The sequence below is a fragment of the Pristiophorus japonicus genome, chromosome 15 (genome assembly GCF_044704955.1).
Source record: "Pristiophorus japonicus isolate sPriJap1 chromosome 15, sPriJap1.hap1, whole genome shotgun sequence".
NCBI classification, from domain to species: Eukaryota; Metazoa; Chordata; class Chondrichthyes; family Pristiophoridae; genus Pristiophorus; species Pristiophorus japonicus.
In genome coordinates, this window is record NC_091991.1 from 16,735,397 (window position 1) to 17,023,754 (window position 288,358).

The 288,358-nt window shown below is 44.5% G+C and overlaps 1 protein-coding gene across 2 annotated transcripts; it reads left to right on the top strand.

Moving 5' to 3' along the window:
* Positions 1 to 57,987: 57,987 nt before the first annotated feature.
* Positions 57,988 to 214,419, top strand: LOC139281413 (protein O-mannosyl-transferase TMTC2-like). Of its 2 annotated transcripts, XM_070901573.1 has the most exons (12): positions 57,988 to 58,279; positions 122,474 to 123,044; positions 151,749 to 152,577; positions 152,686 to 152,800; positions 168,626 to 168,711; positions 169,736 to 169,920; positions 181,097 to 181,175; positions 182,388 to 182,509; positions 188,503 to 188,584; positions 194,537 to 194,651; positions 201,475 to 201,538; positions 212,153 to 214,419. In XM_070901573.1, the coding sequence occupies exons 1-12, from the start codon at positions 57,993 to 57,995 to the stop codon at positions 212,339 to 212,341; spliced, it is 2,724 nt and encodes a 907-aa protein (XP_070757674.1). In that variant the 5' UTR covers positions 57,988 to 57,992; the 3' UTR covers positions 212,342 to 214,419. The 2 variants fall into 2 exon arrangements, with proteins under 2 accessions (XP_070757674.1, XP_070757675.1); XM_070901574.1 differs by lacking the exon at positions 122,474 to 123,044.
* The last annotated feature ends 73,939 nt before the right edge of the window (positions 214,420 to 288,358 follow it).

Sequence of the window (288,358 nt, forward strand, 5' to 3'; positions counted from 1 at the left end):
CATTCTTTGGGAACTCTTTCAACAATGGAACAGGTCTGTGCTGGAGGTGTGGGGATGGGCACTCGTCAAGGGGATGTCGATTTCAGCAGAAATTGTGAATATACAGGGCATTTGGCCTGCATGTGCAAAGAAACGGCAGCTCGACTGGTATATGAATCGGATGGGTCGGAAAGCGGATTGGCCAGAAATTGGCCAGAAATAACAGCGAACCTGGGGACTGGGAGAAATTTAGAACTCAGCAGAGGAGGACAAAGGGTTTGATTAGGGCAGGGAAAATGGAGTACGAGAAGAAGCTTGCAGGGAACATTAAGGTGGATTGCAAAAGTTTCTATAGGTATGTAAAGAGAAAAAGGTTAGTAAAGACAAACGTAGGTCCCCTGCAGTCAGAATCAGGGGAAGTCATAACGGGGAACAAAGAAATGGCAGACCAATTGAACAAGTACTTTGGTTCGGTATTCACTAAGGAGGATACAAACAACCTTCCGGATATAAAAGGGGTCAGAGGGTCTAGTAAGGAGGGGGAACTGAGGGAAATCTTTATTAGTCGGGAAATTGTGTTGGGGAAATTGATGGGATTGAAGGCCGATAAATCCCCAGGGCCTGATGGACTGCATCCCAGAGTACTTAAGGAGGTGGCCTTGGAAATAGCGGATGCATTGACAGTCATTTTCCAACATTCCATTGACTCTGGATCAGTTCCTATGGAGTGGAGGGTAGCCAATGTAACCCCACTTTTTAAAAAAGGAGGGAGAGAGAAAACAGGGAATTATAGACCGGTCAGTCTGACCTCAGTAGTGGGTAAAATGATGGAATCAATTATTAAGGATGTCATAGCAGGCATCTGGAAAATGGTGACATGATAGGTCCAAGTCAGCATGGATTTGTGAAAGGGAAATCATGCTTGACAAATCTTCTGGAATTTTTTGAGGATGTTTCCAGTAAAGTGGACAAAGGAGAACCAGTTGATGTGGTATATTTGGACTTTCAGAAGGCTTTCGACAAGGTCCCACACAAGAGATTAATGTGCAAAGTTAAAGCACATGGGATTAGGGGTAGTGTGCTGAAGTGGATTGAGAACTGGTTGTCAGACAGGAAGCAAAGAGTAGGAGTAAACGGGTACTTTTCAGAATGGCAGGCAGTGACTAGTGGGGTGCCGCAAGGTTCTGTGCTGGGGCCCCAGCTGTTTACATTGTACATTAATGATTTAGACGAGGGGATTAAATGCAGTATCTCCAAATTTGCGGATGACACTAAGTTGGGTGGCAGTGTGAGCTGCGAGGAGGATGCTATTAGGCTGCAGAGTGACTTGGATAGGTTAGGTGAGTGGGAAAATGCATGGCAGATGAAGTATAATGTGGATAAATGTGAGGTTATCCACTTTGGTGTAAAAACAGAGAGACAGACTATTATCTGAATGGTGACAGATTAGGAAAAGGGAAGGTGCAACGAGACCTGGGTGTCATGGTACATCAGTCATTGAAGGTTAGCATGCAGGTACAGCAGGCGGTTAAGAAAGCAAATGGCATGTTGGCCTTCATAGCGAGGGGATTTGAATACAGGGGCAGGGAGGTGTTGCTACAGTTGTACAGGGCCTTGGTGAGGCCACACCTGGAGTATTGTGTACAGTTTTGGTCTCCTAACTTGAGGAAGGACATTCTTGCTATTGAGGGAGTGCAGCGAAGATTCACCAGACTGATTCCCGGGATGGCGGGACTGACCTATCAAGAAAGACTGGATCAACTGGGCTTGTATTCACTGGAGTTCAGAAGAATGAGAGGGGATCTCATAGAAATGTTTAAAATTCTGACGGGTTTAGACAGGTTAGATGCAGGAAGAATGTTCCCAATGTTGAGGAAGTCCAGAACCAGGGGTCACAGTCTGAGGATAAGGGGTAAGCCATTTAGGACCGAGATGAGGAGAAACTTCTTCACCCAGAGAGTGGTGAACCTGTGGAATTCTCTACCACAGAAAGTAGTTGAGGCCAATTCACTAAATATATTCAAAAGGGAGTTAGATGAAGTCCTTACTACTCGGGGGATCAAGGGTTATGGCGAGAAAGCAGGAAGGGGGTACTGAAGTTTCATGTTCAGCCATGAACTCATTGAATGGCGGTGCAGGCTAGAAGGGCTGAATGGCCTGCTCCTGCACCTATTTTCTATGTTTCTATGTTTCTAAGATGGTGGGGACAGTACCTGGGACACCGGTGTATAGCGGGTCAACACGATCAATGGCTGCTGCTCCTACAACAGGACGCCTCCAATAATGATGAGGGCCCTACTCAACGGGATATCTGTCAACATGGAGCTGAATACGGAAGCGAGTCAACCTCTCATGGGGGCTCAACAATTTGAACAACTGTGGCCGCATAAAAGAGACAGACCAAAACTCACAAGGGTCGACACCAAACTAAGGACCTATACCAAAGAAATCATATCAGTCCTCGGCAGCACCATGCTCTCTGTCACACACAAAGGGACAGTGAACCGACTTCCCCTGTGGATTATCCCCGGAGACCCCCCAGCACTGCTGGGGAGAAGCTGGTTGGCAAAACTAAACTGGAAATGGGATGATGTCCATGCCATGTCATTAGAGGAACGGACCTCCTGCTCAACAGTTATAAAGCGATTTGAACATATCTTTCAGCCAGGTGTGGGCCTTTCAAAGGGGCCAAAGTCAAAATCTACATCACACAGGATGCTAGACCAGTCCATCACAAGGCGAGAGCTGTACCCTATGTGATGAGGGAAAAGATTGAACACGAACTAGACAGGCTTCTGCGGGAAGGCATTATATCACCTGTGGAATTTAGCGACTGGGCAAGTCCCATCGTCCCAGTCATGAAGCCTGATGGATCCGTACGAATCTGTGGGGACTACAAATCTACCATAAACAGAGTCTCCCTACAGGACCAGTACCCGCTGCCCAGAGCGGAGGACTTATTTGCCACATTGGCTGGAGGTAAACTTTTCTCAAAATTAGACCTCACATCTGCGTATATGACGCAAGAATTGACCGAGGAATCCAAGCTACTCACCACCATCAACACATATCGAGGCCTTTTCATTACAATCGATGCCCATTCGGCATCAGGTCAGCCGCTGCCATATTCCAGCGCAACATGGAGAGTCTGCTCAAGTCCACCCCGGGGATGGTTGTATTTCAAGACGACATACTTATCACGGGCAGGGACACCAACTCCCATCTCCGTAATTTGGAGGAAGTACGAAAGCGGTTGGATCGGGTAGGCCTACGAGTCAAGAAATCCAAGTGCCTGTTTCTCGCACCCGAGGTTGAATTTTTGGGCAGAAGGATTGCCGCTGATGGAATCCGACCAACAGAGTCCAAAACAGAAGCAATTCGCCTGGCACCCAGGCCCCGGAATGTCTCACAACTGCGTGCCTTTCTCGGGCTACTCAATTACTTTGGGAAATTTATGCAGAACTTAAGCACGCTGCTGGAGCCTCTCCACGTGCTACTCAGGAAGGGGTGCAATTGGTTTTGGGGGGGCGCACAGGAACACGCCTTCAATAAGGCACGCAACCTTTCTGTGTTCCAACAGTGTTTTGACTTTCTTTGACCCAGGTAAAAAGCTAGTTCTCACATGCAATGCGTCAGCGTATGGGGTCGGGTGCATTTTGCAACATGTCAATAGTGCGGGCAAATTACAACCCATAGCTTATGCCTCCAGGTCACTTTTGTGGGCGGAGCGCGCGTACAGAATGGTAGAGAAGGAGGCGCTCGCATGCGTGTACGGTGTCAAAAAGATGCACCAATAACTTTTCGGGTCCAAGTTTGTATTAGAAACCGACCACAAGCCCCTCACGTCCCTCCTATCCGAGAGCAAGGCAATAAACGCCAACACCTCGATGCTAATTCAACGGTGGGCACTCATGCTGGCGTCCTACGACTATACCATAAGGCACAGACCAGGCACAGTCAACTGTGCCGACGTGCTCAGCAGGCTACCCTTGGCGACCACGGAAGGGTCTGACGAACAGGACTGTGAGATAGTCATGGCAATCAATGCCTTTGAGTCCACAGGTTCGCCCATGACGGCTGGCCAAATCAGAGCCTGGACGGCCAGCGACCCCACGTTATCCTTAGTAAAAAGATGTGTTCTAACCGGTGACTGGGCAGAGGCTCGCGATGCCTGCCCCGAGGAATTAAAACCCTTTCACAGGCGCATGCATAAGCTATCACTACAAGCAGACTGCCTGATGTGGGGCAGCCGAGTAGTCATGCCTCTGCGAGGCAGAGAGGCATTTGTCCGGGAGCTCCACCGCGAGCACCCGGGGATTGTTCTCATGAAGGCCATAGCCAGATCCCACGTCTGGTGGCCTGGTATTGACGCGGACTTGGAGCTCTGCGTCCGAAGGTGCACCATTTGTGCCCAACTCAGCAATGCCCCCAGGGAGGCTCCACTGAGCCCCTGGCCCTGGCCTACCAAACCGTGGTCGCGGGTGCATGTAGACTATGCGGGCCCATTCAAGGGCAAAATGTTCCTCATAGTTGTAGATGCATTTTCAAAGTGGATCGAATGCACCATTTTAAACTCGAGCACAACCTCCACCACTGTGGAGAGCCTCGCAACCATGTTTGCAACGCACGGAATCCCTGACATATTGGTCAGTGACAATGGTCCGTGCTTCACCAGCGCAGAATTCCAAGACTTTATAATTGACCACAGCATAAATCACGTTCAAGCCAGCCTCCAACGGCCAGGCGGAGAGAGCAGTGCAAATCATTAAACAAGGCATGCTTAAAATCCAAGGTCCCATGCTGCAGGGTCGCCTGTCGCGACTGCTGCTGGCATACAGATCTCGTCCGCACTCATTGACTGGGATCCCCCCCCGTGCAACTGTTGATGAAAAGGACTTTAAAAACAAGGCTCACATTAATCCTCCCAGACATGCACAAAATCGTTGAGGCAAAGCGCCGCAAGCTGACTGAGTACCATGACAGAAATTCGAGGGGGAGATGGAATGAGATAGAGGACAAAGTGTTTGTACTAAACTATGGCAGGGGTCCCAAATGGCTTGCAGAGACAGTAACGGGCAAGGAAGGAAACAGGCTACTGGTAGTACAAATGGACAATGGCAAAACCTGCCGGAGGCATGTAGACCAAGTCAAAAGCAGATTTACCAACAACACTGCGAAACCAGAGGCAGACTACAATGTGGAACTCGCACCACACCTGGTGGACAGACAGAGGGAACAACCTGAGGAAAGGGCAATCCCAACAGACAGCCCAGGCGAGTCAACAACAATCACACCAATCGAAACAGACAGCCCAGGCGAGATACCAGCAACCACACCCAAAGAAAAACAGACACCAAGGCAAACAACTGAACCACAACTCAGACGCTCCACGCGGGAGCGTAGACCACCTGAGAGACTGAACCTATAAAGACAATAAGACCTTGGGGGAGGGTGATGTCATGTATCTTACATTATTATATATAACTGTATCCAAACATGCTATACATGACTGTAATAAGATATGACCTGTAACCACCAGCATACCTTACCAGCAGGGGTGCACTTGCAAGAGACAGGTATATAAGGTCAGGTCTCAGGCAAGTGCAGCATTCCAGAGCTGTGAAATAAAGGTGCAGGTCCAGAGTGACCTTGACTTCACTACATGCCTCGTGTGAATCTGTACTGAGGGGACAGGACTTTACAGTATTTCAACCCCTAAGTCTGGCCACTTTTCAAATCGTTTAGTGTAGTGGAGTTTAGAAGGATGAGAGGTGATATCATAGAAAAGTATAAGATTCTGACGGGACTGGACAGGTTAGATGCGGGAAGAATGTTCCCGATATTGGGGAAGTGCAGAACCAGGAGACATAGTCTTAGGATAAGGAGTAGGCCATTTAGGACTGAGATGAGGAGAAACTTCTTCACTCAGAGAGTTGTTAACCTATGGAATTCCCTGCCGCAGAGAGTTGTTGATCCAGTTCATTGGATATATTCAAGAGGGAGTTAGATACGGCCTTTACAGCTGAGGGGATCAAGGGGTATGGAGAGAAAGCAGGAAAGGGGTACTGAGGGAATGATCAGCCATGATCTTATTGAATGGCGGTGCAGGCCCGAAGGGCCGAATGGCCTACTCCTATACCTATTTTCTAAGTTTCTATATGTCATCTCCTTCTGCTTTTCCCCAAAATGTATTACCTCATGTTTCTGTACTTCAAATTTTGTCCAATTTTTTTTTCTCAAATTGACTGAGCTTCCAAAAAGTTGACTAAGCTTCTAAGATTACTCACACTTTGCAATACATGCAATGCGTCACTTTTAACACACTGGTTATGTACATTTGCCAAGTTGCTTTACCAAATGTATTATTTAATAAGTGGTTAGAGGTTGGTTATGTAGTTATTATTTATAACTCATCATTTTCCCGTGCTGTTGTACATGTAAAACTGGCATGGAGACGAAAATACACAATACAATTTGCATATATTGCTGTTTATAATGTTCAAGCGTGATTCCAGCTTTGGGAAAAATAATATAAAGCTTTTGGAGATATATCACATTTATATGTGCATGAAGGAAAATTGTCGGGAAGAGAGAAGCAGTATTTAAAATAATAAATACTGGAAATACAGTGAAACCTCAATACTTTGATCGTCTTGGGACCATCCTTCCAAACATCTCTCTACTACCTTAGCTGAGGCATTAAAGTATTTTCTTTGTTTGCTAAAGGAGTGCAGAAGAACTTAAACAAACACATAGAGCATTCATATGCTTTTATCTCAATGCTTAATTTCAGGGCTTTAATGTTTATGTACAGTATCTCATGCTGAATCACATACAGAACCACATTGTAAATAGCTTCTATTGACCTGAATGGCCATTGTCTTTTTCATTATCATCCGTATATTTTCGCTGCTATTCTGATCAGAAAGTAGGAAAATGCCATTAGTTAATGGAATAAAGTGGCCCTTTTTATTTTTAAATTAGTATTGTTATTCTGTTTGTTGCAGGTCATTGTGATTATTATACTACAATATACAACACAGTAAAAATAATAGATTGGTGGAACCCAAATTAATTCCAAATGGCAATACATTGTATAAATTAGTAAGTTGAGAGGGCGGGGTGGGAAGTGGTGTCTCTTTCGGATAACATTTTTTTGCACCCTACGTTTTGTGTGTAGAACTATAATGAGTTAAATAGATTGGTTTGCATAAGAAATAATGGCAGACAAACTGACTGTTTAGTCTCTTCCAGTTTAGACAATCATACAGTTAAGCATTGTGGAATTAAGTGGGATATGTTGTATCTTGTCTCATTCATATATTTGCTGTGCAGTGATTTTTTTTCTTATGGATCTAGCATCTTGGTTCCTTTTTTATTTAGTAAAATAAATGAAAGTAGAAAATATTGTGACCCAATTTTCCAGCCCCCACATAAGTGGGTTTGTGTTGGCCCAAATCTTATCTTATGGGCACCCCCAGCTATAGTGCTTCACCTAGCTTTCCAATTATGTTCTGGTTCCTCCCCGACCCCAGCTGTATTTCTATCTCAGAGTCATTTATATATGGGGAGGCATGCCTCTCTGGTGGCAGATACTTGCTGCGATAGCCCACAAACACCTGCAGTGGGAGGATGAGGCAGCTGATGATGCATGGCTCTGCTCTGAGAGCATGGCACAGGCTCCTCTGTTTTGGCCTCTCCGCCCACCTATGAATGGGTGTCATGGGCCCAATTGGTGTCCCCTGCAGCCAACGTTTGAAGAGTGCAAAAGGATGGAAACACGCTAGATGCTGTGTCTCATTACCCTGTACTTAACCGACACCTGGACATACACAGCAAGATGTATTGTGCCCTGACCATGGTGTATGGTCATGGTGTAATATGTTCCCAAGTACTCTTTTGCCTCAATTCACCCAAAGTCAACTGAGGCAGGCGAAGATTCCAGTTCATAATGTCCAAAGACTCCGTCTTTGAATCTGCAAACAAAAGTGTTGCCAAGGATAAAGCTTGAAAGTTTTATTTTGACCGTTACCATAATACCAATTCTCTGAAATTCAAACTGAAAGTTGTGTTTATATTAATCTAACACCAGTGGACTTCATCCATACAGATGAGTTGTTACAGCTGTTGGGAGTCTGTTGCAGACACAGTTACGGACATTTTAATAAAGTCGTTACAGACCTCACTAAAATAGTAGTCGTGTTATTTTTACGCCTTTTTTATGATGTCAAGAGGTTAGTCTGGCCTCTGAAGATGCAGGAATTTTAAGGGTGCCAGGAATAGCGTCAATTATTCCATTCTGTTTAAAATTCCCTTAATATTTCTTTTGCTTGGGGCCTCCGATCAATTGTAACTAACCGCAACAGTGTGAACAAATAGGATGAATTCTGAGTCTGCAACATTTGCCTACTTTAATTGCAGTCAGGGCCGAGTGTCACTTTCAGCACCTGGAATGCTTTGGCCAGATGTAGCACCAGGGCTGCCACCAGCTCTGGTGACGTCCGGCACGTCCCTGACTCTGGTCCCTGACCTTTGCAGCCAGGGCCCTCTGATCTGCCAGCTACGTGTCGCCAAAGCCGACAGCACAGAAATGTGGATGGCGAAGCAGTAGCTCCAACAGATGCTATCTGATAGATTCAGGTCCCGATAAAAGACTGGCAGCTCCTTCCTGCAAGGACACATGTATACTATATGATTAAACCTTGCAGGAAAACTACAACCGACCTAACTGAATAACACCTGTATCGCTATGTACCAATCACACCATGCTAATTATTTCTTGTCTATACTGTGAAATATTCATTGTGCAGGCAAAAATGGCCCCGGCTGTGTTTAATGTTTCGAAAAAGTTTATTCCACAGGGAGAAGCAAATTGTGAAGTTTGACTTGGAGCTTGGTTTGTGGTTCTATCCATTAATATATTTAATGATTTGCTGTGACAGTAAGGCTGTAATTAAACTGTTGATGGTTGACATGGGAACAGGAGAGGGGCTAGGTGATCATGTTTAATCACCATTCTCTTATTTCTGATGAATAAGTAACAAATGAAGATATGAGTTTTCCTCGTCCTCAAGGTACCAATTACTTCTTCACTAAAATAGCAATATTTTTATAGTAGCAAGTACTGCAATTGTATCTACAAAGATAGATTTCTATTTGTTATAAACAGCCAAAAGGAAAAAAAATACAATACAAACTAAAATGCCACAAATATATTTAAGGATTTGCTGAACAGGCTTTCAAAGATTTTATTAAAGGGCTTAGAATTGTGCTCTTATCCTTTAAGTACACTTAAGTATTGCACATATATTGTATTTATCATAAGGAAAGTAAATTAGATTTTGTTAAGGGGTTTCTGTAAATAGGTTAATGACTAAAAACAGCATAGACAGGGATTTCTGCAAACCTATTAACCGGTGCACTAGATATAGCACACAGGGAATTAAACCTACAGATATCCTGTGGGATTCACATCCTTTAAACCTGTACAAACATTAATGTATGAGTAATAGAATTTAGCAATGAAATGGTTGAAATATTTTTACTTGTGGAACGAAAGATTTGCATTTATATAATGCATTTCACGACCGCAGGACACCCCAAAGCGATTCAAAACAAATGAAAATGTTTTGAACTGTTATAATGTAGCAAACGCGCCAGCCAATTTGCACACAGCAAGGTCCCACAAATAGCAATATGATAATGACCAGATAATCAAATTATTGATGTTGGTCGAGGGATAAACATTAGCCGTGACACTGAGCAGAATCGTGAGATCTTTTATATCCACCTGAGAGGGCAGACAGAGCCTCAGTTTAAATTGTCATCCGAAAGACAGCATCTCTGACAGTGCATCAGTCCCCCAGTACTGTACTGGAATATCAGCCTAGATTTTGTGCTTAAGTCTCTGGAGTGGGACTTGAACCCATAACTTTATGATTCAGAGGTGAGCGTGCTACCACTAAGCGCCAGCTACCACCTAACATGGGTTCAACACTGAATTGGTGCCCCAACATGCTATTTCCATTTAATGGAATACATATAGTGGGCATGACTAAGAAGTTTGCAGATGATTCAAAAATTTGGCCATGTGGTTGATAGTGATGAAACTAGCTTAGATTGCAGGAAGATATCAATGGACTCGTCAGGTGGACAGATAAGTGACAAATGGAATTCAATCCAGAAAAGTGTGAGGTAATGCACTTGGAGAGGGCTTAAGGCAAAGGAATACACAATAAATGGTAGGATACTGAAGTGTAGAGGGACCTTGGAGTGCGTCCACAGATCCCTGAAGATAGCAGAACAGGTAGGTAAAGTGGTTAAGGCATATGGATATTTTCCTTTATTAGCCGACGCATAGAATATAAGAGCAGGGCGGTTATGCTTGAACTGTATAAAACACTAGTTAGGCCACAGCTAGAGTACTGTGTACAGTTCTGCTCACCACATTACAGGAAAGATGTGATTGCATTAAAGGATATAGAAGAGAATGTCAAAGATGTTGCCAGGACAGGAGAATTTTAGTAATGAGGCAGATCCACGGCACGGCCCTGGACAACATGGACCATTTCCCATATCTCGGGAGCCTCTTATCAACAAAAGCAGACATTGATGTGGAGATTCAGCATCGCTTCCAGTGCAGCCTTCGGCCATCTGAGGAAAAGAGTGAAAACCAGCCCCTCAAATCTACCACCAAGCTCATGGTCTACAGGGCTGTAGTAATACCTGCCCTCCTGTATGGATCTGAGGCATGGACGATGTATAGAAGGCACCTCAAGTCGCTGGAGCTATATCACCTATGATGTCTCCACAAGATCCTGCAAATCCCCTGGGAGGACAGGCGCTCCAACATCATTGTCCTCGACCAAGCTAACATCCCCAGTATTGAAGCACTGACCACATTCGATCAGCTTCGCTGGGCAGACCACATAGTTTGCATGCCAGATACGTGACTCCCTGAGCAAATGCTTTATGCGGAGCTCCTTCATGGTAAACGAGCCAAAGGAGGACAGCGAAAACATTATAAGGGCACCCTCAAAACCTCCCTGGTAAAGTGCGACATCACCACTGACACCTGGGAGACCCTGGCCGAAGACCGCCTGAGGTGGAGAAAGTACATCCGGGGGGGCATTGAGCTCTTCAAGTCTCAACGCAAAAAGCATGAAGAGGCCACGCACAGGCAGCGGAAGGAGCGTGCGGCAAACCAGCCCCACCAACCCCTTCCCTCGACGAATGTCTGTCCCACCTGTAACAGGGTCTGTGGCTCTCGTATTGGACTGTTCAGCCATCAAAGAACTCACTTTGGGAGTGGAAGCAGTCCTCCTCGATTCCAAGGGACTGCCTATGATGATGATGAGTAATGAGGAAAGATTGGATAGGTTGGGGTTGTTTTCTTTGAAACAGAGGAGGCTGAGGGGCGACGTAATTGAAGTCTATAAAATTATGAGGGACCTAGAGGGATAGGAAGGACCTATCTCCCTTAACAGAGAGGTCAATAACCAGAGGGCATAGATTTAAATTAATTGGTAGAAGGATTAGAGGGAGTTGAGGAGAAATGTTTTCACCCAGAGGGTGGTGAGGGTCTGGAACTTACTGCCTGAAAGAGAGGTAGGGGCAGAAACCCTCATTACATTTAAAAAGTACTAGGATATGCACTTGAATTGCCGTAACCTACAGGACTACGGACCAAGAGCTGGAACGTGGAAATAGGCTGGATTGCTCTTTTTTTGGTCAGCACAGACACGATGGGCCAAATGCCCTCCTTCTGTGCCATAAATTTCTATGATTCAATGATTTTTATGATGTTCACAACCATGGTTCCTCATATAGCAAAAACAGGCACTGCCCACAGGGAGAGAGGACGAGTCACATTGCACTCCTTTTCCGATCCATTGCCATTCCCCCACCTTCCTCAGCTTTTCACATGATCTTTGCTCCTAAATGTCTTTACTATGCCATATTAAGCTTCTTCCGACCATGTCATGTTAATATCAGCAGCCATTTAAGTATCTCGTGTTTTCCTTTCAAGCACTTCACAGGTAATTTTATTTTCTCTTGTGTGTGTGTGTGTGTCCACTCTCCTCTCCCACCCCCCCCCACCCCCCCACCTTATGTTCCTTTTATAAATACTGTTCATCTGTACTTTTCTCCCCAGTTCTAATGAAGGGTTACACCTGAAAGGTTAACCGGTTTGTTCTCACCACAGATGTTGACTGGCCTGCTGAGCTTTCAGGTTTTTCCGTGTTTGTTTCAGCTTTCCAGCATTTGCAGTTTCTGCTTTTTATTTTTTTTTAATAACCTTCTGCTGTGGGGAAATCTCTGGCCTCTGTGTGTTGCCTCTCCAGTGGGACAGTCAGCATCAAAAGCTTTGGTTTTCAACATGAAATCAGTGATGCAGAATGAAAAAATAAAACCAGTGAGTTAGCCACAGCTGAAAGGCAGCATTGTGGAAACGGATACAAATATGAGGTTATAAATTTCAACAAGAAAGGATTTTTAAAAAGAACAAAGCCAACAAGGACATTAAAATAGTTTGCAATTATGCATGTTTTACATATGTATCAGGACCTCTACTATGAAAGGACAATGAACTTACAGAAAAGGGAATGAAGAGAACCAGTTATTATGGCAAAGCCACACATAAGTGAGATCTGTTTTGAGATCATTTATCTACTTGTCCTTGAGTAAACAAACTTGTTTGATAAATTATTTCTCTTTTAATGTAGTAACATAAATTCGTGTTTTGCAGAAGTCAAGTATCAAGCATTTTAACGCTTCAAAAGATGGAAATACATATTTCTTTTGCAAGTTCATTTTTCTCTTGCTTTTCCCTGTTTTTTTCCCCTTTCCTGAAGGTGATGGTTCTTGTTGGGTATGTTTACACAAATGCAGCCAGCCATTCTTCAAATGCTAGCCTAGACTAGCCTAGTGAGTACAGAAATAGGAGGATAGAGCAGATGAATGCGTGGCTGGAGGAATGGTGCAGGAGGGAGGGCTTTAGATTACTGAGTCATTGGGACCGCTTCTGGGAGAGGTGGGACCTGTACAAGCCAGACAGGTTGCACCTCAACCGAGCCGGGACCGATATCCTCGCGGTGGGGGGGGCGGTTGGGGGGATCGGGGGGTTGCTAGCGCTGTTGGGGAGGGTTTAAACTAGTTTGGCAGGGGAATGGGAACCTGAGAATAGATTCTGTCGGGAGGGGAGTAAGGCTGGAATGGAAAGCAAAAATGTAGAAAATGAATTTGAAGGACACAGGAAACAAGGGCTAGAGAGTAGTCAACAAGGAGGTCGGGCTGTATTAAATGGTATATATAATGCACGGAGTATAGCGAATAAAGCAGATGAGCTGAGAGCACAGGTAGCCACTTGCGAGTATGATATAGCTATTACATAGACATGGTTAAAAGAGGGGCAGGTATGGCAGATCAACATTCCTGGTTACAGGATTTTCAGACGGGATAAAGAGGGGGGTAAAAAGTGAGATGGGATCGCGGTATTGATTAAAGAAACTGTTACATCCGTGAGGAGGGATGATATGTTAGAGGGATCATCAGACGAGGCCATATGGGTCGAACTGAAAAACAAAAAAGGGGTGATCACACTGCTGGGAGTATATTATCGACCCCCAAACAGTGAGAGGGAGGTAGAAGAGCAAATATGTCGGCAAATTTCTGAGAAGTACAAAAACTATACGACAGTAATAGGGGATTTCAACCATCCAAATATTAACTGGGACAAAATTAGTGTGAAGGGTATAGAGGGTGTAGATTTCCTAAAATGCATTCAAGAGAACTTTTTTAGCCAGTTTGTAGCAAGCCCAACATGGGAGGAGGTGGTTCTGGATTTTGTTTTTGGGAATGAAGCTGGGCAGGTGGAAGGGGTATCAGTTGGAGTGCATCATCATCAGCATAGGCAGTCCTTCGAAATTGAGGAAGACTTGCTTCCACTCTAAAAATGAATCCTTAGGTGGCTGCACAATCCAATATGGGAATTACAGTCTAAGTCACAAGGTGGGACAGACAGTCGGTGAAGAAAAGGGTGGGTGGGGAATCTGGTTTGCCGCACGCTCCTTCCGCTGCCTGCGTTTGTTTTTTTGCATGTTCTCGGTGACGAGACTCAAGGTGCTTAGCGCCCTCCCGGATGCTCTTCCTCCACTTAGGGCGGTCTTTGGCCAGGGATTCCCAGGTGTCGGTTGGGATATTGCACTTTATCGAGGAGACTTTGAGGGTGTCCTTGAAACATTTCCTCTGCCCACTTGGGGATTGCTTGCCGTGTAGAAGTTCTGAGTAGAGCGCTTACTTTGGGAGTCTTGTGTCAGGCATATAGACGATGTGGCCCGCCCAACGGAGCTGGTCGAGTGTGATCAGTGCTTTGATGCTGGGGATGTTGGCCTGATCAAGAACACTGATGTTGGTGCATCTATCCTCCCAGGGGATTTTCAGGATCTTGCGGAGACAGCATGGTGGTATTTCTCCAGCGATTTGAGGTGTCTACTGTATATGGTCCATGTCTCTGAGCCATAAAGGAGGGTGGGTATCACTACAGCCCTGTAGACCATAAGCATGGCGTCAGATTTGAGGTCCTGGTCTTCGAACACTCTCTTCCTCAAGCAACCGAAGGCTTTGTTGGTGCACTTGGGGCGGTGTTGGACCTTGTCGTCGATATCTGCCCTTGCTGATAGTAGGCTCCCGAGGTATGGAAAGTGGTCCACGTTGTCTAAGGTCGCACCGTGGATTTTGATGACCGGGGCAACAGTGCTGTGTGCTGGGGTCAGGTTGGTGGAGGACCTTTGTCTTATGGATGTTTAGTGTTATGCCCATGCTTTCATACGCCTTGGTGAAGATGTTGACGATGGCTTGCAGTTCAGCCTCTGAGTGCACATGCACTAGAATCGTCCGTGTACTGTAGTTCGATGACAGAGGATGGGACGATCTTGGATCTCGCCTGGAGGCGACGAAGGTTGAACAGGTTCTCACTGGTTCTATAGTTTAGTTTCACTCCAGCGGGGAGCTTGTTGAGCGTGAGATGGAGCATTGCAGCGAGGAAGATCGAGAAGAGGGTTGGCGCGATGACGCAGCCCTGCTTGACCCCGGTCCGGACATGGATTGGGTATGTGGTCGATCCGCTGGTCAGGATCACAGCTTGCATGTCGTCGTGAAGCAGGTGGAGGATGGAAACAAACTTTTGGGGGCAGCCGAAATGGAGGAGGATGCTCCATAGTTCCCCGCAGTTAACGGTGTCAAAGGCCTTTGTGAGGTCAAAGACGGCCATGTACAAGGGTTGGTGCTGTTCAATGCATTTCTCTTGCGGTTGTCACGCTGTGAAGATCATACACTCCCCGAACACACCTTCCTCTGGCCAACTGCTGCCATTCTTCACCTCTCTCTCCTTCAATCTCTTTCCACCCTGCGCCCCCCCCCCCCCCCCCCCCCGGTCCCACTGGATAAGCCCCCTCTGGCTTCGACCATCAAAGTATTTTCTTAACTCTAAAATCTGTGTTGCAAGGGCTCACTGCCCATCTCAAATCCCCCAATCAAGACTTACCTTCCAGATTGACCTTCCTGCTGCCAAGGCCCTCCAACTGGACTCTCTCTTCTCGCTCCCCACTGGCCGACTCAGCTGCTCCAACCGATCCCCGGCGATCTCAATGGCGGTGAGCCTCCGACTGGCTCCAAACACAGGAGTGCATTTAGGTGCTAGTGATCATAATTCAATTAGATTTAAGGTAGTAATGGGAAACGACAAGGATAAAGTAGGAATAAAAGCTCTAAATTGTGGAAAAGCCAACTTTACTAAGCTGAGAGATAATTTAGCCACAGTGGACTGGAAACAGCTACTTGAAGGTAAATCAGTGTCAGAGCTGTGGGAGATATTCGAGGAGGAGATCATCCATCGGGTTCAGGCCAAATATGTGCCCTTAAAGAAAAAGTGTGGGACTAACAAATCTAGAGCCCCCTGGATGTCGAGGGACATACAGGGTAGGATAAAGAAAAAAAGGGAGGCTTATGACAGATACCAAGGACTAAACATTGCAGAATCTCTAGGGGAGTTTAGAAAGTCCAGGGGTGAAATTAAAAAGGATATTAGGAAAGCAAAGAGAGAGCATGAAAAATTCTTGGCAAATAAAATCAGGGCAAATCAAAAGATGTTTCATAAATATATTAAGAGCAAAGGGATAACTAAAGAAAGGGTAGGGCCTATTAGAGACCATGAGGGTAATCTGTGTGTGGAGGCGGAGGTTGTGGGTATGGTTCTTAATGAATACTTTGCGTCTGTTTTCACAACATCTTAGACTGGGTGTTGTGTAATGAGAGAGGATTAATTAGCAATCTCATTGTGCGAGGCCCCTTGGGGAAGAGTGACCATAATATGGTGGAATTCTGCATTAGGATGGAGAATGAAACAGTAATTTCAGAGACCATGGTCCAGAACTTAAAGAAGGGTAACTTTGAAGGTATGAGGCGTGAATTGGCTAGGATAGATTGGCGAATGATACTTAGGGGGTTGACTGTGGATGGGCAATGGCAGACATTTAGAGACCGCATGGATGAATTACAACAATTGTACATTCCTGTCTGGCGTAAAAATAAAAAAGGGAAGGTGGCTCAACCGTGGCTATCAAGGGAAATCAGGGATAGTATTAAAGCCAAGGAAGTGGCATACAAATTGGCCAGAAATAGCAGCGAACCTGGGGACTGGGAGAAATTTAGAACTCAGCAGAGGAGGACAAAGGGTTTGATTAGGGCAGGGAAAATGGAGTACGAGAAGAAGCTTGCAGGGAACATTAAGGCGGATTGCAAAAGTTTCTATAGGTATGTAAAGAGAAAAAGGTTGGTGAAGACAAACGTAGGTCCCCTGCAGTCAGAATCAGGGGAAGTCATAACGGGGAACAAAGAAATGGCAAACCAATTGAACAAGTACTTTGGTTCGGTATTCACTAAGGAGGATACAAACAACCTTCCGGATATAAAAGGGGTCAGAGGGTCTAGTAAGGAGGGGGAACTGAAGGAAATCATTATTAGTCGGGAAATTGTGTTGGGGAAATTGATGGGATTGAAGGCCGATAAATCCCCAGGGCCTGATGGACTGCATCCTAGAGTACTTAAGGAGGTGGCCTTGGAAATAGCGGATGCATTGACAGTCATTTTCCAACATTCCATTGACTCTGGATCAGTTCCTATGGAGTGGAGGGTAGCCAATGTAACCCCACTTTTTAAAAAAGGAGGGAGAGAGAAAACAGGGAATTATAGACCGGTCAGCCTGACCTCAGTAGTGGGTAAAATGATGGAATCAATTATTAAGGATGTCATAGCAGTGCATCTGGAAAATGATGACATGATAGGTCCAAGTCAGCATGGATTTGTGAAAGGGAAATCATGCTTGACAAATCTTCTGGAATTTTTTGAGGATGTTTCCAGTAAAGTGGACAAAGGAGAACCAGTTGATGTGGTATATTTGGACTTTCAGAAGGCTTTCGACAAGGTCCCACACAAGAGATTAATGTGCAAAGTTAAAGCACATGGGATTGGGGGTAGTGTGCTGACGTGGATTGAGAACTGGTTGTCAGACAGGAAGCAAAGAGTAGGAGTAAACGGGTACTTTTCAGAATGGCAGGCAGTGACTAGTGGAGTGCCGCAAGGTTCTGTGCTGGGGCCCCAGCTGTTTACATTGTACATTAATGATTTAGACGAGGGGATTAAATGCAGTATCTCCAAATTTGCGGATGATACTAAGTTGGGTGGCAGTGTGAGCTGCGAGGAGGATGCTATTAGGCTGCAGAGTGACTTGGATAGGTTAGGTGACTGGGCAAATGCATGGCAGATGAAGTATAATGTGGATAAATGTGAGGTTATCCACTTTGGTGGTAAAAACAGAGAGACAGACTATTATCTGAATGGTGACAGATTAGGAAAAGGGAAGGTGCAACGAGACCTGGGTGTCATGGTACATCAGTCATTGAAGGTTAGCATGCAGGTACAGCAGGCGGTTAAGAAAGCAAATGGCATGTTGGCCTTCATAGCGATGGGATTTGAATACAGGGGCAGGGAGGTGTTGCTACAGTTGTACAGGGCCTTGGTGAGGCCACACCTGGAGTATTGTGTACAGTTTTGGTCTCCTAACTTGAGGAAGGACATTCTTGCTATTGAGGGAGTGCAGCGAAGGTTCACCAGACTGATTCCCGGGATGGCGGGACTGACCTATCAAGAAAGATTGGATCAACTGGGCTTGTATTCACTGGAGTTCAGAAGAATGAGAGGGGACCTCATAGAAACGTTTAAAATTCTGACGGGTTTAGACAGGTTAGATGCAGAAAGAATGTTCCCAATGTTGGGGAAGTCCAGAACCAGGGGTCACAGTCTGAGGATAAGGGGTAAGCCATTTAGGACCGAGATGAGGAGAAACTTCTTCACCCAGAGAGTGGTGAACCTGTGGAATTCTCTACCACAGAAAGTAGTTGAGGCCAATTCACTAAATATATTCAAAAGGGAGTTAGATGAAGTCCTTACTACTCGGGGGATCAAGGGTTATGGCGAGAAAGCAGGAAGGGGGTACTGAAGTTTCATGTTCAGCCATGAACTCATTGAATGGCGGTGCAGGCTAGAAGGGCTGAATGGCCTGCTCCTGCACCTATTTTCTATGTTTCTATGTTTCTATGTTTCTAAAAAGAGGGAAGATGCAAACACTACTATCGAGGAGGAGAAGTGTGAAATATTAGATGAAATAAACTTAGTGAGAATGAAGGCATTGGGCTAGAACCTCCACTTTTTTTGCATGCTTAAAGCCCACTTAACGCCCATTTTACCGCTGAAATGATGTATAATGCCCATATGTCACCCATTCTGGCACAAACTGGAAACTGACAGACTTTTTTAAGAGACTTATTCCAAGCGTTATTTTCACAATGGGCTTAACACCGAGAAAAAATATCACCGCCGGCCCACTTTTTTGCGGCGGAATCAGCTGAATGGGCAAATTCAATGCCCATAATATCGCCCAGCGCTACTTTCCACATGGAATTAATGCCGAGATTCAATATTAACGCCCGCCCACTGTTTTTTGTCGTGAGTACCCAAACTAGCGGCCATGGTGATCGTCCATCTTCAATTTCACCACCTCGTACACATATTGCCCACAATATCGCTCGCTCAAAAAAACGCCCACAAAAAGGGGAACTAACCGGAACGGATGCCAGCGGTGTGGCTGGCATTTGTTAAATCCCACTTTTACGTGAGGAGCTGATATCTGGAAGATTTGCCTGAAAGAGAGCTGAAGTGAGTGACAACGCTGACACACTGCTGTGTGTGCACAGCTCAGACATCAATGGTGCCCATCACCTTGGTGCCAGTTAAAGTTTACATTGATTGATGTTGAGTTGTATTTAATCCTTTCATGGTAAGAATCACCAGTGTGTAACGGTCCTGCTATCTGAGACAATGCGCAACAAGATTATGTTCAATAACAAAAGTTTAATATCAGCATTGGTCTGAAATCATAAGTATCACAGCCAATAACACCCAACCCCCGCCCACACCCCACTTTTTCCACCATTGACATAAATCACATGTTCAACATGTCCAGCAACACAGAATACAAAGGCAAAGCAGGAGTGTGGTCCTCAGCCCCCATACATTGCAACAAATTGCATACACTCAGATGGAGATATAACACAGCCATCACCTGCGCACATGTACCTCACTTTCCTTCCCCCATCTCCTTCTACCCACCTCTACCCCTTCCCCTCTCGCTCCACGGCGCCTGGCCGAGGAGCTCCTCATTGGGGGGAATGAAGGCAGATGCATTGGTTGGACAGGTACGGGAGCGGGGTGTGCCGAGGGGCCAACATTCTCTGATGCAAAAGCAGGATCTTGGTCCTTGCTCTCATCTTTCGTTTGCAGTGGTGGTGCGGAACCTAGCTGTGGAGTGCCGCGCTCGGGGACCACTGGATGGCCTGTGGCAGCAGTGTTTCTGGTTATCGCATCCAGGGACTCCGCCATGGGCGGAATGTACTCAGTCATGGTCGCCAGTTGTCGGGATATGCCCCCCCCAATGTTTCAATGAGCTGGTCACTGATACACTCAAAATAAAGGGTGAAACTGAGTACTGTGTGTAATGAGCAAGTGTGACCTTTAATAAGATTCCAGAATGCAGGTACCTCGTGGGTGGCCTGCTTATATACTGTGCTCCCAAGGGATGCTGGGATCCCTTGGGACTCCAACAGGTGGGCCCTCTGGTGGTCAGGTGTCATGCAGGTTACAAAGAGTTAAATACATAACATCACTTCCCCATAAAGTCAATAGTACACTTATTTACAAGGTGAGACGATCTGGGGCTTTACGCTCCCTTGTCGATCGTCTTGGTACAAATGTGAGTGTGGGTGGGTTGGTCAGTTCTTCACTGGGCTGTTGGGCAGCCAGCCTTGCCAGGCTGCTGGGGATGGTGAGCTCGGCTTTGTGGTCAACAATGATGTCAGTTGCCACTTGTCTGTATGTTAGAGGGTCAAAGTTGGTGGTGTCCTCTTCGGGTTGTTCGTAACTGTTGGTGAACCGCAATTTGATTTGGTCCAAATGTTTTCTGTGCGTTTGTCCATTGGCCAATTTGACCTAAAACACCCTACTCCCCTCTTTGGCTGTGACCGTGCCAGCAAGCCATTTGGGACCATGTCCATAATTCAGCACAAACACAGAATCATTGATCTCAATATCGCGTGACAAATTTGCACGGTCATGGTACACACTTTGTTGCTACCGCTTGCCCTCCATGTAACCATGGAGATCAGGGTGGACAAGAGAGAGCCTTGTTTTAAGTGCCCTTTTCATGAGCAGCTCAGCTGGGGGAACCCCATTGAGTGAGTGGGGTCTGGTGTGGTTGCTGAGCAGCACTCGGGACAACCGGGTCTGCAGGGAGCTTTCCGACACACATTTCAAGCTTTGCTTGATGGTCTGATCTGCCTGGCCGTTGGATGCAGACTTGAACGGGGCAGATGTGATGTGTTTGATCCCGTTGTGAGTCATGAATTCCTTGAATTCAGCACTGGTGAAGCACGACCCATTGTCGCTGACTAGGACATCAGGCAAGCTATGCGTGGCAAACATGGCTCGTAGGCTTTCAATGGTTGCCGTAGACGTGCTTACAGACATTAGTGCACATTCAATACATTTTGAGTAAGCATCCACGACAACTAAAAACATTTTGCCTCGGAATGGGCCCGCATGGTCCACGTGGATCCTCGACCATGGTTTGGAGGACCACGACCACAAACTTAGCGGTGCCTCTCTGGGTGCATTGCTCAGCTGAGAGCAAGTGTTGCACTGGCGCACGTATGACTCTAAATCTGAGTCGATGCCGGGCCACCACACATGGGATCTGGCTATGGCTTTCATCATTACGATGCCTGGGTGGGTGCTGTGCAGTTCACATATGAACGTATCTCTGCCTTTCTTGGGCAAGACCACGCGATTGCCCCACAATAGACAGTCCGCCTGCAGGGACAACTCATCTTTGCATCTGTGGAACGGCTTAATCATGTCCTGCATCTCCACTGGGACACCAAACCACAGTAAAGGGTCCTGGCTGGTCCAGGTCCTGATCTGGCGGGCCGTAGCGGGGGACTTCACGTTCTCGAATGCCTCCATGACCATGAGCAAGTCCGCTGGCTGTGCCCTTTTCACCCCAGTGGTGGGCAATGGCAGCCGACTGAGCACATCTGCACAGTTCTCTGTGCCTGGTATGTGGTGGATTACATAATTGTATGCCGACAGCGTGAGCGCCCATCTTTGGATGCAGGGAGAGGCATTGGTATTAATCCCTTTGCTTTCAGAGAACAGCGATATGAGCGGCTTGTGGTCAGTTTCAAGCTCAAACTTGAGGCCAAATAAGTACTGGTACATTTTCTTTACCCCATAAATGTACGGCAGATCCTCTTTTTCAACCATGGCCTTGGACAAACTCCTGGACGCATAAGCGACCGGTTGCAAAATCCCCGATTCATTAGCCTGTTGTAGCACACACCTGACCCCGTATGATGACGCATTGCAAGCTAGCACTAATTGTTTACAAGGGTTATACAGGACAAGCAGTTTGTTAGAACACAACAGATTTCTGGCTTTTTTAAAGGCAGCCTCTTGAGAATTCCCCCATACTCAGTCGTCTCCCTTGTGCAGTAGCGCATGTAGGGGTTCTAGCAGGGTGCTGAACCCAGGAAGGAAATTACCGAAATAATTAAGACCGCAGCTCCGTCACGTTCTTGATGGCCTACGTCTTGGTGTCGGTGGTTCTGATGCTGTCTGCTGCGATTCTCCTTCCCAAGAATTCGACGTCCTGTGCCAGGAAAACACACTTCGAGCATTTCAACCTGAGTCCCACGCGATCCAAGCGACTAAGAACCTCCTCCAGATTCTTCAAGTGCTCCATGGTGTCCCAACCTGTAACCAATATGTTGTCCTGGAAGACCACTGTGCAAGGAACCGACTTTAGCAGGTTCTCCATGTTCCGCTGGAAGATCGCCGCGGCTGACCGAATCCCGAACAGGCACCAGTTGTAGATAAACAGACCTTTGTGCGTGCTGATGCAGGTGAGGCCTGTCAAAGACTCCTCCAGCTCCCGCGTCATGTAGGCCGAGGTCAGATCCAGCTTGGTGAACGTCTTCCCTCCAGCCAGGGTCGCAAATAGGCCGTCTGCCTTGGGTAGCGGGTACTGGTCCTGCAGCGAAAAATGGTTAATCGTTACTTTATAGTCCCCACAAATTCTAACCGTGCCGTCCTCCTTAAGTACCGGATTGTAGGATTCACAAAATTCTGGGACCCCCTACTCAATGGACATGTGTCTGGAATTTAGAAGGGAACTATGTTAGACTTTTGGAGGAGAAATGTGGACAGAAATATCTCACTATTAGGCGCCTTTGGACTAAACTAGGGCTTTTTAGATTGAGTTTAGACATTTTAAATTGTATGCTTGGTCTGCATAGGGCTGGTAACCCACCTGGGAGGCAGGCCGCAGGGAGACATTAGCAGTGTAACAAAAGCCCACTTACCAGGGACCCAGATACATACATATTTTAATAGTTCTTAAAACGGCTATACAGAAAAACCCTGGCTTCAGCAAAACACACAATGGACAGTATCAAGACCTGATTACATTCTAACAGCACCATTCAAAAACCCCATCAACACCTTTGGGAATCTTGTATCATGCTAATGCTCAATCAGCCCACCAAAATTCTCACTAAGAGATCACATTAGAGTTGATCAGCCGACCAAAACGCACAAAAGCAGTCATCAAAAATCAATTGTGCACCTGAGTTTTGGCTCGAAAGTTTAAGCAGCCTCTCGGGTATAACTGGGGGACCTTGCTGGTAGCTTGTGATAACCTTGGAGGAAACACTTTTAAAGAAACGTACCCGAGAACACTCTGGAAAAGCACTTGGACTCTATGCTCTTTGACTCTGGCTTTGAAACATCTAACTTGCCACACGAGGTTACCGCAACGCAACAAGGAGAACCTAACAAGAAGCCTCGGAGTCACTGAAAAACCAACAATCATAGAGCGCTGAGTCAAGGAAAAAACTTATTTACCATCAAACTGTCGACCAGTGCTAATACCGAAAACACCGCAACCAGCCAAGGAATCCACAAGATTGAGGAGAGAGAAAGCAGTGTGCAACTGGTCTAAACTGTGGAGAAATCCTTTGGTGAGCATAGTCCCTGCAATTTCAGAACCTAGCTTAGTTAGTGTAGTGGTGGGAGGTGTTTTTTTTTTCACTGCATAACCTCTGTACCTGTCGCGTATACATTTTCCCCCTTTTTCTGTACATTTTGTTATATGCTATTAAGTTAATTAGTGTGGTGTGCTATTTTCTAAATAAAATATTTGTTCTTGCACCAAACAGTTGTCTGTCTACATCTATCACATCCCCTAAATAATTCCAAGCCCTAGAACCAGGGAGTGGGACGATTCGAACCGTCAAGCTCAGAAAAGGCTGACAAACCCACCTCCCCCTACACAGTGATGCCTTCACGTTGCAGCCTGTCCAGCTCAATTTCCACTTTTTCATGCATCATGTACGGTACCGCCCGAACCTTGTGGTGGATGAGTCGCATATCGGGAAGCAAATGGGGTCTGGAGAGGACATACTACTCCAGGGAGCAGCGCGAGCTGGTGCAGGAGCGCGACGGCAGCAAAGAGTGACGTCATCAAGGTCCAGGTCGGTGATTGGAATGTGGGCAGATACAGCAGGAGTGGCAAGACCAGGGCGAAGGAGCGGCAAGAGACTACGGAGGGATGTGATCGGGACAGAGGCAGCACGGGCCAGCCCACACTGCGATATGTGTGCGCACTAGGTTGGTCTCCAGTCGTCTTGGGTAATCCTTGCCACTGGACCAAGACCTAGCCCTGTCAAGCCCGTGTGCTGGCTGGTGTGCAACGGCCACCACAGGTTAAAAAAAATCCACGCGTCCTTGAGGATGTAATTTGGGTCCTTCATTCGAAATACCTGTGAAATCATCCTTTTTGGCATAGAAGCAAGTCATCCTCGTTTCGAGGGACCGCTTATGATGATGATGATTGGATCTGCACTTTCGCCCCCGAAAAGCTTCCGATGCCTGGCTTGAACAACAATGGAAACTTGCTCAGAACCTGGGTACATGAGGCATCGTCGACGGACAAATGCGCTCGGATGTCATCCCAGTTCCAGCGAATTTTTCCCAGCCAGCTTCTGCCAAACAACGTGGGGCCATCCCCTGGTACAATCTACAGCGGGAGTTTGTGTACTGCTCCGTCATAAGAGACTTTGACTTCAGCACTGCCTATTACAGGGATTATTTCCTTGGTGTAAGTCCTTAGTTTAGTGTGAATGGGGCTGAGCTTGGGCCTGTGTGCCTTTTTGCCCCACAGCCTGCCGAAGGCCTTTTTACTCATTATGGACTGCCTTGCCCCCGTGACCAGCTCCATAGATACAGGAATACCGTTCACTTCAACTTTCAACATTATTGGTGGACATTTCGTAGTGAACGTGTGTACCCCGTACACTTCTGCTTCCTCAGTACGAGTCTCCAATTCCGCCTGATCCACCGTAGATCGATCTTCCTCTGCAACGTGGTGGTTTGCAGGGTTTGTAAGTTTTGCAGCTCGCCTGCACATTCGTTGGAGGTGTCCCATTGTTCTGCAACCATTGCACGCATAATGCTTAAAGCGGCATTGATGGGGCCGATGATCACCTCCGCAGTGCCAACAGGGTGTTAACTGCCTCGCATTACCGACTGATGGCGGACTCTGGGTTATCTGAGGACGGGCAGCAGCAGCCAGCGTGTACATTCTGCCATGTACATGTTTGCTCGAGACCGACGTTACTTTATGCACAGTACTGGCCGAAACGTTTTTATTCTGTGAAATCTGCTTGGTGTTGTCGCTGGCGGACATAAATGCCTGAGCTATCGTTATGGCTTTACTTAGATTCGGAGTTTCTATAGTCAACAGTTTGCGAAGGATTGTCTCATGTCCAATGCCCAGTACAAAAGAGTCTCTGAGCATTTGTTCTTGGAATCCCTCAAACTCACAATATCCTGCGAGGCGCCATAGTTCAACGATGTAGCTCGCCACTTCCTGGTCCTCCGATCGTTAACACGTGTAGAACTGATATCTCGCCATCAAAACGCTTTCCTTAGGATTTAGGTGCTCCCGGACTACCGTACACAATTCTTCGTAGGATTTCTCTATCAGTTTAGCCGGGGCCAGGAGATTCTTCATGAGGCCATGGGTTGTTACCTCACAGACAGTTAGGAGGATCACCCCTCGTTTGGTCGCGTTCTCGTCCCCTTCCAGCTCGTTGGCCACAAAGTATTGGTCGAGTCTCTCCACGAAGGCCTCCCAATCATCCCCTTCTGAGAACTTCTCCAGGATGCCGACTGTTCTTTGCATTTTCGTGCGATTGTTTGTTACCTCATCGCCAATTGATACACTCAAAATAAAGGGTGAAACTGAGTACTGTGTGTAATGAGCAAGTGTGACCTTAGCTCCTTTAATAAGATTCCAAGAGTGCAGGTAACTCGTGGGTGGCCTGCTTATATACTGTGCTCCCAAGGGATGCTGGGATTCCTTGGGACTCCAACAGGTGGGCCCTCTGGTGGTCAGGTGTCATGCAGGTTACAAAGGATCAAATACATAACAGTCACCAATGTCTATAGTCCTCCTGGATAACTGTACCATCTCTCCGCTGTCATGTCGCACTCATGGAACAGACTTGCCGCGTCCATGAGGCCTCCGCGGGGACAAATGGGGTGCCCTATGGAGAGGTGATTAGGGCCGGCACCTCTAGAGTGGAGGCGGGAATGACCGGAGGACCACTAGATCGCCTTGGGGTAGAATGGATTCTGGAGTGTGGCGATGCAGGTTCTTCGAAGTCTGCACTCTCCTCCGTCAAGAACAGACCCAGCGGATTGACGGGCGACAATCGGAGCTCCTCAGCACCAGATGTAGTAGGATCATCTGCCGACTCCTGCCCCGTGCCCCCATCTTCTGGCCTCTGTGGCCCTGCCTGGGGCCGTGCTGCTGGCTGAGCTGCAAGACACAAATAAGGTTGTTATCGGAGAAGGGGGTGCTAGGGTGACAAGGTGAGTCCAGTGCTACACACAGCATATGCAGAACAAAAGCATCACCGCTTTCAAAATCATCGCAGACATCACATTTCATGACCATCAACACATTGTGCATTGCAATGATTTTCATTAGGCCAGCATTATTTCTATGTCACTTTTAGAAATCATCTATCATATATGATTGATCGGATATGAGTTGGTGTGGCATCTATTGACTTTACATCACGCAATGGTGTAAGCTTTACTCACGTGGCATCACTTCAGGGTCTGCAGACAGTCTGTGGCTGTCTGAGGGGTGCTTCCCCATGAGTGCTAGCACTCGCTCCTCCATCTCTGTGATGTCACTGGGGACTGGTGGCCCCCCACCCGTTCACCTCTGCACGGGCCTCATTGTTGGTAGCTTCTTCTGTAAAAGGTGATAGGGCGACATGGCATGAGATCATTGCATGATATCATTGCTAGGTACTGTCACAGAGACTGATACAACACATAACCGACAGATGTAATCATGATTAATATGATTATTATCATTCTTTACCTAAAGACGTACACCGTGACCGCAGGCTTTGAGTACAACATTCCCAGTAAAAGTGCAAGACCTCACATCTGCTGATAGTCACTCATGACTGTTACAAATCAAATTATATAAATACATAAGCACATGTAAATCAATGTAATACTTACTCTTGCGGATCCCACAAGGTTGTTCCATCGTTTGCGGCATTGGTTGCCCTCACGCACCTCGTTGGTCGCCGGCGAGACCACCTCTGCTATCTCGGTCCATATCCTCTGGTAGGCCTTTGGGGTGGGCTTCCCACACCCTCCCTGTGTCAAATCACCCCAGTGTGACTCAACCTCCTACAGGAGGGAGGCATTTACCTCGTCCAACAACCTCCTGGCTCTTTTGCGGCCTCCAATGTGCTCCTCTCCCACCTCACTGCTCTCTCCAGCGTCAGTCTCCACAGCGTGCTGTGATGCCTCCTCTTCTCCCTCCATTATCGGGCAAATTCGGTCAAATATGTGGCTGGTAACAGCTAATTTTTGTTTGCCTACTTGTTGTGAAGCTCTAAAGTCTCCCTCCTTCCTTCCAAAGCAGCCACACCACACCCAACCACGTCTTCAGTCCCTCTGAGCTCCATCTCTCGCTGTCTCCTCTTCTGTGCATGTCATGGTGACCCTTGATCTCCAGAATCGCGGAATCGAGCGTTGCCATGCCGTTGCTAAGGACGGCCACACTTTATGGCAAGGTCAAAAACATTTAACGCTACCGCCCATTTGATATCGCTCACGGTAACGCCTGTTATATATGAATAAAGAGTCTGACCAGATATTGTGAGCTCAAAGTAAAGTGTGACCTTCATCTTTTATTACAGGTCTCCAGAGTGCCTCTCCAGCCTATGAGGCCTCCTTAAGTACAGGTGCTCCCAAGGGATTCTAGAATCCCTTTGGACTCCAGGGGATGAGCTCTCTGGTGGTTACACAAGGTATTTACAGGTTTACATATATAACAACACCGCCACCCCCCCTCCCCCCACCCCTCCACTCCCCCCACCCCCCCACCAAAGTCAAGAGTGTAACTATTTACAAAGTGAGTCGATCTGGGGCCTTTCTTGCCCTGGTTGATCGTCTTGGTGCAAATGCTGGTTTTGGTGAGTCGTTTGTTGGACCCTCGCTGGGTTGCTGTGCAGCTGGCCTTGCTGGGCTGCCTGGTGTGGTGAGTCCTGCTGGGCTGCTGCAGGTGATGGGTTCTGCTTCGTGGTCAACCGCTGTGTTGGTTGCCACTGGTATGTGTGTTGGGGGGTCAAAAAAGGTAGGGCCTAATGTGGGTTGCTCTGGATAGTCCATGAATCTGAGTTTGGTTTGGTCCAAGTGTTTCCTGTAGATGAGTCCATTTGAAAGTTTGACCCAAAACATCCTACTCCCCTCTTTGGCCACAATAGTGCTGGGAAGCCACTTAGGACCTTGTCCATAGTTCAACACAAATACAGGATCATTGATTTCAGTTTCGTGTGACACATGTGCGCTATCATGATATGTACTTTGTTGAAGCCACCTGCTCTCTACCTGTTCATGTAGATCAGGTTGGACTAAAGAGAGCCTTGTTTTAAGTGTCCTTTTCATGAGCAGTTCAGCGGGTGGAATCCCAGTGACCAAGTGGGGTCTCGTGCGGTAAGTCAGCAAGACTTGGAATAGGCGAGTCTGCACTGAGCCTTCAGTTACCCTCTTCAAGCACTGCTTGATTGTTTGCATTGCTCTCTCTGCCTGACCATTGGACGCTGGTTTACACGGGGCAGGTGTAACATGTTTGATCCCATTGCGGGTCATGAACTCTTTGAACTCAGCACTGGTGAAACACGGCCCGTTGTCGCTCACAAGGACATCGGGCAGGCCGTGCGTGGCAAACATGGCCTGCAGGCTTTCAGTGGTGGCAGCGGACGTGCTTGCCAACATTATTTCACATTCAATCCATTTGGAGTACGCATCTACAACTACTAGAAACATTTTACCCAAGAACGGGCCTGCATAGTCGACATGGACCCTAGACCATGGTTTGGAGGGCCATGACCATAAACTTAGTGGCGCCTCCCTGGGTGCATTGCTTAACTGTGAACATGTGTTACATTTGTGAACGCAGGACTCTAAGTCCGCATCAATACAGGGCCACCACACGTGGGATCTGGCTAATGTTTTCATCATTACAATGCCTGGTGAGTACTGTGGAGATCACTAATGAAAGTGTGCCTGCCATTTTTGGGCACCACTGCCCGATTGCCCCACAGAAGGCAGTCTGCCTGTATAGACATTTCATCTTTGCGCCGCTGGTATAGCTTTATCTCTTCCTGCATTTCTAATGGGACACTCGACCAGCTCCTGTGAAGCATACAGGTTTTTTAGTAAGGGCAGTAGGGGGTCCTGGCTCGTCCAGGTTCTAATCTGTCTGGTGGTAATGGGTGATTGCTCAGTCTCGAATGCTTCCATTATCATGACTAAATCTGCAGGCTGTGCCATTTCCACCCCCGTGGTGGGCAATGGCATCCTACTGAGAGCATCGGCACAGTTTTCTGTGCCAGGCCTGTGGTGGATGGCACAGTTGTATGCGGACAATGTGAGCACCCAATCTCTGGATGTGGACCGATGCATTCGTATTTATTCCCTTACTTTCAGAAAAGAGCGATATCAGTGGCTTATGGTCAGTTTCCAATTCAAATTTGAGCCCAAACAGATATTGATGCATTTTATTTACCCCATAAACACACGTTAACGCTTCTTTTTAAATCATGCTGTAGGCCCTCTCAGCCTTCGACAGACTTCTGGATGCATAAGTAACCGGTTGCAATTTCCCAGATTCATTAGCTTCTTGCAATACACACCCGACACCGTATGACGACGCATCACATGCTAGTACCAAACGCTTACATGGATCATACAACACAAGCAATTTGTTTGAGCATAACAGTTTTCTAGCCTTTACAAAGGCATTTTCTTGGCTTTTGCCCCATACCCATTCGTCTCCTTCATGCAGTAAGACATGCAGTGGTTCTAACAGTGTGCTGAGACCCGGTAAGAAGTTACCAAAGTAGTTCAGGAGTCCTAGAAACGACTGCAGCTCTGTCACATTCTGTGGCCTCGGTGCGTTCTCGATTGCCTCCGTCTTCGAATCGGTGGGCCTGATGCCGTCCACCACGATTCTTCTCCCCAGGAACTCCACTTCAGGCGCTAGGAAAATGCACTTCGAGCGTTTTAATTTGAGCCCCACGTGGTTGAGCCGACTAAGAACCTCCTCCAGGTTCTGCAGATGCTTGACTGTGTCGTCCTGGAAGACCACAGTGCGCGGGGCCGACTTCAGTAAGCTTTCCATGTTTCTCTGGAATATCGCCGCGACTGATCGAATCCCAAACGGGCATCTGTTGTAAATGAAGAGGCCTTTGTGCGTGTTGATGCAGGTGAGGCCCTTCGATGATTCCTCCAGCTCCTGCGTCATGTAGGCCGAGGTCAAGTCCAGCTTCGTGAACGTCTTTCCTCCTGCCAGCATCGCAAAAAGGTCATCTGCCTTTGGTAGTAGGTATTGATCCTGCAGGGAGAAATGATTGATAGTTACTTTGTAATCACCACAGACTCTGATGGTGCCGTCTCCCTTGAGGACTGCAACAATCGGACTGGCCCACTCGTTGAATTCGATCGGCGAAATTATGCCCTCTCCAACTTGCAGCCGGTCCAACTTGATCACCACCCTCTCTCTCATCATGTACGGTACTGCTCTCACCTTGTGATGGATGGGTTGTGCCCTCGGAATTAGGTGGATCTTCACTTTTGCTCCTTGGATCTTCCCGATGCCTGGTTCGAACTGCGAGGGGAACTTGTTTAAGACCTGGGCACACGAAGTGTCGTCGACAGAAGAGAGTGCTCAGACGTCATCCCAGTTCTAGCGTATCTTCCCCAGCCAGCTCCTGCCGAGCAGCATGGGGCCATCTCGATGTATCACCCAGAGTGGTAGCTTGTGCACCGCTCCATCGTAGGAGACCTTTACGGTAGCATTGCCGATTATGGGAATCAGTTCCTTTGTAAGTTCTCAGTTTAATGCGAATGTGAGTCAGGACTGGCCTTGAGGCCTTGCTGCACCACAATTTATTGAAAGTCTTTTTGCTCATAATGGACTGGCTCGTGCCCGTGTCCATCTCCATGGACACCAGGAGTCCATTTAATTCAACCTTCAGCATTATCGGGGGACATTTTGTGGTAAATGTGTGCACCCCATATACTTCTGCCTCCTCGGTCTGAGGCTCTGGTTCGTCGTGATCCGCCGTGGATCTGTCCTCCTCTGCAACATGGTGGTTTGCAGGATTAGCAGGATTTGCAGCTCACCTGGAGATGTCCCATTGTTCCACATCCCTTGCAAACGTATCCTTTGAAGTGGCATGAATGGAAATGATGATCACCTCCGACGCGCCAACAAGGTATTAATGGCCTTGCTTTCATCACCCTTGATGGTGGACTCTGAGACATCTGTGGACGTGCAGCTGCAGGCATGTGAGTCCTGCTCTGTACGTTGTGATTCGCAAACAACATTACTTTGTTCACAGAACTTGCAGCAGCACTCGTGTGTTGAGCGATTTGCTTAGTATTGTCACTGGTGGCAATGAACACCTGGGCTATCGCTATGGCTTTACTCAAGGTTGGGGTCTCTACATTCAAAAGTTTGTGAAGTATCACTTCATGGCCAATGCCAAGTACAAAGAAGTCCCTGAGCATGTGCTCCAAATGTCTTTCAAATTCGCAATGTCCTGCAAGGCATCTTAGCTCAGCGATATAGCTCGCCACTTCCTGGCCTTCAGATCTTTTGTACGTGTAGAATCGGTATCTCACCATCAAAACACTTTCCTTCAGGTTCAGATGCTCCCAGACCCCAGTGTGCACAAATCATCGTACGATTTCTCTGTGGGTTTCGCTGGAGCAAGCAGATTTTTCATGAGGTCATACGTTGGTGCCCCGCAAACGGTAAGGAGAATCGCCCTTTGTTTGGCAGCGTGCGCTTCTCCTTCCAGCTCATTGGCCACGAAGTATTGGTCGAGATGCTCCACGAAGGTTTCCCAATCATCTCCCTCCGAAAATTTCTCCAGGATGCCCACTGTTCTCTGCATCATTGGGTTCATCATCTGTATCTCGTCGCTAGTTGTTATATATGAATAAAGAGTCTGACCAGATACTGTGAGCTCAAAGTAAAGTGTGACCGTAGTCTTTTATTACAGGTCTCCAGAGTGCCTCTCCAGCCTGTGAGGCCTCCTTAAGTACAGATGCTCCCAAAGGATTCTGGGACCCCTTGGGACTCCAGGGGTTGAGCCCTCTGGTGGTTACACAAGGTATTTATGGGTTTACATATATAACAACACCCATTTTCAAAAATGTAAACTAGGTGTTTTGAGAATGGGCGAGTAGCCAGCGATCTGAAAACCCTTTTTTAATGCCCACGCCGGAAATAAAGCCCATTTTTGGGCGATAAGCACAAAAGTGGAGGTTCTAGCCCATGAACAGGTACCTTTGTTTAAGAAGGGAGAAAGGGATAGACCGCGTAATTACATGCCAGTCAGCCTAACCTTAGTGGTGGGAAAATTATTGGAGAAAATCCTGAATGACAGGATAAGTCTTCACTTAGAAAGACATGGATTATTCAAGGATAGTCAGCATGGATTTGTTTAGGAAAGATCGTGTCTGACTAATTTGATTGAATTTTTCGATGAGGTAACCAGGAGGGTTGAAGAAGGCAAAGCTTATGATGTAGTGTAGATGGATTTTAGCAAAGCTTTTGATAAGGTCCCACTGGTCACAAAAGTGAAAGTCCATGGGATCCAAGGCAAAGTAGCAAATTGGATCCAATATTGGCTCAGAGGCAGGAAGCAAAGGGTAATGGTTGATGGTTTTTTTTGCGACTGGAAGGATGTTTCCAATGGGGTTCCGCAGGGCTCAGTATTAGGTCCCTTGCTTTTTGTGATATACATCAATGATGTAGACTTGACGACTGGACCTTTCCTTCCCCACTGGTGACCAGGCCTCTTCTCCTCCTCCAACACGTGGTGAGTACCATGGCTGTGAACCCCCTGTCCTCCCACTCTGAACCCCAGTGGGCCACTGACCCTCCCAATGCCTGCCCCCAACCAAGCCTCGGGCCACCTACCATCAAGGGCGCTACCCAGCGGTGAGCCTGCAGACAACATCTCACCGTAGGCAACTAGGCTCATATAGAGCCTGGTCTCCAGTCGTCTTGGACCCCCCTTGCCACTGGATCAAGACCTTGCTCAGCTAAGCCCGTGTGGTAGCTGGTGTGCAATGACCACCCCACATTAAAAGAACTCATGCAAAGACATCTTCCGCTCCTCGAACATGAAGTTCGAGACCTGGAACGTCAGGACCCTCATGGACAACTCCAACAGCGAAAGGCCGGAACGCCGCACCGCCATAGTTGAAAGAGCGTGCAGCAAACCTGTCCCACCCACCCCTTCCCTCAATGACTGTCCCACCTGTGACATAGTCTGTGGCTCTCGTATTGGACTGTTCAGCCACCTAAGAACTCATTTTAAGAGTGGAAGCAAGTCTTCCGCAATTCCGAGGGACTGCCTATGATGAGACTTGAATATAGGGAGTATGATTAAGAAGTTTGCAGATGATACTAAAATCGGCTGTGTGGTTGATAATGAAGAAGAAAGCTGCGGACTGCAGGAAGATATCAATCAGGTGGGCAGAACAGTGGCAAATGGAATTTAATCCAGAGAAATGTAAGGTATTGCATTTCGGGAGGGCTAACAAGAAAAGGGAATACACATTAAATGGTAGGATACTGAGAAGCGTAGAGGAACAAAGGGACCTTGGAGTGTATGTTTACATATCCCTGAAGGTAGCAGGCCAGGTAGATAAGGTGGTTAAGAATGCATACGGACTGTTTGTCTTTATTAGCTGAGGCATAGAATAAAAGAGCAGGAGAGTTATGCTTGAACTGTATAAAACACTGGTTAGGCCACAGCTAGAGTACTGTGTGCAGTTCTGGTCACCACATTACAGGAAGTACGTGATTGCACTGGAGACGGTACAGAGGAAATTTACGAGGATATTGCCGGGAGTGGAGAATCTGAGCTATGAGGACAGATTGGATAGGCTGGGTTTGTTTTCCTTGGAACAGAGGAGGCTGAGGGGAGACCTCATTGAGGTGTATAAAATTATGGGAGGCCTAGATATAGTGGATAGAAAGGGCCTATTTCCCTTAGCAGAGGGGTCAACAACCAGAGGGCATAAATTTAAAGTAATTGGTAGAAGGTTCAGAGGGGATTTGAGGGGAAATTTCTTCTTGCAGAGGATTGTGGGGGCTCTGGAACTCGCTGCAGAAACCATCACCACATTTAAAAAGTACTTGGATGTGCACCTGAAGTGTCATAACTTGCAGGGCTACGGACCAAGAGCTGGAAAGTGGGATTAGGTTGGATAGCCTTTTGATGGCCGGCATGGACACGATGGCCCAAAATTACAGTCGTGCGCCAGGATTGGGTAGATTGCATAATTAGTTCAGTTATGGTTAGTACTGAGATAGCAGTACAGGTATGCGAGGATGCTAGTTCCAGAGCAACCGGACGGGGTCCTAGTCATCTGATGGTGGCGCTGCGCCCCCTGCTAGCGGGGTGGGCTTGGTTCACTCACTTTGCCAGGACTCAGGGCCTTTGCCGTTGCCTAATGGTGGGCAGAGCCACAGATGTGTGTGGCCTCCCTGTCCTCCTTTGAGGGCTGCAGAATCTTCTGCCTGTTCTCTAACGGTTTTGGGAACCTGCCTGTTCCAGGTCCCGTTTGGTTCTGACCTTTCGCTCCCAGACATGGCCGAGGTAGTGACTGGGTCTGGGGGCTGGGCCGTCTCCACCCGGGTGATGGGCAACGGCGACCGACTGTGCATATTGGCGCTGTTTTCATTTCCAGGTCCGTGGCGAATTGTGCCATCGGGTGCCTGCAGCGTGGGATAGACCTGGGGCAGGGCATCAGGATCAGTGCCTTCACCCGCCTGAGGTCGCTGATCTATAACTTGTGGGGATACCTGGGGAAGGGCATCAGGATCAGCTCCTTTACCCTCCTGAATTCACTCGCTAGCTACTTTTGGGTACACTCTATTCCCGACATCTCGCAACAACATTTTTTTCTTAATCTTAATCGGTTTGTTACATTGATTCCAATCCATAAAATGTCTCTTTAAGTTCAGTTAGTTGCAGGTCTCCTTTAAGAGAACCCTGCTGGCTTTACCCCAATCAAATCCTTTGTAAGACACCATGTGTTGGTCCCTCAGCGTTGCACCTCGTGATATGGCCGTGGCCATCTTTTTTTTCAGCCACGCTGCATCTCGCTGCAACAGGGACGCCATCTTGCCTCTGTCCTCGAAGTCTACTGCCTTGATCCTTCTCTCCCGCGATTCTGCCACAAAAGCTGGAAGAGTGCCTATGAATTCGATCATCCTCCCCAGGAGTCCTGCCACTGGAGCCGGGAAGGTACTTTTAGGTCGTTCCGGTCGTATCATTGCCATGCAGTCGTGATGGACGGTCTGTGCCTCAGGTGCTGTGCTAGTCTGTTAACTGGTGCCTGGCCCAAGTGAAGGTGAGGTTTTGCTCTGCCTCTGAGCACGGAGGACATCGATTGCTGGAGTAAAGAGGTCTTCCCATTTCCACTGGATCTTCCCCATCCACCTTCTTCCAAATAGCATTGGACCATTGCCTGCAACAATCTACAGAGCTAACTTGTGCACCATGCCATTATGGATTACAATTACATTCGCACTACCAAGAACTGGGATCGGCTCCTTGGTGTAGATGCACAACTTTTCCTGTACTGGAACTAGCTTGAGTCATTTTTCGTACCATTGCCTCTCAAAGGCAGCCTGGCTCATCACTGATTGGCTCGCTCCTGTGTCCACTTCCATGAAGACTGGAACGCCGTTTATCTTGACTTCCATCTTCACTGGAGGACAATCATTCGTGCTGGTATACACTCCATACACTTCTTCTTGGGGCTGAGCTGCCTCTTTGGCTAAATCATCATACTCCCCCGCTGGCTTCAAAGTCATCTACCGACTCCTCTGCTAGACGGTGAGTCGTATTTCTTTTACACATACGCTGGAGGTGGCCCTTCATGTTACAGGCTTTGCATACGTACTCCGCAAACTGACACTGGTGAACCCTATGGTTTCCTCCGCAACGCCAGCATGGTGCTACTCGGTTAGCACCCCTCGGCGGACTCTGAGTTCTGGAACCCTGAGGTCTGTGCTCTCTGCCCTGGACAGAGCCATGTTCTACAGTCTTGCCTGTAAAAGGCACCATTCTGTGTACAGTACTTGCCGGGTTAGAGTCCACAGGATGAATAATTTGCTTGGTGCTGCAGGTCGAGGTCATGAACGCCTGACTAATGCTGATGGCCTTCTGCAAGTTGACTGTGGTGTGGGCAGATAATAGCTTGTGAAGGAGGCTCTCGTGGCTAATTCCTATCATGAAGATGTCTCGCAATGCTTCATTGATGTGCGTGCCAAAATCACACGGTGCCACAAGTCTCCTGAGGTCGGCAGCATATTTTGCAATCTCCTGGCCCTCGGGTCTGCAGTGAGTGTAGAATCTGTGCCTGGCCGTGAGGATGCTTTCTTTTGGTTTTAGTTGGTCGCAAATTAGTTCAGTCAGCTCATCATATGTCTTATCCTTGGCCTTCGTGGGTGCCAGCAAGTGCCTGACGAGGCGGTAGACCTCGGGCCCACAACTGGTCAGCAGAATAGCCTTGCGCTTCTCCGCTGATGTGTCCGTCTCCCCTGCCAGGTCGTTTGCCACAAAATATAGCTCGAGCCTTTCCGTGAAGGCATCCCATTCATCACCCTCTGCGAAGTCTTTTAGTGTGCCATAGGTAGCCATAATCACGTGAAAGTCCGTATTCTCGGCACCAATTGTTATGTGCGTAATGTACTCATGAATGGCTCCACGAAGCAATGTGTTGTACTCAAACTGTAGTGACCTTGGTCCTTTATTCGTAACTCCAGAGTGAGGCAGCCGCATGGTGGCTACTCTTTTATACAGCCCCTGCCACCAGGGCAGGAAACCCCGATCTCCACCAGTTGCATCCTCTACTGGTGCCAGCATAGTATATACACAGTGTAAATCTTATCGCGAGTACATCAGCTAAACAAGTCTCCATCTTATGCAACTATACAGAGACTACACAGAGAGTATATCTATGGTCTGCATATATAATAATATTCTTGATTTCCTTTCCCCACACTGGGTTCCCATCTCCTACGCAGCCTCCCACGAGACCCTCCCAAAAACCCATCACTACACCTTACCCACTTGCTGGAGAGCCTTCCTTTAGCGCTTGAACTTGCTTTCCCACTACTGGCCAACTGTTGCTTTCCTCCCATTAACCTGCAGCATTCAGCTGATGCCCAGGAGTTAAAATATCCCAGGCCTTAAACTTAGGCCTGCAAATACATTTTGCAGGCACCCCGTCCACCCAAAACTTGCTGGGGTTTAAATTCAACATCTAGGTCCCTGAGGCAACAAGAGAGTATGGAATACTGTGATAGGCCTTTTCCCTATAAATGCCACTTGTGATTGGGGAAACCTATGATAAAAGAGCCACTCACTACCATTCCGTTACAACCGAATCAGTGTGCTCATGCACTGGGTCCACCAGATTGCGATAGATTTAACTCTGCATAGTTGTGATTTGTTTTGGGAGACTCATTGTGATGAGATGAAAGTGCAGTTTTAATGTCTGTAATGGCCTCGAACATGAAAAATTGTGAACTCTCAATCTTATAGTTACTTGAGTCAGTTATGCAATGGGGGTGGAACATATTGCCTAGATTGTAAACTATGTACAGCTGTGACTACTTTTAAATCGGGAGGAATTGTCAAGTTTCTCCTGCTAGATGGTTCAGTGTCACTATTTAATAAATACGGGTTTGATAAAATTGTTGCTTAGAGTACCGAGGTCAAATTAGCTCACAGTCTGAGAACGTCAGGAAATTACAGTAAGGTGATACCTTAAGTGTCTTGATTTTATTCACAAGAAGAGGTTCTTCTTCAAGAGCTGTATAAACAAAAGCCAAATCCTGGTTTCACAACTTACAACAACAATTTGCTTATATAGCGCATTTAACTTAGTAAACCATCCTAAGGTGTTTTACAGGAACGTTATCAGACAAAATTTGTCACAAGCCTTGTAAGGAGATATTAGGATAGGTGACCAAAAGCATGCTCAAAGATAGTAACATCGCACACCTATAGTGGTTTTAGTTGCCAGCATGTAAGTAGTCTGAATTAGCCCATTAGCTTTGAACGTGGTTTTACTGAATGCTGCTGAAAGCTCTAACCTGCCATATGCTGTTAATTGACAGAGCAATGCATGCTCACGTACTGAGATCCCAGTGCGAGGTCACATTTCATGCACTGCCCGGCAAGGCTCGAGACTGGAGCTAAGCAGACATGTCAAGTCTCTGAGATTTTTGATGAGTCTCACTCTTTATGGGAAGTTTGTGCAGTTCCGTTGACAATTCCAAATCTCTAATATGTTGAAATTCTGCTGTGCAAAATTTGTTTCAAATAAATAGGTTATCGAGTTTGTCAAAATAATGAAAAGAGGAATTTTGTGCAATTGCATTAACCAAGACATCACAAATATTCCACCATGGGATTTCAACTGCTATGATTTATTTTGCATATCATGATGTGCTAAATTACAACTGTGCATTAAAAGCTTAAATAACTTTAAGTCAGTTCTGGCAAGAGTTGGGACTGTGGCTGTTGTGACTGTGTTAGAGGGGACCTCCACACCCCTATCTGCCACACGCAGGCACTCCTTACCAGCCTCTGGTATCCCCTTCATTGTGCTCCTAAACACCATAGCCATCCCTTCCCAAGCTCCCCCCTCCCATACACTTCTGTCATTTGCCCCCATTACCACCTGCTCCTAATGCGCTTCAAAACCTCAGGACCACACTTGCAACACCATCAACCTGGACTAATAATCCGGAGACGTGAGTTCAAATCCCACCACGGCAGCTGGGGAATTTAAATTCAGTTAATTAAATAAACCTGGAATTAAAAAGCTAGTATCAGTAATGATGACTATGAAACGATCGGATTGTCGTCAAAACCCATCTGGTTCACTAATGTCCTTTAGGGAAGGAAATCTGCCGTCCTTACCCGGTCTGGCTTATATGTGACTCCAGACCCAAGTCTATATGGTTGACTCTTAACTGCCCCCTGAAATGACCTAGCAAGCCTCTCAATTGTACCAAACCACTATGACAAAGTCAGCACTGTGAGAGCACCTTCACCACATGGACTGCAGTGGTTTAATAAGGAGGCTCATCACCTTCTCAAGGGCAATTAGGAATGGGCAATAAATGCTGGCCTTGCCAGCGATGCCTACGTCCCCGTGAAAGAATTTTATAAAACCTACATGGTACACCCCACTGCTCAATACTGTTACATGTAGTTTCTAAAACCTACCATCATCATCATAGGCGGTCCCTCATTGATTTTTGCCTCTCCCAGGAGATCATATGGCTCCGGTTGGGGTGGAGTGTAGAATGTTTTAGTATAAGGGGTGTTGCAGTTGTGTAAGGCGGACTGGTTGGGCTGGGTGCTCTTTACCTTTCTGTCATTGTTCATAGGTTTATATATAACCTTCAGAGCTGCTGACCAAGGACCGTGTGGCTCTTTGTCGGCCGGCCTGGACACGATGGGCCGAAAGGACCTCCTTCTACGCTGTAGATTTCTATGTTTCTTTCTATGTTTCTATATCGAGGATGACTTGCTTCCACGCCAAAAAGGGATGAGTTCCCAGGTGTTTCAATGAAGGACCTGATATTCCAGGTCCAGAACTACATGTTGAAGGGTGGAAAATGCCTAAGCGTGGATTTTTTAACGTGTGGTGGCCATTGCACACCAGCCACTACACGGGCTTGACAGAGCTAGGTCTTGATCCAGTGGCAAGGGTAAATCAAGACGACTGGAGACCAGCTCTGCTGCACGGACCTAGTGCGTACATATATTTCAGTGTGAGCTGGCCTGTGCTGTCCCTGGGCCCTCTCTTCTTCTGGACCCCGATCACATCGCTCCACGATCACTCGCCGCTCCTGCGCCCCAACCTCGCCGCTCCTGCTGTACATGCTCACGCTCTAATCAGCGACCTGAACCTTGGTGATGTCGCCCTCTTCAGTACCGTCGCTCCCCAGCACCTTGAAGTGGTATGCTCCTTTGAAAGCCTTGACCGGCTGATGGTCTTTGCAGGCCGAACCTACCACCTACATAGCTACACCCCGGAGCATTACACCCACCATCTTCCTCTGTATCCTCGGCTTCAAAAAAAGGTGAAATGTAAAATTAGTAACATTATTAAATAAACATTGAATAATAATGAAGACCATTGGTGTATACTTTCCACAAAAATATGCACATAAGCATAGAATTCAAAGTCAAAAATATCACTAGCACTCCTATAATGCTCTTGAATAAAAAGAGCATTTGACTTATCCAGTTACCTGATAATATACTGCACATTATTAGCATTGAACATTATATCTCGCTCACCATGAGCATTGCCACAGGACATTTATTAGTAATTTAAAGAGAAATCACTGTAGAACTGAGAAAGATGCTGGAATGCATGTTATGTAAGGGGTGGTTTGCAGGGGGTCAGCTTTCCCTTCTGACCTTATATGAGCGGTTCCGAATCGCTCCCACACCCTTGGTTCTAGACACTGGAATTATGAAGGGACTGTGACAGACTTGGACAGACAATCAGTTTCAAGGTAGGAAGCAGGTATAGCTTTATTGTGTTTAAAAAGAAGTAAAAGGCACACCTTTAATAACACACAGACCAATACACACTGAGGGGTATAACACATTGAATAAATTGTCCAATTACAGTCTGTGGGGAAAAGAATACAGCTTAAACTCTAACTGGGGTAAAGAGGCGAATGCAGATACATTTACACAAGTTATCCCAGCCTCCCTCCTCCCAATTCCCCTAACTAATGAAGTTATAGCTCTGGGGGGTTCAGGGGCTATGCTCACCAATCCCCTTTTTGACAGTTCCAACTCCAGGGTTCGCCTAAGTTGTCCCTGGGGTTCGCCTTAGTTGTCCACGTTCTGTAGTCTGTACCCCTTGGTAGCGTAGGACCAGCTTGTAGAGTGGAAAGATCTTCGGTTTTTCTTCGGTTTTGTCGGGTTGGTTCCGGTTGACTGTTGGGTTGGTCGCGATGGGCCGCAACTTTCCAATAGTCGTTTTGACAGCCTGTTTGCTGTTGTGGTGCTGTCCTTCTGGGTTTTAGAGATTCCTTTCGCCGATGTTTCGGGATCCCACTTTTCGAGGCTGGTGTCGAACTTATGCAACGAGACTGCTAACTTAATAGTGTCTCTTGAAGCACACCTAACTGCCAGAACAGACTTCAATTATACTAAAACAGGCTTCTTTATCTTCCATCAAATCTAGCTCAGTTCTTTGTTTCGATTTTTCAGCCAGCTAACTGAAACTTGATTAAGTGGTTTTAATCTGGCGTTAATAGGCTTTTCAAAGTTGGTGAGCTCTCCATTGTGCTAGTCTGGCCTGAGCCAGATATTTCTATGCCTGTTGAAAAGGTGTTGGAATATGTATGTGACATTTGGGTCCTCCGGGTGCGGTGATAAATGTTTCTTCCATCGTTGATTGTTTAAATGCTAATGTTTTCAAGGGGCAAGTTTCGAGGGTATACAGTTCCCAGACAATTTGATTAGTTCCAATGTCCAAACTGGCCCTTTAGATATTGACCCCACCCCTTTTCTTGCAGACCCAACATACACCTTTTAAAAATCCCAAATTCGATTAAAGTTCGTAGTTTCTTTCATGTGCACTTTAGGATTTCAAACTTTCTGGTAGATAGTTCCAAATTAAATTCCCTTTCCTATGAGTCCAAACACTGGGTGGGGGGGGGTCTCCATGAATGCACCCCGTTTTGTCCCCTGCAGGCCTCGTCTGCCCCTTTAAAATTCATTTGTGTCCCAAAGTTTTCCTTCCATTTTAAAAGTCCAGAAAGGGATTCTTCTCCTCTGCAGGGAAAAGGTACCTGGAATCTTTGCGAGATATTGGTAAATTCTACACATGTTAGTGAAAAAAAAGGGAAATCAAGTCATTCTGAGATATTCCATTGTCTGTGCCATTGTTTTTAGTGATGACTTGCCGTCCATCATTTCTCAACAGTTTTGTAACACCAGATGTAGTGCTCTTATTACAGAACAAGGATACTCCTTCCTTTACATGGTGCATTTGTGAGTGCTTTGGTGTTCATGAATAAAAGCAAAACATCAATCAAATCCTTTGAGATTAAATGTCGCAGACATATGAATACATTTATTATTTTCTGACTCAAAGAGCCCTGCCATCTGGCACAGGCAGAGCAAGGAAGATTAGATTTTCAATAGTGGAGTAGGATTTTCTGATATAAAATGCTTATGTAGGAGCACAGCAGAATAGCTCGTAGGTGTGTAGTTATCTCTGAAATCAGCACAAATCCGTAGCAGTTGGTTATTTTTCGCGTGACTCTTTTTTTAATAGGAAGGTACTGGCTTTGGGAAATGGAGCGATCACAGTAAAGATAGCAAGATAAATGTTCTGCTCACTTCAATAAATGGCAGGACCCAATTATAGCCAAACTCTCAGATTTTCAAGATCATCCAGAATAATTTACTCAACTTCCAGCCCATATTAGGCTTGATGCTGGGAGCTCATCTTAAAAATATTTACGGATAAATGGCTGTAACTGGGGATATAATTGTAGCTGATTTTACAAAAGCTATAACAATGTTAAAGTATATTTCAGACATTGCAGAAGCTATATAGATTTTTTTTCTAAAAAGTGGCTAGCAGTAGAGAGTAAAGCAAAAGTAGAGAGAGAAATTGGAATCTGCGGGTATTTGACGCAGTAACACTGGTCCTGTTTGATGGCTGGTGAAGTGGATGTGTTATTGTGTGAGGCGGGTGCAAGGACTTTGGCACTCCCTGGAGGATATCAGTGCAGCTCGCCTGGCGGGAGGTCACAGCTCGGGGTAATGCAGTGTACACTACCCACAAGACTTTGAAACAGATGCAGAAGATAAGGAAGCTGCCAAAGTAAGGCTACCCATTTGCCAAGCACCACTAAGTGTTACCTATCAACCTGTTTCACATTCACTGTTGCCCCATTCCAAGGCCTCACACAACCTTTAAGCCTGTTCTCATGTAGCCATCCACACATTTGAGCTGTAATTTACACCCTTGCGCACTCACATCTACAAAGGTCTTCACGCATAAAGTTATGGTAACACAACCCAGTTGAATGATTCATGGTCATTATTGACATAGGATGCACTGCAGGATGGCCATATGTCTGCCATCAATTAGTCTTTTACTTTGGAAAATGGAGAAATGCAGTGACATTGGGCAACTGTTTGGTGCTGTTATTGCTGTTAAATTGGAAAGGAGGTTGTCATGTATGTACATGCTGTTTGTAGCCACTAGATGGTGTCATTGTTGGAGGCCACTGAGCAGCATGCACATGGTGCTGCTCTGGTATAAAAGGCCAGCCATTTTGTGAGTCAGGCACTTTGGGCCATAATAAAGCAGAGACAAGGTTGTACCTTATTCAGTTAAACAGTACTCAATTTGTACCTTTATTGCATACATAATAGAAGTTATAGTTTTGGCTATTATGACATGTGTATCGGTAATGATTGATACATGTGTGGGTAACACATGAACTAATATTGCAGATTATGCCTATGCTTGTCTAGAAGGAGGTGAAAGCAAAGAAGCTGAGGTCAAAAATTAATTCAACTGTTCAGCGTTTCAATCCTCAAAATGAAAATATTTTCTGCACACCAGCAATAGCTCAATGTATTGGACAGTCTGCCAGTGAGTTACCGCCACATGTTGGAGATGATGGAGCAGTCTGGTGCATGACATTGACACTCTACAATCAACCACGGATCATGTGGTCACCTCAGTATATGCTACAGCTTGGCCCTCCTTGTAGGAGCCTATGGCACCAGTAATAACGTCCCAGAGATGCTCTTACTGCCGCCATGCAGGCTCTGGGTTCCATCATCACCTCTGCTTGGGACAAGCTAGGAGACCGAATGGAAAGGGGCTTCAGCCTCATCACGGATCTCCTACATTCTGCTCTTCCACACATCACTGGGAGTGCTGAGCCACAGCCCCATTGTACAATCAGTTGTGCAATGGGAGTGGAACATGTTGCCATCTCTCAGGACAACAACAATCCACACCCTCACCATGGTCTCAACTAATGCTTGCTCTGGTGCCAGAAAGCCAGCTGAGCCATACTGCTCTGACACCTGCCTAGATGCTGTAGCCAGGTCCTCTCAGGCCAGAACATAAGCATCTCCAGAGCCCTCATCTGAACCATAGCACCCTTCCATTCCCCATGCTGAAGTGACTGGAGGAGCATCTTGTGAGACTAGTACAGTGGATCACGTAAGAAAGACATTATGGGATCACATCTGGGTAATAATTAGTTTGTAATTATAACTTGTGTTGAAATCTTGGTATGCAGAGTGGACATGTGCTAGCTGATGACTTTGCAATGCCAGGTGACAATTAACTCAATGTTGGTCTTTGGGCAGAAGTTACATAACAAGATAAGAAATAGGAACAGGAGTAGGCCATACGGCCCCTCGAGCCTGCTCCGCCATTCAATAAGATCATGGCTGATCTGATCATGGATTCAGCTGCACTTCCCCGCCCACTCCCCATAACCCCTTATCCTCTTATCATTCAAGAAACTGTCTATTTCTGTCTTAAATTTATTCAATGTCCCAGATTCCACAGCTCTCTGAGGCAGCAAATTCCATAGATTTACAACCCTCTGAGAGAAGAAATTTCTCCTCTTTTGTGTCTTCCTCATAATCTGCTTTCCCACCCATCATTGTATCATCAACAAACCTGGCTACATTACACTTGGTCTCTTCATCCAAGTCATTAAAGTAGATTGTATTGGAGAGTGGAAAGACTAAGACAAATCCTGGACATGACTGTTAAATTGGGGGTGTAGATGGGACAGGGATTGTTCAGCTTAAGTGCTGTTCAATGAACGGCTGCTGAAAAGCACTGGCTTCAAGTTTATCTTGAAGCACTCCTATTTATTCACCATCCTTGATGTCATTTGTGTTGACTTCATCATCTGGTTGACGTTTCTCATCCAATGCTGCTCCAAGTGTTGTCTCCATTGCTGAGCACAACTATGAAATATACAGCAAACCACTATCATATGGAGCACTTGTCTGAGCTGTATTGGAGAAAGCCACCAGGCCTGGGAGGGTTGCTTGAGCACTCCGATGATTGATATAGGAACATGGGTGCAGGAGTAATTGACCCCCTTGAGCCTGTTCCATAATACAATGACATCATGGCTAATCTGTACCTCAGCTCCATTAACCCCCCTTGTAACATTTCTCTTAGAAGCCTTACCTAACAAAAATCTATCAATCTCAGTTTTGAAAATTTCCATCGACTACCCTTTGTGTGAAAAAGTGCTTCCTGATTTCACTGCTAATTAGCCTTGCTTTAATTTGCTTTAGCAAACATGGCATTAGTCACTTTTTTGATGGAAGCATGAACTGCCACTTGACTGATATTGCTGATATCACCTGCTGAGCCTAATAGGAGGTAGAGGGCCATAGTACTGGAGTGCATCATCACCCCCGGCAACCAAATTTTAATTTGATCATTTAAGTTTAAAGTTGAATTTGTTTAATTTGCAAGTTTTAGTGCCCCCCCCCCCCTTTTGGCCAGGGGGCACTTGTATAATTTGTGTGTTGGTGCCCTCAAAAAAAGGGGACTGGAAAACATTTATTTTGATGTGTGACCCCCCCCCCCCCTTGTAGCGGGCATTTGTTTAAAGTGCACAACTAAAAATAGTAGAGGGCCATAGTCACCTTGACTGCATCAGGCAATGCAATGCAATGCCTGGTGTGGCAGTGGGTTTCAGTTCTTGTTGCAGAAAGTGACAGGTATGTGACTGTACCTTTCCATGGAAACTATCTCCCTATCCACTGCCCCTCTGAGAAGCACAGATCTATAACTCTGGGCCCACACACAGTGCTGGGAGGGCAAAATGTCCACAGGCTCTGCTCCTCCCCTGTGGTCTCCCTAGAGCTGCAGCTTCAGGGGTTCCTTCCACCTGTTGCTGCTGCTCTTCTTCCTCTAGCTAAAAAGATATTTATTTTTAGAACGAAGAGCATTACCAGTACCCCCTTAAGCTTCCTGATGGTTATCCAGCTACTAGAAGAAAACGTTACTCACTGGATGCACTGACTAAGTCAAAAATCACACTATGTTAAATCCTCATGTTCTCAGTTGAATCTTGAATTTGCTGTGTGGTTGAACTTGGAGGGCTTTGAATTTCTTCCTTCATCCTTCTCATTATACAGGATCAGAGTATGTATTACCTTAAGCTTTTCCAAGATGCACCTTCCCCTTCACTTCCCTATGTTATTGTTTCCCATTTTTCATGTGTTTTTTTACATACCCCGCATGCACGATGTGCCAAAAATACTCATTCCCTTACATTGAACTGATCATTAATGTACTGGAAATCATGCCTGAGACTATTCCTAGAATAACTCTATAAACTAGTTCTAACCACCCCCCTGAAAATATCAGCTTTCAATAGAATTTTATGGCTTTCCTTGACTTAGTCCTTACCAAGATTATCACCACAAAATCTCTTGCATTAGCTACTTTTGCCTCAGGTATTTCACTGTTATAGACTTATATTTATTGTGAACTTGTTATAGTGTGATGTTGATTTCTTTTTAAATGTTATTTTGCTTGTTTTATATTTTTGTGAATTATTTTTCCTTGCACTTTGTAATAATAATTTGTAATTGAAAATTCTGAAATGAACAAGTTTTATTTTAAAGGAGCAGAATTATACTTATGTTTCAACTAATATTGTTACCACAAAATAAAAATGATCAAAAGGTATAGCAGAGAGTGACAGGCTGCATGATTCAAGAGTATTCTATCAATGTGAATCTGACACCCGAACAGTCTGTCTTTCTCAGCATAGAACTTTTATTGCATTTGACAAAAACTCTTTACCTCCAAAAAGAACATGGATCTGAACAGAACGTAGGCTTGTAATTGTGAGACATTCACTAAATAAACAAATGTTTGATAAAGAACGGAGCACTTGTAAAGAATTTTAAAGTGCGTATTTACAGCCTGTTTATTACACTTCACCATGACTGCGGAACCTCTACTAGGCGTTAAACTGCCATGTTGCCAATAAAATGTATAAAAAGCACTTTGGTTGAGAAAGCATTACTATTAAAAAATGGCACACTGCAACCACTACTCTTATGTTAGTTTTGGTGCTGATATTTTATGCACTTTGACAGATTTTATGCTGAATATGAACATCTGAAAACTTTGGTTGAATAATCCTCCATATAAACACTGAAACTCTTTTTGGAGTTCATCTGCAAAACAAAAAAACATTAAACGGTGCCACCCGACCTGGGTGACACTCCAGACATTTACAAGGCCCTTTTTTTTCCCCCTTTTTTTTTTGTGTTTTTCTTTTTTTGGTTTTTTTTTGGGCACTAAAATCACAATTTTTCCCCAGTGCCCCCTATAAAAGGGAAGGGGACACTAAAAGCACCGGCAATTAAAACAAATTAAACTTTAAAACGTAAAATCAAATTAAAATTTGGTTGCCGGGCGTGATGATGCACTCCGGTCCCTCCGGTGCCCACCTCTCGCGGAAGGCCGCGAGCATACCGGTGGACACCGCGTGCTCCATCTCCAAGGACACCCTGGACCGGATGTAAGAGCGGAAGAGAGGCAGGCAGTCAGGTTGAAGGACCCACTCGACCGCCCGCTGCCTGGACCGGCTGATGGCACCCTTGGCCGTGCCCAGGAGCAGTCCTACGAAGAGGCCTTCGGACCTACCCGCTCCCCTCCGCACAGGGTGCCCAAAGATCAGGAGAGTGGGACTGAAGTGCAGCCAGAATTTCAGGAGCAGCCCCTTCAAATAATAAAACAGGGGCTGCAACCTTGTGCATTCCATAAAAACATGGAACACGGACTCTTCCAGACCGCAGAAATTGCAGTCCATATAAACACTGAAACTCTTTTGAGTTTACCTGAAAATAAACATAAACATTAAACCGTGCCACCCGCCTGGGTGACACAGCAGACATTTTCAAGGCCCCTTTTTTTTTTTTGGTTTTTTTTTTGTTTTTGTTTTTTGGGGCGCTAAAATCAAATTTTTTCCAGTGCCCCCTATAAAAGGGGAGGGGGACACTAAAAGCACCGGCAATTAAAACAAATTAAACTTTAAAACGTAAAATCAAATTAAAATTTGGTTGCCGGGCGTGATGATGCACTCCAGTCCCTCCGGTGCCCACCTCTCGCGGAAGGCCGCGAGCGTACCGGTGGACACCGCGTGCTCCATCTCCAAGGACACCCTGGACCGGATGTAAGAGCGGAAGAGAGGCAGGCAGTCAGGTTGAACGACCCCCTCGACCGCCCGCTGCCTGGACCGGCTGAAGGCACCCTTGGCCGTGCCCAGGAGCAGTCCTACGAGGAGGCCTTCAGACCTACCCGCTCCCCTCCGCACAGGGTGCCCAAAGATCAGGAGAGTGGGACTGAAGTGCAGCCAGAATTTCAGGAGCAGCCCCTTCAAATAATAAAACAGGGGCTGCAACCTTGTGCATTCCATAAAAACATGGAACACGGACTCTTCCAGACCGCAGAAATTGTAGTCCATATAAACACTGAAACTCTTTTTGGAGTTCACCTGCAAAACATAAAACATTAAACGGTGCCGCCCGACCTGGGTGACACTCCAGACATTTACAAGGCCCTTTTTTTCCCCCCCTTTTTTTTTTGTGTTTTTCTTTTTTTTTTTTCTCTTTTTTTTTTTTTGGGCACTAAAATCACAATTTTTCCCCAGTGCCCCCTATAAAAGGGAAGGGGACACTAAAAGCACCGGCAAATAAAACAAATTAACTTTAAAACGTAAAATCAAATTAAAATTTGGTTGCCGGGCGTGATGATGCACTCCAGTCCCTCCGGTGCCCACCTCTCGCGGAAGGCCGCGAGCGTACCGGTGGACACCGCGTGCTCCATCTCCAAGGACACCCTGGACCGGATGTAAGAGCGGAAGAGAGGCAGGCAGTCAGGTTGAACGACCCCCTCGACCGCCCGCTGCCTGGACCGGCTGATGGCACCCTTGGCCGTGCCCAGGAGCAGTCCTACGAGGAGGCCTTCGGACCTACCCGCTCCCCTCCGCACAGGGTGCCCAAAGATCAGGAGAGTGGGACTGAAGTGCAGCCAGAATTTCAGGAGCAGCCCCTTCAAATAGTGGAACAGGGGCTGCAACCTTGTGCATTCCATAAAAACATGGACTCTTCCAGACCGCAGAAATTGCAGTCCATATAAACACTGAAACTCTTTTGAGTTTACCTGCGAAAACATAAAACATTAAAGAGTGCCACCCGACCTGGGTGACACTCCAGACATTTACAAGGCCCTTTTTTTCCCCCCTTTTTTTTTTGTGTTTTTCTTTTTTTGGTTTTTTTTTTGGGCACTAAAATCACAATTTTTCCCCTGTGCCCCCTATAAAAGGGAAGGGGACACTAAAAGCACCGGCAATTAAAACAAATTAACTTTAAAACGTAAAATCAAATTAAAATTTGGTTGCCGGGCGTGATGATGCACTCCAGTCCCTCCGGTGCCCACCTCTCGCGGAAGGCCGCGAGCGTACCGGTGGACACCGCGTGCTCCATCTCCAAGGACACCCTGGACCGGATGTAAGAGCGGAAGAGAGGCAGGCAGTCAGGTTGAACGACCCCCTCGACCGCCCGCTGCCTGGACCGGCTGATGGCACCCTTGGCCGTGCCCAGGAGCAGTCCTACGAGGAGGCCTTCGGACCTACCCGCTCCCCTCCGCACAGGGTGCCCAAAGATCAGGAGAGTGGGACTGAAGTGCAGCCAGAATTTCAGGAGCAGCCCCTTCAAATAGTGGAACAGGGGCTGCAACCTTGTGCATTCCATAAAAACATGGACTCTTCCAGACCGCAGAAATTGCAGTCCATATAAACACTGAAACTCTTTTGAGTTCACCTGTGAAAACATAAAAACAATAAACGGTGCCACCCGACCTGGGTGACACTCCAGACATTTTCAAGGCCCTTTTTTTCCCCCCTTTTTTTTTTTTTTGGTTTTTTTTTTTGTGTTTTTCTTTTTTTTTTTGGTTTTTTTTTTTTGGGCACTAAAATCACAATTTTCCCCAGTGCCCCCTATAAAAGGGAAGGGGGACACTAAAAGCACCGGCAATTAAAACAAATTAAACTTTAAAACGTAAAATCAAATTAAAATTTGGTTGCCGGGCGTGATGATGCACTCCAGTCCCTCCGGTGCCCACCTCTCGCGGAAGGCCGCGAGCGTACCGGTGGACACCGCGTGCTCCATCTCCAAGGACACCCTGGACCGGATGTAAGAGCGGAAGAGAGGCAGGCAGTCAGGTTGAACGACCCCCTCGACCGCCCGCTGCCTGGACCGGCTGATGGCACCCTTGGCCGTGCCCAGGAGCAGTCCTACGAGGAGGCCTTCGGACCTACCCGCTCCCCTCCGCACAGGGTGCCCAAAGATCAGGAGAGTGGGACTGAAGTGCAGCCAGAATTTCAGGAGCAGCCCCTTCAAATAGTGGAACAGGGGCTGCAACCTTGTGCATTCCATAAAAACATGGACTCTTCCAGACCGCAGAAATTGCAGTCCATATAAACACTGAAACTCTTTTGAGTTTATCTGTGAAAACATAAAACATTAAACGGTGCCACCCGACCTGGGTGACACTCCAGACATTTACAAGGCCCATTTTTTTTTTCCCCCTTTTTTGTGTTTTTTTTTGTGTTTTTTTTCTTTTTTTTTTTGGTTTTTTTTTTGGGCACTAAAATCACAATTTTTCCCCAGTGCCCCCTATAAAAGGGAAGGGGACACTAAAAGCACCGGCAATTAAAACAAATTAACTTTAAAACGTAAAATCAAATTAAAATTTGGTTGCCGGGCGTGATGATGCACTCCAGTCCCTCCGGTGCCCACCTCTCGCGGAAGGCCGCGAGCGTACCGGTGGACACCGCGTGCTCCATCTCCAAGGACACCCTGGACCGGATGTAAGAGCGGAAGAGAGGCAGGCAGTCAGGTTGAACGACCCCCTCGACCGCCCGCTGCCTGGACCGGCTGATGGCACCCTTGGCCGTGCCCAGGAGCAGTCCTACGAGGAGGCCTTCGGACCTACCCGCTCCCCTCCGCACAGGGTGCCCAAAGATCAGGAGAGTGGGACTGAAGTGCAGCCAGAATTTCAGGAGCAGCCCCTTCAAATAGTGGAACAGGGGCTGCAACCTTGTGCATTCCATAAAAACATGGACTCTTCCAGACCGCAGAAATTGCAGTCCATATAAACACTGAAACTCTTTTGAGTTCACCTGTGAAAACATAAAAACAATAAACGGTGCCACCCGACCTGGGTGACACTCCAGACATTTTCAAGGCCCTTTTTTTCCCCCCTTTTTTTTTTTGGTTTTTTTTTTTGTGTTTTTCTTTTTTTTTTGGTTTTTTTTTTTTTGGGCACTAAAATCACAATTTTCCCCAGTGCCCCCTATAAAAGGGAAGGGGGACACTAAAAGCACCGGCAATTAAAACAAATTAAACTTTAAAACGTAAAATCAAATTAAAATTTGGTTGCCGGGCGTGATGATGCACTCCAGTCCCTCCGGTGCCCACCTCTCGCGGAAGGCCGCGAGCGTACCGGTGGACACCGCGTGCTCCATCTCCAAGGACACCCTGGACCGGATGTAAGAGCGGAAGAGAGGCAGGCAGTCAGGTTGAACGACCCCCTCGACCGCCCGCTGCCTGGACCGGCTGATGGCACCCTTGGCCGTGCCCAGGAGCAGTCCTACGAGGAGGCCTTCGGACCTACCCGCTCCCCTCCGCACAGGGTGCCCAAAGATCAGGAGAGTGGGACTGAAGTGCAGCCAGAATTTCAGGAGCAGCCCCTTCAAATAGTGAAACAGGGGCTGCAACCTTGTGCATTCCATAAAAACATGGACTCTTCCAGACCGCAGAAATTGCAGTCCATATAAACACTGAAACTCTTTTAGGAGTCTACCTGCAAAACATAAACAACATTAAACTGTGCCACCCGACCTGGGTGACACAGCAGACATTTTCAAGGCCCCCTTTTTTTTTGGTTTTTGGTTTTTTTTTTTTTTTTTTTTTTTTTTGGGGCGCTAAAATCAAATTTTTCCAGTGCCCCCTATAAAAGGAGAGGGGGACACTAAAAACACCGGCAATTAAAACAAGTTAAACTTTAAAACGTAAAATCAAATTAAAATTTGGTTGCCGGGCGTGATGATGCACTCCAGTCCCTCCGGTGCCCACCTCTCGCGGAAGGCCGCGAGCGTACCGGTGGACACCGCGTGCTCCATCTCCAAGGACACCCTGGACCGGATGTAAGAGCGGAAGAGAGGCAGGCAGTCAGGTTGAACGACCCCCTCGACCGCCCGCTGCCTGGACCGGCTGATGGCACCCTTGGCCGTGCCCAGGAGCAGTCCTACGAGGAGGCCTTCGGACCTACCCGCTCCCCTCCGCACAGGGTGCCCAAAGATCAGGAGAGTGGGACTGAAGTGCAGCCAGAATTTCAGGAGCAGCCCCTTCAAATAGTGGAACAGGGGCTGCAACCTTGTGCATTCCATAAAAACATGGACTCTTCCAGACCGCAGAAATTGCAGTCCATATAAACACTGAAACTCTTTTTGGAGTCTACCTGTGAAAACATAAAACAATAACGGTGCCACCCAACCTGGGTGACACTCCAGACATTTACAAGGCCCTTTTTTTCCCCCCCTTTTTTTTGTTTTTTTTTGTGTTTTTCTTTTTTTTGGTTTTTTTTTGGGCACTGAAATCACAATTTTCCCTAGTGCCCCCTATAAAAGGGAAGGGGGACACTAAAATCACCGGCAATTAAAACAAATTAAACTTTAAAACGTAAAATCAAATTAAAATTTGGTTGCCGGGCGTGATGATGCACTCCAGTCCCTCCGGTGCCCACCTCTCGCGGAAGGCCGCGAGCGTACCGGTGGACACCGCGTGCTCCATCTCCAAGGACACCCTGGACCGGATGTAAGAGCGGAAGAGAGGCAGGCAGTCAGGTTGAACGACCCCCTCGACCGCCCGCTGCCTGGACCGGCTGATGGCACCCTTGGCCGTGCCCAGGAGCAGTCCTACGAGGAGGCCTTCGGACCTACCCGCTCCCCTCCGCACAGGGTGCCCAAAGATCAGGAGAGTGGGACTGAAGTGCAGCCAGAATTTCAGGAGCAGCCCCTTCAAATAGTGGAACAGGGGCTGCAACCTTGTGCATTCCATAAAAACATGGACTCTTCCAGACCGCAGAAATTGCAGTCCATATAAACACTGAATTCCTACAGCAAGGGACGCAGCTGTTGTTATCACTTGTTGTTCTGGGTAAGACATATTTAAAGAAGGAACGCAAGTTTTCCTTTCTTTAAGTAATGTTTTAGTTGTTATTTTGTCACTGTTTTACAGATGCAGTGTATTTTAGTACAGCACGAGTTTCTATTTTAAAGTTGTTGTGTTTGGTAGTTGATTTCAGTCTTAATTTGAACAAAAATATTCTAATGTTCCAACTAATATTTCCTTTTATGAAGTTCTTCAAATGTTCTCCCAGTTCTTTGCTATTTTGCCTCCTTTTAGTCATGGCACAGATTAAAAATTTTTTTTTTTTTTAGAAGTTTTACTATTGATTGTCTGCAAATTGCAAGGCTATATTATGTCCTAATATTTAAATACTGTACAATTTTAAAGATATATGAATTTAACTAGCCCTGTCTATGCTACAAGCTGTTTGCAATGAGCAGACAACCGTTATCTATATGGTCTCTAGTCTGATTATTGTAGGTGTCAAAGAAGGGTCTCGGATGATCGATTTTATAAACATTTGAAACCAATTTTCCCGATAAACACGGACAATTCCTACAGCAGGGAAACAGCTGATGTCACTTGTTCTGTGTAAGACACATTTAAAGAAGGAACACAAATATCATTTATATTAATATACTTTCCAATTTTTATCTTTCTCTGGTAAAGTGCTTGTTCTCTGCTTTTTACCCATTGCTATGCAACAGCCAAGACTGGACCTTGTGGAGAAATACACGATTTAGCTAATTTCCTTAAACTCCATACAGGATCATGTTAGTACTGATCTTGCACCATCATGCTGCCTTATGCATGTTTTAAATTTACAAATAGATGGTCTGGTGATCACTGTATTAAGTTCGACAGGATTATAGTTCAGCAGCGGTTATGCCTGTGATTCTACTTGGTGAGCTCCCAATCGCAACCAACCTATCATAGGAAGAGCTGATCAGATAGTGGTTATTTTCCCACATGCAGGGATATCAAACTTATGGTACAAGACACTCAGGCTACTCTAGTACACCTCCTAGTGGACAGCTATGGTATATTTCTGGTTGAAGACTTGTGGAGAAAATCTTGTACCGCGGGCAATCGCGGAGAATTAACTTAAAAGAGTAGAAACAGAAAAAATGTTGAGTGGAGGACTATAAATGCATAATGCTTAATCATAATCATACAACAACAATCTTCTATGTTTGCTTTATGTTTGAGAAAGAAAGTTATATATCTGTAACAATGTGTAAATTTAAAGCAATCATACATAATTGGCATTGATAATTGGAATTGGCCACAAACCACCTCAGGTAGGATATTCAAATAAAGCAAACAGGACTGTTTTCTTTGTTATTTCCTGCCGTTGGTGTTTTCCCAAGGCTTTTAGACAGACAGTCGCACTAGGATCACAGTTAGTACGCTTCCCACAGTCTGCCTTCAATTTGTTGGTGCTGACTGCAGCGGATTCCAAATTGAATCGAAGTGTGGAGGGATGCTTTTCACATATATTCCATTTGTTTCACTCTCCCCAGTGCGCGGAGTTAGAACCTGTTGCAACATACTCCCAATGGCCAAGTGGACAATAAGCCCGATACAATTCCTGATTTGTGCTGAATTGGTGGATCTGGGTAGCACTCGGGTTGCTAATTCGCTCTAGTTGTCCCTTTGTGTGGGTAGGAGGAAAATCTATTCGGCCTTTGGTTCAAATGGGGGTCCAGTGACTCCTGTTGGAAGGTACAGATATTAGTTGATGATATAATGGAGTTCAGCTGGAATACCTTCCACGGTCAATCAATATCTAGTAAAAAAAATATTTTGGAGTGTGAGCCCCCCCCCCCCCCCTTGCAGGGGGCATTTGTTTAAAGTGCACAACTAAAATAGTTGAACTGCTAATGTGCAGTAAAAAAAAATCAATGTCTAGTATACATGACGAATGGCCATTTGGCTGAGATACTAAACACCACACTGTATCTCAACAACATCAAGAGATGTTGGGGAGTCAGCATGAATCTGTGATGAAGGAATTTTATTCTGGAGTCATCTGCAACCGAAATTGAATTAGAATGGAGGTGAAGTTTAAGGAAGAACTTAAAACAAAAATCTGAAAAGGTCGTAGTAAGTGAAAATTAAACTTGCAGTTAGTTAAAAAGCTACGAGGTGACAGTTCAGATAGGACTCTAATGCACGTTACAGCATTGAAATCACAATTCATTTATTAAATTACAAAATTGGTTTGTTGGAGATGTCTGCTGCTGAGTATTGTACAATCCTCAATCAAAAAAGAATGGAAGTATGTGTACTTAAAGCTGGAGGAAACAACCGCCGCTAGAGGGCAAAATCCACACAGCGAGCTGGAGAACTGGTGTGGAACGGAAAATAATTCCGACTAAATAAACCAGCGAAACAAGCTTATAAGACGTGGATTCTGGTATCTGTCTGCTAGTTACTTGTTCGGTTGAATTTCTGCCATAACCTGAGCTGCACAATATGCTGCAGTTAGTCAGGAGTGAGAAAGCACTGCATATTTGAGGACCAGAAATAACCACAAACCACATCAAGATAGGATATTCAACAAAAAGAAAACACATTCGGAAGGATTGTCTGTTTCCTTTGTTATTTCCTGTTGTTGATGCTTTCCTGATGCCCTGCGCACACAACCGTGCTCTCCGTGAGCATGAAGCACTTCTCATAGTTTGCCCTTCAGTTACGAAAGAGAGCAGGAAAAGGAAATATTGTGAAAAGCGTGCAGCGTGAAAAAAAAACACAATGCTTTGAAGTTTTAATTCCGGAGTTAGAAATGAGTCAGGAGCCGAGCACCGAGACTGCTCTGAAATAAACCCAACTGAGAACAAATAGAAAGGCGGCGCCCCATCCCGTCCCATCGCATCTCGCCGCTGCTGCTGGCGAGTGTGGAGTAGTGCAGGGACAGTTCTCATCACACGTGCGCTTGTGTGTGTGTGTGTGTGTGTGTGTGTGAAATCTAATCCCTAGCCGCCAAACCACCGAGGAGATGCCTCACTGTGTGATTGAGGATTAGTAAACCGGTGTCTTGTAGTACAATGTGAACGGCGGAGAAAACACGTAGAATGATCACGTTCCTGGTGTGAACTTTTCCCCCAGTTTCTGTTTATTTCGGACAGGAATAGTCCGTGTATAGACACCCCTGGCAACATACAATCAAATGTCACCGAGAATCTGCCCGCATGCAAATGTTTCCCGACTTTATTGCATTACTGTGCCTCAATATTAAGTACAACAATCCGCACAGAAAAGGAACGAGTTAACTCCTATCGTTTGGGATTAAGTCAGGAATCTTAGTGAAAGATATAAAAATAAGTGTAATTTTTTTGCGAAAAAAGTATCACCTAAACCTATACACAATCTGCAGAATATGTAAGCACATTGGCATATCAGGGGACATTGTAGGGTTTTTGGATTTAGAGTGCGCAATTATAAATTGCTTTGTGTTTACATAACCTATTACAGTTCCTTAAATGTTGGTGCCAATACGTACTTCCGCAAAATGCTGAAGATTTCTCCTAGCGGAATTGTAAATATGTTTGTATGGAACTGGTTTGTGATTTCGCTGTATGGAGGAAAGCTTCACTCTATAGTTCCAACAAACCCTTGTGCAACTCAGCCCATGACGTTATTTGCAGAAAACCTCAAATACTCTATTACAACATTAACACTGAAACTACCCACTTTTAATCTTACTATTCCCGAGTATGTTCGGAGTATGTCCATAAACTACTTGTCGATACATTTTTTTAAAAATCGGGCTAAGTTATGCAATGAATTATGATATTTTCCCCATATAATGTTCACAGTGTGTGTTGTAGAAATAGCACTCGACGTGCGAAGCCGCGTTATTCAAAGTAACTGATGTTGGCGTGAACAGCTCCGTCCATAATTCATCAATCGCAAGTAATGGGCCGCCGGAGAAAAGTGTGCCCGTCTTTACTCTTTCAAATTGAAACACTGAATTTCACTCCTTGCAATATAGATATGAATTTCACCCCTTTGCTGCATTCAATGCAGACAACATTAAACCAAAACTCGGGGCACCTTTGGCCGGACTGAGCTGCAGACTGTGCAATGTGGCCGGGGCCATCGGTGCAATTGCACAGAGGAGGGAGGGTGCTATGTGAATGCACACAGGGGGCGGTGCCGCTGTGCTGTGGCTGCAGGTGCAGCGTGCTGACTGACAGCTACCGAGAGCGGCGACGCCGAGCCCTGAAACTGACCAGCTCCTGGGGGAGGGGCAGGAGGGGGCGTGGCCGTACGCATGCGCCTTGCTGCCCGCCGGGAGTCCCTACACGCGGCTCCGCTCTTTTGCAAGCAGAAACACACACACGCTCGCTCACTCACTGTCTGCAGCCTTTATACATGCATGTGTATATAAAGCGGATTCCTCAATGTAGCCGGCCGATTGCACATCGAGTCTGCGTCCCGGGCCGATCGGCAGCACCTTGCAGTCTCTGCTGCGGGTTTAAGAGACTCAAAAGGGGGCAAAGGAAAACCAACCAGCCCGAGGATGTGGAGCCATCCCAGCGAGGTGACGAGAGGAGTCGATGCGATACTGTAGTAGACATGATTTCTGAATTTGTGAGCAGCGCGGTTGCTATTGCCCTGTATCTGAACACACTGAGCGCTGATTTCTGTTACGATGACAGGTAGGTATTGTTCTCTTCTCCCTACTTCCTGATTGATCACTTCAAACTGCTGGCAGCTTTTTGGCCAGGCAATTCGCTCGATGATTATTTCAGCCTGTGGACCAAGTGAGGGATGCGGTGTCCCCTGCGAGGGGGGCAGAGGGTTGGGAAAAGGCAATCTTGTTTGCGGCTTAAAACTCTCAGTGGTGTCACCAGCGCCTGCAGATGTCGTTTCAGCGGAGCTACAAATCCTGTGCTCCAATTGGGGGTCGATAAAGACCGTCCATCCATCTCACTCGGTTACAAATCAAATTGCACTGAGTCCCAGCAAAATCCGCCCACCTTATGGCAGCATATATATTTTTTTAGCTCTCAGGTCACAAGGAGATGTTTTAATGTGCTATGGTAGCTGAAATCCGTCTGCGTGTCAACATTGGTTTACTGTTTTAAAAGAAAAGTAATTCCTCTTTAAATATATATATTTAATTGCATAGCACCTCCGATCGCGAGGTAAAAAGGTGTCAGCTGTGTTGTCTGAGAGACTGTGAAGCCTTCTGTAAAATCTTAACAGTTTAGCTGGTGTTGCTTTAGTGAAAACCGCAGTGTTTTAAAGCTCAGTATTGTTACACATTGATGAAAAGCGTCCCCGCTATCGTGAATCTTGAGTTTAATTCAGTTTCCGGTGACTTAATCTGATTACCATTTAGTGGCTGAATAATTGGAATATATGAGAACAATCACGCGTGGATAAACTTCAGTGTCTGGGGTTTTCATGCTCTATTTAAATTAAACCTTCCTTGAATTGACGGTACATTGACTTGATCAGTTCAGATTATTCCGAGGGTTTAAGAATGAGCTGGGTGTTGCAAGAATTGAAATGTTCTATTAAAAGCCGATATTTATTTGACACTTTTTTTTTTGCTCCCCTGTGTTTCGGCTCAGCTTTTAGGAGGTCCGTCAGGGGGAAAAAAATCACTTGGCTTGGAGCTGACAAAAGTGAGTCCACTGCCAACAGCGAGCGATGCAAACTGCTTCTTACTGAAGCGTGTCTGCTTTATTTACAGTGAGATACTGAGGGGAAGGTTTCAACCCTTTTTTCATTATCAATGAGTTTCATTGAAAGTACATCGGCTTTGACAGGTTCATTTTGTCACATTCAATAATAAAGTGTATCTCTGCCTTCCTTCTTGCCAAGAAAAGACTATTGAGATTCTTGTGTGTGGGGCAGTGGGACAGCGGGGCATCCTGAGTGATTGGAAATATGTTGACATTGACAATATTTATCTGTTGCGCGCCGTTAGACATCTAGAAATACGGGATGTTTTCTTAAAAGTAGTGAGACCCGTTAGATCTGCACTGGGGTCCTAAGAGCAAATTTGAAGAACAGAAATGCCAAGTCAGGAGATTCTCCCTGATGTTGGCCTATCCTTCACAGATACAACATTAAGCACGTGCGTTTTAAGACTAACCCCAGATAATGGTCTCACCCAGCACTGCTGGTCTGAAAAATACATCTTCGTGTCTAATTAAAATAAGAGTACGCGGGGGATAAACCTAATACACCAGGAGAGTGGCTGGCCCTTTGCCAACTTTTCAGCATTTTGGAGACAAGGTGCAGAAATATGGGCCCCGCAATTACCCCGTGGGACTCTAATGTATCAGCTTAACGTTCATCTGAAAGCTCTGCTATTTTAATGGCGGCGTTAACGCATTTAGAATAAAGTAACCCACTTAAAATAAATTAACTCATTTAAAATAAATGCGTTAACGGCTCCACTAAAATAACAGAGAAAAGAATTTCAAAGGAATAGCGGAGAGTTTGTATGCCGGCATCCCATGGAGCCATTTCAGGACCTATGTTTTGTCACTTAGCCCTTGCTGTCAGTCCCTCCTGCTGAATGTTGCTTTGAATGAGCAGCAGGGAAAGCAGGGGGCTGGAAGCTTGGACTGAATGTTGAATGATTTGTTTTCTGTACCTATTCTCACAAGTTATATAGCGATGACAGCTCAGATCAGGGTACAGGCACCTCGTAATGAGTTTTTTTTTAGGGGGATGGGGGAAGGTTTAATTTTTAATTATATATTTTTGAATTGTATTTTTCAACCAGTAATCAAGGGAAAGTGGGCTTCCTCCCCAGACTATTCCTTCAAATTGTGAAAGCTATTTCAATAATTTGAAAGTAGACTGTTGTCAAGGTGGCATTTAACAGACCTCTCCAAACATTAGAAAGTGAATATGATAAGTTAGAATTACTTCAAGTAAGAACAAGTCTGTTCTCAAATTGATGACTTGGGTGTGCAATATACTGTTATAATTGGCATATTGTATGGCAATCAACTGTACTTCCAGCTCACAGACTAGTTTACCAGGGAGAGTGATTGTAATATGTACTGGATTCTTTCACCCATGTTTCATTGCTATGGTGTTTTTCATGGCTGTTACCAATTATTGTTCTAGCCTGCAAAAGTGAAAGCGATAAATGATCATGTGATGTGTAGCATTGCAAGAATTTTATCTTGATTCACTGGTTAAATAATCTTTTAATATTATTCCAAATGATTATCTACGAGGTCTCCTACATAAGAGTAACCTCTTGGATCACATAGCACAACTGTCTGTTATTAATGTCAAAGCAATTCGTCACTGTCTTTGTACCAAAGTTATTTTTATATAAAAATAAATACTATTTACAACATATAAGTAAATAAATACTACGTGGTTCTCAATGCATTTAGGACAGTAATGTGGGTTCAGGGTTCAGAAGATGGGCATAAAGAAAGTATTTGTATTTATATAATGCTTTTCACAACCTCCATGTCCCAAAGTACTTTACAGCCAATGAAGGACTTTTAAAATGTTGTCACTGTTGTAATATAGGAAATGCGGCAGCCAATTTGCACACAGCAAGGCCCCACAAATGGCATGAATTTAAATGACAAGATTATCAGTTTCAGGTGTTGGTTAAGGGAGCAATATTGTGCAGAACACTGGGAGAACTCCTCTGCTCTTCTGGAATAAAGTGCCATTATATTCAGGCGAGTACTTCTATAATGTAGCGCGCATCTAGCATATTCAAGTTATGCTGACGGCTGCATCTTACTATGCCTCACATTGAGAGTGACAAAGCAGCTTTGCATTCATTGAATCACAATGAAATTCTTGGTCTGCTACGTATCACATGATCATTTGTCTTTCACTTTTGCATGCTGTGCATCTTAGAATATACATACCATGTTGTTCTTCATGAGTTCATGGTGATACACATCAAGAATACCATTGTGCACATGCTCAGAGCTTTGTTCTCCAGGTAGCTAATTGTATTTAATGTCACGAGAGAGCAGATGGCAGTGGCAAAATTTGAAACATTCCCAGGTGACTCAATGGATGTAATGTATTTTTACAGGATTGAAGTTATGTTACATCTGGTGCGTAGCCCAACCAATGTCAGATGCCCTTGTCTTGTTTCTTGGATTTTCAGTGTTCCCGAGTCAGATTGGAACCTGGCTGTTGAGAGTTGCACATACACTGCTGCTTTCACATTGATCAGAAACCCTTTGTATCAATATAAAAGTGGTAGTATACTGGCACTGATAAATTGCCCAGGCTTTATTCTCATTGTGATGTAATCTGAAGCCCTCAATTGTATTTTCCTGATAGTCATCCAGTATCCTCTCTCTTATAAGAATTACTGGTCTCTCAGTTTGTGGATTAAGCGTGCAAGTCTTGTATATTAATCGATCGTGTGCCCCATCTCTTGAGTGGAAAACAACCCAATTCTTCCCACTATATGTTCAAGTCTGTACATTTACATAATGCTGTGAACAATGTTTGTGATACATAGCTGCTTGAAAACTAACCGCTGTCGCTCATAAACTATAGCTCCTGTAACTCTCATATACAAGACAATTAAATACCGAATTATATATGTATTCATGCCAGAGTTAAAAAAACTATCCTTGATTTCTGAATCCAGATTCTGCTGGAAGTTCCAACCTATCAAATCTAGGAGCTAAATTTAACTCCCATCAAATAAATTTATAAATTCAGTTTTTGAATATAACCAAAACATAATAATATAACTGAAGGTGCAACAATTACACATCTTGAACAGTGCTTTATTTGCAACTCTTGTTAAAAATTTTACACCTTCCTCCCCCAAAACTAACTATTCATTAAGTTACATTGAGAAAGATTATTTGGGGACAGTTTGGAGAGACCTTGTAAATAAGTAAAGTAAACTAATAGTGATTCTTCAACCTCTTCAACTCTTAATTTTTATCTTTAATGATTTTTCTTTGCTCTGTCATGTGTGGCATGGATTTCAGATTAGTATTTATGAAATGAATTAGATCACTCAAGCATTTGGTTCAGGACATACATTGGGCAATATTAAGCTGTCTGCATGATTGCATGCTGCAGTTAAGAATGTGGCCAGCATAGAATGACAGTTCAGATTAGACAGCGCAGCAGTCTGATTTGAATGAAATTGCATCAGCGCTAACTTTAAACTGGAATTATGAGTTGCGATGTTTATCAGCATCTAACACTGCACCAAATGAATTTCCAGTGTTTAGGACTGAGCTTAACATAGAACAGATTAAAACGTAGGCTTTTGAATTCTACTAATGAGCAATCATTAGCAGGTCAACCCATTGTGAACACATTTGCATTGTGTAGAGCAAGATAACTTTAGTCATTTGCAAATACCTTTTAAGCTGTATTCCCTGTGCTGTTTGTTAATATGTAGTAATTAAAATTGTTAACCAATACCCCTGTAGCACAAAGGGGTAATATTTCTAAGATGTTGCATTGTAATGACGAAGAACACGTCAGAATGTTTCCTGAAGATTTCTTTGTAATTAAATGTGATGACATATTTAGTTGATTTAATTTTAGACTTAAAGTTGAAATCTGGAGATGTTAACATGTTAACAATATCCAGTATATGATACAGTGCAAACTGTCTGTCTGATCTAATGACATGTACAGTATAGGAACTGGTTGGGGAATTATAATGTGTTATTACAATTTTCTGTTCTCAAACAACAGGTTTTTTGGAAACTTGCATTACATGATTTATTGCATTTTTCCTGGAACAGACACTTTGGCAGTAACTTGGTGTTTTGAGTCAAGTATGTCAGCCACCTATCTGAAGCCAGATGGGTGTTTTATCAATATTCCTGTCAGCTCTGGTTTTACATGCAGTAAATTTGCTGATATGATTAGAAAGTCTTGTTACTTTTCTCTGTTTCTCTTCTGTTTGTAACACTGTTTCCTTTCTGGCTTCCCAGACACTGGTGAAGGCATGCTAAAACAATTACAACACTTTTTTTTCATATTTAATGCAAATAAATATCAAAGCCAGTACATCATTTCCTTTTAAAATTGCCCAATTGAATGCAAGATGAGCAAATCTTGAAATACTGAATCATCTGTTGCATATCCGGAGTGCTATTGCTATTGTGTGCAATGAGTGACTTTCATGGGTGAAGAAACAGTTTAGTACATTGTAAATTCTTGACAGTAGTTATACTCCACCGCCAAAATATACTAGAAAAAGGCCATGCATCTCACATAAGCCTCACTTCTCACTAAACTAGAAATTATTCCTAACATCTGTTTAAAAATAGTTGGCGTGATGTTTATAACTAAAAACTCAATTTTTTAATGCAATTTTTTTTAAACCCCAAATTCTTCTTAAGCAATCGTTTGAGTTATTGAAATTACAACAGAAAAAATCCATTTAAGAAATTATAAACCAGCACAAAAAATAATTTCCTTTTTAGAGTGTCATTACTAATCAAGAAGCACATATGTATTAGGAGGTGGTATGGTAATCATGAGCAAGGCTGATAAAAGACAGAGAACAGCACATTATATGCACTGTCAGATCCATTTCTGTGAAGCTGCTTGAAGATCTAGGGGTTGAAATTGGTCATGGCCACTTTTGAGGAGGTGTCACCCCCCGACTGCTGATTTTAGCACCAGGCGTTAGGTGCAGCCTCAAACTGCCAAATTGAGTTTTTAATGCCCAAAGATGAGAGAGCAGCACTAAAAGGTTTTGCACACTCGTCCTCGGGTGCCAAATGAGCGGGAGCTCAGGAGGCCTACTCAATTTCGCAACGGGAGGCTGCCGGCAAGCTAGGTGAAGAAAAAGAAAAACTACAACTTCACCGACCCACACACACTTCCCCACTGTGACAACTAAAGGAAAAATGCAGAAATAAAGAAAAAAGCTCAACTTGCTCTCTGGGCGTTTGTGTCCGAGATCCGCTATGTTTTCACCACTTTTTTCAGGCTGAAAGAGCGCCTTCCGGTAAGGCCGCCTTTGAAATCAAATATCGCGATAGTGATGCCAAGGGGGCGTTGCATGCTGGATGATGTCACCACGTGGGTGGCGTTGGATGGCACAGCTTTGCCTCTTGGCGCCTCTACCAAAGACCCAATTGAATTTCTCTGCTTACGTTAGGCCTTTGCCGCCTACCACCGGCGGTAACGAGCGGCGTAAAAAACCCAATTTCGATCCCCTAAAGTTTATTTATACTAGTTAGAAAGAGATCTAGTATCAGGCATATCTGAAAAGCAGAAATAAACTAAATTGTTACAAAGGAACCATATCTGAGTCAGAACATGTGTAATTCTTTTCTTATCTCTTTGAAAACAATGGCTTCAAATAATATGAGTAAAGGTTGTTCGGTTTAAATATATAATTATTTCTCAAAACAGCTTTACAACAAAGCTACAGTAAATCTCTTTTACTAATAATCAAGGCCACCGGTTTGCAGTTTTCATGGAATAATGCACAGACTTGTAGAATGCAATCCCCAAAACACTGGTTAAAATTTTGGAATCCCATATAATAAAAACAGAATTTGATTTATTCAATCACTATAAATCAACAGATGATATTGTGGAATGCTACCCCAAAACATCACTTAAGAATCCCAGAATCTGTGTAACTAAAAGGGAATTTGATTTATCCAGTCATTGCAAAGTAGCCCTGCTTATAATTATTCCACTCAAGTTATCGAGGAAGACTTCTGGGAAGATTCCACTTATTCTCAGCTGTTCTTCCTGGACCTAATGATTTTAACTGATGCTCCCATGTGGAATGTCTGGATTCTGGATTAGAATCGACCTGCAATTGCTTTTAAAACAGTGGAACAGAGTGAAGGAGATACAACAGCATTGCTGCACTCCAAAGAACTGAACAGTTATCAACTCGGGGGTTCCAGTGCATGATTGGTTATTGTGATCAATTATCCTTGCACAGTAATAGATTGTGTGCTCAATCCCACTTGTTGAAAAGAGAATGTATTTTCTCATGTCTAATCTTAATAGGATACGGGTTATACACCTGCCAAACTTGTAGTTAAGTAAACACTCGAGTTTTTCAACATTTTCTGTTTTTATTTCAGATTCCAGCACCTGCAGTAGTTTGCTTTTGTATTTGAGTTGCACTGAGAGTTATTGACAAAAATGTAACTTAGCATAACGATAGTGTTTTTGGTTAAGAAGCAACTTGCATTCAGAGAATTTTTATTCATTGGGCACAGATTTACTTTATTGTGTTCCCATCAAGGTGAGGGCAGTGCTGGATAAAGATCAGGATAAAGCAATCCCAGATCAGGTATAGCCCAGATTTATGCAAAATAAGATTCTTTCTATCCTGCTACAATAATGCATCTGATCCCAACTCGGAAAGAACCCCTACTGCACAAGTGTAAATGTTCTAATTTCCTACACTGTCCATTCTTGCAATCCCTCTTTCTCGGGATGCAATTACAGTAACTAAAGTTACAGAGCAAATCCCTTTCTAGTTTAGTATGGTTCAGGAACTAATTTACACAAAACATTAATCCGAGGCCCTGTCTGGACTCGAGTGGACGTAAAAGATCCCACGGCAGTATTTTGAAGAAGAGCGGGGAGCTCAGCCCCAGTGTGCTGGCCAATATTTATCCCTCAACCAACACCTAAAAACAGATTAACTGGTCATTACCTTATTCCTGTTTTGGGACCTTGCTGTGTACAAATTGATGCTGCGTTTCCTACATTACAACAGTTGATGACATTTCAAAAGTACTTCACTGGCTTTACAATGCTTTGCGATATCCTGAGGTTGTGAAAGGCGCTTTGTAAATATAAGCCTCTCTTTTTCTGACAGCCCAACTTAACTCCCAATCTGAACTAATAAAGTAGGAGGTATATGAACACTAAAGTAATGTCAACACTTTGGTCAGTAATCGCAGAGCTGGTGGATAAAACCCCAGTGGAAAAAAAGTACAACACTGGATTCATTTATTTTAGTTCTGCGGGTCGATCATTCTGTACTAACTCAGCAAAGAATCATTTGGAAAACAAACTACAGCATTGAGCGGAAGGAGCTTAAACATCAATTTATGTTATGATGCTATGCCATTAAAATGTCCCATTGTTGCATGCAGGCAGAAATTTGAGCTGGGAAATCAAAGCTGCACAAGACCTTGTTTTCACTACGGAAAGGGTCATGTGCTTCAGGTGTGAGCCCATCAACTACTGGCTGGCGAGTGGGGTGGGGATCAATTCCAGGTCCCAAGTATCCTGACGAATCGGATACTGATTTGGCCCTGTGTTTACATTTCAACTTTAACATCACAGCAATGTTAACGTGAGAGTATAAATGCACCTTCAGAGAGACAGCCAATTTATTGCCTATTAATAGTGAACTCACATTTGGGTTACTCAAACTAGTTTCACTTATACTCTTAACAGTTCCACAATCCAGATTTACAAAATTATGAATACTGTATCACAGGTTTGGGAAGAGCATGAAAAAGGCTAACTTAGGACTAAGTAGATTGGACTTTCCTGTGTCTCACTTTTGCACAGTTGACAAAGTTAAAGAAATCCTAGAAGTCTTTGCCACATCTCCAATGAAAGAGACCAAAGGTTTTGAAATGGTGAAAGGTTTTTGCATAAAAGCAGTAGAATGGTAAAGAATTTATGGCGATGAGGCTCTCAGTCTGACTAATGGGAATAGGAAACAAAAGATGAAGTTTTGCGAGTATTACACATTAAAATTTCATTATTACCTCAAGCTGCTATTTATTCTATGTTTGTTCTTATCTGGTTTACATTTTGCCGCTGATGACTGCACACATCAGACAGTGGAACTGGAGTAAAGTGTTGTGGATGCTATAACTTCACTGTATAGCTGTGCTCATTCGCAGCATAAACTGAGCACTGACGCATCTTTAACTGAGGAAAAATGCAAAGTAAGTGTCCTCACCTTAAATTGATTCTCCAATGGCAGGAAACAATATTCTCGATCTTCAACACTGTGGCTCTCATTCATTCATGTGGGTAAAGCTGCTAGATATAACAAATCCTATTAGAACGAGCCTGGTATTCTGCAGCATAATGACATCATGATGGCACATGCTGTGGTGGAGATGGAAGTGTTTAGTGGAGGACAATAAAGTGTCTGCTTGTTTTATAGAATGCTTTTGAAGTAAAACAACTAAACACAATTATCTTTGTACTATTGGGTAAATGTAAAGGAGAATTCTTTGGGATGTTAAAAATCATATATGAAGGCATTGGTTTTGATTTCATTTCATTCTCACCACAAGTATAATACAATGGGACTAAAAGGATGATCGTAAAGAGAGTTGAAAGCAGAAGGTGTCTAATGAAACTGACTCAAGCACACAGCCTGGTAGAACTTGCACCATCAGAGTTAATTGGCCAAGCAAGGTGTCCTTTGATGGTGGTGTAAAATTCAAAAGTCATTTTTAAACGATTTTGATGCTGCAATTGAGAATCTAGCATTACATCGTATTTTACAGCACAGAAACAGGCCATTTGGCCCAACTGGTCTATGCCACCATTTATGCTGCACACGAGCCTCCTCCCACCTTGCTTCATCTTAGGCTATCAACATATCCTTCTATTCCTGTCTCTTTCAGGTATTTATTTAGCGTGCCCATAAATGCATCTATAGAATCACGACAGAGTCAGTAAATTCACTTTCATCATCATAGGCAGTCCCTTGGAATCGAGGAAGACTTGCTTCCACTCCAGAAATGAGTTCTTAGATGGCTGAACAGTCCAATACGAGAACCACAGTCCCTGTCACAAGAGGGACAGATAGTCGTTGAGGGTAAGGGAGGGTGGGACAGGTTTGCCGCACGCTCTTTCCGCTGGCTGTGCTTGGTTTCTACATGCTCTCGGTGACGAGACTCGAGGTGCTCAGCGCCCGCCCGGATGCACTTCCTCCACTTAGGGCGGTCTTTGGCCAAGGACTCCCAGGTGTCGGTGGGGATGCTGCATTTTATCAGCTAACACTGAAAACTGCTACATTGGAGAAGAAAGGATGGATGATTTTTCAGTTTCATAATATACTCTGAAGGCTGGATTCTAATTATCTGGTTATGGGACGGTGGATGGAACGGGCCAGATGCTCGATTTTTGAGGCAGGATAAGAACATAAGAAATAGGAACAGGAGTAGGCCATATGGCCCCTCGAGCCTGCTCTGCCATTCAATAAGATCATGGCTGATCTGATCATGGACTCAGCTCAACTTCCCCGCCTGCTCCCCATAACCCCTTATTCCCTTATTGTTTAAGAAACTGTCTATCTCTGTCTTAAATTTATTCAATATCCCAGCTTCCACAGCTCTCTGAGGCAGCGACTTCCACAGATTTACAACCCTCTGAGAGAAGAAATTTCTCCTCATCTCTGTTTTAAATGGGCGACCCCTTATTCTAAGACCATGCTCTCTAGTTCTAGTCTCCCCCCATCAGTGGAAACATCCTCTCTCCATCCACCTTGTCTAGCCTCCTCATAATTTTATATGTTTCGATAAGATCACCTCTCATTCTTCTGAATTCCAATGAGTAGAGGTCCAACCTACTCAACCTTTCCTCATAAGTCAACCCCCTCATCCTCGGAATCAACCTAGTGTACCTTCTCTGAACTGCCTCCACAGCAAGTATATCCTTTCGTAAATATGGAAACCAAAACTGCATGCAGTATTCCAGGTGTAGCCTCACCAATACTTTATATAGCTGTAGCAAGACTTCCCTGCTTTTATACTCCATCCCCTTTGCAATAAAGGTGAAGATACCATTGGCCTTCCTGATCACTTGGTGTACCAGCATACTATCCTTTTGTGTTTCATGCACAAGTACCCCCAGGTCCTGCTGTATTGCAGCACTTTGCAATCTTTCTCCATTTAAATAATAACTTGCTCTTTGATTTTTTCTGCCAAAGTGCATGACCTCACACTTTCCAACATTATACTCCATTTGCCAAATTTTTGCCCACTCACTTAGCCAGTCTATGACCTTTTGTGGATTTTTTGTGTCCACCTCACTCATTGCTTTTCCTCCTAGCTTTGTATAATTTGCAAACTTGGCTACATTACACTCAGTCCCTTCTTCCAAGTCGTTAATATAGATTATAAATAGTTGGGGTCCCAGCACTGATCCCTGCGGCACCCCACTAGTTACTGGTTGCCAACCAGAGAATGAACCATTTATCCCGACTCTCTGTTTTCTGTTAGTTAGCTAATCCTCTATCCATGATAATATATTACCCCCAGCCCCGTGAACTTTTATCTTGTGCAATAACCTTTTATGTGGCACATTGGCAAATGTCCTCTGGAAGTCCAAATACACCACATCCACTGGTTCCCCTTTATCCACCCTGTTCGTTACATCCTCAGAGCTCCAGCAAATTTATCAAACATGACTTCCCCTTCATAAATCCATGCTGACTCTGCTTGACCAAATTTTGCTTTTCCAAATGTCATGCTACTGCTTCTTTTATAATGGACTCCAACATTTTCCCAACCACAGATGTTAGGCTAACTGGTCTATAGTTTCCTGCTTTTTGTCTGCCTCCTTATTTAAATAGGGGCGTTACATTTGCAGTTTTCCAATCTGCTGGGACCTCCAGAGAACCCAGGGAATTTTGGTAAATTACAACCAATGCATCCACAATCCCTGCCGCTACTTCTCTTAAGACCCGAGGATGCAAGCCATCAGGTCCAGGGGATTTATCTGCCTTTAGTCCCATTATCTTAGTGAGTACCATCTCCTTAGTGATTGTGATTGTGTTAAGTTTCTCCCTCCCCTATAGCCCTTTGACTATCCACTGTTGCAATATTGTTAGTGTCCTCTACCGTAAAGACTGATACAAAATATTTGTTCAGAGTTTCTGCCATCTCCATGTTCCCCATCACTAATTCCCCGGTCTCGTCCTCTAAGGGACCAACATTTACTTTAGCCACTCTTTTCCTTTTTGTATACCTATAGAAACTCTTGCTATCTGTTCTTATATTTTGTGATAGTTTACTTTCATAGTCTATCTTCCTTTCCTTAATCATTTTTTTAGTCATACTTTGCTGGCTTTGAAAAGCTTCCCAGTCTTCTGTCCTCCCACTAGTTTTGGCCACATTGTATGCCCTTGTTTTTAGTTGGATACCATCCTTTATGTCCGGGCTGGGCATCATTAACATGTCAGCGGCAAGCGGTAAGCCTCAGTGTCCCGCTGCAGCTTACTGGCAGGATGGCAGATCTGAGGGGAGTTTATGGCCGGGGGTGGGGGGGTGGGGGGCGGTATTACAAACCTGAGGAGGGGGAGCCTTAGTCAGCAGCAGCCCACATTTTTCATGTGGAGCCTTGAGGGGCACCACTGCTCCTCCTGGTCCCACAAAAATAATTTGAACATTTGCCTTTTCTAGCTCTTCTGTTGTACCGCCAGATCTTACTGACGGAAGGGGGAAGGGCCCAAGGTGCACGCTACTGCCATTAAAATCACATTGGCATCCTATATACATCATAGGACCCAATTTGCATAGATTCAGAAAATCATAAGAATTAGGAGCAGGCCATACAGCCCTTCAAGCCTACTCCACCATTCAATAAGATCGTGGCTGATCTTCAAACTCAACTCCACTTCCTGCCAGATCCCCGTATTCCTTGATTCCCCCAGAGTTCAAAGTTCTATCTATCTGAGCCTTGAATATACTCAATGACTCTGCTTGCCCAGCCCTTGGGGGAAGACAATTCCAAAGATTCACAAGCCTCTGAGTGAAGAAAATCCTCCTCATCTCAGTCCTAAATGGCTGACCCCTTATCCTGAGATTATGCCCTCTAGCTCTAGGTGCTCCAGCCAGAGGGAAACAACCTCTCAGCATCTACCCTGTCAATCTCCCTGAGAATCTTGCATGTTTCGATCAGATCGCCTCTCATTCTTCTAAACTCCAGAGATTTTTGGCCCGATCTACTCAATCAGATTCATGACCCTCCTGCCTGCTTCAGACAGGTGCTTGCCTGGGCCTCCCAGCGGGTGCCCCCAGGAAAATGACGGAGGAGCCGGAACTAGGTGGTATGTCCACCACCTCCATTTTAACTCCCATTTTGCTGGGTGGAGGGAGTTAAGAACTCTCTCTTTAATAGGTGATTTGTGAAATTGTAGTTGCAGTATGGTTCAACATCTCACAAGGTCACCAAAATAAAATCGCATGTTGGAATGTGCTAGGCATTCCTCTGCTTCCTCTAAAGGGACTACCCACACTCGAGTGTAAATGTAGAAACATATATTGAGTAAAGAAAGACTTACATATAATCTGCATTGACATTTCTCAGCACTTCAGTTGATTGCATAATTACTTGTATGTTAAGTAGCTGAACCACTTGTGTGATATCACATACATAGGCATCTATTAGCTGTCCTTATTCATATCCACAGAGAGGAAGTGCTGATTTGGTTTTCACACTGCTGAACCTGCACCCATTTAAGTACCATTAAGGAGTTTACATAAGAACATAAGAAATAGAAGCAGCAGTAGGCCATAAGGCCCCTTGAGCATGCTCCACCATACAATAAGATCATGGCTGATCTGATCATGGACTCAGCTCCACTTCCCGCCCGCTCCCTATAACCCCTCATCGCCTCCATCGCTCAAGAAACTGTCTTTTTGGTCTTAAATTTATTTAATATCCCAGCTTCCACAGATTCACAACCCTCTGAGAGAAGAAATTTCTCCTCATCTCCGTTCTAAATGAGCGACCCCTTATTCTAAGATCATGCCTTCTAGTTCTAGTCTCCCCCACCAGTGGAAACATCCACCTTGCCAAGCCCCCTCATAATCTTATACGTTTCTATAAGGTCACCTCTCAGTCTTCTGAATTCCAATAAGTAGAGGCCCAACCTACTCAAACTTTCCTCATAAGTCAACCCCCTCATCTGTGGTGTATGTAGCACACAAATCACTGACTTCACATGGTCTGGTGTAAATCTAACTGCTGTGACCTTTGTCCTTTATTGTTCAGCTCCAGAGTGCCCTTCAGGTGTGGTGGTCAGCCTTTTATAGTGCCTGTTGCAGGTACTTCCAGGTTTCCCACCACAGCGCCCTCTGTGGTGTAGCATTGTGCTTACATTACATTTAAGGTACCAGGACGATACACACATCAATACATAACATCACACTTCCCCCCCTCTCTCCCCCCCCCCCCCCACCAGGACGCAGGACAACGATACACACATCAATGCATAACATCACACTTGTCCAACGGAAGGCAGGTAGGCATAGACAGTGCGTTAGTATGGTACATGTTATCTGGTACATTAACTAGTTATTGATTGGTAACAGATCCCTGATTTCCTTGTTAGCCCTTATCATTCATTGTACTTCATATCCATTATTTTACACAAATACAGTGGCCATTCAGCATTAAAAAATTAATTCTTATTATAAATTCGCCATCTCACATTAACATAGCTCATTTTAGACTCGCTCTGCCTTACAGAAGTCCTTTGTGGGGACCACCACATGGTAAGGCCCTTTTAAGACTCCCGGATGCATTTCCTTTTTAAGGCGCCATCTTTGATGCAGGAGGATTCCATGAGGCTTCTCCTTGGGCGCCGCCATCTTTAATGCTCTGGACCGAGGCCGCCGCCATCTTGCTCTCCGCCGCTCCAGATGCCCTCCGCCGCCACCTGACTTGCCGCCTCTCCTGCGGCCGTCGTCATCGCTTCTCCGGTGGCCACCGTAGCCGCCTCCCCTGCGGCCATCGTGGCCTCTCCAGCGGCCGCACTTGCCGCCTCCCCTGCGGCCGCCGACCTCCAGCTGCTGCCACCGCCCGACTCTCCCTCCTGCGTGGGCCCCTCCGATCCGCCGGCCATCCTGTATCCCTCGCACCCCGCTGGCTCACCCCCCCCCTCCCCCCCCCTGCCCACTAGGCCCCTCTCTGCAGGGCTGCTTGCCTGTGGGGGCTGAGGCTTCAGGATCTCTGTGTGAGGTCCGGAGCTGGGGCTTGCCTGTGAGTAGATTGAGGCTGCAGCTCCAGCTCGGTCGGCGCTGCTCTCTGGGGACCCGGGGCACGGCAGCACCTCGGGGAGCAGCAGCCTGTGGAGTGGTGAAGTCTTCCTAGCTCCCACGGACCGTCCCCATGATCAACCTAGTGAACCTTCTCTGAACTGCCTCCAAAGCAAATATATCCTTTCGTAAATATGGAAACCAAAACTGCACGCAGTATTCCAGGTGTGGCTTCACCAATACCTTGTAGAGCTGTAACAAGACTTCCCTGCTTTTATACTCCATCCCTTTTGCAATATTATCTTTTTGTGTTTCATGCACAAGTACCCCCAGGTCCCGCTGTACTGCAGCACTTTGTAATCTTTCTCCATTTAAATAATAACTTGCTCTTTGATTTTTTTCTGCCAAAGTGCATGTCCTCACACCCTCCGACATTATACTCCATCTGCCAAATTCTTGCCCACTCACTTAGCCTGTCTGACCTCCTGCAGCCTCTTTATGTCCTCCTCACACATTGCCCTTCCTCCCATCTTTGTATCGTCAGCAAACTTGGCTACGTTACACTCAGTCCCCTCTTCCAAGTCATTAATATAGATTGTAAATAGTTGCGGTCCCAGCACTGATCCCTGCAGTACCCCACTCGTTACTGATTGCCAACCAGAGAATTAACCATTTATCCTGACTTTCTGTTTGTCAGCCAATCTTCTATCCCTGCTAATATATTACCCCCAACCCCGTGAACTTTTATCTTGTACCCTTTTGTATGGCACCTTGTCAAATGCCTTCTGGAAGTCCAAATACACCACATCCACTGGTTCCCCTTTATCCACCCTGTTCATTACACTCTCAAAGAATTCCAGCAAATTTGTTAAACGTGACTTAGTTTTATCAGCATCAATAAGGAATGCCTCGACATATATTGTGATTCAGCAATGTTTTTAAGATGAATATTATTCCTCATGTATGCAATTAATAACCAGAGCATTTGCAACAACCTGAAACTAAACATCAACTGAAAATTTTGATTAAAACTGTCAACACCTAAAGAAACAAAATCACAATATTCTATATTCCTTCCATCCTCTATATTTTGTATGTACCTTTCTTCCATGGCATTTGAACCCTTGATGTTACACATGTCTGGCCAAGGGGTGGACAGTTGATCCGTTGCTACAGATGCTACTTATAATTTATCCAGTAAGATATGTGGAATAGGTTAGGCTCACTTTCTAGTCATAGAAACATAGAAAATAGGTGCAGGAGTAGGCCATTCAGCCCTTCGAGCCTGCACCACCATTCAATATGATCATGGCTGATCATGCAACTTCAGTAACCCATTCCTGCTTTCTCTCCATGTCCCTTGATCCCTTTAGCCGTAAGAGCCACATCTAACTCCCTTTTGAATATATCTAATGAACTGGCCTCAACAACTTTCTGTGGCAGGGAATTCCACAGATTCACAATTCTCTGAGTGAAGAAGTTTCTCCTCATCTCGGTCCTAAATGGCTTACCTTAGACTGTGACCCCTGGTTCTGGACTTCCTCAACATCGGGAACATTCTTCCTGCATCTAACCTGTCCAATCCCGTCAGAATTTTATATGTTTCTATGAGATCCTCTCTCATTCTTCTAAATTCCAGTGAATATAAGTCTAGTTGATCCAGTCTTTCTTCATATGTCAGTCCTGCCATCCCGGGAATCAGTCTGGTGAACCTTCGCTGCACTCCCTCAATAGCAAGAATGTCCTTCCTCAGATCAGGAGACCAAATCTGTACACAATGTTCAAGGTGTGGCCTCACCAAGGCCCTGTACAATTGCAGTAAGACCTCCCTGCTGCTATACTCAAATCCTCTCGCTATAAAGGCCAATATGCCATTTGCTGTACCTGCATGCCAACTTTCAATGACTAATGTACCATGTCACCCAGGTATCGTTGCACCTCCCCTTTTCCGAATCTGTCACCATTCAGATAATATTCCGCCTCCCTGTTTTTGCCACCAAAGTGGATAGCCTCACATTTATCTACATTATACTGCATCTGCCATGCATTTGCCCACTCACCTAACCTGTCCAAGTCACCCTGCAGCCTCTTAGCATCCTCCTCACAGCTCACACTGCCACCCAGCTTAGTGTCATCTGCAAATTTGGAGATATTACATTCAATTCCTCCATCCAAATCATTAATGTATATTGTAAATAGCTGGGGTCCCAGCACCGAACCTTGCAGTACCCCACTAGTCACTGCCTGCCATTCTGAAAAAGATCTGTTTATTCCTACTCTCTGCTTCCTGTCTGCCAATCAGTTCTCTATCCACATGAATATATTACCCCCAAAACCATGTGCTTTAAATTTGCACACCAATCTCTTGTGTGGGTCCTTGTCAAAAGCTTTTTGAAAGTCCAAATACACCACATCCACTGGTTCTCCCTTGTCCACTCTACTAGTTACATCCTCAAAATATTCTCGAAGATTTGTCAAGCATGATTTCCCTTTCATAAATCCAAGCTGACTTGGACCGATCTTGTCACTGCTTTCCAAATGCGCTGCTATTACATCTTTAATAATTGATTCCAACATTTTCCCCACTACCGATGTCAGGCTAACCGGTCTATAATTCGCTGTTTTCTCTCTCCTTTTTTAAAAAGTGGGGTTACAGTAGCTACCCTCCAATCCATAGGAACTGATCCAGAGTCAATAGAATGTTGGAAAATGACCACCAATGTGTCCATTATTTCTAGGGCCACTTCCTTAAGTACTCTGGGATGCAGACTATCAGGTTCCGGGGATTTATCGGCCTTCAATCCCATCAATTTCCCTTACACAATTTCCTGTCTAATAAGGATTTCCTTCAGTTGCTCCTTCTCGCTTGATCCTCGGTCCCCTAGTATTTCTGGATGGTTATTTGTGTCTTCCTTCGTGAAGATAGAACCAAAGTATTTGTTCAATTGGTCTGCCATTTCTTTGTTTCCCATTATAAATTGACCTGATTCTGACCTGCAAGGGACCTAAATTTGTCTTCACCTAATCTTTTTCTCTTCACATATCTATAGAAACTTTTGTAGTCAGTTTTTATGTTCACTGCAAGCTTACTCTCATACTCTATTTTCCCCCTTCTAATTAGACCCTAATTCTAAATTTCTCCCAGTTCTCAGGTTTGCTGCTTTTTCTGGCCAATTGATATGCCTCTTCCTTGGATTTAACACTATTTCTAATTTCCCTTGTTAGCCACGGTTGAGCCACCTTCCCGTTTTATTTTTATGCCAGACAGGCATGTACAATTGTTGAAGTTCATCCATGTGATCTTTAAATGTCTGCCATTGCCTATCCACCGTCAACCCTTTAAGTATCATTCTCTTGCACCTCTGCAAAATCCCACATTTCTGCTTGTGACCACTCCAGGCAGGCTGGCTGGGATTGAGAAAACCGTGCATAAATAATCACCAAGGTAGAAATCATATGTTTCCATTCTGTGGTGCACCATGTCAGTGTTCTAATGCAGCGTGCCACCAGGCTGGTTACTTGATTATTTTCTTGAACCAGGGAGTTGAATTGGATTGGTAATTCAACATAGGCAATCAAGCTAACTTAATGCAAATACCAAAGACAGTGCAAATTACAGCAGAGCCAAAACAAAATCTTCTTCTGATACGGGGTTGGTGCCGGAGGACTGGAAAATTGCAACCATTGTTCAAAAAAGGGTGTAAGGATAAATCCAGCAACTGTAGGCCAGTCAGTTTGACCTTGTTAGTAGGGAAGCTTTTAGAAATGATAATCCGGGACAAAGTTAACTGTCACTTGGACAAGTGTGGATTCATTAAGGAAAGCCAGCATGGATTTGTTAAAGGCACAACGTGTTTAACTAACTTGATTGAGTTTTTTGATGAGGTAACAGAGAGGGTTGATGAGGGCAATGCAGCTGATGTGGTGTACATGGACTTCCAAAAGGCATTTGATAAAGTGCCACATAATAGGGTTGCCAGAAAAATTGAAGCCCATGGAATAAAAGGGACAGTGGCAACATGGATACGAAATTGGCTCAGTGACAGGAAACAGAGAGTAATGGTGAACGGTTGTTTTTCGGACTGGGGGAAGGTACACCATGGTGTTCCCCAGGGGTCGGTACTCGGACCACTGCTTTTCTTGATATATATTAATGAATTGGACTTGGGTGTACGAATTTCAAAATTTGCAAATAAAACAAAACTTAGAAGTATAGTGAACAGTGAGGAGGATAGTGATAGACTTCAAGAGAACATAGACAGGCTGGTGGAATGGGCGGACACATGGCAGATGAAATTTAACACAGGAAAGTGCGAAGTGATACATTTTGGTAGGAAGAATGAGGAGAGGCAATATAAACTATCAGATACAATTCTAAAAGGGGTGCATGAACAGAGAGACCTGGGGGTACAAATCGTTGAAGGTGATAGGGCAGGTTGAGAAAGCGGTTTAAAAAGCACACAGAATCCTGTGCTTCATAAATAGAGGCATAGAGTACAAAAGCATGGAAGTTATGATGAACCTTTTATAAAACACTGGTTTGGCCTCAACTGGCGTATTGTGTCCAATTCTGGGCACCGCACTTTAGGAAGGATGTGATGTCCTCAGAGAGGGTGCAGAAAAGATTTACAAGAATGGTTCCAGGGATGAGGGACTTCAGTTACATGGATAGACTGGAGAAGCAGGGGTTGTTAGAGCAGAGAAGATTGTGAAGAGATTTGATAGAGGTGTTGAAAATCATGAGGGGTCTAGACAGAGTAGATAGAGAGAACCTGTTCCCATTAGCAGAAGGGTCGAGAACCAGAGGACATAGATTTGTGATTGGCAGAAGAACCAAAGGTGACATGAGAAAAAACATTTTTGCACAGTGAGTGGTTAGGATCTGGAATGCACTGCCTGAAAGGATGGTGGAGGCATATTCAATTGTGGCTTTGAAAAGGGTTAAGTACGTGCAGGAAAAATATCTGCAGGGCTATAGGACAAGGATGAGGGAGTGGGACTAGCTGAGGTGCTCTTGCAGAGAGCCAGCATGGGCTCAATGGGCTGAATGGCCTCCTTCTGTGCTGTAACCATTCTATGAATCTTTGAAACTATATACATAATCAATTAACTACCTCTAATTTAGCATGTTAGAATGATGAAAATGTAATAAAACATAGAAAACTATATGTTCAGTTAACTTAGTAACTTGCAGACTCTGCAGATATATTTATCTAGCTGCAGTCCAGCTATGTTGTGTTCAACTTGAGCATCCTTAATTTCACCACTGACCTTACCACTCGTGTAGTTATTTGGAGAGCTTCATAATAGGCATGAGGCATACTTTGGATCGTGTGCTGTTACGTTTAGCAGTTGTGTCATCTGTTAAGATTAAGGGACTTGCCATTGGCAGAGAGCACTGTGACAAGATCACTGTCTGGAGGGGATTTTTTTCTACCTAAAATGAAGATTAATTATGGTGAGAATTTATTTTGTTACTACGGATTGCACCAGTGAAATTTGATTTTCCCCATTCATTAGGAATTTGTGTACAATCATCCATCTTCAAGATTTCTGCATATAAGCATCCTTAATTGCTGCACTATGAATTCGATTGAGGCTTGCTTATACTGTCTCTCTAGTATTAAGGTAATCTGGGGGCGTATTATATTTTTACTAGTCATATATAACCTTGATTGTTTTTTTATTAAAATGGCTACAAAACTAATTTTCCAATAGTTACATCTTTATAATTACACGCAAATCTGGGTCGTGTTACAACTAGCTTTTTAGATAATTTTGCAGTATATTATTATAGTTAGTGTCTTGTATGTGAAGTACATACATGAAGTGTACAGTTGTAATTGTTTCTATGGAAAGTGCTCATCATAGCATTAAGACTACAATCCCACATGGTGTCTAGACAGTAACAGCTTAAAGTCCTTTTGTGATTTTTTTCCCATTTTTAGACGCAGCATTTGTGGGGGTTCTCTATTGGTTTTGGAAGTTCTCTCAAAGAAACAATCAGAAAAACTTCTGATCTTCATACATAGCCTTTGATTCGAGCTTAATGTTGCAAGTTCCACAACCAGGATAGTTGGTCGTTGGACATTGATGTGCTGGAGGGAACTTATACTCTTATGGTTTCCAAGATTGTTTTATTTGTGAATGCAGGCAGGGGAGTTGCTAATTGTGGGTATCATTTTGCATGAATGTTTTACGAATATTTTCAAATTTTAAATAAAGCTGTCAAAACAAATCTGTTCCTTTTGTAGTCAGGTCCTGCTGATTTCACAATCAAAAATAAGGCATCTGACTAAATCAATTGTCTGATTCTTTGAAGGGCACGGTCTTCTCAAAGCTGACCCCTGCAGATTGAAGAGGTTGTGGTTTGACAGAACATTAGAGTTGGTCTTTATCAAAAGGCGATTGACAGAATAATTGACTTTTTTTTAGAAAATGCATGCTCTTGAACATTTATTGCAGCAAAGCGGTGTATTTACAGTCCATGTGATGGATCTCTTTTGGAGGTTATTGGCAAACGTTCCTCTTGTTTAGTTCCCAAGACCGGTTCAATTCAAAGTTACTGTTCTTCTCACGTCACACAGCTAGAGGCCAATTGCTCATGCAGTATACAATATAAGACAGCTATATAAATCATCTCTGTCATTTGAGATAGCTGCTTAATAGCCCTAATATCCATTATCTAATTAATTAATTAATTAATTATTTATTCTTTGATTTTCAGACAGTGAGGCCAGAAATTACCATTCATGATATTAGCCAGTCTTGTTGTATTCGGCAAGTTAATTTAATACAGACATGAACCCAATTAGATTAAATGGGTTAATGCCTCCATTAAATAACATACAGATAAATGGCATATAAGCATGTTAAATATTCATCCACTATTATTGCCAACAGTAATTTCTAGCCTATGTAAGGAAGCATGGAATGAAAAAGTTTGTTCAGCTCATCCATGGACTGAATAAACGCATTCTTTGATGAACTCTACCCAACCCATTAAATTTGCTCAGTTAAACACGTTACTGCATCTGTCAGATGGCCTGGATACGATTTGAGCTCATAACATAAGAAATAGGGCAGGAGTAGGCCATACGGCCCCTCAAGCCTGCTCCGCCATTTAATATGATCATAGCTGATCTGATCATGGACTCAGCTCCACTTTCCTGCCCGCTCCCCATAATGCCTTATCCCTTATTGGCTAAGAAACTGAATACAGTTAAGACAGAAATAGACTGTCCCAGCTTCCTCAGCTCTCTGAGGCAACAAATTCCACAGATTTACAACCCTCAGAAGAAATTTCTCCTTGTCTCTGTTTTAAATGGGCGGCTCCTTATTCTAAGATTATGCCCTCTAGTTCTAGTCTCCCCATCAGTGGAAACATTCTCACATTCTCTGCATCCACCCTGTCAAGCCCCCTCATAATCTTATACGTTTCGATAATATCACCTCTCATTCTTCTGAATTCCAATGAGTAGAGGCCCAACCTACCCAACCTTTCCTCAAGTCAACCCCTTCAAGTCCAGAATCAACCTAGTGAACCTTCTCTGAACTGCCTTCAAAGCAAGTATATTCTTTCTTAAATATGGAAACCAAAATTGTACGCAGTATTCTCGGTGTGGTCTCACCAATACCCTGTGTAACCGTAGCCAGTCCATGTCCTTTTGCAGGTTTTTTGTGTCCTCCTCACACATTGCTTTTCCTCCCATCAGCAAACTTGGCTATGTTACTCTCGGTCCCTTATTCCAAGTCATTAATATAGATTGTAAATAGTTGGGGTCCCAGCATTGATCCCTGTGGCACCCCTAGTTACGGATTGCCAACCCGAGAATGAACCATTTATCCTGACTCTCTGTTTTCTGTTAGTTAACCAATCCTCTATCCATGCTAATATTATTATCCCCAAACCCGTGAATTTTTATCTTGTGCAGTAACCTTTTATGTGGCACATTGTCAAATGCCTTCTGGAAGTCCAAATACACCACATCCACTGGTTCCCCTTTATCCACCCTGTTCATTACATCCTCAAAGAATTCCAGCAAATTTGTCAAACATGACTTCCCTTTCATAAATCCATGCTGACTCTGCCTGATCTAATTATATTTTTCCAAATGTCCTGCTACTGCTTCTTTAATAATGGACACCAACATTTTCCCAACCACAGATGTTAGGCTAACTGGTCTATAGTTTCCTGCTTTTTGTCTGCCTCCTTATTTAAATAGAGGTGTTATATTTGCAGTTTTCCAATCTGCTGGAACCTCCCCAGAGTCCAAGGGATGTTGGTAAATTACAACCAATGCATCCACTATCCCTGCCGCTACTTCTCTGACGACCCTAGGATGCAAGCTATCCGGTCCAGGGGATTTATTCGCCTTTAGTCCCATTATATTACTGAGTACCGCCTGCTTAATGATTGTGATTGTGTTAAGATCCTCCCCCTCTATAGCACCTTGACTATCCACTGTTGGGATATTGTTACTGTCCTCTACTGTAAAGACTGATACAAAATATTTGTTCAGAGTTTCTGCTATCTCCATGTTCCCCATCACTAATTCCCCGGTCTTGTCCTCTAAGGGACCAACATTTATTTTAGCCACTCTTTTCCTTTTTATATACCTATAGAAACGCTTGCTATCTGTTTTTATATTTCATGGTAGTTTACTTTCATCGTCTATCTTCCCTTTCTTAATCATTTTTTTAGTCATTCTTTGCTGGCTTTCAAAAGCTTCCCAATCTTCTGTCCTCCCACTAGTTTTGGCCACTTTGTATGCCCTTGTTTTTAATTGGATACTGTCCTTTATTTCTTTAGTTAACCACAGATGACTATCTTTTTTTCTTTTACACCCTTTCTTTCTCACTGGAATATATTTTTCCTGGAAGTTGTGAAATATCTCCTTAAACATCTACCACTGTTCATCAGCCATCCTACACTTTAATCTATTTTCCCAGTCCAATTCAGCCAACTCTGCCCTCATATCTTTGTAGTCTCCTTTATTGAAGCTTAGTACGCTGGTTAGAGATCCAACTTTCCCACCCTCCATCTGAATTTAAAATTCAACCATGCAAGGGGATCCTTAACTAGGAGATTGTTTATTAATCCTGTCTCATTACACGGGACCAGATCTAAGATAGCCTGTCCCCTAGTTGGTTCCGTTACATACTGCTAAGGAACCTGTCCCTTATGCACTTTCTGAATTCTTCCTCACGGCTACCCAGACCAATTTAATTTGTCCAATCAATGTGGAGGTTAAAATCACCCATTATTGGACTGTTCAGTCACCTAAGGACTTATTTTTAGAGTGGAAGTAAGTCTTCCTCGATTCCGAGGGACTGCCTATGGTGATGATGATAAAAATCACCCATGATTATTGCTGTTTCCTTTTTACAAGCCCCCACTATTTCCTGGTTTATACCCCGACCAACACGGTTACTACTGTTAGGGGGCCTATAGACTATGCCCACCAGTGACTTTTTCCCCTTATTATTCCTTATCTCCACCCAAACTGTTTCAACACCCTGATCATTTGAGCCAATATCATTTCTCACTATTGCAGTAATTCCATCCTTTATCAACAGAGCCACCCCACCTCCTTTTCCTTTCCGTCTGTCCTTCCGTATTGTCAAATACCCCAGACTATTTAGTTCCCAGTCCTGGTCACCTTGCAACTGCGTCTCTGTAATAGCGATGAGATCATACCCATTTGTATCTCTTTGTGCTGTCAACTCATCTATTTTGTTACGAATGTTACGTGCATTTAGACAGGGTGAGTCGAGGGTCACTCCAAAACACTGTTGTCACCTCAACTCAGTGCATCACCATCTACTTTTATCATTTACTTCTCCGACCTGAGAATATTGTGACTTTAAAAAGGGATCCATTAATTGTCAACGTTTATTACAACTATATTGCATTTTTTAAGCTTGCAGTTTTTCTTTTGTTAAAAAAAAAGCTCAAAATTCACTTCATTTGCTCATGCGGAAATTTTAACAAGTTTTTTTTAGTCTATTGTGAAGTTTGAGTTCAGTCAGCAGAATACTAGCTCCAGTTGGCAACATTGCACACGCTGAGCTGCTAACTGTTCATTTGAGAAGGTTTGTTTAAGCTCATTTTTCAGAAAGGATTCTGATAGAGGAATTCTCTCAGCTTCGTGAACTCTGAGGTCCACAACTATTTTGTATTACAACTTTGTCATGGTGGCATCTACTGACGAGTCTGTTTATCATGATATAATACTCAGCCCAGTGACAGAAATGCATTTTTGGGAACAATTGTTTTAGTGCTTGAGGCTCTGTGAAGTAAATGGAGTGTGCAATTAAACGGAAAATGTGAATTCTGCTGTGTCAAAGGCTTGTATCTATCAGACCCTATTGAAGTATTTCAAAATGGTTTTATGCACACCTTTAAAAGAGTGGAAAGCCCACATACAGGGCCATATCCATCATTGATTTATACAGCACCTTTAATGTAATAAAATGTCCCATGCACTTTACAGAGGAGAGAAAGGACTTAGCAGTAGCAGAATAGTTAGGACAGCTGACCGAAAACAAGGTTGAAAAGATAGTTTTTTTTTAGTTCGTTCATGGGGTGTTGGCATCGCTGGTAAGGCCAACATTTATTGCCCATCCGTAATTGCTCTTGAGAAGGTGGTGGTGAGTCGCCACCTTGAACCGCTGCATTCCGTGTGGTGAAGGTGCTCCCACAGTGCTGTTTCGGAGGGAGTTCCAGGATTTTGACCCAGCAATGGTGAAGGAACGGCAATATACCTCCAAGCTACGCCATCATTGAGGATGGGGATATTCATGGATCCTCTTCCGCCTGTTAGCTGTTTAATCGTCCACCACCATTCATGACTGTATGTGGCAGGACTGCAGAGCTTTGATCTGATCCGTTGATTGTGTGATCGCTTAGCTCTATCTATAGCATGCTGCTTCCGCAGTTTAGCACGGATGTGTTGCAGCTTCCCCGGTTGGCACCTCATTCTTAGCTATGCCTGGTGCTGCTCCTGGCGTGCTCTTCTACACACCTTATTGAACCAGAGTTCGTGCCCTGACTTGATGGTAATGATAGTGAGGGATATGCCGGGCCATGAGATTACAGATTGCGGTGGAATACAATTCTGCTGCTGCTGATGGCCCAAGGCGCCTCATGAATGCCCAGTTTTGAGCTGCTAGATTTGTACTGAATCTATCCCATTTGGCAGGGTGGTAGTGCACACATGATGGAGGGTCTCCACAATGACGGTGCGGTGGTCATGCTACCAGTGCTGTCATGGGCAAACGCATCTGCGACAGGTAGATTGGTGAGTACAAGGTCAAGTAAGTTTTTCCCTCGTGTTCGTTCTCTCACCACCTGCCGCAGGCCCAGTCTGGCAGCTATGTCCTTCAGTATTTGGCCAGCTTGGTCAGTAGTGGTGCTATTGAGCCACTTTTAATGATGGATATTGAAGTCCCACACGCAGAGTACATTCTGTGCCCTTGCTACTCTGTGCTTCTTCCAAGAGCTGTTCAACGTGGAGGAGTACTGATTCATCAGCTGAGGGAGGGCGATAGGTGGTGATCAGCAGGAGGTTATCTTGCCCATGCTTGACCTGAAGCCATGAGACTTCATGGAGTCCAGAGTCAATGTTGAGGACTCCCAGGGCCACTCCCTCCCAACTGTATACCACTGTGCCACCACTTCTGGTGGGTCTGTCCTGTCAGTGGGACAGGACATACCCAGGGATGGTGAGGCTTTTAAAGGCAGGGACAAAAATAGCATAGGATGATAAGAATTAGAGCTTGAATAGGAGTGGTCATTCAGCCATTCGAGCCTGCTCTGCCGTTAAATTAGAATATGGCTGATCTGTACCTCAACTCCATTTACCTGCCATAGCAACATACCCCTTGATACCTTTACCTAATAGAAATCGTTAGATCTCAGTCTTGAACATTTTGATAAACTCATCATCCATGGCCTTTTTGAGAATAGAGTTTTAGATTCCCACTACCCTTTGTGTAGAAAAGTGTTTCCTGATTCAACTCTTAAATGGCCTAGCTCTAATTTTATGATTTATGCCCCCTTATTCTGGATTCCCCCCACCCCCCAACCCTACCAGAGGTGAATATCAAATCCCTTTTTAAACACTTGTTAGATCACCCTCAACCATCTCATCATCTACCCCTTAAATTTTAAATTTTAAATTTGTTTTTGTAAACAAATATTCTACTATCTTCGAGCAAAGCTAGCTTTGAGTTGTGGGTGCACATTCCTATTTCCCGAGGAAATGCTCTGTGCAGGGACTGATCACTACCACATCTGCTCTGTGTCTGGGTTTAGCCAAGAATAGCAGCTGGCCATTGGATGGTGTGCTACCCCCTGCCATCTCTATGCCTATGGGCATATTCTGAATCATCTGGAATTGAAAAATAATTTCAGACACACCCGAATCATAAGCCGGCCTAATGATGCCCAGTCGGAAGCAAAGCCTTAAAAGATTGTTAAACCAATCTGGAAATCATTATTTGCCAATCAAGGAACAGTAGTCATTTGTTATATTGAGGATGGTAGCGGCTAACATAAAAAGGAACCCAGAGTCTTTTATAAACATATAAATAGTAAGAGAGTGGTTATGGACCAAAAAGAAGATTTTCTTCTGGAGGCAGAGGTACTAAATGCTTTGCATCTGTCTTCACTGGAGAAGAGGATGTTACCAATGTAGCAGTAAAGGAGGAGGCAGTAACGATATTGGATAGGATACAATAGGTAAAGAGGATGTACTTAAATGGTCGGTAGTACTCAAAAAGTTTTTTTAAAAAGTCACCCAGTCTGGATGGGATGCATTCTCAGTTATTGAAGGAAGTAAAGGTTGAAATTGTGGAGGCTCTGGCCACAATCTTCCAATCTCCTTTGAATATGGAAGTGGTGCTAGAGGACGGGAGGATTGCCAATGTTACCCCCCTGTTTTAAAAAGGGGAGAAGGATAAACCCGGCGACTACAGGCCAGTCAGCCTAATGTTGGTGGTGGGGAAACTTTTAGAGACTAAGGGCTCAAAATTGGTCCCTGCCGATTTTTGCCGCACTCACCCGAGGTGCGTCGCTTTTCCACGACTCCAAACGTACCGAAAATCTTCCTCCTGATTTTGGCTGCTGTCCGGCCTCTCCTCGGTGGTGGCATAGCCTGGCCAGTGGATTGGGGGCGAAGCCAGCGTCCCGGCACTGAAAACAGTGCCAGGATGTCTGCACATTCGCGTTCGAGTGTGCGCGCATGCGCAGTAGCTCCACCACCCCGTGCTCCTGCAGCCTGTGTGAGAGGGACCCGATGCTCGCAGTTGCTGCCCCTATCCCTGGCCGAGTGGTCTCCCGCATCGGCCCGCTGTGTAAGTAGCTACTTGTGTTCGTGGTTTCAACTACTGTGATTAAGATGGCCAGGGTCAATGTCAGGAAGAGTAATGTTAAATAGCTTTTAATGAAGCCTTGCTGGGGTTGAGTAGAAAGTTTAATCATCGGTGTTTGGTGAATAAGGGTGCTTTTTGGTCCAATTTTTTCATTTCAGGTTTGATCGGGCGGGACCTCTTATAATAGTAAAGCAAGAAGCGATGTTTTTGGTAAACAGGCTGAGTTTATGTTTGCCGAGTTCCTTTATTTTCTCTTAATCTTTCCTTAAAACTTTAAGTGCAGGTCCTCTCCGCTTCCTTCTATTGTTTATTGGTTATTGAAAGCTTATTACTTTTTGTGCTTTGTTTAGTGCTTTGTAAGTCTTGGTGCTTTAGAATGTACTAACCTGCGCCGATTTCTTAACTCTCCGCAAGGGTTTTCTGAAGTGGACTGAGTAGATTTGAAGTAACTATTAGCTGGCCAAAGTTGCCTAAATGACCAAAACTGGCGTAGGTGACTGAGAAATCCCCCTTTTGAGAAAAAAATACTAAACTAAAAAAATCGTAACTAACTCAGTTACTCTGGAGCAAGTTTATTGGGATTTTTAACTTGCGTCTGAAAAACCAAGTTACTCCAAAAAAAACGGAACAACTGACCAATTTTGAGCCCAATAATCCAGAATAAAATGAATTGGCATTTGGAAAAGAATGGACTAATAACTGAAAGTCAGCATGGATTTGTTAAAGGCAAATCATGTTTTACTAACTTGATTGAGTTCTTTGATGAAGTAACGGAGAGTGTTGATAAGGGTAGTGCAGTTGATGTGTTAAATGGCACCATTTTAAAGAGGGTGCAGGAACAGATAATGTGCTATAGATATGGGAGCCAGCAAACATTCCAAGTAAAGCAGAGCGACTTTTTGTTCACGGAAATGTGGATCCTAAAATGAATGATGTACATGGGATAGTGTCATTGTTGGAGAAATTCCACCTATTCAATGGCTAAGACAGTACAACTTTCTATTCAATACTCATTGATCAACATTCATTTTTATTTCTGCTACATAACACAAATGGATTCAAAGAAATTAGCTGCTTTTTCTAAAATAATCCTTTATTCCTGGATTGTCAGTTCAGGTTAAAGCCTGAATCTTAACGAATTGCAAATAATAAGATCATAACGAAACTTATTTTAATATAATTGTGAAGTACATAGAAACATAGAAATTTACAGCGCAGAAGGAGGCCATTTCGGCGCCGGCCGACAAAGAGCCGCACGGCCCTCGGTCAGCAGCCCTGAAGGTTACATATAAACCTATGAACAATGGCGGAAAGGTAAAGAGCACCCAGCCCAACCAGTCCGCCCCACACAACTGTGACACCCCTTACACTGAAACATTCTACACTCCACCCCAACCGGAGCCATGTGATCTCCTGGGAGAGGCAAAAAACAGATAAAAAACCCAGGCCAATTTGGGGGAAAAAATCTGGGAAAATTCCTGTCCGACCCATTCAGGCAATCAAAACTAGTCCAGGAGATCACCCTGACCTTATTCGAATCCCTGCAGTACTTACCATCATATCTCCTCCGGTCAACAAGAGGTTATCCAGTCTAATCCCAATTACCAGCTCTAGGTCTGTAACCCTGCAGATTACTGCACTTTAAGTGCCTATCCAACCATCTCTTAAATGTGGTGAGGGCTTCTGCATCCACCACTCTTCCAGGCAGCGAGTTCCAGATCCCCACAACCCTCTGCATGAAGAAGCCCCCCTCAAATCCCCTCTAAACCTTCCACCAACCACCTTAAAACTATGCCCCCTCGTAATAGACCCCTCCACCAATGGAAATAGGCCCTTACTATCCACTATGTCCAGGCCCCTCAATATTTGGTATACCTCAATGAGGTCTCTCAACCTCCCCTGTTCCAATAAGAACAAACCCAGCCTATCCAATCTGTCCTCATAACTAAGATTCTCCATTCCAGGCAGCATCCTGGTAAATCTCTTCTGCACCCTCTAATGCAATCACAACCTTTCTATAATACAATGACCAGAACTGCATGCAGTATTCCAGCTGTGGCCTTACCAAAGTATTACGCAATTTAAGCATAACCTCCCTGCTCTTCTATGTCTCGGCCAATAAAGGCAAGCATTCCATATGCCTTCTTAACCACCTTGCCTGCTACTTTCATGGATCTGTGGCAAGCACTCCAAGGTCCCTTTGTTCATCTACACTATCAAGTAGCCTACTGCTTAATGTGTATACCCTTTCATTATTAGCCCCCCCAAAGTGCATTACCTCACACTTCTCTGAATTAAATTCCATTTGCCACTGCTCTGCCCACCTGACCAGTAGATTGATATCCTCCTGCAGCCCATGACTTTTCTCTTCATTATCAACCACACAGCCAATTTTAGTGTTGTCTGCAAACTTCTTAATCATACTCCCTATATGCAAATCTAAATCGTTGATATCTACCATAAAAGCAAGGGACCCAGTACTGAGCCCTGCGGATCCCCACTGGAAACATCCTTCCAGTCACAAAAACATCCAGCAACCATTACCCTTTGCATCCTACCTCTAAGCCAATTTTGGAATCAATTTGCCACTTTGTGCTGGATCCCATTGGCTTTAACCTTCATGACCAATCTATCATGTGGGACCTTATCAAAAGCTTTGCTAAAGTCCATATACACTACATCGTACGCACTACCCTCATCGACCCTCTTGGTTACCTCCGCAAAAAAATTCAATCAGGTTAGTCAAATACGATCTTCCCTTAACAAATCCGTGCTGACTGTCCCTAATTAATCCTTGCCTTTCCAAATGTAGATTTATCCTGTCTTTCAGGAATTTTTCCAATAATTTTCCCACCACTGACTTTAGGCTGACAGGCCTGTAATTACTTGGCCTGTCCCTTTCTCCCTTCTTAAACAAGAGTACTACATTAGCAGTCCTCCAATCCTTTGGCACCATGCCCAAATCCAAAGAGGACTGGAAAATGATGGTCAAGGCCTCTGCTAGTTCCTCTTTTACTTCGCTCAACAGCCTGGGATGCATTTCATCCGGGCCTGGGGACTTATCTACTTTCAAAGCTGCTAAACCCCTTAATACTTCCTTTCTCACTATCTTTATTTCATCCAGAATATCACACTCCTCCTAGATAGTAGTATCTGCATTGCCCCTTTCCTTTGTGAAAACAGATTCAAAATATTCATTAAGAACCTTACCAACATCTTCCGCCTCCACACAAAGATTACCCTCATGGTCGCTAATAGGCCCTACCCTTTCTTTAGTTACCCTCTTACTCTTCATATATTGATGGAACATCTTTGGGTTTTCCTTAATTTCATTAGCCAATAATTTTTCGTGCTCTCCCTTAGCATTCCTAATATCCTTTTTTATTTTGCCTCTTAACTTTCTATATCCCTCCAAAGATTCTATAGTATTTAGCCTTTGATATATGACATAAGCTTCCCTTTTTTTCTTTATCCTACCCTGTAAGTCCCTAGACATCCAGGGGGCCCTAGAATTATTATTCCCACCATTTACTTTAAGGGCACATGTTTGGCCTGAGCCCTCCGGATCTCCTCCTTGAATGCCTCCCACTGTTCCGACACTGATTTACCTACAAGTAGCTGTTTCCAGTCCACTGTGGCCAAATCACTCCTTAACTTAGCAAAATTAGCTTTTCCCCAATTTGGTACTTTTATTCCAGGCCTATCCTTGTCCTTATGCATAACTAACTTGAATCTGACTGAATTATGGTCACTGGCACCCAAGTGCTCTCCCACTAATACCCCTTCAACCTGCCCAGCTTCATTCCCCAAAATGAAATCCAAAACCATCTCCTCTCATGTTGGACTTGCTACATACTGACTAAAAAAGTTCTCTTGAATGCATTTTAAAAATTCCGCACCCTCTATACCCTTCAGACTATAGTTGTTCCATATATTTGGATAGTTAAAATCCCCTACTATTACTACCCTATGGTTTTTGGACTTCACAGCATTTTGCCTACACATCTGCTCCTGTATCTCCCTTCCACGCCCAGCAGTGTGATCGCCCTTTTTTTATTTTTCAATTCGACCCATATGGCCTCATTTGATGATCCCTCTAACATATCATCCTTCCTCACCACTGTAATAGTTTCTTTAATCAGTATCGCGACACCCCCCCCAACCCCCCGACCTTTTTACCCCCCTCTCTGTCTTGTCTAAAAATCCTGTAACCAGGAATATTGATCTGCTAAACCTGTCCTCTTTCAGCCATGTTTCTGTAATGGCAAGTGCATTCTGGTAATTAAGCTTTAAAATCCCTCCTGTCTTGTGTAGTATCAATATTCTTATGTAGACACATACAAGGCCTAACATTCCTCTTTTCACACTAAACTGGGATAAAATCATGTTTTATCTTCAAAATCCATGAATTACTAATTAAATTGCATGAAAGCGGCCTTTCAAATGCATAATTTGTGAAAATGCACTTTGATAACAACAACAAAAAAGTGGCTGCCAAGTGTGACGCACTTCAATAATCCGTTAACACTTTTCAGGCAGCGATCAAACCATTTAACCATGTATATATCAACGTTTGATAATCCAGTTGTGGAGTGTTAAAAAGTTGGAGAAAATGTAAGCATGCAAACAGAGTAAAAGACATTTAGCAACAACTTTTTTCAAGTAACAGAGCATGCCAATAGTTTTGCTTGGTGGGTGTGGGGGTGGGGGGGAACATCATGCTAGCATAGAAAGATAGCAAGAAGCACAGCAATATGTTACAAATATGGTCAATGCTGTCTCCACCACTTCAAGAACCTGGCAGTGGCCCCAGAAGAAGGCCCCTGACTTCAATGAAACCATAAAGACAAGGCATGATGATTACTGCAAAGCAGTTCACACACAATATTTATACATCTGAAGGAAAGTAACAAAAGATTTATATGAAAAAGATTTCCATTGACACAGAGTAACATTTACAAAAATCTAGCACGTGAGGTTATTAGAAGTTTAAAAAAGCAAGATCATGCAGATTGCGTTAGATATGACATGATGGGGAAAAAATACTGCAGGAAGTAATTTCCATGGACCAAGTCATGTATCACAATCCTCCATTGTTCTTATATTTCAAAGTAAAACCATCAGGAGTCTTTGGGGCTCAAACTCCCGAGTATAATAATGAAAGGCTTCAACTTACTTGGGGAATGTTACAAGCAACCAAGATGGAAGGATTCCAAAACTTTGTAGTTTCCCCCACAGATCAGTCGGTTTCTTGAGAGGCCCTCCAACAATGGCATAAGTTGACTGCCGCAGGAGCGCTCGTGTCAGTGACGGCTTTGTGCCATCACATAATCCTGAACAACTGACAGTAAATGAAAGCACCGAGCTCAAAGCGATGATGCCAAAGATATTCCTGGTATGGGTGGAGGTCCACTTTGCTTTCTGTACCCTGTTGCGTGTCATGTGAATCCTACACCCTGTGGACTCCCGGCCGTCCTATCCTCCTGCTCCGCTGCAATAATACACAACAATGGTAATGTACCCGTTCTTTCAGATAGAAGACCCCTCTGTACATTTTGTTCTCTCATTGCTGTGGCAATACTTCAAAATGTTGCTCTTCGTTAAGCTCACTAACTGCAGGCCTGACCTGGAGTAAAATACTTTTCAGAATTACATTTTGCAATTGTGAAATGCTGCAGGAGTTCATAGAAACATAGAAAATAGGTGCAGGAGTAGGCCATTCGGCCCTTTGAGCCTGCACCGCCATTCAATAAGATCATGGCTGATCATTCACCTCAGCACCCCTTTCCTGCTTTCTCTCCATACCCCTTGATCCCTTTAGCCATAAGGGCCATATCTAAGTCCCTCTTGAATATAGCTAACGAACTGGCATCAACAACTCTCTGCGGTAGAGAATTCCACAGGTTAACAACTCTGAGTGAAGAAGTTTCTCCTCATCTCGGTCCTAAATGGCTTACCACTTATTCTTAGACTGTGACCCCTGGTTCTGGACTTCCCCAACATCGGGAACATTCTTCCTGCATCTAACCTGTCCAGTCCCGTCAGAATTTTTATATGTTTCTATGAGATCCCCTCTCATTCTTCTAAACGCCAGTGAATACAGGCCCAGACGATCTAGTCTCTCCTCATATGTCAGTCCTGCCATCCTGGGAATCAGTCTGGTGAACCTTCGCTGCACTCCCTCAATAGCAAGTATGTCCTTCCATCATTATAACAGTTATATTTGTGTTTTGTTTCTGACCTCTTGCTTTTTACTCTTACGATGGAGGTGTAAGAATGCTCAGAACAGCAATAAATATGGACAAATTGACACATTCACCTGACATTTAACATTCCTTATTCACAATTATATTGAGCTCATAGTGTCCAGATACATGTAAGATTAGGATACAGAGAGTTCTATAGCTGTAGAACCACATTTTCAGAGAGTCTTTTTGTTTGAAATGATTGTGGCTTCACAGTTGATCTGAAGCACTTCCTCGTATGTAAACAGTGGTCCATGAGTAGTGCTGGTGGTTCCTTCTCCTGTCTGCCGTCAACATTTTCTACTCCATATCAGCCAATGCAAAACCAGTGATAGTACTGAACTATTGATTGGGATATTGAACAAGTGGAGTCTAGTGTTTGGAATTGAAATAGCTAGGAAAGGATTACTGTTTGTATAATTGATATTGGAATCGTGGATACAGGAGAAGACAGGAATGGGAAAAGTCCGTTCAGCCTGCCCCGCTCATCTGGTTGGTTAGGTCCATGCACATGATGTTGAGACTGTATTTCTGTACTCTCTGTAAAATCAGGAATCTGCCCATGTTATTGTTACTTATCTATTGATAGTAAACACTGAAAATGTGAACTAAATCAACAATTTAAATGTGAACAGCGTAGGCCAGTTGAGTGATTTTTCTTTTAGCAGCTATATCTTTTAGAAGTTCCCTTTGCCTAAATCATCTGACAGTTTTTTTTCCCAAATTGTTAAAGTTGTGGCTTGGTTTGGTGTTAAAATCAGAGTCACTGGAAAAACTCCAGTTCAGGTCTCCAGGTGTTTTATTTTGAATCCAGCTCATCCCAACATTCCTGCAAATCAGCAGATATTCCACATTACGTTTTCATGTGAAAAGTACAGCCCACACTGCGATATGTGTGCGCTAGGTCCGTGCAGCAGAGCAGGTCTCCAGTCGTCCTGGTTAACCCTTGCCACTGGATAAAGATCTAGCTCTGTCGAGCCCGTGTGGTGGCTGATGTGCAACGGTCACCACACGTTAAAAAAATTCCCGCACAGGCATCTTCCCTCAATTGGAGTTCAGGACTGGAACATCAGGTCCTTCATTGAAAGACCCTTTTGGTGGAGAAGCAAATCATCCTCGTTCGAGGGACCACCTATGATGATGACACATGGAGCACAAAGTTACACTTGCATGTATCAGAGTTCAATTTGCTTTGATGCCTATCCTGTGTAGGTTATGTTGTGCTTGAATCAGAGAGGAAAGGATGGAAGCAGTGTATTGTGTGCTGATGTTTCCGTGTAAGTGGCTTTGTGGTCCATTGCAGTCAGATGGTGCTTCTACAGACCAGCAGAGATAACAAATTATCCTGCCGGGAAACTTTGTTAATTAACTTTAACTGAATGCAGAAAATAATTAGGCACCATAGCCATTCTTTTCACAGGCAGATTTTCAGATAATTCATAACCTGAAAGTCAAGCTACTTAACCTTTGCACAGATTGGAATTGCACTGTGTTGTGTCAGTTACTTACTTACTGAATTTATTTTTATTTAGGGCAATGATTTCACGGATATGTGAACAATCCCCAGATGTTGTTATTATATACACTGGTTGAGAGATGCTGTTCCGAGCTTACTGATTTACACCATGAACTTCAATCCTTGTTGCCTTCAGTTCTTCCATCAGCGTTAACCATTTGGTGATTGATTTTAAATGCCTTGGCTTTCAGAATGACTTGCAGAAGGTCTTCCTTGTCATCCCTTGTTAAATATGAAGGCTGAAAGTTAAATGCATTAAGACAGGGAAGTGGGATTTGTGGGCTGCACTAAAATAAAAAAAATCGAGGTGACACATTTTTTTTAAGAAATAAGTTTTCTCATTCTAATTCTAGCTGAAAATATTTCTGTCTGAAATAAGAAGATTTGGGAAAGTTCCATTTTACCCAGTTGCCTGTCACACTCATCTTGTTCTAAAAGATTTATTTATAACCAAAAATGTTATGAATAAACTACTTCTTATAGACTTCTGCTGTGTTTTGCATGATCGGAAATTTCATGTGACAAAAATAAAATAAAAGCATAAAGGCTCTTTCAATATTCAAAAAGTAAATTTTACACATTTGTGAAATTGAAATGAAATTTGAGTAGCTGATGCTATTGACCACGTAAACAAATGTTGTCATGTTTTCTGATGATTGGAATGAGTGCCTGTGTGTGGGAGATTGGCTTAGTTCCTTATTTCTCTCAAAACAGACTACAATCTGCTGCGGTCATGAAAATCACGCTGGTTAGAATCAAAGACTGAATCCCATTTATTTCATTTCATTTCTGGCTGGATGGTGGTTAGCAGTATAATTAGCACCAGATAGTGAATCAATGCGAGGAGAAAATCACTGACAGAAACTGATGCCTTTGGCTACTGAAGCAGGAGCTGATCAGAGATTACTAGCAGTGCTTTCTGTCACTTGTGATGACGGCTGCCACTGATCACGCTATGGGCAGTTGATAGGCATCACCATTTATAGGCAACGTAATCAAAAGATAATACCATCTATGGGGACAATGATCAGAAGGTCTGCTGACTGACCAAAAGCTACGGGTTATGCTGTGCCTACAATATTTAGTATCAGTTCATTACTTATTTCATAGATTGAGATCATTATATCGCCACACCAATGAGTAATTTGGATCATTTTTGTTCAACATACAATATTATCCTGGATTCTGAATGTTCAGAACCCCTCATTACATATACAGCTGTACTACTGTTCAATAATAATGCTTAAGAAATAAAATGCGGAAATGCTATTTATGTTTGAACTCTTCATAATTTTGCAACTATAAAGCCATAGTCGGTTCCATATATTCATTGTAGTTCTGAACTGCGCATCAGTTGTGCACTGTTAAATGTATCCTCCAGTGGCAAAAGCTTGTAAATAAGGAGTTCTTTTATACAGAGTAAGGCCATTCCCCTAACCGAACAAATGCAATTGCAAACCAATCTGTCATAAAGTAAAAGAGCCTCTTTATAAGGCTGTTTTTTAGTACTATACAGAAAGCATATTGAGAATGTGTATTGATCTCAGCTGGGACATTAAAGGGAGCTGCTAAATGGAACAGAGCATATTTCCACAAGGAGAATCAATGAGACTCTCGTGCACCTCCTAGCTTCATGTTATGGAGCAGGTCCTGCCTCGGGCTTGTTAATTGGTAAATGGTGAATGTTGTCTGAAGAAGGGGAAAAATAAAGCATAGAAATTTACAGCATGGAAGGAGGTCATTTCAGCCCATCATGTCTGCGCCGGCCGACAAAGAGCTACCCAGCCTAATTCCACTTTCCAGCTCTCGGTCCGTAGCCCTGTGGGTTACAGCACTTCAAGTGCACATCTAAGTACTTTTTAAATGCTGTGAGGGTTTCTGCCTCTACCATCCTTTCAGGCAGTGAGTTTCAGACCCTCACTATCCTCTGGGTGAAAATAATTCCCTTCAAATCCCCTCTAAACCTCCCCCCAATTACTTTAAATCTATTCCTCCATGGTTGTTGACCCCTCTGCTAGGAACAGAGAGTTGTTCTGTTTTGATAGTCTTGAGCATTTGTGTCTCGTATTTATTACCTGTTTTATAAAGAGCTTGGCAAAATATATATTATCACTGAGAGTGACAGATGGGTTTTATTTTCTACTGCATCTGTGGGATATTTTTATGTTACACTCGGCACCAGAATGCATAAATGAGAGAGACTTTAATAGCAATTCACAGTGAAATATGGGCATTTTTGTGCTATGGGCACATATCCCACAAGGAATTGGTTGGGCCTCCCTGATCTCATTTCACATAGGACACTTGCAGCAGGCAGAAAGAAAACATTTCATTCCATCAGTCTGGGGTGGGTTTAAACCCAGGGTTTTGTGGATGCTGTGAAAATTAACTTGTTACCAATCATCTTGAGTGGCAGATTTGTGTCAATTGTAGCATTCAATTTCCAATTTTCCCCATTGAAAATTGTGCATTTTGCTCTGTACTTTATACAAAAACTAGCTCTATGGCATTTTGAAGTAGTTTAAAAATGACAGAGCACTGTGTTTCCCAGGGCTTAATCTGGGTAGACAGTGTTTTGTTCAGCAGCTGGTGTGAGTTGGGAAGGCATGGTGGTTAAGTCAGTGGTCGGTGAGATGGCATTACTGCTGATTTATTTCTGTAATTCCTCTCATCTCAACATAGTTTCCATCAGTTGAAATCTTCCGCTTCCCTTTTTGTCAGACACGCACTTAATTTTAATTTGACTGTCTCCATGTGGAATTGTTTGTTTTCTCTCAATATCTTCCCCTTTCCTGCCCTGAAGTTGGTGATTCCAGGACGGCCTTCTATGCCTTGCCCAAGAGACTGTTCTCCATGTGCGAACCTAGGCAGAAAGGGCCATCAGAGAGTGGAAGAGGGACAGACAAGCAGGTAAGCTGCAAAAGAGACAGAAAGAAGGTTGGTCTTGCTAAAGGATGTAGGAAACATATGGAGAGGCAAGGAGGACATTTAACATAAACACATCAGCATTGAAGCACTGACCACACTTGACCAGCTCCGCTGGGCAGGCCACATCGTTCGAATGCCAGACACGAGGCTCCAAAAGCAAGCACTCTCCTCTGAACTCCTTCACTGCAAGTGAGCCCCAGGTGGGCAGCTGGAAACGATACAAGGACACCCTCAAAGCCTCCCTAATAAAGTGCAACATCCCCACCGACACCTGGGAGTCCCTGGCCAAAGACCGCCCTAAGTGGAAGAAGTGCATCCAGGAGGGCGCTGAGCATCCAAAGTCTCGTTGCCGAGAACATGCAGAAACCAAACGCAGGCAGTGGAAAGAGCATGCGGCAAACCAGTCCCACCCACCCCTTCCCTCAACGACTGTCTGACCCACCTGTGACAGAGACTGTGGTTCTCGTATTGGACTGTTCAGCCACCCAAGGACTCATATTTTTAGAGTGGAAGCAAGTCTTCCTCGATTGCGAGGGACTGCCTATGAAGGTGATGATGATCAGGAAAAGGAGAAGAAAATAGCAATAGAAGTAGAAAGAGTACAGAAAATATGAGAAACAGAATTATAAACAATGGAGGAAGAGACAAACATCAGCAAGAAGAAGCTAAGAAGAAAGAACTATCTTGAGAGTAAAAAGTAAGTTATGAATATTAATTGATCCCCATGGTGTTGCTCAAAGACAAAAAAAAATGAAAATATCTCTCTCTTCCTGTAATAACCTGAAAGTAGAGGAGAAACTTGACCAAGATATGGGGCCATCCCTGTTCAGGTTCGAAGTCACTCTACAAGGGAAGCTAACCTCTTAAAACATAAGAACTAGGAGCAGGAATAGGCCATTTGGCCCATTGAGCCTGCTCCGCCATTAAATAAGTTCATGGCTGATCTACCTCAACTCCACTTTCCTGCACTATCCCCATATCCCTTGATTGCAATCCGTTCCTTTAACAGGCTCAGGTAACCGAGATGTTTTGTGAATTCTTACGCTAAAGTATAGGCTCAGGATTTGGGGTTTACAGTACCGTTATATTCAAAATTTCCTTTGGTTTGCATGTTAGTGGCTCAGCATGCATTTTAACTTAAAAAAAAAATTGTTTTGTGTTTCAATGAATCATCACTCGCTTCTGGAGCAGCTTGCTGAGATGAATATGAGACGGAACACATTAGAACAGTTCAGAACTTTTTTGAAGCTTGTTCCAAAGATGTCTTGAATTAGCACGGTTATTTTGTGCAGGCTCCTGACCTCATCTTCAGCTAGCTGACCTCTCGTCCTCTCATGTTGTCCCGGACTTGTCTAATGCTAATTAGATGTCCAGTGTTTGCATTTCACTGCTGTAGTGGCTGACCAAACCACAATGGTGGTCTTTCACACAATAAAAGAAACCTTTTAGAACCAGGGAAAAAGGAAAAGCCACAATATCCAACCGATTCTGTTGCCTGACTCAACTACGAGTTGTTCAGTGTTATTTCAGGGATGTTACTTTTACTTCTGTGCCCAAAGATTTTCTTCACTGATGGCTCATGGATTTAAAATAAACTCTTGTTATATTAATGATGCCACCTATCTTGTTAGCCATAATCTATTTAACCTTTTTTCCTGGTCCCTTGACCTAATAACCCATCTCACCTTCTAAGTTAAAGATGGCTTGACAAGCTTTGTTTTAAATTTTTTTTTAAATTCAAGCAACATGACATTACATAAAAATCTTATGATGTGCAAGTTTTCATTCACATCTGTTTCAACAGAAGTCAGGTAATGGGAGGTATATGTGGTTGTTCCATGTTTATGCAGTGCCTGTTGAAGTGTAATAATTGACCACTCATGGTTTGCTTGAGTTAACTCTTGACTGCTGATTGTCTGTCTGTCTGTCTGTCTGTCTGCTGATGGGTAGAATAGGCTCCTTCCAGTATAGCCTGCGTAATTTTTCTGCATCTCCTTTTGACTATTTCTGGGCAGACATATTTCTGTCACGCAGTGTGCATACAGCCTTTGTTGTGGATGATTACCATGTTTTGTTTCTTCCCAACTCGTAAAACAGGGATGGTATATATAGAATTCTGTCCGGGTTCTTCATCAATGAACATGTGCTTCCTATCTGTTATTTAAGAACCATGCCAGCTGATTGAGAATGAGTTTATTTTATCTGTTGTGATGCTGATCTACAGTACCCTACACGAGCAGATGTGTTTATCTTTGTGGTGAGAGTGATGGATGTCGGCTTCCTTTCATCAAGAGCCTGTAAAGTGCAACGATACAAATTAACCCAGGTCTTTGCTGGAAAGAGATGCTAAATAATGTTAAATGGATGGATCATTTTGAGATGGATGGAAAATTTCATTAAGTAATTATACTCGGTTACAAATGCTCTCTTCGCGGCCCAGTTTGATTTGAAGTTGTTTGACTTTGGATGGAGTCTTTCCGCTCGGGGGCAGGCAGTGGATGCGACCCACCCGCAATGGCTCCCGGGCTGGGGATGACAGATATAGGTTTCCGGCGTGACCTGTCTTTCCCATCCCATCCAGCGAGCTGATCTCTTTTGCACCCTGTGGGGTGGGGGGGGGGGAGGAGGAGGAAGTTGCCCCAAGGGAGCGTGGTAAGCACCGGTCGGTGCCCCTGCCAGCTTCGCCAGGCGCTACAGCTGCCCTTATAAGGGAGGATGTACCGCTGCGGTGACCATTTTGTTTTAATTGTTGGCCAACTCGACAATAGTGGCCGCTGGCCTGGCCGAACCCCTCCCTGGTGGCCCAGTGGGTACCATGCAGGCCTCACTAGGCCTCACAGTGGCCCTGCCTTTTAAGTGAAGGGGAGGGATGTTGCGTTGTGTCAGCGTCTTGCGGCACGTCAGGCATTAAATGACAATGTCCGCCTTCCGCCCTGCTCCTGCCTCCAACAACCCAAGAGCATCGGGAGGCTTCCCAAAAACAAAGTCCCGAATATCGCTCCATTCTCCGCTCCATCGCTACGGGCGCTAAGTTTTCAGTTCATTTAAATTATCTGCCCAAATGGGGCGGAGGCCAATTTCAGCCCCTAAATGTCCAGAGAAAAGTGGCTTCAGGTTGTTATTCATTAAATGTGAACATGATGTGATACCAGATGAATACCCCAGGTCTCTTGAAAAGTGTGTCAGTTATACATACTGAGATGGCATCCTGGCTGATATTACATGAAATGACCAGTGCATAGTAATTGAGCGTGGTCTGGATAGATGACCATGGCTGAAGATATTCTTGCAATAGGTGTCAGAACTCTCCTATTGCCTCTTTGCTGAAACACAATCTTCTAATACACATCTGCTCACTCAGGTTTTGACAAGACCTGCATATTCTTCAGGATTGGGGATAATATCTTGTGTGGTGTAACCACATTAAATGCTGCCTCTCTCCTTTTCTTCAACTTTTCCTGCTGCTGCTCCTTATCCTCCTCTTGCTGTATTAAGAGGCAGTGGGGGGTATAATTTCCTGGTGTTTCACACTTCCAAAGATAGTCTGAAGTAAGTCCAAGGTTGTCTAGGCTGAATCCCAAAACACCTTCCAAAAGTCATTTCTAGCTGCGGTAATTACTACTCAAACTTTCAGCAGGCTTCAGATGTAAAAACCCTTTGCTTCCACCAGTCGAAGCTGATCCTGGCATCAGCTGCATCTTATATTTCTCATTGTAACTTTCCCGTAGTACATTTCCAGCATAAATACAGGAAATTCCCGGCTACGACACCGCTGGCCCTCGTAATATATGATCATTAGTTTCATGGGGACTCGGCTGGTGGAAGGGCCAGATTGGATATTTGTGTGTATTGTTTTTAGGGTGCAAAGCTGGTGTAAATGGCATCTGCTCTGATTTTCTGGCCAGTCAATGAATTGCCCTGATTTTAGGCCCCAGAAACACTAAAAATGGCATGGAATTATTTGATGCCTACCTCATTTGGTAATGCTTTCCACCTAATTTATCATTGCCTTTTTTGCCACCAAGTGTGGATGTGGGGTATGGGCAGAAAACTGGAAATGTAAATACATAAAGAGTCTTGAAGACACAAGTGCCTCTAAGTTATGCAAAGATCACTTGGCATAGACTAAATGCTTCTCCATCTTGCTTTGAGGAGCAGTCTTTTTTCTAGTGGCGTGTAATCATGCTCCATATACATTATAAAGTCCACTCCAATTGTTGCTAAAGTGGGATTAGAAACATGTTTTGTTGCAATACACTCAAAAGGTATTTTGACCCAATTTCTCTTCCATTAAAAAAAAATCCAAATAATTAACAACTGGGAAAAGGACATTCAGTTTATCCCAGCCTTTCTGGGCTGAGATTTCAAGAGGCCCAAAATTGTGACACTGGGCATTACAAGCACATGGTGTGGCTGCACCTATGCTGACTGTGTGAAGGACTGACCTTGTGTGGAGTAAAGCCCTCGCCCTTATTGTAGCAGGTTCCCTGCACTTGGAAACATGGGTGCTGGGAGTTTGGCTGGAAATGCAATTTGCTGGGGTGAGGGCGGAATTTTCCACAAGTACCGACTCTTAAAAGGGCAAGCCTTACCCATGAAGGGGAGTCACTTGAAATGAAATTCTTCTTTCTGGAGCAACCAAGAAGCTTTTGTGGAAACTGCAATGGAGTCGAGGGCAGTTTGGCATTGGAAGTGCTAATGCACAAGGTGCAGCAAAGGAGAGTGGCACACATTTGAGCGGAAGGCTACTCTCCAGTGAAAGCAGAGGCTTCAGTTACACAGTAGGAGGTAGTGTAGAGAATTAATCGAGTTTTTCAGGTCCATAAGATTTGACTGAAGAGAAGGAAACTATTTAATGGAGAGCGTCAAAATAATTTTCTATACTTTAGCGATTTTAGTGAGTTTTGTAACTCGTATGGAGATGCCAGGCTAGGCATCTAAACAAGCTTTTCCCTTCTCTATACAATTGAAGAACAGCTGCGGGACACATTTTCTGCACAGTATATAGGCTTGCACGATGGCATCCAAATGCCGGAATGTTTGCTCTGCACTCACGTTGCCACCAGACTCTACATGCATGCTGCAGTGGTTTGCAGGAGGGATGTGCACAAACCACAGGGCTGACTTTGGCTGCATTTCCGATTCATAACATCTGGATGTCTTGATGTGTAATTCCAATAAAATACTGCAAACAAACCACCAGGAGCGAATGTGCACTGGCGAGAAACCACCAGGTTTGAAGAAGCTGACCCAATATGAGGAAATGGCACCCGGCAACATTTGCCCGAGGCCGGTGTGGATAGAACAGCGGAAGGAGAATTTGAAGGAATGTTGTTCTACCCATAAAGTCTCCTTTTCTCTCACTCTTTGTTATCCTTGCTCACGATCTCACTCTGTAATACCAGGACCTACATCATACAATAACACCATGGCACACAATATGTTGGCATCTTCCCACCCAGAATGCACGTAATACATCTTTCTTTTCTTTTCTTGCAGCTCTTCCCAAGATGAGATGGAGGCAGCTAGTGGCAACACTTCACAGCATTTCACATCACGCATTCCACTTGCCGAACCGTCACAGATCCAAGCAGGGGGGTGTTTAGATAACAAGTTTGAGGAGGGAGCACTGGGTAAAGCACAGATCACAAATGAGGATGACTAAGTGGAAGTGGCAGCAGTTGAACAGAAGCAGTTGTCTGAGCTTTTAGCTTGGGCTATTCCTCAGTTGCTGTAGTGGACCGCTTTCAAACAACAGTTGACCAATAAGTAAATGACCTTCATGACATCCTTGAGGGCAGCACTGTAAGGGGGTTGTTAACAAATGTTCAGAGTGTACTTCTGGCCATTTTGCAAGAATACATGAAAGATTTTCACACCATGGAGCAAGTGGCTACTTCATGGGTCTCAGCAGGAGAGCTGCAAAGGACAGTGAGATCAAGTCTAGAGACAGTAATGATTGGGACTACAGAGAGCTTGAACTCTAACTTACAGGAACTTACCACCAGCAGATGTGATGGGCTGTGGGATTGGCTTTACAGTCCTCAGTGTTAACCTATGGCTAGTTATCCTGCTGAGAGAGGTGCCCAGCTTTGGTGGCATGGCTGGAGAAAGAACAGAAGAGGCAGCTTCCTCTTGGGGTGATTGCATTTCTATCCAATTCATTCTTGAATGTGGTTTCAGCTGTAGAAGGGTCACTTAATATTGGGCCCAAGCAACTAGTTTAGTGTGGTTATCTTAGAAATCGCAATTCACGGCATTTAGTTTGCTCCAGTTCTAGTTAATTAGAATAGTTTCGTTTTAGTCGTTTTTTTTTCAAAAGGGGGCGTTACCAGCCACTTACGCCTGTTTTGCAAGTTTAGGCAGTGAAAAGTTACTCCAAACTAACTTAGAACGGAGTAAGTGTCGATTTTTGTACGCTGAGAAAAACCTTGCCTACACTTTATAAATTAGGCGCAGGTAGCGAGAGATGGGAGGGGGTGGAGGGAAGTTAGAGCGAAGTTAGGGATTTTGCAAAGCATTAAACACTTCACTTTTACCAATAAAGAGCCATCATCAATAATAAATGATAAATAAATCAAGCAATAACTCACTCAATCAAAATTTTTTAAAAAAATAATAAAAAAATCAATTGATAAATAAAAAATTAAAAGTTTCTATTCGCCTGCAGCACCAGGAGCCCTCCAACAGCCCGCTGAAGAGCTGCTTGGGCGGGGCCCACCCCCGACGAGATGCTGCTTGGGCGGGCCCTGCCACCGAGGTGGTGTTCGGGCAGGGCCCGCCACTGAGGAGGAGTTCAGGCGGGGCCCACCACCGAAGAGATGCTGGTCGGGCGGGCCCCGCCGCTGAGGAGGTAAGGGCAGGCAGGCCACTCGGCCCAGGATAGGGGTAATGTCCCTTTGGCCAGGGATAGGGCCGCCCAGAGACAGGACGCGCTGGGAGGGCCAGGAGCTACTGCGCACGCGCGCATCCTCCACTGCGCATGCGTGCAGCTGCCGGCACTCTTTTTGGCGCAGTGCTGTAGCTCCGCCCCCAGCTGCGTGTGTTGCACTGCGTTGACTGTGAAACAGGCCTTGACTCGAAGAATCGCGAGGTAAGTTCTGGCGCTTTTTTAATTCTAAAAAGTAGGCGGGGCTCTTGGAGTGCGCCGTTCTGGGAGGACATCCGAAACTTGGGTCCAATGATCCTACACTCAGAGATGTAACACCATCTCTATCTTATGAGGTTTACACTCACAGGCAGTAACCTAATGCCACAGTTAGTCGTTCCATTCAAGTAGTACTTAGACATAGTAAGGTAGGCACTAGAAGAAGTGTTATAGGGTCACTAATGGGAGCATAGTGGGTGATAGTAGTAACATATCATTATGTAAAGATATCATAAAATAGAGGATTTTATTTCTTTAGTATGTATTGAAAAGAGCATTGTTGAAGTTCCAACTGATTGTGGGATGGTATAAGATTGCAGTTAAACTAAAGTGGATAAAAATGTAGAGCATATTTTGTTTCTGGGGACACTGGTGCTTCATTTACTTGCAATATTTATTCAGAGACTTGTCTCGCAGTTACTGGAAGCAATTATCAATTAGTGCCTGCTGTACCAATCTTCAGGCTGTGATTGGGTCTTCATGATTGCTTCCTCCTTGTCCTGCTGCATGATGACTCCTCTTTGAATGTGAAGTTATGCAACATGATTTATTTTGGGCGCCTTTGCAGGGCTGTGGAGAAACAGTCTTGAGTAGCCCAAACAGCAGAATCTTCACTTCAGTGTGACATCGGTAACCAACACATTCATTTTGGCTGAAGCATGTGCCATATTGTACTTATGTTGAGATGTTGTTTCAGAGTTTATCAGTGGGGTCGATGGTCAAGCCTGCAGAGGATAGCCCTGGTCTCCTAGTAGCCACCCGATATATGTGAGCCTTTCAATAATACAGGCTGTCACATAATGAAGATACAACGGGTGTATCGTGGATTATAGACATTGGCGTACGTTATCATGTTTCTGTAGTCAGACCAAAGTCCTTTCTGCTCATGTAGGATATAGGTCGATCAGAGGAGCCCCAGTGCCCACATGGATGACCTGAACTCTTGGGAATCCTCCTATCCAATGAATGTTCTGCGCTCTGTCCACAGAAGGAAAAAGTATGAACATGTTGCTCTCAGGAAACTTTGGAGGAGAAATTCGATATCGCCCCGTTTTGGAGCGGTAACACTCGGGAGCAGCAAAAGTCCCACCCCTCTCGATAAATTCAGGTTAACGCACCCCCGGAAGGAAGTGGAGCACTAACTCGAGCACTCCACTTACTTCCTAGGACGGTAACGGGGCAGACGCCTCAGCAGCGCTACACACTGGGCCACGCAGCACTGCCGAGTCCGAGGGGGCCTTCCCTCAATTAAAAGGGAGGGCTCACGCTGCCAAATCTGCAAAAGATAAAGGCACTTACCTGGACCGCCAGGGAGCGGGGGTGCCACGAGGTCAGCAGAGTGCCAGGCTGAACGAACGTGGCCACGAACCCTCGCAGAAACTGCATCGGGAGTGGCAACAGAAAGGTACATTTTTTTTTTATTCTGCACCCGAGCACCTCGCCTTTAATTTTTTTCCCCAGTAGCGACCCACCGCCCGATATGTATCTCCTGAAACTGCCGAGGTGCATCATCATCATCGTCTAGGCAGTCCCTCGGAATCGAGGAAGACTTACTTCCACTCTAAAAATGAGTCCTTAGGTGGCTGAACTGTCCAATACAAGAGCCACAGTCCCTGTCACAGGTGGGACAGACAGTCGTTGAGGGAAAGGGTGGGTGGAACTGGTTTGCCGCACGCTCTTTTCGCTGCCTGCGCTTGATTTCTCCATGCTCACAGTGATGAGACTCGAGGCGCTCAGCGCCCTCCCGGATGCTCTTCCTCCACTTAGGGCGGTCTTCGGCCAGGGACACCCAGGTGTCGGTGGGGAGGCTTTGAGGGTTGCCCTTGTAACGTTTCCTCTGCCCACCTTTGACTTGTTTGCCGTGAAGGAGTTCCGAGTAGAGCATTTGCCTTGGGAGTCTAGTATCAGGTATGTGGACAATGTGGCCTGCTCAGCGGAGCTGATCGAGTGTGGTCAGTGCATCAATGCTGGGAACGTTGGTGCGTCTGTCCTCCCAGGGGATTTGCAGGATCTTGCGGAGACATCGTTGGTGGTATTTCTCCAACAACTTGAGGTGTCTGCTGTACACGAGTTTGTGACTGGGTGCAACGCTGTAGCGCCACCGCTAAACTCCTGCCCGATATGGCGGGTGTCGTTAGCAGCGCTGCGCCCAGTCGGCACAACCCCAGAACACTGAGGAGTTCAAAGGCTCCTCAAGCCAAAGGAACCCAATTTCTCTTCCTCAGTATCGGTCACTTGCTTGATACACTTATGGATTTGTACTGGCTGATGTGGAAGATATCCCCTGCAGTGGCTTGGAGGAATCTGGTAACAATTAAACTTTAATGTTCTGGTAACCTTTACAGCTACAGGAAAACCTCTCCCTGGTCCAGAAATTGCAGCACGGACTGGAGCAGATGGCATTATTCAATTACAGCCTCTCTTGTGAAGTGGAGGCTGTGAAAGCAGCTGACATGGCCAGGTATGGCTGTCAGAATCTGCATATGCAGTTCCAGGGCCAGTGATGGGTGCAGCTCTGATGTTTTTGCACCATCATTTTCTCTCTGCCCATGAACTCTTCTTCCTCATCTAAATCATGCAGCACTATAGGAACTCCCAAAGGAATTCTTATTCTCGGCATTTTTCTTTGCTGCAAGTCCCTTTGCAGCAACAATCAGCAGAAAATGTGGTAAACCAGCAATATTCAGATGCAACAATTATACCCAATGTTGTAAAATGAACTTAATGCAGGGAGCATAATGCAACTAAACATCAATGATTTTTAACGACAAGTTTGATTTAAATTTGGGAATAATAACCTAGCTTTAAGAATCCATCTTAAATAAGCCAGGCCAGTAGATTAGTCATATGTCCAATTAATATACATGAGGTGAGCCCCAGAAGTGGAGTTCATTCAGTGTGAATTTTGACCTCAATCCTCCTTCACAATGAAGCTGACACTAACTGGCAGAACATCTTCCCTTTCGTCCCTTTTTATCCTCTGCCATGAATTGAATTACACAGTGACTTGGGCACTCACCTGTGTATGCCCCAAATCCAGGCTTAGCCCACAGCAAGGCCCTGAGCCACCAGCAATGCCTCAATATTTTGGGCATCCTACTGTAGAGCTGTTGTTGTGATTCTGTTAAATTTTGCTTTAATGAAAGCCTTTGTTCTAAATCATCATCATAGGCAGACCCTCGGAATCGAGGAAGACTTGCTTCCACTCCCAAAATGAGTCCTTGGGTGGCTGAACAGTCCAATACGAGAACCACAGTCCCTGTCACAGGAAGAACAGATAGTCGTTGAGGGAAAGGGTGGGTGGGGAGTCTGGTTTGCCGCACGCTCCTTCCGCTGCCTGCGCTTGATTTCTGCATGCTCTCGGCGATGAGACTCGAGGTGCACAGCGCCCTCCCGGATGCACTTCCTCCACTTAGGGCGGTCTATGCCCAGTGACTCCCAGGTGTCAGTGGGGATGTTGCACTTTATCAGGGAGGCTTTGAGGGTGTCCTTGTAGCGTTTCCTCTGCCCACCTTTGGCTCAACCCTGCTGTGCACAAACGTGAAACAAATAAGATAGTACATTTATTTTTGTTTTCCATCATTCTCCCACACTAAAGGATGACATCACCAATTACGAGTGTGTGTGTGGAGACAGCCAATCCCTTGTGTAATGAGTACGCTGTTTTATGTTTTGTTTTGGACTGATTCATGGTTGGTGGGAACTAGGAGAAGCAACAAGTGCCTCCTTTTGAGAAGGAAGGGTGCCACAAACATTTTAGGCAAGGGTATGAGAGCTTCAAAATAACATTTAGGGATTAACAAAAGAACAGCAATAAATTGTACTAGCTTGGGTGTGATAATACCACCAACTGCCCGTAGTGCTAATCAGCCATGAAATGGTTTCACTGGACTGGCAGACAAGAATAACGTAGTTATACCTATTTATGTTTTCTATAGTTCCTTCACAATGAAGGATGACATCACCAATCCTCACTGCCTGGGGACTATACCTTCCCTTGTGTGAATAGTGTATTCCTATATGTAATGTGGGTTAAAATCACCAATTTGTAATAAATAATGTTGACTGTCCTCATTCTAAAAAGACATGAGAGGGTAGATTGCATTGGACTAAATTTAAATGTTTAGAGCACTATTGCATCTTCTTGTGGGGTCTCTGCTAAACTTCTATGATTATGTAATAATATTGAATGAGTCCTATGTGTTTACAGAACAAACGGTTCTGTTCACATAGAAAACTTCAATAGCTCTCCAAATACAGCAGGCTCTCATTGTAACATACTTGAACCACCATATAAGATGTAGGGAAAACTATGCTTTTTATAGTGTTCCCTTTGTATGACTAACAAAGATGGGGTTAGAAAGAGGACCTACTTTAAGGAATTACCACCTAAGGATCTAACCCACTGCCGTTTCAGTGGAATCATCTGTTAGTTTTTACCATCTCATTTATGTGGTGAAGTCAAACATGAGAAACAGCACCAGGAACGAAACACAGGATTGCTTACTAAATGTTTGAGGTTCCTGTTGGAAACCTTGTATTTGAAGTGACTGTTTGTGCCCATTAAAACAAGAGAAGTTAATACTGTAGAATGTAATAGGTTTTGATGTTTTGCCCCCAGTTATCAGCATCAAGTACTCCTTGGCTGGGTATAAAAACTTTTAAACAAAGGTCTCTTTACACTGCTCTAAAATCAGGAGTAATTTCCCTAGATGGTGTTGCATTGAGGAACCTGTCCCTCTAGCAGCATCTATCATAAAATTGCAGGCACGCTGTCCACGATTTTACACCCACTCATTTTAATGGATGAAAAATCTTCGTGCCCGCACCTATGATTTCCTGATATGGTTAATCGATGGACAAGGTTCCCTTCTGGCACCATGGATCCAGAAAGTTACAGTCAATGGGCTGGATTTTCAGTCTTTTGCTGCCCCTGTTAGCGCCCCGGAGGGGTGGCAATGGTGGCGGACGCATTTCCGGGCGGGGGGCCAGCTTCCAGCGCCCCGCGGTGACATTTGGTGCTGGGTTTGCGGGGCGTGGAGCATTACCGCCCGGGAGAGGCACTGCCCCTGGTTGCGACACTGGCTCAAAATTTGAAACTTGCCCGATCTGTAATGCCCCCTGGTGGGAACACCTGTGAAAGCTGACGTTCCAAGCTATACCGGCCGCAGTGAGTGAAGTAATGTGGACCTGAGATAAGTGTGATTGTTTTAATTTTTAATTTTTGTGATTTATTTGCTGTTGTGGTGTCAGTAATGTATTGTGAATGTTTTTGCTGGGTTTTTTTTCAGATTTTTTTCCCCCACAGAAACCTCTCTTAGGTCGCTGCAAGGCCAGCTGTTTAGCTCGGGATTTTCATTTGCTCAGCCAGCTTAGTGCCCTAAAAGAGGTGTACAACACCTCCCTTACTGCTCTGTTCCAAACTCAGGGCCCAGCTGATAAATTTTGCGGCGGCAGACACAAACATTTGCCGCTCTGCCTGGGTTAACGCTGCAACAGAGGCACGATCGAATTTCCACTCTAATTGTGCCTTAACTTCAGCCTCTGACATTAGTGTGAATAATTACAAAGTTAGCCAAACCTTATGATTTTTTTACCCTCTTCAAGTTTACTCTTAATTTTCTACATTTGGCCATCCTCTCCTAATGGAAATGACTTATGCTGGAGAACAGTTTCATGGGTGACGACAGCAGTTTGGAAACTGACCTCATGTTTTATGTCTTAGTTTGGGAGTCTGGACTGTTCCCTGTCTGGTACCCATGCTAGTTGACTTGTAAAAATAATTCCCTCACCTCAGGCAGTGTCATCTTTTCACAACCACTGTCATCATTTCACTCTTCAAGAAACTCATCCTTGAAGCCTCTACCCTCATTGTCTAGCATCCTGCCTCTAACCTCCCCTTTCTCCTCAAGGTCCTTGAATCTCACCCACAATCCCTCCTGTTTGAATCCCATCCAGTCAGGTTGCCACTCCTTCCACAGCACTGAAACTGCCCTACGCAAAGTCATGAATGTAATTCTCTGTGATGCACCTGTCCTCAGTCTCCTTGATCTTTCTGCAGCCTTTGACATTGTCAATCACACTATCATTCTCCAATGCCTCTCCTTCATTGTGCAGCTCGATGGGACTGCCCTCATTTGGTTTCACGCATGCATATCCGATTAAAGCATAGCATCTCTAGCAAAGACTTCTCTTTCCTCCTCCCTGCATTGTCACAGTGGTTCCCCCAAAAGATCCATCCTTGGCCCCCTTCCCTTCATCATCTACATGCTGCTCCTTGGCAACATCATTCGCAGACACGGTGTTAGTTTCCACTGGTACTCTGATGACATCTAGTTCTCTTAGGCGTTCCCTCATATCAGGGATGACTTGCTTCCATGCCAAAAAGGGATGAGTTCACAGGTGTTTCAATGAAGGACCTAATATTCCAGGTCCCGACCTCCATGTTGAAGGGTGGAAGATGCCTCTGCCTGGATTTTTTTTAACATGTGGTGGCCGTTGCACACCAGCCACCACACGGGCTTGTCGGAGCTAGGTTTTGGTCCAGTGACAAGGATTAATCAAGACGACTGAAGACCAGCCCTGCTCTTCATTAACCTAGTTCTACCTCTTCATTAGCTATCTACTGCCTCTGTCGTAATACCTGCCCTCCTTTATGGCTGAGACGTGGACCATGTACAGCAGACACCTCAAGTCGCTGGAGAAATACCTGGGAGGACAGACGTACAAACATTAGCGTCCTTGTCCAGGCCAATATCCCCAGCATTGAAGAACTAACCACACTTAATCAGCTCCGCTGGGCAGGCCACATAAATCGCATGCCAGACACGAGACTCCCAAAGCAAGCGCTCTACTCGGAACTCGTCCACGGCAAACGAACCAAAGGTGGGCAGAAGAAACGTTACAAGGACGCCCTCAAAGCCTCCCTGATAAAGTACGACATCCCCACTGACACCTGGGAGTCCTTGGCCATAGATCACCCTAAGTGGAGGAAGTGCATTCGAGAGGGCGTTGAGCTCCTAGAGTATCGTCGCTGAGAGCATGCCGAAATCAAGCGCAGGCAGCGGAAGGAGCGTACGGCAAACCAGGCTCTCTGCCCACCCTTTCCCTCAACGACTATCTGTCCCACCTGTGACAGAGACTGTGGTTCTCGTATTGGACTGTACAGCCACCTAAGAACTCATGCTAAGAGTGGAAGCAAGTCTTCCTCCATTCCGAGAGACTGCCGACAATGTTGATGACTGCCTCTGTGGCGTCAGGCAAGCAATCTCGGATGAACCACAATTTTCTGCAGCTAAACTTTAGGAAGCAATCATCTTTGGTCCCTGGCCCAAACTCTGTCCCCTCACTATCATCAATAGCCGACTAAGCCCGCACTGAAATTCCCTCCCTAACTCTCCCTATCTCTCCACTTCCTTTTGGTCTTTTAAACCCGCCTTTAAATCTACCTCTTCAATCCTTATTACTGACTTTGTCACCATGAATCAATTACTCTAATACTCTTCTGGCCAGCATACCTTCCCCCATAAATTTCAGCTTATCCAAAACAATGCTCTCCATATCCTATCATACACCTAGCCCTGCTTGCCTATCACCCCTGTCTTTACTGACCAACAGTGGCTCCCGGTTCCCTCGTGCCTCAAATTAAACATTTCTGTCCTTATCTTTAAATCCCTCCGTGGCCTTGCTCCATTCTATCTCTGCAAATTAGAGGTATGATCCCTTGACTTTCCATCTGTAATGAACATAACATTGTGGAGAGCATGGCTGTGATTTCCTAATCTCCCTAATGGGAGTGCGAGCTTGTCCAATTGGCCCAGTCCACACATGCACATTTCCAACAAGAGGTCAGTAGACTCTAATTGGCAATGGGAACTGTAACAAGCATAAGGATCCATCCTATTTAAGATCATAATCTCAATTACATAGAATATAGGAATTTTTTACCATGCCCAACATTGCAACAATTTAAAATTTGCAGCCACGATTGTATTTTGGAGAAGATTTGTTATCTTGTGAAGGAGAGATTTGTTTGGGTTTGACATTGACGTGTCAGCAGACATTGATGTACATGGTGTTTGCATTGCTCTGAACTTTGTTAGCCAGACACTAAAGCTTGTGATAGTTAAAATGTCAGGTTGTCAGTGTGGAGTAGGTGCCATTGTTATCCCCAAATCTAGTTAACATCAAAAATAAATTACAGCTAATCGGTATGGTTTGTGAGCCATTGAATGCGATGGTATCTTTGTTCTGATTCTTTGTTGAACGTTCTGCATTCAGTACTGCTTGAGTCTGAGGATATATGTGACAAAGTTTCCATAGTTCTTTAGAATCATAGAATGATACAGCATAGAAGGAGGCCATTCGGCCCATCGTGCCTGTGCCAGCTCTTTAAAAGAGCTATCCAATTAGTTCCATTCCCCTTCCTCTTCCCCATAGCCCTGAAAATGTTTCCCTTCAAGTATATATCCAATTTCCTTTTGAAAGTTACTATTTAATCTACTTCCACCACCCTTTCAGGCAGTGCATTCCAGATCATAACAACTCACTGCGTAAAAAAAAATCTCCTCTTCTCGCCTCTGGTTCTTTTGCCAATTACTTTAAATCTGTGTCCTCTGGTTACTGACCCTTCTGGCACTGGAACCAGATTCTCCTTATTTACTCTATTTAAACCCGTAATGAGTTGAGTTGAGTTCATGTAGTTCTATTGCATTTACTATTTCCCAAAGCTCTTCATTTGTGCTCTTTGTAAAAGCCAACTCCCATAGGCACGCCTGTACTTCCCATGATCCCAAACATGACCTTCTTTGAAAAATATCTGTATTGAGCCAGGATGTAACAGAATGAGCTTACATAAAATAACTTACTTTTGGGTGAGATAGTAAGCTTCTGTTGGATTTTATTTAAGTATTACACTAAAACACTAGGAATGAATCACATATAGATTTCCGAATACAAACTGGTCACTGTGTTTTCAGTTCTGATCATAGGAAACATTAGGGCTAAAATTCCGGCCCAGGCGGGTCCGTATGGAATTCGTATGGACCCGGCGAGGCCTCGCAAAAGCCTGCTTTTGGCACGCAATGCGCATACGCCAAAAACCGGCTTTTCTGATCTGTCAAATTTTGGCTTGACAGATCCTCCGCATCCCCGCAGGAAGGGCATTCGCCCAGGCGAGATTCGGCTATTTATCCAACTCTTGTCCAGCGAATGTCCTGAAAACTCTCTTACCAGCGTAAGAGTTTTAAAACACATAAAATTTAAAAACACAGTTTTATGTTAAAAATTCTGTTCGCGAAGGTAAATTTATTTTAAACCCTATTAAAACACTTTGAACAAAAATCCCCAAAATCTATATTTTTTCTAAAACATTTAACGAACTTTAATTTCAATTAATTTTAATTATGTGTGGTGTTTTTTATTTTTAATGTTGTGTTTAGGTTTTTTTTCTCATTAATAGCAATAAGAATTCATAGATACAGAGTTCCCATCGCTGTTAATTAGAATACACTACCTGATTGGTTGTGCAGTCACATGTGACTGCACCTTCTGCGTTTGAACCTCGAGGATGGGAGCGCGGCCCGAAGCTCGGGAAGAGAAAACCTCCCCACCTGAACCGGGAGCTCCAGGTAAATTCATAAAGAATTCTCGGGTTGGAGGTGATCATCCGAAGGAAGCCTCCAACTGGAATTTCAGGCCCAATTAACTTGTCTGGATACCACAGGTGTCAGCTGCGACTCAGTGGTATCACTCTCGCCTCTCAGTCAGAAGATTGTGGCTTCAAATTGCACTCTAGAGACTTGAGCCCATAATCCAGACTGACACTTCGGTGCAGTACTGACGGAGTGCTGTACTGTCGAAGATGGAACTCATTGGAATTCAGAAGAATGAGAGGTGATCTTATCGAAATGTCTAAGATTATGAGGGGGCTTGACAAGGTGGATGCAGAGAAGATGTTTCCACTGATGAGAGAGACTAGAACTAGAGGGCATGATCTTAGAATAAGGGGCCGCCCATTTAAAACAGAGATGAGGAGAAATTTCTTCTCTGAGGGTTATAAATCTGTGGAATTCGCTGCCTTGGAGAGCTGTGGAAGCTGGGACATTGAATAAATTTAAGACAAAAATAGATAGTTTCTTAAACGCTAAGGTGTTATGGGGAGTGGGCAAGGAAGTGGAGCTGAGTCCATGATCAGATCAGCCATGATCGTATTGAATGGCGGAGCAGGCTCGAGAGGCCGTATGGCCTACTTCTGTTCCTATTTCTTATGTTCTTATGCTGCCTTTCGGATGAGATTTTAAACCTAGCCAATACTTATCGCTCAACCAACATCATTTTAAAAAAACCCAGATAATCTGGTCATTATCTCTTTGCTGTTTTGTGGGAAAATTGGTGTCCGATTTACAATTTAATAACGATGGGTGCTGATAGCCTCACCATTATTTTTACTGCACAATCTCGGCTATTATCAATAAAGGCAAGTGTTTTTCCTGTTAATAACTGACCCATTCAACTACAGGTCACAATGGCTGCATGTGTGATGTAATCCAACTCCTTTCTGTGAGGTTCAGCATTGTGGGTTACCTAAAAAAAAATATACTTCTATAAAACAAAACAAACTAAAAATTACAGCCAACAAAATTCTGCTGCGTAATAAGCTGATCCTAATAGTGATGAAACATCATTAAATACAAGTGATTACGACATCAGAAAGTTGAGGTTGGCTTGAACACGCATCAACAATAACATGATGCCAAGGATGAATTCTTGAATATTGCTACATGTGTTTTCCGTCACAGCATATACACATTTTAAGTTTGACGTCTGCCCCTTTCTTAAAGTTTCCAGTTAGGTGGGAACAATCCCACAACACAAAATCTAACAGGCTCTGCTACGGAAATGTCACAATTAAGTGTTGATTTTTGACCTACAAAAGCATAAAGCCTGGTTCAAAATGGTAGATGAATGTAAAGAGCTAGTGGAGTACGAATATATTATGTTGTGCCAGTTTGATGGTTATGACTAAAATTAAAAACAACACAGATGCTAAATAGTCAGTTTAATGCTTATGTTCTGTGAAAGAAAACACATGGTGAAAAATCTTGGAGCTAACCCACACAAATATTGTTTATTCTCATTGTATAAAATGAATGTTCCATTAATTAACAGTTGTACATCTTATATTTTATATAAGATTAGATCTGTCACATTGTTCTGATCTTTGCTTCAAAACCACTTTAAGACTTTTGTTGTGAACAAAGATGTTTACTTGAATATGGCTCAGTAATATCAGTGATAATTCATTCAATAGTTTTCATGTGTTGAAAAAGCCCATTAACTAGAGTGTTTTAGTTTTACAACTTGCCGATTTTATCTGCTTGCTATTTTTGAATTGTTTTGAATTGAAATTGCCTTTCCCTTCCCTATTCCCCTCCAGCTGTTGGGAGAAATAGTCTTTTTGGTGGCACAGTCAGCAACTCACAGCCGAGGGAATGCAGGCATGAACATATAGGCCCAGATTTTGCTGTAGGAATAATGGTGAGGCTATGAGCATTCACCATTATTGAAGTGTAAATCAGACAGCAAAATCCAGCGACCGCACATGTGCAGTTAAACGCGGAAGTCAGGAAGTTGCTGTCCGAGTTACCCTGCTCCACCGGAAGCTGTGCTATAACAGTACCTCACCGGGAGACTCGGCATTGAAACACATAGAAGGGCATAAAGTTGCTGTACTTGCGTGACAGATACACACTAAATTCGCCAGAAAAAGGTTAGGGTTTGTAAGGAGACTTCAATTATCCTAGCAGAGACTGGGAGAAAAAAAAACAGCGCAAAGTCTTTGAGAATTGAGATTCCAAAAGAGAAATCACATTCCCCATCACTTAATGGAATACTCCACGCTGGTGTTTCAAATGTGCCAGACCAAGACCCCCAAGCCACCCACATAATTGGAAAACTATTTGACCATGGCAAAGTATGACTGGGTAAGTTACACTGTGTGTCAATCAAATCTGGTGGGTAGCACCATTTGTTGTGTCTCTGTTAAATTATAGCCCTCAAAATGGTTGTCAGATTATATGTTTTCACTTTTTAAGCAACCCCCGGTTTTAAATATATATATATATATATATACATATATAATCACTTTTAAAACTCATTTACAGAACTAGGGAGTTCTGTTTTCCAATCTTTAAAACCATACGCTGCAATACTCCTTTAATACATAAAGATGAGTTTGTTGAAACACCTCAATGCTTTCACACCCTGCTCGCTTGTCCTTTCCATTGAGAAGTCAAATCAGGCAACTTATAAAATCAAACGAGATGACCCAATTAAACGGAGTGGAACCAGAATGTAACCAAGGTACATTAAACAAGGCAATCTAACGGTCACTATGGTAACTGCGGATGGCAACCTGCCAATGGAACATTCAACATAGACGCCGGCAATGGAGTGACAGCTCTTATTTCATCCATTCACAATGTGAAATTCACCTAGACGCTCAGAATGGACCCGCTGCTGCCATTTCATGCCCGGTGAGATCGACCCCATTGACCTCAATGGAAAAGACATCTTTGCGTAGCCGCTGAAGTTGAATTTCACTCATCATCCATCATCATCATCCTAGGCAGTCGCTCGGAATCGAGGAATACTTGCTTCCACTCTTAGTGAGTTCTTAAGTGGCTGAACAGTTCAGTACGAGAACCACAGATTCTGTCACAGGTTGGACAGATAGCCATTGAGGGAAGAGATGGGTGGGACTGGTTTGCCGCACGCTCTTTCCGCTGCCTGCGCTTGATTTCTGCATGCTCTCGGTGATGAGACTCAAGGTGCTCAGTGCCCTCCCGGATGCACTTCCTCTACTTAGGGCAATCTTTGGCCAGGGACTCCCAGGCGTTGGTGGGGTTGTTGCACTTTATCAGGGAGGCTTTGAGGGTATGCTTGTAACGTTTCCGCTGCCCACCTTTGGCTCGTTTGCTGTGAAGGAGTTCCGAGTAGAGCGCTTGCTTTGGGAGTCTTGTGTCTGGCATGCAGACAATGTGGCCTGTCCAGCGGAGCTGATCAAGTGTGGTCAGTGCTTCAATGCTGGGGATGTTGGCTTGGTCGAGGACGCTAATGTTGGTGCGTCTGTCCTCCCAGGAGATTTGTAGGATCTTGCGGAGGCATGATAGACTCATGTTCACTGGGCAATGCGTTAACACTGCCCAAACTAATTTCACTGAAGGCCCTTAATGACCATCGAAGACAGCAGATATGATCTTGTCTGCCTGAATCTGGTTGGAGCCCATGTCCTGCCATTGAAATGACAGTTTGTCAACCAGTTCCACGAGGGGTAATTTATTCCCACTAGAAATCAAATTCCCTCGCTCAAGTAAAAAAAAAACGATCCAGAGATTACTGCAGATGTAATGGAAAATAACTGAGCGGGATGCAGATGCTTAACAAAAGCTGAATTATAGTTTATGTAAACATCAAAAAATTCCCATTATCTTGCCAAAATATTTTCAGGGTAATATTGAATATTGCAACAGAATAATGACACATTATTGGCATAGCAATAATACGTTTGTGTTTACATTCAGTAAAATAGTTTTGGAACTCATGCTTCAGGCACTCAGTCACTGAGGGCATATATTGGCATGCATTGCACTTATTGTTTGGGTCTAAGACGGGTGCAAATCATACCAATTTAGCAGTGGAATGGCCTGTGCCCAGTCAGGGTACCACTGCTGCATTTATGGGGATTTTTTGAGAGGGGCATCCTGGGTGGATGCAAGTGGCCTTAAATATGTAAATTTGCAGCCTAACACCTGTTGCAAGATCGCATTGAGAAATTTGTAAGCAATGAGAGGGGTAGGTTTTAGGCCTACCTCGCTCAGGATCCTTCAGCGGTTTCTGTGGCCGCCAACTCCAAGTGATGACTACATTTTTTTTGCTTAAAAAACCCATCCTGTGGAGCCAGGAGGAGAAGGAGTGCTCACCTGTGATGCCACAGGGATTGCAATTGCTCCCCTCCATCCCGTCCCAACAACAATCCTTCCTCACTGCTACAGGCGGGTCAGGCATTCGACAGTGACAATTTCACTTGATCCCGTTTGCATCGACCTTCTGACCATGATATGGGCACATTATGGTTGTGCAGCAATGAGTCGGGCTAGGCTAATTTCTAGGCCACGTTGCCTAAAATAAATAAATATATAAATACTTGGGATGGGGGGGAGGAAAAAAATGTTGCAGTCACGGGGATTCGCAGGGAAACTATAAGGGGGTTCCTCCCATTGTGCTGGCCAACAGTTAGCCCTCAACCAGGATCACTAAAGCAGATTATCTGGTCATGCATTTCATTGATGTTTGTGGGATCTTACTGTGTGCAAATTGGCTGCTGCATTTCCCAACATTGCAACAGTCACCACATTTCAAAAAGACTTCAATGGCTGTAAAGTCATTCATTGGGACATCCTGAGGTCATGAAAGGTGCTATATGCAAGTTCTTTGTTTGGGCCCCCAGCTATTTACAATATACATTAATGATTTGGATGAAGGAATTGAATGTAATATCTCCAAATTTGCAGATGACACTAAGCTGGGTGGCAGTGTGAGCTGTGAGGAGGATGTTGAGAGGTTGCAGGGTGACTTGGACAGGTTAGGTGAGTGGGCAAATACATGGCAGATGTGATATAATGTAGATAAATGTGAGGTTATCCACTTTGGTGGCAAGAACAGGGAGGCAGAATATTATCTGAATGGTGACAGATTAGGAAAAGGGGAGGTGCAACGAGACCTGGGTGTCATGGTACATCAATCATTGAAAGTTGGCATGCAGGTGCAGCAGGCAGTGAAGAAGGAAAATGGCATGTTGGCTTTCATAGTGAGAGGATTTGAGTATAGGAGCAGGGAGATCTTACTGCAGTTGTACAGGGCCTTGGTGAGGCCACACCTAGAATATTATGTACAGTTTTGATCTCCTAATCTGAGGAAGGACATTCTTGCTATTGAGGGAGTGCAGCGAAGGTTCACCAGACTGATTCCCGGGATGGCAGGACTGACATATGAAGAAAGACTGGATCGACTAGGCTTATATTCACTGGAATTTGGAAGAATGAGAGGGGATCTCATAGAAACATATAAAATTCTGACAGGATTGGACAGGTTAGATGCACGGAGAATGTTCCCGATGTTTGGGAAGTCCAGAACCAGAGGCCACAATCTAAGGACAAGGGGTAAGCCATTTAGGACCGAGATGAGGAGAAACTTCTTCACTCAGAGAATTGTGAACCTGTGGAATTCTCTACCACAGAAAGTTGTTGAGGCCAGTTTGTTAGATATATTCAAAAAGGAATTAGATGTGGCCCTTATGGCTAACGGGATCAAAGGTATGGAGAGAAAGCAGGAATGGGGTACTGAAGTTGCATGATCAGCCATGATCATATTGAATGGTTGTGCAGGCTCGAAGGGCCGAATGGCCTGCTCCTGCACCTATTTTCTAGGTTTCTAAATACATTAAATCGACTATGCGTCCCACCTGTGACAGAGACTGTGGCTCTCGTATTGGACTGTTCAGCCACCAAAGAACTCACTTTGGGAGTGGAAACAAGTCTTCCTCGATTCCGAGGGACTGCCTCTGATGATGATGAAATGTGTTTTGCTTGTATCATTTTGTATCATGGAAACTTCTGAGGTCATAAAAGTAATTATTTTACACTCTTGTTTTGGTTTCTAATTTTACCCTTTGATTTCACCCTCCCTGTTTTTGATGCTAAAAATACAAAAACTTAAAAGCTGGGATTTTAAATTTACAATAAACATTGACTTTGAAGGTCCTTATCCATGGATTTATATGCATCATTCCCATGTGATTGCTGTCAAAGAAGGCAGTTTGCAATGGTGAGGCATTTCTCAATTCGGAGTAAGGAAAACAGCAGCAGTCTTGTGCACTCTTAACAGGCTGGTCACAGCATTAAAACGCGGAAACAGTTGGCTGACCCATTTTCTTAGGATGATTCATTAGTGGGCTCGTTAATTGGAGAGGAAGAACATTACATTTTTTAATTGGGGGAAATATACTCAGGAACACTGAAAAGTGGATGTTTCAAGATATTAATCTATTTTTCAAAGCTGAATGCAAACTGCACTTAGTATCTGGTCTAAAATACCAATGTAATATGTAGCTGTCAACCGATAATGGTACACAACATCTTCAGACTGACATTACCCATTTCCAGTCCGTGCTGCAGCACCACACCTTATTAATGACTTGTGATGAGACGTTTCCAAGTTTCTATGACATACATAGGACCCCCCAACACAATTCTGAGGTCCCAGTGGTTGGAGTGTGTGCTGTGGCTGCTGCACCCAATTGGTGCCAGGCTTTGAGCTGTCTAAGCAGAGGTCCTTAAAGGGACCACTGCAGGCCGCTCAGAAAACAGCGCAGCTAAGTGTTCAGATATTTGTGGATTAACTCCTCCTGGCCCTGCTCAAAAACATTCCGCTCTGCTGCCGGCCTATCTTTGTCCTCTCCATGCTACCACCCCTACCATTGCCTGCACCCCCCCCGCCCCCCCCCCCCCCCCACCTTTGAGATAATATATCCGGTTCACCGAATGGGCAGAATATCCATTACAGCCCACTAGTAGTAAGCAAAATGAGGCCCAGACCTCAAATTGGCTCAGGCCTCATGGCAAAGACATGGATGGGCAGCATGAGCCCCGCTTCCTGTTGCTCTCCAGAAGTCCACCCAAAGTCTTTTATCTGGCTGCTGTTTGTGGGATCTTGCTGTGTGCAATTTGGCAATATGTGCGAGTTATTTGTAGGGGTTGGCGGCGGGCGGTCGAGGGGGCTGCGGGGGTGGGGACTGTACAAGAAGCCAGAGTTGGAGGCATGCAGAGTTCTTACAGGGTTGTCGGGCTGAAGGAGATTACATAGATTGGGAGAGGGATTTGAGCACGAGGAGAGGAATTTTAACACCGAGGTGTTGGCGGACCGGGAGCCAATGTAGGTCAGCGAGCTCAGGGGTGATGGGTGAACGGGACTTGGTGCGAGTTAGGACACGGGCTGCAGAGTTTTGGATGTTCTCCAGTTTGTGGAGGGTGGAAGATGGGAGACCAGCGAGGAGAGCATTGGAATAGTTGAGTCTGGAGTTAACAAAAGCCTGGATCATTGCATCAGTTCCTCTATTAGGCAGGAAACTGCCCCAACCATATCTTTATTTTATAACCATTCTACAGTAACCAATTGCAATTCATTGAGACCGCCAAGACATAAGTCACATGACAATGACGTTGTTGCTCGGATGTAGGTTCACCCTCTATTCCTATATCGAAAGCCCACAGTCTGAAGTATATTGTCAAGAAAAGCAGCATTGGCAGAGTCTCTGCAGCAGGGTATTCTCCATTGCTCAGGAAGAGGAGTAGTGTATGATGCTGAAGCAGCTAAATACAAGGGGGAATAAGGAATCATTGTTTTCCAATGAGGTCTCGGGATACAGTTTCATCGCTGTAGCCTGACTTGAGTAATCACGTTCTTATACTGGCTGTTTCACTCAGTTGGACAGCAACAGAATAGTAACAGTCAGTGACCTTTGTGAAGCAACGTGGAATGTGACTGGAGACTCGTTACTAAATTGCTATGACCCAAACTAATGGGCAGCCTTTTTCTTGTGTAGTAATTAATGTTATTTTTATTTTTCCTTCCAGCCGAGCCATTAAAGCCAACCCGGATCTGCTTCCAGAAACACCATGGGCGAATATCTTTTACAATGACTTTTGGGGAACTCTTCTTACGCACAGTGGTAGTCACAAGTCCTACCGCCCACTGTGCACACTGTCCTTCCGTTTTAACTGTGCCTTTGGAGGTTTGGAGCCCTGGGGGTATCATCTTGTCAACGTGCTGTTGCACAGCGCAGTCACTGGTTTCTTCACAAACTTCTCCCGGGTGCTGTTCGGCGATGGGTGCTGGACGTTTATTGCAGGCCTGCTCTTTGCAACACATCCTATCCACACCGAGGCAGTGGCCGGAATTGTAGGACGAGCAGATGTCGGAGCTGGGCTGTTTTTCCTCCTTTCTTTAATGTGTTACATCCGGCACTGTGGGTGCAGGGGACGGTCTCTGTGGAGCTGGGTCTGGTTGTTTGCGAGCTTCCTGTGCGCGGCCTGCAGTATGCTCTGGAAGGAGCAGGGAGTGACTGTGCTGGCTATTTCTGCTGTCTATGATGTCTTTGTAGATCGCAGGCTCAAATTGCACCAGCTCATCTCATTGATTCACAAGGTAAGCCAATTGGGGTTCGCGCGGGAATCACTGGCCACACATTGACGGGGCACACAAGCAAAATACCGCGGATGCTGGAAATCTGAAATAAAACTGGAAAATGCTGGAAATACTCAGCAGGTCAGGCAGCATCTGTGGAGAGAGAAACCGAGTTAACGTTTCAGGTTTGATGACCTTTCGTCAGAACTGGAAAAAGTTCGAGATTTTAAGCAAGTGCAGGGGAGGGGAGGAAAGAGCAAAAGCAAAGGTCTGTGATATGATGGAAGGCAGGAGTAATTAAAAGATAAAAAGGAATGACGATGCAAGGCAAAAGGAGATGGTAATGGGATAAGTTAAGAAACTAAAGATGATTCTGGAAGAGGTGTAAATAGAGATGGCAGAATCATCAACAGCTGCCATGTGGAAAAATAGGGGCAGAGGTTATGGTCTGAAATTATTGAACTCTGTTGAGTCCGGAAGACTGTAAAATGCCAAAACAAAAGATGAGGTGCTGTTCCTTGAGCTTCATTGGAACAGTGTTAGAGGCCGAGGAGGTGTCAGAGTGGGAGTGGAGTGGAGAATTAAAGTGACAGGCGACTGGAAGCTCAGGGTCACACCTACGGACTGAATGGAGGTGTTCCACAAAGCGGCCACCCAATCTGTGTTTGGTCTCCCCAGTGTAGAGGAGACCGCGTTGTGAGCAGCGAATACAGTATTCTAAATTGCAAGAAGTACAAGTAAATCGCTGTTTCACCTGCAAGGAGCGTTTGGGGTCCTGGACAGTGGGAAGGGAGGAGGTTAAAAAGGCAGGTGTTGCATTTCCTGTACTTGCACGGGAAGGTGCCGTGGGAAAGGGAGGAGGTGCTCAGGGTGATTGAGGCGTGGACCAGTGTGCCACGGAGTGAGCCATCCCTTCAGAATGCTGAAAGGGGAGGGGAGGGGTAGATGTGTTTGGTGGTGGCATCACGCTGAAGGTGGCAGAAATAGCAGAGGATGATCCATTAAAAGGGGAGGCTGGTGGGGTGAAAGGTGAGGACAAGGGGAACCCTATCGTGGGTCGGGGAAGGGGTGAGAGCAAAAGTGTGGGAAATAGAACGGACACGGTCGAGGGCCATGTCAACCTCGGTAGAGGGGAATCCTCGGTTGAGGAAAAAGGAAGACATATCGGAAGCACTAGTATGGAAGGTGGCATTGTCAGAACAGATGAGATGGAGAAATTGGGAGAATGGAATAGAGCCCTTCCAGGAAGCGAGGTGGAAAGAAGTGTAGTCCAGGTAGCTGTGGGAGTCAGTGGATGTTTGTCAATAACCTATACCATTAACAGGGTAACTGTGAGTCCATGCCGCTGGCCATATAAAATGATCCCTTCAGTGAAACTCCGTGTTCTTGTGCTGTCATGCAGATGCTGATAATAATTATATTAAGTGTCTTTCAGTTTTTTGTTTCTTTTTAGCAGTTGCATCCAAGCTTCAGAGTGAATTTTAGTCTGTTTATGCACTGTGTGTCAAAGCCAATATAAAGCACACCAGAGACTGGTGTCATGCTGATAGCAATTTGGACTCGCGTCAATAAGATGGGGCCATGGAGTCAAAGGCAAATTGCCCCTCCCTTGCACTCCACCATTGGGAATACTGCACCCCCCTCAGTGCAGACAACAGCTGCAATCTTCCATTTCTTTGCAGTTATGATTCTTTCTTCATTTCGGAAAAAAAATGTAATAACAAATAAAAATTGTTCAAGCTGGTTTTCACAGCATTGGCCCTGGGTACAAAGTAGTGCAGAGCTGCCCGACTGAGCGTATCAACTGTTGAACTTGGCAGCACCACTATTTAATCCACAAATATTGGGACACCGAGCTTTAATTTAGCACCATTTCTCAGTATAACCATAGCGTAGGAACTGACTTGACTGCAGTTTCTCAAAGAATGGCTTAGAAAATTCAAAATTTGGTGTCCCCAATTCCCTCCCCTCCCTCCAGCAAAGGCAATTTCCTTTGTTAGGGTTCAGTTCCACATGCACTGGCCACCATCAGTACTTCACTCCAGTAACTACTATTCACGTGTAAACCTTGAAAGTACAGGTCAGCAGGCTCTTCAACCATGGCAGGGGGTCATCATGGCAGGAGCTCTGTCAAAGTTCACCTTTGCTGCAAAGAGCAGGGCTTCCCTCCCTAATTCAGGGAGGCTCGGGCCAATTGTGGTCCCTGCATCACTGTGATACCAGCGATCAGATAACTCGGAACAGGCCAGGGATCAAACCTGGGAGCTTCCTGGTCTGAATAACTCAGCTACTCATTACTGAAATCTGCTAAGCCAAATAGGGAAGCATTCATGGGAACATTGGAACTGCTAGATGAAAAAAGACCACGGTCCATCTAGTTTGCCTTCTACTATCCTGGTAGTTGCATGATACAACAGTAATGGAGCTGTTGTCTAATTATAACAATCAATCTATATCAATTATCCTACAACAGATGTGAAGAAAACCCCAGTGATGGAGAACTTTAATAACCTTAGATCCAAAGTCACCTTTTCTCTCCCTAGCATGCTACATTCTAATAAGATTTCCACAAAAATATTGTTTCATGTGTTGTCAAGTGGCTGATGTAGAATTATTTGTCTGACAATGCAATGAAATGCAGCATTCAGCATACGTGACATTTTTAAGCATCATTTTTCATTCAATTTCCATTGTCGACAGCCAGTTCTAACAATGCAAAAAATTAATAGATTATGTAACTATTAATCTGTAATCTTTTAAGCAGCGTTTATGGATTTTGATGGGTTCCAATGAAGGACCTAAATGTGATTTTAAAATGTGTCAAACTAATCTCCGAGACATTTGATTTTGAAACACTGAGTGATTGATGGGTTCAGGAAGTCAGACTTGAAAAGTGCAATGTCTTGTCTCCAAGCTCTTTGGTAAAGTTACTCTTTGGTCCTAGACTAAGGGTTTGCAATGGTCCATAATATTGACTTAAAAGGTTAATAATACTTCTAAGCCACACCTGCTTTTGCATATCATGGTATCATCATGGTGCTTCAGTAAATTTAAAATTACAAATGCACAGCAGAGAAGTGAAACTAATTTCGTCTTCCAGCTAAAACAATAGACAAACAGCAGAAGAGTGTTTTGGAGGCGATGTTTTATCGTGTATTTCAATGAAGTTTAATTCTTTTAAACTAATGTCTAAGTATAATAGAGTTAAAGTGGATTTCACTGCCAGGGCAGCTATGTTCATCATGAATGAAATCGATAATCTCCATGATGGATTAGTGAGTTTATCTATTGAGTAGCTGAACCAGGATAGCCCCATAATCTGTTGATTTGTACTGTGAGATGATTTCAGCTGGAGTTGAAGGCAGTTTGGGCTCACTTGTGATGAACAGCCTTGTGACATTTACAGGCATGAATAATGGTATTTGGGAGAGGTTCTGGAAGGTGACAAGCCCCTGTGCAACCAGAATGCCTGTGGCTAGCACCCTTCATGTTCTCTTTGAAGACAGCCAATTTACAAGAATAAGTCACACAAACAAACTATGACTGAGGAATATTGGAAGTATATACTCATGACCCATTGTACTTTATGCCAGTTTAGGCAAATATGGTTCCTCTTACCATCACAACTGTGCCCAGAAGGTTGTTTTGGTATTAGAAACACATTCTGTATATACCTAGAATCTGTGTATAGTAACACAACCAAATAATAACATATTTGAGATTAAGTTTGCATATTTATATATATATATATATATACATATAGGTTCTGACGGTATTATAGATTGGACCTACATGGTATATTGTAATATTATCTCCTTGATGATCTGGTGCAGCATGTGTACAATCAAATACATTATGTCAGAGTTATATTGATGACAGGATACCTGAATTACTGGCTGAAAGAAAAACCCTGCAGTGTTGCAGCTGGAGATGAGTGGACATGTTAATCCACTGAGGCCTGGAGTGCGTATGGAGCAGGCCAGGGCCTAAGAAAGGAGCCATTAATCAAACCAGCTGCACGTGTCCATCTGTCAAACCAAGGAAGGACTAATTTAGGCATCCTTGTAAATACTGCTTTCGCCCAGCTCGTTTTCTTAGAGCATTTTTTGTGGAGACAGGAAACTTCGTCGCCAAAGGGCACAGCTGACCAAGCCAAACATTCTGTAAACACATGGCAGGAATGCGAGGATATGAACTTTAAAAAAAAAAACACAGGACAAGAAAGGGTTCCCTTTGGAAGCCGCGAAACACATGCACAACTTTAAAAGGACTGGCAGCACCTTTTTATTCGATTATCCCAGTCTGTGGACATTTTAATAACGTGGTAATATTCCCATTGAAAACCTCATCAAAATGAACCTGCTTCTTATAATCACTACAAGAAAAAGGTTGCAAGGAAAACAGCCTAATACATAATCATTGATCAGGGTTGCTGCAAAGACATTTAATAGCACAAGTCATATAGCATGGATTGTGAGCGAGCACTCTGGTTATAATTGTGGAATTTGGCTTGCAAAGAACAATCTGTATTCGTACTAGGGTTGTGCAAGGAAAGTCACTGCTGGCCAATTTTAAAAATAAAATACAAATACTGTACCACTACTTTTCAACAGCTGGTTAATTGGTCTAACTCCTGATGTTAATAAAACAAAATCTCGACGCGCAGATGAAAGGCAGTGAACTCAATGAAAATGCAGACATGCGTAAAATGGAGATGTATTGTCAATTTGATCTTTGCTGGTTTTCAAACACTGCACAGCCTAAACAGGTCTGCGACAAAGCAGAGATGCAGTGTTTAATACGAAGCATGTTAACTGGAACAAATACACTGTCTTCTTCAGGGAAATGAGAAAGCAGCTTTAATGTATGATCCGAATTTTTAGTGTTTTGCTAGAAAGGGAGGGGGGAAAAAAACATGGTAACCAGATGGCATTTATATGCTCTGCTTGTTTGATAATAGCTCCTGTCAGCAAGTGATAAGCTGGAAACACATTTAGTTCACTGTGTGCTTTTGCACTAGCACCTGCTCCTCAGCAACATGTAGACAGGTTTACAGTTATTTCAGCCATCAGTCAACCTTGTTTTCTATTTACAATAAAGACTCCTCCAAATACCTCAACTGGCTTGCTTGCATCAGCATAAATTTTTCCAATCTATCCCACGCTGACTGAAGTCAGACCTAAGCTGTACCTAAGTTAGGTCTAATGTGCAAGGAGCCTGAGAGATTCACTTTTATTGGGCAAAGCACAGTTAAATCTGTTTAATTTTTTGGAAGGTTTTGTATGCAATTTAGCAACAGGGAAGCTGAAAGCTAAAATATACTTGGGCTGTATTTATGTGGCTGCTCTCTGATCAGTATCCTTGGTCAGCAGCGCAGAGTTGCATAACTGCAACTTGATTTGAGGTCAGCCACAAAGCAGCCCTGTGTATGGGTGGGTGCTTGGCTGTGCGTACAGGGTTCTGTTCCTCCGACGTAGCTGGCAGCATCCACTTTCTCCTACCACTGGAAAAAGATTCCATTTATCATTCTTTAGGAGTTGCCAGGTGGTCCAACAGACCCCCCCCCACCCCCCCCCCCAGGGCACTTTAGAATGTGGCTTTGTACTGGGCTGAAGCAACGGTGCAAAAATTAAACTGCTGTGAGATGGCCTTCAGGAAGGAGTCTGCGTTCGCTTGGCTCAGTGTGGGTTGTGATTTGACTCCGCAGTTACTGCCACTGTTGTATCAATGGGCATCCCAAACTATTTCACGTAAACATGGGAGTCGTCATTATAGGCAGTCCCTCGGAATCGAGGAGGACTTGCTTCCACACCCAAAGTGGGTTCTTTGATGACTGAACAGTCCGATACGAGAGCCACAGACCCTGTTACAGGTGGGACAGACATTCGTCGAGGGAAGGGGTCGGTGGGGCTGGTTTGCCCGCGCTCCTTCCGCTGCCTGCACTTGGCCTCTTCACGCTCTTTGCGTTGAGACTCGAAGAGCTCAACGCTCTCCCGGATGCACTTTCTCCACCTCGGGCGGTCTTCAGCCAGGGTCTCCCAGGTGTCAGTGGTGATGTCGCACTTTACCAGGGAGGCTTTGAGGGTGTCCTTATAACGTTTCCGCTGTCCTCCTTTGGCTCATTTACCATGAAGGAGCTCCGCATAAAGCATTTGCTTCGGGAGTCTCGTATCTAGCATGCGAACTATGTGGCCTGCCCAGCGAAGCTGATCGAGTGTGGTCAGTGCTTCAATACTGAGGATGTTAGCCTGGTTGAGGACACTGATGTTGGTCCTCCCAGGGGATTTGCAGAATCTGGTGGAGACATCGTTGGTGATATATCTCCAGCGACCTGAGGTGCCTCTATACATCGTCCATGCCTCAGATCCATACAGGAGGGCAGGTATTACTACAGCCCTGTAGACCATGAGTTTGGTGGTAGATTTGAGGGCCTGGTCTTCAAACACTCTTTTCCTCAGGCGGCCGAAGGCTGCACTGGCGCACTGGAGGCGATGTTGAATCTCCGCATCAATGTCTGCCTTTGTTGATGAGACGCTCCCGAGATGTGAGAAATGGTCCACGTTGTCGACGGCCGCGCTGTGAATCTTGATGATTGGAGGGCAGTGCTGTGTGGCGGTGACAGGCACATGGGAGTGACAGTATTATGGGAGTAACATGGGAGTGACGGTCTCTGAGATGTATTTCACAGCATGGGGCGGGGGCTGGAAATCCAATTTAGACAGTGGCACAAAACAGGCAATAGCAGATTGCCCCCACATCATACACCATCCGACTTCCCTTTCCGTTCACTTTAACGGCAAGGAAATTGGGGGATGGATAAATGGAGTCAGATTGGCTACTGCCTGCTTTGTGCCACCGTTGAAGTTGAATTTCACCCTGAATGCTTCCCAGTTCTAGCTCCCAGCACAAATTAATTTTTCTCAGGTCATCTAGGCAGTAAACTAGTTTCAAAGTAGATGCTTTTTTACTTACTGAGAACAATTGCTTACAACTTTAGTCACTACCAGCAGCTTTTATTTTTACACACAAAATGATCATGTGATAATTGTGACAATGTTGAATGAGATATGGAGGGAAATTATCCCATGTCAACACAAAGTTTTTTTTATAATTAGCAAATTTGCCTTGAGTGATTCAACAGAAGTCTGTTAATAATTATCCTGTACTCTTAAAGCAAGAAGCTAATAGTTCTTAAATTCATGTGTAATTTTAGTCAGCAGCAAACAATGGGATATTATGGATTGGGAACAGAAGACTAACAATCATTCCACATCGATCAGTGACTACTGGTGTTTTTTGTATTAAACAGAAGGCATTTAGAACCTGCAACTTTTCCCTTTAAATTAACTACCTTTGACATTGCTGGAAGTAGAATTGCTGTTGGCAATCTGTCACACTCAAAAACCTATCATTATTAAAACAATTAATTAACTAAATCTGGTGTACTGCTCATGCCACAAAGGCAGGGCAGCCATTTTGAATGTGGATGGTTTGAACAGATTGTGACTTTGTATTGCTGCTCACCTACAGCTTGACCTCATTTGTCAGGCAGTCCGTGTGACAGTGATGCGCACAATTGGCATCTTAGTACATCTGTCAATTGTGGTGGAGTCAGAGATGAGGTGAAACTAGCTCGGACAGGGAGATTTCCTAACTCAAAAATAAAAATATACTTCTAGAAATTCCTGCTGGCAATATTGGCAGATGAATATTTAACACATTCATGTGATGTTCCTCTGTCTGCTGCTTTAATGGATGATTTAACGCATTTATTTTAAATGGGATAGTGTCTCTATTTAAATAACAGACATAGGAATGTCCTGCATTTGCATTCAGTGTTAGCCCACTAATATCACCAATAGTAATTTCTAACCTGCAGTGATTCATTTTTCTGGAGAAATTAAGAGAGCTTACCCTAATTCTACAATGTACTCAAGAATATTCATAACCACTGGCATTTTAAATCATTTATTTTGACAAAACAATGTTGCTATCAATCAACCATCAAACATGTGGATAGCTGTGGACCATGGTCAAAATAATAGGGCTCTGCCAAGCTCGCAGTGATTGATTATTTCAGCCGGTGTTTCCCAGCTACAGATTTAATAGGAGTTTACGATAGATGCACAATGACTTGCCGTGCACAGGGTTTATCCACACGGCCAAACAAAATGAATAATTTATTGGTGGAGCGCGTCATTGGTAAAGTTGTTGATGTATTTAGATTTAGAAAAGGCATTCGATAAGGTGCCACACAAAAGGTTACTGCAGAAGATAAAGGAGTTAGAGGAAATATATTAGCATGGATCGAGAATTGGCTGGCTAACAGAAAGCAGAGAGTCGGGATAAATGGGTCCTTTTCAGGTTGGAAATCGGTGGTTAGGGGTGTGCCACAGGGATCGGTGCTGGGACCACAACTGTTTACAATATACATAGATGACCTGGAAGAGGGGACAGAGTGTAGTGTAACAAAATTTGCAGATGACACAAAGATTAGTGGGAAAGTGGGTTGTGTAGAGGACACAGAGAGGCTGCAAAGAGATTTAGATAAGTTAAGTGAATGGGCTAAGGTTTGGCAGATGGAATACAATGTCGGAAAATGTGAGGTCATCCACCGTGGAAAAAAAAACAGTAAAAGGGAATATTATTTGAATGGGGAGAAATTACAACATGCTGCGGTGCAGAGGGATCTGGGGGTCCTTGTGCATGAATCCCAAAAAGTTAGTTTGCAGGTGCAGCAGGTAATCAGGAAGGCGAATGGAATGTTGGCCTTCATTGCGAGAGGGATGGAGTACAAAAGCAGGGAGGTCCTGCTGCAACTGTACAGGGTATTGGTGAGGCCGCACCTGGAGTACTGCGTGCAGTTTTGGTCACCTTACTTAAGGATAGATATACTAGCTTTGGAGGGGGTACAGAGACGATTCACTAGGCTGATTCCGGAGATGAGGGGGTTACCTTATGATGATAGATTGAGTAGACTGGGTCTTTACTCATTGGAGTTCAGAAGGATGAGGGGTGATCTTATAGAAACATTTAAAATAATGAAAGGGATAGACAAGATAGAGGCAGAGAGGTTGTTTCCACTGGTCGGGGAGACTAGAACTAGGAGGCACAGCCTCAAAATACGGGGGAGCCAATTTAAAACTGAGTTGAGAAGGAATTTCTTTTCCCAGAGGGTTGTGAATCTGTGGAATTCTCTGCCCAAGGAAGCAGTTGAGGCTAGCTCATTGAATGTATTCAAATCACAGATAGATAGATTTTTAACCAATAAGGGAATTAAGGGTTATGGGGAGTGGGCGGGTAAGTGGAGCTGAATCCACGGCCAGATCAGCCATGATCTTGTTGAATGGCGGAGCAGGCTCGAGGGGCTAGATGGCCTACTCCTGTTCCTAATTCTTATGTTCTTATGTTATCACTATCGCAGTCTGTTCTGTGCAGCAGTGGTATAGCAGGTGTGGAAGCAACGCTTGCTTTCACGTGGCTCTGTTGAACCACTCCGACAATATTGGAAGCTTAACATCTTTAATATGGGCCTCAAAAATAGGGTCAGTAGCCTGACCGTCTCGTTAACCCCTGATGATGCGGCTGGCAACATTTTGAAAGCGGAGAACTGCTATGCTCCCAAAGCGCCCGCTTGTTTCAGGCGATCGGTCTCTTTTAATATGCAAATAGGGGCACTAGGACCCCGGTTCTCAATTTAGCTTGGAACTGATCGCACGTTTCATGAATAATGTCGCCGACGAGGCCCAGTAAAGGTAACTTAAAAAACTTCTTTTGGAGGGTCCAAAAGGTTGGGCCCGAACTTGGTGGAAGCTAAGTTCTGCGCAAGTGCTGCCTAAAGGACCGCTGAGATGCCTGATGGTACTTTGCGCGGAACTTTTGTTGAAAATTCCGGCGGCAATAAAGTGACTTACGCCCTGAATCTAGGCGGCAGCAGGCGGGAGCCCCCAATCTCGACGGCAAATGCAATCCTCGGCAAAATACCGGCGAGGATTAAGTCGGGCCCAGGGAGGAGGGGTACACACAAAAATAACAATTTAAACAAAATAAAACATTGGAAAACCTTCAGGGGGCCCCATCCACCTGAATCGCTGTAAAAGGAATGAAAGAAACGAAGTTTACTAACCTTTTTCTGCAGGGCTTCATACTTGGCGTTGCGGTTAGACCTGCTGCCACGCGGCGATCCTTCCCCCTACTGCAGTGGACTCCTGCCCGGACCAAATCGGCAGCTCGGCGGGTGGGAGGACACTTATGCACGTTGCGCGCTAGCGGACGTCAGTGGCCGTTTCCCAGCGGTCTTCCCTCCCCGCTGGCGGGAGACCTCCATGAAACTGGCACCGAGGGGAGACCACCCAGAAAACTCGGCGGCACCAAGTTCGGGGCTCAGGAGTGTTTCCCTGGGGAACCACAAAAATAATCTGGGTCGCTGCTGCCTCGGGATTTCCCCCCTCCGCCACACCCTTCCGCCATCGCAGCCTCTCCCCTACAGTTACGTGGCCTTCATCCAGCACGCATGCTTCAGGTCCCCCATTTGGCACCTCAGAGCTCATCCGACCAATGGAAATGAGGCCAGGACCTCAAAACCGAGGCAGCCTCTTCGCTGTGGGTACGGGCAAACCATTACCATGCTTCTCACATCGATCACCCAAAATCGCCCCAAATTTGTCAGAAAATATTGAATTATTAATCAACTAATCAGTGGAAAAATAATGCTTCCTAGGTCGAAAAAAGTACAGGAAGTAGAAATGCTACTTCAGCTTTTCCAATTAACTTAACAAGTCAAGCTGCCTTTCATTACTAGGCAAACACAGTATTCTTTACCATAACATTTGGCTGTGATTCATTATTACCCTTTAATTTTCAGATGTACAAAGTAACTAGCTGTTCCAGAATACCTTTCAGAAAATCCTAATGGAGTGAAAGATTTCTGGATCAACGTTTTACATCACACGCAAGCCTGCAGGAGATGACTTGATTTTATGTTGTGGAATGTGGGCAGCTGAAGTTAATTTAAGAACAATTTAAAACTGACTTACGGGCAGGTTACCTTGGAATGAGACCTTTTTGTTTTGGAGCACAGCACAAGCAACAATAGTCCGTGCATTGCCCTGAGTGTTAATCACTGCTTAATGAGGAATCTTTATGAACAGTGCTTGGAGCTACTATCTACTTACTGGTCAAAGAACTTTCTTCTAATTTCAGCTTTAACAATAGCAGAGAAACGTGCTGATATTTTCACCTTACAAAAGTATTTTCTAATCTGCATTAGTTTAGCACAGTTAAAGCACAAATGGCTATACTAGGAAATGAAGAACCTAACTCTTTAATTCCCCAATTGTAATGCTGCATTCAGTGTAGTATTTAGAGTTTAATTTTGAAAAGTACAGGTTTCCAAATGTCATATCCATTACATCTCAATGTATGAAGGAAAAAAAATCACTTCAATATTTTCAGCTGAAATATGATACACATTCAGAACGGTGTGTTGAATTCTGGACCACAACGTTTTACAAATGTGTATTTGTAATGGAAATTGTCCATTTAAAAAAAAAACTTGCAACAGATTTCATTGCCACACAGATGTAGCCATGTCTGAGGAGGGAGAAAATAATAGTTGTTAGAAAAGCTTCATGCAGTTGGAGGAGGAGAAGACTATTGGTATATGAATACAAATAAACAGGTCAGTTCAGCAACTTGGGACATACTGTATAACTTCCAAGACACATTATTTATTATATTTTTATGCATCTTAGCAGCACATTAGATGTATGAATTTGACACTGCCGCTTTTAATCTGAGTATTATCATACATCACCACACAGCAGTGCTAGGAGAAGGTATAAGAAATAGTTACATTTACCCAAAATGATAAGAGCAATGGAATGATATTACAATAACATGCTATCAATGAACATCAACTTGTGCGAAGATCGATTCTTCTCTCACGCTTCTAAATAAAAAATGAGTGAATTCATTCTGCTCTTGTGATGATTTTTTAAAAAATAGATGACTGTTAAGGGATCTATGAGATTTGTTGGAAAATGCCCTGGAGATTTCATGTCTGTACAAGTTTTTGTCACGGAGCTTGAAAAATGGTACCCAACTGTCAAATATCCGATTTATTTTTTCAGATTCACCAACAACGCAAGTGACAGTTAGCACCCAACCCAATGTATTTTATTCTGAATGTACATTTGAATGCTGTCTTTGTTAACTAGCAATAATCCCTTAACACTGTTGGCTTTTGGGACTTATTACAAAAATAACTCTTTTCAGATTGATCCAACTGAGGTTTTTAAGATGATTAAAGGATTTGATAGGATAGATAGAGAAACTATTTCCCCGCAGGGATATCCGGAACAAGGGGGTGTAATCTTAAAATTAGAGCCAGGGGTGATGTCACACTAAAGGTAGCAGAAATTTGGAACTCCGTCACCAAAAAGCTGGTGAGGCTCGATCAATTGAAAATTTCAAAACTGTCATTGCTAGATCTTTGTTAGGCAAGGGTACTAAGGGTTACAGAACCAAAGTGGGTCGATGTAGTTAAGATAGAGATCAGCTATGATCTAATTGAATGGCAGTGCAACAGAGCACATCGGGAGAGCGGAGCATTTAAACACAGCGTGGGAACCCGGCGGCATTACATCAGAGCACTGAACACAGGCAGAATTCGAAAGTGACGTCAGAGTAAAGAGTGACGTCGGCACAAGGGAAGGAGCTGATTGATGAGTAGCTGGTGAGTGAAGTTTACTTTTTTTTTCTGCTAAATTCGTTTTTAGTCTATTAAATCGAGGCATGGCAGGTCGGCTCAGTGCCGTGGAATGCACATCCTGTGCTATGTGGGAAGTCCTGGATGCTTCTCGTGGCCTGGACGACCACATGTGCAGGAAGTGTTGCCAGCGTAGCCAGCTTGAGATCCGTGTGTGGGAGCTTGAGCAGTTGTTGGCGTCACTGGAGTGCATCCGCGAGGCTGAGAACTTTGTGGCTAGCACGTTTCGGGAGGTGGTCACCCCGTAGATTGAGAGTGTGCAGGCAGAGAGGGAATGGGTGACTGCAAGATGGAAGAAGAGGACCAGGCAGGTAGTGCAGGAGTCCCCTGAGTGCATCTCGCTCTCCAACCAGTACTCTGTTCTGAGTACTGGTGGAGGTGATGGGTCCTCTGGGGAGTACAGCCAGAGCCAAGTCCACGGCACCACGGGTGGTTCAGTTGCATAGCGGGGGAGGAAAAAGGATGGAAGAGCAATAATGGTAGGGGATTCGATAGTTAGGAGAGCAGACGTGACTCCAGGATGGTATGTTGCCTCCCTGGTGCCAGGGTCAAGGATGTCACTGAGCAGCTGCAGGACATTCTGAGGGGGCAGGGTGAACAGCCAGAGGTCGTGGTCTATATTGGTACCAATGACATAGGTAGAAAGAGAGATGAGGTCCTGCAGGCAGATTTAGTGAGCGAGGAGAGATTAAAAAGCAAGACCTCAAAAGTAGTAATCTCCAGATTACTCCCGGTGCCATGTGCTAATGCGTTCAGAAATAGGAGGGTAGAGCAGATGAATGCGTGGTGGCAGAGATGGTGCAGGAGGGAGGGCTTTAGATTCCTGAGGCATTGGGACCATTTCTGAAGGAGGTGAGACTTGTGCAAACTGATTCAATGGTAACTTTCAAAAGGGAATTGGATAAATACTTGAAGGGAGAAAAATACAGGGCTATGAGAAAAGAGCGGGGGAGTGGGACTAATTGGAGAGTTCTACTAAAGAGCTGGCACAGGCACGATGGGCCGAATGGCCTCCTGTTCTGTATCATTCTAATGATGGGACAGGCTCGATGGATTAGATGGTCTTTACCTGTCCATCATTGTTCGTATGTAACCCAACTTTGGAAACTGGAACTAGCATTTAGGAAATATTAACAGTAAGAACATCTGGATTCCAGGTGATTAATGCCTTGATGAAACTGCTCTGCAGTTAAACACTGGTTAATAAAGAGCCCGTCTTATCAGACACACAACAGCATTTGAGAACGATTAGCACAGAGATTATAAAAGAATCTATATTGGTTAACTGTTGTGATCATTCTTATTGCTGCATTTTGACAAACAGCAATCTACCAAATAAAAAAGTATTTATTAAAATAATTAATTGCAAGTCTTAATGTCACCCGGGCTGCCATTTTGAATAAGGGGTTTGGGCCTGCAGTTTCTCCAAGCACCTTGTTGCCCAGTCCCCCTCTTGCATCTGTCACTGCACGTTGCCTGGAGTTAGTGGAGGGAGGTAACTGAGCTTAATGGCTCTGATCCTTAATCCCTGAAATGTAAATAATGCTCCCCCAATAAGTCAGTGAGTAGCTCTGCTATGCAGACTAGGAAGGGCCCAGGGTCCATGCTCGGTTTGTGCTGAGTTGCTCGATTGTAGCCACAACAGTGGTAGGGGTGCTACAATTAACCTCTGCAGCCCCGGGCGAGGGAAGAAAACTGGGCCAGGATTTCCCACTCCTGATGACTTGCCAGCAAGCCCCTGGGTGTGAGTGTGTGGATATTGGATGAGATTGGGCTTGGGTGCAGCTGTAATGTCACAACAATCGAATAACATGCCAACGTTCATCTTCAAGGTTCATACAAGAAGGTTTCATTAAGTGACCACTGTCCGTGGGACAATACCCCAGCAAGGAGTTAATGCCTTCAGGAGACCAAGGGAGCAAAATTAAGGAGAAAATTAGCGAGAAAAAAGTGTCGTCAGCAGGACTGAACATTAATGAAAAAATACATGCAACCAATGAAATAAGGCCTGGAGTGGGAGTTTCACATAACAAATTAGAAGCAGCAAGTTCATTAAACATTCTGTTGGAACTGTTGATGGTGGAATGCTTATAAATAGACCGTTTAAATATTTCCAAGAACGTTTAACTTCTGAGGGCTTGTTGAGTGCATGCAAAGTGACAACATTCTGCCAGCGCAATATGTGAATGCTTGCATTTGCTGTAACCAATAGATTTCTGCCTTGTTTTATATTAAATTATTATTACAGTTGATTCCTGATAAACATATGAGTCATTTGCCAAGATATGTTGTGCTTGGATCGGGTAAGTATTTCTCCGGACTCAGCTGTAGTAATAATTTATCTGGTGTACTCTTCATCCTAAAGCTTTCTTCCCCCACCTCCACTCTATATTTACTTTATCTGTTAATAAATATTATTCTGTGGGTTTTAGTGGTATGTTTCACAACATAAGTAGCAAGATCAGACTGCAGTTAATGGTTATTCAGGAGTCCACTTGGATGTGTTTTACAGGCACTAGTGCAATAAATAAAACATTGTGCTCATGTTTTCTGACCTGACTTCAAGTGAATTTGTGCTGTTCTAGATTTTTCGCATTTCTAAGTAAACCCCTGTAACAGATCGCCAGTGATACAATTGCCTACACCAATTGTTTCATCATCATCATCGTAGGCAGTCCCTCGAACCGAGGATGACTTGCTTCCACGCCAAAAAAGGATGAGTTCACAGGTGTTTCAATGAAGGACCCAAACTACATCCTCCAGGGTGGAAGATGCCTGTGCGTGGATTGTTTTTACTGTAGGGTGGCCGTTGCACAGACGGGCTTGACAGAGCTAGATCTTGGTCCAGTGGCAAGGGTTACCCAAGACGACTGGAGACCTGCATGGACCTAGTGCGCACACATCGCAGTGTGGGCTGGCCCGTGCTGCCCCTGGGCCCCTGGCCCCGAACTCATGCCTCCCCTGGGCCCTGATCACATCCCTCCACAGTCTCTCGCCACTCCTTCGCCCCAACCTCACCGCTCCTGTACCTGCCCACGCTCCAATCACCGACCTGGACCTTGATGATGTCACTCTTCATTGCCATCAGCCTCCTGCACCAGCTCACACCACTCCCCGAGGCCTCCTCGCCACTCCCCGAGGCCTCCTCGCCACTCCCCGAGGCCTCCTCGCCACTCCCCGAGGCCTCCATGCCGCTCCCGAGGCCGCTCGCCACTCCTTTTATGGCCCCGACCTGCCGCTGGTGTTCTCACACAGGTCGGGGCCTCCACGATGCAATGGCGGGGCACCAATGGTTTACGGCTATTGGCACTCTCGTGGACACGCCGGCCAACTTCCAGAAACAGTGCTGTATTAATGAAAATATTTTTATTCATCAACAGCAACAAAAATAGCAAGTCAACAAATACTGAAGAATTTAGAGTATTCAGAATTCCCAAAACACTGCTCTTGTGTTGTGCAGAATGCTGCACCCAGACAGACTGAAATCTCATGACCTTGCGGATCCGGGAGAGAAAACCATTGTGAGCAATGGACACAAGCTCAGGATCATTGCCATTATTATTTTAGTTTCCAGTACAAGGATCATTTCTTGGGCCCAGTTCCCACCAGCAAGCCAGCGCAAACCACTTTCCAGGCCCAGGTTTTAAAATGTTAATACACAGCAGCAACTTCAGGAGGGCAGTGCTTCAGAACATGTAGACAAACATATCATTTGTTGACTCTAGTCACCTTGCCTGCATTCCACGAGATTTGGGTAAATTTAGAGGGTTATTTAAGCCATTATAAAAGAATAGCTTAAATATCTCTCTCTCTTGTTTGGAGAGTCAATGATGTTTCATTTTTGCTGCAATGATTTTGAGTAGAAGTGATGCAATGCTGTATAACTTTGCATTGTGTGCTTACAAACAAAATGGAAAAGTTTGACCCTACCTTTACATGAAGGTCGGTGCCCCTTTAAAATCCTCCAGTTTATTTTGTTACAAACGCATTTCAGATTATACAATTGGAACAGTTAAAGGAAGCTATTCACTATTACATAAATTTTAGAATAGGCAACTGGGACTAGTTAGTCAAGAAGTACAATGGGGAATTGTTACAGGCTAGTTTTGTGAATGTGGATAATGTTTATTTCCTTAAATTAGATTGAGGCCTAGCAATGGGCAGCTGCCTGTATGATACCAGGAAACTGAAGATAGCAAGCTCTGTCTGGATAGTGAGGCCACACTCTGTCCTTTAGCTGGCCTGCACTCCTCAATTTCCAGATACCCCCCATAAATGTTAAGCACAGTTTTGGTGGGTGTTTGAGCCTTTACCTTATTTTCCTGGCCCTTTGCAGATTTTTGAAAACAGTCAGTGCCTGAACTGGTAATATATGGGAAGAGATGTTTTATTGGAACTGTCTTGTGAGCATATGGGTAATCGGACTGACTGTTAAGTATGAAGGCACAATGTTTAGCCACTGGGCTTTATTTTCAATTGGCAAGATGGCACTTGGAAATTTAAATAAATCTGGCCAAGTGTAGAAAATGCTATTGAAGGCTTTATTTTGGCCTGGCTTGGCATCTGACATGCATGGAAACCCATAACCATGCTTGAAAGTCTATGAACCAAGCTATTAAATCTACACAGGTAGAGATTCTGTTTGCCTAATGTGGGGTGCACACTATCTCCCTGGAGGGACATATCCCACTTACTTACGTCCAAAGCGTTTAGTCGCAGATTTACATGAGCGAAGGCTTTTAGACCCTAAGTGTGTACTGGGATACTGTTGGTGTTTAGCAAGCTAAAATTGCACATCTTACTTATACACAGCATTGGTATTGTCCATAATAAAAACAAACTGCTGGATATCTCAGCGAGTCAGGCAGCAGAGATATCATTTCAGATTGATGGCCTGCCGTCAGAACTGGCGAATGTTTGAAATGAACAGATTCTTAGAAAGCACTGAAAGGGGGAGGGGAGGAAAGAACAAAAGGGAAGGTCTGTGATAGGGTGGAAGGCAGGAGAGATTTGAGAGACAAAAGGGATGATGGGCCAACTTGAGATGGTAATAGCAGAAGTTAGAAAAAGATTTGTTTAGATAGGGTGTGATTGGCAGGATAATTACCAGCTGGCATGGAAAACAAAGAGAGAGAAAAAATCAGAGCAAAATATGGGCAAAGGTTATGGTCTGAAATTGTTGAACTCGATGTTGAGTCCAGAAGGCTGTAAAGTGCCTAAACGAAAGATGAGGTGCTGTTCCTCGAGCTTGCCTTGAACTTCATTGGAACAGTGCAAGGGTCCGAGGACGGAGATATCAGAGTGGGAGTGGAGCGGAGAATTAAAGTGACAGGCGACCGGAAGCTCGGGGTCACGCTTACTGACTGAACAGAGGTGTTCCGCAAAGCGGTCACCCAATCTGCGTTTGGTCTCCCCAATGTAGAGGAGACCGCATCGTGAGCAGCGAATACAGTATACCAAATTGAAAGAAGTACAAGTAAATCGCTGTTTCACCTGGAAGGTGTATTTGGGGCCCTGGACAGTGGGAAGGGAGGAGGTAAAAGGGCAGGTGTTGCATCTCCTGCGCTTGCACGGGCAAGGTGCCATGGGAAGGGGAGAGGTGCTGGGGGTGACTGTGGAATAGACCATGGGTGTCACGGAGGAGCAGTCCCTTCGGAATGCAGATTTTGGGGGGGGGGGGCAGGCGGGTAGGGGAAGGTGTGATTGCTATTGTCCAACAGTATTAACCTACCTGTTACAGTATTGTCTTAGAGTTATCTGGAACCGAGTCGGAAGAATATTAAAGGTGCCACCTCATCCCAATGACATGTCTACACATCCAGCTCTTCTTAATGAACCGCCTGGTTTAAGCATTGGATTACTGAGTGGTCTGACTAGGAATGACTCAGTTCCAAGCTTTTGATGCCAGTTGTCTTAAAGCTAACTAGACTCCACAGAAGCTGTGTTTATTCCTTCCCACTCTCTAAAGGAGGGTGAAGCTTATTAAAATATATGTGAATGCTGTTTCAATTGTTAAACCACTAGCCAGTTGGCAGATCTTTGTCTGCGATGTAAAGGACAGATAACCATTTCAACACATATGCTCAACACAAGCAGCACTTATGGGAAATGCACTTATGGGAATGTTTCTATTGAACATTCTACAACAAAAGTTTATGGTTACTTAGAATTTCTAAGATGTGCCTTAGATGTGTACCAAATTGGCCCTGCATTGTGAAAGCCTTTTCCACCAGTAATAGCACAGTTTACTTATACTTTTCAGAAGTATGCTGCATTTCAGAAGAGCATATGTTTATTTAGCCATTGCAGATTCTGCTGATATATATTGAGGCATTTGTTTCCCACAGCTTTCACACAGCAAATCAATAACACATGCTCTTAATGCTAGCAAAAGATCACATTGTTGAACCTAACCCAAATTTAAATTGATCAGGACCAAAACTGGGCCCCCTGATGCAACAGCAGGTGATAAATATTCTAACAGAATCGACAACAAACCACTCCATGCAGCACTAAACCTGCCTTGTCTCTCTCGAGCCATGAATACTGGCAAGCTAACACTTCAGAACGTAATACCAGTTGACTCCTTCACTGGCACAAATGAATATTAGCAATTCCCACATTTATGAGGTATTAAAGGGCTCCTGTGTGCTCGGTGTACATTAAAGATGCAGGCCCTGTGTTTCATTAGTGCACAGAAGCTATTTATTGCTCAGTGCACCCAGAGTCTCCTGGGTTTATACTACATGCCATTGTGAGCCTACATTGTACTAGTCTGCCAGAAGTTGTTGGATAACGCAATAAGGCCAAATACTTTTTTGTGTGAGGTATCAAAATATGTGACCGAGATTAAGTGGTGTTAAAAACAGAAAATGCTGGAAATACTCAGCGGGTCAGGCAGCATCTGTGGAGAGAGAAACCGAGTTAACATTTCTCTCCACAGACGCTGCCTGACCTGCTGAGTATTTCCAGCATTTTCTGTTTTTTTAAAAATTATTTCAGACTTCCAACATCCGCAGTATTTTGCTTTTGTATTAGTGATTTTCTGTAGCTAGTGTGATTGTTTGTTGATATTGGCTCACAGTTACATCATGCAATATAATTAAGGTTGGAGCCGAATGACTCTTTGGATCCGATTCTAATCAGCAGACAGCAAATTTTGTGATTCTAATTGGATGTGCAACCAATGGCAGATGAATGCTGATTAGAATTGTGTTGCTGGTAACGTGTGCAGACATTTTGTTTCAAGTGCCGTCTTTTTTTTTTTAAACTGTTTCAACTTCATACACTTTCACGCGCACAGCATTATGTGAGTGTTGTGGATAGAAAATAAGTATAGCATGCTCTGATTAAGCATTTAGTAGCCTTCCGGACTCAACATCGAGTTCAGCAATGTTTTGGACAGCAGGTGGTGGTAATAATTCAGCTGTTGCCATGTACACTTCCAGACCACTGCTTTGTTTCATTACTTGTCCCATTACTATCCTCTATTGCCTTGTGCCATCATCCCTTTTGTCATTTAATCTCTCCACCCTATCATAGACCTTCCCTGTTCTTTTCCCGCTCCCCTTCCCCTGCATCTGCATTTCCTTAAAACCTGCTACACTTTCCAGTTCTGACAAAGGGTCACAGACCTGAAACGTTAACTCTGTTTCTCTCTCCACAGATGCTGCCTGACCTGCTGAGTATTTCCAGCATTTTCTGTTTTAATTTCAGATTTCCAGCATCCGCAGTATTTTGCCATTTGTGTCAGTGTAATATCTACCTTGCACGGAATGGTTAATCCTTCAGTGAGAATGTCATCAAACATCAACAGTGTGAAATGTCCCTGGCCATTGACTCATCAGAAAACTGAGACAGAAATTCAATAAAAATCTCACCAACCCCACAGTGTAATGTTATAAATGTTATGCAGTGATTTTGGGGAAATAATCTTATCTCAGCATTCATATAAATATCATATGCTGTGGTTGCTTTGCTCTCATAGTTTATGATGTCATCTAAACTCTTCATGAGTCTTCTAAGAATTAGAAAAATCTAAAAGAATTAGCATCAGAATAGCAAATGAAAGAAAGTTGACCATATCTGAGGGGAGGCTTAATTGAAGCATAAAAAATAAGGGGCCTGGATAGAGTGGATAGGAAGGACCTTAGCAGATAGGTCAACAACCAGGGGTTAGAGTAATTGGTAGAAGGATTAGAGGGGAATTGAGGAGAACTTGTTTCACGGCGGTAGTGGGGCTCTGGAACTCACTGCCTGAAAGGGTGGTAGAAGCAGAAACCATCATCACATTTAAACAGTATTTGGATATGCACTTGAAGTGCCTTAACCTATAGGGCTACGGGCTAAGAGCTGGAAAATGGGATTAGGCTGGATAGCTTTATCAGCCGGCACATACACGATGGGGCGAATGGCCTCCTTCTGTGCTATAAATTTCTATGATTCTATGATATCTGTTACTAAGTGTCCATGGACATTGTCAATTATGTAGCCTGCCACATGTTCTGAGTGCATATATCCTACCCATTGACATGTAACTGTACAACTGCCTCGTGCAGCTAGATGTGATCAGAAAGTATCCATTTAGCAAATACTTGGCAGAAATTAATCGAATAATTAACAAACTGCATGAAATCAACCTGTAAACAAACCGTGAAAAAAACAGGCCCCAGTAATGATTCAGAGAGGATCCTGTGCAAGCTGGTTTTCATCCCTTATCATCCCATTGCACCGTCTAAATATGTGAACCCAAGGCTTCATGGAGAAGAACCCTTGTCAAAGAGGGTATTAGCAAAAGTAATATATGCGCATATATTTTCCAAACGCGCCACTTGAAACACTTCTGTTAATTTGTCGTATAGTGCAGAGCGCTAATCTTCCTTCCTCCTTGAAATTTCACTAAAAGCAGCAATCAAACAAAGCTGAGTACCAACCCAACCAATTCCAGTTGCCAAATGAAAAGGGTTATACGGTTCCCATCACACTGCTGTGGTTATGCTTTTAGCCGATATTCAAATCTGTCAGTCGAGTGTGTGATGAGTTTTGTCAGTTTTGAGTTAGGCCACTAATTGGGGACACACACTGCAAGGAGAAACATTGAATATCTGTCATCTGATGAACAGAAGGTTTGTATTAAAAGTTGGGATAGGATTTGGAGCATTTCTGTCCACTCTCTCATCTGAGGAAAGGATGCCTGAATGTGATGAACTATGATAGGAAAAATAGTAATGATGCACAAAGATGGACAGAGCCTGCTGATACAGAATGATTTATAATGTGAAACTAAAGGAGGTATTTTAACCACCCCCCTCCCATTCAGCTGGACCGGTGCAAGTCGGGGGAGTTAAGATGGCAGTGGTTTGGCACAGTGTTCCTGCGTTCCCCCCCCCCCCCCCCACCATCTTAACTTATGTGAAATCAGGCACGGAAGGAATCTGAGGAGCTGGGGCCTAACGTAAATGGCAAAGACACATCCTGATGATGTCACTGGGACGCACAGCTATTTTAACTGTGGGCTGACTAAAGGCTGCACAGTCTCAGACCCACCAGCCAAAGCTGGCAGCAGGCAGCAACCTGCCCACGGGAGGCCCAGATAAATGCTTTTGTTTTACTTTTTAAAAGTTCCCTGTGGATGGATACTTTGGGCCTTGCGTGCCGCGGTCTTGCCCCGTAGCCTGAACCCCTGCAGATTTTCTATAACTGCCCACCGTGTGATATCATTCCCACCCGCTTCGGGCGGAAGTCAGAGTCGGGGCATTCAAATAAGGCCAAGGAGTTCAAATCTCTGGGGCCTTGCACTCTGGGGTATGGAGCTTCAGCCTGCGATTCCTGCTTCGTGTTAAAATCGGAGCTTAAATCTCCAAATTAATTGATCATTTTAATTGGGATGTTGTCAAAGTGTTCAGAACTAGGCAACGGTTAAGCTAAGATAAGGTGGGTTGCTATCAATTTGCAGTATAATCTTTTTGTTCCGATCTTGCTCATTTTTCTTTCTCATCTTATGCATACTCTTTCACTCTCACAGTCTAATTATGTTATAAAGGACTGAGGCAAAGACTTTTATTTGGAATGCTGCACAATGGGTAAGTTTTCAAGCCAACTCTTCATTCAACATACAAGTCTCCACACATTTGACACCAAGTGACACATGGACAGAAGCAGCTTCGGAATGAGTTGCCAAAAAAGAAAGAAAGTGAAGTATATTTGCAGTTAGCTTTAGTTTCTGGAAAAGCTAATTACTTGGCTGAAGGATTGCTAAATGTGTTTCTTGTCCATTGAGCACTTTATTTCTCTCACCCTGAGCACCAAGGACAACCACTTCAGGAGGATGCTGCTTGAAAAGAGGCCAAGGCATTTGCATGATATTGTACTTCTTGAAAGTGAAAGAATCATTTCTTATGTCCAGCTTCAAGCTGCTGATCAAATATTGCACTTCTCTTCTCATTTTTGGACAGATTTCCTTTACCTTCTAAAATAAATTCCTATACATTGAAAGTGTTCTGTTTTCAGATCTAATTCAACTTGGAGGATACATTCGTACGCACATGCAATAAAAGATTGGATTGTTTCATACTTATAATGATTTGACTGAAATACAATGCCTACTGGGAACCAGTAAACCTCTTATTTTGTACTAAACAGGATTAAAGTTTATGCTGGCATTCAAAAGCTTTCCATATATTAATGATGAAAGGAGAAAGGAGGTAAGGTCAGGTTGAGTTTCTAGTCGGATCCCCTGGAGGTTCAATAATTGAACTGTTTAGATTCTTAGCCACTAATAATTTGCTCTTAACATGAACTGGGTATCAGTGCCCAGAGTTTGCTGACTGGGGAATTTTCTGCATTCTTCGAAATGTGTTGATGTGTTGTAGTTTCAACAGTTAATCAGAGGGCTACAGTTCCAGTACATAGCTCACTTGGTCATATTTTCCATTGAATTCGATTACTGGTACATGTGGTAGGAACCATGAAATTGTAAAGTCCGTTTGGAGCAGACAGTTGGGAACAAATTTTTGCCATTTCTTTATTGTTTATCTTAGTATTAAAACAGTCCAAAAGCAGCTATCGATGGAATTCAAAACTCAACACTTTCCATCATGTTTGTACCATTTTTTAGGAAAGGATTTAGGTCCAAATTAACTTTTAAAATTTGTCCTTGGGATGTGAGCAAGGCTACAGTTATTGCCCCTAGTTTTGCTGAGAAGGTGATGGACCTTGTCCTTGAACTGCTGCAGTCCTATACATGGTAATGCTCTCACAATGGTATTGTGTCGGGAAGACAAGGATATTGCCCAGTGAAGATGCAGAATTGGTGATGTACTCCTAACTCAGGATGGTGTGTGACTTTGCGGGGAATTTGAAGATGAGGGTATTCCCATGACATTGATGCTCTTGTCCTTCTCGGTGGCAGAGATCCCAGGGGAAGGAGGTGTTAGAGTCACCATGGTGGGTTGCTGCAGTGCTTCCTATATTGTGCATACTGCAGCCAAAGGGCACCAGTGCTGTAGGGGGTGGATAGTGAGTGCGAAGGCAATGATCAGGCAAACTGCTGTATCTTGGATGAATCCGATTTTCTTGAGTTTTGTTGTTTCCCTTTGATCCCCATTAAGTTTAGGTTTGCTAGGGGTCCTTAGTGACATACTTGGTTGAATGCTGCATTGATGTCAAGTGCAGCAACTCTCAGCTCTCCTCTGGAAATGCAGATCTTGTGTCCATGCCTGGGTCAAGCCTGTGATGAGGCCTGGAGCTAAGCAGTTCTGGCGGAACCTGCATTGAGCATCGGTAGACAAGTTATTGGTGAGTACTTGATGGCACTATTGATGATTACTTCCATCGCTTTACTGATGATGGGGAGGAGTCTGATTGAGTGGGTTCAATTTGTTCTGTATTTTTGTCACGAGGACAGCTAGCTCTGGTACATAGATCTTGGGCTCTACAATGGAAATGCTGTCAAGGCTTTGTTGTGTCCAGGGAACTCAGCATTTTTTAATGTCCAGTGCAGTGAACTAAGTTGGCTGCACACTGAGATCTATAAGTTGAGTAGGATTGCCCAATAGCACTTTTGGCTGCATGTGTTTAAAAAACTTCAGCGCTCTCTGTGCTGGGCTCCACCTTGGTTGACAATGAGGGTCCTCATGGAGTTTCTTCCTCCTGGTAGTTGCCCGGTTGTCCTCCACCATTCTCTAATAATGAGTTAGATTTTCAACAAGAATACAAGTCTTTCCATTCCATCATCCTTTTCTGTATCAACTTGCTTGAAATAGTTAGGGTGTGCTGACACATACAATTAAAAGTGAGCTAACATATACACTCTGGTCAGAGTGGACTACACTCTAGGTGGTAGAGATGGGACTGAGTAACAGGGATGTGAGAAATGGCTGCAGTTCACATATTTGGTCTGGCTTATTCCAAATCAACTCCAGCCTATCAAAATGGGAGCCAAATTAGAAATATAAAGACTGTCCATAAAATTGTGGCAATCTGCATTCCAGGACAGTGTGTGAAGAAATCAAGTTTACTCAGGCATGAAATGACCGAAGTTTGGTTTTGGTCTGGCCTTGTCAAAATATTTAAATTCAGTTTTGTGTGGATTTCTGCTTTGTTCTTGCACTTGGCCTTTGCACAATCCAATATCGTGGTGTTGGTTTTCATGTACAAGAGGAAATTATTATACATTATTGTGAAAGTTCGAAGTACAAACTGTGGCTGACAAGTCATTTCCTAAGTGCCTTCAGAATTGGGAGTAGTGACATTTCAATTAATTGAAACAGAAAAGAACTTGAAAGAAGTGAGGTACCACTTGAGGGGTTAACAAATATGATCATACGAACATACAATCAATGATGGACAGGAAAAGACCCTTTGGTCCAACCAGCCTGTCTCCCACAATTATGATACCTACCACAAATAGTCCAAGTATGCATTGAAGGGTTTGGAAGTCCTGAAATGGAACTGAAGGACCATTAATAAATAATGCTTTATTAAATTGAAGAATGACGAGCAGTTTTAATCGTATAAATTTATGTCAGCCCTTTACTTAGAAATGCCTTTTAGTTTATAGACATCCACAGCAGGGATCCTTATCCAATTTAAAATACAGTACATACACAAAAAGTCTAAGCAATGCAAAGAGAGGTTTCATGATTAATTTCTCAACATTATTTGTTTGCAGTGATAAGGCTGACTTGGATTTATTCTAGCAAGATAATTACTCAAACTAAAGATTGTCAGCTACTGAATCACAGTGACTTCATTGTGTTCAGATGAAGGATGTGTGTTGTTCCCAGTTGTTTTGCCCATCCACACAGTTGGAGTGGAGCAGCCTCTTGGGAAATCGAGAGATTTCCCCGGTGCCCTCACGAATGCTTCCATGGTGCTGTATAATCGGCGCTCCCCATTTTCTGTGAGAATCCTGTACCCTTTCAGGGGGAGCCAATCTACCCCCTGCACACTGCCATTATGTAAAATCCATCTGGAAGATTTGTTGTTTTAATCAAAAAGGCAATCACTTGTAATTTTCGAGTAAGATATTTCAATCTGGATTGAAAAGAAAATAGTGTACATGTGAAAAGCTTGCAGCTGCGCCAATCTTTCATAATTATAAAATGTAAACAATCGTTGCTGTCAGCTGAATGATGAATTACAATGCAGGAAGCACCAACAATAATATAATCTTTACGATGCATAGTGCAAGGATAAAGGTTTGAACATTTCTGTGAATGGAAGAATGGGGCGGAGGGGGGGTGGGGGGGTGGAAACTGACCTTGGAACACTGGTGCAAAATGAACAATCACGAATTGCCAGCTCCTTTTACACCACACCCAATATGTATTTCTATTCAAGTCAGTAGGAAAGAAAATTGGGCAGGTTGTAAAATGGGCTGTCGACTTGCTATCGCCCGTTCTGTGCTCCTGCCCAAGGCCAATTGCAGCCATTATAAATCTTCCAATGATGCTGGATACATATCTTTGCTAGTTTATTTTTGAAGCAGAGGTATACCTAAGTTTATTTCTGCGTGCTTTGTTTCCTCGTTTCTAATTAGCAATCAGTGACCCTGAAAATGATATAGGTGGAATTTTATCCATTTGAAATTACTGCAGGAAAAAAAAAGGCACCAAAGTGCCACCGACATTTTCAATTTATGCTGGTATGTAGAAATATCTTGTTGGGTATTTGTGTAGAGTTGTTATTATTGGCAAATTTGCAGCAGGAGGATTAGTTGCTTATAACAGCAGTATAGCCAGAGAAATCCATCCTCTTTTTATTTTACCCTTAAAAGCTTTCAAAGCACGGTGGTTTGGGGAAGTCTTTGAGACGGGATTGCTTTCTTGAAGGATCCCTTTTGTGTAAAATCAATTTTCTGGAGATGGCTCACTATGTCGAAGATATATATATAAAAAAATCAGTTTTTAATGAGTATATTTCAGCCTGTGTAGAGTGTCAGAGCCTCCCTCCATTCATACTCTGCAGGGGCAGTCTGGCTGAGGATGGTTGACTTCTTCAAATCTATTTCCACTTCAGCATAATTTTCTAGCTGCCACTATTTGTAAAGTTGTACATAATTAACAACAATTCTGTCACCAACCAGGAGACCGGTACAGGCAGTATAAAGTATATCAAATTAGGTCTTTGGCTTTATTTGTTGAATAAAAGTGAAAGCTAACTTTAAAAAAGCCATTTTCTTTAATATTTGATTCTTACACTACTTTATTCTCTTTACTGTATTTTCTTCAGTGCTGTCCTATACTATCAGAAATGAAGGGTATTGACATGAAACACTAACCTGTGCCCTTCCAGCATTTTCTGTTTTTATTTCAGATTTTCAGCATTCGCACTGTTATTTTCCTCCTTGTTTTATATAATGTATTCAACTTAGTATTTAATTGATGTATTCTCTTCCATGTTTTACTGTACAGGTGGAGCGTCCGGAAACCTCGACACCGAGGCCATGCCGGATTTCGGGTATTTCCGGATTTCGTAACATCTTTCCGATGTCCCGAATCCGGAAACACCCGGGCCGAGGTTTGGGTATTTCCGGACTTCAGAACGTCTTTCTGACATCCCGAATCTGGAAACGCCCGGGCCGAGGTAGGCGGGAGGGTGGTGGAGGTCGGAATTCGGGGGAGATCGGTGTTCGGGGGGGGCTGAGGCAGGGGGAGGTCGGGCGGGGGAGTAGGGGGAGTCGGGATTTCGGAATAGTTTCCGGAAGACCTGGCCACGGATGAGCTCTGTGTCCGGATTTAGGAACATTCTGAATTTCGGAACTCCAGATTTCGGATGCTCAGCCTGTACTGTGCCCTTTTTAAAGTTCTCGATGCTGGGTGGCTTTTCACTTGTTTTAAGTTCCAGGTACAATGTCTCAAATCCAGCAACTTCTGGTCTGTGACCGTGCCGATGTTTGGATTTTTCCAGATTTCGGACAAGAAAATCAAGAGCATACATATGCTAGCGAGACTGACAAAGTACTAATGGTGGCATGGATCAGGTCGGATCGGGTCGAGGGTCATTCGGCAAGGCTTGGACCAATCGCAGCCATTTAAAACATAGCGGCGAAGCTGATAACTAGTCCAGCCCGCCGGTTTTTGGACAATAATTCCCGATTTTATTTTACTGAACATCAAATGGGACGTTCTCAAAAAGGGTCTCGTTTTTGGACAATTCCAATTTTCAGAAAGCCGGATTTGAGGCGATATACCTGTGGTCCGTAGTTGATTTTGCTGGGGCACAGTGTAGTATTATAACAAGGCATTGCTGTGCAGCAGCAACCTAGGTTCTGTTCCCTACAACATCTGTATTTTCAGCTTAGTACAGTAAGCACTTTTTCAACATTTAACATGCATGTTAAAAGTTTGCATATAGTTTTCTTTCCTCAGTCCGGCAGAAATGACATGAATGTTACTAGAGGGTTGAGCTGTTCATTTACTTACTTTCTCTCCTAATTATTTTTTTTCTTTTAGAGGCAGATTACTTCCCTTTTGATAAGGGTGGGACTGTTGGCTGTCTGGGGTGCCACTTTACTGGGACTTCGCTTATACTGGATGGGCAACAAGCCACCAAGTTTCTCCAACTCTGACAATCCAGCAGCAGACTCGGACAGCCTGCTGACACGCACTTTGACCTTTCATTACTTGCCGGCAGCAAATCTTTGGCTGCTGCTGTGCCCTGACACTATGAGTTTTGATTGGTCGATGGACGCTGTGCCATTACTAAGAACAGCTGGTGATTGGAGGAACCTTCACACTTTAGCATTCTTTGTTGGATTGCTGCTCCTCATCTATACCAGCCTGAAGGGCTCTCCAAAAGACCGAGCTTGCAACGGAAAAACAGAGATGAATGGCAAACAGAATACAAATGGGCACAGCTGCCACTCAGCGATGGAGCATGGGAACAACGAACAGGGTTTTTATTTTGTACCAAGAACTGACCACTTTGTAAAGAATGATTTAATTCAGGGACTACCACTTCCAAAAGCGCAGAACATTGTAATTTTCTCTTTATCACTGCTGATCGTGCCATTCTTGCCCGCTACTAACCTTTTCTTTTATGTTGGATTTGTGATAGCTGAGCGAGTTCTGTACATTCCAAGCATGGGATTCTGTTTACTAGTCACTTTGGGTATACGCACCCTTTCTCTCAGAATGAAGAGGAGAGTCTTTAAGAACCTGGTTTTATACGCGGCTGCTGCTTTAGTCATTTTATATGGGTCGAAAACCATATCCAGGAACAGAGACTGGCATGATGAGGAAATGTTATATAGATCAGGGATAAAAGTGAATCCAGCCAAAGGTAAATTCAATTTTGATCTCAACAAAATGGAACTTGACGTTAAGATGATGTGTCATGTTTAAACAGATTCTAGCACCAACTTGAACAACTGCTTTCTTTTCCTGGCAGCGTGGGGTAACCTCGGGAATGTTCTGAAAAGCCAAGGCAAAGTTTTGGAAGCTGAAAAGGCCTATAGAAATGCCTTGTACTATCGCAGCAACATGGCTGATATGCTTTATAATTTGTAAGTATGCATGACTCAACTGCTGGCCTTATTCCTAACCAGGTCAATTATAAAACTTGCAATGAATGGCACTATTGATCTATTTGTGTGACACAGATATTGTTTACTGGTACAATGACTCGCTGTAGCAGTGTTTTAATTAATCCTGTTCCCTGTCCCGCTCCAACAGCAGCAGCATTTCTTTATTACAGTCCTAAAGAGAAAAAAGTTTCATTCACTTTAATAGCCTTTAAAATCTCAAATATCATTTGATTTTTGCACACAGCACTTTAGTGGTTTAGGTTGCATTACAAGCGATGGTACGATCTGTGAAAGTAAGTTTGCATGTTACTATGAAATCTGACAAATGATATGGAATAAATATTCAGTTTTTTTTTTGAGAGTGATAGGTAGGGTTATTTCGGCTTCAGAAGTAGCTGCAGTAGCCCAATGCTTGTAGATCTGTAACTGCAATTCAGGCCAACATGTGCTGTGGGCTTCCGCTCACCAAGGCCAGGCAGAGACTATAAGAAGTCAGTTTACGTGTGCCAATGGTTGTCAGCAGATACGATCATATTTCACTTTCAGTGAAATGAAAAATGCTGGAAAATTGTACAACAGGTTAGTCAGCATCTGAGAGACCTTGCTCCTCCTTGGCAAAAGAAAATCTCTCAGATGTTGATTTATGTGCTGTGCAATATCAGCACTTTCGATTCTTACTCCAAATCTACCTCCCACCTATTGGATTCCTTCACACATGATGTGAATATATAGCAAATAAATCTAAAACTGGTAATTTCATTGAATGCTGCTGCAGAATATAATTTTACAAGCCAACATTCATTTTCCATTATGCCCATTCCATCTGTTTACAATTTTTATATGAAGATGTGAACAACCACAAGCAAATAATCATATCCTAGTTTATGTGAAGAAGATATAAAGTATTTGTTGTTTGTACAAAAATGTGCCATGACGTCTTGCATAATAACTTCATTGAAAAGGATTGCCATTGGGATCCGGTATCACAAGCAAGTGGGCTTGCCTCCCAAGTTTGAGCCAAAGGGCTATGTGATGCTTGAACTCGTTTACTTTGGTTATGTGCATTTAATCAGTTTTAGGCTAGGCTGCTTCTCAGATAACCTTGTGGAGCTTAAATTTTCCATGCCAAGCAGCAAAAAATATCACCTTGTCTACTTGGTCTTTCTTTAAAGTTGCTTTCTCTCATCGAGCTTATAAGCATTGTTGATGGTCAATGTTTCTCACTGAGATTTCTTTCCTGCTTCCTTCCCCCAGCCTCTGCAATGAGCGACATCTTGCCCTCGGTGATTTCAACCTCCATCTCAACTCTTCTTGCTCCCTCTCCTCTGAATTCACTGCCCTCCTTTCCTCCATAAATCTCTAGCTCCATTTAAACACTCCTGCCCATATACACAGCCACCCCCTCGATCCTGCCATCTCACGTGGCTTCGCTGACCCCATCGTTACCATCACTGATCAGGCAATCTCAGATCATTTCCTTTAATCACTCTCTACCCATATTTCCCTGGCCCATCCCAATCCCACTTCTTTCTGTGTCTGCCCTGGAAAAAAAACTCTTCCTCAAATCACTTGCCATGTGCTTTCAAATTCCCAACTATCTAGCCTTTGGCCTACAAGTCATCATGACATTTCTGCTACTACCGAAATCGCACCCTCTCCACCACCTTTGATGCCCTTGTTTTTATCAAAACCATTATTCTCTGTCACCCTAATCATTCTGCCTGTTGTACCCCTCATCTCCACTCCCTTAAGTCCAAGGGATACAAATTTGAATGTCTTTGGTGGACAATAGGTTTAACCATCCACAGCCAGATCTGGCTGGAGCACTTAAAGCATTATCGGGTCCTGCTCTCCGTTGCTCAAACTACTCACTATTCAAAGATCATCCAGGAAGACAAAGGTAACCCCTTGTTTCTCATCTCCACCACAAACTGTCTTCTTAAACCACCCTTCACGCCTCTTCCATCATGACCTCCAACAATGAATGTGAGAAGCTCATGGACTTGTTTGTCACAAAGATCGAGACCATCCATTCAGCCACCTCTGTCGCTTCTCTCCCTTCCCTTAGCTCACTGGACCAAACTTCCCCTAATGTTCCCTGCTGCCCCAGTCCTGGACTCGTGTCTTTCTCTAGATTCTATCCCATCTCCTGCCATGCTTTCTCCATGAGACCCGCTTCCTGCTCACTCGATCCCATTCCAACCAAATTGTGACCATATTGTTAACGGTTCCCTCTCCTCGGGTACTGTCTCCACCCCCCTTCAAATCTGCTGTCATAAGAACATAAGAAATAGGAGCAGGAGTAGGCCAAATGGCCCCTTGAGTCTGTTCTGCCATTTAACATGATCTTAGCTGATCCGATCATGGACTCAGGTCCCCATAACCCATTACCCCTCTCCTGATTTAAAAAAAAACCCACCCTAGATCCCCCAATCCTTGCAAACTACCGCCCCATCTCCATCACCCTTTCCTCTCGATCACCCTTTCCTCTCGAAGGTCCTTAAACATGTTGTCCCCTCCCAAATCTGTGCTCCTCTTTCCCACAGTTCCATGTTTGAATCCCTACAATCAGGTTTCCTGCCTGGCCATGATGGAGGAGAGGTGTTGGAGGAATATGGTGTGCTCAACTGTGTCGAAGGCTGCAGAAGAATAAAGAGGGATTGTTTATCACAGTCACAGTCACAAAGATTGTCATTTATAACAGCCCTTATCAAAATCAGAAATGATAATCTTTGTGACTGTGATAAACTACCCTCCTCATTCTTCTGCAGCCTTCGACACAGTTGAGCACACCATACTTCTCCAATGCCCCTCCTCCATCGCCCAACTGGGTGAAAATGTCCTTGGTTCCATTTTTATCTATCGAATCGTAGCCAATCATCTGCAATTGCTTCTCTTCCCACTCTCATATCGTTACCTCTGGAGTTCCCCAAGGATGTATCCTTGGCCCCCTTCTATTTCTCATCTACCTGCTCGGTGATATCATTCGAAAACACATATTTCACATGTACACTGATGATAGCTCTATCTCACCACCACCTCTCTGGACCCCTCCACTGACTGATTTGTCTGACATTCAATATTGGATGAGAAAAAATTTCCACTAACTAAACATTGGGAAGAGTGAAGCCATTGTCTTTGCTCCCTGCCACAAGCTCTGTTCCCTGGCGACCGTTTCCATCCCTGGCAACTGTCTGAAGTTGAGCCAGACCGTTCGCAACCTTCGTGTTGTGTTTGACCCCGAGGTGAGCTTCCTACACAGATCCGCTCCATCACTAAGACAGCCTACTTCCACCTCCGTAACATCGCCCCACTCCGCCCCTGCCTCAGCTCATCTGCAGCTGAAACCCTCATCCATGCCTTTGTTACCGCAAGACTTGACTATTCCAATGCTCGCCTGGCCAGCCTCCCACCTTCCAACCTACATAAACATGTGCTTCCCCAAAACTCTTCTGCCTGTATCTCAACTCACCCATCACCCCTGTGCTTGCTGACCTACACAAGCTCCCGGTCTGACAATGCCTCAATTTTAAAATCCTCATCCTTATGGCCTTGCCCCTCCCTATCTCAGTAACCACCTCCAGCTGTACACGCCTTCGAGATCTCTGCGCTCCTCCAATTCTGGCCTCTTGTGCATCCCCCATTTTAATGTCTCCACCATTGGCATAGAAACATAGAAAATAGGTGCAGGATTAGGTCATTCGGCCCTTCGAGCCTGCACCGCCATTCAATAAGATCATGATTGATCATTCCCTCAGTAACCCTTTCCTGCTTTCTCTCCATACCCCTTGATCCCCTTAGCCGTAAGGGCCATATCTAACTCCCTCTTGAATATATCCAATGAACTGGCATCAACAACTCTCTGCGGCAGGGAATTCCACAGGTTAACAACTCTGAGTGAAGAAGTTTCTCCTCATCTCAGTCCTAAATGGCCTACCCCTTAATCCTAAGACTGTGTTCCCTGGTTCTGGACTTCCCCAACATCGGGAACAATCTACCCACATCTAACCTGTCCCGTCCCATCAGAATCTTGTATTTTTCTATGAGATCCCCTCTTATCTTTCTAAACTCCAATGTATAAAGGCCCAGTTGATCCAGTCTCTCCTCATATGTCAGTCCAGCCATCCCGGGAATCAGTTTGGTGAACCTTCGCTGCACTCCCTCAATAGCAAGAACGTCCTTCCTCAGATTAGGAGACCAAAACTGAACACCATATTCCAGGTGAGGCCTCACCAAGGCCCTGTACAACTGCAGTAAGACCTCCCTGCTCCTATACTCAAATCCCCTAGCTATAAAGGCCAACATACCATTTGTCTTCTTTATCACTTGTTGTACCTGTATGCCAACTTTCAATGACTGATGAACCATGACACCCAGGTCTCGTTGCACCTCCCCATTTCCTAATCTGCCACCATTCAGATAATATTCTGTCTTCGCGTTTTTGCCCCCAAAGTGGATAACCTCACATTTATCCACATTTACTGCTTCTGCCATGCATTTGCCCACTCACCTAACCTGTCCAAGTCATCCTGCAGCCTCTTAGCGTCCCCCTCACAGCTCACACCGCCACCCAGTTTAGTATCATCTGCAAACTTGGAGATATTACACTCAATTCCTTCATCCAAATCATTGATGTATATTGTAAAGAGCTGGGGTCCCAGCACTGAGACTTGCGGCACTCCACTAGTCACTGCCTGCCATTCTGCAAAGGACCCGTTTATCCCGACTCTCTGCTTCCTGTCTGCCAACCAGTTCTCTATCCACGTCAGTATATTACCCCCAATACCATATGCTTTGATTTTGTGGGACCTTGTCAAAAGCCCTTTGAATGTCCAAATACACCACATCCACTGGTTTTCCCTTGTCCACTCTACTCGTTACATCCTCAAAAAATTCCAGAAGATTCGTCAAGCATGATTTCCCCTTCATAAATCCATGCTGACTTGGACCGATCCTGTCACTGCTTTCCAAATGCGCTGCTATTTCATCCTTAATAATTGATTCCAACATTTTCCCCACTACTGATGTCAGGCTAACCGGTCTATACTTACCCGCTTTCTCTCCCCACCCTTTTTAAAATGTGGTGTTACATTAGCTACCCTCCAGTCCATAGGAACTGATACCGAGTTGATAGACTGTTGGAAAATGATCACCAATGCATCCACTATTTCTATGGCCACTTCCTTAAATACTCTGGGATGCAGACTATCAGGCCCCGGGAATTTATCTGCCTTCAATCCCATCAATTTCCCGAACACAATTCCCCGCCTAATAAGGATATCCTTCAGTTCCTCCTTCTCACTAGACCCTCGGTCTTCGAGTACTTCCGGAAGGTTATTTGTGTCTTCCTTCGTGAAGACAGAACCAAAGTACTTGTTCAATTGGTCTGCCATTTCTTTGTCCCCCATTATAAATTCACCAGAATCCGACTGCAAGGGACCTATGTTTGTCTTCACTAATCTTTTTCTCTTCACATATCTATAGAAGTTTTTGCAGTCAGTTTTTATGTTCATAGCAAGCTTCTTCTCATACTCTATTTTGCCCCTCTTAATTAAACCCTTTGTCCTCCTCTGCTGAATTCTAAATTTCTCCCAGTGCTTTCAGCTGCCTTGGCTCTAAGTTCTGGAATTGTCTTCCTAAACCTCTCCGCGCATCTCTCCTTGCTGCTTAAAACCTACTTCTTTGACCAAGCATTTGGTCATCTGTCCTGATATCTCCTTCTGTGACTCGGTGACAAAAATGTTTTTATTGATATTGCTCCTATTAAGTACGTGGAATGGTTTGCTACTCGGAATGTACAGCGGGAGCAGCAACAGTGGCAGAGACTGTCCTACTTTCAGTAGGATGGCAATTGAAGCATTGAAATACACATACAGTTTGTATATATATATATATATATATATATACACACAGACAAACACAAACACAAAGTGAAACCCCCAGCATGTTAGGAGTGATTGATTTGTATCATGGCATCATATCATCGAAGAGACACAATGAGGGGAATTTTAACCCCCAAAACCGGTGCTCTGGGTCGGGTGTGATAATAAAATGTTAAAAACCTCAAACCCGAGCCCAACCCGCCTCGAACCCACCAACCTCCGGTTTTAATGGAGGCGGGACGTGTGGCGGGTGACCAACCCGCCTCGCCACAGAAGTGGGTTGGTCATTTAAATATAATAATGAGGTTGCATGCCACGGATCTCCATTCCCGGGCTTGGGGAAACCCGGCAGCTAAAGAGAGGCGAGGACTGCTGGATCCAGCAGTTAAGTGTCTTCCCGCTACCACATGTCCCCATGAGTCACGATCTTCACACCCCCCCCCCCCCCCCCCACCCACACTGGTCTTTCGATTCCTCCCTCCCTCCTTTGTGATCACCGACTGCAGATTCTGAATTCCCTCCAATACCCTCCCACACCCCACGGACCCTTCCGGCCTCTGATCTCCACCGGACATCCGCCTCTGATCTCTTTCCCCCCCCCCCCCCCACCTGCCCACCCCCATCTCTTTGTGCCTTTTCCGATTCCCTTCCTCCTTCCCTCCTTCCCGTTCCCTGACTGCGACCTGGTGCTGATGCCCTACCTGCCCAACAGCCAGCCAGCCGCTAAATCTGGGAAACTGAGACAAAAAATGAGGGAAATCCGTTCTTCTGGTTTCCCGGCCGCAAAACAGTTGGCCTCTGAGCTGATATCGGAGCCAAATGGTTCAGGGCTGGTAGAAATGTACGACTCTGTCGGTGCCTGTATTGTCACAGCAGCTATCCATTTTGTTCTTGGATACCACTACGAAGATTGTTAATCATTTGCAGCCCTGACTGTATACATACAGCACTCTGCCTTTTTACAATTTGTCCTGTAAAATAAAATCAACAGTATTGTCAAATGTATGGGGCCTAGAATTAAAATAAAACCCTCTATTCAAACCATGCTATAATCTCAAAACAGAATGCATCTGCTTTGCATTTTTTTTTCTAGTGATATGTATTTTGCGGGCATTGTTGATCCTTAGCGTAAATTGTGGGGATTCAGTTGCATTAAACAGAAAATGTAAATAAATATGCATGCACTTAACTTTTAAAAGAAATGTAAATATAAGGAGTTATTGTTGTTGTTCTTAAAGGAGCTGGAAATTTCTATGAATTGTGCTGTGCTGCCCAAATGACATGATGGTCTATTTATGAACTGTGGAAACTCATAACAGATTGTATCTCTTTTCAAAACAAATCCTCGCATTTCATTGTGTCCTTGCTGAATGCAGACAGGATTAGCATTGAAGAACTGACAGTAAAATCCAGCGAGAAACTGCATAGTGTACACTAAAAGCTTAATCACTGTGTAAGAGCTCTCACATCATTAGCCTTATTTACATGACACCTTTGTTCCATGGTGAACCTGGTGATATGGATGCAGCTTACCAATGAAACCCAATAGAGCTGTCCTGATTAATTGATGGTGCTTAATCAATGGAATAATTGAAGTATTATAGAATTGCCCACAATCTGCAACACAGTAACAGGCCATTCGGTCCAACTAGTCCATGCCAGTGTTTATGCTCCACATGAGCTTCCTCCCACCCTACTTCATCTAACCCTATCAGCGTATCCTTCTATTCCTTTCTCCCTTGTGTGTTTATCTAGCTTCCCCTTAAATGCATCTTCTCAATCTTCCTCGCTGCCATGTTCCAGCTCACTGTCAACAAGCTCCTCGCTGGAGTGGAACTAAACTACAGAACCAGTGGGAAGCTGTTTAACCTACGCAGCCTCCAGGCCATGTCCAAGATCACCCAAACCTCTGTCGTTGAACTGTAGTACGCGGACGACGCCTGCGTCTGCGCACACTCTGAGGCTGAACGCCAGGATATAGTCAATGTATACACCGAGGCATATGAAAGCATGGGCTTTACGCTTAACATCCTTAAGACAAAGGTCCTCCACCAGCCTGTCCTCGCCGCACAGCACTGCCTCCCAGTCATCAAAATTCACGGCACGGCCCTCGACAACGTGGACCACTTCCCATACCTTGGGAGCCTCTTATCAACAAAGGCAGACATTGATTGATGCAGAGATTCTTCATCGCTTCCAGTGTGTCAGTACAGCCTTCGGCCGCCTGAGGAAAAGAGTGTTCGAAGACCAGGCCCTCAAACCTACCACCAAGCTCATGTTCTATAGGTCTGTAGTAATACCCGCCCTCCTGAATGCATCAGAGGCATGGACGATGTACAGAAGACACATCAAGTCACTGGAGATATATTACCAATGATGTCTCCGCAATATCCTTCAAATCCCCTGGGAGGACAGACGCACCAACATCAGTATCCGCACCCAGGCTAACATCCCCAGCATTGAAGCACTGACCACATTCGATCAGCTTCACTGGGCAGGCCACATAGTTTGCATGCCAGACACGAGACTCCCTAAGCAGTTGCTCTACGCGGAGCTCCTTCATGGCAAACGAGCCAAAGGTGGGCAGCGGAAACGTTACAAGGACACCCTTGGAGCCTCCCTGGTGAAGTGCGACATCACCACTGACACCTGGGAGACCCTGGCCGAAGATCACCCTAGGTGGAGAAAGTGCATCCGGGAGGGCGTTGAGCTCTTCGAATTTCAACGCTGCAAGCGTGAAGAGGTCAGGCGCAGGCAGCGGAAGGAGCTTGCGGCAAATCAGTGCCACTCCCCCTCCTTCGCCCGACGAATATCTGTCCCACCTGTGACAGGGTCTGTGGCTCTCGTATTGGACTGTTCAGCCACCAAAGGACTCACTTTAGGAGTGGAAGCAAGTCTTCCTCGCTTCTGAGGGACTGCTTATGATGAAATGCATCTATGCCATTCGCCTCAACCCCTTGTGGTAGTGCGTCCCACATTTTAACCACTCAGTTAATCATCATATCAGTTAGTCACCATGTCATTGAAGCAGATGATAGGAGCTTGGTGCAATATTCTACTGGATAATTAGTCTCTTCAGATACCACTCTACAGTAGACTGTTACTATTATTATTGTGATAATCACAAACATTCTCATTCTTTTTAAACTAGTGGAATAACCTTTGTTTTGAGTGATAAATGAGCTGGATGTTCTTTCAATGTGATGTTAATATGTTGCTGTGCAAAACACTGAACACAAATTTAAGCAGTCATTTGTACCGATTTTCTGGTGCTTTAATGTTTTCAATAAATTGTTTCAACAATCAATGGGATATTAGGGCTGCCAACATAATTAGCTGACGCAGTCTTCTATTACTGTAAATTCATATATCACAGTTATACAGAGGCGACTCTGTCTACAGACACTCCTCTGTCTGTCAACAATGACTCCTCTGACTGGGAACTGGCACCTCTATCTCTGAACCCTCACCCGTCTATTACAGACATTTGTACACCTCTGTCTGTGAACACTCAGTCTTTTTGTATCGATACTCCTCACCCTACTGACTTTAGGCACTTGCATCTGTGTCTGTGAACACTCATCCCACTGTCTATAGATACTCTTTGCCTTTCTGTCTGCGGCCATTCATTCTTGGCTCTGCAAATTCTCAGCTCTCTCCTTGTGAACCCACCCACTTTTGCGCTTATTCACTTACCCACTCCTCTGACTATGGGTTCCACACTAAATAAAGACAACTCTACAGTGAGAACATGGTGCTGTATATATTCATCAGGCAATAGGATAGACATGCTCAAATATCAGGTTATGGGTTGCATATTAATGGGCACATGTTCGACCATAGGCTTTATATTGTCGAACCATCGTACATGTTGATGGGCACACTCACATCAGGCTATGGGTTTCACACTAATGGACATACATCAGATTAGGTTGGAAGAATTTTGCTGATATTACAGTGGCATCAGTGCAGAGTAATGACTTCTTTGCAGAAGCCAAATCAACAAAAAAATCTGGATGACTCAGCTCCTTTATGTCACTATAAACAAATGAGACTTTAAATACACAAATCCCACTACTATAAATCCAGCCTAGCTCTAAACATAGTGATGATTTAACATGACAACCACCAGCTCATGCTGCCTCCTGCCCTTTAAGTGATTTCACAGGAAGTATTTGTGACATAACTCTAGAATTATGTAAACACTTAAAATAAAAATGCACAAACTCACTACATGGATTAAAATGCAATGGGCTGGATTTCTGGCTGCCTAACGCCTCAGTTAGCGGCCAGAGGGGGCTTTAATGGGAGCGTAAGAGGTTACCAACTGGGAGCGCAGTGTTTAGCGCCCCGACCGAAAATTCACTGGGGCGCAAACCAATAGCGCCCGGCTGCTGCCGATCCGTGCGATCCTGGTGTCAGTCCTGGTGCAACGCACACGCTTGCGCCCCGGTCGGTTAATTTAGGTGCGGCCGCCTCATTGAGTGGCCGCCAAGAACAACATCTGGAAAAACAGTTGGCACAGGCTTGCAGAGGTGTTAACTGGCGGCTAGTGAAAGGGATGAGGAAGCGCTTCCCTCGGAGGTCACAATCAGTGCAACGTTTACACAGCTCGGTGCGTGAGCCTCCGCGTTTTCAGCGGCAGACAGACATAACAGTACAGGCTGAAAACAAGTGGTTTTGACAACTTTAATGGGTGCATTACCACGCTGCGCCGTTAAGACTCGGCTTTTCCCGGGATCTGATTTCGGAGTTCTGCTCATGCGCAATGGGCCCCACAAAATGTAACGACAAACTTGCGTTATGACCCCCCAGCTCTGGTGTGCAATGGCTGATTTAGCACCCCTGTCAGCTCTTTGACCAATTTTGACGAATTTCTGGGCGGAGGGCGCAAACTGTTTCAAAGCGCTAAAACCGCCTGGGTTACCGCCCCAAATGAGGCCCGACCGAATTTCTCCCCCAATGAGTTGTGCATGCACAGTCATTTTTGAATACCTTTTTGTAATGTACTTATTGAGAAATGTCACCGATATGTCCTGGAGAAATTGATTGATGGTAAGACAACAGTGGGCAAGTGAGACCATTCTTTTGTAGCCGCCTTTTCTCCCATCCCCCCACCCCCCCAACTCCCCCCCACCCCCCAATTTGTCACGGTATCTGCACATTAAGTTCACTGGGAAGCTTTCAACAACAGGAGGGAGAAATTCAAACTTACTTTTAGCATAAAATTATATTTAAATATGAAAGAATGAAAACTTTCATTTATACAGCACCTTACCATGTCTCTCTCAAATGTTCCAAGGCATTTCACACCAAATGAATTACTTTGACTTGTGTAGGCAAACACAGCAGCCATTTTGCATATGTTGAAAAACTCATAAATAGCAATGAATGACCCTCTGTCTTTGGTTGAGGGACAAATGCTGCCCGGGACAGTAGGACAATTCCCCTGTTCTTCTTCTTTGAATAATGCCATGATATTTTTTAACGTTCAACTACACTACTGAAATAGGCAGAAAGGGCCTTGGTTTAATGTCTCAGCCAAAGGGCAACACCTTGGATATTACAGGGTTCCCTCAGTTCTGCTGTGTAATGTAAGCCTAGATTTTACGCTCATGGCATGGAATAGTCCTTAAAGGGAAGTTTTTCTTCATTTTAAAGATTACTGTGGGGCTCCTCTGGCCCACTGCCAACACATCTTCTTCCCCAACCCACCCTTTCCCTAGAATTAGCACCCTCTCCCAACAAGGCTTACCTGCCAACTGGCTTAATCAGCTGAAACTGTGCAGCCTCCCTTCACAAATCACTGATGAGCTTCCCATTCTAATTCAACCATGACTACCTTACCCGTTAGGATTTTGGCTTGTAGCGTAATCTGGAAAGTGGGAAGACTCCCAGCCCCCAGAAACAGATGTACCCTTCCAAGTCCCATTGTGGAAGCAGCATGGCTGGCCAATTGACAACAGTGCCCTGGAGTCTATGAACCCTCATGGCTCAGGCATCTGATTAAGCAAGTCTGCCCCTGAGATTAATTTGCTATAACAACAGCACAAAAGCAAAATACTGCGGATGCTGGAAATCTGAACCGAAATCAGAAAATGCTGGAAATGGTCAGCAGGTCGGGCAGCATCTGTGGAGAGAGAAACAGAGTTGACGTTTCAGGTCGATGACCCTTCGTCAGAACTGGTTAACTTGCTTCGGAACTTTCATCATCAGGTGCGTCATCTTGGAGCTACCTCGACCCCAGAAACACTTGCTTATCTCGCCCCTTCCTGCAAGGGATAATACTCACGAGTCGGCAATTAGACAACTAACCAGTTTGGGTTTGAGCCCGCATTAGGAAAACAGCTGGTACCAGGAACTCCTCCTGATGTCATGTTCAGCAGCACAACTAATCGTCTGATGTATGAGTGCATTACTACCATTCTCCTGAGACGACATGGGCACACGTTATACTGCATCAAATGGTCATTCCAGCAATTAGAGTGGTTGAGCTTCAGCAGCATCTGCTTACTATTCTTCAACATAATCGTGGTAGAAACAAAAAGCAAAACAAAAAAAAAATACCCTATAGATGCTGGAAATCTGTAACAAAAACAGAAAATGCTGGCAGCACTCCAGGTCAGTCAGAATGTGTGGGGGAAACAGACAAGCTGACATTCCTGGTGTGGACCCCTTATCAGGTCTGGAATCATGGTATGTGTATGTGAGCACATGTTCTCATACCAGGCCGCAAGGCTTCCATTCCCACAATTGATCTCCCACGTCTGTTTCCTCATCAGCTGGATGATGGAGCACTGCCTTCAGTGTGGGGAAAAGGCCTCCACAGATTAGGTTGCAGCCTGTCGGCTACCTTGATGCTCAAGTTGCTCAAGCCCAAGACAACATACCAGTCTTGCCTGTCGCCAGTTGCTTAATCCAGGAGCTTGTGAGTGGCTTTGATAAAGAGCTATGAATCTGACTCTCACTCCCTGGTACTGAGTGACAGGATGGTGTAGGCTGAGGGCCTACTTCCAGCAACTGTCTCCTATTTTTGCTACAAATCCACTTGACAGCTTGGGTCTAGAACTTGTACATGAGCCAGAGGAAGCACTGCAAGTGTTTTGAACTTTAACTTTACTTTTATTGCATGAAGTATAGTGCATTGTAAATAGTGGTAATTGCGGTACTAATTTGGTAATGCAAAGAGAGTATGAGATAACAGTTGAGTTTTCTTTTGTGCCAGTATTGCTTGTGGTGCTTATATCAATCAGACTACAATGGAACTAGGTTGAGGAGAAATAACTGCAAAAAATAAAGATATTTAGATGCTAAATGCCAGATCTGCAGATCAATGTAAATCTGCAGATAGGACATCTTTTTGATTTCCCTAAACAGAATTCTTTTGGCAATGGCATATTTGTAATGGCTGTTAAGTCATGTCATAGAGAGGCAGGTGCTGGAGAGTAACAGTGACATTTAGGATGGCCTGATGTGTCATTGGAAAACGTCTGTACTAAGCTGGCAACAGTAACTTATATTTTTGATTTTAAACATTTGTTTCAAGGTCTTCCTAACCCCCAATGAACTCTTTAAAAAAAAACAGAAGATAACTAGCCTTTTTGGCTGTTTTCCTGGCCAGCTAATCCTCGGGTTCCCCTGTTGATGCTGGCAACCAGTGTTGTCCTTGCTGCTCCCAGTTAAATGTGCTTGGTGTCTGAATAAAATCATCAGACTCCGACTTTTGAATCTTAACAAAGCTCTTGCCTGCCTGGGGCGAGAATCTCACATTGCCCGAAATGCGCTTGTTAAAATGGCACAGGTTGCATGCGCAGTGTGGCTCTTACCTCCCCCCCCCCCCATACCTCAATCTCATTCGGCATTGGGGTGGGCTGGTTAAAATTGGAGCTATAGAATACTTCCATACTTAGATGCAATATTTATCTTGCTATCTGGAATATGACTCCTGATGTAACCTTGAAGTAATTCTCCAAAATTCTTACTGCATTCATTTATCAGCAGAGCCTAATGGCCATCCCTACCTGTGGAATCTTGAAGAAAGATTAGAAAGGATGGAACAGCAGAACTAAGAGGAAAGAAAAAATAAAAATAAATGACCAATACAGGAAAGAGAAATGTAAAGAAACATTATCATCATAGGCAGTCCCTCAAAATGAGGATGACTTGCTTCCATGCCAAAAAAGGGATGAGTTCACAGGAAACATAGAAAATAAGTGCAGGAGTAGGCCATTCAGCCCTTCGAGCCTGCACCACCATTCAATATGATCATGGCTGATCATGCAACTTCAGTACTCCACTCCTGCTTTCTCTCCCTTTGATTCCTTTAGCCGTAAAGGCCACATCTAACTCCCTTTTGAATATATTTAATGAACTGGCCTCAACAACTTTCTGTGGTAGAGAATTTCACAGGTTCACAATTCTGAGTGAAGAAGTTTCTCCTCATCTCGGTCCTAAATGGCTTACCCCTTATCTTTAGACTGTGACCCCTGGTTCTGGACTTCCCCATCAACGGGAACATTCTTCCTGCATCTAACCTGTCCAATCCTGTCAGAATTTTATATGTTTCTATGAGATCCCCTCTCATTCTTCTAAATTCCAGTGAATACAGGCCCAGTCGATCCAGCCTCTCCTCATATGTCAGTCCTGCCATCCCGGGAATCAATCTGGTGAACCTTCGCTACACTCCCTCATTAGCAAGAATGTCCTTCCTCAGATTAGGGGACCAAAACTGTACACAATATTCAAGGTGTGGCCTCACCAAGGCCCTGTACAACTGCAGTAAGACCTCCCTGCTCCAAAACTCAAATCCTCTCGCTATGAAGGCCAACATGCCATTTTCCGCCTTCACCGCCTGCTGTAGCTGCATGCCAACTTTCAATGACTGATGTACCATGACACCCAGGTCTCGTTGCACCTCCCCTTTTCCTAATCTATCACCATTCAGATAATATTCTGCCTCCCTGTTTTTGCCACCAAAGTGGATAACCTCACATTTATCTACATTATACTGCATCTGCCATGCATTTTCCCACTCACCTAACCTGTCCAAGTCACCCTGCAGCCTCATAGCATCCTCCTCACAGCTCACACTGAAACCCAGCTTAGTGTCATCTGCAAACTTGGAGATATTACACTCAATTCCTTCGTCTAAATCATTAATGTATGTTGTAAATAGCTGGAGGCCCAGCACTGAACCTTGCAGTACCCCACTAGTCACTGCCTGCCATTCTGAAAAGGACCCGTTTATTCCCACTCTTTGCTTCCTGTCTGCCAACCAATTCTCTATCCACGTCAATTTGAAGGCTGAAGGACCTAATATTCCAGGTCCTGAACTACATGTTAAAGGGTGGAAGATGCTTGTGCGTGGATTTTTTTAACGTGTGTTGCACCCCAGCCACCACATGGGCTTGACAGAGCTAGGTCTAGGTCCAGTGACGAGGATTAACCAAGCCGACTGGAAACCAGCTCTGCTGCATGGACCTAGTGTACACACATATCGCAGTGTGGGCTGTAAAGAAAAATTGGGGCAGGCAATATCAATTGGTAACAATTGGCCTTTGAGGCCCATGCCACCAAAGACAGATGCACACCCATAAGACTCTGGACATCACTGACAATAAGAATCTTCTACCACAGGGGCGGATGGATAAGGGACGACCCACAAGCAGTCAGAAGAACATTCTCTGAGAGAAACCATAGCAAAGATGTTTCTGTTGCTGAGTTTGATAACCTTAGTTTGAAAAAAGGAAATGCTGCTGTTGTCGGTTTTGAACCACGGTGGGAATATTTTCTTCTACTTATTTGGGATGCAGTATTTGTCTTTAATCTGGCCCTTCTCCAAGTGACAGGCTTGCTGCCTCAGTACACTTTTACTTCAGTAATCACTTTGTAATAAATATTGTACACTTTGTTTTTATATCAGAGGGCTGCTTCTGCAGGAAAATGACCGGTTCACAGAGGCGCTACATTACTATAAATTGGCAATTGGTAGCAGGCCTACCCTGGCATGTAAGTAACCACCTAATGTTGCTGAAAACATTAACAGACTTTCACATTTCAAAATAGCTAATGAGTTATATTTTCTTGCTTAAAAAAAAATAGTCACGCTATCCAGATTTGGAGTATTAATTTAAAACAAACCAAATGTGAGTTGGTCAACACTCATTATGATTAACCAATTAAAATGTCAGTATGGTAATTTATGGCTATTTCTCTTTGCAGTAATAGCGATGAAAGCTTGACTTGACAACACTGATGAAAGCCTGATTTCACACCACTTTCTGCTCAATTAGCTGAAAATGTTTCTTTGTCGTCAATTAATCTTTTTATCTGATGTACTGATTTTTAATTCTTCCATATGTTTCTGCTCAAAACTCCACACTGCAGGTGAAATGACAAAAGGCCAGGCAGCAAGCACCTTTTGAATGGAGGGCCATATCTATGTTCAGATATGTATTCCATCTGATGGGTACAATGGCACTGTGCAGATAATGCACCACTGGACTGTGCCACAGAGTAGAAAGGCATGGATTCACCCACATTATCTCAATGCTATGAATTCCTGGTCTAACCATGGCTATTAGAGAGCCAAGAATTTATGCAGAAAGAGGCCAAGAAGTGGGTCATCTGGACAGATTGGCTAAGACCCATCCATCATGTTTGGGAAATAGGGCTTGGCAAATGTAAATAAGTGAGGGGAAAAAAATGCACATAATTTCATAAAAATAGGTTTTGTACAGGAGTTGTTAACCAGGTCTATTCATTCACCTTGCAAGGTGTTACATTTCACTGCCTTTCACCTCAGTTGATCAACTGTTGACTACGACTGCTTCAACAATGGAGCCATTTTACTTTGTATTTTATATGCGTTTTAACATACAAGTAATCCGTGGCATCTTTGTTGATGCTTAGCTTTAGAAATTTCAGACTTCTGTGACAAATGTCAACTGTAGTGCACAGACATAGGGAACATATCCCTTGTGCTTAATTAACATTTCTGACGACTGTTTATTCTTTGTTGGTTTTTTTGCAGCTGCCTACTTGAACACTGGGATTATCTTAATGAACCAAGGCAGGTTAGAAGAAGCCAAGAGAACCTTTGTTATATGTGCTGACATCTCAGATGAAAACCTCAAAGACCCTCATACTCACCGGAGTTCAGTAACGAGCTGCTTATATAACTTAGGCAAACTGCTGCATGAACAAGGACAGCACGAGGTAGGAGCAGAGTAAGAAGTGCAATTGTAACAGTGAACATGTAAGGAACATTGGAGCAGCCACTCGAGCCTATTTGGCCATTCAAGTAGATCATGGCTGATTGTATCTTAACTCCATCTACCCGCCTTGGTCCTGTAATCCTGCCGAACAAAATTAAAGTATCAGTCAAACCCATTGAGACAGTTCACTATTCTACAGCTACAGAGATCATTCCCTCTCGATTCAAAAAAATAAAACATGGCAGTCATAAGCTGATGGAATCAGTGTCAATGTAGTAAGTAACATGGCATGATTTGGATGAGGGAACCAAGTACAGGGCAAAATAATGTTCAATTGGCTTTTAACTACCTCTTAATGATCTAAATTGGTTCCCCCACCGCTTGGTGTCGGGTCTGTTAAGCGCTGACAGACCCAACACTTGGGAAATTAGCGTGGAGGTGGGTTGACAGCGGATGACACAAAACTAGGTGAGATTGTGAGTTGTGAGGAGGATGCAAAGACGCTGCAAGGCGATTTAAATCAGTTGAGTGAGTGGGCAAACACATGGCAGATGCAGTATAACATGGATAAATGTGAAGTTATCCACTTTGGTAGGAAAAACATAAGGGCAAAGTATTATTTAAATGATGATGGCTTGGGACGTGTCGATGTACAGAGGAGCCTGGGTGACCTTGTACACCAGTCAATGAAAGCAAACATGCAGGTGCAACCAGCAGTTAGGAAGCAAATGATATGTTGGCCTTCATTGCAAGAGGATTTGAGTGCAGGAGCAAGGATGTCTTACTACAGTTACACAGGGCCTTGGTGCGACTGCACCTGGAGTATTGTGTGCACTTTTGGTCTCCTTGCCTAAGAAAGAATATACTTGCCACAGAGGGAGTGCAGCGAAGTTTCACCAGACTGATTCCTGGGATGGCAGGACTGTTGAGAGATTGGGTTAACTAGGCCTGTATTCACTAGAGTTTCGAAGAATAAGAGGGGATCTCATTGAAACGTATAACATTCTGACTGGGTTGGATAGATTGGATGCAGGGAGGATGTTTACCCCTGGCTGGGAAGTCTAGAACAAGGGGTCACAGTCTCAGGATACGGGGTAGGAAATTTAAGACCGAGATTGAGGAGAAATGTTTTCACTCAGAGGGTGGTGAACCTGTGGAATTCTCTACCACAGAAGGCTGTGGAGGCCAAGTCACTGAACATATTTAAGAGGGAGACAGATAGATTTCTAGAAACAAAAGGCATCAAGGGGTATGGGGAAAAAGCAGGAATATGGTGTTGAGATAGAGGATCAGCCATGATCATATTGAATGGCGGTGCAGACTCGAAGGGCCAAATGGCCTACTATTGCTCCTATTTTCTATGTTTCTATTAATCTGACCTTCCATCCATGCTTACATGGTTGAAGTTACTGCGGGACTTGATGACAATGGAATGTGCTACTCATGTGGGTACTGGTAGCCATTCAGTACTTAGAATGGGGGTGTTTCAAGGGCAACTAGTTAAACCAGATAGTGAATGAGAGAGGATTTAGATAGCTGTTATAATTCTCTACATGAAATATGTAATGATTTTCTCTTTCGCGGCACTAAAATCTTTAATAATGTGAATGCATAAAAGAACTTTGTTGTGTATTGAGTGGGCATGCATTTATGTATGTACACTCAGAACTCGGCTTTGCATGAGGAGAAAGGTTGGTGGCTCGCAGTGTAACTTGGTTCTGTTGGCTTGCACTGCTCTAAAGCAAATACTGACCTCAAACTGGTATCTGCAACGTGAAGGGGCCATTGAAGACTGACACAGCTACTTCCTCTACTGTGCTATGTGGTGTCTGTCTCCCATCTTGCAGCCGGTTCCTATTCTAAACAAGCTCTCCAGCTTATCTGGATTATCCCACATAAATATCTTTCAACTATTAATCAAAAATTAAAAACACAGTACTCCCCTGAGCCTTTTTCAACTAAAGGAGCATTGGAGTGGGTTGCATTCTGCCTGTTGAATGTACCACTACGTACATTTTCAACTGAGAAGTAACTCGCGGGTAGAAAAATAGATAGACAGAGCTTACAGCGATGTGCTGACAAAAAATTTGTTCATTGGTGTAAAGTGAGCAGTTTTGTATAATTCATTGAATCATAGGCCGGAATTTTACCGGCGCTGAGAGGACGGGATCGGAGGCAGGTCAGGTGTCAAAATAGAAATGATTGACAGCGGGTCGGGAGCCCGCTGTCAATCCGCCTTCATGCTAAGTTCCCAAGTGTTGGGTCTGTCAGCGCTTAACAGACCCGACACCAAGTGGTGGGGGAGCCAATTTAGATCATTAAGAGGGAGTTAAAAGCCAATTAAACACCATTTTGCCCTGTACTTAGCATTTTTCCAGCTTTTTGATGAAGTTCATGGTGTTCGGAGCTCACATCAGGTAAGTAGGTCGGGTGTTCCATCAGCATCCATTCTTCTGAATAGTTGACAGCTGCAAATGTGGTATAAAAGCTACCATTTCACAGCTGTTCAGTATCCAATCTTAGAAGCTGGAGCCTTCAGCATTTGGAAGACACACTTGAGCTTTATGCAGGTTGGAAGTGTTTGGAGTAAACTCTCTATTTACTGTCATCTCCTTCGAACAACCTCTCTCACCATTGACAGATCGCTTCTGTCATCTCAACCTCACCTGCCAGCTATTCCATCAGCATCGGTGCCCTTGAAAAAAATCTCACCTTGGTCCTCAGAATTCCACCACAGTCAGCCCCAACACCAACACCAGCATCACCAGGCACACCAGCAGCACCAACAATAACACCAACCTTCTCCGCAATCACCTGATTCTGAACAGGACACAGTGCATCAGCACCTGACCACAGTGCTGCCCGGGACACCAGGGATGGCCTCATCATGGCCAGATTTACTTCACTTGACGCTGTACACCCTGACTGCCACATGATGTGCCAGGTTGGCACCACTCCACACCAACACCATAAAACATCCCTACAATGTCCAAGCCATTGCTTTCACACTCATCACCATTGCGGGGGAATACCGTTATGTCTCACCATTCATTGCAACTCACGAAGCCACTTCCAAAGGTGCACACAAATCTGTCCAAGAATGCAAAGTGTTGAAAATAAAGATTTCAATGATTGACAACATGTTAACAGAAATTTTACATGAACGTTGGCTAAAAGATCCACTTATCTACCCTTGCGTGTTGTTAGTTGGTATGATTGGACTAGGATGAGGGTGAGTGTGAGGTGTGACTAGTGAGATGGGAAAGTGATAATGTAGATAGAGATGGGTGGAGGTGCAAGATAAGTTGGTGTGAGCAAGGATTTGCAGGAGTCGGGTAGGGAAGACAGAGTGATGGGGATGTGATGAGTGGCATAGCTGGATGAGGTAGAGTGTGGCTTTGCAGTAACGTTTCCTGATCTGGGATCATTGAAAGGTTTGTGCCACTGCAGCCTGGTCCTCCTGATGACATCCCAGCTTGTGTCCTCCTGTGCATGTACAACCAGGCTGCGTTGGTCTCCTGGGGAGGTCTCTTCCGCCCGTTGGAAGGGAAGAGAACCTCCCTGCGTGCTGTGACTCCCTCCATAAGCATCTGGAGGGAGTCATGGGAGAACCTGGTACAGCCGTGCACCTCTGTGCAGTGTTTCAGTCTATGCAGCACCTCAATGCTGTAGAGCACTGACAGTACAACTGTAAAAAATCAATTTGGTCATGGCCCCTTTAAGGAAACCGGCTGATGACGCATTATCAAATTACGTCATTAGATCCGCTTCCTTTTAATTGGCCGGGAACCTCGCTGGGCGGGCTTAACAAGCCCCATCATTGTAAAGTGATGTAGAGAGCATAATCATCATTATAGGCAGTCCCTTGGAGTCAAGGATGACTTGCTTCCACTCTGACAGAGACTGTAATTCCCGCATTGAACTCCCTTTCAGAGGTGGGGCAGGCAGTGGTTGAAGAAAAGGGTGGTCGGGGAGCCTGGAAAATTGTTAGATTTTTTACATGGTACATGGACAGGAGTTGATGTAGAGTTCCAGCAGCTACACAGTCGTAGACTTGAGTGAGTTATCAGCTTACCGTATACATCATCATCATCATCATAGGCAGTCCCTCGGAATCGAGGAACACTTGCTTCCACTCTAAAAGTGAGTTCTCAGGTGGCTGTACAGTCCAATGAGGGACCTACAGTCTCTGTCACAGGTGGGGCAGACATTGGTTGAAGGAAAGGTTGGTTGGGGAGCACACTCCTTCTGCTGATGCACGCTCCTTCTGCTGTCTATGCTTGGTTTTTGCTTGTTCTTGGCGATTTGGACTTGAGGTGCACAGTGCCCTCCCAGATGCTCTCCCTCCACTTTGGGCGGTCGTGGGCCAGGGATTTCCAGGAGTCGGTGGGGATGTTGCACTTTATCAAGGAGGCTTTGAGGGTGTCCTTGAAGCGTCTCCTCTGCCCACCTGGGGTTGAAGTTCTGCGTGCTTGCATTGGGAGTCTCGTGCTGGGCATGCGGACGATATACCCCGTCCATCGGAGCTGATCGAGCGTGGTCAATGCTTCGATGTTGGGGATGTTGGCCTGAGAGAGAACACTGACGTTGGTGCACCTATCCTGCCAGTGGATTTGCAGGATCTTGCGGAGGCAGCGTTGGTGGTACTTCTCCAGCGCTTTGAAGAGTCTGCGTATATAGTCCACGTCTCTGAGCCATATAGGAGGGCGGAATCACTACTGCCCTGTAGACCATGAGCTTGGTGCTGGATTTGAGCTCCTGGTCTTCAAACACTCTTTTCCTCAGTAGATCGAAGGCTGCGCTGGCACATTGGAGGTGGTGTTGATGTTGCAGAGAGCAGGCTGCAACCAGCATCGGGCCGGAACCTTGTTCTAGACCCCGGCATTCCCGGACTCGCCTCAGTAGGCGAAACCGCAGCCATAGAGTTATAGAAAGTTACAGCACAGAAGTCGGCCATTCGGCCCATCGTGCCTGTGCTGGCTTATTGAAAGAGCAGTAATGCTTAGTCCCACAGCCGTACTTTTTGTTCATACCCTGTAAGTTCCTTATCCTCAAGTACTTGTCCAACTCCATTTTAAATCTACTTATGGATCGGCTTCCACCATCTTTTAAGTTTGAACGTTCCAGAGCCCAATAACTCACTGGGGCCGAAATTCATCACTTCATTGCCGGCTGCCGTCCACTCCCGCCGGCATTTCTCCTGAAGATCTGCCCAGTGCCACTTTCAGGGTGGCCTGGAGCGGGCAGGAGGGGAGAGCCGCCGGCTGACGTCAGCGGACAGCCGAGTGGTACAACTGAGCTCCTGCCCGCTGAGCTCCCAGATTCCTGCGGGCAGGGGGTCAGCGGCAGTACGGGGGGGTGGGCCGCTGGCTGGAGGCTGGTCTGTCCCCGACGGTAAGTCTGAAGAACCTGAAAAAAAAGCCAAGTGAACATTTTAATACTTTTTTTTCAACAGCGACTCACCTGCACGGGGTCCCCTGAAGATCTTCGGAAACTTTTAAAATTCTTTGCTGTTGGTTTTTTTTTTCAAGTCTTCGGCCCTTCCCGGGCCCGACTCCATCCTCGGCTGCACTTGGGCGGCAAGCGCCTCTGCCACCGAGAATGAGACCTGCTGCCACCCAGATTGGCGGCGTACGTCGTCCATTTGCCGCCCGCTGACCTTCGATGGACCTCTGCCATGAATATCCCGCCCAAAGTGCTGTCCGGTACCTCACCGGCCATTGGCGCCACTTTGGGCGGGCAGAGGCCTTGATGAAAATCGGCCCCACTGCGTGAAAAAATTCTCCTCATCTCCTGTCTACATCTTTTGCCAATGATTTTAAATCTGTGACCTCTGGTTATTGACCCACTTGCTAGAGGGAATAGCTTTTCTGTATCTACTCTATCAAAACCTTTCATCATCTTGAAATCCTCTGAGGTCACCTCTTAACCCTTTCTATTCCAAGGGGAACACTCCTAACTTTTCCAACCTCTCCTCATAACTGAAGTTCCTCATCCCCAGTAACATCCTATTAAACCTCCCCTGTACCCTTTCAAAAGCTTTTACATCTTTCCTGAAGTTTGGTGCCCAGAATTGTCCACAATACTCCAGCTGAGGTGTAACCAGTAATTTACAAAGTTCGGGCATTATCTCTTTACTTTTATATTCTGTACCTCTATTTACAAACCTAAGTAACCCATATGCTTTCTTGACCACCTTATTAACTTGCCCTGCCGCCTTTTAGGATTAGTGTATATGGACACCAAGGTCGCTATGCTCATCAACACTTTTCAAAATCGTGCCATTTATAATATACTTTCTTTCCATATTAGCCCTCTCAAAGTGCATCACTTCACACTTCTCTGCATTGAACTCCATCTGCCATGCTACTGCCCATTCCACCATCCTGTCTATGTCATGCTGAAGTCTACAACTATCCTTATCGCTATCTACTAAGTTGCCAAGTTTTGTATCATCTGCAAACTTTATAATGCTGGGTAATATTTGTTTTTTGGGGGGGGGTTGTGAATTTTTGTGGGACTTAGAGCAACAGTAATGTTACTATGGGCCCCACTTTACTGCAGCGGTCTGCTGTTGGCTTGTTCTCAATCCCCATCCCGGGGTCCTGCCCCATCCCCAGCAGCCCCGATGTGCTGGACATCTCCATGCAGAAGTCTGTTGATTTTCGGCCTTCTAAAACCGATGAGCTGGAGCCTGTTTGGCATTGGCAGCTCGTTGGTTAAATTCAACTGACATGCCTTGGGACATTTACCTGTCTTAAAGGTGCCATATAAATCCAGCTGTTGTTACAATGTGTCAAATAGCACTCTTTCTCAACCTTGGAAATGGTTCTGGTCTCCCAATGGTGGCTTTGGGCAGGTACCAAGAATGCACTACTGACTTTGTGCCCAATTAGGGTGAAATTAACAATGACATCCAATGTTTCATCTCAAGAACAACACCTCTGACAATTTGCCATTCCCTGCACTGAAGTAGATTATATGCTCATGTTCTGGAGTGGGCTTGAACCCGTGATCCAAAAAGCATGTCTGACTGTCAGATGTATTTACAGCGTATAATGTTCAACTATTCCAGTGCTCGCGTGGCTGGCCTTCTATCTTTCACCCTCCATAAACTTGAGCTGATACAAATCAATACTGCCCATATCCTAACCAACAATCCCTCTAGTCCGCGCGGCCGTGCAGTTCTCTGCCAGTCCCCGCAGCCCGGGTCCTGCTTTTCCCATGTTAAATTTCGCGCATGTGCGAAACTGTGAATGGGAACATTGGGCCCAAATTTCCCCATGAGTTGCACCGTTTTTTTGGTGTAACTTGATTTTCTGGTGTATCTTTTTAGTTGCAAATAAGGCCATTTAATATGCGCCAGTGTAAGTGAGTTAGTTAGGTTTTTTTATTAGGTCAGTTTTTTTTTTACAAAAGAGGGTGTTCCCAGCCACTTACACCATTTATGCCAATTTGGCCAGAAACAAGTTGTACTAAACTAACTTGGGGCAGAGTATGTGTCCACTTTTGTCCGCACAAAAAGACCTTACTTACAGTTAAGGAATCGGCGCAAGTAACCACATTTAAAGCACCACCAAGCACCAAACAAAACACAAAAAGTAATAAGCAATTAATTAACAAATAAAATAGAAGGAACCCTGCCCCTAAAGCACCAAAATCAATCAGTAAATAACAAATACAAAATAGAAGTCCTACCTTAGGGAACGCAGCAGGCCTCCGATGTGGGAGCCCATTCGGCCAGGGCTAGGGATGGCGTGCTCTGGTCCCTCCCACACTGCATGCAGCGTCCGTTTGCAGAAAGGGCCTGCCAGGAGCTACTGCACATGCGTGCAGACTCTAGCGCGCATGTGCAGAGGTTGCCGGGACCTAACTCCGCCCCCCCCTCTTTGTTCTGCGCCACGCTAGCTCCACAGACGGCCTGAGAATCGGCCATGATCACACGGATTTTTTTTGCCGCTGCTTCTGAAGTAAAATGTCGGCGGAGGGCTCGGGGGTGCACCGAACAAACCGGATGGCCAAATTTGGGCCCATTAATCCTAACCTGCTACAATTTCCACTCACACATCTCTGTGCTCACTGACCTATATTTTCTCCTGGTTCACCAACGTCTTGAATTTAAAATCCTCATCCTTGTGTTTGAATCCCTGCATGGGCTCTCCCCTCCCTAACTCTGTAATCTCCTACAACCCTACAACTCTCAAAGAACTTTGTGTTCCTTCAACTCTGGCCTCTTATGTATTCCCCACTCCCATCATCATTGGTGACTGTGCCTTCAACCTTCTAGGTCCTAAGCTCTGGAATTCCTTCCCTAGACCTCTCTGTCTCTCCACCTCTCTCTCCTCCCTATAACCTCCTTAAAACCCAGCTCTTTAACCAAGTTTTTAGTCACCCGTCTTCATATCCCCATCAATTTTTGACTGATTATGTTCCTGTGGCGTGCCTTGGGACATTTGCCTGTCTTAAAGGCTCGACATAAATGCCTAACTCTAACCCTAACCCTAAATGCAGCTGTTGTTATAATGTGTCAAATAGCACTCTTTCTGAACTGTGCTATTTGCAAGCTTCATCCTTTTTCTAATCACCCACAGTGGGAAAATCGTGACATGGTAACTGTTATGAATTCGGGTCTGGTGGTATCGGTTGCTCCATTCAGCAGTTTGGCCACTTGCGCTGTATCTGCTAGTGTGGTAGCAAGACCCGGGAGCATAACAAGGAAACGTCCTTGTGATCTTGACCGAACCTCCGTACGTTAAGTCTGTGCACTTCTTTCACCTCTCCAGAAGCGGGCTGCGTTGACACTCAACCTCAATGGAAAGAAAAATTCGGCAGGATATATAATGGCGGCTTATCAGCTACTGCCCATTTTCTGCCCCCATCGGAAGTTAAAACCTACCCTTAGACAAGATGTTCTTTTGGGCTCAGAAACTGCTTTATTCCACAGTAGGTTACAATCCGGGGAAAGTCACCTTCTGTTTGTGTATTGTTACAAAAGCAGAACCCGCTTTGGTGGGCCTTTTACTTAATGTAAAAACACAACCTCCCTGAATAAGGCAGAGATTCTACACTTGCACACAGCTGCTGCCTGATTCACTTTCACTGCTGCCTTGCCTACACTGACTTCCTGGCTCTTTTTTTAAAAGTCCCTGTTGAAAGCCTAGTAAATACCAAGGAAATGTGTCAACACCAGGATGCTAGCTGTGTCCTGGATGACCACAGATTGGTAACGAATGAGCCATTGTTTAAGACTGTGAAAAACAACTGCCTGTGCTATAATCCAGTTGCCTCTTGACTGCCAATAATGATCGACCCAGCATCGTGCTGTCTGGAGAAATGACTCCCTTTTAGGTAACCTTCTGGCCAAAACACATATTGAAGTCACTGTGTCAAAGGGGCCAAGTTTCGGCCTGAGTTGCTGCTGTTTTTTTTTGGAGCAACTGGTTTAGAATGGAGTATCTTAGAAATTGCAATTCTCGGCATTTAGTTTGCTCCAGTTCTAGTCAGTTAGAACAGTTTCAGTTTGGAACAGTTTTTTTTTTTCAAAAGGGGGCGCGTCCGGCCACTTACGCCCGTTTTGAAAGTTTAGGCAGTGAAAACTTACTCCAAACTAACTTAGAATGGAGTGAGTGTAGATTTTTGTACGCTCAGAAAAACCTTGTCTACACTGAGAAAATCAGGCGTAGGTTACAAATCAGGCATAGGGAATGGGGGGGGGGGGGGTTTAAAGGGAAGTTTACAAACATTAAACACTTCAGTTTTACAAATAAAGGGCCATCATCAATAATAAATGATAAATACATCAATAAACCAACCAATAAATCAATCAAAAAAAATTAATAAAAAATAAAAAAATTTAAAAATCAATAAATAAAACATTTTCTACTTACTGACTGCAGCACCGGGAGCCCTCCAATAGCGTGCTGGGATGCCCCCCCAGTGTGTCTCTGTCAGTGTCTCTATCTCTCTGTCTGTCTGTGTGTGTCTCTCACTCTCTGTCTGTCAGTGTCTGTGTTTCTGACAGCGAGAAGGGGGGGGGGAAGGAGAGGGGAGGGAGGGAGGGAGGGAAGTGAAGGAGAGGGGAGAAAGGGAAGGAGAGGGGAGGGAGGGAGGGAAGGAGAGGGGAGGGAGGGAGAGAAGGAGGCTGAACGGCCGGGCCCAAGACTTCGGGCTGGATTTACAGGTAGGTGGCATCGGGTCTTGGGTCCTGGGTCCGGGGGAGGGGGGGTCGCGGAGGTCAGGGGAGAGAGAGTCGCGGAGGTCGGGGGGGGGAAGAGAGAGTCGCGGAGATCGGGGGGGGGGGAAGAGAGTGTTGCGGAGGTTGGGGCGGGGGGGAGGCGAGGAGTGGAGGTCGGGTCGCCGGGGCGGGGGTGTGAGAGCGGGGGTCGGGTCAGGACCGGTCCGGGGAGTGGGAGTCAAGTCAGGTCGGGTCCGGTCGGGTGGGAGGTGAGCCTTATCCACGCAGCCCCAGTGAGGCCATTTGGCCAGGGCTAGGGGCTGCATGCTTCGGGCCCCTCCCACAGTTTTGGGCGCCTGTAGCTACTGCACATGTGCGCCCACTGTAGCGCGCCTGTGCAGAGGTCCCAGCACTGTTTTCAGCGCAGAGACCTGGCTCCGCCCCCCACAGCTCATGCTGCGCCGTGCCCAGCTCCAGAGGACCTGCAGGGAGCCGGAGAATAGGTGAGTTTTTTTTAGGCGCACTTTGTGGCGCGAAAAACGGGCGTCCAGGTCCGCCGCGGCCCGAAACTTGGGCCCTAAGTCTGTCTGTGGGGCAAAAAATAGCCACAGAATCCTTAACCCTGTAAACCCATAACTATGTACCCAAGCTTACAAGACACCCCCACTTTAACAGACACCAATTAACTGCTTTTGGATACAAAAATACAAATGCTGGAAGTGCAAAGCAGATCGATCAAAATCTGAAAAGTGAAAAGGTAGGTTGCTATTTCGGGCAGAGATCGTTCATCAGAAAATTAGAAGAGAGGATTTCTACCCGACTGCTCTTGTGCACTACCTAGCTGTTGACTCAGGTTGGTACAAGCCTGGGAGAAGATTTTTTATCCACTCTGTTGATGCAGTTATTATATGGCCTCGTAAAATCAGGAGAAAAAAGAATACATTGTTTTTTTTTTAAATACATTTTGTGTTCGAAGCAACTTTATTTCTTTTTTTCACCGCAGGATGCACTAGTTGTTTATAAGGAGGCAATACAGAAGATGCCAAAACAGTTTGCACCGCAGAGCTTATACAATATGATGGGTGAGTGTACCATCAAATGCCTTGCAATCACGCTAGTCACATGTACAGAAGAGAGTGTTTGTGTTTTGTAAGGATATGTTCAGTGCAATGGGTCTGTAATAATGTCATCCTTTCAATCAATTACTGTAAAGCAGCCCTTCTGAATTAACTAGCCCAGTAATAATATATCATCTGATGGAACTGGCTCCAGTCAAAAGCCTCAAGTAAACCTTAAGCTGATGAATTTTTCAATCAAAATCAAGCTCGGAGACATAAGTAAGGTAACATTAAAATAGCAATGTAGAGCACAACATATGTTGCTTATTAAGCAGTGAAATAACAATTCTTGTTATATTAGTCAAAGTACCACATTAAAAGTGCTGTTAAAGAGTAACTTAAATAGATCTTGTGTTTGAGCCTATGGTTGCACAAGTACCAGTGCTTGGTTCGTGTTGCAATCCACAGATTGGGTTCATTACAACCACCAAATGAGTCAAAGCATATTGCAAATTTATTGTCATTCCACTAAACTTAGTTAGACTATCACTCACTACATGTCTATAAAAACCTCTTGTCCAAGGAAAAGTGTTATTGTGGCAAAACATGATTTATCTTAAGCTATTCAGTTTTAGTTTGAGCAGTCACAAAGGAAATACGTGAATATCGGTAATATTCTAAAATTGTCTTTGTGACTAATGACTCCCTAGTTGAGCATAGACGTATCTGGACGGGGGTTGATAAATATAGTTCAGACAATCCAATGCTTAAAAACAAATATTGTACCTGTAGATTTAAACATGTCCTTTTAAGTTCGAGCCAAGCACCAAATACCCATTTTGGTTGTCTCCTTGGTCAGGGCTGCATTGTTTTCTCAGGAATGTGATGTTAGATTAATGCTGCTTCTGAGGATGTTGGCCTCTTACCTGTTGTAATATATTAGTCTCTGGGCTGAATAGTGCTTTGGAGGAGTAAGCTCACTGGTGACATGCTTCATTTCTATTTCCAGTCGGCACGGTTGAGTTTCAAAAGGTCATTACTCAAACTGGACATCAAAGTACTGTAGGCTAGGCTCCTCTGTTGTGTGGAATCTGCCCATTTGTTAACCTGTCATATTATAACGAAACACAGGAGTTGGACATATTTAAAAGATTTTCTTTGGTATGCTCACGTTATGAGAGAGTTTCATTAAAGATACACATTGCACTGACCTGTGACCTCTGTCTGTACCCACAGGTGAAGCGTACATGAGACTGAACAAACTGACAGAGGCTGAGCACTGGTACCTGGAGTCCCTGCATTCCAAGCCCGATCATATCCCTGCCCATCTCACATATGGGAAACTTTTGGCACTCACTGTGAGTTGACCTTCTTAATATTAGCGTGGTCTTTATGTAACTCATGTTTCACAACTTGTCCCTTGTGAGTTTGTGCATCCAGGATAAGGAGCTTGCAAGCAAGTCTGTAGATCTCAGTGCTTAACTTCATCATTTGTGCCTGAACCATGGGATATTTAACTTGTTCACATTTTCTTTAGTCAGATGGTTTTCTAGTTAAAACACGTTAGGTCTGCTTCCTGAATATGTTTGAATAATATAGAATCATATTTTTCTAATTAAATTATAGTTATTAATTTCAGTATGAGAATGTGGATCACTTGTTGACTAGAAGGCACATATGGGGTAGCGATGTCCTGTTTGCACTGCTGTTCCATGGTAATGGTATTATGATGGGTGTTGCTATTGTTGTTTCATGCAGCAGACATTTTCAGGGTGCTGGCCCAATTGAGGGTCTTTTAAAATCACACTGGCAGAGTTCAAAGGAAATTGGTGTACTCAGTTTATAAGGCCCACTTCATCACAGCACATGCACTCAAACTGATTTGACTACTAGTAGCCCTGGGAATGAAGGGGTCAGACTACTGTAAGTAGATCCAACAATTTCAATGGGCAACAGTTTCAAGAGCAACATGGCACTCTTACTGTTATATTGAAATTACCACAGCATTACTCCAACATCAAGTTACTCATTTAGATTCTTGCCAGAGGTGGTTTAGGTGCTCCAGGTTCATCAGTGTCACACTACAGTTCTGGTGCCAAATTTATCTGTTTACTGGTGTCAATTTGGCATCATATTCGTGTAACAGCTGGCAATATACTACACAGAAATAATATTGCACGTGAATCCTCTTTTCCTCCAGGTAAATTACCATTGTCGAGGTTTGAAAAATTCCAGCAATTTCTAAAAAAAAAAAGGAGGGAGACAGAAAGCAGGAAACTATAGACCGGTTAGCCTAACACCTGTGGTTGAGAAAATACTAGAGCTCATTATTAAGGAAGCAGTAGCAGGACATTTGGAAAAGCATAATTCAATCAAGCAGAGTCAGCATAGTTTTATGAAAGGGAAATCATGTTTGACAAATTTGCCGGAGTTCTTCGAGGATGTAATGAGCAGGGTGGATAAGGGGAAACCAGTGGATGCGGTGTATTTGAATTTCCAGAAGGCATTCAATAAGATGGGTGGGAAAGCAAATTGTGAGGAGGACACAAAAATGTGCAAAGGAATATAGACAGGCTAAGTGAGGGGGCAAAAATTTGGCAGATGGAGTATAATGTGGGAAAATGTGAGGTTATCCACTTTTTGGAGAAAAAATAGAAAAGATTATAATTTAAATGGAGAAAAATTGCAGTGCTTCAGCACAGAGGGACCTGGGGTCATTGTGCATGAAACACAAAAAGTTAGTATGCAGGTACAGCAAGTGATCAGGAAGGCAAATGGAATGTTGACTTTTATTGCAAGGGGGATAGAGTATAAAAGCAGAGAAGTCCTGCTACAACTGTACAGGGTATTGGTGAGGCCACACCTGGAGTACTGCGGTTTTGGTCTCTATATTTAAGAAAGGATATTCTTGCATTGGAGGCTGTTCAGAGAAGGTTCACTAGGTTGATTCTGGAGATGAGAGGTTAACTTATGAAGATAGGTTGAGTAGGTTGGGTCTATACTCATTGGAATTCAAAAGAATGAGAGGTGATCTTACCAAAACATATAAGATAATGAAAGGGCTGGACAAGATGGATGCAGAGTATATTTCCACTCATGGGGGAAATTAAAACTAGGGGGCATAGTCTTAGAATAAAGGGCCGTCCATTTAACACTGAGATGAGGAGAAATTTCTTCTCTCGCAGGGTTGTAAATCTGTGAATTCACTGCCCCATAGAGCTGTGGAGGCTGAGTCTTTGAATATATTTAAGGCGGAGATAGACAAATGTTTGAGCGATAAGGGAATAAAGGATTATGGGGAGTGGGCAGGGAAGTGGAGCTGAGTGCATGATCAGATCAGCCATGATCTTATTAAATGGTGGAGCAGGCTCGAGGGGTCAAATGGCCTACTTCTGCACCTATTTCTTGTGCTCTTGTGTAATATATAACCTCGGCTGTGATAACACCACCTGGGGAGCAATGTAGAAGTGGGACAATGTTGACGGTCTCACATAGTTTATTTTTCTTCTGTCAATAATATCAGATCCCTGTCTGCTTTTAAAGTAGCCCCATTTTACTCTCTTTGGCACAGCTCACATGACTGGGGGTTGACCAGTATTTTTAAGCCAGCAACTCAGAACTCCCATTTTATTTGTCAAATAAAATCTCCTTTGGTATTGGAAAGGCTCATAATTCTTGCCTGTGTGATCATTCCTTCCAGAAGTTGGAATTGATTTCCACAGTAACCAGATATTTTCATTGTTTATTTATTTTTTTTGTTCTCCACCTCTTTTATATTCCCTAAATGTTTGGCACCAATGGCTGCTGGAATATTTCCTTTATTGAGTTGGATTACATCATGACTGGGCACCTAAACCTGTACTTCAAATATAGTTGAATTGTAAACTAATTATCTCAAGCTTTCCAACAAACTGGCCTTTACATGTGTGTTTGATGGACTGTTTCACCTCTATTTCTGGAGCTACTTTCCGAAGGCAGCCTTTGTTCAATTTACATATATTATGTAACCAACCCTATGTAACCTGTATCATACCACCACCAGAGGGCATATCTGCTGGAGTCCCAAGGGATCCCACATCCCTTGGGAGCACTGTATATAACCAGGCCTCCTATGCTGTACCAACACTCTGGAGTTCGAATAAAGGAGCTAAGGTCACACTTACTCACGTCTATAGTATTCAGTTACATTACCTTATTTATGAACTTAACAACATATCTCCCATACTCCGTGCCAGCATCACTCCATGATTAGCCAGAGAGTAGCACACAAGTGCAGGAACAAAGTGGGCATATGTGTTTTTCCTCTACATTCGATATTGAATATCCCAGTTCGATGAGGCAATATATCCAGCAGGACACACAAAACTGTAAAAACATGTTCCAACTCTGACAGGCAGACTCACGATACAATCAACTGTGGGATCTTGAATCTATGACTATAAATCTTGACTGTGTGGTAGCAGTCCACTGCTGAAGACATTTTACTTTGAAAATCATCTTATCAGGAACGAATTGGAAATCGTATTGGCTAGGATATTTTATGTAGAGAAAGATAGGAAAAGAACTTGTATTCATATAGTGCCTTTCATGACCTTAGGATGCCCCAAAGTGCTTTACAGCCAATGAAGTACTTTTATGATGTAGTCACTGTTGTAATGTAGGAAACAAGGCAAACAATTGGCACACAGCAAGGTCTCACAAGCAGCAATTAAACAAATGTCCAGATCATTTGTCTTTGGTTAGGTTGAGAGATAACTGTTGGCCAGGGCACCACAAAAACTCTCTTGCTCTTCTTCAAATAGTGTTGTGGGATCTTTTACATCACCTGAGAGAGCAGTTGGGGCCTCTCATCTGAAAGTTAGTTGATAGAGTATTATTAGGGTTCTACCATAACAGTGAGTAATACCAATGTTAGGCTAGAACTAGCAAACCAAAGATATGACCTCATTGCCTAGTTTATTATTTTGGTTTGGCACTGAGTCATTCCAGACTTCAATTCACTGTTTCCTGTGCAAGTTACACATATTTCAAAAACCACATGTTCCTTTCTTACTCTGATATATAACAATAACACAAAGATACATGTTTTGATTGGTGTCTGTCTAGTTATCCAAATACATTAATTTACATTGAAGTGCACATTATGGCATCAGGCATTGCACTTGTTTGCAGCATCCTGGGGATAGGCCACAAATTAAATTAAGTCAATTGAGTTCTTATTGAATACAAATCAACAGAGACAGATGGCAAGAATTTGTCATTTAAATTGAAAAGTCAGTTTACTTAATGAATATTAAATAATAAATGCCATACTATTCCAGTGAGTTGCTGTGAGATGAGGGGCCTTTTTTTAATTTGGGCTTTTGAGACCTTTTATTTTATTCGTTCATGGGATGAGGGTGTCATTGGCATTTATTGCTCATCCCTAATTGCCCTTGAGAAGGTTGAGGTGAACTGTCTCTTAAACCGCTGCAGTCTGTGGGGGTGAAGGTGCCCCCACACTGCTGTTAAGGAGGGAGTTCCAGGATTTTGAACCAGCGACAATGAAGGAATGGCGATATGTTTCCAATTGAGGATGGTGTGTGACATGGAGGGGAATATGGAGGTGTTGGTGTTCCCATGTGCCTGCTGACCTTGTCCCTCTAGGTGGTAGAGATCGCAGGTTTGGGAGGTGCAGTCGAAGAAGCCTTGGCGAGTTGCTGCAGTGCATCTTGTGGATGGTACACACTGCAGCCACGGTGCGCCGGTGGTGGAGGGAGTGAATGTTTAAGGTATTGCATGCACCATAACTAATCTAGTGGTGCTTCATGTTTCCATTATATAGCAAGCAATCTTTTAAAGGGGAAATGTTTGCTTTTCCTATTATACAGTTTTAGCTTTTTCTTTGCATGTTAAATACATTTAGTGCCACAGGTTTCAGCAGACAGAATGTGCTTATGCTGACCAATCAGTCCAATTCTGTCTAATGCTGATTTATGATTGTATATGCCAATTGTACAGTTTAGTCTGTTTATAACTATGCTGTGTAAAATAAATTACTATGCACAGGGCAAATCCATCAATATGATGCAGTGGGACCCATTTAAACACGTAACATTTAAACAAATATCAGGCTATACAGTATTACATAAATGCTTATGTCGCAGATTATGTTACCATGCAATAATTAATGATCTGAATTTTTATATAATGTAACATTTTTAAAGATGCAGCATTTTAATTTCAGTTGGAGTCTTTCTACATGTGGTTCTCGCATATCGCGCTCTCTCTCTCTCGCTCTCTCTCTCTCTCTCTCTCTCTCTCTCCCTCTCTCTCTCCCACTGTTTAATCTTGCTACCTATATCTGTCTATCTACCTTTCTATGAGAATTAGTGGCTCACTTTAACTCTTAGATTGGTGGGATGTCTAGGGAAATAATTGTCTCCCTGGGCTGACCACCTTTTGATTTTAAGTTTTAGCTCACAGATGTGATATTGAACCAAACAGTAATATTACAGCAGATTTATTATTATATAAGTTTGTCAAGCCATTTTTGCAAAAGACAATACCTCTTTAAGAATACAAACCTCTAAGAACGTTACGCAGAGCTTGCAGCTCAAAGTATATATAGTATGTTGTTTTTTTTCCCCTTATAAAACGTTCCTCCATTTCACACACAATTTACGAATGGACAGTAGATGACTTCTTCCCAGGCATCGTGAGCCAACTGCTAGATGATGGTGCCAATCGTGGATTAGGCCTCCAATCCTTCGAGGCAAGCATCTGCCCTAAATTGACAGGTTGACCTGGGACTATGCTGTATGGGGAACTGTAAAGTTTGTTAGTTCTTCAACATGTGGAGCATTGTGGATATTGAACTTTCTTTAAACTTTTCTCATTGACGTGTATTACATTTAGTTATAAATGTCCTCATTTGAGATGTGCTAACCTCAACCAATAACAAGAATCAGTTGTCATTTACAGTGAGACCCTGGAGAACCAGCAACTGGAAAATGTTGCTGTAGGTTTGAACACACCTGTTGCAGGATTTAATTTGAAATATATCGATACTGGATAAATTCTGTTTATGACCTAGATAATGCATTAAGAAAATTTAACCAGCACTGATATATTTTGTGCATATATAAATGTTAAAATAATCACCTGTGACATAAACTAATCACCTCTGTACTATTTAACATTTATATATGCACAAAATTGGTGTGCACTCATATTGTGTGTTTGGAATCTGTCTACTGGAGGTAATGAGGTAACGTTAGCCAGAACCTTGTTTTGTTGCTCATGATTTAAAATGAAAGCTGTGAGATGTTTAAGCCTTTTTCTGAGTTAGGATTTCTTTGTTGATTCAAAGGGGCGTAAGGAAGAAGCTGAAAAATATTTTTTACGAGCTATCCAGCTAGATCCGGCAAAAGGAAACTGCTACATGCATTATGGTGAGTTCATTTTTAACTCGGTGTTTAACTTGGCCCTACTTTTGGAAAGAAGAAAGACCTTGCATAATGCCATTCACATCCACAGGATGTCACAAAATGTTTCACAGCCAATGAATTAATTTGTAGTCTATTGTTTTCTGGACATAATTTGTGTACAGCACAGTGCCACAAACAACGATGAGCTGAATGATCAGTCAATCTGCTTTGGTGGTGTTAGTTGAGGGATAAGTGTTGGTCAGGACACTGGGAGAGCTGCCTGCTCTTCTTTGATAAAGTGCGATGGAAAAGAAAGAAAGGACTTGCATTTAAATAGCACCTTTCACAACTTCAGGATATTCAAATGTATTTACAGCCAGTGAAGTACTTTTGAACTGTTATAACGCAAGAAACACAGCATCCAATTTGCTCACAGTTGTTCCCACAAACAACAATGAGACAAATGACCAGGTAATTTGTTTTTAGTGGTGTTTGTTGAGGGATAAATATTGGCTAGGAAACCAAAAAAACTCCCACGCTCTTCTTTGAACAGTGCCATGAGATTTTTTACGTCCACTTAAGAGGGAAGATGGCTTAATGTTTCAGCCGAAAGACAGCACCTCCAACAATGCAGCACTCCCTCATTACTTCACTCGATTTATGTGCTCTGGATTGGGACTTGAACCCACAACCTCCTGACTCAGCGGTAAAGGTACTACCCACTATGCCAAGCTGACACAAGATTCCACATTTTGTTGCTTCTCATTAAGGCAACACAAGAAAGCATTGAATAATAAAGGCCACCCTGCCCATCAAGCATGTTCGATCCATGTACCATTTGCAGTCTATCCTAGCATGCGTCTACCAAAATTATTTAATCATTAAAGAGCATTCTGCAGAGTGTGCCCCTGAGCCTTAAAGATAATTCAACAAAATTACAGAATAGCTATCCTTGCACCTCCATTATTCAACTCTACTTTCCACAGGAGCCCAGCAGCACAGGAACTATTGTGATCCATGGAATATTTGATTTTCTCTGTCCACATCTAACCTTCAGTCCCATTCCTAACCAGATATTTAACCAGCTCTTTTATTAAAGAAGTTAATCGACGGCATTAACCTTTGCAGAAAGTTTGATTTTTCAGTTGCCTATCACTCTGTCAGGAGGAAATTTCTTGCTTGAGGCTTGTTCCAGTTCTCCTTGTGTCCTTAGTCCTGTGATCACAATCCAAAGTAATTAGCCCGTTTATATCCACATTATTTATTCTTCTCAATATTTTAACGATTGGGTCACCGTCCTTGTTAATCATTCCTTCATTAAAAATACGTTCAACTTTCTTCATTACTTAAACATCTCAATCAGCTTTGCTTATCTCTGAACCTTCCTTAATTCCAGTATGGTGGACAAAACTGCATGGGATCTAATCCATGATCTGTACAAGATCACAACAATTTGCTTCAATGTATGCCCTTGAGTTGCAAACCAATACTTAAGATTTAGGTCAAAAACAAAAGCATCCATGGTTATACAGTGTTTAAAGAAGATAATGAAGTTCCTCTTGTAATTTTATGTCATTATGCTTAGGCCATGTTAATGATTATCTGAATAAAACCTTAATATTTGAGAAATAATTTTCTAAACCTCACTCTGATCAAGACTTGGCAGATAGAATTGTCTTCAGCAGAAGCGTCTCTACAATCCCATGTGTATGGATTGCATAATAGGTTACTCTTTGGATTGCCTTTAAGTGTTGTGATATAGTTGGCCTTTTTTTAACTATATGATAGCATGGTACATTGGAGTAGTAATGCCCTTCACCATGTGCTCATAGGCAGAAAAGAAAAGGAGGTGCGGTAAAATATTAACGTGGATAGAGGATTGGCTAACTAACAGAAAGCAGACAGTTGGGATAAACGGGTCATTTTTAGGTTGCCAAACTGTAATTCGTGGGGTGCCACAGGATTCAGTGCTGAGCCTCAACTATTTGCAATTTATATTAATGACTTGGATGAAGGAACCGAGTGTAATGTAGCCAAAATTTGCTGATAATAAAAAGATAGGTGGGAAAGCAAGTTGTGAGGAGGACACAAACAATATCCAAGGGATATAGGTAGGCTAAGTTAGTGGGCAAAAATTTGGCAGATGGTGTATAATTGGGAAAATGTGAGGTTATCCACATTGGTAAGAAAAATAAAAAAGCAAATTATTATTTAAATGGGGAGAGATTACAAAATGTGGTGGTATAGAGGGATCTGGGAGTCCTTGTACATGAAATGCAAAAACTTAACAAATAATTAGGATGGTAAATGGAATGTTGACCTTTACTGCAAGGGGGATGGAGCTTCAACTGTACAGGGCATTGGTAAGACCACATCTGGAGTACTGCGTACAGTTTTGGTCTCTTTATTTAAGGAAGGATATACTTGCACTAGAGGCAATTCAGAGAAGGTTCACAAGGTTGATTCCTGAGATGAAGGCATTTTCATATAAAGAAAGGTTGAACAAGTTGGGCCTATACTCATTGGAGTTTAGAAGACTTAGAGGTGATCTTATTGAAACATATAAGATTCTGAGGGGGCTTGACAGGGTAGATGCAGAATGGATGTTTCCTCTTGTGGGGGAATCTAGAACGAGGGGGCATAGTTTCAGAATTAGGGGTCACCCACTTAAAACAGGAGGAATTTCTTCTCTGAGCGTTGTGAATCTTTGGAATTCTCTACCTCAGAGAGCTGTGGAGACTGGGTCATTGAATGTATTTAAGGTGGAAATAGACAGATTTTTGAAAGATAAGGAAGTCAAGGGTTATGGGGAGCAGGCGGGGAAGTGGTGTTGAGGCCAAGATCAGATCAGCCACGATATTGAATGGTGGAGCAGGCTCGAGCGGCCAAATGGCCTACTCCTGCTCTTATTTGATTCCCCCATTCTGCTTTATGTCTGGTTTCAGGTTCATTACTGTAATGAAATGCATGGCAGTGAGGTCAAATCACCTTTGGACTACTCTTGTGCATTTGTTAGCAGCTGGTTCAGAATAATGTTTTGAGCTACAGTTGGCACATGGCCCGGGATCAGGAACGAGATGTAAAATAATAAAGTGACTTACCCTTAAATGATAATAAAAATAATAATCAAGTATAGCCATTTTAGTTTATTTTTAATACTTCTATTATACATCAAGATTCTAAAGATCACATATGTGTTTATAGATTGGGTAGAGCTGAATTGAAGGACATATAACATGCCACACACGGCCTCAAATTCAGCTGGGAGACTTCAATTGAAGAACATATTTGTTTAAAAAGTTCTGATTTGAAAACGCCCCTGATTACTATTTAAATAGAAACTGTGGAATTTCTATCAACTCTCTCTTTTGACCTTCCATTTGAAGCTATGATTATAGACTATTTAGGCACAGCGTATTCTAGAAGTGTTGCCACTGTCGATTTGTGTTTCTGTTTATGCCTGTGAAACAAAAAATAGCTCATTGAACGTAACTGACAGCAGATTTAGAACAAAGGAGTTTAAAAAAAAATCACCACTTTCCAGAATTTTAGTTCACTTAATAATACCGCTTCATGACCTTGAGACTATGCTGTCAGACAATAATGGACACATTCTTAATGCATTTGCGTGATATTTGTCTTTCTGCTCTTCTATCAGAAGTGCTAACCCGATTGAAAATAAAATTGGTAACATAAAATTGTGTATCTATTGAAATAATGGAGAGAGAAATTTCAGATAACTGGTGCTTAGCATTTTTCTGGTGCTAACCCATGTAATTTCAGGACCTGAGTATTTTAAATTACTCAATGTTATACATAAGAAAGAAATAACTTGCATTTATATAGCGCCTTTCACAACCAACGCGCTTTACAGACAATGAACACTGTGGTCACTGTTGTAATATAGGAAACACTGCAGCCAATGTGTGAACAGCAAAGTCTCACAAACCGCAATGTGATAATAACCAGATAATCTGGTTTAGCATGTTGGTTGTGGGATAAATGTTAACCAGGACACGAAGGAGAACTCTCCCGCTCTTCTTCCAAATAGTGCCATGGGATCTTTTATGAACCGGGGCTTCGTTTACTGTTTCATCCGTAAGACGGCACCTCTGACAGTGCAGCACTCCCTCAGTATGCACTGGAGTGTCAGCCTAGATTTTGTCTCTGGAGCAGGACTTGAATCCATAACCTTCTGAATCAGAGGTGAGAGTGTGACCACTGAATCAAGGCTGACAATGTTAAACTGATTGGAAGTAATTTTCAGCTTCAAAGCAATGGAAATCTAATCATTGGATATGAAAATCGGGCAATTCTTTGATTGGAGGGTGATCCATTCTGCCAGATTACGACTGAAGCAGTCAAGCTGAAAATGATCCTCTTGATTTTCAATCCATGGCGCAAAGATTGACAGTTTAATGATTTGTTTAACAGTCATGAGTCACACATTAAGGTACTGAATATAGATTTTAAAAAAAATGTTCTTACAAGCGTTAAAAAAGTAAACATAAATAACTAGACTCTACTGTCTCGCGATTTGATATTGGCTTCAACATTTTCTCCTCTAAAGTTGTTCCAGTTTTGTTGAGAGTTAGTAAAGCAAATGGCCATAATTTATGGCCCCTACTGGTGCGTATGAGGTGCACTCTCGCCCGTAGGGGCCGCACAAGTTCCGAGTTTAGGCAAGTGTTGCACAGGCACTAAGACCAGAACTTGCGATCTATCAAGAATTCGCATGACAGATCACACACATTCCCGGGAAAAGGGCCTCCACGGGCGGAGAGTTAGGCTATTTGCCCAGTGTACGCCTGGCGTAAGGCCTGCTTTTACCAGCGTAAGAGTTTGATAACATTTTATTTTTATGTTTTTTTAATCATTTATACATTTAACAACCCTGTGCAAAAAGGCAAGTTTAGATTTAGGCCTGTTAAAACGTAAATTTATTTTTCAAAAAATTAAATTTTTGTTTTAAATATTTAATTAAATGCCATTTTAATTAATCTTAAATATGTAATGTTTTTTTTAAAAATTTGCTGACTAGATGTATTTTTTGGGGGTATTCCCATTCATACTTTATGGGAGCTCCGTACATACAGAATCCCCATAAGCATGAATGGGGATTCCCTTCTTTGGTTGGGCTGGCCCAGCTGATCCCAAGGGGGCTTGCGAACTGCATGTGCCCCTGGGATACGTGGGCGTCTACTCAGGCTTACGCCTACAGGCCCAGGATCACAAGTAACTGTGGATCCCGAGGCAGAAGGTAAGTGCTTAGATTTTTGCTGGTCGGAGGCTTCCGCCCGCAGGAAGCCTCCGACTGCAAATTCAGCCCCGTTGAAATGGTGAAATTGTAACCGTGTTGCATCTTATTGTTAAGCCCAGAGTTTTATGCAATTTTATTAATATTAAGATTCTGTATCATTTTAAAATGAGTTGTTTAGGGGTTTTCCCTTGTACAGCCTGTGTGCACTGTCCACAAGACCATGAGGTCCTTGGGGTTTTTTCCTAATCATCCGTTGTATCTTCATCAGAAGATCCACAGAAATCTGGAGAACAGCATTTTCCAGATTAGCTAACAAATTGCTTATTGTTTGGTCTTCGAGAGAAGAACATATTAACCATCTTTCACCTTGGTGCCTCTGTATATTGGGAGAATATACATTGCTCAATTCTTTTTCCAAATTCTTTCGTCGAAAGAATATTCACAAAATTCAGAAATGTAACAACTGGCACAGGGTGTCCCCCATCCCTAGTTCTGCCCCCTTGCCATCGTTTGGCTAGCTAGGGGCAGACAGAGGTGTTGTCCCTTGGAAGGCAAATAGGAAGTTCCTGGAAACAGCACTACTAGATCGCTGCCATGTTATGGGAGGCCCTGGCCCAAGATAGATGGACTGGTCATTGGGAAGGAGTTGAGTTTGTTGGTCTTGATGGTCTTTTTCTGTTCCTAAGAAATACTTGCATTTTTATGTTTTCTCACAGGTCAGTTTCTGTTGGAGGAAGCTCGCTTGGTGGAAGCTGCTCAGATGGCTGAGAAAGCGGCTGAACTGGACAGCATGGAGTTTGATGTTGTCTTTAATGCAGCCCACATGCTCAGGTTAGTTCTTTCCTAACAGTGGATTGCGTCATGAAATGCGTTTTAAATTAGGCCCTCGAACACTATGGATTCTGTTATCTGACACAATTTTGGGGGGAAATAAGCATTTTCTAAAAAAAATAATGATTTAAGGGCTAATATTTCAAAGTGGCAGACTTTCAAATCCATTTAAAAAGCTGCAGCATCATGCAGTAATTCTGTATCCCTCTGTGCCTAATTTAACTTGTGTGCTAAAGCATTTAAAAAAAAAAACCCATACGTACTTGATCTAAGTGACCTTGCACAAAGCTCTGAAGGGCAGATTGCAGTAAGTGCTTTGCTGGCATGAAGTATTTGGAGAAAGGAAATGATACACTATATACTTTTACAGCTAGTCTGTCTTCTGATGAAGTTCCCTTGCAAATGGCCAAAGTTAACTTTTTTCTTGATGTGTATAAGCTTTCACTGGGAGTCGGTAAGTGGAGGGGGAAAAACACAATCGGGAACAAATGCATCCATTACTAACTTTTCCCTCATATGGAGAGAAACATTTCACAAATAAACAGCATGCAGGGAAGCCACAACAGAGTGGCCTATAAATTAAGTCAATTCCTTTACTTGAGGCAATAGACCGACATGAACTTCTGCATTAATTCCTGGTGCAATTATGTTCAGAGTCTGAGGAAACAGGAATAACCGTTTTCTTCAAGAATAAAATGCATAACATTTGGAGGAGAAACACAGACTTGCAGTTAAGGTACCACCCTTTGTAACTGCGGGCGTGGTCAGACTGGAGAAACAACTTTTATAAAATACAGTTAAATGCCAGATTTAACTTCTGTATGCTTGCAGATATCCATCAGCCGTTACATTAATTTAGAAAGAAATCTTGGATACTGCTCTGAGAATCAGCACAAATAGTTCACTTTTTACCTGATTTAAATGTTCTCAAATGAACGTACTCATATCTCATTGAAAGGTATGATGTTATTAAAAGACGTGACAGGGTAGATGCTGAGAGGCTGTTTCTCCCTAGCTGGAGAGTCTAGAGCCAGGGGTCATAGGCTCAGGTTAAGGGTTGAGAACTGAGATGAGGAGAAATTTCTTCACTCCGAGGGTTTTGAATCTATGGAATTCTCTACCCCAGAGGGCTGTGGATACTCAGTTGTTGAGTATATTCAAGACTGAGCTCGATAGATTTTTGCACACTAATGAATCAAGAGGTATGGGGATAGAGCAGAAAAGTGGAGTTGTAGTAGAAGATCAGCATGATCTTATTGAATGGCGGAGCAGGACTCGAGGAGCCGAATGGCCTACTCCTGCTCCTATTTCTTATGTTGCACAGAAACCGTGGACATCTTGAATGCTGATCTAATTGCCGCTGAGCTGCATCTGGTATAGGCTGCATGTGGTGATACCCCAGGCTTGAACAGTCATTACAGTCATCCCTTCTACATTCATCACATTCAGTTTTTATTCACTAAATAATCTTTTGCAGAGTGCTCCATTTATCATGTTTACAGAGCACAACACACATCTGTCTTCTGCATAAACTACATGGTTTCAGTTATTTTTATATTCTATCGAAATGTGGAAAACTTAGAAGTAAGAGGAAATATTCACACCGCAGAGGGAATTACGAAAAGGAAAAGTTTTACTCCAATTTGACTGTCAGTTCCTGATGAAAGAATACAATTCATGGTGAAGAGATTAGCGCTATCAATACACATAAGCGCTTATACAGGTCCAAGTGCATCATTTTAATTTCACGTGGGATATCAGCCGCACATTCAATAGAGCATTACTTCAGATTCATAACTATTTTTCCCTAAATGTTGTACGAAAAGCCTTATTGATGGCAGGTCAGCAGCATAATGTACAGCAATATGTCATATGAAATGAAAAAGTAAACCTTCTGGATTCTGGAACAGTTGGCTGAACCCTTAGCTGAGGGGTTTACATGTTACCAACAGCCACATCTGTGAAGGAATCACACTGTGGCCAACCAATTCCTGTGCTGCCCAATAATTAATGGTGCGCCACCATGAACTGAGGGGGTGGTACGGTCAGATCATTTTCTCTCAATGAATTACAATCTCTAGGATAGTACAACACAGCCAGTGAGTAACCATGTTAAGCTGACCCGACATCATCTTGTAGCGGAGAGTTTATCACCAACGTTATTGTTCTCAGCTTCACAAAAATAAATAATTCTCTCTGTGGGCTCGGGACCATCCCCTAATGTTTCCTGATGTGGAGGAAGAAGAGGGGGGAGAGACATAATTATTTGCAGAAATGAAAAACTACTGACTATGAACTTTAAAAGTGTCGGTATTTGAAAACAAACTTTAGGTGGAAACATACTGTGACTATTGTAAAAGTTTAGATGAGGGATGCAATGAAAACAGTATATTTTAGCTTTGAAGCTTCATTCATGTGGCACAACAAGGTTTTGGCTGCCATTTCAAAGTAAACTGGCAGTTGTTGGGGGTGAAAGTCCTGGGTAAGGGAAGCAAGATCAAGCAAAGGAAAGTAAAATCTGTCTGAAATGGGAGGCTTGGAGTCGCATTTTTATCCTGGCTTGATAGGTGTAATATTAATAAATTACTTTCCAAATATTCAAAGTGATTTGCATTCTGTACTCACATGTATGTTTTTGATTGCAAGGGGCCTTTATAGAGATGAATTATTGCACAACTCTGGTTCATTGAAATTGGTATTTCTTTTACGGCAAAAGAGCAACGTTTCAACTAAGAACAGAGAGTGGTTAAATTCACTAAAAAGGATGTAAGATGTAATTTTTTTTCTCAGGATGTGAGCAACATTGGCAAGGTGGCATTTATAGTTAATCTCTACTTATCTTGAGGCATTAAGAGTCAGTCACATAGTTGCGGTGTGCAACGGTCACCACACGGTTAAAAGAAAATCCACGCATAGACATCTTCCACTCCTTCAATTGGAGTTCAGGACTGGAACATCTTCATTGAAACATCTGTGAACACATGTGGAAGCAAGTCATCCTCGTTCGAGGGACCGCCAATGATGATAGTTGCGGGATTAGAGTAGACAGAGATGGTAGGATTCTTTCCCTGAAGGGCATTAGTGACCCAGTTGTTGTTTTTTACTGTAATCCAGCAGCATATAAATGTTCACCGTTCCAGTGTCAGCCCAAAAATGACCACATTTGTGAAATTTCATTTCACAACTTGCCATGATGAGATTTGAACTCATAACCTCAGGGTGTCCAGTCCAATCCAGGCGAGTAACCATTTCCCTACTATAATCTGCACTGATGTTCTTCATCACATGATTTGTCACCTATTCTAATTCTACTCGCTTGCTTGATCTCCATATCCTTTTAATATTTGTCTCTTTATAAGCAACTGTCCAATTCCCTTTTAAAAATTAATTTATAGATTCTGTTTCAACACTGATTTGTGGCAGAGAATTTCACATTTTAAAATGCCCGCTGTGTAAATAAGTTTATGTTGTGATTATCTGTGCTCCCTCATTACCATTGCACTGAGCACTCAAAAGAATCTGTCACTATTTATCTTATCGTAACCCTCCATCATCTTGAACACCTCTATTGAGTCACCTTTAAACTTATCAGCTCCAATTTATTTTTTAACTTCTTGCGTTGTTCTTCATAATTGTAACTCTTCATCCCAGGTGAAATCTTAGTGAATCTATGGTGCACTTTTTCCTTTGCTTTGATATCCTTCTAATAGAGAGTAACCAACATTGTGCACAATACTCTAACTGCAGCATAACTAAGGTCTTGCTTAAGTTCAACATTATCCTCTTGCTTTTGTGTTCTTTGCCTCTAGTTACAAAACCAAGGATTCTGTTTGCCTTTTTTATGGCCTTAACCACGTGTGCTGCCACCTTTTAATGTGTTTCTTTACATCTAGTTCCCTTTGATTATTTACTCCATTAAAAGTGTATTTCCTTCCCTGTTCTTAATTCCAAATTGTATTACAGTACTTCCTATTTTTCTATGTCGAGCTTCCAGCCATCTGCCTTGCCTGCTAGCCTATCTATGTCTTCCTGCAATCTTCTGAAAACTTTGTCATAATTTTCCAAGCCCCAATTTCAGCAAATTTCAATATTATTCCCTCAATTCCTTGATCTAGTTAATTTATATGTGCAGTGAAAAGAACAACCCCAACACCGACCCCTTTGGCACGCCCCTCACAACATATTTCCATTCTCAGAAACTTTCTTTGTTTCTGCTCTCCCATCATCTCTTTACACAGCTAGTGAGATAGTTGGCGATCAGAGAGAAAGGTAAAAGGAAGAATCTGTAGACAAACGTAATTAATTTGGACGTCAAGACATCTCTGCTGAAGTAAGGAGGTGGATATTCAACTTGGCCGCTTGGTATACAACAGGCGTGCACATCAGATGCCCATTATCGGAACTGCATGATTTTCATTTCTAGTTTTATCGCTGGGTGGTAAGTTGAGAAATTACCCCCAGGTCTTTAGTCGTAGATTTAACTCAGTTGTTATTACTTTATTGTAAATATTTTAGTTGTGAATTCTTCTATAAATGATAATTGATTAAATGCTATATTTCAACAGGCCAGTAAAAGGCTTTGTGCACAGGGACCTAAACTGTTGATACTTCCCAATTGGGTACATTAAACACAGAAAAGTATAATGAATCTGTTTTATTGTTCATGCTAATAGAACAGTATTTGGCAACAAATATTCTGAATAGTAATAATCAGCCTCAGATGGGACCTTTTGTTGGATTAACTGGCAAGCGTTGAAGGATTTTCCCCCCAGTGGACCAATGCCACCGCTCTTCTAAGTTCAATTTCTCCACTAAACAGTAGCAAAGACATTCAACATTGTTGGCAATAGACTGGTTGTGAGGTAAATGACTGTCAGTATTAAAGATAACTTTGGTACATCTTTTTTGTTTCCAAACACGTAATAAAAATAGAAAAGACTTGCATTCATATAGTGCCTTTCACAACCACAGGATGTCACAAAGTGCTTTACAGTCAATGAAGTACTTTTTGAAGTGTAGTCACTTTTGTAATATAGGAAATATGGCAGCCGTTTTGCGCACAGCAAGCTCCCACAAACAACAATGTGATAATGACTAGATAATCTGTTTTAATGATGTTGATTGAGGGATAAATATTGGCCAGGACACCAAGGATAACTCCCCTGCTATTCTTCAAAATAGTGCAATGGGATCTTTTACGTCCACCTGAGAGACCAGGCGGAGCCTCGGTTTAATGTCTCTATCTGAAAGGCGGCACCTCCGACAGTGCAACGCTCTCAGCGCTGCACTAGAGTGTCAGCCAAGATTTATGTGCTCAACTCTCTGGAGTGGGACTTGAACCCAGAAACCTTCTGACTCAGAGGCGAGGGTGTTGCCAACTAAGCCATGGCTGAAATAGCAACAATTGCGTGGAAATATATCGGCCCAGAATTTGCGGGCGGATGTCTCTGACCGCAAACATTTCTACGAAAGTACTAGTGGTCCCGGAGGTTCGGAGACTTGCGGTCCTGGCCCTCTATGCGAAGGCATTTGCAGAGGCCCATGTATCCCAGGAGCATATGGGTTTGGTACGCATCACTGGGATCACGCAGGCCGGCCCAACCTATCAGAGTAGGGGGATCCCCATTCATACTTATGTGAGCTCTGTATGTGAGCTTCGCATACCGAAGCCTGGAACTTACGGGGACCCCACGGGTGCGTGCGCACCTTGTGGGAGCGCAAAATCAGGCCCAATGTCGTCAGTGGGTCAGTGTGCACTTTTTCATTAAGGTAATGTCCAGTGTAAGCTATATCATCATTATCATCGGCAATCCCTCGGAATCGAGGAAGACTTGCGTCCACTCTAAAAATAAGTCCTTAGGTGGCTGAACAGTCGAATACGAGAACCACAGTCTCTGTCACAGGTAGGACAGATAGTCGTTGAGGGAAGGGGTGGGTGGGACAGGTTTGCCGCACGCTCTTTCCGCTGCCTGCCCTTGATTTCTGCATACTCTAGGCGATGAGAGTCGAGGTGCTCAGCGCCCTCCCGGATGCACTTCCTCCACTTAGGGCGGTCTTTGACCAGGAATGTTTCCTGCCGGTGCTGAGTTGATCAACCTTGGCCAGGGTGATCATAGGCGCGCTACAATTGGCCACAAGCCGAGGGAGGGGAAAATGAGGGAGGGTTTCCACATCTGATCTCTCGCGATGGCTCCTGGTGAAAAGTGCGTGTATATAGACATTGCACCAGGACATAATCTGGCTTGGTTCTGATGCTCTGCACTGTTGAATAAGCTACTGTGCAAGCATTATCGGCTCACATATGAAGAGTGGCCACTTAGACCAAGTACATGAAGGGTGCTGGCACGTGTAGAATCACACATCAGCATGGCTCACCACCTTAAGGTGAAACATGAAGAAAACAGGCTTGGTGGGGCGGGGGTGGGGTCGGTGTGTCAGTGTTTAACATTATGATCACTATAGGTATTTCGGGTACTACTTAAAAGTACAGTACTGCTAATGAATTTGCACCAAACATTTGCCAATGCTTTGAATTTTTGGGTGTTTACTACTTAAAAGTGGAATTCAACACACAGTAATTATTTCTATAATTACTAACAGCTTTGGAAAAATGTCCTTCCTGCTGCAGGTATAATACACGACCTGTCGAAGGACTATTCCCTTTCTCATGCTATGTAGTGCGGTGGCCACACTGTGTCTTCCCTGTTGAACATCTGGCAGCACTGTCAGCTTTTCTATCTGAAATGTAAACCATTTTTATGACACGTGTCTGAAGTCAGATTTCATTTCATTCGAAAACTGTGTTGTTTTTTTTGTTCATCAGACAAGCTGGGCTGAACAAAGCAGCTGAAAAACATTACGGATTGGCAGCAGGACTGCGACCCAATGTAAGTGAATACAGTCATAGCCAGAGCAGCAACATCACATGATTAATACAGATCTCTCCCGCTATATATATTACATCATCTGAAAACAGTGCCCCCCCCCCCTATTAAATGCACTTAAGGCTGCGGTTACACTGCACTCTTAGACTGAGCCCAGTAGCTTTGCCGGAAAGAACCCCTGTTGCATTGTACGGCTGGGGAATCGCACTATTCTTGGCAGCAAAGAGCTCTGTGTATGTGCGTGCTTCGAGTTCTGCTACCTGGTAAAGTTTAATGTTTGAAGATTGTAGGCGGGATGTTTGCTTTGTCAAAATACTTCAAAATAAGATTCTGTGGCAATAATATGATGTTGCTAAAGCATGTCTAACTTTTTGAAATTTGGTTCCCCTCTGCTCTGAAGTTGTGTTTCACACAATAATGAGCTCAGGTGGTGCAAGACACCCTCTCTGAGGGGCCTCACGGTTCTGCACTTCACAGTCAGGTCAGGTCCTGACTCTGGAGTTTTGCTGCCACTTTTGTGTTGATACAGAGTGCAATCTGTTTTCCACCATTTCACTATACAGTGGGATACATATGAGGAATTCACACAAGGTATGCTACTCTTCAGAAAGCAATATATTTGAAAGCATACTATGTTATACTCTTTTTGTAATAGGACAGATTAAAGACTTTAAAGTGTGGTGATACATTGGCTACACATAGAAACATAGAAAATAGGTGCAGGAGCAGGCCATTCAGCCCTTCGAGCCTGCACCGCCATTCAATGAGTTCATGGCTGAACATTATACACAGTAGATAAATGAACAGTTGATGCAGCATCTGTGGTGGAATAAATGGGGGTTGTAGACTGCAAAATGAGCCATTTTCAAAAAACGGTATTTAGTTATGCACTTAACGCGTAACCATAGAAATTACTAGGTAAAGCTGTGGCTTTATATACACTATACACTTAGCGGCAGTGTGCACGAAACAGATATACACTTAAGTGTATTTTTGTCCGTAGATAGAAGTCATCATTTTGTTCTGAACCTAATAACTGGTTACACATCAAGAAGCATTGCTACTCTTATATATAAAAAAAAATACCTTTTTCAGTGCCAACAAAAACAGCTCATATCACTTTTAGACACCATCAATGGAAGACACCAAAAGATGTTGTTATGGGAGAAATGGCTTTCTATGTATAAGAGATCTACAACTGTGTGACGCAAAAGAAAGCCTGTTATATAACAACAACAACTTGTATTTGTATAACGCCTTTAAAGTAGTAAAACATCCCAAGGCGCTTTACAGGAGCGTCATCAAACACAATTTGACACTGAGCCACACAAGGAGAAATTAGGGCAGATAACCAAAAGCTTGGTGAAACAGGTAGGTTTTAAGGAGGGGTTGTGGGGCTGGAGGAGAGTACAGAGATAGGGAGGGATTTGAAAACAATGATGAGAATTTAAAAATCTGAGATACTGGTAAATTAGAGAGCCATTTCTAATTTGAATTAAAATTATTTTTACATATTAACATTTGGACTTAAAGTTAATATGAAAAAATAAATACCAATTTACTGTTTTTGTTATGATATTCAACCTACATTTTCAAAGGATATCGGGGATGTTTTGGATGAGACTTTAATTCTGGTGTATGTGGCATGATGTACTAAATAAAACATATCAATATTGGGTTGCGGTGGACGCCAACTTCTTCAGGATCACACTGGCCTTTCTCATCTTTCTTCAATGAAAGCAGTGTCCCAATGCAGGTTTTGCTTGCGGCATATAAATTGTATTTCCAAACAGCTCTCTTTCATGGTTTAAAGTTCATAGGATGTAATGAAAGGGCATCCTTTGGTTTACTTGCAAGATCTGGTACCTAGTTATGAGGTGAATTTATGGCAAAAAAAATTAAGCAATTGCAGGAAGGATTTGTCCTATCACTTAATACTTGGACGGATGTCAGTCTCCCAAAAGTCCCTTATATGGATCCGTGAGTGCAGGTAGAAGCTGGATTCATCAGTTAGTGACAGTCATGGCTGCTATGGGACTTTAGACTTGAATGCCAAGAACATTTAAAGTTGTCCTGAATAAAGCCATTCATCATGCTAAGGACAAATGTCCATCAAATAGCAGATCCGGAAACTCCAATGCGTCCCAGTGCAGACATTGCATTGCTAGCCATGGCTTCTCCTCCACTCGTACCTGGAGTTTAGTAAGGAACAGAGTAGGCAATTCAGCTCATTTACATGCTACCCCTCAGCGACATTCATCATACAGGAGATTAGCTACCATATGTATGCAGACCTCACCCAGCTTTATTTTTTCACCCCTTCCCTCGACCCATGACCACAACTTCAGCATCCAATTCGACTCTGAACTGTATTAAAATTCCATATCCCATTAAGACAATGTAATATCACCTGCCTCTGCCCTTACCTCTGCCCCAATTCTGAAACCCTTAAAATGCTATTGTTACCTCCAAACTTGATTGTTCCTCTGCCCTCCTTGCTGAGCTCCACCCTCCAGAAAGTCCAACCCATGAGGAAAGAATGAAATTACATTTATATGATGATTTTAATAAGCTCAGAGCACCTGGAAGCGCTACACAATCAATAAGTTACTTTTGAAGTATAGACACTGTTGTTATTGCAAACAAGAGTGGCAGCCAATTTGCACACAGCAAGGTCCCACAAATAGCAGTGGGTTAAATGAACAGAAGCCTTTTTTGGTAATGTTGGTTAAGAGATAAATGTTGGGCAGGAGATGGGGAAAAATTCCTTGCTGCACTTTGCATACTGTCATGGGTCTTTTACGTTATCACTTGCATGCTGCTTGCACTAAGCCCTGAATGTAATATCTGCAAGTTTGTAGATGACACTAAGTTGGGTGGCAGTGTGAGCTGTGAGGAGAATGCTAAAAGGCTGCAGGGTGACTTGGACAGGTTAGATGAGTGGGCAAATGCATGGCAGATGCAGTATAATGTAGATAAATGTGAGGTTATCCACTTTTATGGCAAAAACAGGAAGGCAGAATATTATCTGAATGGTGACAGATTAGGAAAAGGGGAGTGCAATGAGACCTGGGTGTCATGTTACATCAGTCATTGAAAGTTGACATGCAGGTACAGCAGGCGGTGAAGGCGGCAACTGGCATGTTGGCCTTCATAGCAAGAGGATTTGAGTTTTGGAGCAGGGAGGTCTTACTGCAGTTGTACAGGGCCTTGATGAGGCTACATCTTGAATATTGTGTACAGTTTTGGTCTCCTAATCTGAGGAAGGACATTCTTGCTATTGAGGGAGTGCAGCGAAGGTTCACCAGACTGATTCCCGGGATGACAGGACTGACATATGAAGTAAGACTGGATTGACTAGGCTTATATTCACTCGAATTTAGAAGAATGAGAAGGGATCTCATAGAGATATATAAAATTCTGACGGGATTGGACAGATTAGATGCAGGAAGAATGTTCCCGATGTTGGGGAAGTCCAGAACTAGGGATCACAGTCTAAGGATAAGGAGTAAGCCATTTGGGACCGAGATGAGGAGAAACTTCTTTACTCAGAGAATTGTGAACCTGTGGAATTCTCTACCACAGAAAGTTGTTGAGGCCAGTTCGTTAGATATATTCAAAAGGGAGTTAGATGTTGCCCTTATGGCTAACGGGATCAAGGGGTATGGAGAGAAAGCAGGAATGGGGTACTGAAGTTGCATGATCAGCCATGATCATATTGAACGGTGGGGCAGGCTCGAATGGCCTACTCCTGCACCTATTTTCTATGTTTCTATGTTTTCTACACTCCTGTCCTTGCTGACTTACACTGGCTCCCTGTAAACATCATGTTAAATTTAAAATCCTCGTTACCATCTACAAATCTCTGCATGGTTTTATTTTTGGTTGCAGCCCTTGGCTAAGTAGCATAACTTTGGCCTCTAAGTCAGAAGGTCATGGTTTCAGATTACTCTCCAGTTCCTGAGCATATATAATTTGGGCCGACACCTTGCGGTACTGATGGATTGCTGCAATGTCAAAGGTGCCATCTTTTAGATGCGACATTAAATCGAGACTCCATCTTCCCTGACAACATTGTCCTAATTTGGCACTGATTGCCACAAAATTGACCATTTCACATGGAGAAGCCACAGAATGGCTGAGGTGGGAAATGGAAAATGTCACACTGGTGGCAAAACAGTGTGCTCTGCTGAAATAGCGAGAGCTTTACTCTACATAGCAACAATTTGCATTTATATAGTGCCTTTGACGTCATAAAACGTCCCAAAGTGCTTCACAGGAGCATTATCAAACAATAGTGCAATGATTGAAGCTGACAGTGGGAGCGTAAAGTGTATCATTCCTCGTGTGGATGATAAAATTGACAAATATCCTGCAGAAATACTGCAATCAATATACAGTGGTGTGTGGGGTCCCCTTCAAAGACTTGGCACAGAAGTTGCAGGAACTACACACATGGCATAGGTACAGCGAAAAGTCCTGTGCCACACCAATAGCAAAGATGAAGTGTGACTGAACATTAAGGGAACTTTGCATTCAGGAACCAAGGAAAGGGACATCGGAAGTTTTTCTGCATTTCCGCTCCGGCCTTTTATGTAACTGTCTTTGTGCCGAGCATTCCTTCTCTCTGCACTGTACATGCACATGATTTTGAACAGCTGTGTTCGGAGGAGTTGATTCTTCTACATCTGCCAATTTACTTTCTCTTCTGTGCTGAGAAGGAACACTTTGAAGTTTTGTCTGAAACACATTAAACAAAAGTTAAGTGTATTGTTACATTTTGTTTTTTTGGTGTCCACATTGCGTTCTGTATTTTCGAAAGACCCTTCTCCTGCCTTTATTGCCGTGACCCAGAAAACATATGTGCTGTTAATGGAAAACCAATGTATTTGTACTTCATATCCGAAGTATTGTGACAAACTTTCGCTTTGCCTGTCAGAACTATGTGGGAAGTAACAGTTTTCACTGTAAAATGTTTCTGTCCAATGTCATTCCATACAAACAATCACAGGATACTCTGCCTCGAGTTACACCTCCAGGCAAAGGACAGAGATTAGAATAAAAAGGTCTGCATAGTTTGTAAATCTCTGTGGTCAGTAGAGCTTTGCAGACTGGAACCAGTTTGTTGCCATTCAAATTTGTTAAATATTATATCGTTTGTATTAACAGAGATGCCAAACTTGGAATGTTGTGCATGCCAGACTGACAATTACCAGCTATTTTTGTGTGGCTCCATGTATTTGAGTAACAAGTATAGAGTTAGATGAAGATCGCCATGTGCCATGCAGAAAGAATCAAAAACCTAATAAAAAAATGTTTTAGGTGGAATGTGATTGATTTGGCCACCCAGAAATGAATTTGACCCAGACTGCACGGCATTTGATTGTCAATCAGTAGCGTCAGAGACTTTCTGCGCCCTGCATCTACAACAAATACATTTAGACAGTCGTTTAATAGTTTGTTTATCGATTGGCACAAATCAACCAAAGTTAATAGCTTCACCTCGCCAGTATCAGTTCTGTAACTCTGAAAGATCGTTTATTCCAGTCCTAATTTATTTTTAGCTTGGTTAGCTTGTATTATTAACTTGTGCTGAACATTTGAACAAAGCTTTGAAAAGTGGTGATTTTTTTTTCTCTTCTAATCCCCCTCCCATCCCAAGTTTTATTCTGAGATAGTTTCTCTAAGTGTCTGCAGCTGATATTAATTTCGAACTTGCACACAAAAAAAATCAAAGGAGCATATTATTTGACAACAGCCTGTAGCTTGACATAACATCCATCTTGGATTTTACTTGTCCATATGAACATTGCATTCAACGACATGATGATTCATGTACTTTCTTGTGGATTGCGAGGTTTTGTTAAGTTAATTATCTTTGCAATTGTCTGCTCTTTAGCTCACTTATATAAAGCGTCCCATCTACTGCAGGAAATGAAGCCAGTCTTTTGATCATTTGACCAGCGAAGCTGTAGGTGGTGTCATTTTTTATGGAAGTCCAGCAGTGGTGGATTATTGAACTCCAGCATTAATGGCTGTCTTTATTGATGAGGTGAAAAGTTCCATCAGCTGCATTCAATAAAAGACAATCTGTTTGGAAAATGTCACCATTATACATTCATTTACCGTTATACCGCCCATTAATCACGTGACCCGCAAAGCACACTAACATAATGAAGTTGGTATGTATCCTGAAGCAAATATAAAGTTGGAGATCTTTTACAAAGAAAATGAATGAACGAATCAAGTTGCAAAGAAGGCTCTGTGAATTGTGTATGTGATCAACAGGGTTTCCTATTCAGTACTATGCATCCCTTTTGCCAACTAGTCTTAGTCACTGAAGGTACATGGCAACAGAAAGGATAAAGATGAGAGGAATGTTTTTGGCCGTTTGGGGGGGGAATTGGTTGACTGCGCTGTCCCAGGAACAAAGTCTTTGTGAAGCTGATGACTGACGCCTGAAAACCAAGGCTGGTACGTGAGCTTCTCAGATTACCAAAGATATGGATATATCCCTCTTCATAAACCAGCAGGGAAACTGGCTGCATACCAACTCTTCCTGTCCTATTTGACAATGGATAGGTATGGTTCTGCCCCAGTAAATGAAAACAGTTTCACTAAAAATATCTTTGATGTACCTTTGCTGTTGTAGCTCCAGTCTTAGGCTTCAAATGCTGCGATGACAGGACACTGAAAATAATGTGCACATACCGACTCTGCTGCATACATATGAAGTAGTTTCCTTTTTTAAAGGGACTAGGTTTTTGACTTAGTTGGTGGTTCAACCCTTTATAAAGGTTAATTTTCTTTTTATTAATTCATTCACGGAATGTGGGCGTCGCTGGCAAGGCCAGCGTTTATTACCCATCCCTACCTTCCCTAGAGAAGTTGGTGGTGAGCCGCCTTATACAATTGTGTGGCTTGCTAGGCCTTTTCAGAGGGCAGTTAAGAGTCAACCACATTGCTGTGGGTCTGGAGTCACATATAGGCAGATTTTCTTACCTGAAGGACATTAGTGAACCAGATGAGATTTTACAAGAATCCAGTGGTTTCATTACTGATACTAACTTTTTGTTCCAATTTAAAAAAAATAATTGCATTTAAATTCCCCAGCTGCCATTTGAACTCATGTGTCTGGAACATTAGTTTAGGCCTTGGATTACGAGTGCAGTAACATAACCACTATGCTACCGTACCCTGTAATATACACATAATTGCTAACCAAATTTGGCAAAGGCAGTCAGGAATTGGGGGTCTGGTCAGTATGTCCATGTTTCTAGATAAAAAACAGGGCAAACCAGCCCCCTTAACACCAGTACTACCTGAGCTGTAATCTACTGTAAGTGATTCTTTCAACTACCTACCATGGGTTCAAATTCTTGCAAGATCAGGAGGAATTCCTGCCCACATATGCAGTGGCCAGAATCACAGAATGACTTCCAGTGGCAGCAAGACTCAGATAGGAGTAGAGCTAGAGAGAAGAAGGCACAAGCTTCGAGCATTGCTATGGGGGAGGGGGGCAGAGGTCATATATTGCATCTTGGGGAGGGTTGACAAGACTGAAGACCAAAGTGAGGCATTGGGGTTAAAATGGGAGAAGCTGGGAGTGAGACTTTGAGAGCCAGGGGGATTGGGGAGAGGGTGGTGGGGGATCCTTGCTCCTTGTTGCGGAGTGCGGAAGAGGCAAAAAGCTAGAAGTAGAGCTTTCAGGGAAAAAGGAAAAAAGCCAGAGCACTTTTGGGATTGGGGTGACTGACTGGGAGAGAAGAGTGCCGCCTTGAATTGCGGGCGTTGAACAGAGAAACAGCTTGAGTGAGGGGTGGGCTACTAACTTAAAGTGGGGTAGGGGTGGAAGAAGAATTAGATTGGAGGGGAAGATGAGTGTCAGTATGATGGGGAGAGGAGTTGAAGAAGAGGTCCAGGTGGAATTGAAGGATTTGAACGGAGAGGCGAAAGAATGCCAGCTTGAATCAGGAAAAGAAGAGTGCTAACTTGAGCTGGGTAGAGGGTGTTGGAAGAAGAATATCGACTTCAACTGGTTTGGAGGGGGAGATGAGTGGGGAAGATGTGTCACAAATGTCAGCTTGAAAGGAAGAGGAGTGGAAGAAGAGTGCCTGGTTGAATTGAGGGGGAACATAGGAACAGGAGTATGTAATTCAGCCCCTCAAGCCTGTTCGGATCACATGATCTGATTTAGATCATAGCAGATCTGTACCTCAACTCTATTAACCTGCCTTTACTCTGTATCCCTTGACACCCTTACCGAACAAAAATATAGCGATCTAAGTCTTGAAAATTTAAATTGACTCAGTATCACGGCCTTTTTGGAGAGCAGGTTTCAGATCTTCACTACCCTTTGTGTAAAAAATTGCTTCTTGATTTCACTCCTAACTGGCCTAACTCTAATTTGAAGGTTCTGGATTCCCCCACTGTAAGAAAGAGGGATAAACTGATGGAGTTGGAGGAGGAGAGAATATCTTTGTTAACTGGCTGGAGAGTTGGGGGAGGAGTAATATGTTGGCGTAAACTGCGTTTAGAGGCAGTCGTGTGCCTCTCTAAACTGGGATAAGGAGTCGGGCTGGTGCTGAGAGATGGATTGCTCCGATAACTCTTGGGAAATGATGGTCTTTTGAAAATCTGAATGTCAAGTTTTTCAAAATGTGCCTGATAGGGTGGTGGAAAAAGATTGAATGGCAGTTTTCAAAAGGGAACTGGATAAATACTTGAAGGAGATAAAATTGCAGGGATATGGGGAAAGAGCGGGGGAGTGGGACGGACTAGATTACTCTTCAAAAGAGCTGGCGTAGATTCAATAGGCCGAATGGCCTCCTTCTATGCTGTACTATTCTATGATTCTATCAATTGTGAAGTTTAAAAGTGTTTCTAATAAAATAAAATAATTTTTAATGTAAACATTCAAGATTTGCCCTAGAAGCATGCCCTGAAGCCCCCTTGGTATATGGAGATCTGCCATATTTGAATAGAGTGTACATAATCCTAAATGTATTGCCCATGGTCCTGACTAGAACAATCCCCAATAAGACAGGGTTCAAATCCCCTATTTCCTATCGGGCAATTTAAAGAAAACAAAATCCATGAAAAGGTTACACACTCATTAATGGAGTATTGCTACTGGGAGAAAGAAGTTTTAAAATATTCAGAAAGATAATTCAGTCTCGGGGTAATTTTGACACTAGATGATAATAGTGACATCGGATTGGCCACTCATTATACAACTCTCCCGATATTAATTTCTATTGATTCCAATGGAAGTGAAAATCGTGAGAAATATGTAACAGGTGGCTGATGGCAATATTGCTCATTTTACGCTATCACCCAACGTCAAAGTTATCCGCTCAGCAAAGAGATAGTAGTTTTCAATATAATTGAGAAAAAGTCCATTACTTTTTAGATGTAAAATATGCAATGCCAATGTTCACTGAAACTTCCAACATTCTGTGAAATGTAACAAAAAACAATATTTTATGAGAGGATTATGCCCCAGGCCCATGAAAAAAATAAATCTTGTGCCTCCACCATTTGTATCCCCCCTTCACTCTTTCATGTACTTTGCTTTTTTTCTGTGCTACATTAATGGAATGTTGGCTATACCGACAGCTTAAATTACAAGTCCATGTGGCCTTGCACTTGCAATGTAATTACTTGTTTTGCTGTGTCACAGGTTTATCCTCGGGGCTGCTTTTGAAGCTGTTTTGTCAGCTTTAGACCCTTTTCTAGGTTAGCAAGTATGATTGCAATTTGGAATTCCTTTGTCCTGGAAAGTTGAACTGGAAATGCTGCGCCTTTTCAACACGGAGTGAGCAAATTTCACCTTCACTGCCCGGGCGATTAATCGAGCAATGCAGTTCACTCATGTCGTAGAACTTGTAGAGAATATCATCTCTTTTCAACGGGATGAAATCTGGTCGGGTTCTGCAGTGGATGGATGATCGCCAGATTATCGCCCAGGCAGTGACTGTGAAAATGTACTCCAGAAACATAGAAAATAGGTGCAGGAGTAGGCCATTCGGCCCTTCGAGCCTGCACCACCAGTCGATATGATCATGGCTGATCATGCAACTTCAGTACCCCATTCCTGCTTTCTCTCCATACCCCTTGATCCCTTTAGCCGTAACTCCCTTTTGAATATATCTAATGAACTGGCCTCAACAAAATTCTGTGGTAGAGAATTCCACAGGTTCACAATTCTGAGTGAAGACGTTTCTCCTCATCTCGGTCCTAGATGGTTTACCCCTTATCCTTAGATTATGAACCCTGGTTCTGGACTTCCCCAACTTCAGGAACATTCTTCCTGCATCTAACCTGTCCAATCCCATTAGAATTTTATATAGAAGCTTTCTGTATAGATATATATTTTTATATATATATATATATATATATATATATATAAAACATTGGTCTTAAATGTGTGCTGATCAGAAAATGGCAGGTTACCACTTTAAAAAGTCAATTGATTTTGAATCTTACACCATACTATTTGAATTGCAACTTTCATGTGCTCAAAAGGACTGATTAATGTGAACAGTTGTTTTTTGTCGTCAGGGTTTAAAAGTCGTTTCTGCTTTCCTTCTCACTCTGTCCTCTCCTTTCTGACAGTACCCCGCGGCATTGATGAACCTGGGAGCCATTCTCCATCTGAATGGAAAGCTGCATGAGGCCGAGGCTAACTACCTCCGAGCTCTTCAACTCAAGCCTGATGATGCCATTACCCAGTCCAACCTTCGCAAACTGCGGAACATCATGGAGAAACAAGGCTTGAATGTGCAAAAAAAAAAGAGATGGTAAAAGTTAATCAGGCAGAATCTTGCAACATTAACTAGAAGGAATCGGCGAAGGATGTGAGGGCTGAAAATCTGCTGGTGGTGATTCTGGCGATGCCCTCCAGCACTGATCCCATTGGAGTTTGCAGGGTCAGTGGGAAGACACTTGGTTAGTATGGGGCCTGTGGGCTGCATCTCCTGCACTCGCCTACACTTGGCAGCCGGAAACTCTGGCACCCCTCCGATCTTCAGAGGGAGAGTTGCCCAGGTTTGTCTCCCAGCTCCAGCTGTATCCATAAATCTTTAGAAGATTTTAATTAAAAAAAAAAATTCCTTTCCTTCAGGGTCCAGGCACCATGCCCACAGGTGAGGCCCTCATTCACTCTGATGAAGATTGGGTACGTCCCCAACTCACTTGGTACACTGGCCTTCACAGATACACCGGAGCCCAGCTGAGCTGAAGGTGTAGAAACACCCTGCGTAGGAGTCCATGTCCATGGGTCTGTCCTCCTGCTGTCTTTTGACTTGTCAGGAGCAGTTGGAGGTTGCGCCCTGACAAGGCTAATGGGAAGCTCCCAGAAATGGTGGAGGCCTGCTTATTGGGGGGGTGTCACTGGCCCTCTGCTGAAAATCCGACCCCTGATTTTAATCGAGCTTGGCCTCCCATGGGTCTGCCTCGCCAGCAGGCAATAATAGCACTTAACGAAGCAGATTAGTGAATAAGTGATGCTTTTTGGATGGAGATATGCATTATTAACACTTTTTTTTCATTTGGAACACATAAGCCTCAACATTTCCACAGACCTGCCACACATTGCCTGACTCACACCATTTTTGCTCAAATGTGCCTGTCTACTCTTCATCTCCAAGTGGCTAATAACTTTTGCTGCAACTTACCATTTTATAAGCAAATTACTGAACTCCTTGTTTTAGCAAATTGTTAAAAGAATTGTGAATTGGGGCCACATAGGTCAGGACTGATGGACCATAGAGGAGGGTTCTGCCGATTTATTGGTGCAATGGCTATGGAATCTTGAGATCGAGTATTTGTAACGTGCTCCCGCATCTGCACAGGGCTTTCATATTCGTCACAACGCTATATATGGTTCTGGAATATTGTACACAATTGTACACAAACAGCTTTAAGGTTGGTTTTGGCAAAAAGATATCAGGCCATTTAATTGACTGGAAGATGTGGGTTATTGCAATTAAAAGGGAATGGGAATGGAGACATTAAATTGTATCCCTTTCTCCTATTGCTATAGCTGAACCCTTTTGTTTTTGAATACGATACATTTTAATAAAGGCATATTTGTTGGAATTTTAGGGGAAAAAGGAAAAATCACGAGCTGCATGTGTTCTATTGCTGTTTTTCTTTTCGTTTGTTTTCATCTATTGTCTCTTGAATGACTGAATGCATTCAACCGATGCTTTGTTTTTCTTTGGCCACGGACCAGATGTATTTTGACGGCCCCTAAGTCACAACATAAAGACATCACTTTACATCCGTACTTCACTCATTTAAATCGAACAGCAGGGATTTTTTCTTCTTTTCTGTGATTGCGCGGTAGAAATGACTAATTGCTCTGACTTTCTTGGCATTGTGTTGTAGCAATGATTCATTCACGGGCCTGTCCGAGAGTTAAGGGTGAAACCTAAGCCATGCAGGGCAGACTTCCTCTCTGCCTGGCCGATGCTTTCAGCTTCTGAGAAAAGCTGATAAGTTCTACATTCATGTTGCTGCTCAGGGATTTCATACGGTGGAGTAACTCCAGACGGTGCTGAAGAGCACAGAACATGTTTACTAAATTAAAAAGTTTTATTTTTTGAAATTATTCTATTTGTATAAATTATCCAAATTTGTAGATGTGTTTCCTTTTGTAAAGCGACCGCATACATGCCAGCTTAGTCATTCACAAGCTTTTCCCCAATAAAATCAAAAGCAGTGATGAAAGCACGACTCAAGAGTGTTTGTGGTGCTTTACGTTTATACTTACACCTTCACGGCACAGTGTGAGCAAACCTGTCTCGTAGCAAACATCAGAAATACAACTTAGCAATTGTACCGGCTTAAGAGTAACTGCCGATTGCGAACAAACCTCTCCAGCCGTTTTGGATCTGACATTTGGACAAGTTATGGTATCATTTCAATAAACTGCATTGACACAAAGCCAACAGAAGTGTTGGACATTGTAGTTATTTTATTCAAAGGAAGCAGTAAAAAGGCATACATTTATAATCTAACATGATAAACAACAAGTGACACATTAATTGCTGACAAATGTACATCAGGTATTAAAGCCAAGTGTATTAACTGCCATTTATCCAACAGCAAAAATGTTTCTGAAGCGACGATAATGAGAAATGACGTATTCTATTTAGACATGCTTAAAATATTATTTAAAGAAAGAAAGACTTGCATTTTTATAGCTCCTTTCATGACCACTGGACATCTCAAAGTGCTTTACAGCCAATGAAGTACTTTTGGCGTGTAGTCACTGTTATAATGTGGGAAACACAGCAGCCAATTTATGCACAGCAAGCTCCCACAAACAGCAATGTGATAATGACCAGATAAACTGCTTTTGTTATGTTGATTGAGGGATAAATATTGGCCAGGACACCAGAAATAACTCCCCTGCTCTTCTTTGAAATAGTGCCCTGGGATCTTTTATGCCCACCTGAGAGGGCAGACGTGGCCTTGGCTTAACATCTCCTCTGAAAGGCAACATCTCCGACAGTGCAGCACTCCCTCAGCCTAGATTTATGTGCTTAAGTCGCTTGAGTGGGATTTGAACCCACAACCTTCGAACTCAGAGACGCGTGTGCTACCCACCGAGCCACAGCTGACATTAAAGCCAGTTTACATTTGTGGTATCATCATAAAAATGTAGAGATCTAAAAAAAAATTCCATTGATTCAAGATCACAATTTCTTTATCCATTAAGAAACCAATCTTGACACTGTACTTGCTAATAATTGATTTAGCAGAAATGTTGTAAAATGCACAGTTAAATTGTTGGAAAGGTTTCTAAGAAAGAGCTGATCAATTTTGGTGGTGTGGATTTCTGTTTCTTTTTACAATAGTGGATTGTACTTTAGAACATTTGGCTATATAACTTAGTTAAATCATGCTCCTTTCAATGTAAAGCAAAACAAAGAATATAGAGACAGATTAACCAAACCCACAATCCCAGTGGAGACCTGAACTCGAAAGGAGAGCTGTTGAGAGCTGGGGAAACAACATTGGAGCACCAATTCTCAGTGTTTCCCCACTGGAAGCACAGGCCTAGTGCATTGACCCAGTAGTGAGAGCCACATACAACACTACAATCGATGAGGAAACCTGAATGTGACCTTTCCAAATAAATGGTGTTCATGCTCTGACTTCTGTTAGCCATGTTTGGTTTGCTAAGGTTTATTCTTAGATCTGAAATATTGTGTTTTCTAAGTGGTTCTAGTTCCTCATTTAATATTTAAAGCATATATATATATATTTCTACCTTGTAGAAAGAGGCCAAAGTATGATTGTGGCCCAGAAATTTTACCATGGCTACATAAATACGCTTAAAACATGAAATGCCTATCTATTATTTTCGTGGCGGTATTAACTTACTTAAAATGAAGTATTTTTTTGAAAACCACTGTCCAAAAATTGATTATTTTATTTAGCAGCATAAAGCCCTATTACACACACTGCCAAATCCCTGAAGTAATTTAAATGAATTGCTAGTGTGTTCTTTCATTAATGCTGAATTTCAATTGTTCATCAAGATTCAATGAATAGGTTCATGCAGTGCTGCAAGATTTAAGAGGCTGTGTCCAGTGATGGAGCTTTCACAAATCAGAACACTGGTGAAAATAAATGACATTGCGATTATTGGACCCTATGCCCATTGAGTTCAGGAATCTATAAACGCACAACCTTTTTTAATATTAATAGGAAGCTGCGGTTTGTATTCCGGTTAGTCAGGGAGTATATGCAGCATGTAGGCTGAGGCATTGCCCTTCTTTGTCACACATCTCAAACACCACTCCTAACAGAGGGGAGAATAGAAGGCGTTGTGTACGTACCACATTATTGTGCCCAGGATCCCAAAATGTTTCTGGCTATCTGTGCAGCTCTGTGAATGGAACTGGATTTTGACTGTATCCTACATTTTAAGTGTGCGTCAGTACATTTCCTTTTTTGGGACATTACTAGCACTGCTGTGCAAGGTTTTAATCCTTCTGGTGAACACACAGGAGAAACACTGTAGACCTTATATAATTCAATTAGATTTTATTTGTTTAAAAAAAATACTTTTACAGCAAGAACTTGTGGAACACAGATGCTTTTCCATCTGCTAATGCAACATTAATGGGCAGCTGACCAGTACTATTAATTAACCAATATGCAAGACATTCCCAAATGGGCTAAAATGGTACCGAGTATTACAATGCTGTTATTGTATGTACAGTAAAACTGTACGGTACTTTCTATGGAACTGCATGAACATGCAAATATGAATAGACCTTATTCTGAACAGTTGCCCTAAATATTTTGTGTAATTACCTTGTAATGAAGACAGTAGATGGACTAAAAGGGATGTGGAAAAACCATGTGAAGCCACAGGTGCTACGCACATGGGTTTCGTGGTTTGAAAACTGTGACACTTGCTTCACTGGATCAAAGTCTTTGCTTAAATCAAATGATTCTGTAATAAATCGAGTTTTGTGAAACGTTTTCTGAAATCTGTGATGGGTGGATTGCACAGGGCAACAATTTAAATGGACTCGACAATTCCTGTGACTTTTTTGCACAGATTAGAAATGATCTGGACAATAGGTTATTTGACTGAAGATTAACATTACTGAAATAAAATGACACAATCCACCTCTCTTTAGAACTGACTTTTATGTATGGAAGCAGGCAATGTTATTTTATGTATCACACACATTTTTTGATCTACTTATTTGCAATTATTTCTGTAGCTACATTTTGGAACCATGCTAATTACTAACTGTACCGCAAAAACAGTTCGAGAGAAATCATTAGCTGCACCTCTTTTAAAAGTGGTTACATAAAAAAGAATTTCTACATTTGCACCAATGAGAGTCACTCATTACTGGAGCTATGCCATAACACCCACATCAGATTGAAAAGAAGATTTATCTATGTATTGAATACATTGCTCAGGTAATACAGCAACACTCATTAAATGCTACGCTGTCCCTTGTATTAATAGCTTCCGCTTTAAATTCAACAGTGGACATGCTCAAATTTCTTGTTTGATGGTATTTATTGATACTTAATGTTGGCCATAGGGAAAATTGAGAACCAGGATTAACTATCATTTATATTTCCCAGTTCGTATCCTGCTGCTATTGCATTTCATTTTCTTCCACCACTGTGGCTCATTTTGTATAATCCTTCCCTGATGCCTTTCTCCTACCTTTTCTTCCTTGATGTTTTTTCTTGTTAATCCTCTTATGACGCAACTCATGAAGATTCCGGTTTTATATCTCGTTTCTGAATTGAAGATGGATTAAATATTTTATCCCAAAGTATCTTCTGAGCTTTTACTTACTGATTTACAGGGAGTTAGGCCTAAATACGGTTTACTGCAGTCAGACTACTGACTAGTTCATTTTAAGGTGTGTGTTGCATTATATATTGGATTGTGCATTTATAAAAATCATTGATTTTTTTTTTGTTACTGTTCCAGCTGTAAAAGTAGCGCAGTCGATTTTAATTTTTGGGCGGCTGACTGGTGGAGCATGCTGGCAGCTTGCCCATTCCTGGGTCAATGAATCATTTTAAGGCCTCGGCCCCATTTAAGTGGAGTCTGCGAACTGCGGGTGCTAAATGGGTGCCCCAATGCAGCTCGCTAGCTTCAGGGTGGCTCAATATCAGGCAGCCCAAAGATTATGGACCGGCGACAAAATAAGTCTGGCAGTGGGATTGGGTGGTGGAGGAGGGAGGGGGAGGGGGGGGCCCGGGGTGGAAATGGCCCAGATTATTTTTATGGGAGGCTGAGGAGCACTGCCACTCCTCCTGGCCCCCACAAAAGTAATTTCAATTTGCCTTCTCAGGGCCCCTTCGCCAGTAAAACTGGTTGGAGATTGCCCGGTACACACTGCGACCAGTTCTATCCTAAAATGGCATTCAGGGTCCGATGTAAGCCTACCCTCTGAAAAAGGCTCGTGCTTGTTAGATCCCTCTGAAAGTGGCAGTGGGCCAATTATCGGCAGTAATTGGGTGCTAAGTCTACCGCCCCCATTTTGAAGCCGTTAGCACCCTGTTTTTGGCAAGATAAAATAGACTTCAACATCTTTTACTTTTTGGCTATTTCCTCTTCACCTCATGCTCTTTTAGTGTAGTACTCTACCATTTCATATTTTGACAGTCTGTCAAAATATACATTATGTTTATGAATGAAGTTTCCCTTGTGTATACATCCACTTTGTATAAATACATTACATGTGAACACCACCTTGGACCCTATTACACTAAACTTTTCCTGCTGGTAAATGTACTTACAATAGGCCTTTTTCATGGTACTCCAATAGGAAATGTCTGTTCTTGGTCCAACTCTACTTATAGGTGTAATATTCTAAATAGGTGGCAATGTCCCTTTATCAGACAAATTCTTGTCATCGGCTCGTGGGCTAATTACACAATGAACTCTATTGTGTGAAGCTTTCTAAATAGAACTAGTGCCTCATTGTTCTGAGAGCGGTTAATTCAGATTGAATGCACATATAATGATGTAGTTATGAAGGATACTTATATAAATTAGTTCTCTTATTTATATTAGCACAGAACAAATTTTCCTTAAATACCTTTTGAGCACATCCATTGCAAAGCAAAAGCCTGAAACAATTTCCATCCTTGACTCCATCACCCTCCCTAGTTGGAACATCAGGCTTAATTCAGAGGTATGCAATCTCACAGTCGTGTTTGACCTTGACCTGAGCTTCTTATCTAAGATCCAAGATGGCTTACTTTCACCTCTGGAACATTGGGTGCCCACATTCCTATCGCTCTTTCACAAATATATCTAGTATTCTACAGACTGCCCTCTTCCACACACTTATTGAACCCCAAGCTTCACTGGCTCTATGTGCCACAACCACTTGACTTCATGGTCTTCATCCTCATTTTAAATCCAACCATGGCCATACTGCTCCTATTGGAGTGTCCCTCTCCTGCTCTATGTTTCCTTTGCATCTCTGATACCCCTCGCCGAGAGCATGCAGAAATCAAACGCAGGCAGCGGAAAGAGCGTGCGGCAAACCTGTCCCATCCTCCCTTACCCTCAATGACTATCTGTCCCACCTGTGGCAGGGACTCATTATCATAGGCAGTTCCTCGAAGTGAGGATGACTTGCTTCCACGCCAAGAAGGGATGAGTTCACACGTGTTTCAATGAAGGACCTAATATTCCAGATCCCGAACTACATCGTGAAGGTGCCTATGCGTGGATTTTTTTAACGTGGTGACCGTTGCACACCAGCCACCACACGGGCTTGACAGAGCTAGGTCTTGGTCCAGTGCAAGGAATACCCAAGACTAACTGGAGACCAACTCTGCTGCACGGACCTAGTGCGCACACATATCGCAGTGTGGGCTGGCCCATGCTGCCCCTGGGCCCTTGTCTCTTCTGGGCCCCAGATTCACGCCTCTCCTGGGCCCCGGTGGCTCTCGTATTAGACTGTTCAGCCACCTAAGGACTCATTTTAAGAGTGGAAGCAAGTCGTCCTCAATTCCGAGGGACTGCCTATGAAAAAAAATGATACTTGTTTACTATTTATTCCCCACTTCTGCTTCTCCACCATTGGAAGTCATTCTTTCTGTAATTACCCTTGGGAATTCTTTTGAGAAGACATTTCTCCACACTACAGGGACATCCCTCCCTGCCAAAAGTATTGTAAAACCCCTTGTTTTCAATCATGCCCTTGGCTTCTTCCCACCCCACCCCCCTACTGTGATTCTCCTTTACTTGTTTGAGGCACTAAGATGTTTTCTTTTACATAAGAAGCACCGCACAAGTGTAAGTTGTTATTTTTGTCATTGTCACAATTATGCAGGTGCTACAAAGAACCACTTTTTTTTTTAAGTGCTAGCAGTTACAGCATTTATTATGCAAGCTGTGTGAAGTTCCTGTTTGTTCAGACCAGTAAGGGTTACTTAGGTTAGAAATCCCCAGTGTATGGAAAGTCTATGCAACTGATGTTTAAAGGTTGCTTTAAGTGGAAGAACACATGTGGTTCCTAAGTTCTTGCACAAGAGCCCCTTGAAGATGTGCAGGTAGCGCAATTACACGATTCCATTAAATAAGCATTACTTCCTTAAACACAAATAGAGTGACAAAAGTGCACATCCTATCTGGATGCCACATCTTTCATGAGCTGACAGATTCTGGAGTCCGGTAATTTATGCTCAAAGACCCGGGGTCTGCTGTTAAATGTTTCGGCAATGAACTGAGAAAAGGGTACCAGAGAGCAAGCTCTGTTTATTTAGTAAGTTGATTAGTGTACTTTGCACACCAACAGCTCTCCAGTTTCCTGCCATAGAGCTGCTGCCAGGAAGTGCTGTCTTCATAAGATACCATCAGGTGCAGTGGATTTATAGGCTTTTCATCCCCTATAGGTTAATGCTGATCGAAGAGTCCCTGCTTTGGAATTCATGGATTCAGCATTCCTTTATTTCATTGGCCTATTATCCATACATTTTTAGATATCAATGAGAGAGTGAATTCCACTGAACATTCGTACTAACCAGCAAGTCTTTTCCGGATAACAAAGAAAAATACCAGCATTAACATTTTATACTGAAGTGTGTTAGAATGATTTCCTCAAATCAATACTGCACATTGGCTCTTTGCATGTGTGTAAGTCTCATTATGGGCCTTACTTCAAAATTATGTGTGTCTATAATTACTTATCCTGCATTCCCAGTGATGTTCGTAGATTAACTGGTTCTAGTTTGTCCTGCTCTTTCAGCTGGAGGCTGAACGTTTCATTTGTTTCAGGAGAAAAAGCAAGGTTTTTAAAAATTGGCCCCAGGTTGGCAGTATACTCTTGGAACCTTTTTCCTCATCATTTCAAAGGCAAGCATAGCTAGCAAATTGTGCTGATGTCATGAAGGTCTCTCCATAAGCAGTGAAAGAATGTGATAATCCAGCTGTCTGTTTTTCAAATTACCTATTGTCAAAAATAAAATAAGGAGGCTGATTTTACAAAATGGTTGCAGCTCCCTGTTTGGAGCACATGTTCACAGAACCAGTCCGACAAAAAGAACATAAGAACATAAGAAATAGGAGTAGGCCATACGGCCCCTCGAGCCTCCTCCGCCATTTAATAAGATCATGGCTGATCTGATCATGGACTCAGCTCCACTTCCCCGCCCGCTCCCCATAACCCCTTGTCCCCTTATCATTTAAGAAACTGTCTATTTCTGTCTTAAATTTATTCAATGTCCCAGCTTCCACAGCTCTCTCAGGCAGCGAATGCCACAGATTTCCTCAGAAGAAATTTCTCCTCATCTCTGTTTTAAATGGGCAGCCCCTTATTCTAAGATCATGCCCTCTAGTTGTAGTCTCCCCCATCAGTGGAAACATCCTTTCTGCATCCACCTTATCAATCCACATGTGCATACAGCCCAATGGCCTCCAACAGTGACGCCATCTAGTGGCTAGTGATCCCAAAAGTACATGCATGACAATACCCTCTGAGATATTAACACAGTCTTTTACAAATTGAGACGGTCCGGTGTTTTACGCTCCCGGGTTGACCGTCTCAATTCAACTCCAGCCTTGGGTGAGTGTTCAGAGTCTGTTGTGAGTGGTGGCTGGGTGGCTGACCTGATGGGAATGGCAATGGCCATGTAAGTGATTGAAAGTCCCGATTCACTGATGACCACTGAATCCTCTGATGATTGGGGGTAGGTTGGTTGGTCATCGATTGTCTCTTCCTCCGACTGTTCTGGTTCGTCTGTTTGCCGCAGCTTTGTCTGATCCATATGTTTCCTGCATGTTTGCCCATTTTTGAGCTTGACAATAAATACTCTGTTGACCTTGGCCAGGACAGTACCAGTGATCCACTTGGGACCCTGACCATAATTCAGAATATATGCAGGATCATTTACAGAAATATCGCGTGACACAGCTGTGTGATCGAGATATCCTTGCTGACTTTGTCTTCTGTATTCAACATGATTATTCAAGTCAGGGTGTACAAGAGATAGCTTGGTCTTAAGACCCCTCTTCATCATTAGTTCAGCAGGCGAGACCCTGGTAAGCGTGTGAGGTCGTGTCTTGTAACTAAGCAGTATGCATGACAGGCGGGTCTGCAGTGACCCTTGGGTTACTCGCTTCATACTCTGCTTTATGATTTGGAAAGTACGTTCTGCTTGCCCATTGGATGCGGGTTTGAATGGTGCTAACCTTACATGTTTGATACCATTGAGTTTCATGAACTCTTGAAATTCCTGACTGGTGAAGCACGATCTGTTGTCCCTAACAACGATGTCAGGCAGACCATGTGTCGCGAACATGACACTGAGATTCTCAATGGTAGCTGTGGATGTGCTGGATGACATGATTACACACTCTATCCACTTCGAATATGCATCCACCACAACTAAAAACATCTTCCCCAGGAAGGGTCCTGCAAAGTCTATGTGGATCCTGGACCATGGTTTGGACGGCCATGACCACAGTCTCGGCGGCGATTCCGCTGGTGCTTACTGAGCTGCATGCAAGTGTTGCACTGATGCACAAATGATTCCCGATCAGAGTCAATTGCCAGTCACTATACACAAGACCTGGCGATGGCTTTCATCATTACAATGCCGGAATGTGTGCTATGCAGCTCACGTACAAATTTCTCTCTCCCTTTCTTGGGCATAACAACATGATTGCCCCACAGTATACAATCCGACTGAATAGACAGTTCGTCTTTGCGACAAATATAAGGTTTGGTCCCCTCGCACATTTGCTTGGGTATGGCAGACCAATCACCTTTGAAGATGCAACTCTTCAACACCGATAAAATCGTGTCCTGGCTGGTCCAGGTCTTAACTTGTTGAGCCGTGACAGGGGTTCCTTCACTCTCAAAAGCATCCATAACTAACAATAGGTCCGTCGGTTGTGGCATTTCCACCTCCGGTGTGGGCAACGGCAGACGGCTCAAAGCATCGGCACAATTCTCAGTGCCAGGTCTATGGCGAATGACATAATCATAAGTGGATAATGTCAGCGCCCACCTCTGGATGCGAGATGAAGCATTGATATTGAGTCCATTGTTTTCAGAGAACAGTGAAATGAGCGGCTTGTGATCTGTCTCTAGTTCAAACCGAAGACCAAACAGGTACTGATGCATCTTTTTAACCCCATACACACAGGCTAGTGCTTCTTTCTCTACCATGCTGTAGGCTCTTTCCGCTTTGGACAAACTTTTTGAAGCATACGCGACAGGTTGAAGTTTACCCGACTCATTAGCTTGTTGGTGTAAGCAACCAATTCCACGAAGCATCACAGGCCAATACTAAACGTTTACATGGGTCATAATGTACCAGCAGCTTGTTAGGGCAAAGCAGATTAGTGGCTTTCTCAAAAGCTCTGTCTTGAGACGCATCCCACACCCTGTTGTTGCCTTTTTTTAGCAGCATGTGCAGTGATTCTAATAAGGTGCTCAATTTAGGTAGGAAGTTACCGAAGTAGTTGAGTAGACCCAGGAACGAACACAGCTCCCTCACATTCTGTGGCTTGGGTGCATTCTTGATGGCCTTGGATTTCGCGTCCGTGGGCCTGATGCCATCAGCGGAAATTTTCCTCCCCAGGAATTCGACCTCTGATGCCATGAAGACGCACTTCAAGCGTTTCAGTCTGAGTCCCACTTTGTCCAGACGATGTTTAATCTCTTCCAGGTTGTTCAGATGTTCCTCGGAGTCACGACCAGTGATCAGGATGTCATCTTGGAACACGATGGTTCAGTAGACTCTCCGTGTTCCTCTGAAATATTCCTGCAGCCGAGCAAATTCCAAAAGGGCACCTGTGACAAGTAAACATTCCTTGATGCATGTTAGTGCACGTAAGTCTCTTCGACGTCTCGACCAGCTCCTGCGTCATGTAGGCCAACGTCAAGTCCAGTTTGGTGAACGACTTCCCCCCAGCTAACGTTGCAAACAAGTTATCAGCCTTCGGTAACGGGTCCTGATCCTGTTTCAAAACCCTGTTGATCGTAGCCTTGTAGTCTCCACAGATTCTGACTGTGCCATCACTTTTCAGCCCAGGAACAATGGGGCTGGCCCATTCTTTAAATTCAACCGGTGATATGATCCTTTCACGCTGGAGTCTGTCCAGTTCAATTTCGACCTTCTCCCTCATCATATACAGAACTGCCCGTGCTTTATGATGGACGGGTCTTGCATCTGAGTCCACGTGGATCTGCACCTTGGCTCCTATGAAGTTGCCGATGCCTGGTTCGAACAGCGAGGGGAACTTACTCAGTACTTGGGCACATGTATCTTCCTCCGACGACAACGCCTTAATGTCGTTCCAATTGTATCTGATTTTTTCAAGCCAGTTTCTGCCGAACAGCATTGGGCCATTGCCTCGGACTATCCTTAGCGGTAACTCATGAACCGCACCGTCATACGACGCTTTAATTGTGGCACTGCCAATCACTGTTATGAGTTCTTTGGTGTACGTGCGCAATTTGGCATTGACTGGACTCAGCCGGAGCCTCACAGCCTTAATATCCCACAGCTTGTCGAATGCCCTCTGGCTCATTATCGATTGACTCGCCCCCGTGTCCAGTTCTGTCGATACCGGCACCCCATTAAATTTCACGTTGATCATTATCGGTTTGCTCTTAGTTAGGAACGAATACAGTCCATGCACTTTCTCCTCTGGTATCTCCGATTGCGTATCCAGATCCGCGCTAGTCTGACCATCACCCTCCACATGGTGTGTCGCAGCACACTTGCTCATCTGCGGACAATTGCGCTGGAAATGCCCCACTCTCAGACAGCCTTTGCAACTATATTGCTTAAATCGGCACTGCTGTTGCCAGTTATTTCCCCCACAACGCCAACACAGAGAAATCGGATGCATTCCCGCTGGCGGACTTTGGGTAGCCACAGGTTTCACGTTATGTAGTCGGGTCGGCCCGGCCATGTGCTGCTCTGCTGAACGCCGAATCAATCATATTTACAGTACTTGCTGAGTTTTGATTTTTGACTGATATCTGCTTTAGACTTCTATCCGTCGTCATGCATGACTGAGCGATCGTGATAGCCCTGTTCAAGTCCAACGTCTCCGCTGCCAGTAGTTTACGCAGGATCACCTCGTGGTTCATGCCGATTACAAATAAGTCACACAGCATGTCTGCCAACACAGCCCCGAACTTACACGGTCCCGCTAGACGTCTCAGGTCAGCAATAAATTCCACTGCATTCTGGCCCTCTGAGCGAACGTGCATATAAAATCTGTATCTCGAGATGATGATGCCTTCGTCTGGCTTAAGGTGATCCTGTACCAGTGTACACAATTCTTCATACGTCTTCTCTGTTGGACTTACAGGCAGGAGTAGATTCTTTATCAAATTTTTGAACTGCAAACCGTGACGAACACCGCCCGATGCCAATCTGTGTCGCCGACCTCTTCCATTTTGTTGGCCAAGAAGAACTGGCTCAAATGGCTCACAAAGTCTGCCCAATCTTCTCCTTCCACAAATTGCTCCAACAATCCAACTGTGCTCATTTTTGCATGGAAAGGTTCTTGTTGCCTCGTCACCAAATGTTGTGTATGCAATAACTGTTAGACTGAGTACTGTGTAACTCCAAGAGGTATGACCTTGGCTCTGCTTTATTAAGGCCCAAAGTGACTAACATCCAAAATGGCTGGCCTTTTATACTTGGGCTGCACACAATGGCCTCCAACGGTGACACCATCTAGTGGCTAGTGATCCCAAAAGTACATATATGATATTACACTCATAATAAAGGATGAAACTGAGTACTGTAAGTCATGACTAAGTGTGACCTTAGCTCCTTTAATTAGACTCCAGAGTGTAAGTACCGTGTGGGAGGCCTGCTTATATACAGTGCTCCCAAGGGATGCTGGGATCCCTTGGGACTCCAATAGGTAGGCCCACTGGTGGTGGTGTGATACAGGTTGCCAAGGGTTAAATACATAACACATGACACTTTCGTAAATATGGAAACCAAACCTGCACACAGTATTCCAGGTGTGGCCTCACCAAAACCTTGTATAGCTGTAGCAAGACTTCCCTGCTTTTATACTCCATCCCCTTTACAATAAAGGCCAAGATATCATTGGCCTTTCTGATCACTTGCTGTACCTGCATACTATCCTTTTGTGTTTCGTGCACAAGTACCCCCAGGTCCCGCTGTACTACGGTGCTTGGCAATTTTTCTCCATTTAAATAATAACTTGCGCTTTGATTTTTTTCTGCCAAAGTGCATGACCTCACACTTTCCAACATTATACTCCATCTGCCAAATGTTTGCCCACTCACTTAGCCTGTGTCCTTTTGCAGATTTTTTGTGTCCTCCTCACACATTGCTTTTCTTCCCATCTTTGTATCGTCAGCAAACTTGGCCACGTTACACTCGGTCTCTTCTTCCAAGTCGTTAATATAGATTGTAAATAGTTGGGGTCCCAGCACTGATCCCTGTGGCACCCCACTAGTTGCCAACCAGAGAATGCACCGTTTTTCCCAACTCTCTGTCCTTTGTTAGTTAGCCAATCCTCTATCCATGCTAGTATATTACCCCCAACCCCGTGAACTTTTATTTTGTGCAGTAACCTTTTTATGTGGCAACTTGTCAAATGCCTTCTGGAAATCTAAATACACCACATCCACTGGTTCCTCTTTATCCACCCTGTTCGTTACATCCTCAAAAATCTCCAGCAAATTTGTCAAACATGACAACCCCTTCATAAATCCATGCTGACTCTGCCTGGCTGAATTTTGCTTTTCCAAATGTCCTGCTACTGCTTCTTTAATAATGGACTCCAACATTTTCCCAACCACAGATGTTAGGCTAACTGATCTATAGTTTCCTGCTTTTTGTCTGCCTCCTTTTTTAAATAGGAGCATTACATTTGCAGTTTTCCAATCTGCTGGGACCTCCCCAGAATCCTCCAGGGACTTTTGGTAAATTACAACCAATGCATCCACAATCCCTGCCGCTACTTCTCTTAAGACTCTAGGTTGCAAGCCATCAGGTCTCTAGCAGTAACCAAGTCCATGACTTTGCACGACAAATTTATAAAACGTATATCCTTAGTCCAGTTAGGTTTCCTGGTATAAAACAGAAAATGCTGGAAATACTCAGCAAGTCGGGCAGTATCCATGGAGAGAGAAACAGAGTCAGGTCGATGACACTTCATCAGAACTGGGAAAAGTTGGAGATGTAAAAGGCTTTAAGCAAGTGCAGAGGCAGGGAAAGGGGGGATGGGAGGAAAGAACAAATGGAAAAGTCTGTGATAGGGTGGAAGGCAGGAGTGATTAAATGATCAAACACCAGAAGGGAAACTGAAAGCATTGAAGGTGAAGAAGGTAAAAGAGACAAACCGAGATCCCGTCAGAGACGAGAGCAGGACTTCTTCAAGGTGAGCATTGCTGGAAGAGAAGTAGCAGTGAATTAATCCTTGTAGCTATGTCATTGTCATTTTTCTTTGTGAGTTTGCAAAATACTTTCCTTGTTGGAGAAGCCATTGAGGTAGAAATTCACCTCCGCCCGAAACAGGGCGCACCGACTGTATTTGACCTGTTCTGGCCGCAACTATGGATGCGGTGGCCTATCCGTCGAAATTCAACTCTTCGTGGGTTTTTTTCCCAGCGGGGCAGAAATGGCCTCATCATGGGGGCATAAGTGGGGGTGGAGCGGAGTGGCCGTCACTAGCGGGGTGGAAGTGGGGGCGGGACGGAGTGTCCGTCGCTGTCGGTCATCAGCGCTGTGACTGATGACATCATCGCGCTGACTTGTCACAACGTCTCTCTCCTTCCATTAAAGGGGCGAGCCGCCGCGAAATCTGCATTCATTTCAGTTAGGTCCACTGAGCAGTGTTTCGGCCGAACCCCACGGTCATAATTGTTGGCCCGACCTGGCAGTCGGCCGACAAAAAAAAATGCCATCGAAGACAGCGTCACCTCCCCTTTAAGGGCGGCAGTGCCGCCATTTCACAGAGTGACTGACAGCAAAAGCTGCCGGGGGCACCGGCCTGCGGCAGCGCTGTTCCGGCGGGCCAATTTTAGGTAAGGGCCAATTTTAGGTAAGGGGCAATTTTAGGTAAGGGGCAATTTCAGGTAAGGGGCAATTTTAGGTAAGGGGCAATTTTGCGAGGGGGATTTCCCGCCAGACAGTTATGGGTTGGTGCATGCACACTGCTCCTGAGGAAGGGCAATTTACAAAATGGCAGCACCTCCACGGAGAGTCGGCAGCCATTCCGCGCCGCCCCGTGGTCGCCACTTTCAGGCGGTCAGAAGCCTTATCGGAAGGGGCAATTTGAGCCCCATTATTTTCTATTTACGCAAGGTGTGCTGTGGTTTACCACACAAAGCTGGAATACTCCACTCTCGAATATCTATTCTAATTTCCATGTTTCTTGCATTGCGGTATTAACATAACAAACTTTGCTGTGTCGTGCATGGACTGCTCGACTCTGAGATACATGGCCTAGACCCTCGATCGTGTCTGCAAACAAGTACGCAGGGTATCCGTTGCAAGCACCTGTTCACGTGGGCACAGGCACCACCTGAAATTGGTGCTGGCCGCTCATTGCACTGAGACAGGTGAGCAGGAGCTTGTTGGCTGTGTGCCTGATGGGGAATCGGGCATCTCTGAGGTAACTTAAAGGCAGTTTGCACCTCTTGAAGGGGAGGCGTACACTGGCAGGAGACAGGAGGGAAATTGCCTGCCACGTTTCCTAGATTACAACAGTGACTACTCTTCAAGAAAAGTACTTCAGTGGCTGTAAAGTGCTTTGAGAGGTCCAGTGGTTGTGAAAGGAGCTATATAAATGCAAGTCTTTCTTTTACTTTTACTTTCTGGCCTTGAAAGGTTCATCCTTTAGGGTTAGGGTTAGGGTTAGGTTTCACATCCATCCTTTCAAGAATCATGAAACCTTGGTCTGATAATTATAGATTTTGAGGCTTAAATTCAGGGTCCAGATAAGGCCCGTTATTACCGTTTTTTTTGGCGGCCATGCGGCAGAATCGAGGGCCATGATCCAAATTCACCTCGGGGCTTTTTCGGCCGGTCCCGACTTCCGCCCCGCTGCTGCCGACCGCCCCAAGCGCATCATCAAAGTGTGCACCGCCGCTCTCCTGCATCTCCATCCCACTCCGCGCGGAATTTAATGAAAAGAATCGACGAGCCGCCGCGTGATGCCCCCGACAGCTTTTTCTGTCGGTGCACCTTGTTTTTTTGTGTGAGAACCACGGCAGTGTGGCGGCCCTTCAAGGGGAGGGCGCACGGCCGTGGCGGCCATGTTTTTTTTTTGTTGCAGGCCGACTTCCCGATCGGCTGGACAATTATTGCCCCGGGTTCGGCCGGGCTCGCCAACAGGCAGCCTGACGCCCCCCTCTAGGGTGCCAGGCCGCTGGCCCGGCCAAAACCCTCCCTGGTGCCCAGTGGGCCGAACCGAAAAAAAATTGCTGCTTCTCTCCCCTTTTAAACGAGGAGAGTGACGTGATGACGCACACGCGCAGTGACGTTCCCACTGCTCCGCCGCTGAGTGACAGCGGCAGGGAATGCGTCCCGCCCCCATTTCCGCCCCTCACCAGCACTTATCACTGCACTTCTGCCCCCGTTATGACCGACTTCCGGTCCGCTCCAAAAATATTGCCAAAGAGCTGAAAATGCATCAAGAGTCTGCCAGCTTTCTGGCGGACCTGCATTTCGGCCCCTCTGAATTTTGCAAGGACCCTTTGCATGTTGTGCTCTGATTTCCTCACTGCACAGCTGTGTTCATAGCCTGTTTAGAAGGCCTGATGATTTATTAACTCGTTAAATATTTTATTTTAGAATGATGACAATGAGCATTACTGATTCTTCATTTTTTTGTTGGGCAGGATTATTGCATTTGTGAGTCACAGACCCAGTCAGGTACACCCAGCGGTTTGATTGACAACTGATACTCATAAACAGAACCAGGTGAAGGTTAATAATTCTTTCCAAAGCAGGAAAATATGCGCCTATATCTCAATCATCTTTTTGTAGTCCTTAGGGTTTTTCCAATCAGAATGTCATTTTGTTCCTCTGAGATTGTGACCATATGATTGCATGTGGCATCGATTCCTTAGGCATCTTTTTGCTGCTGTATTTTTAGCCAGTTATAATCCTTACCAATATGGTGGCATTGCAACACTTTCATACACATTTATTCTGTTTCTGATTAGTTTACCACATGCCTGTAGAGGATATTTTTCTGCTGACAGAGAGTCGGAGAGATCTCTTTGTGAATCTGGAAGATTGTAATGTGGCTAGTTTGTACCATTTTTTCACATAAGCAGAGTTGCTAACATCATACAATTTCTAAGGGTGAGATTTTCAGTCACAAGCCCCGTATCAAAAAAAAACGACCAAAAAGTGGTAAGCTGCAGAGATGGACTAGTGGCACTACAGGTAATATATTCGTTTTCGCTCCTCTTTTCCCCGACCTGTCTTTTTTTTCTTTTACTCTCTTTTTATCCTTTCTTCATCATCATCATCATCATCATCATAGGCAGTCCCTCGGAATCGAGGAAGACTTGCTTCCACTCTTAAAATGAGTCTTTAGGTGGTTGAGCAGCCCAATATGAGAACCACAGTCTCTGTCATAGGTGGGACAGATAGTCGTTGAGGGTAAGGGTGGGTGGGACTGGTTTTCCGCACGCTCTTTCTGCTGCCTACGCTTGATTTCTGCATGCTCTCGGCGATGAGACTCGAGGTGCTCAGCGCCCTCCCACTTAGGGCGGTCTTTGGCCAGGGACTCCCAGGTGTCGGTGTGGATGTCGCACTTTATCAGGGAGGCTTTCTTCACAATCCACATGAGGTCAGAAAATTAAAGTGATTAGAATACACTCTTTCTGCACATCAGCCCAAATGCTGACGGATGGAGAGAAACATCCATAAAATTTTAAAGTATTTGGACTCTTAAAGGTATATTTTTCCTCCTCACCGCCTGGCCCGATGGTTGTAAAGAAAGAATATGCATTTCTATCGTGTCTTTTACAACCTCAAGTTATCTCTGTAGTCATTGTTGTAATGTCGGAAACGTACTGTAGCCAATTTGCGCACAGCAAGATCCCACAAACAGCAACATGATAATGTCCAGATAATCTGTTTTAGTAATGTTGTTTGAGGTATAAATATTGGCCAGTACACCAGGGATAACTCCCTGCTCTTCTTCAAAATAGTACCATGTGATCTTTTACACCCACCTGAGAGAGAGCAAACATAAGAACATAAGAAATAGGAGCAAGAGTAGGCCATTTGGCCTCTCGAGCCTGCTCCGCCATTCAATAAGATCATGGCTGCTCTGGTTTTGGCCTCAACTCCACTTCCCTGCCCGCTCCCCATAACCCTTGACTCCCTTATCATTCAAAAATCTGTCTATCTCTACCTTAAATATATTCAATGACCCAGCCTCCACAGCTATCTGGGGCAGAGAATTCCAAAGATTCACGATCCTCCGAGAAGAAATTCCTCCTCATTTCCGTTTTAAATGGGCGACCCCTTATTCTGAAAATATGCCCCCTAGTTCTAGATTCCCCCACAAGGAGAAACATTCTCTCTGCATCTACCTTGTCGAGTCCCTCAGAATCTTATACGTTTCAATAAGATTACCTCTCATTCTTCCAAACTCCAAAGACGATAGGCCCAACCTGCTCACCCGTCTCATCCAAAAGACTGTACCTCTGACAGCACAGCACTCACTGAGTACTGCACTGGAGCATCAGCCTAGATTTTTGTGCTGGAGTGAGACCTGAACCCACAACTTTCTGAGTCAGAGGAGAGTGTGCTATCCATTGGGCCACAACTGACATATTGTAGAACCTGCTTTTCATTCCATTGAAATAAATACTGCTTAAAATTTATATTAGCAGGACAAAGAAAATCTTCCATTCTTCAGAAAGGCTGAAATAAGTTTGGGAATATTTGTCAGCTTTTCCAATGGGATGCGATGAAATGCACGTTGGAATTACGCAAGAAATGCATGTTGGAATTATAAGAAATAGATAATTCTACAATGATGTAAAATATTATACGGGCTTTGCTATAGTTTAACTCCTCTGAATAAGCCTGTTTGCTGTTGCATCTGATAGATTTTTTAAAATTCTACATGTTTTCTAAAATCTTGGTGTTTGTGAGAGAGCTAAATACAGTAACAGGGCTTTCAGTTTGTCCATCTGGCATCCTAAATCACAAAATATTGAAAGCATAAAGGATCACATGCCCACAGAGAGTAAGAGCTCATGATGGAATTGCCTGTACGAAGCACATTTGAATTAAAAATGCAAACAAGGTGCAACATGTGGAGTCTGCCTTGTGATGTGTGCAAATTTGCAACAATTGTCTATTCGTGTAAGTGTTTGAGTGTTACTTTAAATATGTGAACGATAACTGATTGTCCACATGTCAAATATTGATAAAAATGAATAATAAGGTAATTCAATTTCCCCCACTTATAATTGATCGGATCTACAGGTCCAAGCTGCTCAATAGAAAGACTGGAGTTGTGGCTTTAATCTGACCTGCCCAGTGGGAATGGGATGGTTCGGATTAGGTACCTGTTCTCCAACCCGCTGCACTCCATTCATTTGATTTCAACCGAGCCTAGAATTGGGCAGGGTGTAAAACCCAATTCTATCCTTTTTTCGCCGGCAGGTTAAATTAAAACCTTAGGTTTTAACCGAAGATTAACCTTAGATAACTCCCTGTTTGAATCCCTCCAATCAGGTTTCCGCCCCTGCCACAGTGCCGAAACGGCTCTCATCAAAGTCACAAATAACATCCTTTGTGACTGTGTCGAAGGTAAATTAACCCTCCTCGTCCTTTTTGACTTGTCTGCAGCCTTTGACATGGTTGACCACTCCATTCTTCTCCAACGAATCTCCATCATCATCTAGCTGGCTGGGACTGCACTCGCCTGGTTTCATTCTTATCTATCTAATTATAGCCAGAGAATAATCTGCAATGGCTTCTCTTCACGCTCCTGCATCATTACTCTGGTGTTCCCCAATGATCTATCCTTGGCCCCCTCCTATTTCACATCTACATGCTGCCCTTTGGCAACATCATGTATGCTAATGACATCCAGCTCTACCTCACCGCCACTTCTAAATTGTCAGACTGCTTGTCTGACATCCAGTACTGCATGTGCAGAAAGTTTCTCCAATTAAATATTGGGAAGAACAAAGCCATTGTTTTCGGTCCCAGCCACAAACTCCGTTCCCTAGCCATTAACTGCATCCTTCTCCCTAGCATCTATCTGAGGCGGAACCAGACTGTTCGCAACCTTGGTGTCATACTTGACCCTGAAATGAGCTTCCGACCACATATCCGAGACATAACTAAGACCGCCTATTTCCACCTCCGTAACATCACTCGTCTCCGCCCTTGCCTCAGCTCATTTGTTGCTGAAACCTTCATCCGTGCCTTTGTTACCTCTAGACTTGACTATTCCAATGCACTCCTGGCTGGTCTCTCACGTTCCACCCTACGTAAACTTGAGGCTATCCAAAACTCGGCTGTCCGTGTCCTAACTTGTACCAAGTCCCGTTCACCCTTCACCCCTGTGCTCGCTGACCTACATTGACTCCCGGCTAGTAATGCCTCGATTTCAAAATTCTCATCCTTGTTTTCAAATCCCTACATGGCCTCGCCCCTCCCTATCTCTGTAATCTCCTCCAGCCTCACAACTCCCCGAGATAGCTGCGCTCCTCTAATTCTGCCCTCTTGAGCATCCCTGTTAATAATCCTGTGAGTCGCCTTGGGAGATGTTACTATGTTAAAGGCACTATATAAATACAGATCGCTGATTGGAGCGTGGGCAGGTACAGCAGGAGCGGCGAGGTCGGGGCGAAGGAGCGGCGAGAGATTGTAGAGGGACGTGATCGGGGCCCAGAAGAGCCGAGGGCCCAGGGGCAGCACGGGCCAGCCCACACTGCGATATGTGTGCGCACTAGGTCAGTGCAGCAGAGCAGGTCTCCAGTCGTCTTGGTTACTCCTTGCTACTGGGCCAAGACCTAGCTCTGTCAAGCCCGTGTGGTGGTTGGTGTGCAACGGTTACCACACGTTAAAAAAGTCCATGCACAGGCATCTTCCACCCTTCAAGATTTAGTTTGGACCTGGTATTTTAGGTCCATCATTGAAACACCTGTGAACTTTTTGACGTGGAAGCAAGTCATCCTCGACTGGAGGGACTGCCTATGATGATGATAAATACAAGTTGTTGTTGATTTGTTTTTACATAGAAACATAGAAAATAGGTGCAGGAGTAGGCCATTCGGCCCATCTAGCCTGCACCACCATTCAATAAGTTCATGGCTGATCATTGCTGGCAAGTTTAGTTGCAATAGAAACATAGAAACATAGAAAATAGGTGCAGGAGTAGGCCATTCGGCCCTTCAAGCCTGCACCGCCATTCAATATGATCATGGCTGATCATTCCTTCAGTACCCCTTTCCTGCTTTCTCTCCATACCCCTTGATCCCCTTAACCGTAAGGTCCATATCTAACTCCCTCTTGAATATATCCAGTGAACTGGCATCAACAACTCTCTGCGGCAGGGAATTCCACAGGTCAACAACTCTGAGTGAAGAAGTTTCTCCTCATCTCAGTCCTAAATGGCCTACCCCTTATCCTAAGACTATGTCCCCTGGTTCTGGACTTCCCCAACATCGGGAACATTCTTCCCACATCTATCCTGTCCAGTCCCATCAGAATTTTATATGTTTCTATGAGATCCCCTCTCATCCTTCTAAACTCCAATGAATAAAGGCCCAGTTGATCCAGTCGCTCCTCATATGCCAGCCCATCCATCCCCAGAATCAGTCTGGTGAACCTTCGTTGCACTCCCTCAATAGCAATTTGTCTATTGCTTTCTCACTTTTGTGCAACAAACAATAGATCAACAGTTTCCATAATTACCAATGCTGCCTTGGCTAAAATGACTGTCAAATGGGAAAGTAACTTATTGCACTCAATGGGGAACTCATCAGCCCCGAGGGGCTGGAAAGCAGCCAATCTCTGCCAAGTCGTAAAAGATAAAAAAAACGGCAAAGACTTTGAAAGCCATGTTCTGCTCCTCGCAAAGCTTCAACTTTATTCTCAGCAATTTCACACTGAAATGAATTAAGAAATCATTACCAAGACAAAGAAAAGATTGTTTTTTTCATTTAAGAAGTTTATTTTGCACCTTTTCTCCCCACTTTATCTTTTTACCGAACTCCGTGGGGATTGCACATGTACTTAACTTTTTGCATTCTGAATGTCCTTCGCAGCTTTCAAAATATCTATGTAATAATTCACGTTGCATGAAAAGACAGACTTACAGAAGGTAAAAAATTTAAAGGCAAATATTAGTTTTTTTAACGCCACAAAACTGACATGGCCAACTCCTCACTAACACTAAAATTGATGAAGGCCAAATGCCGCCCAAAGGACCGCCGATGGCCGCCGAGAGAACGGGTGGTACTTTACCAGGAAGATTCCTCTAAAAGAGGCAGCAGTACCGCCCGGCGGCAAAAGAACGGCTTACGCGGTCAATCTGGGCGGAAGCCGGCAGGAGCTCTCAATCTCGACGGCAAATGCACTTGCCGCCCGAGTGCCACTGAGGATGGAGTCGGGCCCACGGAGGGTGGAGGAGCTGAAAATAAAAACCATTACAAAAAAAAAAACACCGGAACCCCTTCAGGGGACCCCATTCAGGTAAGTCGCTGTAAAAATGTTAAATATATATATTCACTAACCTTTTTTCCCGTTCTTCGTACTTACCGTCGGGGTTAGACCTGCCCCCACGCAGCGACTCCCACCTGCACCAATTTGGCAGCTCGGGAGGCCACTTGCACTACTTGGCCGCCAGCAGCCGTCAGCGGGCAGTTCCCGGCGGTACTCCCCTACCTCCCGCTCCAGCCCAAGTGGAAAATGGCAAAGAGGGAGACCAGCAGCAAAACTTGGCAGCAGCGGGTGGCAAGGCCACCAATATCGGGGCCAATATGCTTAACTCCTTACTAATACTACTTAATTAACTCCTCACTAATACCACACAGCTCTTTAATAATACTACATGGTTAGCTCTTCACCAATACTATCACAGTATTAAAAAAGTACTGCTTGCAGTGGGAGCTCTTCTTCCTTATAGCAACAGTTAATTTGTCTTTCAGTTCTATTTAGTGTTAAACATTTGTGCAACAGGAATATTATTGACATAATTATTGAATATTATTTCAAAATCTCTTTTGTAAAGTTTTAATGGATCACATTTGTACTCAGGATGATGGTTTTACTTCCTACACGTCAACAATCATGTATGAGAAGCTGCTGCTGGCTGAGTGTTTGAACGCTCAGTGACGATTGGTTATAAGGGATACTAAAATACCTATGTGCCGAAGCCTAGATATGGCAGGCGTAGTCCCGGCCTGCAAGACCATCAGCAGCCCGGGGCCATTCGAGGCTGGAGTGTGCAGCGGCATGCCACCGCAGGGAGCAGCGCGTGCTGCTGCAGGAGGGCGACGGCTAACTGCAGTGCGAGCAGGTACAGCAGGAGCGGCGAGGTCGGGACGAAGGGGCGGCAAGAGTTCGTAGAGGGATGTGATCGGGGCCCAGAAGAGGCGAGGGCCCAGGGGCAGCACGGGCCGGCCCACACTGCGATATGTGTGCACACTAGGCCCGTGCAGCAGAGCTGGTTTCCAGTCGTCTTGGTTAACCCTTGCCACTGGACCAAGACCCAGCTCTGTCAAGCCCGTGTGGTGGCTGGTGGGCAACGGCCACCCCACGTTAAAAAAATCCACGCACAGGCATCTTCCACCCTTCAGCATGTAGTTCGGGATCTGGAATATTAGGTCCTTCATTGAAACACCTGTGAACTCATCCCTTTTTTGGTGTGGAAGCAAGTCATCCTTGCTTCGAGGGACTGCCTATGATGATGATGATAAATTTTAAACTCATCTTTTGAAATCACGCTTCTGTGAGATACATATCACTCATCTTCTCACAAGAAGGTAGTTGTTATCTGTGATACTCTTGATTTCATACCCAAAGCAATGAAAGACTGAATCTTAGTGCACAGCCGTACCTGTGGTGATTTACTGAAATATAATCAAGTTACATCCAAGAGCTTGACTCACAGTGGATCCTGTTTGTTGTTGTCAGGACTGAGTGATGTCGTTTATATGACTGTGCCCTTTGTTCTTGATATATTTCCTTATAAAACTTTTCACTGTTGTAATGAGGAAGAATGTGTTATTACCATGCAGTGTCCTGGGTATTGTTTCCTGATTGATCGCTATGAGCAGGACAAGAACATAAGAACATAAAAACATAAGAAATAGGACAGGAGTAGGCCATACGGCCCTTCGAGCCTGCTCCGCCATTCAATAAGATCATGGCTGATCTGATCATGGACTCAGCTCCACTTCCCCGCCCGCTCCCCATAACCCCTTATCTCCTTATCGTTTAAGAAACTGTCTTTTTCTGTCTTAAATTTATTCAATGTCCCAGCTTCCACAGCTCTCTGAGGCAACGAATTCCATAGATTTGTCCACGGCCAGATCAGCCATGATCTTGTTAAATGGCGGAGCAGGCTTGAGGGGCTAGATGGCCTACTCCTGTTCCTAATTCTGATGTTCTTATGTTCTTATTACAACCCTCAGAGAAGAAATTTCTCCTCATCTCAGTTCTAAATGGGCGGCCCCTTATTCTAAGATCATGCCCTCTAGTTCTAGACTCCCTCGCCAGTGAAAACATCCTCTTTGCATCCACCTTGTCAAGCCCCCACATAATCTTATACGGTTTGATAAGATCACCTCTCATTCTTCTGAATTCCAATGAGTAGATGCCCAACCTACTCAGCCTTTCCTCATAAGTCAACCCACTCATCCGCGGTATCAACCTAGTGAACCTTCTCTGAGCTGCCTCCACAGCAAGTATATCCTTTCGTAAATATGGAAACCAAAACTGCACGCAGTATTATAGGTGTGGCCTCATCAATACCCTGTGGTGCTGAGCTAAAAGTGGAACTGTGCCCCTGCACAAGTCACTTGCTTTAAGGAGAGCAGGTGAGAGAATTATATATAATTTTTCAAATCCGTCTATCTTCAACTGTTCATTACGGAATATTATTTCAAAATCTTTTTCGTAAACTTTTAATGTGTCACACCTGGTCTATGTGTATTTCATTATCTGTCATACAGGTTTCAAGTACTGCTATTTGTAAAGTCCTGACCCTGCAGTACAGACTTACACGAGGCACATCTTGAAGTCAAGGTCACTCAGGACCTGCACCTTTATTTCACAGCTCTGGAATGCCACACTTGCCTGAGACTTGCCTTTATATACCTGTGTGGGACAGGTGTGCAGTGTCTCCTGCAAGTGCACCCCTGGTGGTAAGGTATGGTTGTGGTTACAGGTCATATCTAGTTACAGTCATGTATAGCATGGTAAGATACAGTTATATACAGTGGTGTGAGATACATGACATCACCCTCCCCCAAGGTCTTATTGTCTTTATAGATTCAGTCTCTGAGGTGGTCTACGCTCTCGCATGGAGCGTCTTAGTTGTGGTTCAGTTGTTTGCCTTGGTGCCTATTTTCTTTCGGTGTGATTGCTGGTATCTCGCCTGGGCTATCTGTTTCGTTCAGTGTGATTGCTGGTATCTCGCCTGGGCTGTCTGTTGAGACTGCCCTTTCCTCAGGTTGTTCCCTCTGTCTGTCCACCAGGTGTGGTGTGAGTTCCACATTGTAGTCTGCCTCTGGTTCTGCAGTGTTGTTGGTAAATCTACTTTTTACTTGGTCGACATGCCTCCGGCAGGTTTGGCCATTGTCTATTTGTACAACCAGTAGCCTGTTTCCTTCCTTGCCTGTTATTGTCCCTGCAAGCCATTTGGGACCCCTGCCATAGTTTAGCACAAACACTTTGTCCCCTATCTCATTCCACCTCCCCCTCGAATTTCGGTCATGGTACTCAGTTAGCTTCCGGCACTTTGCCTCAACAATTTCATGCATGTCTGGGAGGATTAATGAGAGCTTTGTCTTTAAGGTCCGTTTCATCAATAGTTGCGCGGGGGGAACCCCAATCAACGAATGTGGACGAGATCTGTATGCCAGCAGCAGTCGCGACAGGCGGCTCTGCAGCATGGGACCTTGGATTTTAAGCATGCCTTGTTTAATGATTTGCACTGCTCGCTCCGCCTGGCCATTGGAGGCCGGCTTGAACGGTGCCGTCTTAAAGTGATTTATGCCGTGGTCAACTATAAAATCTTGGAATTCTGCACTGGTGAAGCACGGACCATTGTCACTGACCAATATGTCAGGAATGCCGTGCGTTGCAAACATGGTTCTAAGGCTCTCCACAGTGGTGGAGGTTGCGCTCGAGTTTAAAATGGTGCATTCGATCCACTTTGAAAATGCATCGACGACTACGAGGAATATTTTGCCCATGAATGGGCCCGCATAGTCTACGTGCACCCGTGACCACGGTTTGGTGGGCCAGGGCCAGGGGCAGGGGCTCAGGGGGAGCCTCCCTGGGGGCATTGCTGAGTTGGGCACAAATGGTGCACCGTCAGACGCACAACTCCAAGTCCGCGTCAATGCCAGGCCACCAGACGTGGGATCTGGCTATGGCCTTCATGTGAACGGTGGAGCTCCCGGACAAACACCTCTCTGCCTCGCAAAGGCATGACTACTCGGCTGCCCCACATCAGGCAGTCTGCCTGTAGTGATAGTTCATGCATGCGCCTATGGAAAGGTTTGATCTCCTCGGGGCAGGCATCGCGAGCCTCTGCCCAGTCACCAGTTAAAACACATCTTTTGACTAAGGATAACGTGGGGTCGCTGGTTGTCCAGGCTCTGATTTGGCGGGCCGTCGTGGGTGAACCTGTGGACTCAAAGGCATTGATTGCCATGGCCATCTCACAGTCCTGTTCGTCGGACCCTTCCGTGGTCGCCAGGGGTAGCCTGCTAAGCGCGTCGGCACAGTTGTCTGTGCCTGGTCTGTGCCTTATTGTGTAGTCGTAAGACGCCAGCATGAGTGCCCACCGTTGAATGCGTGCCGCGGCATTGGCGTTTATTGCCTTGCTCTTGGATAGCAGGGACGTGAGGGGTTTGTGGTCGGTTTCTAACGCAAACTTGGCCCCGAAAAGATATTGGTGCATCTTTTTGACACCGTACACGCACGTGAGCGCCTCCTTCTCCACCATACCGTACCCACGCTCCGCCCGCAAAAGTGACCTGGAGGCATAAGCTATGGGTTGTAATTTACCCGCATCATTGACATGCTGTAAAATGCACCCGACCCCGTACGCTGACGCATCACATGTAAGAACTAGCTTTTCACCTGGATTACAAAAAGTCAAAACACTGTTGGAACATAGAAGGTTGCGTGCCTTATTGAAGGCGCGTTCTTGGTCGTCCCCCCAAAACCAATCGCACCCCTTTCTGAGTAGTACGTAGATAGGCTCCAGCAGCGTGCTCAAGTTCTGCATAAAGTTCCCGAAGTAATTGAATAGCCCGAGAAAGGCGCGCAGTTCCGAGACATTCCGGGGCCTGGGTGCCAGACGAATTGCTTCGGTTTTGGATTCTGTTGGGCGGATTCCATCAGCGGCAATCCTTCTGCCCAAAAATTCAGCCTTGGGCGCGAGAAACAGACACTTGGATTTCTTAACTCTTAGGCCTACCCGATCCAATCGCTTTAGTACTTCCTCCAAATTGCGGATATGTGAGTCGGTGTCCCTGTCCGTGATGAGTATGTTGTCTTGAAACACAACTGTCCCCGGGATGGACTTGAGCAGACTCTCCATGTTGCGCTGGAATATAGCAGCTGCCGACCTGATGCCGAATGGGCATCGATTGTACATGAAAAGTCCTCGATGTGTGTTGATGGTGGTGAGTAGCTTCGACTCTTCGGTTAGTTCTTGCGTCATATACGCAGATGTGAGATCTAGTTTCGAGAAAAGTTTTCCTCCAGCCAATATGGCAAATAGGTCCTCCGCTCTGGGCAGCGGGTATTGGTCATGTAGGGAGACTCTGTTTATGGTAGATTTGTAATCCCCACAGATTCGTACGGATCCATCAGACTTCATGATGGGGATGATGGGACTTGCCTAGTCGCTAAATTCCACGGGTGAGATAATGCCTTCCCGCAGAAGCCGGTCCAGTTCACGTTCAATCTTTTCTGTCATCGCATAAGGCACAGCTCTAGCCTTGTGATGGACTGGTCTAGCATCCTGTGTGATGTAGATTTTGACTTTAGCCCCTTTGAAGGTGCCCACACCTGGCTGAAAGAAATGTTCAAATCGACTTAGAACTGTTGAGCAGGAAGTCTGTTCCTCTGACGACATGGTGTGAACATCATCCCATTTCCAATTTAGTTTTGCCAGCCAGCTTCTCCCCAACAGTGCTGGGAGATCTCCGGGAACAATCCATAGGGAAAGTTGGTTCACCGTCCCTTTGTGTGTGACTGAGAGCATGGCACTGCCAAGGACTGGGACGATTTCTTTGGTATAGGTCCTTAGTTTGGTGTCGACCCTTGTGAGTTTTGGTCTGTTGCTTTTGTGCGGCCACAGCTGTTCAAATTGTTGGACACTCATGAAAGATTGACTCGCTCCCGTGTCCAGTTCCATGTTGAGGGTATCCCATTGAGTAGGACCCTCATCATTATTGGAGGCATCTTATTGTAAGAACAGTGGACATTGATCGTGTTGACCCGCTGTACCTCGGTGTCCTGGGCACTGTCCCCACCGTCTTCTGGTCCACTTTCCGACCCTTCCGATTCGTATACCAGCCGAGCTGCTGTTTTTCTGCACATGCGGGCCAGATGCCCTGTATAGTTGCAGTTTCTGCAAATGGCATGCTGAAATCGACACCCCCTTGATGAGTGCCTTCCCCCACATCTCCAGCACAGACCACTTCCATTGTTTCCGAAGTATGAGCTGCATCTGGCTGAACTCGCTTGAGCTGCTCTCAGTTTGTAGTTGATTGTTCGCATTGTGGGTTGATGAGGTGTGAACGGCCGTTCATTTGGCCCTTGATGGCTTCTGGCACCACTGCCTGCTGTTGAAGGCCTGCACTCCTGCCTTTGTCTGGGTGTGGCGGTAGCGGCTTGTTTCACGCTGTGAACCCCTTGTTCCGATGTATTGCTAGTTGTCGTACCCGCAGTATAGATCAACCTCGTTTCTTCTTCTCCTGCCAAGAATGTCTGTGCAACCAGTGCTGCTGCCTCTAGGGTCAAGTTCTTGGTCTCTATGAGCTTTCGGACTATGCCTGCGTGGCCTATTTCTTCAATAAAAAATCTCTCAGTACTTCTCTCCTTAGTTCATCGGAGAACTCACATAAACTAGCCAGCCTCCGAAGTTCCGCCACAAAGTCGGGTATGCTCTGGCCCACACAGCATCTGTAGTTGTAGAACCTGTGTCTGGCCATGTGTAGGCTGCTCGCTGGCTTCAGGTGGTCTCTCACCAGTGTGCTCAATTCTTCAAACGACTTGCTTGCTGGTTTCTTGGGTGCCAGCAGGTCCTTCATTAAAGCGGATGTTTTCGAGCCACAGCTGGTCAAGAGATGGGCTCTTCTCTTATCTGCCTTATCATCTTCCAACCAGTCTTTGGTTAGAAAGCTTTGCTGGAGCCTTTCTATAAAGTCCTCCCAATTATCTCCAGTATTGTATTTCTCATCTGAGCCGTTGGTAGCCATTCTGTGGATTCTGTGATCCCATAACTCGTCGCCACTGTAAAGTCCTGACCCTGCAGTACAGACTTACACGAGGCACATCTTGAAGTCAAGGTCACTCAGGACTTGCACCTTTTATTTCACAGCTCTGGAATGCCATACATGCCTGAGACCTGCCTTTATATACCTGTGTGGGACAGGTGTGCAGTGTCTCCTGCAAGTGCACCCCTGGTGGTAAGGTAAGCTTGTGGTTACAGGTCATATCTTTTCGTAAGTGGGTGAGTTCGGGCAAGCGGGGGTGGCAGGTGCTGTTTTGTCTTGTTTTTCCTACCAGTGCTGACACTAGAGCAGCTGATAAGGAGTGCGAGAGTAGGAGACGGAGGCCCAGAGACCAGCCCAACCAGCTGCAGACAAAGATAGAGGGGTGAGAAATCGAGAGGTGACGTCAGAGAGCGGGGAGGAGCAGCGGCAGCGGCAGTCCGGGGTCAGCGGCCTACAAAGGCCCAGCGGCAGTCCGGGGTCAGCGGCCGACAAAGGCCCAGCGGCAGTCCGGGGTCAGCGGCCGACAAAGGCCCAGCGGCAGTCGGTGAGTGAGCAGTGCGGGGAGGAGGGACAAGAAATCAAACAGTGTCGTCACAGCCAAGCTGGTAAGTGGTTGGCTGATAGGCTGGTGAGTATATCTCTTTGATTTTGTGTTCTAATAGATCAGAGGATAAATTACTAAATAGCTGTTTAGTGTGTGTAGTGGGAGTCAGTGTTTTTGCTGGGTAATTTAAGGGTAACTAGTGGGATGGCAGGGCAACTCGTTCAAACGGAATGCAACACCTGTGCCATGTGGGAATTCCTGGATGCTTCCCGCAACGGGGATGACCACATGTGCAGGAAGTGTCTCCAGCTCCTCCAACTCGAGCGCTGAGTCTAGGAGCTTGAGCGAGGACTGGAGGCACTGAGGAGCATCCGAGAGAACGAAAGGTACGTGGATAGCTCGTTTCAGGCATTGGTCACCCCACAGATTAAAAGGGTACAGGAGGATAGGGAATGGGTGACCGTCGCATCACAAGAGTATGGTGAGGCAGGTAGTGCAGGAGTCCCCTGAGGCTATCCCGCTCTCCAGCCGGTACTCTATTCTGACTACTGGCGAGGGCGGTGATGCCTCTGGGGAGTGCAGCCAGGGCCAAGTCCACAGCACCGTGGGTGGCTCAGCTGCACAGCGGGGGAGGAAGAAGATGGGAAGGGCTATAGTGATAGGAGATTCAATAGTTAGGGGAGCAGATAGGCACTTCTGAGGCAGCAAAAGTGACATCAGGATAGTGTGTTGCCTCCCTGGTGCAAGGGTCAATGATGTCACTGAGCGACTGCAGGGCATTCTGGGGAGGGAAGGGGAACAGCCAGTGGTTGTGGTCCACATTGGTACCAATGACATAGTTAGAAAGAGGGGTGAGGTCCTGAAAGCTGAGTTTAGGGAGCTAGGAGTAAGATTGAAAGCCAGGACCTTAAAGGTGGTAATCTCGGGATTACTGCCAGTGCCACATACTAGTGAGGGTAGAAATAGGAAGGCTAGTCAGATAAATACGTGGCTGGGGCATTGGTGTAGGAGGGAGGGCTTTAGTTTCCTGAACAATTGGGACCGCTTCTGGGGTAGGTGGGACCTGTACAAGTCGGACTGGTTATACCTCAACAGAGACGGGACCAATGTTCACGTGGGTGGTTTTGATAGTGTGGTTGGGAGGGCTTTAAACTAGCTTAGCAGGAAGATGGGAACCCAGGAGAGGGCTCTGAGCTAGCTAGAGTGAGTGAGAGCTCAGATAAACAGAACCCCAAGAAAGGATGCAAAGGCAGGAGGCAACAGAGCAGAGTAGCACTGGAGTAAGTGTAAACCACAAGGTGAAAGGAAGGGACAATATGTATGAATAAAAAGGGGCTGCAGGAGGGGTCAAAACTAAAAATCATGGTTTAAAAACTAGTATTAAAACACTTCACCTAAACACACGCAGCATTCGAAACAAAGTAAATGAGTTGATGGCACAAATCATTACAAATGGGTATGATTTGGTGGCCATTACAGAAACGTGGTTGCAGGGTGGCCAAGACTGGGAATTAAACATACAGGGGTATCTGACAATTCGGAAGGATAGACAAGAAGGGAAAGGAGATGGGGTAGCTCTGTTAATAAAGGATGATATCAGGGCAGTTGTGAGAGATGATACTGGCTCGATTGAACAAAATGTTGAATCATTGTGGGTGGAGATTAGAGATAGTAAGGGGAAAAAGTCACTGGTGGGCGTAGTTTATAGGCCCCCAGATAATAACTTCATGGTGGGGCGGACAATAATCAAGGGAATAATGGAGACATGTGAAAAAGGAACGGCAGTAATCATGGGGGATTTTAACCTACATATCGATTGGTCAAATCAAATCGCACGGGGTAGCCTTGAGGAGGAATTCATAGAATGCATACGGGATTGTTTCTTAGAACAGTATGTTACAGAACCTACAAGGGAGCAAGCTATCTTAGATCTGGTCCTGTGTAATGAGACAGGAATAATAAACGATCTCCGAGTAAAAGATCCTCTCGGAATGAGTGATCACAGTATGGTTGAATTTGTAATACAGATTGAGGGTGAGGAAGTAGTGTCTCAAACGAGCGTACTATGCTTAAACAAAGGGGACTACAGTGGGATGAGGGCAGAGTTGGCTAAAGTAGACTGGGAACACAGACTAAACGGTGGCACAATTGAGGAACAGTGGAGGACGTTTAAGGAGCTCTTTCATAGTGCTCAAAAAAATATATTCCAGTGAAAAAGAAGGGCGGTAAGAGAAGGGATAACTAGCCGTGGATAACCAAGGAAATAAAGGAGAGTATCAAATTAAAAACCAATGCGTATAAGGTGGTCAAGGTTATTGGGAAACTAGAAGATTGGGAAAATTCTAAACGACAGCAAAGAATGACAAAGAAAGCAATAAAGAAAGGAAAGATAGATTATGAAAGTAAACATGCGCAAAACATAAAAACGGATAGCAAAAGCTTTTACCGATATATAAAACGGAAAAGAGTGACTAAAATAAATGTTGGTCCCTTAGAAGATGAGAAGGGGGATTTAATAATGGGAAATGTGGAAATGGCTGAGACCTTAAACAATTATTTTGCTTCGGTCTTCACAGTGGAAGACACAAAAACCATGCCAACAATTGCTGCTCACGGGGATGTGGGAAGGGAGGACCTTGAGACAATCACTATCACTAGGGGGGTAGTGCTGGACAGGCTAATCGATCTCAAGGTAGACAAGTCCCCTGGTCCTGATGAAATGCATCCCAGGGTATTAAAAGAGATGGCGGAAGTTATAGCAGATGCATTCGTTATAATCTACCAAAATTCTCTGGACTCTGGGGAGGTACCATCGGATTGGAAAGCAGCTAATGTAACGCCTCTGTTTAAAAAAGGGGGCAGACAAAAGGTAGGTAAAAGGCCGGTTAGTTTAACATCTGTAGTGGGGAAAATGCTTGAAGCTATCATGAAGGAAGAAATAGCGGGACATCTAGATAGGAATAGTGCAATCAAGCAGACGCAACATGGATTCATGAAGGGGAAATCATGTTTAACTAATTTACTGGAATTCTTTGAGGATATAATGAGCATGGTGGATAGAGGTGTACCGATGGATGTGGTGTATTTGGATTTCCAAAAGGCATTCGATAAGGTGCCACACAAAAGGTTACTGCAGAAGATAAAGGTACGCGGAGTCAGAGGAAATGTATTAGCATGGATCGAGAATTGGCTGGCTAACAGCAAGCAGAGAGTCAGGATAAATGGGTCCTTTTTGGGTTGGAAATTGGTGGTTAGTGGTGTGCCACAGGGATCGGTGCTGGGACCACAACTGTTTACAATATACATAGATGACCTGGAAGAGGGGACAGAGTGTAGTTTAACAAAATTTGCAGATGACACAAAGATTAGTGGGAAAGTGGGTTGTGTAGAGGACACAGGTAGGCTGCAAAGAGATTTAGATAGGTTAAGCGAATGGGCTAAGGTTTGGCATATGGAATACAATGTCGGAAAATGTGAGGTCATCCACCTTGGAAAAAAAAAACAGTAAAAGGGAATATTATTTGAATGGGGAGAAATTACAACATGCTGCAGTGCAGAGGTACCTGGGGGTCCTTGTGCATGAATCCCAAAAAGTTAGTTTTGCAGATGCAGCAGGTAATCAAGAAGGCGAATGGAATGTTGGCCTTCATTGCGAGAGGGATGGAGTACAAAAGCAGGGAGGTCCTGCTGCAACTGTACAGGGTATTGGTGAGGCTGCACCTGGAGTACTACGTGCAGTTTTGGTCACCTTACTTAAGGAAGGATATACTAGATTTGGAGGGGTTCAGAGACGATTCACTAGGCTGATTCCGGAGATGACGGGGTTACCTTATGATGATAGATTGAGTAGACTGGGTCTTTACTTGTTGGAGTTCAGAAGGATGAGGGGTGATCTTATAGAAACATTTAAAATAATGAAAGGGATAGACAAGATAGAGGCAGAGAGGTTGTTTCCACTGGTCGGGGAGACTAGAACTAGGGGGCACAGCCTCAAAATACAGGGGAGCCAATTTAAAACTGAGTTGAGAAGGAATTTCTTCTCCCAGAGGGTTGTGAATCTGTGGAATTCTCTGCCCAGGGAAGCAGTTGAGGCTAGCTCATTGAATGTATTCAAATCACAGATAGATAGATTTTTAACCAATAAGGGAATTAAGGGTTATGGGGAGCGGGCGGGTAAGTGGAGCTGAGTCCACGGCCAGATCAGCTGTGATTTTGTTGAGTGGCGGAGCAGACTCGAGGGCCTAGATGGCCTACTCCTGTTCCTAATTCTTATGTATATCTAGTTACAGTCATGTATAGCATGGTAAGATACAGTTATATATAGTGGTGTGAGATACATGACATGATTTAAACCAGGAATAAAGCTGGCAATACAAGCCGACTTATGGGTTAACAGACATATTTAAGGCTGATATTCACTTCAGGCTGATAACAGACAGCCAGAGTGCGTCCCTGAGCACCCACTCCCCACACACCTGTTGTTGGCACAAGGCCTGGGCCACTTTGAGGCCTTGGTTTCATTTACAGCAGCGGGGAGCTCAGATTGACTTGGCAGCAGGCTGGAGATTTTTTGGGGAGAAGGATGCATCTCCGAGCCTCACCAAAAGAATAAATAGAAAACATTGCAGGGGCTGTTTTCTGAGTGGCCTCCAGTGGTCCCTTTAAGAACCATTGGTTAGGCTACTCAGAAGCTGGTGCAAATAGGCCCTTTTTTTCCTGGGGAGCCTTTGTTTGCAATAATGTCAGATTGTCACGGAAAAGAAATGTGGACAACTCGAGAAGACCAAGGGCTGGATTTTCGGATGGAGGCTTTTTATTGCGGCAATGGTGGTGGATTGGTAAATTTTGCGACGGGAAATGATTTGCGATGGCAGCCAACAAATTCAGCAGCTGGGCCCTGAGAGTGGTGCGGAGCACTAAGGGAGGCGTTCCACACCCTTCGTGCGCTCGGCCGGGTGAGTAACTGAAAATCCCGAGCTCAAGAGCTGGCCTCGGAGAGGCTTCCCTGGGAAAAATAAAATCGGCACAAAAAACATTCCCGATGCATTGCTCACCCCACATAAAGATAAATCACAAAAATGAATCAAAAAGCCCAATCACACTTACCTCATGCAGTCATTCCTTTCCTCACCACCACCGGGACAGCTCTGGCCGCCTGCTTTCTCAGGCGGGTTGGCTACGGGGTGCTATGGGGTCAGCGCAAAACAAATTTCAAGATCCGGAAGATAATGGGGCGTTACACACCGGCTCCACGCTCCCGGGCGATACTGCTCAGCACCATCGCAAAACCGGCACCAAATTTCCCGGCCGGGCGCTGGAAGCTGGCTGCCCGGGAGGTAACCTTTTCCAGACCCATTACCGTCACTCCGGGGCGCTAATAGAGGTGCAAGTCAAAGAAAAATCCAGCCCCAAGACTAGTATGGAGAATATTTATGGATAACGTCAAACTGACTTTGTTTTGTATGTATAACTAAGTATACTGCCTGTACACTCAATATACAGTTACATAAGACTACTGGCTGTACCTTCACACTGTATACACTATGCCTGTACCACCAGAGGGTGCAACTGGTGGAGACCTCGGGGCCACCTGTACACGACAGGTAACCAGGTATAAAAGGGAGCTCAACATGCTGTACACTCACTCAGGAGCTGCAATAAATGGACTAAGTTCACTCTGGTTCAAGTACAATATCTTGCCTCGTGGAATCATTACTAGATCGCTTATAGACACAATAGACTTCTTGTCAGACAGAAAGAAAGACTTGGATTTATATAGCGCCTTACACGATCACCGGACCCCTCAAAGCGATTTACAGCCAAAGAAGTACTTTTGGAGTGTTGTCACTGTTGTAATGTGGGAAACTAGGGGATACAATAGTTATCGGTTGAGACAAGAGGCTAAGGAAATTCACTCGGTGGAGCTAGTAAAGTTATTTGGCTTATGGAGGACGAGTGATGTGATTCAGAGGCATAAGGTGAGGAAATAATCTGTCCAGATGCTAGAGGAATGTGAATCAGGAAGCTGGGCTGAATGAGGCTTGGATCTGGGTTGAAGGGTGGGAGGGGGGGTGTGATGCTTAGTGGGGTGCTGAGGCAGAGTTGCTCACATGAGGAATCCATTTGGAGAACTACAGACTCTATGAACAAGCAGTGGTGGTTTTATGCCAGAACTATCAAAATAGTCTAGACAGGTAAATAAACTACTGGAAATAAAGCATCACTCTGTAACCCACACAAGCAATATAATATAGGTTTTTACAATGGCTCTCAACCAATCAGAATCAACTGTTATACCTAGCCATAATCAAATACATTTCATACAACCCATGTGCACATTCCAGCTAGAATTTATGACTTGTGCTTTATGGCTTCTGTCAGCCAGCACTAGAGCTATGACATCAAAATTGCATGCGTGGGGATAACACATGTTCAATAATACAAACGTATCCAAGCAAAAATATGGACTTCCCTAAGTAGCGACAAGGCGATATCTAATTATTTACATGCTGCAAATAGAAGTTCAAAATTGCAATTTAAATTAAATGGGTTACATGAAAGCGAGGAGGGGGATTAAGGTAAGTTATAAATCTATATCTGATGTTAGTCAAATCAGGTGCCGTGCATGGAATGTCAACATCACGATCTTTATAGAAGGTTCCATTTCCTCTTTATTTACAATTTTAAAGGGCTGAGACATGAAAGGAGATCGTTCAATATCATTATTTAAATTGAGGTAAAGATCAAATAAAACAGATTCAGAAAATGAAGAGTTCTTCATAAAAGAGAAATGTAGATACATATGCATTGATTCCAGGAAAGCTAAATGTCATGTCACCATCAGAAATTCCTTCATAAAATGAAGTGTGAGAAAACCAGTGTTAACTTCAGTATGCTTCATTCTCTTGTTAATCATTCTGAATGTTCTTCTATATGCAATGGGTACTGATGACATTGCCAGATGAATTGGTTTGGAGCAGAGATTGAGCCTAACAGTGTGAGGGTACACTGCAAACACTGCATGAGTATCCTGAGCTAATGATTGTGTCAATTAATTGACATACGTCACCAAGCTATCTCCACCATTATTCCTCAGGTCTCGGCCAACAGTCCTCCCTCATCAACACCAAAGGGGTCATTTTCCACTTGATGCCCAGACAGTAAACCGGCATTGCAGGTAAGCTGCCATGAGAGAACCTGCCGGAATCTCCTTCCCATTGATTGAATCTGGTTGTTTCGATAATGGATGGCCGATCGCAAGCCAGTTTACCAAAATGTAGGGCTTGCAAGAGCAGCCCGTACAGGAATGCCCTCCGCGCAGAAAGGAAAGGCACGAAGGGAATTCCCGGAGATGGCTCAAGTTGTGAGGCGCCAGCTCCCGAGGGAGGCTTCGGGGCTTGGCGCCGATAAGGAATTCTGAATGGATGAGGCTCAGTTTGGACAGGATTGCCCCACGTGCTTGAGCCTCCTTGACTCACCTAGTGGAGTCAGGGCCCAGTGCCACTTTTAGCGACTCGATGGCTTTGGCCGTGAGCCGGACGTCGACCCAGAACAGGCGCTGCACTAGCTCCTCTGGCGCCATCCAACCCGCTCCCCGACTCTGGTCACCTTGCCAGACACATAATAACATAAGAACATAAGAATTAGGAACAGGAGTAGGCCATCTAGGCCCTCGAGCCTGCTCCGCCATTCAACAAGATCATGGCTGATCTGGCCATGGACTCAGCTCCACTTACCCGCCCGCTCCCCATAACCCTTAATTCCCTTATTGGTTAAAAATCTATCTATCTGTGATTTGAATACATTCAATGAGCTAGCCTCAACTGCTTCCTTGGGCAGAGAATTCCACAGATTCACAACCCTCTGGGAGAAGAAATTCTTTCTCAACTCGGTTTTAAATTGGCTCCCCCGTATTTTGAGGCTGTGCCCCCTAGTTCTAGTCTCCCCGACCAGTGGAAACAACCTCTCTGCCTCTATCTTGTCTATCCCTTTCATTACTTTAAATGTTTCGATAAGATCACTCCTCATCCTTCTGAACTCCAACGAGTAAAGACCCAGTCTACTCAATCTATCATCATAAGGTAACCCCGTCATCTCCGGAATCAGCCTAGCGAATCGTCTCTGTACCCCCTCCAAAGCTAGTATATCCTTCCTTAAGTAAGGTGACCAAAACTGCACGCAGTACTCCAGGTGCGGCCTCACCAATACCCTGTACAGTTGCAGCAGGACTTCCCTGCTTTTGTACTCCATCCCTCTCGCAATGAAGGCCAACATTCCATTCGCCTTCCTGATTACATGCTGCACCTGCAAACTAACTTTTTGGGAGTCATGCACAAGGACCCCCAGGTCCCTCTGCACCGCAGCATGTTGTAATTTCTCCCCATTCAAACAATATTCCCTTTTACTGTTTTTTTTTCCAAAGTGGATGACCTCACATTTTCCGACATTGTATTCCATCTGCCAAACCTTAGCCCATTCGCTTAACCTATCTAAATCTCTTTGCAGCCTCTCTGTGTCCTCTACACAACCCACTTTCCCACTAATCTTTGTGTCATCTGCAAATTTTGTTAAACTACACTCCGTCCCCTCTTCCAGGTCATCTATGTATATTGTAAACAGTTGTGGTCCCAGCACCGATCCCTGTTGCACACCACTAACCACCGATTTTCAACCCGAAAAGGACCCATTTATCCTGACTCTCTGCTTTCTGTTAGCCAGCCAATTCTCCATCCCTGCTAATACATTTCCTCTGACTCCGCGTACCTTTATCTTCTGCAGTAACCTTTTGTGTGGCACCTTATTGAATGCTTTTTGGAAATCCAAATACACCACATCCATCGGTACACCTCTATCCACCATGCTCGTTATATCCTCAAAGAATTCCAGTAAATTAGTTAAACATGATTTCCCCTTCATGAATCCATGTTGCGTCTGCTTGATTGCACTATTCCTATCTAGATGTCCCGCTATTTCTTCCTTAATGATAGCTTCAAGCATTTTCCCCACTACAGATGTTAAACTAACCGACCTATAGTTACCTGCCTTTTGTCTGCCCCCTTTTTTAAACAGAGGCGTTACATTAGCTGCTTTCCAATCCGCTGGTACCTCCCCAGAGTCCAGAGAATTTTGGTAGATTATAACGAATGCATCTGCTATAACTTCCGCCATCTCTTTTAATACCCTGGGATGCATTTCATCAGGACCAGGGGACTTGTCTACCTTGAGTCCCATTAGCCTGTCCAGCACAACCCCCCTAGTGATAGTGATTATCTCAAGGTCCTCCCTTCCCACATTCCCGTGACCAGCAATTGTTGCCATGGTTTTTGTGTCTTCCACTGTGAAGACCGAAGCAAAATAATTGTTTAAGGTCTCAGCCATTTCCACATTTCCCATTATTAAATCCCCCTTCTCATCTTCTAAGGGACCAACATTTACTTTAGTCACTCTCTTCCGTTTTATATATCGGTAAAAGCTTTTACTATCTGTTTTTATGTTTTGCGCATGTTTACTTTCATAATCTATCTTTCCTTTCTTTATTGCTTTCTTAGTCATTCTTTGCTGTCGTTTAAAATTTTCCCAATCTTCTAGTTTCCCACTAACCTTGGCCACCTTATACGCATTGGTTTTTAATTTGATACTCTCCTTTATTTCCTTGGTTATCCACGGCTGGTTATCCCTTCTCTTACCGCCCTTCTTTTTCACTGGAATATATTTTTGTTGAGCACTATGAAAGAGCTCCTTAAACGTCCTCCACTGTTCCTCAATTTTGACACCGTTTAGTCTGTGTTCCCAGTCTACTTTAGCCAACTCTGCCCTCATCCCACGGTAGTCCCCTTTGTTTAAGCATAGTCCGCTTGTTTGAGACACCACTTCCTCACCCTCAATCTGTATTACAAATTCAACCATACTGTGATCACTCATTCCGAGAGGATCTTTTACTCGGAGATCATTTATTATTCCTGTCTCATTACACAGGACCAGATCTAAGATAGCTTGCTCCCTTGTAGGTTCTGTAACATACTGTTCTAAGAAACAATCCCGTATGCATTCTATGAATTCCTCCTCAAGGCTACCCCGTGTGATTTGATTTGACCAATCGATATGTAGGTTAAAATCCCCCATGATTACTGCCGTTCCTTTTTCACATGCCTCCATTATTCCCTTGATTATTGTCCGCCCCACCGTGAAGTTATTATTTGGGGGCCTATAAACTACGCCCACCAGTGACTTTTTTCCCCTTACTATCTCTAATCTCCACCCACAATGATTCAACGTTTTGTTCCTTAGAGCCAATATCGTCTCTCACAACTGCCCTGATATCATCCTTTATTAACAGAGCTACCCCACCTCCCTTCCCTTCTTGTCTATCTTTCCGAATTGTCAGATACCCCTGTATGTTTAATTCCCAGTCTTGGCCACCCTGCGACCACGTTTCTGTTATGGCCACCAAATCATACCCACAGCCCTGCTCTCCAACAGCCACATGAACCCGCAGTCGTGGAGGTGCAGATTCCTGAGCAGCAGCTCCCAAAGGACAGCCGCCACTCCTGACGGGGGAGAACTCTCTCTGCAGGCGACCTTGTTCCAGACCCTGATCAGTTCCTGGTGGAAGGCAGGCAGCCCCCGCACGGAGGCCTGGACGTCCCCCAGGTTTACAAACAGGAGCTGCGTGTCGTAGTTGAGAACTAAGTCGCCAGTGCACACCATCTGTGAGGATCCTTGATGTTTCGGTATCTCTGCAAGGTCTGAAAACGAAAAGTTGTAGCCTGACTGCCCTCCCAAAGCAGGTGCCCTACATTACAACAGTGATTTCATAAGTACTTCATTGGTTGTTAATTGCTTTGGGATGTTGTGAGGTCATGAAATGTGCTGTATAAATGCAAGTCTTCTTTATCTATATCTGCAAAACCTCCAGGCTTAATTACTCCAGTAATCCCCTTGTCAAATGCCAGAGTTTTATACAGTACTTTGTAAATTGCAACTCATCCTAAATTCTGTTCTCACAACTTATGTTGTAGTAAGTTTAATTTCCTTATTATTCCTGTGTTTACTAACCTTCACCAGTTCTCTAACCTCATCAGTTTCAAAATTCTGTCTTCACCTACAAATCCTTCCATGGCCTCACCCCTCCCCAGCTCCACAACCTCATGTATCCCTATGATCATGTCTGCACTGTCTGCTCTTCAGATTCTGGCCGGCTTCTGCCCCCAACACTTAGCTCCACACTCTGCAACATTCCACCTAAGGCCCGATTTTTTGCTGTATCTTTCCTCTCCTTCAAAAGCCTGACTTAAAGCTTACTTTATCAACCTTGCTTTCATCTCTACCTCTGCTGCTTCTACCTCAGTGTCTCAGTATTTAGTTATCTTCTGTCCTTGTACATGTTGTGCACTTTCGAATGTTTTATTATATTAAAGACACTGGGGGCGAAATTGCTCCCTTTATAAAGGCCTGTTACCAGGGGCGGTAAGGCCTTACCGACCGGGGGCAGGAGGAGGGTACGACCCATCCGCAATTGCCCCCGGGCCGGCGGCGTCAGAAATGGGTTTCCGCGGCGTCCCGACTTTCCATGCTGCCCGGCGCTCCGACTCCTTGTCGGCTGCGCGCTGTCCCCATGCCGCCCGATGGCGAGCCCTTTTCCGCCCCGCGGGGGAAATTGTCCCATGGGAGCGCGGCTACCGCCGGTCAGCGCCCCCAACAGATTCACGAGGTGGGAAGCTGCCAGTGGCTGGATGGTGTGGCCGCCTTTATCGGGGAGCACGCACTACCGCGGCCGCCATTTTGTTTTAATTGTCGGCCGACGCTGCAGTCGGTCTGACAATGGCGGCCGCTGACCCGGCCGAACCTGTCCCAGTGGGCCCCCAAGGAGGCCTCACTAGGCCTCGCAGCGCCCTCCCCCTTAAGTGAAGGGGAGGGACGTTGCCAGACGTTGATAGACACCACCCTGCTCCAGATGGAAACCCGCCCCTACACCGCCTCAAACAGCGCCCCAAAGCGCCGGGAGGCGGTGACAAAGTTAAAGTGCAAAATTTTCCACTTCTTCCCTCCGAATCTCGCCGGGTAGTGATAATTCGAATTATCCGCCTCAAACGGTGTGAAGCACAATTTCCAGCCCGCTGTATGTGTAAATTATTGTTCTTTTTACACCACTCCAATCTGCTCCCTTGTAGATCAGTGGAGGTGCTGAGGGAGTGTCATGGATAGTTTAGGCACAGATGAGCCTGCTGTCTCTAGACACCACCACATCCAGCTCATCTAGGTCCCCCACTCACATAACGCACGATGTGTCAGAAAGCACGCAGAACCTGCCAATTAGCAGGGCAAACAATTGCAGGACCAGGACATGACCCAGCAGAAGATACAGGGTCAGCTCGATCCTATTGTCTCTGAGCAGCCTGATACTTTACTTACTCCTCCTGCTGGGGAAGGAACATTAGCTTACGTTTGAAAAGACATACACCATATGCTGTAGCTGTGGCAAGTGATGGGTGTGTTGGGCATGGGGTAGGTCTCAAGTCTTAATGCCTGATACTGTAATGCATAGTCCCCGCACCCAAAGCTGCCACTGCGCAGAAGATCATATTACCGGTTTTTATATTGACTTTCTCTACTGTATTCTCACTTTTTTCTGTATTATATGTTGGGGGCCAAATTCCCCTGTTGTGTGCCTCTTTTTAGCGCCTTTGGGATAACGCGACCAGCTCCCGCGAAACTGTGCGGGAGTTAGCGGAGGTGCGAGCTCAGGTCGCGGCGTGCCCTGGTAGTAGCGCCTCGCGCTGCTACGCAACCAGCGATGATGTCACCACCATGCGCGGCCACCCCTTTGTGCCCTGCGGCAGGAATTGGCCAGCACCCCGTCGCGGGTCGCGAACCGGGCCGACAAGCACTCGTGGGGCGGAATGGAGATTAACCTGCCAACCGGTATTCCAATCGTGTATGAACTGGATGCGAACTTGAAGCCCACCAAACCCCTGCAGCCCCTGGGTGATGAGGCGACCGTAAAGGCTGCCATGGAGGCCATAGCATCACAGGGAAAAGTCAACAAGTGAAGGAGAAAGGTGCCAGAAACGACGACACATCAAGTCGACAGATAACTCTCTGCTCGATATTAAACCATGTTTTTGTAAAATGTTGCTGGAGGTGCGCTGCGCCACACGCCGCCATTTTGTCCCTTTTGGCCGTCTCACCGGTTGGCCCATCTTGAGACTCCGTGGTATGGTCTGGACCGCATCGTGTAATCTGGCACCACCTTTGGATGCCGGGCTGTGGCCTCGGCACCATGCCGCCCTGGTGGCCCAGTGGAGGCCATCAGAGGGCCGGCAGAATTCGCAGCAGCCCTCCCCTTTAACGGAAGGGGTGACGTTCTCCGTGTGGCGCTGCCGATCCTGCCCGAGTAGTGCCCCCAGACCCACCCCAAGAGGAAGTGGGGCGCGCGACATTGTGCTCCACTTCCGGTAAGGGGCGGTAACCCCAATTTGGCGGCCGGGGTGGGACTTCCGGGCTGGGTGCAGGAAGCCCCTCCCCGACAAGGTTACTGCCCCCAAACGGGGTGCGAGGGAATTTTGCCCCCCGTTGTTTCTCTTAGTTTTTCCTGGTTCAATTTCACTTATTTTCCATTTTTTTAAATCTTCTTTCGTGCTCTACTTATCTTTTCTTCCTTCTGTTTGAGACTAATATTTATTATTTATTTTCCTCTCTAAGCTTCTCTGTTTTGACTCTTTTCACGCCATGTTCCACATTTCAGTCCATCAGTGACTCCCTTTTAACTCAGACATTTGACAACGTTTCACCTTGACTCCTGAGTATCTTTGGGGAGTTTTTTCTTTTTATCTTCCTCCATAAGCTGTCCTACCTAAGTGACTGCTGAGCAATTCCATTCCCTCCCCATCCCTGAAGGAAAAGCAGTAACCAAAGTCATCATAGGCAGTCCCGCGAATTCGAGGAAGACTTGCTTCCACTCTAAAAGTGAGTTCTCCGGTGGCTGAACAGTCCAATATGGGAATGGCAGTCTCTGTCACAGGTGGGACAGACAGTCGTTGAGAGAAAGGGTGGGCGGGGAGTCTGGTTTGCCGCACGCTCCTTCCGCAGCCTGCGCTTGTTTTCTGCACGCTCGTCGAAGAGACTCGAGGTGCTCAGCCCCCTCTGGGATGCACTTCCTCCACTTCGGGCGGTCTTTGGCCAGGGACTCCCAGGTGTCGGTGGGGATGTTGCACTTTACCAAGGAGGCTTTGAAGGTATCCTTGAAACGTTTCCTCTGCCCACCTGGGGCTCGCTTACCAGATAGGAGTTTCGTGTAGAACGCTTGCTTTGGGAGTCTTGTGTCGGGTATGCGCACTGTAGTGTATAGAGAAAGAGTCAGACTGAACACTGTGAGCTCAAAGTAAAGTGTGACCTTAGTCTTTTATTGCAGGTCTCCAGAGTGCCTCTCCAACCTGTGAAGCCTCCTTAAATACCTGTGCTCCCAAGGGATTATGGGATCCCTTGGGACTCCAGGGGATGAGCCCTCTGGTGGATGTACAGAGTAAATACAAGTCCACATATATAATACGCACAATGTGGCCTGCCCAACAAAGTTGGTCAAGTGTGGTCAGTGCTTCGATGCTGGGGATGTTGGCCTGGTGCGTCTATTCTCGCAGGGGATTTACAGGATCTTGCGGAGACATCGTTGGTTGTATTTCTCCAGCGATTTGAGGTATCTACTGTATATGGCCCACATCTCTGAGGTTATCACTACAGCCCTGTAGACCATGAACTTGGTGCCAGATTTGAGGGCCTGATTTTCGAACACTTTCTTCCTCAGGCGACCGAAGGCTGCGCTGGCACACTGGAGGCGGTGTTGAACCTCATCGTCGATAGCTGCCCTTGCTGATAATCGGCTCCAGAGGTATGGAAAGTGGTCCACGTTGTCCAGGGCCGTGCCGTGGATCTTGATGACTGGGGGGCAGTGCTGTGTCACGGGGTTAGGTTGATGGAGGACCTTTGTCTTACGGATGTTTAGTGTAAGGCCCATGCTTTCGTACGCCTTGGCGAAGATGTTGACAATGGCTTGGAATTCAGCCTCTGAATGTGCACAGACGTAAGTGTCGTCCGCGTACTGTAGTTCGACGACAGAGGTTGGGGTGGTCTTGGACCTGGCTTGGAGATGGCGAAGATTGAACAGGTTCCCACTGGTTCTATAGTTTAGTTCCACTCCAGCGGGGAGCTTGTTGAGCGTGAGGTGGAGCATTGCAGCGAGGAAGATTAAGAAGAGGTTTGTCACGATGACGCAGCCCTGCTTGACCCCGATCCGGATGTGGATTGGGTTTGTAATGGATCCGTTGGTCAGGATCATGGCTTGCATGTTGTCGTGGAGCAGGTGGAGGATGGCGACAAACTTTTGGGGCAGCCGAAACGGAGGAGGACACTCCATAGTCCCTCGTGGTTCACAGTATCAAAGGCCTTTGTAAGGTCAAAGAAGGTCATATACAAGGGTTGGTGCTGTCCCCTGCATTTTTCTTGCAGTTGTCGTGACGTAAAGATCGTGTCCATTGTACCCCTTAGTGAGCGGAATCGCTTTGTGACTCTGGGAGGAGCTCTTCAGCCACGGGGAAAGAGGATTCTAGCGACCACTTTCCCAGTGGCTGACAACAGGGAGATTCCTCTGTAGTTGCCGCAGTCGGACTTGTCCCCTTTTTTGAAGATGGTCACAATTACGGGATCTCTGAGATCCCCTGGCATGCTCTCCTCCTTTCAGATGAGAGAGATGAGGTCATGCATTTGTGCCAATAGTGCCTCTCCATCATACTTTAGTGCCTCAGCGGGGATTCCATCCGCTCCCGATGTTGTTTTTGAGCTGACGGATGGCCTTTTCTACCTCGTGCAGGGCTGGGGTTTTGCTGAGATGGCTGCGGGTAGCATGCTGCGGGATGGAGTCGAGGACACTCATGTCAAAGGCAGAGTCTCGATTAAGGAGATCCTTGAAGTGCTCCTTCCAGCGGGTCCTGACTGCCTTGGTGTCCTGGTCATTCTCATCAAACTAGTCCTGCTGTTTCCTGGTTGAGTGACCAAGCGTCTCTTCGCAGGTGCTGGTTATGGAGGCCTGGAGGGCAGACCAAGCGCTGTGGGAATTCTGCGTCTCGGGGTCAACAAGGCACGCCAAATTAGCAGTGAGGCGCTGGCTGTATAGGGCTCTCTTAGTTGGGTCTTTGAGTGCCCCAGCATTGACTTTTCTGCAGTACTGCTTCTGTTGCTGTCGTCGCTTTGGGGCTACATTAATGTTGATGACGGAACGGAACGGTGGTCGTCCAGCAATCGTCGGCTCCTGTCATGGCGCGGGTGATGCGCACATCCTTACGGTCCCTGGCTTGAACGATGACGTAGTCGAGCAGGTGCCAGTGTTTGGAGCGAGGGTGTTGCCATGATGCCTTGTATTTGTCCCTCTGGCAGAACAAGATGTTGGTGATGACAAGGTCATGTTCTAGGCATTTTGTCAGGAGCAGGGTACCGCTGGAGTTGGCTTTCCCTACCCCCTCTCTGCCGATCACGCCTTCCCAGAGGTCTGTGTTCTTACCGACTCTGGCGTTGAAGTCGCTGAGGAAGATCAGTTTGTCGTCCGCAGGGATACGGGACAGGGATTGTTTGAGGCTGGAGTAAAATCCCTCTTTGGCCTCATCTGCTGCGTCGAGTGTTGGTGTACGCACTGATAACTGTGGCACACTGGTTCCGGGATATGGTGAGCCGGAGATTCATGAGACGTTCGCTAATCCCACAGGGGGAGTCTCTGAGGCGATCGACCAGCTCGTTCTTGATGGCGAAACCGACTCCATGGAGGCGGCGGTCTTCCTCTGGATTGCCTTTACAGAAGAAGGTGAAACTTCCACCTTGTTCTTTGAACTGGCCTTCCTCTGCCCGCTGGGTCTGGCTGAGGGCGGCGATGTCGACATCAAAGCGTCTAAGTTCCTGGGCAACGATGGTGTGCAGCGTTCCGGTCTGTCGCTGTTGGAGTTGTCGATGAGGGTCCTGACGTTCCAGGTCCTGAACTTCATGTTAACGGAGTGGAAGATGCCTGTGCTCGTGTTCTTTTAACGTGGGGTGGCCATTGCACACCGGCTACCACACGGGTTTAGCAGAGCCAGGTCTTGGTCCAGTGGCAAGGAGGTTGAAGACGACTGGAGACCAGCTCTGCTGTATGAGCCTAGCTGTCTACGGCGGGATGCGAGCCATAAGCTCGGCGCTGAGCAGCGCCCTTCGGTGCAGTGTGAGAAAACCGAGGTCTGGCTGAGGGCAGGCATTGGGATGGTCAGAGGTCCACCTCGTGGCAGGTGGAGAGGTCAAATAAGTCAGTGACCACAGCCATTGTGCACAGCACGTGCTCAACAGGGACTCCGCTGTTGAGTGGGGTCAGCGGCCGGGGGAGGCCAGAATGTCGTTGGTGGAGTGAAGGCCAGGCCGTCGCCGATGGGGTTGAAGGCCGAACATTGCTGGGGGTGGTGGGAGGTTGAAGGCCCGAAGCAACGTGCTGTCTTGACATAATCTCACCCAGTAGAAAGTAAAAAAATGCTTGCACAAGAACATTTGAATATGCCACGTTTCATTTTGTTGATTGATCTGCAAACAAAAGCAATGTGCATATGGATTGTCAGACATGAAAATTTTTTTTATGGTAACAGAAACAACAACAACTTGTATTTAGACAGCACCTTTAACGTGGTAAAACATCCCAATGTTTATAGGAACATTATAAAACACATTTTGACACTGAGCCACATAAGGAGATATTAGGGCAGATGACCAAAAGCTTGGTCGAAGACGTAGGTTTTTTGGAGCGTCTTAAAGTAGGAAAGAGAGATAGAGAGGTGGAGAGATTTAGGGAGGGAATCCCAGAGCTTAGCGCCATGGCAGCTGAAGGCACAGCCACCGATGGTAGAGCAATTAAAATAGGGGATGCTCAAGAATCTAGAATTAAAGGAGCACAGTTATCTTGGAGGGTTCTGAGGCTGGAGGAGATTACAGAGAAATGGAGGAGCACAGATATCTCATAAGCACATAAGAACATAAGAAATAGGAGTAGGAGTCAACCATTTGGTCCCTTGAGCCTGCCCCACCATTCAATGAGATCGTGTCTGATCTCAAAGAGTTGCGGGGCTGGAAAAGATTACAGAGCAGGCCATGGAGGAATTAGAAAACAAGGATGAAAATTTTAAAATTGAGGCATTGCTTAATGTTGGTCAGTGAGCACTGGGGTGATGGGTGAATGGGACTTCGTGCAAGTTGGGACATGGTCAGCAGAGTTTTGGATGACCTCAAGTTTACGGAGGGTAGAACATGGGAGACCAGCCAGGAGTGCATTGGAATAGTCAAGTCTCGAGGTAACAAAGGCATGGACGAGGGTTTCAGCAGCAGATGAGCTGAGACAGGTGTGGAGTCAGGCGAAGTTACGGAGGTGGAAATAGGCGGTCTTAGTGATGGCGTGGATATGTGGTCGGAAGCTCATCTCCAGGTCAAATATGACACCAAGGTTGCAAACAGTCTGGTTCAGTCTCAGACAGTTGCCAGGGAGAGGGATGGAGTCGATGGCTAGGGAACGGAGGTTGTCTCTGATAAGTTCATAATAAAGGATGAAACTGAGTATTGTGTACAATGAGCAAGTGTGACCAGAGTGCAGGTACCTCATGGGTGGCCTGCTTATATACCGTGCTCCCAAGGGATGCTGGGATCCCTTGAGACTCCAACAGGTAGGCCCTCTGGTGGTAGTATAATACAGGTTCCAAGGGGTTAAATACATAACATCACTCCCCCGTGAAGCCAATAGTACACTTATTTACAAGGTGAGATGATCTGGGGCTTTTCGCTCCCTTGTCGATCATCTCGGTACAAATGTGGATGTGGGTGAGTTGGTTAGTTTCAAGCTTTGCTTGATGGTCTGAACTGCCCGTTCTGCCTGGCCTTTGGATGCGGGGCAGATGTGACGTGCTTGATCCCATTGCGGGTCATGAATTTCTTGAATTCAGCATCGGTGAAACACGGCCCATTGTCACTGACTAGGACATCAGGCTAGCCATGCGTGGCAACCATTGGTTCGTAGGCTTTCAATGGTTGCCGTGGACGTGCTTACAGACATTATTGCACATTCAATCCATTTTGAGTAAGCGTCCACGACAACCAAAAACATTTTGCCGAGAAATAGGCCCGCATAGTCCACGTGGATCCTCGACCACAGATTGGAGGGCCACAACCACAAACTTAGTGGTGCCTCTCTGGGTGCATTACTCAGCTGAGAGCAAGTGTTGCACTGGCGCACGCATGACCCTAAATCTGAGTCGATGCCGGGCCATCACACATGGGATCTGGCTATGGCTTTCATCATTACAATGCCTGATGGGCACTGTGCAGTTCACAACTGAACGTATCTCTGCCTTTCTTGGGCAAGACCACGCAATTGCCCCACAACAGACAGCCCACCTGCAGGGACATTTCGTCTTTGCGCCTATGGAACGGTTTAATGCTTGACCAGTTCCCATGGACGACACATTTTTTTTACCAAGGACAGTAAAGGATCCTGGCTGGTTCAGGTCCTCATCTGGCGGGCCTTAACGGGGGACTTTTCGTTTTCGAATGCATCCATTACCATGAGCAAGTCCGCTGGCTGTGCCATTTCCACCCCGGTGGTGGGCAATGGCAGCCGACTGAGAGCATCTGCACAGTTCTCTGTGCCCGGTCTGTGGCGGATTACATAGTTGTATGCCGACAGCGTGAGCGCCCATCTTTGGATGAGGGCAGAGGCATTGGTGTTAATCCCTTTGCTCTCAGAGAACAGCGATATGAGCGGCCTGTGGTCAGTTTCAAGCTCAAGCTTGAGGCCAAATAAGTACTGGTACATTTTCTTTACCCCGTAAATGCACACCAGAGCCTCTTTTTCAATCATGCTGTAGGCCCTTTCGGCCTTGGACAAACTCCTGGACGCATAAGCAACCGGTTGCAAAATCCCCGATTCGTTAGCCTGTTGTAACACACACCCGACCTCGTATGATGACGCATCGCAAGCTAGCACTAATCTTTTACAAGGGTTGCACAGGACAAGCAGTTTGTTTGAACACAACAGATTTCTAGCTTTCTTAAAGGCAGCCTCTTGTGAATTCCTCCATACCCAGTCACCTCCCTTGCACAGTAGCACATGTAGGGGTTCTAGCAGGGTGCTTAACCCAGGTAGGAAATGACCAAAATAGTTCAGGAGTCCCAGGAACGACCGCAGCTCCGTCACATTCTGTGGTCTCGGCGCTTTCTTGATGGCCTCCGTCTTGGCGGTGGTGGGTCTGATGCCATCTGCTGCAATCCTTCTTCCCAAGAACTCTACCTCCTGCGTCAGGAAAACACACTTCGAGCGTTTCAACCTGAGCCTCACACGATCCAACCGATTAAGAACCTCTTCAAGTGCTCAATGGTGTCTCGACCTGGAAAACCACGGTGCAAGGGACCGACTTTAGCAGGCTCTCCACGTTCTGTTGGAAGATTGCCGCGGCTGACTGAATCCCGAATGGGCATCCGTTATAGATGAACAGACCTTTGTGCGTGTTGATGCAGGTGAGGCCTTTCGAAGACTCCTCCAGCTCCTGCGTCATGTAGGCCGAGGTCAGGTCCAGCTTGGTGAATGTCTTCCCTCCAGCCAGGCTCACTAATAGGTCGTCTGCCTTGGGTAGCGGGTACTGGTCCTGTAGCGAAAAACGGTTAATTCTTACTTTTTAGTCCCCACAAATTCTGACCGTGCCGTCCTCTTTGAGTACCGGGACAATCGGACCAGCCCACTCGTTGATGCCTTCTCGCTGCAGCCTGTCCAGCTCAATTTCTACTTTCTCACGCATCATATATGGTACCGCCCGTGCCTTGTGGTGGGTGGGTCGTGTACCGGGAACCAAATGGATCTGCACTTTCGCCCCCGAGAAGCTTCGAATGCCTGCTCAGAATCTGGGCACATGAGGCATCGTCGACGGACGAAAGCACTCTGATGTCGTCCCAGTTCCAGCGGATTTTTCTCAGCCAGCTTCTGCTAAACAATGTGGGGCCATCCTCTGGCACAAGTGGGAGTTCGTGTACTGCTCCATCATAGGAGATTTTGACTTCTGCACTGCCAATTACAGGGATTAGTTCCTTGGTTTGGTGTGAATGGGGCTGAGCTTGGGCCTGTGTGCCTTTTTGCCCCACAGCCTGTCGAAGGCCTTTTTACTCATTATGGACTGACTCGCACCCGCGTCCAGTTCCATAGATACTGGAATTCCGTTCAGTTCAACTTTCAACATTATTGGTGGACATTTCGTGGTGAATGTGTGTACCCCGTACACTTCTGCCTCCTCGGTACGAGTCTCCAAATCAGCCTGATCCACAGTGGATCGATCTTCCTCTAAAACGTGATGGTTTGCAGGGTTTGCAGCTCGCCTGCACATTTGCTGGAGGTGTCCCATTGTTTTACAACCGTTGCACGCATAGTGCTTGAAGCGGCATTGGTGGGGCCGACGATCACCTCCACAGTGTCAACAAGGTGTTAACTGCTCGCATTAATGATTGATGGCGGACTCTGGGTCATCTGAGGTCAGACAGCAGCTGCCGGCGTGTTTGTTCTGCCATGTATATTTCTGCTCGAAAATGACGTTACTCTGTTCACAGTACTGGCTGAAACTTCTTTACTCTGCGAAATCTATTTGGTGTTGTCGCTGGTGGACATAAATGCCTGGGCTATCGTTATGGCTTTACTTAGATTCGGAGTTTCAACAGTCAACAGTTTGCGAAGGATTACCTCATGGCTAATGCCCAGTACAAAAAAGTCTCGAAGCATTTGTTCTAGGACTCCCTCAAATTCGCAATGTCCTGCGAGGCACCTTAGTCCGGCGACCTAGCTCGCCACTTCCTGGCCCTCTGACCGTTGACACGTGTAGAACCGATATCTCGCCATCCTTTCCTTAGGATTTAGGTGCTCCCGGACCAGCGTACACAATTCTTCATAGGATTTAGCTGTTGGTTTTGCCGGAGCTAGGAGATTCTTCATGTTGCCCCACAAACAGTTAGGAGGATCGCCCTTCGTTTGGCAGTGTTCTCGTCCCCTTCCAGCTCGTTGGCCACAAAGTATTGGTTGAGTCTCTCCACAAAGGCCTCCCAATCGTCCCCTTCTGAGAACTTCTCCAGGATACCAAATGTTCTTTGCATTTTCGCTGATGATTGGGAAGCCTTTGTGGAGAGGCTCGACCATTTCTTCACAGCAAACGACCTGGCAGTTGATAATCCGGCCACACTGGCTGATAAGCGCAGAGCTATCCTGCTAACCAGTTGTGGGCCCACTGTCTATGACCTCGTCAGGGACTTGCTGGCACCGGCGAAGATAACGACCAAGATGTATGAGGAGCTTGTAACGCTGATCCAAGAACAACTCAAGCCCAAAGAGAGCATCCTCACAGCCAGACACCGGTTTTATACACACCGACGGCCCGAAGGCCAGGAAATCGCGAAATATGCTGCAGACCTCAGAAGGCTGACGGCACCGTGTGATTTCAGCGACCACCTCACTGGAGCGCTGCGGGATATCTTTGTCATCGAATCGGCCACGAGGACCTTCTTCACAGGCTATTATCTGCGGATACCACAGTCACACTGCAGAAGGCCATCTCCGTGAGCCAGGCATTCATGACCTCGACCTACGGCTCTAGGCAGATGACTCATCCTCAGGACTCAAACCCGGTAAGTACTGTACACAGAATGTCGCCTTTTAGAGGCTGGGCTGTATAACATGAATCTCCTCAGGGGAGAGAGAACAGGACATCGAGTCCCTTAACTCAGAGTCCGCTGAGGGATCTAATCGGTTAGCATCATGCTGGTGTTGCGGAGGGAATCACACGGCTCACCAATGCCATTTTGAGGACTGCGTGTGTAAAGGCTGCAGCACAAAGGGCCATCTCCAGTGAATGTGTAAAAGAAATATGACTCATTGTGTTGATGAAGAACCTACGGATAGCCACGAATCCAACGCAGATTATGAAGCGATAGTCAGAGAGGCAGCTCAGCCCCACAATGAGATGCATGGCATATTTACCTGCATCACAGAATGTTCCCTGTTGAGGATGGAAGTCGAGGTAAACGGTGCTCCAATCTTCATGGAAGTGGACATGGGGGCGAGCCAGTCAGTAATGAATCAAGAAGCCTTTGTCCCATAGCATCTCAATCAAGCTGCGCACCTACACCAATGAACTTATCCCAGTCGTTGGTAGTGCGGATGTAAAGGTACTCCATGATGGTGCGGTGCACAAGTTACCACTGTGGATTGTTGCAAGTGATGGACCAATGCTACTCGGAAGAAGGTGGATGGAGAAGATCCATTGGAGCTGGGAAGATTTCATCCCTCCAGCGATCGATGTCCCCTGCGCTCAGAGGCAAAGCAAGCCCCCACCTGAGGTTGGATCCGGCACCAGAGAGCAGACCAGCACAGCACCCGAGGCACAGACCGCTCAGCATGACTGTGTGGAGAGGATCCAGCTGAGACGACCTGAACTCACCTTCCAGGCTCCAGTGGCAGGACTCCGGAGGAAGAAAATCGGATCCAAAGGCGACTTCCCAGCCTCAGTGGCGGAACCCGGGAAGAAGAGGACCACAGCAGTCGACATCGTGGATGGAAGAAAGATGGCGCCCAAACCACAAGGTGAAGCGCTGTAGGAAAAGATGGTGGGGGCCGGTACACGAGGTGCAGCGCTGATGGAGCAACACGTGGTACCAAGCGAAGAAGAGGATTGGGATAAAGATAGCAAGGCTCTCGTAAAGGAGGCCAGCAACTCACCACACTTAAAGGGATAGATCCAAATTCTCAATCAATGTAATATCAACTGTGAGTTAATATAAAGCTTGTAATTGATGATCAGAGTTTTATACATGTAATAAGCAAAGAAAAGTCGTGCGATTGCGATCGGAGCTACAGTTTATCTACAATGAGTAATGAAACGTTGTGCGATATACAATTTCAACTGCATTCAGTTAATGTAGCGGGCAAACACCCATCGGGAGCACACAGATCCAGCGAGGTACCCAATGCTGTAGCCTGCGTCCCTGGGACCAGAGTGATGCACCATGGAGTGTGGCCACAAGCAGCTGATATAGACAAGCTGCAGAGCAAGCGATCTCAGGAGGGCAACGCCACTGGTATCGATACCCTGCCCCTGATCGGCTCCACCTCTCAGGCACCCGATGGCACCAAACGCCACGAGCCTGAAAGAGCAAACCCTATCGCTACCAAGGCTACAACTGGGAACGAAGGGTCACCCGCAACCATTCTCCTAAATGGGACCGGGACTAGCCAGGGTCCCAAACCAAGTAATGCCCAGGCAAGCGAGTCAGCAGTTCCCTGTGCACTGCTAGACGACTGCTCCTTAGGGAGCAGCAGCGACCCGGGACGTAAGGAAAGGACAGGGAGGTCACAGGCATCTGTGAACCTGCCCAACGCTAGGAGCAACGGCAAAGGACCCGAGAGCTGGCAACTTGAGCCAACCGGGCCCCACTGCCAGCACTGGGCACTGCGCTGCTGCAGACTACCTGGACACCATCCAGCAGTTCTGGCACTAGTTTGTCCTCGTGCACCAGTGCTGACCCCAGTACTGATTCCAAGTATGTATCAAGTGTGTACCTCACCAGTCAAATGTACTTGCCTCACAACTGTACCACAAATGTAATGATGTAAATGCAATTTTTTTTCTGGACTTGAATATATATGAATGTAATGAGCCACTGGCATAACCTATATGTGGGGAGGAGAGAGAATGGAGTGGTCATGGATGCACAAACAGAAACTACCAGCACCTCCACTGCCAACGAAACGCCACCCACTCAACCAAGATGGAAACGACTCCAAGAGTCAATCAAATAGAGCTAAGCCCAATGCATGGAGGTGATTTGCACTAAGGACTTGGGGGAGAGTGATGTCATGTATCCAAAAATATTTACTGCTTGTACTATTACATAGGATGTGCCACCAGAGGGCACTACTATGGGAAACTTGTACACCAGCTGTATGGTCACTAAGGTGTGCCACCAGAGGGCACTACAGTGGGAGACGTGTAGGTTACCTGTACAGGTGTGCCTGGCCTAGTATAAAAGGCAGGCCGCCACGTGTGATCCTCACTCTGGTGTTACATGAAATGGACTAAGGTCACTACAGTTCAAGTACAAAACATTGCCTCGTGGAGTCATTATCAGAGCATCTAAAGGCATAACAGTTACCAGGTACGAAAAATGTATTACATTCCCACTGCGGACAAACGAGTTCCATTGCTGTCATAGCAGATGGTTAAGAAGTTTGTAACATAGACTGTAATTTCAATCTCACCCACTTGGCAGTGATCAGATTGGCCACCAATTTTCTGCATCATTTTTTTTCCCATTGGAATCAATAATAAAGTCAAGTCAAAGCCACTGTGGTAAAATCAATATATAAAACAACATGAAAATATGCCATTTGAACCTGGCCCAGGCCTCACATACTTAGTTCATGTTTTGATGAAGCACAATCTGATTAGCCCTAAGGCAAGTCCTTCACATCCTGTCCAATCTACACATCTGCTTTTTTCAGATGATTTAGTGCTGGTACATCATTTTGTAGCGAGCAGGGCAAGTCAGCTTCTACCTTCATACTAATTAGTTGAAAAACCACCAGATTTACCCATATACAACTAACGTCAAAAGAAAATGCCGTATAATACAAAAGTTTCATAATTTGAAGCAGGGATGAGATTTGCGTTAGTACCACCTGAAAGTCGGGTGCAGAAGAATATCCTGTATAATATTTAGATTGTGACAAACTATTCCATAAAGTATGATGCTATTGACATGCACTCATGTGTCTACTGCCCGCGAATACATTACAGATAACATTTACAAAAAAAGATTTTCTCAGAAATGTTATTCTTGGGTGGTGAGCAGAGGTGTTCTTAGCCAAAGAGCAGTACAATATGGCCAGTGGCAAGTGAAGCTGATTTAATCACAAAATGTAAGAGGGAATTAGATAAACACTTTAATGAGAGAAATTATAAAAGGATATGAAAATTAAACAGAAATGTAATTTGAATACATAGCTCCAATGAGGAACTGTGCTGACTCAGACATATTGAGCTGAAATTTAATTGCATTTTCAGTGTAACTAAGAGAATGGTGTGGGAGCACAAAACAATTATTCATTTTCAGAGTCCTATGCATATAATAAAAAGATGTTGGGGAGAAATTTGCCTTTGGGGCGCACAGTTTGAATTATATGATGAATTAGCGCCCAACGAGATGGGCTGCTAAATTTTACAACGTTGGGGACTGAGTTTCAAAAAACGGAGCGGGGTGATATCGTAGGCACAAATGGCCTCCGTGGGGCGAGGCTCCCAAGGGCCACGAGACTTTCTGACCTGGAATTAGACCCACTGGTGGGGGCAGCGGAGGCTGGAGGGCAGATCCTTTTCCCTCCATCTTGGAGGCCTGCTCCCCACGTCTTTAAGAGCCAGCTGGGCAGAAGTGGCTGTCTCGGGCGTCAGCACAGTGCAGAAAGAAGTTCAACGACCTCAGTCGTGTGGTCAAGGTGAGTGCATCCGTCCACAACTCTTACACAACAACCTCTGACCCTCTGTCTGATTCCACAGCTCCTGCATACCAGCCTCTGTGCACACTTTGCAAACCATTACTGAGGGCAGAATGGAGCCAAAAATCATCTGTGCCCACTTACACTCATTGCCTCATTTCATCCTTTATTGACAATCACTTCATCCTTTGCTGACAATCACAGTTCCTTAAGCTGGCCAAGTTTTCCTTCCACATTCATAATTGGACTGTTACTCACCAAGCTTCCTTTCTTTTGGCAGGCCAAGGTGGCTCATAACAGAATGCAGCAGCAGCAGACACAGGGGGGGTGGGGGGGGGAAGCTGAACTGCGCCACCTAACTGGAGGAGCGAGTACTGCGCCTTATGGGCCCGCAGGTGGTTAACCCTAAGGCTGTGGGGCACGTCGAGCCCACTGGGGGCAACATTGGTAAGTTAACCACTTCTTCTCATCCCACCTGCCCGTTAAAGCAGAAGGCACTATCACTGTCCACATCCACATTCCATCTGCCTTTCTTCTTGCCCCCTTCCCTCACCTTAACGCGACTCTTGTGCCATTTATGTTTTACGACAATACATTGGCCGATGAGCAGCCTGTGCCTGAGCTGCCCAACGCCCCCCCGCCGCCCCCCCCCCCCCCAACCCAGTCTACAGGGAGAAAATTGGGAGAGGAAGAGGAGGAGGACCCAAGCACTGCATCACTGCTTCTCTCTTCCACAGGCACCACCGCAGATACTGGCACTATGCGGTCCTTAGAGGTTAGATTAGTAGAAGGGTCTGCACTGGGTGATGCACTGGGCCTAGCGGGCTGCAGCAGGGTCAAGGAGAAAGGGAAGCTCAGGAGCCATCTCCCCGGAGGACGAGTTTGCGCGCGAGTTCTGCTCCATAGGACCCAGATGAGGACCTCGAAGGGGAGGAGGTCGAACAAGCGGTGATGGCCTTGCACTCCTACATGACATGGGCAATGGTAAGGGTGGCCGAGAGCCTGTCACAAGTGATAAGGACCCTGGAGGAGTCTGCCGCCCACCTTGTACACACCATGGAGCCCATCAATGGCAGTGTGCAGATGACTCCGACTCTGAGTGCTATATATGCAGACTATAGATATACTCTCTGTGTAGTCACTGTTTAGTTGCATAAGATGGAGACTTGTTACCTGATGTACTATCAATAAGGTTTACACTGTGTATATACTATGCTGGCACCACTAGAGGGTGCAACTGGTGGAGACCGGGGTTTCCTGCCCCTGTGGCAGAGGCTGTCCACCAGAGGGCACTGCGGTGGGAGACCTGAGGGTCACCTGCATAGGTGTACAGGGCCCAGTATAAAAGGCTTCCCACCATGCTTGTGCCTCACGCTGGAGTTATGAATAAAGGACCAAGGTCACTACAGTTTGAGTACAACACATTGCCTTGTGGAGTCATTCATAAGTGCATTACAGACATAACACCGAGGGACTGCCTATGATGATGGGTAGACTCCTCGAGAGACCGTGCGGACCCAGACCTCATGACGCTTGTCATGGGCGATGTGGCAGCTTCCATTGTGGCACAGGCGGAACCAACGCAATGTCTTGCTGCTGTAATAGAGACAATGGTTGCACGCATGGAAGCTCAGACTGCTCTCATGCAGTCTCAGCATGATGTCACGCAATGTCTTGCTGATTTCACGCCAATAGAAATTGAGCTCGATGGTGACCTTCATTGCCACTGAAAGAACCGTCCTCACCCTGGTCTGAGGCTCGAGGTCCGGCTGCAGCAGATGGCACAGCTCCGTTACCACTGCCAGCACTGACCCCATGAGGTGCCAGACATTGTATACTGTCCAAATGGGCCATACTAAAGCAGGGGGAAGGGTGACAGGCAAAATAAAGTTAGGCCCAACAATCAGTGATGCCGGTTTTACAGCCAAAAAGCAAAAGCCCTACTAAGTAGAAAAAGTTTTGTCCGACAAAAAAAGTTTTCAAAAGTGGCGCCTTTACTTATCGCTGGCGCATCAGCTTCCCGACTGGAACGCGACAGCAGGAGATGTCGTTGGCAGCGACAAGCGGTAAGTGAGACAGCGTGAGGCAATTTCACTTTCGGGGTGGAGACACGGTGATTCCGTGCGCCAACAAGCGAGGCAATCGCCGCCAGAGCAGTCCGCTAGCACCTCCGCAAACCAGACGGTTAATTCTGCGGTGGGGATCTGACCGCCGCCCCTGTTACTGGCAGTTTCGCCCCCGTTATTTGGTTATAATTTTCATTTTGACGTAGATATACAATCCCAGACATTCACACATCTGGCATCTCGGTGCAGTATTTAACAAAGGAAACCAAATCATGTTTAAATGTTATATAAGTTCCACATTGTTCCTTATCATAAATGAGGGGTTAATAACGTTAGTTGATCTGGTGATGATTGCATGGTACAGTTAACGAAACCCATCTTTGCACAAGTGAAATAGAATCTCTCCACAGGACCTTGATACACTTCACACCATGTCAGATCCACATACAGCTGTGTTTATATTGCACTGTAGCGGAGCTCGGGGTCCAAAGGATTTAGAACATCACCAAACTCACATTTCCTCATCATCAGTAACTGCAGACTGCAAAGGAAGGCAAGCTCTTTCTTCTCACTGCCCTTGTTTCAGAGTCAATGTAAAGGACTCGCTTCAGTTTCAATCTGGAATTCATATTTCATCATTGTTTGGGGAAAACTCCGAGCTCCGAGCAATTTATAATTAATGCACTCTATTATTCTAATCTATTATTCCCAGCAAAAATTAATGTGACTGATTGTATCTACAAGTTTTCTATTTATGTAGAGCAGCCATTAATTACTTTGTGGATATCGTTGATGCTTTTTTATTGCCAGATCAAGGTATCATAGGACATCTGACCGAATGAAATCCAGGAAAGTCCAAGGGCTGGATTTTAGGCTTTTCTGTTTTTGGGGCGAAAACGGAGGCCGGGCGGGAAAGTTACCGGCCAGGAATAGTTTGTGCCTTGGTACTTAAGTTTTGGCATCTGAGCCCTGCGCAGGGGTGCAGCACTAAGGGAGGCGTTGTCAGCCTCTCTTGGCGAAAGGATGGGAAACTCATGAACTAAAGTGCCGGGCCGTGAGCGCTCCGAGAGAGGCCTGGGGGGGGGACTTTAAAAAACCCACAAAAACATTCCCAAAATATTGCCCACACCACCACAACACAAATCATACAAAAAATTAAAAGACCAAACACTCGCACTTAACTTTGCAGTCCTTTACCTTCATCTCCACCGCCGGAATCGACGGACCGCCCCGATTTCCCAGACAGTCATTGCGGGCGCTCTTCCGGATTGGATGGGTTGGGCAGGAGGTGAAACTCATGGTGCTGTCGCAACCAGGGGCGATGCACACCCAGCGCAACTCTTCCCAGCAGTGCTGCTCAGCGCCGTCACAAAAACAGACCAGAGGATTGTGGTGGGGCGCTGGAGACCTCCCCACTGCCTTGCATGCTGCTCCGGGGCGAAAAACGGGGCGAAGAGGACCGGAAAATCCAGCCCTAAGGGTTCTGTGTATCTTATATTTGTGTTGTTTAAAGTTTTTTTGACTTGCAGATTTCCATCAATGCAAAAATCATCCACTTTTCGATCACTAGTGATGTATATACATTCTAAATTAGCGGGCGATGTGAAAATGGCTACTATCGATTAGTTAATGGCTGATGTCAGGTAGTGGAATCATCATAGAGACATCGCTAAATCTCTGAAATACCTTCAGAATCCAGGTGTAATTCATACGCTGGCTCCTTTCTAATTTGGTTGGACACATGCATACAAATCAGATAAAGCCAGCACAATTTTTAAGTTCAAGTGTATTGGCTTCAGTGGTGGAATCTGAATTTTGGAACCATATATTAAAAAATTGCACTTACACTTTACTATGTATCCTTAGGCCTTTCACTTCCAGTGGCTCAACTGTTAGTTTTGGGAAGAAAGTTGTTCAGTAGGATCCCAGACTTTTTTCCAATCAAAGCATATATGTGCTGTTTCCAACTTTGTGATTGTCATGCATAGAAATCTAAGCCAGGTGCTATGTTTGGGCACTTCCTGTTGCAGCCTCGCCAAGGTTACGCACTTATTGGCAGTAACTAGCGTTGCAATTGTTAGGTTCTTTTGATGGCAGATTTTCAGCTTTATATAAGTAAATTACACAAAACAGTACAGTAGCCCTGGTATGTTAGTTTGAAAGGTATCTCTGATATCAGGAAACTGGGGGGTGCCAGAATATAGGGAATATACTTTGTTTGTCATACTTCCTCTAGTGAGTGGAGAGGCTGTTGGAATCCCCTACGGTGCATAATGGACATGATCTTTGCAGCACGACAGCTGCAGGAAAAATGCAGGGAGCAGCGGCAGTCCTTATATATGGCCTTTTTCGACCTTACAAAGGCTTTTGACACTGTCAACCGTGAGGGTCTATGGAGCGTCCTCCTCCGTTTCGGATGCCCCCAAAAGTTTGTCAACATCCTTTGCCTGCTCCACGACGACATGCAGGCCGTGATCCTTACCAACGGATCCATTACAGACCCAATCCACGTCCAAACCGGGGTCAAACAGGGCTGCGTCATCACCCCAACCCTCTTCTCAATCTTCCTCGCTGCCATGCTCCACCTCACAGCCAACAAGCTCCCCGCTGGAGTGGAACTAAACTACAGAACCAGTGGGAAGCTGTTTAACCTACGCCGCCTCCAGGCCAGGTCCAAGATCACCCCAACCTCTGTCACTGAGCTACAGTACGTGGACGACGCCTGCGTCTGTGCACATTCTGAGGCTGAACTCCAGGATATAGTCGATGTATTTACTGAGGCATATGAAAGCATAGGCCTTACGCTAAATATCCATAAGACAAAGGTCCTCCACCAGCCTGTCCTTGCCGCACAGTACTGCCCCCCAGTCATCAAGATCCCACGGCGTGACCCTTGACAGAGTGGACCATTTGCCATACCTCGGGAGCCTCTTATCAACAAAAGCAGACACTGAGGCGGAGATTCAACACCGCCTCCATTGCGCCAGTGCAGCCTTCGGCCGTCTGAGGAAAAGAGTGTTCGAAGACCAGGCCCTCAAATCTACCATCAAGCTCACGGTCTACAGGGCTGTAGTAATACCTGCCCTCCTGTATGGCTCAGAGACATGGACCATGTACAGTAGACACATCAAGTCACTGGAGAAATACCACCAACGATGTCTCCGCAAGATCCTACAAATCCCCTGGGAGGACAGGTGCACCAACATCAGTGTCCCAAAGCAAGTGCTCTATGCGGAGCTCCTTTATGGCAAACGAGCCAAAGATGGGCAGCGGAAACGTTACAAGGACACCCTCAAAGCCTCCCTGATAAAGTGCGACATCACCACTGACACCTGGGAGTCCCTGGCCAAAGACCGCCCTAAGTGGAGGAAGTGCATCCGGGATGGCATTGAGCATTTCGACTCTCAATGCCGAGAGCGTGAAGAGGTCAAGCGAAGGCAGTGGAAGGAGTTTGCGGCAAACCAGTCCCACCCACCCCTTCCCTCGGCGACTGTCACAGGCGGGACAGACAGAGTCTGTGGCTCTCGTATTGGACTGTTCAGCCATCAAAAAACTCACTGCAGGAGTGGAAGCAAGTCTTCCTCGATTCCGAGGGACTGCCTATGATGATGATGATGGACGAGTGGGTGGAGATGCTGTTGGAATCCATTTAATATAGGGTACAGTACAGTACTTTATCTACAATTCTGCTGGTGCTGGAGAGAGCAACATTGTGGGAAACAGGCCAGATTCTATCCTCCTCCAGAATTTCTCTTTCTCAAGTAATTTGGGTTGTTTGAGTTGCATTTTTATTCATGTCAATGTAATAGTTCCATTTCCAAGACAGTGTTGTATATTTGATGTAAACTATGTGCCGTGTGTGCGCAGCTCGAATTTTGCGGTCAGCAATGAAGGAACGGCACTTGTCGTTCACTACGCTGAGAGTTGCCCACAAACCTTTCGCCGGCTTTTGAATGGCGACTTGCTGTCATCGGGCGTCTGATCCACAGCAGCGCACTCTACACGGGATCTGTAGCATGTCTTGTTAATGCTTGTTAATTCTTGCCACTGGACCAAGACCGAGCTCTGTCAAGCCAGTGTGGTGACTGGTGTGCAACGGCCACACGTTAAAAAAATCCACGCACAGGCATTTTCCACCCTTCAACATGTAGTTCAGGATCCGGAATATCATTGAAACTCCTGTGATCTCATCCGCTTTCGGCGTGGAAGCAAGTCATCCTCGTTTCGAGGGACTGCCTATGATAATGACGAGCAGGGCAAGAAACAGTATGGCTCTTCGGATTGAAGAATGCTAACTGAGCCATGCAGGGTCGAAACCAGAAAGTATAAATTAGATTTAAATCATGTACAGGAAGCAAAATAAAGAGAAGGAAAGAAAGATGGGATTAAGAGAGAGAGAGAGAGAGAGAGATAAAAGAGACAGACAAGAAAAAGTAAAACATATATACTTAGATTTTAATTTTGCTTTAAATCTCCAACACCAATTACATTCTGAAGGATTGAGACTTCACACTTCTAAAATTAAATTTTCATTGCCAGAGAGGTTATTTGGCAGTAATTATGACTTATTATGTCGTACAGTTATTATTATGTGTACAGTTTTGGTCTCCTAATCTGAGGAAGGGCATTCTTGCTATTGAGGGAGTGCAGCAAAGGTTCACCAGACTGATTCCCGGGATGGCAGGACTGACATATGAAGAAAGACTGGATCGACTAGATATTATATTCACTGGAATTTAGAAAAATGAAAGGTGATCTCATAGAAACATATAAAATTCTGACAGGATTGGACAGGTTAGGTGCAGGAAGAATGTTCCCGATGTTGGGGAAGTTCAGAACCAGGGGTCACAGTCTAAGGGTAAGGGGTAAGGCATTTAGGACCGAGATGAGGAGAAACTTTTTCACTCAGAGAATTGTGAACCTGTGGAATTCTCTACCACAGGAAGTTGTTGAGGCCAGTTCGTTAGATATATTCAAAAGGGAGTTGGATGTGGCCCTTGAGGCTAAAGGGATCAAGGGGTATGGAGAGAAAACTGGAATGGGGTATTGAAGTTGCATGATCAGCCATGATCATATTGAATGGTGGTGCAGGCTCGAAGGGCCGAATGGCCTACTCCTGCACCTACTTTCTATGTTTCTATGTTTCTATGTTAAAAATTCGCTTATACCTGAATGCACCAGCCCTAAATTTTTCTGCGTGCTTATTGGGTAACGAGTGGGTAAGCTTCATGCTCTTATATTGATTTCAATGCCGAGTCTCTCAGCAAGGTATCAGTATAATGCGGCCTGTGGAGGAGCAGGGTAATGCAGACAGCAACTTCCCGATTTCCGCATTTAACTGCGCACGTGCACACTCCGGTAGTTGCTGTCCGATTTACTCCAGAACAACAGTGAGCGCTGACAGTCTCGTTGTTATTCTCAATGCAAAATTCGGTCCCGTGTTCTGGGCAGTCATGAAATGTCTAATTTGTTAAAAAATTATAAAAGTCTTTTCTGTCCAGCAGAAGGTTCATCTCTTACATTGATTTCAATGCCGAGTCTCTCAGTGAGGTACCAGTATAATGCAGCCTGTGGAGGAGCAGGGTAACTCAGACAGCAATTTCCGGAGTTCCTGCGCACGTGTCTACCCCAGAAGCCGCCCTGGTTTTCTTTCCCTGATAATCAGGTGATGCACATTCAGTTTGCTTTTTGATCCTCTGGCATCAAAGTTGGCATCCAATTAAGGTAGAGTAGTAACAAGCTTTCATTAAATATAAGTATGTCTAAACAGTGCATTCCTATTTCTTATAGTGGCTACATCAGAGGGTTAATTGTGTTTGATGCCTAAGGCTAACCTGTGCTGATTAAGGAAGAGAAGTGATCATGGAGTCACAGGTTCTCAAGCTGCTGTCTCCGATTTTTAAACCAAGGTGCCATTGACTATGGCTGGGCTACCCAAAAGGGTCAGACAAAAATTGTATAGGGCTACCCCACTATTGTTCTTGGGCAGATGTAAGGTTTTAAATCTCACTTGGAGCCTTATGTTCTTTCACGTGAGCCTGGAAGTATCTCTATCAAAAAGAACCTTCAGACTCTAAATGGTTTATAATTAATACAGCATATTTCTGCAAAGGCAACCTCTTAGCATTCATTCACTTTAATTATTTTTTCACATTAGGACAACCCATTTTCAAAGTGAATTTTTCAGAGTTGCTCTTTCCTAATTGGAGCGAGACCATCAGTCATCTTTTGTTACCAGCTGCCTTAAATGTATAAGGAAACTATGAATGTCAGCCTAATAGGCCTTTTTAATTAGGAGTCTTCATAAAACTGCTTTGTACCAGTGATGGATTAGCAGTTTTCAGGGGTGTTAATGTTGTATTATACTGTGGTGAAAAAAAAAATGAACCTCTAGAATTCCAATATGTTGATGAAATTTCAGTCAACAGCGAGTTGCATGAAATCACATTCTGGTGACAAGTGATCTTTCAACAGCAGCCAATAGCATCCACGTTAAACTTGCAATGAATTAGAACTAAGAACTAGATCTTCAAGGAATGTTCCAAGTCTTACGTTTACATTATTTAAAGCCTGGAAGTTCACATTAAATTAACTTGCCAGCTTAGTTTTGAAAAAGTAACCAGGTTGAAATGGTACAGTCATTTTGATTGTATTAATCTGAATGAATAGTTGCATATTGTGACGAGTAATGGATAGAAATTGCCATCACATCTGGTCAAATGCCTTCTTGTTATTCAAAGACATTACAGAATATCTTACTCAGATTAAGTACTATTATGTACTTAATATTGAACAGTCAAAAAAATCTATTGGCTTCTTTCTCTTGATGAAATGCCACATCTGAGCGAAATAGTTGAGCAATTATTATATTCAGACATTTGACCAATAATTTGGTCAAGATCTTGAAGTGAGAGCTGATAAGTCATGTTGTTTTTCTTTTTCTAAATTATTACACAATTATGACTCCATTAGAGTCATTCAGTGTGTTATATAAATTTTTACATGTAATTATACAATAAGATCAGGATGCAGCATTAAATGAGATTTTCTTCAATCAAAATCATGCAGACACTTGTTAGGCTTCAGTTCCTCCATGGAGGTTGAAGCATTGAGATATCTATGAAAAATTCTTCAAACCTAAGATAACACTATAAACATCATCATCATCATCATAGGCGGTCCCTTGAACGAGAATGACTTGTTTCCAGATGAGTTCACAGGTGTTTCAATGAGGGACCTGATGTTCCAATCCTGAACTCCAGTTGAGGGGGTGGAAGATGCCTGTGCGTGGATTTTTTAACCTGTGGTGACCTTTACACATTAGCCACCACACGGGCTGGACAGTGTGCACACATATCGCAGTGTGGGCAGGCCCGTGCTGCCCCTGGGTCCTCGGCTCTTCCGGGCCCCGTATCCTCGTTCGCCACACCTTCGCCCACGATGTTCCAAGGCCCGGAGCCCCAACACGTTATAAGCAGTTCACTATGAAAAAGCAAATTTGTGTTGATCTTCTTAAGAACCTTCATGACATATTCTATCACCCAAGATTGCCATTCTATAGTTGCTACAATTGATAGACCAACATAAGTCGAGGTTATCTCATGCTAGAAGTCCTTGCTAAATCTAAAGAACTTCTCTACCTTCTGTAAGGAAAAGCTATGGGAGGTTTTCAATCTTGATTTTTCCCTTTAAATTTACCTTCCTCTCGTAAAGGAAATTACTCATGCTAGGAAACATCCCATGGTCACTGGCCGCCCTCTGGCATCTTATGTTTGAACCAGAGTAGTGAATGTTGATGGGGGACATCATAACTGAGCTCGAAGTTGTTCTCCTCCAATATCTGTAGCCTTGCGCTTCTAACAGGAGATACTGGATACCAATCAAGAATGCTGTAGCTAATTGTAATACCTGAATTGTCACCTCAGCTGAAATGGTGCCTGGGACTTTATTCATTTGTATGACTCCGTGAGGAACCATGTGTTACATTTATCTATGGAACCATTGAGAAAATGGAGTTGCAATTCCTAAAGATTTTTCTTATTGTCTCTGGATTGAAGCTTGGTCTCCATTTCAGTTACCTTTATCTCAGTTTTTATAAGTTGCTGTCCTTTTCTTGGTGAAATCACGCGGCCAGATAGGAATCCTTCCCACATGAGCTCACATCTGGCATACATTTCTGAAAAGGTGCCTCTAATTGGTGAGGAATTTTTAGTCTGCCAACCTGACATTTTGGAAATCTGTGTCAGACTTCAGTTGTGGTTTAGATCAAGGAGACAGGAATGTGCTTCGGGGTGGTCACACTGCCATCTCTCACATTCTGCTATATCAATTGTGTACCGTTTATGGAGAAATAAATACTCAGTTTTAGATTAGAATGATGCAGGATGTGGTAGCATGCGAATTATTTGCCTTGGGCATGAGTGTGTACACTTTATAACCACAATTCTCTGCTGGCATTCAGTACTTGCACTGAATTATTGGAATGCTATTTCTCTGATGACTGGAGTTAAGATACTGAAAGTCATTTCTTATCATCCTGTGAAGGAGGCTGCTAAAATAGAATTGTGGCTAAAATACATTTAGGCCTATCTATATAGTGGACATGTGCATTCAGTTTGATTATCTCATCCCGAGTAGCTCAATTGGTCAACTCCAAATCAGCAAGTTATCGGTTCAAGTGACATAGAAATGTAGAAAATAGGTGCAGGAGTAGGCCATTCGGCCCTTCGAGCCTGCACCACCATTCAATATGATCATTGCTGATCATGCAACTTCAGTACCCCATTCCTGCTTTCTCTCCATACCCCTTGATCCCTTTAGCCGTAAGGGCCACATCTAACTCCCTTTTGAATATATCTAACGAACTGGCCTCAACAACTTCCTGTGGTAGAGAATTCCACAGGTTCACAATTCTCTGAGTGAAGAAGTTTCTCCTCATCTCGGTCCTAAATGACCCTCCAAGACATTAAGCTAGGCCAAATGGAGGGAGTGCCACATTGTCATGAGATGTTAAACTGAGGTCCTGTCTACCTGTTTGTGTGCCATAGGTATGTGTTAAACATCCCATGGCATAACTTGAAGAAAGGCAAGGAATTTTCCAGGTCAACATCGCTCCTTAATCAATGCCACATCATTGCCTGTATGTGGAATGTTGCAGTGTGCAAATTGGCTGCTGTGTCTGCCCACATAATAACAGGAACTCCACTTGGTAAGCAATTCTATGAGCTGTAAATTGCGGCCTCGCTGGGTGCGTACGATGTGGCCTCGCAAATGCCGCTACTCGGCACGCGATGCGCATGTGTCAAAAACCGGAATTTGCAATCTGCCAAGGCATCCCCGCAGGAAGGACATCCGCGGGGCAGAGATTGGGCTATTTGCCTAACTCTTGCCCAGTGAATATCCTTCAAACTCTTATGCCTAGTAAAAGCAGGCGTATAGCCTATTTTTAGCAAGTGTAAGAATTTTAAAACATTAAAAAATTACATTTAATCATTCATTTTTATATTAAAAACCATGTCCATTAAGGTAAGTTTATTTTTAACCCTATTAAAACACATTAAAACATTTTTTTTTTAAATGTGTTTTTTATTATGTTGTGTTTCTTGTTTTTTGGGGCTATTCTCATTGATAGTAATGGGAGCTTGTACAAACGGAGCTCCTATTATTATCAATGCGAATACTACATAGTGATTACGAATACATACCTGGAAGACATGTTCTCCTCCGCTGGACTGGGGACTACCAGGTATTTTCATAAAATTTTTTGGGTCAGAGGCGTTTTCCCCCCATTGCGTATGAAGTGCTTCAAGATGTTTCTGAGATGTGATGAGGTGCTATATAAATGCAAGTTTTATCTTCCTGTTCTTTTCCCCTTGACTCATATCTGTCTGAAATCTATTTTACAAGTTCCAATCCAAAGCATTTATGCATGGAGGTGATTATTTTCCAATTATTGGATGACAAGGAGAGAAATAATCTATCTTATTTTTGCTCATACTTGTGCAGTGTATCTCTTCACAGTCACCCTCCCCTTCTCCGTTGCTGTAAATTTCCTCTTCATGATGACCATATTCAGTTTCTTCATATCACAAGTTATACTTGGTCTGTCACGCAATGGTTTCTGTGGGGCATATTAAAAACAGGAGGATAGAGATTGAGGTTCGATGTCCCAGATTTAGAGTATCAGTCTTTGTGTATGTGAACACCACTCAGGAGACCGACATCATAATGGCATGTTTTATATATAATAATATGTAAACCTAGCACGTGGCATAGTAGCTCGAACTACAGTTCTGGCTGTTTGAGCATGGAAATCACTTATCCAACAACCATCTGCACATTGGTAGTTGAAGGAGCCTCAAATGAACCCTTTCTATTTTAATTTGGATGTCTCGTGTGTGGTCCTTACAGATTGTAACCTTACTCCAGCATGTGAGGTCTGTGGTCCCTCCTTTGACAGATGAGAAACCAAAGAGCTGAATTGCTCATTCAGCTCTCTTGCTGTCCCTCTCAGTTAAATGTAGCAGTGAATGCAGTAATTGAGGATTTCTTTCACTCTAATCAAACCTTCTTAATCACCGCAAGGATAATCCCAACCATCCTCCGCACCATCATTTCAATGACATTGGTTAGCCTAACTGCTATTTCGTTTTCAAGTAGTTTGTGAACACTGGCAGATAGTATCGAATGGACTGCTTATTGTAGCTATGCCCATAAAATCACATAGGTATTGATCTCATCATCATCATAGGCAGTCCCTCGGAATCGAGGAAGACTTGCTTCCACTCTTAGCATGAGTTCTTAGGTAGCTGTACAATCCAATACAAGAACCACAGTCTCTGTCACAGGTGAAACAGATAGTTGTTGAGGGAAAGGGTGGGCAGGGAGCCTGGTTTGCCGCACGCTCCTTCCGCTGCCTGCGCTTGATTTCTGCTTGCTCTCGGCGATGATACTCGAGGAGCTCAGCGCCCTCCCGAATGCACTTCCTCCACTTAGGGCAGTCTATGCCCAGGGACTCCCAGGTGTCAGTGGGGATGTCGCACTTTATCAGGGAGGCTTTGAGGGTGTCCTTGTAACATTTCCTCTGCCCGCCTTTGGCTCGCTTGCCGTGGACAAGTTCCGAGTAGAGCGCTTGCTTTGGGAGTCTCGTGTCTGGCATGCGGACTATGTGGCCTGCCCAGCGGAGCTGATCAAGTGTGGTCAGTGCTTCAATGCTCTAAGTACCCTGCGACAGATGTTGTCTTCTTGATAACTGCTAAGTGTTGACAATAGAGTCAACAAGTGCTTCATACAAGATTAGCTCAGTATCATCACCAGCTTCTGCTGTAAAACCGTTCATCTGTTAAACTTTGCCTATGGATGCCCACCGGAAAAGTAGTTCATTCTATATCCAATGTTATATGTCATCAGTAACAACAATGAGCACCAATATTCTGGATAATGCACAAGAACCATTGCCAATATTGTTGTATTTACTCATATAAGGGGGTAATTTTAACTTTTATTGATGGCATAAAGTGGATGATATTGGATTGGCCGTCCATCATGGATCCCCTTTGCTCGAATTTCCTTTCCATTGACTTCAAAGGAAAGGACAATCGAACATTGTGTATAATGGACAGCCAATATGATATCACTGCAAGTTTAAAATTACCCCCATTAATGTGTCTAAGTGACAGGATTATTAGCTGTAATATAGAAACCAGCAGTATCACTGAGCATTAACCGAAATGAAATTTCCCAAAAATATAGCCCATGTCACAAATTCATGCAGAAACATTTTGAAAAATATATTGTATTAACAGGAAACATATTGGATCAAAACATTTCTGTTCTATCCGTCAAAATGTAATAATCAGCAACTGAAGAAGAGACTGAAATATAGGGAAAAACACATTGAAACATTAGTCTCCAGTAGTTTTAATATATGGATCAAAGACCTTTATGATAACATTTACCCCATGCTGAGCACAAGCAATAAGAATTTTGGTAAAGAAATTAATAAGAGAGCAATCTACCATTTTCTTGTGCTGATAAGATTACTAAGATTGAAAAATAAGTAGAAACTGCAACAGGGCAGGAAAATACTGTGCGGCATTAAACTGTCAACAATTAAAATTTACAGTCCAGACTGCATAAGCAGAGGACAAAACGTACATTTATATTTAGGACTTTACCATGACAACACTGCTTATTCACACCAATACGACCAACAACGGCATTAAAGAGATTGCAAAGTTCCTGCAGATGTCATTGATTAAGTGCCTGACTGAAGACTCAAGTCTTACTCGGCAAACATAATCAGAATCTGATGACATTATCAGTTGGTATATTAACAAAAAGTATTACAAGGCTTTTTCTCAATTTCCCCTATTCTCTTTTTAAGGTGCTGGCTCGAGGGGGGATCTGATTTCATGGGCAGCTGAGGCCCTCCAGTATTGTACGTGGACACTCTTCATGTGTGAACATAAACAATAAGTTTTGACAGATGACTTGACCATAGAGGGAGGGAAGGCATCACAGCTGAACACATTCTGTCCTCAGCCAACACCCACACTTGCACAGTTTACAACAGAGGTTGCCGAATAATAATTAGGAGTGAGAACCATGGTTGATTTTTTTTTCTTTGCTCTAACCTAGACCAATTGTAATGCCCTCTCCATTTATTGAGCACAGTTCAGGGATTAAATCTGTGATCTTGCTTGACTGAATGGCTGAGTATCATATTGTGCTGTGCTTTTACACACTGAGCCAATGGAGAAGCCTCAGTATTACACACCTAAAGCAAAGCTATGGTCATTTTAATCTAAACCTTAATGATACCTTGGCATTTGATAACGCAGTCATTAATCTTCTGCTTCATATGGTGTCAATTCCTGTGTAAAGCTGGATGCTGTTAACAGGAATGACTATGATTCATATATCCACTGCTCGTATGAATCCCACATTTTGCACATAGCAGTAAATTTCTCTAACAGTCATTTGCTTTTTACAAAGAACAACTAGTAAAACATAACCGTGGCCTGGAAATTGTGGTTGGAGGCTTGCCACCTGCGTACGGCTCTGAACCGCAAGAAAACGACGTACTTACCTTGTGTCTGTGGAGCTTCAGCGTGTTGCGGTTCTGGGTCTGCAGGCGTACGTGTGCATAACGGTCCTCGCATCTCGAGGCACAGGCGCTTCGCAAACATCCCTGGGATCACATGGGCCAGGTCAACCAATGGCAAAGACGGATTCCTATTATGCGTAAGGAGATTCCATTTACTATGGAATCCCCATAAGCATATTAGAAATGACCGAATAAATACAATTTCATAACATTGAAATACAAATAAATGATCACAGGTTCAAAATGAATTAAAATACCATTTAATCAAACATTTAAAATAAAAATTAAATTTTTTGAAAAAAATTTACCTAAACTAATTTTAAATGTACATGAATGTTTAAATCATTAAAAGAAATTATTTTAACATTTATTTAAACCCTTGCACTGGTAAAAAGGCCTTGGGCTGGATTTTTGGGTGGTTTGCGATCGGGTTTTTGCCGTGTTTTGACCCTCCACGGCGAAAACCCAGTCGCTAAGCCCAGACGCGATCCTCGGTTCCTTGTTTGCGACGGCGCTTGGAAGCACCGCCGGGGAGAACTGCGCCGGACGTGTAACAACTCGGATAGCGACAACATCCGAGTTTCTGCACTCTCCTGACCCATACGCCGCGCCCCGAACACCACCTGGTAAAACCCAGCCCTGCCGGCAGCGGTAAGTTGGAAAACCTGAAAAAAAAGGTATGTTAAAGTTTTTATTTTTTTTGCAGCGATTTGCGAGGTAAGGTTCTTGGTAATGTTCTTTGAATGTTTTTCTGCATTCCCCCCCCCCCCCCCGCCACCCCCACCACCTCCCAAGGCCTCTCTCGCAGCGCTCCCGGCCACGCACTAAAGTTGCCGAGGATTGTGTTTCTGCGCCTTGAATAATTGTGCAATGCCTCCCTTTGCAATGCGCCTGACACCAAGTACCGAAAGTTAGGCCTTAAATCGGTAACACAGCGAAAACGGTAATTTTCATGTATCGCTTGCGTTTTCGCCCCAAAATCCCAAAACCCGAAAATCCAGCCCTAAATGTCTGCTTTTACCAAGCGTAAGGGTTTGGTGGGTATTCACTGGGCAGTAGTTGGACAAATAGCCCAACCTTGTGCCAGAAAAAGTGAACTAATAGCGGATGTGGACGATCTGTCAAGGAGAAACTTGACAGATCGCAAGTTCCGGAATTTCACACATGCGCATCACATACGGAGACCTGGAATTTGCGAGGCACTTACGGCGGCGTAAAATCCAGGCCAGTAATCTGTTTTAGAAATGATTAGAAATTTCAAGCTAACAAGTGACACAACAATTAAATAGATAGAGGATCACTTCAGGTCATTGCAGAGCTTCTTCTGATTTAAAAAAAATCGCCAAGAAACTTGATGACTCTGTGCCTGTTTATCAGGTGCGAAACCGGCTTCAAAGACTCCAATATGGCAGACGCTCAATACATGCCAGAAAAGCGCCACATTTCATATTTGCGGTATCCAGGTCCCGTGCCTGATACAGGAGCCTGATAAGAAAACATGATCCTCTGCTGGAGGCTGCCACCAGAAAGGTAGGTTTAAAATAAATACCTGAATGTGGAGCCTGGAAGTGCAGGAGTGCTCCACTTGGCTGTACTGCACTGCCAGCGATGCAACGGCCTGAAATTGAAATCTACTTTGCCGCGAACTGCTTGGGGATGCCCAGCAAGTGTCTGTACCTCACTGGCCTCATATAAATGAGGCCCCAGGCCCAATATCGGGTGTGCCTTGGACCTATCCATTCCGGCACAAGAATCAATCCCTGCACCTCGTTCACGTGGACCAATTTCTAGGTCACTATTTTTGGTTAAAGCAATGATATACTGTAAATACAAATTTAGTTCCATAGTAAATGGACAAAAAGAGAGTGGCCTTGCTCGTAAGAGAAACTTGCTCTTATCGGACTTACTATTTGTAGCTAATTTGTTGGATCAAGAATTGATTTAAAACTCTCGACAGGCACTTGAAATCAAAAAAACATTGACAGGATTTAAGTTTAGATTTCATTCCTGTAGGGTCCTGCTTTTTATCATTATTAATGAGTCTAGACTGAGCATTTGTATCTGTTTTAAATTAAAATGATTTATTATATAAGACTTATATTTTCCAAATTGAACGTTTTGCAATCTGTGGTCAGATTTAGCCAGGCATGACTATTTTTTTTGCTCTACAGCATGTTACAACAGCTCTCCATTAGCATATAACTTGACTGATACAGAGAAGGCATTTATTTTTGTATCATTGCTTCTGAAGCAAGTGCTGCAAGGGCCACTTATGCTCTGTCTCAGTATCAGATGAAATTTTAGAAACATAGAAACATAGAAAATAGGTGCAGGAGTAGGCCATTCGGCCCTTCGAGCCAGCACCGCCATTCAATGAGTACATGGCTGAACATGCAACTTCAGTACCCCATTTCTGCTTTCTCGCCATACCCCTTGATCCCCCTAGTAGTAAGGACTACATCTAACTCCTTTTGTTTTCTCGTAACATAATTGTGATACTTATCAATATGATGTGACAAATAATTAAAGTTGTTATGTTAACTGTTTCCCAAGACATTTTTTTCAGATAAAGGAACTTGTCATGCTTTCTTCGGATGAAGTGAGTATTTTAATTAATACTCTCGAAATTGATAAATGTTCAGAGGCCGACAGGTTCATTACATCAATGAGTGCTATGGTTTCAGTGACAATATCATAGATCATCAATGGCTCAATCCTAAATCAGTGTAGCTGTATAATCATAATTGCTTAATTCAGGGGTTCTCAACCAGGGGTCCGTGGCTCCCTAGGAGTCCATGAGAAGATTTCAGGGGGTATGCCAGTTGGTTTGTCCC

What these genes read in the sequence shown, in the direction of transcription:
- LOC139281413 (XM_070901573.1), top strand. Translation starts at nt 57,993, where the DNA reads ATGCATGTGTATATAAAGCGGATTCCTCAATGTAGCCGGCCGATTGCA. An exon ending in TAGCAGGCCTACCCTGGCAT is followed by an intron (nt 168,712 to 169,735) that starts GTAAGTAACCAC and finishes GTTTTTTTGCAG; the next exon opens with CTGCCTACTTGAACACTGGG. An exon ending in CAGCAGGACTGCGACCCAAT is followed by an intron (nt 201,539 to 212,152) that starts GTAAGTGAATAC and finishes CCTTTCTGACAG; the next exon opens with TACCCCGCGGCATTGATGAA.